The 251853-nt window shown below is 37.1% G+C and overlaps 6 protein-coding genes and 1 long non-coding RNA gene across 9 annotated transcripts; 3 read left to right on the forward strand and 4 right to left on the reverse strand.

The window, feature by feature from the left end:
- Window positions 1–6141: 6141 nt before the first annotated feature.
- Window positions 6142–20731, reverse strand: CLDND1 (claudin domain containing 1). 2 transcript variants are annotated; one of them, XM_026708927.2, is made up of 6 exons: window positions 20487–20731; window positions 15628–15926; window positions 10740–10787; window positions 7992–8096; window positions 7174–7311; window positions 6142–7069 (listed from the first exon to the last, which is right to left on the reverse strand). In XM_026708927.2, exons 2-6 carry the CDS (start codon window positions 15911–15913, stop codon window positions 6852–6854), a joined length of 795 nt encoding a protein of 264 aa, XP_026564712.1. In that variant the 5' UTR covers window positions 15914–15926; window positions 20487–20731; the 3' UTR covers window positions 6142–6851. The 2 variants fall into 2 exon arrangements, with proteins under 2 accessions (XP_026564712.1, XP_026564713.1); XM_026708928.2 differs by lacking the exon at window positions 10740–10787 and having other exon boundaries at window positions 20487–20602.
- GPR15 (G protein-coupled receptor 15) lies at window positions 20647–24233 on the forward strand. Its single transcript, XM_087937298.1, has 2 exons — window positions 20647–20793; window positions 23264–24233. Exons 1-2 carry the CDS (start codon window positions 20711–20713, stop codon window positions 24231–24233), a joined length of 1053 nt encoding a protein of 350 aa, XP_087793424.1. The 5' UTR covers window positions 20647–20710.
- A 5860-nt stretch (window positions 24234–30093) lies between these two features.
- On the reverse strand, window positions 30094–35085 carry LOC113441763 (apovitellenin-1-like). Its single transcript, XM_026708930.2, has 4 exons — window positions 35055–35085; window positions 33715–33824; window positions 31454–31616; window positions 30094–30416 (listed from the first exon to the last, which is right to left on the reverse strand). The coding sequence occupies exons 2-4, from the start codon at window positions 33773–33775 to the stop codon at window positions 30314–30316; spliced, it is 327 nt and encodes a 108-aa protein (XP_026564715.1). The 5' UTR covers window positions 33776–33824; window positions 35055–35085; the 3' UTR covers window positions 30094–30313.
- A 6264-nt stretch (window positions 35086–41349) lies between these two features.
- ILDR1 (immunoglobulin like domain containing receptor 1) lies at window positions 41350–58351 on the reverse strand. The gene is made up of 8 exons (XM_026708925.2): window positions 58035–58351; window positions 54977–55147; window positions 50199–50348; window positions 49168–49287; window positions 47306–47452; window positions 45477–45581; window positions 43992–44818; window positions 41350–43425 (listed from the first exon to the last, which is right to left on the reverse strand). The coding sequence occupies exons 1-8, from the start codon at window positions 58090–58092 to the stop codon at window positions 43384–43386; spliced, it is 1620 nt and encodes a 539-aa protein (XP_026564710.1). The 5' UTR covers window positions 58093–58351; the 3' UTR covers window positions 41350–43383.
- Window positions 43806–47425, forward strand: LOC148125277 (uncharacterized). The gene is made up of 2 exons (XR_015744300.1): window positions 43806–43933; window positions 47320–47425. It is a non-coding gene; the product is annotated as an uncharacterized LOC148125277 (long non-coding RNA).
- A 1596-nt stretch (window positions 58352–59947) lies between the features above and the next one.
- On the forward strand, window positions 59948–112018 carry CFAP44 (cilia and flagella associated protein 44). Of its 2 annotated transcripts, none has more exons than XM_026708847.2 (35): window positions 59948–60097; window positions 61918–61989; window positions 63798–63881; window positions 64602–64776; window positions 66445–66607; window positions 68345–68447; window positions 69713–69929; window positions 71849–71963; window positions 74042–74206; window positions 75136–75291; window positions 75845–75892; window positions 77334–77433; window positions 79333–79427; window positions 81185–81394; window positions 81726–81836; window positions 82852–83004; window positions 83658–83885; window positions 85065–85207; window positions 86448–86718; window positions 87441–87496; window positions 89093–89255; window positions 91515–91645; window positions 92244–92446; window positions 94619–94808; window positions 96166–96343; window positions 97495–98010; window positions 98768–98971; window positions 101243–101438; window positions 101955–102065; window positions 105722–105852; window positions 106392–106508; window positions 106920–107121; window positions 107925–108085; window positions 108970–109104; window positions 110260–112018. In XM_026708847.2, the coding sequence occupies exons 1-35, from the start codon at window positions 60058–60060 to the stop codon at window positions 110443–110445; spliced, it is 5529 nt and encodes a 1842-aa protein (XP_026564632.1). In that variant the 5' UTR covers window positions 59948–60057; the 3' UTR covers window positions 110446–112018. The 2 variants fall into 2 exon arrangements, with proteins under 2 accessions (XP_026564632.1, XP_087793425.1); XM_087937299.1 differs by having other exon boundaries at window positions 64605–64776.
- On the reverse strand, window positions 111994–179934 carry BOC (BOC cell adhesion associated, oncogene regulated). Its single transcript, XM_026708853.2, has 19 exons — window positions 179701–179934; window positions 150194–150374; window positions 149093–149371; window positions 137828–137974; window positions 136540–136683; window positions 132180–132473; window positions 130981–131253; window positions 130132–130421; window positions 128067–128226; window positions 127357–127467; window positions 124251–124457; window positions 120505–120686; window positions 119686–119791; window positions 118539–118661; window positions 116665–116886; window positions 115005–115204; window positions 114425–114495; window positions 113305–113507; window positions 111994–112639 (listed from the first exon to the last, which is right to left on the reverse strand). Exons 2-19 carry the CDS (start codon window positions 150276–150278, stop codon window positions 112458–112460), a joined length of 3279 nt encoding a protein of 1092 aa, XP_026564638.1. The 5' UTR covers window positions 150279–150374; window positions 179701–179934; the 3' UTR covers window positions 111994–112457.
- Between the last annotated feature and the right edge of the window lie 71919 nt (window positions 179935–251853).

Here is a 251853-nt window from a genome sequence, read left to right on the forward strand (position 1 = left end):
AACATAACTGGAGTTGCAATCTCAATTTCTGGAGGCACCCAGCTAGAAAAAAAGACAGGGATAGATTGTTACTTTCTCTATTTTATCATTGGGCTTGGTGTGTGAAACAGACTCAAGACTGATTGTTGCATTACATCACAGTGGTCTTTTCTGAATGAAAAAAACCAGAACTGATTAGAACAGTGTTTTTCCATTTCTAACCTTTTCTACTTCTCTCAGAGCCATATACTAGTAAACATCTTTGTTGAGTATCTACTAACTCTTCTCTCATTGGTGTCCCCCCACCCAGTGTATCACTGAGAGAGAAAAATAGGAAGGAAATTGACAGTTATTTTGGTGTATGCTTAAAGCGTCTCTCCTTCCTTTTCCAGACCTCCACAGCTGCCCTTTGCGTAGAGGTTGCAGGATGCACCTCCCTTTGGTTCTTCTCCCAGCCCAGCCCTTCCCTGTTTAGGGTTTCCCCACAGATTCCAGGTGTCTGTCCTCCTGCGACTACCTCCCTCTGTTCCTGAGTGCCTTGAGGTTCAAGTGAAGCCTCTCTGTTGGGAGGTTTTCACTTCTCCCTCTGGGGCCAAAAACACTCTTTGCCTTGATGCTTTAAAGCATGAAAGGCTCAAATGTGCTAACTGGTCTCTTCCACTGCTTCCACCCTTTTGTTTACAGCTCAACCCACCACATTTCCACTAGCAGCTGAGGAGGCAGGGTTCCCTCCAGGGTTGTAGTTTCCATATTCTAGGTCTGGTCAATGAGTAGGCTGCCTCCCTCTGCCACCAATAGACCTGGGAAGCAACCAGGGTGGGATTGGGATAGCAGAGCCACCCTGCAAAGCCATATCAGAGTTTCCCCTCTATGGTTTCTCTCCTTTCTTTCTGCTGACTTGTGCCAGCATAGCACAACCAGCTTGGCCACAAAACCCATATGCCACATGCATACCACAACAGGAGAGATAAAAATAGACAGAATTGTAATGCCTTCGAGCATTAACAAAGTATATTAAAGGGAAAGGTGTACATAATAAAAGGGCATATGTGGTTTCATTTTTACAGAGCACTTTCACCAAATTACTCAACAGTATTTGTGCCAACAAAAATATTGCTTTGCTAACAACCCTCCTGACTCTGGTGATTACAATAAAACCATCTTGTACAAATTAGAAATTCAGCTGAATCAGTCTCCTGGAGGATGATGGTCTTTTCATAGAGGGTTATGGATTATAATCCATCAATACTGGACTACTGTGAGTTGGTAAATCAATTTTTTTTTTGAGATCCCAGCCTAGGGCTGAGAGGAATGACTTACCAAAGTTACCCATGAACTTCCTGACACATATTAATCCATACTGAATAGCATTTTAATAATTTTAAGCTAAATACTAAATTATTTCAATTCCTAGCAGTGACATTTCTTGATAGAAAAATCAGTTGGTATTAACTGAAGGCAGAAAGTTGCAAATGTTGTATGTTAAAGAAACCTATAATCCAAGCAGAAAGGGGAAGAAATACTTTCACATGTTTCAGAAATTCATTACAGTTAAGAAAACTGAGGTGGATATATACAACATGTCTAAAAGTATTCACAAAACCTTACTTATAGAGCCAATCACAGGTAGTTAAGCTGCCAAACAATATTCTAAATAGTGGATTGAAACTTCTCTAGAACTGGCTATGCCTGGTTGTATCTTTATTGTTATGCTCCTTAACACCACATAATCCCCCAAACAAGATCTATTCATGCATAGGAAGCAACTGGTAGGAGAAATAGAGAACTATCAACACCCCTCTGTTGATTTATAAACTCAATCTTTGGTTGAGCTGTAGGTATCCGTTTCTTGGAAACCTCTATCTTTCTATCTATTTTTCCTGGAAGCTAGCACTCTGACAAATCGGCCCTCAAATAGGTACACAGATACAAACAACATCTATATTCTATGCACAAGAGAAAATAAACAAGTCAAAGAGGGAAAACTCACCAGCAGTCAACACCCAGATGAGCACACCAAGATTAATCTCAGACCAACAATTAAGAAGTAAACAATATCTCATTTAAGAAATTGCCAAACAAGATATACAATAAACAGTCCAAGCAAAGAACCCCCAAGACTACTTTCACCAACACTGGCAGGGCAAGCCACTAGAATATAAAATGAGAGCAAATCCCATTCCCTACTAGTGCTGATGATGTTACACAATTTGGGTAATGAAAAGTCTGTCAGAAAACGACCAAGCTCAGAGAAAAAACAACCAAGCTAAGGACCCCTCTTCTATCTCATTTCTCACGCATGTATCTGGTCAGTCATTCAATATTTCAGAATAAAAATCTCTCCAGTTTGATTTAAGCAACTTACTAACTAGGAGTGATCCAGAGGAACTGCTAGAGGGGTGCATGGATAAGTTGCAAAACTACATTTGTGAAGTGTGAGGAATGGCTGCATGCAATAGCACTTAGACTTACATACCGCTTCACAGGGTATTTACAGCCCTCTCTTAAGCGGTTTACAGAGTCAGCATATTGCTCCCAACACCTCATTTTACCCACCTCAGAAGGATGGAAGACTGAGTCAACCTTGAGCCGGTGGGACTTGAACTTCCAAACTGCTGGCAATCAACAGTCAGCAGAAGTACCCTGCAGTACTGCACTATAGCCACTGTACCACAAGGGTTCTTAATATGTAGTCTAATATTTTATTATTTAAAAATTACAAGTTTAATTTAAAAACTTGAATTTTTTGAATTGTATAATTGTAGAACAATTTGGCTTTTCCCGCACGCTATATATAAATCTACTTTTCCTTATTCCTTCTCTTCCTGACATACTTTAGTTTTACTAGCCACATTCAGAGGAAACTTCATTTGTACAGATGAAATGAGAAAACAAGAAAACAAAAGCACATTTGGGAAGAAAATACAGAGAATATCAGCACATTAATTTTAGGTGACTTTCACATACCAATCTGGGAAAGAAATCCAACACATCATCCGACATACGTAGGATCAGACTTACAGTATGTCTGATGGAAGTGAGGGAACTTAACTTAATCTATTTCATAAATTGCAATGAAGTATACCTACTAATATTAAACAAACTTACTAAATGCAATGAACTCCAATCAACACAATGGAGGCACACTGTTACTCAAAATAACGAATTTGGATCTATTAAAAGTGCACTACATCTACTACCAAAAATACCAGCAATTCCCAATACCATAAAGTGTATTACAATACCACAAACACATCCTTGTCAGTAGATTGAGTAACCCACCCAACAGAATTTCAATAGCAATGTTTCAGTTTTATTTCAAGGTATCTCCACCCATTTCACCCTTCTAAAATTAACATTATTGTTGTTTGTGTTCCAACATTGTACACATAGTTTCTGTACTCAAGAGTTCCAATTAATGCTTTAAACTCATTTAAATAGTTGACTAATTTACTCCTCGCAAAGCTCCTTTACATATTACAGAATTCTTAAATGAACACTTCCTTGTGGGAATTAACACGGAATTTTTTAGATTAAAGCATATCCTATTTTTCATTCTGCTTCAAAAATAATTATTTCATATTAAAAATTCATATCAAAAATTAAAAATGATGTGTAGAGTTACTATAAGGGTAAAAGAAAGATCTGGCTCTCTGGATAATTTAAAGTAATCCATCAAGGATTCCATGTGATTTTTTTTTGCAAAAAGAAAATCATGACATCTGTCCGAGGATAGGGACAGAACATCATGAAGAAAATCTATCTGTGTAGTGAGTAAGAAATAATAATGATTTTATGTCACATAATCAGTAAAGAAGCAGCTTAACAGTGGAATATAAATGATCCCACAACATATTTGAAAAAAAATGTAAAATAAGTCAGTTTTAATCAAAGATGTTTGGGAGAGAGGTGTGAAAACTCATGATGGTAATTTTACCACAATTATGCAGCTGAATCCACATTTTTACTTTTTTGACTCTCCCCAATTATTTCCCTTAGAATAAATTCCTGCGTTTAGAATATTTTAACAATTAAGGGTCCCACAAAAGATAAACATTCTAATATTTAGATTTAGAATGAATGAGCTGGAAGGGACCTTGGAGCTGTTAGGAATATAAGTCACCTAACAGGTATTTGGGTTAGAAATATATAAACCAGGATAGACATTTTAATACTGTCTCTTTAAGAGCATGCTAAAAACTGCAATTAGGTGTGGTTTCTCAAACGGCTATAAGATCGAGCCAGAAACCTGGTTTGTCTTAGTCTTAGTCTCAGAAGAGAGTGTGTCTGAGTGAGTATCTCTGTTTCCTTCTGTTGGAAAGTATTGCCGTTGCTCCATTTCTTCTAATTGACTGATATTACTGGATTTAATGTAAGTCTGATGCTGAACTGTTTTTTGACACTGGGCTTTGATATTTGGATTGAAAAACTGCTTTACCTGTGAATGACTTTTGGACTGCTTATCTTGAACTTTGCTTAAACAGTCTGGAAGTAAAAACCTACATTTACTGTACAGTGTATCTGTGTACTGTGTGTGTATTATTCAAACACTACTCTCAAATACGTCTCCCTGTATGCGCTCATTCTCCTAACGGGGAATTACCTCAACAGGAGCCCATGATTTCTGAAAGCAAGCCGTTTCACTGATTAATTGTCCTCACTGTTAAGAAGTTTCTCCTTAATCCCAGGTTGCTTCTCTCCTTGATTAGTTTCCATCCATTGTTTCTTATCCTGCCCTTCAGTGCTTTGGAGACTAAAACATCTTTGGATCCCCTCTTCTTTGTGGCAGCCCTCAAGTACTGGAATACTGCTATCATTCACCCCTAATTCTTCTTTTTTTTAGACTAACCAAACCCAAATCCTGCAGCCGTTCTTCATACGTTTTAGTGTCCAGGCCTTTGATCATCTTAGTTGTTCTTCTCTGAACTTTTTCCAAAGTATCAACATCTTTTTTGTTTGTTCTTTAGATTTGTTCTTTCACTTCAATTGGCAGGAAGTGGCTGTGAGAAAACGCTGTTTATGGTTTGTGATACGAAATCCTGAAATGAGTATTCATCAGTGTTTTAAGCAACCTGTTGCAATTTAATTTTTGGCAGCTGAAGGAGTCTTTCCAATCAAAGTATGCACAGCCTTATTTTCTATAGTTTAGAAGAAAAAATGTATTTCTCAATTTGCATAGAAAATATTCAATATCAAAGGATTTCCAGTACCTTATAGCTTTCTGAGCTGTATCCTTTTTTTAAACAAACTGCCCATTCCTGTTCTGCCTAAATTCACTATATTCAAATGAATGGAAACCTGTTCGAGAACACAGCAAAGCAATATTTATTCAACACACGCTTTCATGTTTAGAACATATAAATTTTGTGCCTTAGGCTAGAGAAGTTTAAAATATGCAAATTATTAATCTCATCTATTTTGAAGTAAAGTAGGATAAACCTCTGACAATTAAAAACACACAGTAGGTTTCAACTACTGTAATAAAAATAAGAGGTTGATATGCTTTTTGCCATAAATTCAGTTCAAACTAATGTTTTAAAATAATCTTTCTTTTTCTCTAAACAACTAAATGGAGTTGCTATTCATTTATTATGAGAACCAGACACTTTTATACAATATGTATCAAAATTTCCCAGAGTGAAAACTTCGACAATATTCTCTCTGCTCTCGGAATACATGCAAAACTAACTTCTGTATTAAAAATGTCTGTGAAAATGTGTTTAAAACATATGACTAACATTTTTGAATTCTTCAGTGAGAAGGAAAAATTCCACCTCTCCCTTCTCCCACAATGTATTTTTAAAAAGTTTGTTGCACACACATACACGTTTTATGTCCTCTGTATAAAATAAGAAAATATATTTTAATTTCAAGCTGCAAGGCTGGACGCAGTCTTTGCAAGGTACATCCTAAATGTAGCTATTTATTTGTAAAGCTTCTAGTAAAAATATTGATAAACTTGGAAGCACTGTATAAATTTTCTTACTCAATGTGTATCTTTTCATAATCTTGGTTTTATCATCTGAAGCAAAATCAATGCACTCTTCATTTCCCTCCATGTTTATCAAGTGATTTGAAAAGGAAAAGGGCAGATGCATTAAAATGAACTGTTATTTGACATGTATTTTTTTCTATCATCAGGCACATACAACTCCAGTAAAATTAATGAGTCTTAGCTCAGATTTATTTTCTTAAAACAAAATTGTTCATTTAGATGACATGAATAATAATTCTACAAAATGTAGTATTGCATAAATAAAATATTTAAAAAGTCAGATTTATATACAGATATATTTGTCAAATTAGAAAGTAAATTTTGTTATGGATGCTTCTATTACAAAAGAGAGAGAGAAATGCACACATAATCTTGATAATCATTTCACAATACTTAAAACATTCCACAGTTGTCAACCATTTTATAACAATCTGGACCAAATAGATGGAAAAAGACACAGTAATAGGTCTGAAGATGGGAACAAAACTATCTCAGAACCTTTGAAGAGGCTGAGTATTTACCACTGTGAAAAATGTGGTCTTGGCTTATCTGATACACATTCTGTCTATGTTAGTTCCAGCAAGACCTTTCATTCTCTAAGGATCCCATTAGTTTGCTTTGCAGATAAAGTTTATATGTGAAAATATAATTATGTCAGATGTACTTCAAAAAATATGTTGAAATCATATAGATCTCTGGCAAGAAAAAGCAATCCCTCATAATCTGTCCTCCCAGTCTCTTTAATTCCAAGCCATTTCATTAAATGTAATTAGAAGCATGCATTCTCTGAAACAGATAAATAACTAATAAAAAAACAGCAAGGAAGTTTTAAAAAAAGTTATGAAAATAAGAGGATTGAGGAAAAATGAGGGTTTTATTATGCCACTCTGTACGCTTTCAAAAGTGTGAATTCTTTCCGGTTTGTGCGGGCAGCCCAGATGAAAAGGGCAGCAGCCATGAATTGCAGAGGTGCTGACACACAAGCCAGACAGAAGGACCAGCCAAATTGGCCTTGCACAGGAGGAGGAGGTAGTTTCTTATGGAGCAGTTCAATTCCAGCTACATAGCAGCCAACTGAACCCAGTGTGCACAAACCTGGTGAAAAATCATCAAACAACAGTTAGCTCAGAGCAAGAAACACTTGCCTCGTATTATTAAGGCATCCATGTTTCATGCAGATGTTCCCCAAGAGGACTCACCAGCTAGGAAGTGGAGAACTCCAGTGGCAATGGCAGGATAGAGACTGTGGCAAGCACAAGCACAGACTCCAATAAGTGCTCCAAAGCACATGAGTCCTAAACTGACAAAAGGCAGGAGAAACTGCAACCGCCAGAGATCTAAAAGAAATGAGCATCATTAGGTTATGCCATTGTTTGATATAATACAGTGATATCAGTGGATATTTGGCCTTCCAAGCTATCCTTCCTGCCCATTCAGCCTCATCCTAAATTTTGAACCCTGAAGCACTCAGAGTTGTTTGAAGCATCAATACCCTTTCACCCATCTCTTTCATAAGGGATGGGGAAGCTAGACCAGCAAGCTATCGTTGTAAAGTGCTCTTTCTACTTGCTCTTATCAGAACCGCTAATATTGTCATTTTCTTGACAAGAGTTTCAAAACTCTAGTCTTATTTTGCACTAAAGTACTAAATAAAATGGCATTATTTTTGAAATTCTTAACCACTAACTACAAAACTACTATGTATCACATAACACCTACAACCTCTTCAGATACCATTAAAAAGAATTCAAATTATAGAAAAAGATATTAAAATCTTAGGAGATTTTAGACATTCTCTAGCATTAATCTATCATTCTCATGTGACTAAAATCATAACAGTGAGATTGCTAAAAGATGATGAGATTTAGTCATCTTCCTGCATTTGGCCCATTTTAGAAAATACTAGACTATGCAATTCTACATATATTCATTGATGGAAGCCTACTTGCCATTTACCTTTGTGAGAGAAAAACATTTAAGCTATTTATTTCCAATAAATAAAACCAAAAATACTCACAGGTTCGGTTCAGATCAATGCCAGTATTATGATTCCCAGGATCAATGTATTTTTCCATGAACTGATCCGAAAGAGAAAAACTGATGCACTTTGTGACCATCTCACCTTTCAGAATGAAATAGATACTTGTATTAGGCTGTGATTTTTGTTTGACCATCTACCTTTTATACATATATATATACATATATATTAATAAATAGATAAGGTCCTTTGTTCCTACTTTAAATGATCTTGAGTCGGCATAAGGATAAACAGATTTGTCTGAGAATGCTTTTATGGTAGGGATGGACAATATTTTAATTTTGAGGCCTACGATCCTTCAAAAGTAACACGTTCAGGATAGATGCCAATTGGTAGGCAATGCTGAAGAAAAACTGGTTGGGCCAGAGCCACTCATTCTGTTTTTCATACCCTCTTTTCATTCTTTGTGCATTTGGTTTTTATTCTTTTTCTAACATCCTTTTGTTTCCCCCAACCCAGGAAATTGCCACAGGTTGATGAATCTTATGAAGGATCTGAATTGATTACTTGAAACAAGTTTTGAAATAATACCAGAAGCCACCTGGAATGAACTAGAAGTCTTACATGGCCCTAGAGTTACAAATGTACTTCATTCCTACTTTAGAGAGTTGCAAAAAAATTTAATATGCTAATAAAGAAACAAGAAAACTCTTTTGGAATTTTAAGATACAAGTGTTTACACAAGCCAGATGATTAAAAAAAATGTTCTAAATTTATTTCAATTAATTGATATAAATCTGAACATCCCTTTTGCACTTCCCCAGCCAGAAAGGATTCCTAAAGCTAATCAGTAATTTAAATGTAATTTAGCTTTAGGTGTCATTGTTTTAAAAAGAGAAAACTTATTTGATGGCTTTCAAACTATTATCTTTTTGATTAGTTTTAGTGCCGTGCAAAATGTGTTTTTCTGAAAGTAGAGATAACTTTTCTTGGATTTTCATTTGGCATTCTAAGATTTTGTTGGCCTCTACAACACATTTCTATGCATATCTATTCAGAAACTGGATTTAAATAGCAAAAAGAAAAAAAGAAAACGAAAATAAATGTTTAAACGCACATGATTTTTAAAATAAGAATTTAGAATTTACCTAAAATACATTTGAGAAAATGAACCTAGCTCCAATATATTACAAGGAATTATCTTAACTTCTTCATTATATTTTATGAATATGTTACATTGTATAACTATGTGGAGGGAGGTTCCTAATCACCTGGATAGGAGGTACAAATCCACATAACAGTCAGGCAAGTCATCAGCTTTCTTGTTTTAAAAGTTGCAAAAATGAAAGAACAGTAAAGAGGTAAAGTAGATATGGATAAGAAATCTCAGAATATGAAATGCAGAAGAAATGAAACAAGAATCAGACAAATATACTAGTATTGTCCCCCAAAATATATCTTATGTTAAATATATCTATCTAGCATGAAGGATTAAAAGAGGGAATCTATTATGGTAACAATAATATACAAGATTCTACTTTGGAGTATTTATCACAAGCCATGAATATGAAAGAAAAATATTTTTACAAAGAATTCAAGACTTGATTATCTAAACAAAATATCATAAGAATGTCTTCTCCTTTCAAGATACTTGCCTGAATATACAGGATTTTCAAATTAGTCAAAGATCATATGACTAACTTGTTCATTTCCATAACTGTTTGTCTAACCTGGACACAGTTTTTTGTTGGCTTCTTAACTTATCAGAAACTGAACTTCAAAGAAAGTGTCTATTTTTTTTAGTTTTGTAATGATGCACACTGTGAGTAATACTAAATTAACAGCATCAACTTAATTAAACACACTGATCTATTTATTTTGGACGATCTATTCCCAAAATACAATACTTTGATTCTTTCCACTTTTACCATGCAGAATATCCTGCCACTGACTGATAAGAGAGTTCTAGTCACATCATGTATGTGGGGAAAAACTGCACAAAAATGTTAAAAAGTTTTAATGTTTGGAGAATAGGGAAATTGTGTTTACAATAAGAACCAATTAAAATAAAGCAAAAGAAAATTTTAAAAACTGTTCTGTTTATAGGCCACAAATTCTCCTGTAGGATTAACAACATTAATTTGAGTGACATGAGTATTATTTATTAGAGGCTGCAATCCAACAATAAAGAATGGATTTAAGGGTAATTTTATAAACTATAGGAAAAAAATTAGAAAAGTATACCAATAATCTAGCAGTGATAGGTGGAATCAAACCCACCCAATCCAGTTCATGTGTCAAGAGAAGAATAATTTCCTTTCTTAGCTAAATTACATATCAAAATTGCATATAGTATTTAAATACTGAGATGTAGCAGCACTAGAGCTGAAAAGAATTTCAAATTCAAGTAGACAGCCTTATTACAAATAATGCAACAAATATATATTAAGAAGGTAAGAAGAAAGTGAAGAAAGCTTAAAACTAAAAAGATATGGCTATAATGCTTATTTGATGTTGAAAGAGATTTCAGTGCCCAGAAATAAAGACTAATTTTGTGAATCTTCAAAATAATTCTGCACTAATGAGAAGAAAGCAGGAGGAACCAACTTAATTACTTGTTAAGATGCCAGACAGAACACTAGGTCAAGAATTGGCCTAATCGTAAATCATGAAGAAACAGGATGGTCATAGACGAGTTTCTCCCCACGGGGCTAAAAAGAATGATGAATTTATGTGGACTGTCCTCAAGTTTGTTTCCACTGAATAGAACAAAGTACTGAAAAATACCTGTTTTACTGCTGGTGGTGTTGAAGTTTGGAAGGAATTGATTGAAACCTTGAAAAGAAAATGTAATTACAGAGTTAAATTATGGGCATTAAAAACAAACAAACAAGATCGGTCTTCTTTCAATTCTTCCTCCAGGATCAATCCTTAACTACTGAGAAGAGAAGTTGACTATGATATGGATACTCCGCAATCATCTTCTGTAACAACACACTTTAATGAATTTCAGGATTAAAGGTGACCTTGATCAGGTTTTAAAGTAAGCTATACTAGTGAGCTGGTAGGAGACATTTAATCATTTGGCTTCAGAGACTAATGGAGTAATAATCCAGCTTTTAATAACAGTAACTACTTCTACAGATGCAAAGAGAATTTTTAATTCACTGATAACTGAAAAAGTAAGAGAGCTTGTCTTTCTTTTCCAGACTGTGAACGAGAAGACATAGATGAAGACTCAGTTACTTACTGGCTGCATCAATGAATTAAGTTTCTTACAATGATTTAGCCAAGACAAATTTTATACTAAAAATCTTTTGCATATGTAACAAAAATAATTAATTCCCCTTTGTTAAAAAACATAAAGAAAATTTACCTCAATAAAAAGTATGCAGTATTGTACAATCTGAAAACTGATTTTAGTACATTCTAGTAAGATAACTTCAAGACCCTATGATTAAACAAGTTGGTTTACCTCCTGTCAGTATCATCCATTCTGACAAGAAATAAAATAATCAGATCATGATTCAATGAGAGCCTCTTTGGCATACAGTAGCAGTTAAAGATTGGAACCCAGGTGACTTTGTGCAATGGAAACTCATTTGGTATCTTTGGGCCATTTGGCGGAGTTAACCCATTCTTTGGATTCTCTGCTCAGCGCACTGGAGAATGGTTGTTGGGGGGAAAAATAGAAGGAAGAAGCACTACATACATCATTATCATTCCCTCTGAATAAAAGGCAAGGTATAAAACTAACAAATAAAAAAGTGAATTTGCAATGAAGTCCCCCACAACTATCAGAAAATTCTCTAATTGTCCTGAGATTATCTCATCTCTGAAATCCTGATGCTGTACAATTTTAGGCATATTCAGGAGGAAAAATATTTTTAATAAGTTAGATATCAAAGAAAACACAGGATTACAATATATCAATTCTTACACATAATACTCTTTCCCTTTTATCCCTGCTTGCTATGCAAACATACCCTTTTCCTCAAATGTTAGTGTTATTTCTATTATGAAAGATGGAATAAGCATTGTTGAATGGCTGATTTGTATTTTAAAAAATCATAAATGCAACATTTATCTTATTTATATTATTGCCTAATGTAAATATTTCTATTACACAAGGTAGAGAAAAGGAGTGAAATATATTAAACCACAGAAAGGCAAGAAAAAAAGTAGTTTTTACTTTTACTTTTACAGCTAAAAGTAGTTTACACCAAGACTATCCACTATATCCGCTATATCCATTCGAAGAGCAGATGTCAGTCGTGGCCAGGAGGCCCTTTGTGCAAGTGCGGGTTGTGTACAGTTACGCCCTTTCCTGGACCAACGGTCTCTACTCACAGTCACTCATGCCCTAGTCACTTCCAATCTTGAATATTGCAACACGCTGTACATGGGGCTGCCCTTGAAGAACATCTGGAACCTCCAGTTGGTGCAAAATGGAGTGGCTACCATGGTTTTGTGCAGACCCTGATGTGCACATGTTTCACCTCTCTTGCGGGAGCTGCATTAGTTGCAATTTGCTTCTGGGTGCAATTCAAGGTGTTGGTTGTCACCTTTAAAGCCCTTCATGGCTTGAGACCAGGTTATCTGAGGGACCATCTCTTGCCGGTCACATCTACCCGACTCATCAGAGCAGGGAGGCAGGGAATGCTGCGGGTCCCATCCTAAGGAAGATACACCTGATGGGACCTAGAAGAAGGGTTTTCTCCGTGGTGGCTCCCTCTCTCTGGAACATCATCCCCCCAGAGATTAGAATGGCCCCCTCTCTAATACTGCTCTGGAAGGCATTGAAGACCTGGTTCTGCCAGCAGGCCTGGGGAACCCAGAGCGGGATGGAGGCCATTAAATGGTTTTTGTGATCTGCTGTCATTGAGGTGGGGGGGTGGAAGTTGGGGGGTGATTTATTTATTTTTTCCCCAGATTTTGTTCTATCGTACTTTATTAATTTATTTGATTGTTTTTGTTAGTTTTTTATTGTTTTTTGTTTTAAATATGGTTTTACATTCCATAAGCCGGCTCAAGTCGCCATGGGTGAATAGGCAGCAATATAAATTCAATAACTAACTAACTAAGTAACTATCTCTTCAAATATTTCTATTGCAAAAACCAGTCTTGCTTTCACAAAGTCAGTTAATTCATAATTCATTTTTTGTTCTTTAAACATCTGGCCTTACTTTTTGGGGGGATTGTTCTCAATTCCATCGAACCACATTTTTTTTCAGTCTTTCTTTTCTTTGACCTATTCACTCTTCTAATATAAGTTTTGTGATTCAGTCCTCATTCATTCTATTATATAATCAAACCATTTCAAAATGTGTCTTTCATACTTCACTCAATTTTACACTCACTCTATATTTATTAAACACCCATTCATTTTTCATTCTACTTTGCCCTATACCCTAAGCACTCCATTCTCAATGAATTCAACTTATTTTTATATTTCTTCTGCTTTCACTTCCATATAACAAAGTAGGCAGTAGCATGTCCTTATCCAAAGTCATGTTTGTTTCTTTTGATGTTATTCATGAAAGACCACATATTATCCAAGGCCCTTGTAACAGCTCTTGCCATCATAAAATTTCCCTTCCTGGCTCCTTCCTGAATTAGATTTCATAGTTTGGAAGAGCCAACAAAATTTAGGTAATTAGCTGATTACAAATCCAAGGAGCAATATAGCAATGTCCATCATTTGAACTGGTCCAAATTCATACCTTCAGAGAAACTGTCAATTCAGGAATTTAAATAATATTTTGAATGAACTTAATAAAAAGGCATTGGTGAACAGGTATTTATAGGGATCCTATATATTCATTCTCTATCTTCCATTAACTTCTAGATGCTTTAATATCAGTTCTTGAAATCTAAGTTGATCTCTCTTGAGAGAGGCAGTTTGGTCTAATGGTTAAGGCACCATGCTAGAAAGCCAAGTGGGTGACTTTGGGCCAGTCACTCTGACTCAGCCCAACCCAACTCACAAGTTTGTTGTGGGGAAAACAGGAGGAGGAAGGTATATAGGATATGTTCATTGCCTTATTTATAAAATAATAAAGACAGGGTACAAACAACAGATAACCTATTAAATGGAAATCTATACCCATCTGCCTTTCTTCTTCTTCTTCTTCTACTTTTCCTAACCTATTATTTAAATACAACCTGGCTTATAAACACCCTTTTTCTTTCTCTTTTCCTCTTTGCTCCTGATAAATCACATCTATTCTGGCTTTTCAAATCATTTTCCAGCCTGGCGAATATCAACAACTATTTTGGAGGCCATCAGAAATCTTATTTGTTCAAGCCATGACACACTTCCATATACCTGTGTTGTGAATCCCAGAATCCTATTCCTTAAATAAAGCAGGATCTCCAACACTCACACTTGATTATTATCCCATTGATTGAAACATCTGCTTCGAATTTTTCCTTCAAATGAACTAATAATCCTAGAGGTTCATACTTTTGGCCCACAAAAATAAGTAGCTTTAGATCATTTTCCTCAATAAATCAGTTGAATGTATAAGTTTTGGACTCATTTGTTTAATTTGTTTGCCTTTTGCTGATCTATACATTTTGTAATGTGGGTTGTCTCCAAATATCCTCTTCTCCAAACTATCTTTAAATTTTTCTAATTAATCTACTGGTATTCCTTTGGAATAATTTGACTTGTTTTAATGCAATTTTCTTTTTGCTATTTGCAATTTGGCCACCACTTTCTGTCTCTGTAATTTGATTTTTTTTAATTTGAATATAAAGTTTGATATGCTGCATTCTTATCCTCTGATTTCAGCTTAGATGTTGCAGCATGTTTAATGTAAGCTTTCAAAGAATCCAATTTAACTTTCAAATCTTTTTTATTAATTATATTTAATAAAATATTATTTAATTATGTTCTCATTCTATTTTTAAAATTTTAAGTCAGGTTTTTGTTGTAACTTATGCAGTTCATTTTGGCATAGATCACTATTTTCTAACTTATTAGAGTATTATTTAGAATTAAGAGTACTATTTAGCTCTGCATGGGGCTGGAATCCTTCCATTCTCTTTGAGAATGCACAGGGCTGTCTGCCAGAGGGGTTCAGCCCCACATGGTGGCAGCAGTGAGGGAGTCTTCCTGGCAGGCACCAGCCGCTTGCAACCTTCCCTGCCAGCTTCCCCATTGACTTTCTGGGGAAGTCAGCAGAGGTTACAAATAGCAATCACATAATTGTGGGGTTACAAGTATGAACAGGTTGTCAAGCACTCAGATCACAATCAAATGACCTCGGGGCAGTGGTGAAAATACTTTAAAAGTTATAAAGCACCCTTTCTGAGGCCACTGTAATTTAGGACCATTATTAAATGAGCAGTCATAAATCGAGGATTGTAATATTTTGTACATTCTAAATCTATACCTGTTTTTTCTTCATTTTTTTCTGTCTTCTAATGTTAGCAAGAAAAAAAAAAGCAGTTGACAATTGCATATATTAAACACTTTCCCCTAAAAACTGTATATGAGATGAAATGTTGAGCAGGATATGAGATTGTTAAAACATTCCCAGTTCCCCATATCGTACCCATTTCTTTAAAAAGTAGTGATACACTTAGAAGAAGAAATATCTTAATGGACAAAAGATACACTCTAGCATAGAGAAAGATACATTGCAGAACCTCTTTAGTGCAAGCTTACCTGGTGAATTGTACCAATGAGAGTTTTCTGACATCGTGATGCATCTCCGCCATAACCCAATGGTGCCATTCCATCGAAAGAGGGCTTCTGTGTAAGAGTTTTCATCTGCATTTTCACCAAAAAGTTCATCCCAAGTGGCTTTACTTTCACTATTATTTTCAGGAGGTGATGGGTTACGGTATTCAAACCAAAAATCTGTGCCAATCGAGGCTGCCAAATAGATGGTAGAGATAAGGCTGAGCACACAGGCAATTACCAGAGCGGTGGCAAAACGGTTATCCATCATGGTATCTCAGTTACTGTCAATAAAAGGGAAACAAAAGAAAAATCTGCATCAACAAACTTTAATGTGTGAGTGCTAGCAAAAATATTCAGATCTTTCTAGTTATCCTCTTTTAGGTGATCTTCGGGGTAACTTTCACATTTTACATTACATGAAGTTATAATAGTCCAAAAAGACTATTAAATTATTCAAACATCAAAAGGAGACACCTGGAGAAGAGGACACAAGGTACAGCAGGTAGCATTCTAATAAAACAGAGCTAATATCTCCCTCCATGGACACAGCAAGAATTTTGCATAAAAAGAATTCTGCAAACCTTACACAACAGGTGCTGGGGGAAGGAGTGGAATATTTATTAATTTATGTATGTACCTATTACATTTTTATTCCACCTTTATTACTTTATAAGTAACTCAAGGCAGTGAACATATGTAATACTCCTTCCTCTTCCTCTTTTCCCAACAGCACCCCTGTGAGATGGGTTGGGCTGAGAGAGTGACTGGCCTAGAGTCATTTTTTTTAAAAAAAGGGGGTTACATGAGATGAGGAGAAAGATTGAAACAGAAAACAGGAAGAAGACCTGTTTAGAGTTCAAATTATAATTCAACAGGAAAGCGATGGCAGCTATGATGTCTGCTTTTCTCATCAATCTCAAGTCATTATCTGGGAGGGATGGTTCAACTACCAATTGAATAAATACACTACTATTAATACATGATCAAGAGAGACAGCCTGGTGTAGTGGTAAAGGCATCAAGTTAGAAACGGGGAGACCATGAGTTCTAGTCCCACCTTAGGCACAAAGCAGCTGGGTAAACTTGGGCCAGTCACTTCTCATAGCCCTAGGAAAGGCAATGCAAACCATTTCTGAAAAATATTGTGGAAAATGGTAAGGACTTATTTAGGCAGTTTCTAAGGCAGTCTCCTCAGACATGATTAAACAGAAGACAAAAATACATGATCTTGAAAGCATCCAGGTGTTAGCTAAACAATAATGGAAACTTAATTTGAGAGTAAATCCTTCTCCACTAGATTGGCAATAGATACAGCTGAAAAGCCCAAAGGGCTCCAAACAGGTCTATTCAGGTTTGACGGCTAGCTCAGAGTAATCTCCAAAATACTTTGATGAATAAAACATGACTCACATATTAATTGGGGGCAAAGAACTGTACCGAGAGAAGGCTTTATATTTGTAGTGAAAAAAGAACGCATTGCAAAATGCTTTGCAAAAAAATATATGCAGATACAAAAATTTTAAAAATGCCCCACAAATCATTCACTATAAATTGAATCCATTCCGTATGATGCCTTTTATTGTGGTGGTTTGAGATCTCAGAGAAAAAGGGGGAGAAAAACAATCATCTGATATTTAGCAAAGCTATTAACAAATACATTCTCATGATGACGCCAAATCCAAACTTCCAATCAGTCCACTTTTGGTACTTATTGTGCTCCTTCCTTTCTGGGTAAATAGCATTATGCAGAGTGAAGAAAGTGAGTAAGAAATAGTACCCAAAGAAGTTAAAGGCACTAAGAAAAAGAAAATGGAAATAGTGCCTAAATGTATTTATACCAACATTATACTTTTCTGTCTTTGCAAATTATCTTTGCTTTTATCACATCCAGACAGTACAAACAGTGCTTCATATACTGTTGGTTCTTTTCCCTTGACCTTCTCACCTATCGATTTTAGACAGTATCATCATTTCCATCCAACCACAACTTTCTCAGCCTTCCTCTTCTTACTGACACATTTACTATTGTTTCCTATATTTATTCTGAAATTTAGTCCTGAGAGTCTCTCAATATGACCAAGCAACACACTTCTTTCATAGTAACAACTAACCTCTGCATCCAATATAAATTCATTTAGCACCCTCTCATTCTTGACTCTCTCTGTTCTTATTTTACCACATATATATAGCATCCCATATCCACTTCACTGAACTTAAGTTTCTCCTGACTTAAGTAAGTCTTTCTTCCATATAAAAAAGAACAATAGCATATTCTTAAGCTATTTTAACTTATTTTAGCATTCATTCATTCATTCGTTCATTTACTCTTCCTAATGGAGAATGCACAACAGAAACACTTTCTACCAGCACATCTTAAAATCTTTCTATCCATTTCCCCATTGTTAGAAAGCAGTCTATCAAGAAACACAAAAGCATGTATTTGATCTTCCTCTTTGAATTGTATATATAATTTGCAATTGTTCATTCCACTTTCCCTATCAAATACAACTTCTTGATATTTAATGTAGTTGCTCTCAAACGTATACTCTTTATGGCATCACATTATCACATCACATATCATCTACTGAAAATACTTTGGATTTCAGTAAACATGATGTTATCTTTGTCAAAAAATACATGCCTATTCAGATCTCCAACCAATGCAATTCTAATATGAGCATAACCATATACATAATTCATAAATGCATTAAACAACCAGTCATTCCACACCCTGTCTTACTCTATGTTTAATACTAAGCTATTTGTTAAGCATGCCATTTATTCTCATGCATGTTTTACTTTCATAGTAATAAAGGAACAACCATACAGTGCGTTTGTTACATTCAGCAACTAATTTTCAACTCTATATTTAAAGAAGCTATTCCACAAAACAAATTGTTTCACTTTATTATATACTTTTTCTAAATCAACCAAAATATGGTAAATTTTCTTATTTTCAATGAGAATTTGCCAAATACTTTTCCAAGCACTTTTAATAAAACTAATTCCATCCAGTTTTCTTTTTATGTTAGAGAGGAATAAGAGCACGCCTACAATCATCAAGCATGGATTCAATCCTGACATACACATTAAATAACTTCAAGAGTCACTCTGTGAATAAAGCACTCCCATATTTTAACATTTCTCCAGTTACCCCATCAACAATTGTAGTTTTACTATTATGCAACATTCTAACATCAGTTTTTACTTTCTTTTCAATACTCCTTCCAGCATTCCTTTATTATTTTAAATTTGATTTTTATCCTGCCTTTATTACTTTATAAATATTGCCAGGCAGCAAAGACACATAATACTCCTATTTTTCCACCCCAAACAACTTTTATTTTTAATTGCATTCACTTTTGTCTTTCACTTTTGTCTCCTCCCTCTCAACCTGCATTTTCTTTTCCTCTTAAATCTTAACTAAATTCCTTGCAGATATATTTCCCTATCTATACAATATACAGTATCTTTATTTTATAATTTCTGCAACAAGCATTTCTATGTATTTTTCTTTTCTAATTTCTGCAGCAATCATTCGCTGAATTTTTTTCATCTAGTGTTTCTCTTAATCTTTTATTGTTTATTTGGTATGAATCAACACATGCTTCTGACATTTATTATTTTCACTGTGCTCCAAACAGGTCTACATTACCTTCCTTTATATCCGCTTTCCATTTACTCAGTTGGAAGATTAATCTATTGTTTTATATAGGACACATGGTTTCTTTTCCTGCAACCTTTCTACCTTTATTTTTGTTTGTTTCATTTCCTTCCTTTTCTTTCATGCCCATTCATCTTCATTGTTAGTCTCTTTTTATCTTTCCTCAATCTTTCATCACAACCAAATCAAATTTGTTTTTATATTTATATTCATTCCTTGCCACATTAAGGGTGTGTATGTAGACATGAACACTTAGTGGAAATACAATTAGTAAATATGTAATTTAAGTATATAATGGAAACAATTTAGATTTTTTTTTTCAAAACATCAAGCCACAAGAACCAGATCCCGCTTTTTCTTCTTCTTCTTGTTGTATGAATGGCTCAAAAAGAATCAAGCGATTAGTTTCCCCTACAGAAGAATTTAATTAGGAGGGCCCATATGTTATTGAAAGACATTTGACCTGTAGGGACAACTCCTTGATCATATCAACTCAGGGCAGGGACTTTTAAAGGGAGGAGCACAAAGTCCATCACTTCTTTTTTGTTTTCATTAAAAAAAACATTTGTGGGAATTCACTACCAGTATCTGAATTAAGAAAAACAAATTCTCACGCCATTTCTATGGTATTTTTCAAGCCTTTTCCCCCTGAGATGAATACCAAAGAGTATGGAAACCAAAATGCACCCATTTCTAAACCCCAAATGCACCCATTTCTAAACCCCAAATGCACCCATTTCTAAACCCCAAATGCCCAGTTTTGTGCTTTCCCACAATGCAACTTATATCTCTGAAGGCAACGAAGTGAAAGTTCTTAGCAAATATGTGCAGGATGAAAATATTAACTGCATAGGAAATTTAAAAGCATCTTACTTATTCAAGGGAATCTTTTAGGGGTTGAAATAAATAAACTAACTGCCGGGTTGAGATGGCTAAAGAGAAACCCGCAAGCTTTATCCGGCTTCCATAGAGGCATGTGACAACTCTCTAAGCAATATGGGGTCCCGGTTTTCCTCCTATCTAGCGATAGTGACCCCTCATACAATAAAAGGTTGCAGCTCTTTCAGGGTCTCGTTTCAAGGCTCTTCTGCACTGTCCCCTAACTATTTCGTTCACAAATTCTTCCCTCGGAATACCGGGGAAACAATCAGGGCTCGGTAGGGCCCAATTCCACTTACCTCCCATCGTTCTCCCGACTCCACGGCGTCGTTTCCACCCCCCACCCCCAAAAGCAGCTCAGCTGGGAGAGTGGGAAGCGCCTCTTCGCATACGCTTATCCGCCCCTGCGCCGCTAGGATCTCTGGGAAGTGTAGTTCGAATTTTTTGTTGGCTGCCACGTTCTGAAGGCAAAGCGACTCGCTTACGTTCGCTCCAGGACAAACAATTGGTTTTGTTAACATGAATGCGTTCGTTCATGCATTCCGGGCATCAGAGATGCGTGCCAAGATTGTTCGATTTAAACGGAAAGGGAGTTGCGGAAAGCAGGTTCTTCTGAGGAAATGAGGGCATTGTTAAGTGTAAAAATATTTGTAAACCCCTTAGATTTACAAACGTTGTAGCAGTTTTCATGTTGCTTTCATTGTAATCAGCCCTGAACGCTCACTCCAATCAAAATGATCATTAAAAAAAACCTTGTTCCTGTATTATTTTGTTTGTTAGACAACAGAAGCAAACAATCAAGTTCAGCGAACATCAAGGACTCCAATCCTGAGTTACATCTACTATACATATTCTCTTCTATCAAATTTCTCTGAATTTGCTAATATAGGTCAGGAGTATTGTTTTCACTGTATGAATAGCAGAATTTTCTGCTGAAAATTAGATGGATATAATTCCTATGCAAATGTCTGTTATTAAGAATAACTCTGCTATAAAAAGAAGAAACTGCTGGGAATGAGAATTTCCATAAAACAAGTTTTTTATTCTTAGCACTTAATCAATAAATGCAATTCTTAAAAGCCAGCAATCCTAAACATCCTTACTTGAAAGAAATCAGTTGTAGTTATTTTAATAAAACATTAAAATACAAAAACCATATAAAATAACACATAAAAATGAAACTGGTTTCTAAGAAAGAAACTAATCAAGATCAAAAACACTGAAACACATCCCAGGGTGGGGTTGTTGTTTACACTAGATTTTTTACAGATAATACAGATAGTCAGAGTTGGAAGGGACCTTGTAGGTCATCTAGTCCAACCCCCCCACCCTACACCATTTCTGACAAATGGCAGTCCAATCTCTTCTTGAAAGTCTCAAGTGATGGCGCTCCCACAACTTCTGAGGGCCAGCTGTTCCATTGGTCGATTGTTCTCACTGTCAGAAAGTTTCTCCTTGTTTCCAGGTTAAATCTCTCCTTGTTCAGTTTCCATCCATTATTCCTTGTTTAGCCTACAGGCTCTTTAGAAAATAGCTTGACCTCTTCCTCCCTGTGGCAGCCCCTCAAGTATTGGAAGACTGCTATCATGTCTCCCCTGGTCCTTCTCTTTACTAGACTAGCCAAGCCCAGTTCCTGCAAGCATTCGTTGTATGTTTTAGCCTCCAGTCCCCTAATCATCCTGGTTGCTCTTCTCTGTACTTTTTTTTAGGCATTTCTTTAAATTCCAGGCTTAATGGCTTTCCTAAAACACAAGAGGGTGGCGGGGTAGTCTGATATGGGGTAGTAAACTGTTCTAAAGAATGGAGGCTGCAACAGAAAAGCTTGACTCCTTGTGCCCAATAGATTATAATTACTAAGAAATTTAGAATGGTCCTGTTGTTCTATCTACAACTTGGCTAATGGGTTAACTGGCTAACACAGAACTGCATTAGCAGATTTTGTGGCTCCTGGCGTTTTCTATGGAAAATGGGTGTCCCATTCTCTCCCCCCTCTCCCTCTCTCCCTCCTCGCTCAGGTGAGTAGCCGGTTGCGCTCTGTAGAAGAGCTGGAGTTCTTCCCTCCCTGCATCCAGCAGCAGTGGCTCCTCCTCCCCATTCCCCTCCTTCTTGAGCTGACACAAAGAGGACCGCGTCTGGCACTGAGCTGTCCACGAAGGATGTGGAATCACAAAAAGCAGCTGTTTGCGGCAGTGTGGAGAAAACACTACGGACGCTTCAGCTGTGTGACTCTGCAGAGAGGCTCGTGCCTTTTCGGGGAGGAGAGTAGGTTGTGCAACCAGGTCAGGCCAGTGTCTCAGGGCAGAGAGCAGATCGAGCTGCAGGAGAGGGGTCAAAGAGCCACATGCGGCTCTGGAGCTCTGGAGCCATGGGTTGCCCAATCTATCCAAAGGCTAGCACAGAGTTGCATTAGTCTACATTGGTCCCAAAATTCTGTCAATCAGGCGGAAATATGAGAGTTTGAAAACAAAATAAACAACAGTAATTTATATCATAAATATAAAAAAACCCAATAACATTATAGTTTCTTTTAGAAAATCTATGGTAAAAAAAACAAGTCTCTGTAAATCAAGTCAGAAGGTAAAAAAAGTGCTACTGAATGAACATTGTGTGGTAAATGTTCTATGGGAATTTATTGTAGAATTGAAATTAACATTAACAGCAGAGTGAAATGTAAAGATATATATTTGTTTGTTTTTGTAAAAAAATGTGAATATTTTGGTCAACAAAAACTATGGAAGTGCAAAAAAAAAATTGAGCAAGTAAACATTACCAAAAAAAAGGTCCTCTGAGTAGTTCACCTGTTTTATCTTCTAGTAAACAAGCAAAACCCACAACACTTATTTAAATCAAAAACATAAATGTGGCTAGGTTCAGGAAACCACCAGTTCTTCTCACGTTCTGTTCCCTACTTAAGTGGCTGCTTAGTCATCGTTATCTAGAAGAAATTGAAGGAAAGAGCAACACTGTTTATTGTGCCAAGAATAAAGAATTTATCTGCTCCTTCACCAACCAGCTGTTAAATCATTTTTGAAATGGAGGAAACAACTCCCAGCTATGATTACTTCTATTCTTTTAGCTCAGATACTCCTGAAGAAAATTGCCAAACCCTGAAGCTGCCTTATATGGAAATTTTTGTGAGTGTTCTTTATATTGTTATTTTTCTTGTGGGGACTGTGGGCAATGGTCTTCTGATAGGAGTATTAATCTTCAAACAATATGTATGGAGGCTTACTGATACCTTCATTGTCAACTTGGCAATTTCTGATTTTAGTTTTCTTATCACATTGCCTTTCTGGATAGACAAGGAACTAGCCTCAGGACTTTGGAGATCTGGCTCTATTCTGTGCAAAGGCAGTTCCTACGTTATCTCAGTCAATATGTACTGCAGCATCTTTCTTCTGACTTGGATGAGTGGTGACCGGTACTTGACCATCATGTACCCATCAATGGCTAAAAAAATTAGAACAAAGCTTTATCCTATTCTTGTTTGCATCAGTGTTTGGATACTATCCTGCCTGTTAGGACTGCATACTCTACAGTCCAGAGAGTTGAAAAGATACAACAACCATACTTATTGTGTGGACAAGGAAACCACATTCAACAATTGGGTTGGATCATTGATGTTACTAACTTTGGCTTTCTTTATTCCACTGTTCAGCATATTAACATTGCATTATTCCATAATTAAAAAACTCTATGAGCACTATCAGAAATTTGGGAAACATGATAAAAAACTGAGAAAATCCATCAAAATTGTCTTCATGGTAGCAATTGTTTTTTTTTTCTCGTGGACTCCTTTCAACATTTTTAAAATCTTGGCTTTGATGTCTAGCATCTTGGAATTGAAGCAATCTTTCTGCCTTTACTATAAAATTGTCTATCTGGGCATGGAACTGGGTGGTCTATTTGCATTTGCCAACAGCTGCACAAACCCTTTCATCTACTTCTTCTTTGATGATTGCATCCATAGGGCCATGATACAAAGTATTCTTCCATGCAGGAAGTACAATAAACCTGGAAGCAGTTTTTCAAGCTTGGACACTTAGATTTTCAGAGTCCATTTCTGCCTGAAAAGAAAGGACGTTGTTATCATCCTGCGTAGAGTCATCATTCTGAAGTATTCATAAAAAGGAGAAAGTTGAAATGTGAGGAAATGAAAATAAAGAATTAGGAAGGAATTATGACTAAGTTAGCTATTGAATATTTATTTGAGTCACATGGAAGATAAGATATGCATCTTTAATTGTATAGTTAATGAAAAGATTACATCAAATATACTTATATTGTAAGAATTATATATTCTTGAATGTTAATAGGTAATTACATGAAACTGTGTTTGAAACTAATATGATATAAAATAACAGAAATTGTTAAAATCCATATCTTGGGAATTATAGAATAATTCAAGCTATTCAACAGTCAAGCTTATTTAGACCTAATTATGGTGATCTATATAGTTTAAAATGCAAAGCAAAGTTTTAAAATTATGCCTCTTTTTCTAACTGTAAAGTATTCAAGCTTCTTCTAAAATATACTCTTTTTTGGATGTACATCTATATCTCTTACATTGTGTAAAAACTATTTCAGTTTAAATGTTGGTGTTATTGTGATTCTTCTAGAAATATTTGTTTTCTGATTTTTTAAAATAAATATATGCATAATAAACAAATTGGGGCTCTTCCTCTCAGCTATGTTCAAGTGTATTTCTCAGATTTTGGAGTTAACAGAAAATTATGCTGGCATAAATTATGCTGTACTCAGGGTTTTATTCTGCTTAACAAAGGCAATAGCTTATTATGAAAGCAATTGAGAAATGTGTTGCAATGTTAAATATACAAGAAGTTGTTTGATCTATTAGTATCACTACAAATGATTTTGCTGAATAATATTGATTTACTCAAATATATTTAAATAGTTGAATTTCCTACTAAGAAAAAACATGTTAAATGTTTTTTAATACATGTGTCACAGCAAAACAACATGCAAAACAACTGCAAGAGGTTAAGATATTTGTAGCTGCCCTTATTTGTTTACAAGTGATGGTTCTGTTTTTTCAATGTGGTTAAGCTGCACTATCAGAAACGGAAATCTACTGAAACAAATTCCATATATGGACATATTTGCACATTTCCATGGTATATAGGATTCTTTTTATTAAATCCTGTAGTGATTACAGATGCTGCCATAGGATTACAAATTCAGGGAGCTCCAAATCCAGACAAACAATAAATGGCAATAAAGAAATACAGAGAAATGTAACTTTGATCATCTGGATTTTTGCAGCCCAGATGTACCAGTCCCCAAATCTGCATTTTGGATTCCTGAAGAGGCTTTGCAGTTTAATCAGAATATGAGCAGCAAAGTGAAAATCTAAAATGGTTACTGGCAATTTATGAGCAAGATATTTAAATTCAGACATATCTTGGATATTGTTTCTATACCTCTTTGCAAAATTTGTATCATAAGAAAAGTGATAGTTTCTGTGAAGTGCTTGATTGTTACGGTGCCAAGTAGAGCTGGAGAAGTGTTCTTTTATCCCACAATCTGAGGCCATGTTTTCCATAGCTGTGCATGCACAAGCTAGGAGGATCTAATTAGAGGCCATCTCTTGCCAACAACAAAAATCAGGAGGGAGTAAAACGCTTTGACCCTAATTCAAGGACATGGAAATTTCAGGAAGGAAATTCAAAACCTCTTATGCGGTTTAATTTCTACAATGAGAAATCAAATGATCTAAACAACATTTTGCTATGAACTGGACTCTAAACATATTATTTACACATTTACCTTCTGCCAGATCTCTGTAATTCTGGGCATTTGAAATTAAATACAAGTTATTTAAAAAAAAATAAAAACAAGACAATAAAAATAAAAAGCTCAAACTGCCCAAGGAGCAGTTCTACAGAGGAATTACGGAGTCTGTCATCTGCACCTCTATAACTGTCTGGTTTGGTTCTGCAACCCAACAGGACAGACACAGACTTTAGAGAGTAATTAGGACTGCAGAAAAAATAATTAGTATCAACCTGCCTTCCACTGAGGACTTGTATACTGCACAAGTCAAAAAGAGGGCTGAGAAAATATTTACAGACCCCTCACATCCCGGACATAAACTGTTTCAACTCCTACCCTCAAAACAATGCTATAGAGCACTGCACACCAGAACAACTAGACACAAGGACAGTTTTCTTCCAAACGGCATCACTCTGCTAAACAAATAATTCCTTCAACACTGTCCAACTATTACAAAGTCTGCATTACTATTAAAAACTATTACTATTAATCTTCTCATCACTCCTTATCACCCACCCCTCCCACTTGTGACTGTATGACTGTAACTTTGTCACTTGTATCCTTACGATTTATATTGACTGTTTCCTAGTATGATTTGATTGCTTATTGTACCTATGACTTATTAAGTGTTGTACCTTATGATTCTTGATGAATGTATCTTTTCTTTTGTGTACACTGAGAACATATGCACCAAGACAAATTCCTTGTGTGTCCAATCACACTTGGCCAATAAAGAATTCTATTCATATAAAACAAAAAAAGTAGAGATGGCAGAATAACAATTAAGTAGAAACAAAAAAAAGCAACTTAGGTCAAAAGGAGTTTCAGTTATCCTCATCAAAGACCTAAGTGAAGAGCCAAATCTTCAGGCAAACACCAGCAGGATATGAGCCATTCGGATCTCATGAAGAACCTCATTCCAGAGGGCAGGCTATGTTACAGAGAAGTTTTGCTTCCTGGGTCCTGATAGATGGACCTAATTGAAGGGATCAACCCTGCCACATTGAATCTACCCGGTAGATACTATAGGAAATCCCTGAGGTAACCAGGCCCTCTGTCATGTAGACTATTCTTGGATCCAACACAAGTTTCAGTTGGTCCAGAATGCATGGACACTGAAAAGCTTGCTTGGTATGTCCATATAACACCTCTGCTTTATGAGCTGCACTGATTGCTCATGTGCAGTTTAAGCTGCTGGTTTATTACCAATATAGTCCTACATGGAATAGAGCCAGTTATTTGAGGGACTTACCTATCTTCCATGATTTCTGCCTGGCAAGTAAGAACTGTCAATTAGTGTTTGTTTTGTTTCCTTGCTTAAACAGTAGCAGGACCCAGGAAATGCATTTATGGTACCTGCGTTTCTGGAATGAGATTCCTCCAGGGCTTCTTACAGTTTCCAGCTGTCAGGTCTGGGAAACCAAGAATGACATGTAAATTCTCAAGAAGTTTCATGTTCACCCATGGACAAAATCTCAGCAGACTAAAGCATACTCAGCATAACTATATGATAAATGCTAACAGAAATTAGGGAGGATCCCCCCTGGGCCACTTCCTGCACAGCAATGGTTCAAGATTTCTCTTTATTTTCCCCTCTGGTAGCTCAGCATCAGATTCCACCACACCACCAGAGCACAAGTTCCCTATTAGAGAGGTAAATGCTTCTTACTAGCCCTGTCAAGAAAAGTTGTTTGCCAGATGAAAAAAAAACCACATTAAACTTATGCATGTAAAGGTAACTATGGTCTGCAACTGAGAAGAGGTATAGTTTCACAACTGCAGAGCATAGTCTTCTCAAGGCAGCCGGTTATATATCAATTAGTAAAGGGGATTTTGGATATAAGTTCTCAGATGTCTGGACAGAGGCTGCAATTGATTTTGACTTTTAAAGTCCTGTGTGCTTTTGAAAAATGAAGTCCTGTGACTTTGAAGAATGCAACTTCAAGATTCTACAACCTGTTTTGCAAAATTGGAGCATCAATCTGATCAAGAGCAACTTTCAGCTTCAGTGTCTTGCATCACAGGGCTTCAGAAAGAGATTGCTGACAAACTGCTATGGAATCTGGTTTTGGAGTTTTAAAGAAGAAAACAATTTCGTCAGAGCAATTTTTCTGGGTTGCAATGGTTTTGTAATCCTGAAGAAGGTAATGAGAAACAGTTCGGTTTAGTGATTAAAACAAGAAAAGTTCTAGTTTCACTTTAGGCATGAAAACTATCTGAGTGACCTTGGACCAGTCATTCTCTCTCAGGCCAATCTACCTCACATAATTGTTCTGAAGAAAACAATTGGGGATGTTTGCCACCTTGAGTTATTTATAAAAATAATAAAAGTAAATACAATCAATCAATCAATAAAATTAACTAGTAAATAAATAAAATAAAATAAAAATAAATAAAATTAAAAATACACAGAAAACCTAGGCTATGCATATAACTCTCACCAGGCAGCCTCTGAAATGGGAATGGACCTCTTTTAGATCCCTGTAAAGTGTTCCTGCAAGGATACATAATTTTTAGTTTTTGTTATATACATATCAATGACTACATTATCCTAAAGAATTTTATTTATATTTTACAGTAGCTGAATTAAAAGCTGTTGGAAAGAGCAATTCAAGGGCAGCTATGTTTATATTATTATGATGACTGAAGCTATCACAAATTTTCTAGAATCAGTTTTTCTGATTTGCTTTAATATGTGGGAAATCTCTAATCTGAATTTGAAAGAAGATGGTTTTTCTATTAGAGCATTCCAGGTTACTCTATCATTTTGGATTCAGTCCATTAATACCTATTGATATGGAAAATATGTCTTTTCTAAATAATAACTAAAATTCTAACTAAAATATATGGAGTATATATGACTTAAAGACTTGCTTTCCCACATAAAATGCAATAGTTATTTTGCTGCAAAAAAGAACTTATTGTATACAATAACCTTAGACTCCAACAATATGTATTAAACATACTTTAAAATACATTTAATCTATGAAGGAATCTTTAAATGAAGGGCAGAATATAAATGAAAGAAATTTTTGAAAGTGTACTTTGAATCACAGTGATCTTTCTGCATGTCACACAAGAGACAGAAAAATATCAATTAAAATTCTTCCTGTTCCTTTTTTTGTCTCTCACTCTGGTTCGCCTGCATGTCTTCTTTGCCTCACAAAAAATAACCCATAAGGTCTTTCTCAAAGACCACAATGCATAATATAAGGTTCCAATTGCCTGGTCTAATGTGAAGTAGCTTCTGGTCTTTTCTTGCTCTGCACTCAAAGTATTGCTGACTTCTTCTGGCAGAAGTGACACTGTGTGATTTATTCACTGGACTTCCTTTCAAAAATTCTGCTCCAAAACTCTACTGTGTGTGGTGGCAAGAATATCTCTGATCCTCTTGGACACTGGAAGTTATCCTTTATGACCATTTTTGAAGTGTCTTCCCCTTTGTGAAAGAATCTTCCCCCAATGATGGTTTAGTCTTTCTGAGGTAAAATTGACAGAGAGTTCTGCCAGTTTCTCCTTCTGGCCTAAGCAACAAGAAAAGTAAAATAATGGGTTCTTTTCCTCATGGTTCACTGAGTTATATGAAAAGTACAAGGAGTCAACAGAGGTAGATTCATACAGGTTTATCAATGGAAATCGTATGGCTTTAACAACCTTTAACAACCATTTGAGGATCATGGTAATGCATGTCTGAACAGTCTTGTTGCCAAAGCTAGGATACAGGATGAAATCCAGGCAGGAATTTCCTAATTGTTTAGCATGAGAAACAAGTACATTAAGGCTGCTGTGCAGAAGAGCCTTGAATCTGCTCTTTTTCTGTGAAGTGGCCCATCACAGGATGATTGAGGTATTTCCAGCTTACTCATACGACTCCTTGCCTGTCAGGATGCTAGCTAGGAACTAGGCACTGCCTGTTTTCCTTTACATTTCCTGAGGGCTAGCCATTTGTTCATTTGCAACAAAGCCAACAAAAGATGGATAATATCTTAAAGCTGACAGATTTGTTTAGCATTAGGGATAAGCTTTCATGAATCACAATCATTCAAATGTATGAAATGTTTGCCATAACTGTAAAAGATGGGTAAGCACACACACAAACACAGGAATCAAGTATTAATGAAATAAGTTAAGTGTTCTATTGTGATTATTTCCAATAGCAGAAGCAAGTAACATTTGTTATAAAGAAAGCAGCTTTATAATTTATTCTTGCTGAATGTAGCTTATTTATTTACCAGCATCCTTCACAAAGATTTCCCTTTGTAGTACTGATTTTTTAAAGATCTGTTGTATGCACAAAAACACAAGGATATACGTCACAAGATTCATATAGGTGTTATTGTGTTGATTCTTTCAATTCTTTCCATAATCCAGATAATTTGTCTCCCAGTTGTTCAGCCATTACACTGAGCTTAGCTGTTTCTTTTATCAGGAAGTTCCTGCCATGAAGAGATACATATGTTAGAGAGTTTGAGAAATGTTCTAAAACTACCCTGCCCAATAGACTTCTATTGTCTAGTGCCCTCCTGATGTGCTAATTTACATGATCTATTTCTCCTTTGGCTGACTTGAGCAGCACATTGGAATCTAAACAAGGAAAGGACTCTGAAATATGGAAGTGTAAAAGAAGATCAGCAGCAATATTGAAGTCCATTATTGCTCCTAAGGCATGTACTACCGTAGTAGTGGCAACCTTCCTGTTGCAGCTGCTGCTTTTCCTCCAACCTGTAGCTGTTTCTATAACAGCACAGACCAAATTGAAAGGGATGGTGGGAGAGCTTGGTGATTGGGAACAGGTGGTTATGATGTTGCAGAAATAGGAGTCAATGGAAGGTGGGACATCCCATTCTCCTACTACATCCTTGCCATGGTCACTACCAAAGTGGTATCCATTGGGAAAACAACAAGTTTTGTGTGGGGAAAAGACAAAAAACATATTTATATCAGTTCAGATAAATCAAAGTTAGGTAGCCTTGGATGGAAATGAGATAAAGGTTGCATCATGATAATGGAAGCTTAAATAATGGTTTGTGAAGTATCTTCAAGCCACAGTTTGGGGGATGTGTGGATATCTGCTAAGAAAAGTAATGGATTAATAAGTGGGGCATTGAAAACCATTTGCTGCATGAGTTAAGGTCAGTATAGCTCCATCCATAGTCCTATGTGTAGAAATCAAATCAGGTGAGCTTTATTTCAATAATGTTTCAGTATTGAGAAAAGGACACATTTTATCACATCTTTGGGCTGCAGGCAAAAAAAACCACCCACCAGGCTCTGTGACAGCCATAATATGTCACATCAACATCTGTCACTTACGGCTTTTCAGTGTCCACCACCTATGACAAGTTGATCTCTCTGCCAAATGGTTTAATGCCTAGTTAACACCTTTACTCTCTTTCTTTCCTTTCATACCAATTCATGCACCTTCACAAATGACCTAGCAAGCTGTGGATGATGATCACCTGACATGACATACCTTATTTCAAGAATAACTGGTGTTTGGACAGCCTTAAACAAATACTCAGCTGCTTCAGGTGATACTTCATTTACTAATGAATATATATTGAATGCAATTGTATCAGGAATAATCAGCCAATCACGACGAACATGCCTCTTTGAGATGGCTTTGGCTTCAGTTTCTGGAAAAGAAAAAAATTAAAATTAAAACTGCAATTGCAGTTGGCCCCTCTGTTGTGAAGTGATGCAATTATTAAATGAATCTGGTTTCTCCCTTTGACTTTGCTTGCTGGAAACCCGCCCCCCAGAGAAAGTCACAAATGGCAATCACATGACTCTGGGATGCTACATCTTATATAAATACATGCTGGTTGCACAGTGCCTAAATTTTGATCATGTGACATAAGGGCAGTCATAAATGCAAGAACTGTCGTAAGTCACTTTTTAACACCAACATTTCGCAGACAGATACAGTCAAATTCCCCAAATCCTCCAAGAGCTTTGTTCCAGTGAAAACCAGAGGCAAAGCTGCCTGCCAAGGTGTACAGAAGGAAAGAGCTACAGTACTTTGTTTTCCTCCAATATTGGATTAAAGTGGAATTTCCAGGAATTTTTCCCCCAGGTATTAGTTGGAACAGGTGGAGTTTCTCTTCATTGATTATTTTCTACTGGAACAGGAACAAACATTGTAGTGAGGAACTCTTTTTTAGCAATTTTATTTATTTATTTAAATTTTCTCTGTGTAATATAAATTGTCTTTAAATTTTTGATACAATTTAAGGAAAATATTTTTTTATTAAGAATTTTCAGATAATGTACTAATTTTGGATCCTGTTCTAGTCTCTTTATAGGAAATGTCCTTTTATTTTGTAGCAGACTGGTGACATCTTGTGGTCTGCAGAATCCTTATTTTTACTTTTAAACGTCTGTGGAGATTGTCATTCATCCATGTCTCAAAGTGTTCTTTTCCAAAAGGCAACTTGACTTTGTTTTTTCCTTGAGGAAAATATTTTGTTCCTCATCCAAAAGTTTCTTCAGTTCTGGCTGAATGGTGTGTGAAGGGGAATGGAAGGTTTATATTTCTTTGCAATCATCTGGTCATTAACACTCTTTCTGAGAGCCATTGAGGCTACTTGGGGGTTTATCTTTGCCCTCAAGATCACCTGAATCAAGACTACAAATAGGTTGGAATCCTCTTGGAACTGTGAAAGGACTGTGTTGTATATAGGAGATAGGTGGTATCATATTCCCCTTTGTTGAGAGAGGGCTATTTAATGTTAACATAGATGGCCTCTTTTACCCCTTTTTCAAGTCCACATTATTTGTTCAGAATGTGGACTTTTGACTTTTATATATTTTCTTGTTTCATTTGGTTGTAGTTGCTGAATTCCCAGATTGGATCAGCACTGTAATTGATCTTTTCCAACATCGATTATCTGCATTGTAATGTTAGCTACTATGTATTTTTCCACAAATATATTTTTCTTATTCCCGTATTTTGGGGGATTAAATCCTTTTCAGGGATGCTGAAAATGGATCAGGTTTAAAGAGATCAGTAAGAATGATCAAGGAACTACAAACTATATCTTTATGAAGGGAAACAGAAACAATTGGTAATATTTAGCGGAGGAAGTAAAGGAATAATGAGGGTTACAATAGTATTCTTCAAATACCTGATGGCAGAATAACATCAATTCATTCCAAAATGCAGGAAATACAAATATTCACTGAATGACATAGCAATTTCTAATAGTAATGTTAATTTGCCAGAGTAGCAGCTAGATAAATGATGACTTTTCTTATCTGGATATGTTTATGTAAAGTAGATGATCATCTGTTGGGGATTCTTTAATTTGGATTCTTGCACAGGCAAGGAAGAGAACACTTAATGACCTAAGTGTTCCTTCCAATATCATGACTGTATGATAATATCTGGATATGTTGATTTTTAAAATATTTAATCACATGACTAGTCCTATTGCTAGAACAAAATTTAAGCTATTTCTTGATTAATGCAATACACAATATTGATGCTGGTCATCCTGCTTGAGCAGTGAGTTGGCCTAGAAGATCTCCAAGTTCCCTTCCAACTGTTATTTTTTAAAATCTTTTTCTGAAAAGTGTCTGAACCTTATTTAGTTCATCAGTAACTAGGTACAGCAACAATAATAAATCACATACATTCCACACTTAATACTAGGACTTAACTTTAACTGGAAGCTGAGGCAAGCAAAATTCAGCAAGCAAAACAACTATGAATGGAAGGCCCCCAGATCTTACCAGTCATCATGTGTGCAAGTAAAAGGATAAGAGCAAGAGATAAAGGCTTGAGCTGGAGCATAGTTTCGATCGCTGTTTTGGTAGAGGCTGACAAATAGTTTTGCAGGATTCTGGAAAAAGAAGTATTGCTTGGCTATTCCATAAGAATAACGTAATAGCATGATACAACCATAGGAAACATAGAAGCCAGTACTTTACTGAAATAAGACAATATAATTTTGTGTTATGTCCCCACTGTTCAAATCATATCCATTGATGGATTCTGTTTCTTCACAATGTATATTGGAACTAGGTATTTCTCTAGGTGCTGCTGATATACATTACAGTCATATATTGAAGGAAAACGAGCTTCCAGTTTGTTCAAAGTCTTATACATTGTTACCCAGCAAGACAATCCCATTATGCTCTATGCTGCCTAGGGATAAGATTGTCTATAAATTCTGCTAGAGTATAGGAAATAATGTTCTTTAAATATATACAGTATTGAGGAGGACGGATATAATGCAAATTACAGAGGCATCCCATCTATTTTTTTATTTGAAAAATACAGAATTGGAAGGAGGTCTTCTAATCCAACCTCCTGCCCAAGCTGGAGCCCCAATACCATTCCAGACAAATAGCTGTCCAATCTCTTCTTAAAAGCCTCCAGTGATGGAACATCCACAACTTCTGAAGTAAGCCATTCCACTGATTAATTGTTCTCAGTCTGGAAATTTCTCCTCCAAAAGTGGGCTTACCAGGGAAGTATATAGTGGTACTAATACTTCACAGGAACTTGATATTATCCCTTTTTGGTGCAGCCTAGGTTTGTATTGGCTTTTTTGGCAGCTGTAGCACACTGCTTGGCTCATACTTAAATGGTTGTCCTCTAAAAATCCTGGATTCCTCTCACAGTTACTGATGTTGAGCCCATTACTTCCCAACTTCTATAATGATTCCCCAACTACTACATTATTTTAAGGAGTGAGAACTCCCATAATACTGACTGCAGCACTGTGAAATAATAGATACGACAGAAATTCATGCTGTGGTTAAATTACCTCTGTCATGTATATATTTTGAAATATACTAGCAAATAAGTAAGGTGTTTTAGAGAACAATTGTTGGCTTGAAATTGCATAACAATAACAATGTCTAGGATTGAAAAATTATCTGAAACTACATCATCCTTGTTTTAATTTAAGTGCTACATTTTAGGATATACATAATAATTCAAACAGAGTATTTGGGATTATTGTTACCATTCTGTTCTCCCCTTCCCACCCATTGTCAACAAAATAAATTTCTTTCTTTACTCATTTGATAGATTCCATTTGCTCACAGCTAGAATTATCACCTACCTCTTCACTGGCTGCTGTTACTTCTGATTCTGAAATAACAGCTGTGTTTCAGTCCCAAAATAGTTGCACCCAAGTCTCCGTTTGTTTCACATCAGCTCTTTCACAATAGTCAGAGTTAGTTAAACCTTAACAAAAGCACTGTTGGGCTTGATAAGATGCCAAAAAAACCCTCAATTTAATAAAGTTATTGGAAGTTTATCTTTGAAAAAAAAAACCCTCAAGCAACTCCTAAGATGTAGTTTTCTATGCCATTTTCCATAAAGGCATGTGCAGATTTGAGATGACATAAATTGGAACTTATTTCAGTGATGTAGATTTGCCTTTGTAAGATTGATATAGTGAATAATATCTCATTTTCCTCAAGTTCAGAATTGCCGGGTGGGAGAGGGGTAGACTGTAGGCTTTACGGAATTATGTGAAACTGCATTATATAAGAACTGATTCAGTAGATTACAATGCCCCCCACCCCCATCTAATCCAAGATTGTTTTCAAGCACTCCAACCCACATGAAGTATGGTCCCCTATTATAGTAATCCTCGGTAGCTTAGAACAACTGATAAAAACTAGACAAATAAACCACGGTCTATGAGCCGTGGTGGTTAGAATGCCGTATTGCAGGCTCTCTGCAAGCAGCCAGGAGTTTGATCCTGACTGGTTCAAGGTTGACTCAACCTTCCATCCTTCTCAAGTCGGTAAAACGAGGAACAAGATTATTAGCGAGCATATGCTGACATTGTAAACTGCTCAGAAGGTGCTGTAGAGCCCTTTGGAGCAGTATATAAGTTTAAATGCTAAGTGTTATTAAAACACAACAAGCTTCCAAAATGTCTCCTGGTAGACTTATTCTGGTGTTGATGCCTTTACCTGAAGATAACTGCCAAATTGAGCAGCAGGAGTTTAGAAGCTATCATCAAAATGTACCGTTGCTTATAAATATTCCCAAGGCACATGGAAATTTTCATTTGTCATTCTGAGCAGCACTATCAACTTTTCTAAAATGCCAAATAGCTGCTTTTCCAAATATACTCTTCATTACCCATGAATGAAAAGATTTAATAGCTGAAATATAATTCTTGTGCAGTGGACAGGAAATAATTATATGTACAAGATAGTAACTTCTATTTAAGTAATTTTAATGTGCTCTAAAACTGTTTCATATCTAGGTTACTTTATAGCAGATAATTGTTTCAAAACCTAATCCAAGTTCGTTTCATAAACATTAGAACATGATTTTGTTAGCTTTATTTTACATTTCCTTAACATATCAGTTTGCTAATAATGACATAATGTGAGCTTTATATAATATGCAATTGAACAACAAATTGTGTAAAACATAAAATTGTATTTCAGTTAAATTGAATTTGAAACTTTTTATTAATGTACTATTTTACATAGTTAATTTAATAATTGCTCAAGCAGATGTTGTTTTGAAGGTGTCTTGCAGTCCAGCACTATCAATTATTAGACTAAGTATATGCCAAAGAAATTCAGTACATATTAACTTTGAGTGTATAGTTCATTTGTAGTATTTGTTTTATACGGAGATAAGGACTGGGCTGTTCTTTCCTAGTTCTCTTGCAGTAGAGATAATTAATGATTCACAGATTCTCTGTAGAATTGTTTCCCAGCACAAGAATTGTAGAAACAATTCTACAGAGAATCTGTGAATCATTAATTATCTCTACTGCAAGAGAAGTAGGAAAGAATAGCCCAGTCCTTATTTCAAATTATACTGTAGATATTCAAATTACACTGTAGATATTCAGGATTCAATTCACTCATGAAAAAAATCTTAATGTGAAGATGTAGTGCTGTACCTTATTCACTCTGAAGTGATCCATCATTAAATAGTAATGTTCCATTTATAATAGGGATCCCCAATCCCTGGTCTGTAGACAGACACCAGTCCGCCACCTATCAGAAACCGGGCTGCACAAACAAGCAAAGCCCCATCCACGAGATGCAGGCAGCATGTGAAATCACACCCTCTCTGGACCACGGAACTGGTCCCTGTTGTCTAAAAAGCCACTTCCGGGACCATTGATTTATAAGATAAATGGGGGCATATGAACAAGCTGGGCCAGTTTCACTTTTGTGACTTAAGACCTATAGTCAAGCCCCCCCGGTAATCTTTTGCAGCCCACAACAGAGCATATACATGGGGCATGTGCCTCTTAACTGGTAAGTTCAAAGGCTATAACATTGCTCCGTGCCTATTTCAGTGCTTATAACACATGAAGCAAGAGGAAACTCAAAGATGGGCTAATGGAAAAGAAGAGCGTTGGCACATTTGTAGAATAGAAAGCCCTTCCTCATCATATCCAAAGGAGATAATTGCCAAAAATAGAGCCACAGCTATTATATTATCTTCAGAACCACTGATGAGCACCAGGTGGCTGATGATGTACAAATGCTGTGTAGCGTTCACTGGATTCACCACAGATGGTGAGCTCAAGTTACACTTCACTGTTTGGGAATGGAAAAGACAGTCACACTCCTAACCCTGCATTCAAGTGTTGTGATAAGGTTTTCTTTTCCTCACTTGCCTGTTCTGCTCCCATCACTGACACGCTGTCTCCTTGATAATAGGAGCAGGAATTATTCTAGTGACTTTTAAGTCAATGTATACAAACAACTTCAATGCTAATGAACTAGTGCTTCCATGGCACTTATGACAATCTGACTTATGACTAACCATGTCAGATGTTGCAGAGAGGCACTATTTCTATACCGGAAACTCATCATTTCAATTCTTTTCTTCATGTGGCCAAAATAGATCTATTCCAGGGGGTGGTATTCTACTGGTTCGCCCTGATTCGGCTGAACCGGTAGCTCCGAGGATCATCTGTGAGTGAATTGGTTTGCTCTGACAATCAGCTGCTGGGCCTGCCCTGGCTCTGAATTTGAAACTCAGCTGCTTCGCGCAGTACAGCGTATTGCTACACGTCAGCTGTTGAACTCACAGGGAAAGTGCAGGATTGTAGGTCACCATCAAACCCTCTGCGCATGCGTGTGCAAAACACGCCCTCCAAGCCACGCCCACAGAACCGGTGGTGAAAATAGTTGAATCCCACCACTGATCTATTGACAGATAGAAGTACCAACAATCTAAAGAAAACCTTATTTGCTGGCATAAAATATTGTAGGGAGAGAAAACAAAATGACACTTTTCCAGATTTTTATTTTTATTTTGTACCAAAGTTCTGAACAAATGATTTAAATTACACAGTAACATTTTGTTATGCAAAAATATTCCCAAAATACTGGTGGAAAAGTATTAAAAAGTATCAAAAATCAATTATGCTAAGTATTTAATTACTTCTTTATTTGTTGGATTTATTGGATATATCATTATAGCACTAGGTGGCTCCACCATCTACTCTAGACCTCTGCTTGGGAGATGAGCTCTGTTTTAATTCGATTGCTTAAATAAGAGCAAGGTGGGATCTATGGGTGGTATCATTCCACAGGGCAGGTGCTACAATAGAGATGACTTAGTTCTGGGTTCCATCAGGCGGCACTGCTTAATTGATGGGACCCACAGCATGCCAACACTCTTAGATCACATTGAATAGACAGCAACCATAGATAGTCCCTCAGACAACCAGGCCTGATGCCATGAAAGGTTTTATATGTGATACCCAATACTTGAATCGCACCTGAAAACCTACGAGTAACCAATGCAAATGGTAAAAGAGATTTTATAGATATGCAGTGATGTGACTGTAGCTGCCTATGCTGCTGCATTCTGCACCATTTGCAGTCCCATATAGAATGCAATTCAGCCATGAAGTAACAAAGCATGTGACTGTTTTAAGGGCCTCCTAGTCTGGGTATGGACACAACTGATACGCTCAATGGATTTGTGAAATGCCTTACAGGTCAGAGTTGTCACTTGTTCCTCCAACTGCATACTAGTCAAAGGGGAAATGCAATTGGTGGTCTAAGGCAGCAGTCCCCAACCCCTGGTTTGCGGACTGGTACTGGTCCGCAGCCTGTGGGGAACTTGGTTGTGCAAGTGGCGGCCATGCATGCAAAGCTCTACTTGAATAAGCAGCAGGCTCCCGTGTGAAACTATCCTCTCCCTCCCCGCCACCACTGCCCATCTGCACAGCCAGAAAGGTTGGGAACCACTGGTCTAAGGTATCGAAACTTACTGAGAGCTCAAGAACTGGGACAGTTGCAAATATTTCCAAAAAGAGAACACCTCCCTCCCCCGTTTCCAGGCTCATTCATGTCTTGATTATACATAGAAACATAGTTTGTTGTAGCTTCTTAAGGTGCTTACCTAGAAACCAGGGGACTCTGGACCCTAGCTTTCCCTTAGTCATGAAAGCCAGCTGGGTGACTTCAGACATGTGAGGGAATGAACTGGGGTTGCTATCTGCTTGTTTGAAAAGCAGATGCAGACACGAAGACAAGCCATCTCCCTTCTTTCCCTAGACATTCATTCATTTCCTCAGATCTGCACTCCCAGGCATTCAAATCAGTGTTCCAGCTGCCTGGCTAATTGAGCCAAACACTGGTGTTTTCAAGGACATACAGCAAAAGCTTAACCCCACCCAGTCTTTTGAACTTATAAAAGCATAAGCTAATAAGAGGTGTGCATAGTAGGAAAAATAAAGGCAAAAGGCCTACAGATGAAGCAAAGGCAGTATTTGTAGACTGGCAACTATTAAAAGCAGGCAAGAGGACTTTCAACTGCCAGGACCACAAGTTATGGTGAGCAGCATAGCTTGGAGGGAGTCCTGCCAGGGAGCTAGGAGCTTTGCTGTAGTGACTATAAAAGGAGCAACCACACTAAAACAGTACTTCTTCCCAACTATTTCAATAATGTCTTGAAGGCAAAGGTGGTATGTTATTTTATGGACTATGAGACTTTTGTTTAAATTGAATATTAACAGACTGAGTATAAAAGATTGAGTTTTTATGTGGCAACATCACCTTGCAAAGTCCTAGAATGATGGAGATGGACAGAGCAATAGCCTATTGTTGGGGAAGGTGTGTGCAAGTCTCATTCACAATCAAATCATCAAGTCTTATTACGTAGCACCCTGGTGTTTAACAGTAACAGCTGGATGCTAGGAAAATCAAGAGTCTGATAACCTAATCTTGTCAGCCCCTTCAAGTGTAGACCATTTTATTAGATCTTTTGTGGCCCCAGGGACTTGGAAATTAGTCATGTGTACTAATATTTTTATTAGTATCAGAAACGTGAAAATCTGAAATCGCCTCCTCAATTTAATTTTTAAGATTTTTCAAGTTATATTTCTGCTTTTGACTCAAATTACTTTTATCTGACTTGTCTTCTTTGTGGATCTTCTCCTGGTCCTCAAGATTACATCTACAGTTTGTTACAGGTCTTGGGAATGAATACTGAGGGCTGGAATATAGGAAGATCTTAACGACTGGTCCTATCATCTCCAGCCAGTCCTCTGCTTCCTGCCCTGTCATGAGCTTGATGGAACTGCAGTCTCCTGTCCCAATCTCATCACCTTCTCCAAGGTAATAAAGCACATACAAACACCCACACCTCTTAATAACCACAATAATTGTTCTTGTAACTCAGACACTCAGCGTTGTCCACACCCATCCATTCCCATTCACCATCCACTTTCTTTCTACTCCCTGGTCTTTGCATAAAAACACAGATCATGCTGAGGGACTCCACGTCATAGAAAGCGAAAGATGGAAATACAATGTTGAAAGTAGTTGACAAATCAGATATAACTGTATCAGCAACCTGGTTCAAATATCGGGAGATCAGCATAGCTTCAAGTTGATTAGAAACAGACCCTTAACCCTATTAGCTCCCATTACAAAAGAACATGTGTACCAGTGCTTTAGATTACCATTTGTAGAAGCTTCCAACTAGATTAAAAAAAAATCTCATGGTAACTAATGGCCACCAGCATTCTTCTGGTAGGCCCATTCTGCTCACCAAAATTGAGAGGAAAGGATAACACCGGTTGCAATAATTATTTACACATCTTGACAATCTGTACAGGAACCTCAAGCCACTGGGATGACAAGGGGCCAGCAAGACATTGGTGAAATTAGTGAAAATATCCCCATGGTGTGATAGCACTGTCTCATGCACTCTCACACATCAGTTTTTCTTTCCTGGCTGACACATACTCCCAGTGCATTCATCAAGAACATGCCACAATAGGACCAGAGTTCCCTTGTAGTGGACGCATAATGAACATTGTCTCATCCATTAAAAAGTGCATTAAAAATCCACCTGTAAAACTACTCAACACTAGGCCCCACTAATATAAGCCTTCCAGACACCATATTTCAAACAGTTTATTTAATCCTCCTTTCAAATATGGCTGTGTTTAAATTGACAAATGATAGAAGCTAATTTCCACAGTGCACAATGTTACAATGCTGTACATCTGTTCATAATAGCAATAGCACTTAGATTTATATATCACTTTACAGTGCTTTATAGCCCTCTCTAAGCAGTTTACAGAGTCAGCGTATTGCCCCCAACAGTCTGAGTCCTCATTTTACCCACCTCAGAAGGATGGAAGGCTGAGTCAACCTTGAGCCTAATGAGATTCGAACTGCCAAATTGCAGGTGGCCGGCAGCCAGCAGAAGTAGCCAACAGCACTCTAACCACAGTGCCACCATAATCCCTACATAGTGATGTTATATCTATAATTAAGATAAATTAATGGAAGAAGGATGGGGCCTCATTTGTTTTCTAATTCACCCATATTTAACCTCCCTATCGTAAGCTTTACTGTGATTAGCGGCTTCCACACAATCAGAAATCATGCTTTATCAAGACCCCTGACTTCATAAACAATTCTACCATTCAAGTGTAAAATATGAACCTTTTGTTGACTTTCCTGCTCAATCTAGAGAAGGTAGTGATATCAGAGGAAGCATGATGGATACAAAGATCCCGAAGGCAGATTATTAATCAAGCTCACGTACTCCAGGTGCAGTAGGCTCCTCATCCCCTCTTTGTAAAGACTTAGTTTCTAGACAACTTATCTTCCTCACTGTCCTTCTCTGGTTTTCTAATCTTTTTGTGAAGCATAGGGGCCAAACTGAACATAGTAATCAAGACGGAGTCTGAGCAATACAATGTAACAAAATGAGTAAATATCCTAATTTGGAAACAGTACTTAATAGAATTTAACATCAAACTGCTTATTTTGCAACTTAATCATACTGGTGACTCACAATTAGATTTTAATCAATACTATTCCTTGATCTTTTTCACAAATATTACAATCAAGCTCAGTATCATTTATCTTACACTTGTGCGTTTGATTTGTTTCATGAGTAACTTTGCATTTGCCATCATTTAGTTTCATTCTGTAATTGTCTGTTTTCTAGCTTTACATTACCTATACAAATCATTTTGCATTTCTCTTTAAGCTTATTAGTAATTCTCACCTAGTTTGTATCATTTACAAAACTGATAATCATTCACAATTTCGCATGTAAATCATTAATAACAAAGTTGAACAGCATCACTCCAACAATTACACCCAGCAGTATTTTACTTTATACCTTATTTCCTAATGACAAAAGTAGTTTAAGCAGTTCTGAATAGCTCTCTCTGTCTTAGACTGATTCAGTCTAAATGTGACTGGACATGCTTTAAGGTTCATTAGAGACATCCTAGCTGCTTTTCTTGATGTATTGGAGGCACACTGGTGTGTTATTTTTATTGCCTACTGCCCAACATTACAGCAATTCACTTATCAACTTGTTTCTTTGGATGTTCAAACCTCACAAATTAGGCTACATTTTTGTCGACATCAAATAATGTAGCACAAAGATGTGTGCAAACTATGGATACTAGATATACGCACTAGTATCTGAAAGTTTTCTGACTCAAAATTTTCTAGAAAACTTCCTGACTCAATTTAAAAAAAAAATCCTATTACACAATATGTGTAATAAAGCAAGACTGAATTCTGTAGTTCGTTACCCAAGATTAAAATTGTTATCTTTTGGAGTAACAGAAACGACCCCACCAATTCATAAACAGTTGCAGCTTTGTATTCTTAATACCGGTAAGAGTATTAAGAACCAGGTAAGACCTCAAGATCCAGACAAGGAAATCATCTACATAATCTTTCAGTATTTGTTTTGTAAAATAAAAAAAATCTTACTGCATTTTTTAAAGTGCAAAAATGGTTAAAAACTTTTAATACAAGAAAGTACAGTCTGATGGTGATAGAGAAATAAACCTGTTACTGACTGCTACATTTAGTGAATAATATTAAAGGCCAGAATGAAAATCTGCGTGTTCAGACAGCCACCAAAATCTCATTTTATACAGTAGCAGAGTGAAGAGGTTAAATGACGACACTCGTCCCACTGCGAGAACTGCCTTTTTCCTAGAAGAAAAAAGAAAACTGCTATTAGTAAGAGGCCAGGAAAGATGACAAGTCAGCAGCCATTTATAATGCACTTCATCATTTTAGGATGATTAATTTAAAGTACATTTTACATGTGATTTGAAGCCATCCAATCCTTAGCATATTGGCGTGAAGGATGCTATTTAATAGTTACTGAATTTTGAGCATGTAAGGAAGCTGACAGCACTGAAGAGCTTCTCTTTAATTTGGGTGGAACACATTATAGAGCTTTACAATATGGCAGGCATTGCCAGTTCTTGTGAAGGTGCTGGTTATTACTTATATTTGAATCACAACCTTTCTTTCACTGTTCTTGTTTGCCCCACCAGATCTAGTAGAGAGGATATGCCCTGGATCCCTTCTATCAAACAACAACACCTTGTTGGACACTGTAGTTGTGACTCCTGGTGGCCGCATCTCCCCTATGAAGCACCACCTTCCCTCTGTAACCCATTCTCTATTTCCTATCTCTGTTACAGACCAGCAGGTATGTTTCAGGACAGAATAATTCAAGTAATCATAAAAGCCATCATATCACAATTTACCGATGGTTCTGTTGACTTTCTGAGTTTCTTATTCTTGGTTGGGGTAACTTCAACAGAACAATAACTAGGTGGTTTCTCGTACTGCCAGTCTGGGGAATGATGCTGACGACATTGAGGCCTATTGTTTTTCCGGGAATAGTCCTGTTCTTCAGAGGAACTCCATGACTCCCAGGAGGATGGTGGAGAATAGCTGCGATGCCGTCGTCGTCGATCCCGATGAGCAAAGTTATTGTCATGTTGATATGTTCGTCGTTGTGAATTTTGATTTTTTCTCTCGGAGTGTTGCTGTCCAGAATAATCTCTTCTTGTCTCAAGATGGGAATCATAACTATTTCTGCCACGCGAGGTGGGTACTACATCTGTTGTGGAACGCCAGTATCTACCATGATGGCTGCCATATCTTTGTGATTCATTTCTGGGATTTCTATGCCTATCCCATAGTTCCTGATCATAGCTGGAAGGAGAATCATCATCCAAAGATGAACGACGCCTCCGTCTCCTCTCCTCTCTCTGGTTTTCATTTGTGCTGCTCCGAGGTCTTGGAATATGTGTAGACCTTCCTGGTCGTGATGAACTGCTAGATCTCTGAGAGGATGGGATACGCTCAATGATAGGAGGCAACTGGATTACTCTGCGTTCCACAATCTCTGAGCCCAGAGAAGAGAGAATGCTAGGATGCTGACTGCTTCCAACATGATGTGAAGGTAGCATAGGCTGAGATAGATTAAGGTTCCTGATCTCAGATTCAAGATGATCCAATATCTTGTTGCTAGAGGGCACGTGGGCAAATTGAGGCATTAATGGTTGGTTGCTTTGGAGAGATACATCTAAAGAACATAAATGATAGAAAACATAATATAAAATGTTTAAATTAATTTTTAGGTACACCGAGTGCCTTTGGATAGAAAGCCAAGCTATAAATATCTTAATGATCAAATAATCTTTCTCTGGTTTTGATAGATAGCATGCTCCTGAATACAATGCACTTAAAAAGTTACCTTTGCACAGAGCACAAAGGATCTTTGCAACACAAGGCACTTTTGTAACACAAACTGAAAAGGGTAGCTTCTCTCAATTGATTCAGCATTGTGCTACTTAATCATGTCTATGCCTAGGAATCAAAGTTTCTAAAAAATGTACGTAACACTGCTGTAAAAAGCCAATGGCAGGATATTTTCTGGTTATATTCAAGTGTGATAGTCATAAAAGTTAGAAATTTAGTTCATGAAAAAGAAAGCCAATACTCAAGACAGTAGATATGTTGTAATGTGTCCCAGATAGTAAACTGAACATTTAATAATATCTGATCTCCATGGACAAACAGCTTCAAATGATAAAAAAAATCCCTTTACTGCCCATAAATTTTCCATCACTACTCTTGTGCCTCTGAGAAAAGAAGTATTATAATGTCATAGAGGAAACACTCTAAATCAAGTGAAAAACAAAGTGCTTCAACAAAGGGACAGCATCCCTTGGGGCTCCTACCTCTCTGCAAAAGTGGGTTTAATTGGTATGAAGATGACTGGGAGTGGTTTGTCATCCATGGAAGAAGTTGTTGAGCTTGTTTCACAAAGTGGTGCCGTTCCAGGACTAGAGAATAGAAAAATAAAATGGATATTATTCCTGAATTTAAATGCTCCTCACAGAACTGTCAAGTTGATTGAATAGTTTTGTATTTTGCAGAGTTACAATAATAAATCATTGCACTTCAAGGGTAATGTTCCTTCTCACTTATTTTAAAGTATGGATAGTCCTTGACTTACAGCCATTTGTTTAATAACCATTCAAAGTTACAATGGCACTGAAAAAAGTGACTTATAAGTGGTTTCACACTTAAAACCACTTTACCATCCCCATGGTCACATGATCAAAATTCAGGTGCTTGGCAATTGGCATATTTTTTTATGACAGTTGCACTGTTCTGGAGTCATGTGATTACCATTTGTAACCTTTCCAGCTGGCTTCCAACAAGCAAAATTAAAAGGAGAAGCCAGATTCGCTTAACAACTGCATGATTCACTTAACAACTGCAGGGATTTGTTCAGCAACAGTGGGAAAACAGGTCATAGTATGGGATGCAATTCACTTAACTGTCTTACTTAGCAGTGAAAATTTTGGGCTTAACTGACTTGTGTAAGTCAAGAATTACCTGTAGATTTAAGACACATTTAAGATACATGATAAAATGTTCACTTTATCAATACGAAAGTGAGAGGTCTTTCAGCTTTTGCATTCCAGCCAAAGCTCCTTACATTCCTTTTCATGGGAATCTGTCTAATCGAAGGAACAAAGCAATTACGGTTAGGCCTCAATCATAATTGAGGAAAGGAACTGCAGAAAATACAGTCTGGAGTTCTATGACAGATTGATTGGGGTACCATGAGAGATAATGAAATCCTCTCCCACAAAAAATCATTTTTCGAACTTTGTTACACAATGCTAGTGCTCGCAGTGGTGATAATTTTCATGTATTGCAATTCAGCCAATGCAAACAGTGTAAAATATGGATTGTTTAGAAGTGAATTCTATTGTGAAGTTTTTCAGTTTTTTTGCAACTTTTATTTGGATGTTTTCTGAAGCCTGGACATTATTTCAAGGAATCCTCCCAGGTAGAAAGGCTAAAAAAATGCTGTTCTATATGTTTAAGAATTGAAGGAAGTGTTACAGAATTTCTGAGGCTTTGGCAACCATTACTTCTGAAGTTCTTAGAGTATCCACACCATATGGGAGGACAACTGCTGCATTACATCTATGTTAATACTACAAACACTCACCACCAAGCAAGTTTTTTTTTACAAAGCAAACCATTATTTCAAAAAGCTGCCTCACAGCAGACAAAGCTTTGATTAGATCTACAAATGGCATATACACGGCAAACAAAACATGGTTACAAGGCATAGGAATGAAGGTACTAAAATTCATGATACTTGTCTATACTTTAAAATTGGCAAAGCTGCTCCTCATATTGCTGCCTGATTTAGACTGGTGGCCACAGAAATGAAAGTCTTTTCTGCAGTGGCTGAACTTTAATTACATGAAGTTTACTGTTACTAGTATTTGTATGTACCTTTTTTATAGTATTTATTTGTACCTTTTTAAAAACACACGTATGTTCTAAATATTTTTTAAAATAGAAAACAACTGGCCAATTGAAACACTGAGGGACACTAAATCTGGAAAAACATACCTTCTTGGCATGATCCAGTTGTATTTCCTTTGGTTCCGACTTCCTGAAGTCATTGAAGAACATACGGAAGCAACCTACATTTTGCATGCCTCTTTTATGCATTATGTTTATAAGAATTCTGGATTACCTTTTTCATTGCAGCAGCAGCGAGTTGGACAGCAGGCACAGCGTACATGGCAACAGCAATACTGTGGGCAGAACTGACACCAGCATATTCCAATCAGCATGAAGAGGAGGAGGGCTCCAAGGATGATGAAGAGTACTGTAAGCCAATCTGTATCAAGTAAAAGACACCCACCCCCCAAATTATTATTCAGTATTCTTTGTTTTCTCCATTCCTAGGTACCTCACCTTGCAGTCTGAGAGAAAATGTTCCCAATTTTTCATGATGTTAACTTTCATATCAAGTGCTTACATTCAGACAGAATGATTCAAATCTCAGTTCATCCACATCTTTCTGTGGTTGTAAGGAAAAGAATGAAATCGATTCCTTTCTTCAATTATATACAGTTTAGTATTAATAAAATTAGCTGGTTTGATTAACCAAATTTGAAAGTGTTCACCTAAGATTCCATTAAAATATCCTGAACCATTATTTGTTATGATAATTTACTGCAACTAATATGATTTTAAAACATTTCCTTCCAGGATTAATTAGATATTTCAGCCCTGTCATTATATTTTCTATTGTAATGCCTTGTTATAAGTAATGCTCATAGAAGAGCCAGATGATATTGGTCCAAAGTATCCAAACAGCAATATACATTTGCATTAATCCACTAAAACAAAGGTTGAAATCATGCACAGATATAGAGAATCACATGGATGACCTCAAAAGAATGTAGTAGCAGTTAATACCACAAGAGCTAAGCCCAGACAAATAAGACAACATTAGAAACTTAAAGTAATCATAGATCTCTGAACATCCAGGAGTACATCAGTAAGAAGGCACCCAAAAATAAACTGCTGAAAAAGTCCCTGAAGTAGTAGCAGACATGGGAGGAAGATTAAGCCATGGCATGGAACGTATCATTGATAGATAGTCAAGAGGATTGACATTAGAAAATCCTACCAGTGACTGATCTAAAAGATGCCATTGTCATAGCAACTCAAAACAAGCACTAAGCATCGGATCTGTAGAATCAGGGGTATTCCATGCTAGTTAGGACCCAAGATCCAGAATGTCCAAACAGACAGACAGTGCAACGCACAGTGCCAAGGTATAAGATGCAGGCAGGAGCAACATACATTGAATGGCACAAACAAGTACGGTAGTTGGTATAATATAAAGGAACATCTGCACATATATGGGCTAGAATATCCCATGTCCAGATGTGAGATTCCACAGAAAGTTGTGGATTAAGATTCTGTGGCCTATTGGTCAGACTCAGTACCAACCTTGGTACCAACCAATTAATCAGACATTATGATACTAGACAAGGACCAGAGGACAGCAGTGGTGATATATGTAGCAGTGCCAAGTGACAGCAACATCAGGAAGGAGTATGAGAAACTGGAGAAGCACAAGACCTGAAGGAGCAAATAGAGAGGATGTGGAACGTAAATGCCAAAGTGATCTCAGTAGTGCAAGGTACACTTGGAGCTGTGACTCCTAGGCTGGGAGAATGGCTTGAACAGATCCCAGAAACAACATCAGAGCTGTTTGTCCAGAAGAGTGGAGTGTTAGGAATGACTAAGAACTCTCAAGTTCCCAGGCCTCTGGTAGAGAACCTAACAATGAAGAAGACACATACCACTCACAGGGATCAGATGTGATTAAAAAAAAAAACATATCTAGTTAATCCACAGTTAATCCACACATCCTGCAATCCAGCTGTATTCATCAGGAATTTCTAGCTGAATTTAATAGCATGCATCTTGATGATCACGTACAATTCTTGCGTTATTTCCATTATTTACCCCAAAACACCATGGTTGGCATCAAAAAAAAAATCCTACAATTTGATCCCCCCAAATGATGCTACATACTCAAAACAATGAGCTTGATTTCTTTGTCTGGATCACCAGTTGTGTCTCCTGGAGCTTCAACAGTACAATAGTAGACTCCATGGTCCCACCACATCACCTCATTAATTACAAGATCTGCTCCTATAAAATGAAAAACAACATAATGAAGCCCCACCAATGTTGGTTTCAGACAATGATCTAAATTTCTGAATAACAAAGTAATTATTTTCAGCAATAAAATGTCAGCAACTGTAACCCTGAGTAGTGCTCAGTGCAATTGGAGGCTTATTACACTGTGCTAATTTGGATTAATTTTGAATTGAATTTTGAATTGAATTTTGTTCTGTTCTATTCTATTCTATTCTATTCTATTCTATTCTATTCTATTCTATTCTATTCTATTCTATTCTACTCTACTCTACTCTACTCTGTTCTATTCTCAGAGTATGAGTGTCTATAGACAGGTGCCCCAACCCACATTGCACAAATCAGTTGTGATTATCAGATGCTGTGGTCCGCAACAGCCATCCATGGATGCTGCACACTGCCATAGATTCTTCTGTTTTCCTGGGCCATCACAATCAACACAGTGATGATCCAGTGATACTCTTCACAGAAAATAAAATGTGTACCATCATTTTCAATACCCATTTACCTTGGGCATTAATACTTAATTGAATTGGGGGCGTAATCACATTAGTAGCCTAGGATTAATTGTTTTGGCCTATTTTAAGGACCTGTCACTCTGTTTAGAATGTTTGGAGGTTTGAAGGCTGAATCAGAATGGACAAAAAAAAAATCCTGAAGAAAATTTATTGTACAATGGACATAAAATAGTGCTGAAAAATTCCAAGCTACATAAACACTAATCTGGTAAATTCTTACTGATAACAATCATTTAAACATGTTATTTTAATCTGGTGCCCTACAGTATATATCATGGTATGAAGACAGAATTAAATGAGGATTGCATAAAACATTAAAAAGGAGTGTCAAAAGCATACTGTTCTACATAATTTTTGAGACTGCTAACATATCCAAAGATCACTTACTATTCTGAATTGTGATCTTTCGCTGCCTGTAATCAACACCCAACACTGGTTCACTCTGACCTCTTTTCTGAGCAACAATGCGCACTTCCCGTTGGTTGTCATTGCAGTCATTGGAAGGATCCTGGCCAAGTTCTAAGCTTGCCTGATAGGCTGTAAATAAATGTCAAATTATTTATACTATTTGGGAACCAAATGCTCCACTCTCTTTGCACTTTTGTATAATTTCCTTAATAGTAGAAACAGTAGAAAAAATAGGATAAAATTAAGTAACAAAACTTCTTGTAGAAGTACTTTATGTTATTTAGGGTTTTTTAGGTTTGATTTTTAGGTTTGATTGCACCACGTTCTAATATTTACAACAGATTTAGAAAAGACAACAAACTGCCTCTTGTTCCTTTTCTGACCACACTAGCATTAAAATCTCACTTCCAAAAAACTTCTCACTTCCAAAATATTTTTGTTCATTGAGAATTAAACAGTTGGCACAAAATCCTTATTGTAATGATGGTATAAGTACATATATATATATTTAAAGAAAACAGATAACCAATGATTGGTAATCCTAACCATATCCCATTGGTGGAAAAAAGGCAGAAGACAAATGAAATAAGCAGATGTAAACAACTGGTGTGCCAAACTTGTTGGTAGGCAAAAATGGATCAAGAATTAGCAAACCTGTATAACAAAATAAGTCTATGTCATATAAGCCATACATTTGAAGCATGTTTTAGTAAACAAACAATTGATGGGTTCACAGAGCATATCAAACCACAAACAAGCAAATTCATTGTAGAACAGTATGTAATGATAACCACATCAAGAATTGAATAAAGGCCAAGTTCTTGGGATCTGTCAATAAATGGGAATGGAAAATGATGGGCCTAGTAGGCTTTTTAACAGAAATAAAAAACGACTATTACAATGCTAAGCAATAACAATTAGTTTCATTTTAATTTAATTCATTACTTGTACGGCTCTCCTAACTCTGACTTGGAAATTTTAGATGGAGATGGGATCCTTTATCTTGTATGTGGGCTGGCAGAGCTTGGAAGGGAGTGATTTACTGGGGGTGGAAAGCAGCATCCTGGATATGGAAAGCAGTCCCAGATACAGTGGGAGACAGGGAGGAGGGGTGCATAGACTGCTCAGAAGGAAGGTACTCTTGGTGTCTTGTATGCTTCTACCTTTTACTCCCTGTTCTCAACTCCAAGTCATTAGATTCTTGGTAGCCACAGCTTTCAGCTGCTGCTGCTTAATATCAGGTTGGTTTATGATAAAGCTTCCCTCATTCAAATTCTCATTCTGGAGAAGAGCCATCAGTCTTGTATTACCAAAATCTGGCTAGACACTAAAGGTGGAGTTCCATGGAAGTGGCTATTTTTTAAAACTTTATTTAGCAATAATGCAGCATATAGAAACATATATTCATTTCCACATTTTAAATTGTGCATCAACAGTACTTTGTGCTTATTATTTTTACTAGCTCTATACTTGTGCTTTGCTATGAAACTATGTGATCGAGCTTAGTTTTGGGGGAGGAAAATAAGGGGGAAAAATGTGCCTCTGCCTACAAGCATCTATCGGTATTCATCTGGCTAGTGTCCTATCAGTGTGTGAGAGAGTTGAGGGCTTTTTTGTAACTGAAGCTGTATTTGTTGTGTGAGCAAGGAGACAGCATGGAGCCTGGGCATGGCTTAGCTCAACTGTGAAAGTAAAACTGAAACTGAAACTCTTCTCCTCTGCTTGTGTTTTACATTTGGAATAGATTTCTTTACAGGTGGGGAGGGGGAGTAGAACTCCTAAAGCATTTTCAAAAAAAATCTATGAATAAAGAGATAATTACTGAAGTTATACAACTGCTCAATTAATAAAAGATACAAGTAGGGTGTATTACATTGTTTTTATTGATCTAAAAACTAGTATAAATTTTTGAGCTTAATAGCAAAATTTCCACTCTGTTGTATCTAAATGTTTAAAAAGATAATAAACCACCCTTAAAGAAATATAAACAGTTAACTTCTGACCTTTGCCTTTGTATTTCAGATGATTTACAGTAAATGTTGGCATTAGAAACCATACTCTAAATATACACTGCTCAAAAAAATAAAGGGAACACTTAAACAACACAATGTAACTCCAAGTCAGTCACACTTCTGTGAAATCAAACTGTCCACTTAGGTAGCAACACTGATTGACAATCAATTTCACATGCTGTTGTGCAAATGGAATAGACAACAGGTGGAAAGCATAGGCAGTTAGCAAGACATCCCCAATAAAGGAGTGGTTCTGCAGGTGGTGACCACAGACCTCAGTTCCTATGCTTTCTGGCTGATGGTTTGGTCACTTTTGAATGCTGGCGATGCTGTCACTCTAGTGGTAGCATGAGACGGAGTCTACAACCCACACAAGTGGCTCAGGTAGTGCAGCTCACACAGGATGGCACATCAATGCGAGCTGTGGCAAGGTTTGCTGTATCTGTCAGTGTAGTGTCCAGAGCATGGAGGCGCTACCAGGAGACAGGCCAGTACATCAGGAGACATGGAGGAGGCCGTAGGAGGGCAACAACCCAGCATCAGGACCATTACCTCCGCCTTTGTGCAAGGAGGGACAGGAGCATTGCCAGAGCCCTGCAAAATGACCTCCAGCGGGCCACAAATGTGCATGTGGCTGCTCAAACGGTCAGAAACAGATTCCATGAGGGTGGTATGAGGGCCCAATGTCCACAGGTGGGGGTTGTGCTTACAGCCCAACCCCGTGCAGGATGTTTGGCATTTGTCAGAGAACACCAAGATTGGCAAATTCGCCACTGGCGCCCTGTGCTCTTCACAGATGAAAGCAGGTTCACACTGAGCACATGTGACAGGGTCGGAGACGCCATGGAGAACATTCTGCTGCCTGCAACATCCTCCAGCATGACCGGTTTGGCAGTGGGTCAGTAATGGTGTGGGGTGGCATTTCTTTAGGGGGCCACACAGCCCTGCCTGTGCTTGCCAGAGGTAGCCTGACTGCCATTAGGTACTGAGATGAGATCCTCAGATCCCCTGTGAGACCATATGCTGGTGCGGTTGGCCCTGGGTTCCTCCTAATGCAAGACAATGCTAGACCTCATGTGGCTGGAGTGTGTCAGCAGTTCCTGCAAGACGAAGGCATTGATGCTATGGACTGACCCGCCCGTTCCCCAGACCTGAATCCAATTGAGCCTATCTAGGACATCATGTCTCGCTCCATCCACCAACGCTACATTGCACCACACTGTCCAGGAGTTGGGGGATGCTTTAGTCCAGGTGTGGGAGGAGAGCCCTCAGGAGACCATCCGGCATTGTAGGGAGGTCATACAGGCACATGGAGGCCACACCCACTACTGAGCCTCATTTTGACTTGTTTTAAGGACATTACATCAAAGTTGGATCAGCCTGTAGTGTTTTCTTCCACTTTAATTTTGAGTGTAACTCCAAATCCAGACCTCCATGGGTTGCTAAATTTGATTTCCATTGATAATTTTTGTGTGATTTTGTTGTCAGCACATTCAACTATGTAATGAACGAAGTATTTAATAAGAATATTTCATTCATTCAGATCTAGGATGTCTTATTTTTGTGTTCCCTTTATTTTTTTGAGCAGTGTATTTACCATGCAGCATAATATATGTAATTTATTGTTGCTTAAATTTAGTTAAAATTTTGTTATGTATATTTGATGTTAATTCCATCATTGTTGCATATTCTCCAAAATCAAGTTCCCAATCTGATATTGCCATACTGTTTTTCTTCCAATGTTCTCCAAAGTTTATCCTTACAGGTGTAAGCAATGTATCTTAATAAATGTTATTTTTATTGACATTTTCTGTGATTACACTTAGTAAAAATGTAGTTTCATTTTGAGCCCTAAAATTCTGAATAAGAAATTTCCTCCCCAATACAGGTAGTCCTCGATTTACGATAACAATTGAGCCCAGATTTCTGTTACGTGAGACATTTATTGAGTTTTGCCCCATTTTATGACCTTTCTTGTCATAGTTGTAGTGAATCACTGCAGTTGGCAAGTTAATAATACAGTTGTTAAGTGACTTTGGCTTCCCCACTGACGTTGCTTGTCAGAAGATCACAAAAGGTGATCACATGATCTTGGGATACAGCAATGATCATAAATATGAACCAACTGCCATGCAACTAAATTTTGATCACATGACCATGGGGATGCTACAAAAGCCATAACTGTGAAAAATGGTCATTAAGACACCTTTTTCAGTGCCATCAATAACTTTGAACGGTCACTAAATGAACTTTGTAAGTCAAGGACTATCTGTACTTAGGGGATTTTCTACATATATACCACATACAGTAGACTGTTTCTCCTGTTTCATAACATTTTCAACATTTATTACTATGTTCTCTATTTTGTCAATTATTCACAAAGTTGAATACTGGAGTAAATTTTACAGATGTGTTCTACCATTTTTCCCATCACTGAATTGGGGCTATTTCTTTGAAATGTTGCATCTAATTTGCCATGCATGTTTTAATCATATCATATTCAAATAAGCAGCCTAATAAATAGTTGATTTTAGAGACATTTCAAATTCTGTCATTTCTTTTTGACGTTCCTTCGTCATTTTTGAGCTCAGATCTTTTTCTATGAGCAGTTTGTTGATGCATCAATCATGGTATATTTCAGGGGAACTATTTGGGGATTTTGTGCATGGGGGAAAAAAAATCTATTTCCTTCCTTATATCATGCTACGTAGTAATCCTTGGCTGATCCTTAGCAGAAGTACTCACCAATAGTATAATAATCAAGAATGGGATCCTTGCAAAAAGATTTATAGCGCCAAGTAACAACTACATCCTGCAGTGGTGCTGAGGTACTATAGTCACATCGGAGAGTCACAGATGCAAATAAAGTGGTGTATCGCTCAGTATCTGGCACCGTCACGAGAACAGAGAAACAACCTATACAGGTACAAACACAAACATCACATTGTATTCTGGGTTATTAATTGAATATTATAGTTGCAGACTAGGAAAGAGATGTGAAGAAGAGAAAGTGGAAGTGAAGTCAGTTTTAGTGTCTGCAAAAAAAGATGCTTCAGGTGTTTTTTTTCCAAATATTTGTCAAGTTCAAGAAATCAGGAACCAGGATAGGATTCAAAAGTACTACAAATTTCTTCCCTCTACCTATACATAAGAATATGATCTACTAATGGTGGAGGCTAATTGGCGCTGTGTAAGAGTCAAAGGGCTTCAAACTGGGTTGGATATAGATTTCTTTTATTCCAGACTGATGATGCATTTGACCCCACCCTCAGGCTCAGCCTGGTCATCTCCTACAACATTACTGACAAAAAAATTAACAGCAACATGCAATAGCTGTTGCATTTTTGAAATCAACACTTGATCTCCCCCTATAGACTTTTTGCTACAAATGCGTAAGGGAAGTCATTGCAAATTCTCCTTGGTTCCTGGGACACCTTCCCTCCCAAAGCCTGATAACATAGCCAGGTCTTGAGACTTGTAGAATGTTTTAAGGGAAGCAACTAAGCTTATTTGGGGAGAGGGAAAGATACCATAAGGTGGGCACTGTAGCAGAGAAGCCTGCCTCCTGGGATCACCAAACGTGATTTGCTAGCAGATGGGACTTGCAATATGCCTTCTTCCAGACCTGATGGGGCAGGCAGATGCAATCAGCCAGAGGCAGTCCCTCAAATAACCTATGCCAGGAAGGTCAACACTAGCACTTTTAAAGGTCAAAATGAGCACCTTGAATTGGATCCCAAAGCAAACTCATAACCAATGCATGCAGAACAGAGGTGTAACATGTATTATTCTAGAGGCACACTGAAAAGGGAAAGCTTTAAACTTGCAATGTCTTAAAAGATCTTGAAAGTATTGATCCACAGTGCCTAGAGTCATTAAGTATGAATTGGGTGGTTTTATATATTTTTTCAAGTAAAATAAATTATGAATACTTACAGTTATATTAGATATACCTATTAGCTTAATCCTGTGAACTCTCTATCACTTAGGTATACAAGATAACATAAAATAAATATTCCAGTATGAAAGCTATCACAGTACTTGTGATAACATAACATAAACATATGCTGCCTTATGTGGAATAACTCAAGTAGTAACTGACTATAAAGAGTAGAAAGAGCATTTCATTTTATTTCAGCAGTTTTGTTCTTTGAATTCCAAACAGAATGTAAAGTAATTCTTTATGAGAGATATTAAAGCAATTTCTCAGTTATGTAGAATACTTCCACTATGGGCTACACTGCCCTTTTCCAATGGAGTGGCTATTACAGCTGTTGAACTGGAACATCTGCATACCTCAATAACTTAGTCTTTGCACCTTACTGAATCTATTACATTTGGAGAGCAAATAATACCTCCAGGGAAGTTTTAACAAATTGGGAAAAATATTTTTCAAGGTGGGGCTTAAAAAAAACTATTATGAAGACAGCTCTGTATATTATTATTGTAGACTGGAACATGATTTGAAAAACAGTACCAAAATAGAACGTATTCCCTTTCTAGACACTGTTGATCTACCTGCATTCTTCTCTATTGGAACTACAGCTAGAGGAAGACATAACTGTATAACATCTGAGGAACCTCAGGCCTCCATATATGATCTAGAAGTCAATTCCGTAAAGAATATCCTTGAAAGAATATAGTGACACTCTCTTTAGGATGAGATGGAAGTCCATCCATAGACTACTTTTATTTAGTGATTTATAGAACTTACTGTATCATTTAACCATTGCTATGGTAACAAATTATCAGCAAACAGATTTTATATCACAATAGTTCTGTCTTGGTGATATTATAAAACACAATTGAGCAAAAGATCTCTATAGCAATTCTGAAAAAACTGTAATTGTTAGTCCTCCACTGTCAGTGTTCTAACAAGATAATGGTCAGAAAGTCATTTTTCAAAGCTCTTCCATTCTCTTGATATTCCTCTCAGTATGGAAAAAAGTACATAATCTTTGGAACTGACCTTACTTTGTTTTCCTATCACTTGGCAAAGCACAATACCTTGAAACATATTCTAGTCACATTAGCCACCACCAAACTTTTAAACTATGTCTTATACAAACTCCTTTACATGCTGTGTTTGCAAATATGTGTAAAGCAAGAATTTGTGAAAAACAGGAAATATAAAATTGATGCATGTACATTAGGAGGGTATGTGACTTTAGTTATTTCACTATGAGAGTAAGCCCAGAGTTTACCTTTAACAAACTACTGTATTGTCCTCGAGAGAAAAGAAAAAAGTCACCCAGGTGCAATAATAGTGAAGACAAAATAAACAGCATACATCGCACACAGTATTTCTGTCAATCTAAAGTTATGCATTCAGTTAAGTCACAATTTTCATCTAAAGAAAAAATACTATATGTGAATTTCTAACAATTTTCACTTGGACAAAACTTCTACATGTATGTATGTACTACATACAAATTTTTACATACATGCAAGTTAACAACTGAAATATAGGGAAGTGACATTAACCAGATCTCTAGTTCCTAGCCAAACCTCTTCCAGCCCCCAAATTGAGATTTTACATCAGCAAACATTTCCTTCTTTCAAGGAAAGTTTAAATAATTTTAAAGAGTTGAGAAATATCTGAATGCGGTTGATCAATTGCTCAGCCTCCAGGCTGTCTGAGGAGGAAATTGGTTAAAAAAATAAAAGGCAAGCGGGAAGAACCAGGTAAGGCGGCAAAAAGTAGCGGGTGGAGGGGGGGGGTCAATTTACTAGCTAAAAGCAAGAGAAAAAAAATCGAGGTTACTCGGTTCTGTTCAGCTTCTCTCCCCCCTTGTCGACTCACCTGTCGAGGTGAGGCCGATCCAAAGCGCTTGAAATTGCCACTGCCAGATCCAGGCCATAGCGTCTCCTCCCACTGCCCGGAGCCTCTAAGTAAACCTCAGCCCGCCCTTCCCTAACTCCCAAATCCACGAGTTTTCTTCTGCTTTTCCGCAGCCGGGGAAGGGAGCCTCGAACCTTTCTCCCGGGTGAGGAGCGGCCGAGCGCAAGCAAGCACCCACTTCCTCCGTTCAGGATCCTCCGCCACCTGTTGCTGAGGCACTTTGCCATTCCCCGTAGGTGCACTCCGCGGCGAACACCTGCAGGTGCCGCGCTCGCCCTAAGGGTCCCTCCTTCCTTGAAGCTTGCTGGGAAAGCGTGAGCAGCGACTTCTGCTGGATCTCCCCATAGGGCGCCGTCCATTATTCTGTTCCGATTACGGCTAGCCCGATGCCGAAGAGAAGGTAGCGAGCAAGATTGGAATGCAATAGCACCGTCCTCGCTTCTTTTCCCTATATTGAAATTTATGCCGGCGGTGTTCTCACCACGTATAATGAACTGGATCGCGGTTATGAAATTAACACGATTATCTCGCTAATTACACTAGTTGAAATCACACAAGGCTATGAGTCGCAAACTATAGATCCAACTATTTTATCTAGTGCTAATGAATGTCAGTTCTTACATAGGTTTATTATATACAATATCACGATTGTAAGATTAGAAAATACTATATACTGTTGTAAATTTTGATTGTTATTGCACAGACGACAATTTAATGGAAAATGGAATGTTTACATTTGAAAAATTAAAAAAATATGTCAGTTGTGATCTCTTATTTTCTCTTTCCCTTTCCATTTTTCTAATATCGCCTTACGCAAGCAGAAATTCGATGGAGTTGGATGGTACCTGCACACAAGATGACACATATCTACATGCATTTTTCCCTCTTACTGTGCCCAAGGGGACGATTTATTGACTACACATGCATTCGCAAAAGATTGTGGCCCGATCTTATCTACTGGATCTTTTCAATTCAGAAACACTGATCTTTTGAAAGCTTGATAATTGTCCTTAATTGGACAGTTTGGGGTTTTGCTGCAGCGAATAGTTTCTGAACAGCCATAAAGCGTAACACTTGCCATTAACCTAGTAAAATTAAAAATACATTTGTCAGCGCAGAATTGCAGCGGCCGCGCCTTTGGCAACTGTAGAAGAAATGAGTTCATTTGCTTGATCCTCCCGCCCCGCTTTTAAGTTTCCAGCATGTTTAACTGAGTGAAGAAATCAGGTGCAGCTTTCTCCCATTACTGCATTTGCGTTGCCGAGTATTGTACAACTCTTGAAAGTTTCCAAGCTTGTCGGCTGGGAAATGGCGGCAACCCCCGTGGGAGATGGGGATTTATAAGCCACTTTTTAGGAATGCGTTGGGTTTTTTTTTTTTTATCCCGTTCAGCAACTGTTAAAACTGGAAGATAGTCGGCGGTATATCTCAAGAGTAACAAATGAACAAGCACCCTCTTTTAACGCGCTGTTAAAGAGGAGACTTCTTGAACGCGGAGGCGTTTCCCTAAATCTCAATGAATGGGAGGAGCGGACCGGCGATTATGGGAGTTGCAGTGCAGCAAAAACAGAAAATAAGCAAGAAGAACCTTAATCCACAGATTCTTATTTGCTTTTTATTTCTCAATCTTCATTTATCGCCACCATTGTCTGTGGAGATTCTCAGTCATCCAAGGTCATGATTGGCCTAAAGTGCCCCAGTTGCCTCTTGAAAAAGCACCTTTGGGACTATCGCCGCCATTCCAAAACTGTTTATGTTTCTTCCGTCTCCTTCCTGGTCAAAATGACTTCCTGTGTCCCACCAGTTAATACAGAAGCAAAGTTTACAAAGTATGGAATCACTACAGGAAAATACCCGGTAAAGTCTCCACTAGGAGCCTAATACTCCACGCAGGCGCCTTAAGCACGCGCAATTCTGAAACTCCATTTCCCAGATATCTTTGGGCGCCTGTCTTTGGTTGCTCAGCAACCAGTGTCAACCTACAATGGAGCCGAGTGGGGAACAGGAGGGCGACGAAGCAAAAGGTAACTTTCCCGCTTTCTCCACTTAAGACGTTAATCTTGGAATTGGCTTCCCTTGGCCTTGAAATACCCCACCTCCGAAACTCTCCCTGTCTCATAGCAATGAGCTGTAAAAGCAGGCAAATGCATTTATTGAAATAATAAACAGGTTCAGAGTCATTGGAGTATTTTGTGGAAACCACGTCTTCAAACTGAAAAGAGGGAGAATGTTAAAACATGATCAAGAAACCTCCATAGGCGACTCTTTCCTCCCTTTGGGGAAGGAGATGCAGAATTCAAAAATAAGCATATTTCTCAAATTTGCTATAAAAACTCAACAAGGCTTTAACTTAACATTTCTTGCTGTTGCTTTTTGATTTTTCCTAAATGTAACATTTGGTACTTTAACTTTACTTTTTAGCGGATATATGAGTGCCATTCGTAGGAAGTACAGTTATTCAACAAAATATACAACAAAATACAAAACACAAAGTATAAAGTATAAAAAAGAAATAAAAACAATGCCTAAAGTAGCTTAGTTTTTAAATTATAAGTTAATAATTGTCCACACATAATACATATTGATCAACTTTTCCATTTGTCTATGGGCAGCTAATTCAGTGGTGCAGCATGATTACTATTCTTCCATAATGATAAGGTGTGGGATTCAATTTTTTTTTACAACCGCTTCTGTGGTCATGGCTAGGTGGTCATATGATGGGAGCCTGGCTGTGGCCACATGACGGTGGGTATGGCAAGGTGGGTGTGGGTATGTGGTCATGTGACTAGGTGGGCATGGTTATGTAGTCATATGTCTGGGTGGGTCAAAAGAGAGAAACTAACAATGATCTTGGAGCCAGGGGTTGGACTAGATGATCTCTGAGATCCCTTCCAGCCCTCGATTGCTGTGCTGTTTCAAAGCATCCTCTGAAGCTGTGTCTAGTGCCAAGGTTAGGGTTAGGGTTAGCCCCATCTCTTCCTCTGATGCAGAGCCCTCACCTGAGCCTTCATCAGCCTCCAAGAATGGCCCGGGTTCCTCCCCAATCTCCTCACTACTGTCTGATTCTGCTGCCAGATCCGCCAGCTGTGGGCGGACCAGAACACCTTTGGAAATGGTTCAAAAGGATACTATGATAATATCAAAAACTATTGTGAGTTCAAAGAGAAGCACCCCAACCTGCTTCTACCAGAGATGATCTACTAATGTGATCAATGCCACTTAGTATTCATGACCAGTTCTGAAACCCAAATAGAAGGAGGGCTGATAATTTATCTTATAAAGAATTAATAATGGAAACTATTTAAAAGTCATGTTTTCCCCAAGTTTCATGTACGGAAATAATTTCCCATGTCTTCAAATATTTGTCTGTCTGAAAAACTTTGTGCAAGAAATATTAAGTTAATTTCTTTAATTATATACAACTTCAGTCTCAAAATGTAATTGTGGGTTTCATGGGATTTAAAATTTCAAGGTATGAGTTTTTAACGAAGTAGTAAATATGTGTTATGCACTAGAATCACATAGTGATTTTAAAAAAACACATAAATTGTTAATGCAAATGTATGAATACTCTATTTCTGTATATGAAAATAAGGATGATTATTTTTTTAAAATATGTAATATCTTATGAATAAAAGTTTTAAGTACCCTAATGATTTTGATGAAATCCTTCAACTTGACTGGAAACTTTTTAAAAAGTTCTACTAATATGACTAATATATATATATAGTAAAATTAAGATATATTTCTATGCTCCATAGGACAAATTGGACAGTTAAGTATAGAATTTGTGGATTAGATGTTCCCTACTAAAGGCATATTTAAATCTTAATATTACTTACAGATAAAAGTGAAAAATCAGAAGAGGCACCAACTGTAGCAGAACAGCAGGAAGAGATCAAAGAAGTATCAGCTGGTGAGTATTGCTAACCAATTATTACAAGAAGTGTCATTTCAAGTGAAATGTCTACTAAAATATATACCACTGATAGATAGAAATATGCAATAATTGCTGTACTTTAGGAACCATTTATAAATAGATGATGATAACAGAGCTGCTACTTTAAATGTGCTTTATCTTGTAAGTCTATTTAATGTTTGCAAAATTCAAAAAGCTAAACTATATATTGCTATCGTTTTTTTGTGTTGGTGTAAGTGATGGGATTAATGCATATACTAATTCAGTGATAAGAATCAGTAGACTTTTTTGCTGCATAGTTAGTCCTCAGCGTAAGACCATTCAGTCAACGATCATTCAAAGTTCAATGGCACTGAATGAATGGTGGCTATGATCAGTCCTTGGAGATCTGGCTGTCAAGTCACATGACCTTGATTTGGGTGCTTGGCAACCAAGCTTACACTTACAACTAGTTGCAGCAACTCGCAGTCACATAACTGCCATTTGCAACTTTCACTACCCAGAAGGTCAATGGGGAAACTGGCAGGGAAGGTCACAAGTTGCTTGGTAAGTCTCCCCCACCTGCAAACCTTTTCCTAGCACATTTACATTTCTGCACCTCCGTGAGCCTCAGTGTGCTTCCTTTGCATCCTTGTGCATCCCCTTGAATTCTGTCTGAACCTCGCTGTACTCCGCATCCTTCCACACCTCTGTGCACCTCATGCACTTCCCCTAAGCCTCATCTTCACACCTACATGCATCTCCTTGCACTCCATGCATTCTCTTTGACACTTGAACCTCCCACATATCCCTCAACTTTTGCCATTTCTCCTTCCACCATCACATACCTCCTCACTTTTGTGCATCCTTCTCAAGCCTTGCTGTGATTCTCTTGCATCCTCACATAATAGCTACATACCTACTTGGTAGCCTATTACAAGCTGTCTGAGATTGAACAACTTCCTGCCAGATTCCTCACGGACATGTATATGTGAAGCCAGCAGGAAGTCGCCTCATCTAACAGTGATACCACTGAGGGATTCAGTTAGTTACAACAATCAGAATTGCAGTGATTGCCATCACTAAACAATATGGTCACACTTTGCAATCATGGTACTTAGCAATGGAAATTCTAGTCCCAATTACTCTCATAAATCAAGGATTATCTGTTCTTGTGAATATGCTTTGTGATAGGTTTGAGAAGATTGAAGGTCATCAGCCTACTCAAATTATTGCTCAAATTATTAAAACGTAACTCATTTGGAATGTAGTACCAATTGCCACAGGTTTTCTTTGGATGAAAAATCTGAGGCACAAATAATATTTAAAGGCAGATTAAGCCAGATTTTTATTTTTCAACTCCGTATGTATCTTAGACAGTCTAAAATAGGATCATGTTGTGCATTGTTTTTATCTGTCTTACTCTCAGATGTGCATTGACTAAGTCCATTAGGACCTAGTCTATATATGTTTTTTTCAAGCGAAGCAGATAAAACTAAGTCTAAGTCTGTGACAGAACTTTTTCTGCAATGGCACTTTGGTTTGTAGAATATTTTTTCTAAAGAAAGCAAATAATTACTTACTGATGAGTCATTGAATGACTTTAAGTACACTGAGCCTTTTCTATGTTTTAAAAAATATTTGTCACTCATGCTTTTCTGCATGTGAAAATTATTTTAATCTTTTGCATTGTTTAATGTTTTCTAATATGAGGCACTTTAGGACCCCTTTTGGGCTGAAATGTGACTGAAAAAATCTGTGTGTATGCACGTGTGTATGTGTGAATATAAGTTGTACATACATATACATAATGTTCTTATTTGTAGAAACTAAAACATCTCCAGAAGGAGAAGAAGGAGAAAAGTTACCTGAAGATGATTATGAGGATGTGGGAAGCCCTGCAAGTGAAGGTGCGTGTTGTTAGCAATCTCTGGATTTGAAAAGTGTATTTTTATACTGTTCTCTGCTTATCAATTAATTTTTAATGTTATGTGATCTTCTTTTATCATTTATTTTTTTCTTCTGAAATCTTATGAACATTAGACATTGTCTCTTATAGTCCAGACTGATATTTTAATGAAGTTCAAATCCATTGTTGTTGAGACTGCAAGTTATCTCAGGGTTTCCCTTTATTCCAGTGATCTCTACTCCAGGCACCTGACACTAGATTTGTTCCAACAGAAGAGAATATACATATGTAGCTCAAAGTTGAATGATGGAGTTCTTGGTGCTGTCTGAGCTTGGTTTTTTGCTTGCAGACTTTTCATCACCCAACTAAGGTAACATCAGTGCTACTGAGTGTGGGGTTTGCTCCTTGTTTATATACTTACCCTGCTAATGTTGATGGTGGTGTAGTTTTTTCCTCTTTGGTAATTTCTTGATTAGGGCATTGATTTCTGCTTGATTTATTGTTTGATGTTAATCCCTGTCTAGCCAGCAGTTCTGGCTTCGGGATCCTCTCCAGAAAATACTCAGTGAAAATGATGGTGTTACCTACTTGGTAATGAAACATCTGTAAGCAAACAACCCAGCACAGGCAGATTTGAGGAGTCCACTGGAATTGTTTTTAAAATGAGTGTTTTTTTCTTAGCAATATATATTGTTTTTATGATGGTATTTTTGAAATCCAGAAGAAGAAGAACCACCACCAGAACCAGAAAAGCCTCCAGAACCAGTGAAGAAGAAGAAAAAAGAAGTAGTAGAGAAGAAGATCTCTGAAAATTTCTATTATAACTATGAAGAACTGTGCTCAAATCCATATATAACTCCAGATTCTGGCATCCCAATGAACCTGCTCTCTCTTATGTATCCATTTTTGCCAGAGATCCATGTATTTAGGATTTGAGTTTCCTATCATAAACCAAAGAAAAAAACAAATATATTTGCTTTTAAAAACAGTATTGGGAATAATACATTCAATATATTAATGGTGGAATGTATTACAGATTTAGTAAATAAGGTATTGGTTTTCTTTTGAAAAAAACAACAAAAAACGGTGGGTTAAATTAGGTTAAGGCTGACAAAGCAGTATAGAGTTGTGAGATGTGAGACCCAAATTATTTAATACTCATAATACAGAGACAAGTCTGGTTCATAATTAAAAGGTTTATTAAAGAAAATAAGCTTTATCAAACGGGCCTTCAAGTTCCTTCCAAAGTGGATTGGGTACAAGAAGAGCAAGATCTAATGATCAAACAATACATTTTATACACTCTACACAATGCATGCCATGCCTAAGAAGCCCTCCCCACTCTCGTTATTATCTCTAAGTCATACTATAAGGTAAGGGTCGGCTTCAGTGATGGGATTCAAATTGTTTTACTACCAGTTCTGTGGGCATCGCTTGGTGGGCGTGGCAGGAGAAGGATACTTAAAATCTCCAGTCAGAGGTGGTATTTGCCGGTTCTCCAAACTACTCAAAATTTCCGTACCGGTTCTCCAGAACTGGTCAGAACCTGCTGAATACCACCTCAGGTCAGCTTTACTGTTCCTTCCTAGGCATCAGATATCTTATCTTGTTTACTTATACCTTCGCCTTGGGGGGATGTTCCTGTTTTCTAAGAAGCCTGCAACTATCCAGCGTGTTTTGTTTAACTGAACATACTTTGTGGTTAGGAAACAGCAACAAAGATAACACAGCTTAACAATGCACTTAATATTTCTAATTCTACTATAAAAGAGTAACTTAATATTTATTTCCTTCAGAGTGGAACAAGTTGCTTACATTTGCTTCAGCACTTTGGGAAATTCTGAGTACAGCATTTTAAGAAGGATTCGGATAAAGTGAACAGATTCAGCAAAAAGAATTATTAGGGAACTAGAATCTAAACCCTATGGAAGAAAATAAGTAATTGGAAATATTTAGCTTTGAGAAAATATTACTGAGGGAGCATGTTTTACTACAGTGCAAATATGTACACAATACCCTTTACATATCTGAATCAGAAAAACCTATTTCCCGTGGTTTGAAAGTTCTTAAAGATAAGAATTAAAGATTTCAACTATATGTTAAAAAAACTAGCAGCATCTTAGTGATGGAACTGTTACCAAGAGAAGCATTTAAAGTCCTCTTCAATGGATGAATTTAGGTAGAGACTTCAGTAATTGTTTGGGAGATGATTTACTTTAAATTTCTGTAGTGAGTCATTGGATTAGACTCAATAGTCCACTCAAATTCTATGCCTTTAGGACATAAGATTCCTTTACTCCATTTTTCCCAATTACAACAACCCTATACTGCAGGCTGAATTAAAATGAGTGACTAACTGAAACTCACCAAGTGAATTTTCCAGATTACAATGAGCTATATCTTGGAATTTCCCTGTTCTAATCTAGTTCATTAACTAGCACATCACTCTGTCTTGTTTCATTATGCATAATATATTACTGTTTTTTCATTAATGGTAAATTTATTATTCAAATACAATAAACCTAGTCCCATCATCATTTATTTCCTTAGCATGCATTCCTCAGGCATTCTTTTGGATATGACTGCACTAGACGAGCAAACCTCCACATGCTGGATAGTCAGGTTCTCCTCTACATAGCTGGCAGCCAGTTAGTTCTTCTGGATTTGAAATCGAACTACCAGAGATATCTTCGAAGCACAGGTGGTGGAGGGATTGGTGTAATCACGGTATGACATACATCTTAAAGAATTTTTCCTTAAATTCTTTTTGGCAGAAAAATATGCAGAATTTTTAATGGGGGTTGCTTCCCTTTATATTTTTTTATTTTATTTAACAGAACAAACAGAAAAAAGGGAAACACATAGTAGTGTTTTATTCATGTACTGTATATATAGGCAGAGATTTACTCAACAGTTTCAATAAAGGACTATCATATTTCAATATAATCTTCCATGCATAGTTTATGTTTGTAAACATCTCATTCAAAAGTCACATCAGTTCTTAACTCCATTGATTATTTATTTTTCTATTGGAGAAGTTCTTAGGAGTATAAAGGACATAGAGAACTCTATTCTGTTGTCCAGGTATTAATTTCCATGTAGTAAGAATGTAATTTAAAAGAGTACAGACATCCCAAAATATCAAAATCTATTTCAAAGTTAATATATGTAATTATTTTTCCGGAATATTATACTTTAGGATATCTGTCTGAATGAAGAAGCATTGTTCTTATTGCATTAACAAAACCATGATGATATACTTACTTGGTTATATCAGAACAGGATCTAATAAATCCAGTTTATTATTTTTGGGTTGAATAAGTTGTACTCTCTGAAATTTTTGATTTAGATATTAAGATAGTTACCTATTTTTAAAGATAAAATGGAGGTTTCTAACAGCTTATTTCATTCATTCTTTAAATTTTGCATATTTATTAATAAGTATTTAGAAGACTAATTGTAGGATTTTTAATCTCAAAAGATGTGGTACTTATTTCTCAAATCATTACATTAAATATGAATAGCACTAGCACTAGCACTAGCAATAGCACTTAGACTTATATACTGCTTTAAAGTGCTTTACAGCCCTCTCTAGGTGGGTAACAGAGTCAGCATATTGGCCCCAACAATCTGGGTCCTCATTTTACCCACCTCGGAAGAGTGGAAGGTTGAGTCAACCTTGAGCCCGATAAGATTCAAACTGCCATATTGTAGGTAGCTGGCAGTCAGCAGAAGTAGCTTCAGTACTGCACTTTAACCACTGTGCCACCATGGCCCATAATAAGATATATATTATGATTTTTATTTGGATATTGTTTGATTAGAGCTTAAATTTTACTTGCTCAACTATCAAGAGTTACCTTGCTACATGCGGGTCTCATGCTGCCTTCTTTTTCACTGCCTTGCTCTAGGAACTGCTTAATTGGGTTGCTGTTTGCTACTGTCACTAGCATTCACTGGCATGATCATGAAACCCCTCCACCAAGACTGTGATGATACACATAGTGTAGAGAGGGTCTAATGTATGCACAGATGATATCCTATCCCTTAAAACATCTACAAAATCATGCTATTTTGTATGTGCATGAAGTAACAAAAATAAAGCCAAAACCACGGATTTTTTTTTTATGTGTATACTGATGTTTGATCTCTAAATGCCAATCATGGATATGCAATACTGTGAATATTGAGGACCATCTCTATTTCTAAACACTACTGATATCTAGAATCCATTTCATAATTTTAGAATGAGAAACAGTAGAAGGCCAAATTTTTCTTTGTCCTTGGGTCTACAATTCCTGAAGGGAAAATGTTTGTGCTTAATGGAAGTTCAGGATGATATCGGTTACTGAAAGAATAAAGGAACAGTTTGATTTTGCTAATTTTATTGTTTTATGTAAGACAAATACGGGACCCTTTCAGATTGCAAGAAGACTATGATTAAATAAAAATATCTTCAATTAGGCACACCCAGACCGAACTCATTTTGCAGTAGGAGAAAAAGGTTGGAAGCCCAAAATGGTTATCTATGAGTATCCTTCTTTAAAACCATACAGAATATTACGAGGTAGGTTAAAATATAATGAGTTTCACAGTTTGAAATAATACAGAAGAATAAACTTTCTTAGAACTGAAAGTAATATTATATTTTCATTTCTTGTATAAGTGTTTGCTCTTTTGCAAAGAGTAGAGATCTTTTGTTTAATGGCAGAGCATAATTTCAATTTAAAAATCATTTGCTCCAACTCTTGTTCTTTCTTTGTACAAAAGAAAAATAAATGAAGATTGGGTTAAAAAAAATCAAAATATTGGTAATAAATAAAGTATATTTTTTGTTATTTGAGCTGTTATTTAACCAAAACCAGAAAGAGACAATGTGTGTATTTTACTTCATTTCACTTCATTTTTCTAGTGCTTTTTAATTTAAAATTTAAAATATACAAATGGTACATCTGACTTTTTTCTGCTAACAAATCATGTTCTGTAGCATCTTCTGGAAGTTATTGCACTTATTTTTATTTGCTTAAATCAATGTATTTTACAGTTATATTGCTATATATACATAAAATATAACATCTCACATAATTTATGTTCAATTTTATGTACTAATAGTGAACTTATTTTCCAAGTACTGAACTTTTTGTAATAAAAATGGCAACACCTCTGGGCAGGAATCAGTTTCCTAGACCTACAGAGAAAGCTCAGAAAGTAAACCCTTGTGGGGTACTCCCCCCCCATCACCCAAAATTCATTAAGTACTGAGCATTCTCCCTTGCTAGAAAAAGCGGAGTGTCTATTGGGGAGATGGCTGTAGGGGGAAAGAGGATTGGAATTGATTATATTATTTGGGAAAAATCATGGCTAGCTGATAAGAACTCCAAACAAGCCAACAGTTGATTGAAGGTTCTTCTCGTAACTTTTCATTTAAAGTAGAATCCTGTTGGATATTCTTTGAATTCTAATTCTGAGAAGAAAGTATAGAAACTAGGACATGCTAGGCCTTCAAGCTGCATTTGTTTTATAGCATCAAGGAACAAAACCAAGGGTAACTTTTTCCCATTAGCATTATCTCATCAGATCATTTGCACATCGCTATTAAAAACAGGTACTTTTAATTCACACCGCACACTCACTCACGCCCCATATACACATAGTACATGCTTTGAAAGCAGTTGATTATTTTCCACTTTGGGGGGTTTATTTGGATTTTTAAAATTTCAAGATGGTATGTGCCATTTATAAAAGCTAATAGCTGATAGGACTGGTAAATGGGGATGTTTTCTTGGTTACGCATATGATGGTGAGAAACTGATTATTTTGTTTTATTTCCAGGTGGAACAGAACAGGCATATGCATTTGCTGACTTTAACCGTTCTGGCACCCTGATAGCCACCGTAGGGAGTAGCCCTGACTACACATTGACAGTCTGGGACTGGAAACAGGAAAAGATTATATTGAGATCAAAAGCATTTTCACAAGATGTTTATAAAGTCACATTTTCTCCTGAAAATGAAGAACAACTTACTACATCTGGTTCAGGCCACATCAAGTAAGCCAACTATCCCTTTTTAAAAAATAGATTATCAAAAAGGAAATGATATGAATCTGATTCAGCAGCTGTAGGTTTTGTCCCCTCACAATGATACTAATACTTTGTGCACTGCTACTGTTACCCCAAGCTACCCCACCAATTACCTAATCCTAGCAGCATCTAGTAGTTCTTTCACCAAGCCAATCAGCAAAAGCCGAAACACAATCTCGCTGTAGTCCTTGCTTTTTTCTTATCATGTTAGTTTTTTTGCAGGGGATGGAGGTGGGGAAAAAGCCAGGGAACCGCTAGGGAAATGGAAGAACCTCTTTCCTGTTCATTGACAAGGGGAGAAATAAAGTGCTGCAAGGAAGTGAAAATGCAAATATAATTATCTCAGGGGGTGGCAAACCCAGAAGAAACACATAGCAGGAATGCTTACTAATTGGAAGCCTTAGTCCATCCACCCAAGAAAACTTTGCACAATTATCCTCGTGGTGCTTTCTCTGTAGCAGGAGCCTAGCTAATTAACTGTGTAAGTTAATCAGCCGAGCTTTTTAAGATAACTGAAAACCCATTTGGTTTTGTGCAGATATTCAAGGGCAGCATCAGCATTGGATCAAATTATCTTTTGTGCATAGAATAAAGTGGGCTGTTTCGTGACTTTTTAAAAAGAAATCGTTTTACCTATTTGGTGCATATCATGGAAAATCGTTGTGTAGATATGTGAATGGCAGTACATTGTGTATATAAAACATCCTGAATCACAGAAAGATGTTAAACTATGATTTAATGAAATATAAAGTGTTTAAGTACATAAAGGCATTGCAATAAGCCACCCAGAGTCATCTCTAGGCAAGATGGGTGGCAAACAAGTCAAACAAATAAAATTTTTGAAAACATCTCCAGTTGTCTGTGTTTCTCTGACATAGGTTCTATTGGAGAGTTGAGTGAAGTTAGGTTTTGGTTTAGTGTAAGATAGTGCAGCCCATGCAAAAGAGCTTGTGCCTCAATCTTTTTCTAACTCTTGAGCTGCATGTAGTGTAAACAAAACGTTCCCTTGCAGTTCTCTCAAAGTTCCCTGAACAAAAAAAGCAAAAATGGAACTGAAAAGAATTTTGACAGCTTCCTTGCTGCTTAATTTTAGTTGGTAACCAAGAATGGAAAATGCCACATTGCTCAGCTTTTTTTGTTTTTAATTTTTTAAAAACTTGTAAGTTGTGAGAATTGGCAGTTGAGGAGATTTTTGTTGCTGTATAATTAGCAAAAACTGGGAGAGACAGTGGTCTTTGTTCTTAGCATTATCAGCACTAAGATATAAGACACAAATGAAAATACTCTTAATTCCTATTGATTGATGACAAACATATGCAGTGGATTATATTCATTTTTTTGCTTACAGTAGTAAAAGTCCATTCTGGACTTGTGTTCGTAAACTTTTTTTTCCACTCATTTGTTTTAGTATTTAATTAACTGTGGTTTTTTGTTAGTCTGATCTTAGGCATACTATCTTTAACAATAATTTGGAAAAATAAAGCTACTCTCCACTGAAAAATAAAGCTACTCTCCACTGTCTCTCCCAGTTTTTGCTAATTATACAGCAACAAAAATCTCCTCAACTGCCAATTCTCACAACTTAGAAGTTTTTAAAAAATTAAAAACAAAAAGTTTAAAACTTTGGATTGTTTTCCCAAATCAGATTTTGAGGAAATCATATTCAGTCGTAAGTGCATTTATTGATTTAGCTGAAATAGTACAGTGGTTGACTACAAATTTATTTTTTTATCATTCCTCACAACTGTGTAGAAGTATGTAGAAAAGTTAGAGTTGTTCTGTAAACAATGATTTATCTTTACAATTATTTTGGTGCCTACAAAAAGGCTGACAAAATTCTACTGGGGAAGCTAATTCGAACATAATTTTCATGGTTGTGTATCCAGGTTTTGGAGAATGGCTCTCACTTTTACTGGCTTGAAATTACAAGGGGCGTTGGGTAGGTTTGGAAAGACATCACTGACAGATATTGAAGGATATGTGGAGCTTCCAGATGGTAAGGTGAGAAGCATTTTCTATCCTTAAACTATTCCACATGATGAATCTCTTAGAATTCAGGATACTTTTGAGGAAATGTAGCAACAGAAACCCAATAAATATAGGTGAAACTCGAAAAATTAGAATATCGTGCAAAAGTTCATTTATTTCAATAATGCAACTTAAAAGGTGAACCTAATATATGAGATAGACTCATTACATGCAAAGCAAGATAGTTCAAGCCGTGATGTGTCATAATTGTGATGATTATGGCTTACAGCTCATGAAAACTCCAAATCCACAATCTCAGAAAATTAGAATATTGTGAAAAAGTTCAATATTCTAGGCTCAAAGTGTCCCACTCTAATCAGCTAATGAATCCATAACACCTGCAAATGGTTCCTGAGCGTTTAAATGATGTTCAATAGGAAGCACAATCATGGGAAAGACTGCTGACCTGACAGTTGTGCAGAAAACCATCACTGACACCCTCCATAAGGAGGGAAAGCCTCAAAAGGTAATTGCAAAAGAAGTTGGATGTTCCCAAAGTACTGTATCGAAGCACTTTAATAGAAAGTTATGTGGAAGGGAAAAGTGTGGAAGAAAAAGGTGCACAAGCAGCAAGGATGACCACAGAGAGGATTGCCAGGAAAAGGCTATTCAAAAGTGTTGGGGACTTTCACAAGGAGTGGACTGAGGCTGGAGTCAGTGCATCCAGTGCCACCACACAGATGCATCCTGGACATGGGCTTCAAATGTCATATTCCTCTTGTCAAGCCGCTCCTGAACAACAAACAGCGTCAGAAGCATATTACCTGGGCTAAAGAAAAACAGAACTGGTCTGTTGCTCAGTGGTCTAAAGTCCTCTTTTCTGATGAGAGCAACTTTTGCATCTCATTTGGAAACCAAGGACCCAGAGTCTGGAGGAAGAATGGAGAGGCACACACTGCAAGATGCTTGAAGTCCAGTGTGAAGTTTCCACAGTCTTGTGTTGATTTGGGGAGCCAAGTCATCTGCTGGTGTTGGTCCACTGTGCTTCATTAAGTCCAGGGTCAACACAGCCATCTACCAGGAGATTTTGGAGCACTTCATGCTTCCTTCCACAGAGAAGCTTTATGGGGATGCTGACTTCATTTTCCAGCAGGACTTGGCACTTGCCCACACTGCCAAAAGCACCAAAACCTGCTTCAATGACCATGGGATTACTGTGCTTGATTGGCCAGCAAACTCGCCTGACCTGAACCCCAGAGAGAATCTATGGGGCATTGCCAAGAGAAAGATGAGAGACATGAGACCGAACAATGCAGAAGAGCTGAAGGCCGCTACTGAAGCATCCTGGTCTTCCATAACACTTCAGCAGTGCCACAGGCTGATAGCTTCCATGCCACACAGCATTGAGGCAGTAGTTGCTGCAAAAGGGGCCCAAGCCAAGTACTGAGTACATATGCATGCTTATACTTTTCAGAGGTCCGATATTGTTCTATGTACAATCCTTGTTTTATTGATTGTATGTAATATTCTAATTTTCTGAGATTGTGGATTTGGAGTTTTCATGAGCTGTCAGCCATAATCATCACAATTATGACAAATCACGGCGTGAACTATCTTGTTTTGCATGTAATGAGTCTATCTCATATATTAGGTTCACTTTTTAAGTTGCATTACTGAAATAAATGAACTTTTGCACGATATTCTAATTTTTCGAGTTGCACCTGTATATCCTAAAACATGGGGAAATTTCCAAAGCAGGTTGTCTTTTCATATGGAGTGTGCAAATCATGGGGAAAAATCGAAAATATCCCACTGGGAATATCCAAGGTCTTTGATACATTTGTCAGCTGTTTGCATCATGGCTGATGTCAACTGTTAATGTCATTGAACAAGCCATGTATGTGGTGCTTTGCCAGCTACACTCTTCCTCAGTACAAAGTATTCTTCTTATTATGTTTCTTCTGTCTTTTCAGAGGCCGAAGTCCTTTTGTAGGAAAATTATAAAAAAAGTTGTTTCAGTAATAGCAAGTATTACATTGTTTACAATGTCCCTATTGGAAAGCACATCTGGATTTATGGTACTAATTAATATTGTTTCATTTGTACTCAAGGTACTTTCAGGTTCAGAATGGGGAAATTTGCTTCTTTGGGAAGGGGGACTCATAAAAGTGGAACTCTGCCGACCTGGCCATAAAAATTGTCATAATGGTCCTATTAATCAGTTAATTCTGGATGAAGGAGAAGTGATCACTGTTGGAACAGATGGATACATCAGGGTAAGGTTTTTTTTTTCCAAAATAAGTGTACTAGCTGTGCAAAAATATCTTGTACTCAAGCTTTCTCAGATAAGTATTTTACAGAGTAGATGCCACCATATAAAAGATTCTCGTTCCAATTGCAATAAGGATCAGGGTGAGGGGTGAAGAGACAAAGCTCAATTCTTTTGCCAATATCCTGACAAAATATATCTTAAATGTTGTTATTAGTATATTAAGGCTAAATATATTAATTTTTTGTTATTGCCCTAATAGCATATCTTGAAATACAAATAGCTGTAGAAGGATTTATCTGTCATACATAGATATCATGAGAAAAGCTGAGTTTCGAGGCTGCTCAGATTTTCTAAGTGTTGCTATTTAAAAGGTTATGTTATTTATCTTAAGGCAAATAATATTGCTGTTTTGTATCAGTGGACACATGGACGATCATCTTCTTCTTCTTCTTCTTCTTCTTCTTCTTCTTCTTCTTCTTCTTCTTCTTCTTCTTCTTCTTCTTCTTCTTCTTCTTCTTCTTCTTCTCCTCCTCCTCCTCCTCCTCCTCCTCCTCCTCCTCCTCCTCCTCCTCCTCCTCCTCCTCCTTCTTCCCTCCCTTCTTCTTCGTCTTCGTCTTTCCCTTTTCCTCTTCTTCTTCCTCCTCCTCCTCCCACTGCCACCTCTGCATCCGACTCCTTCTCTTTTACTGCTTCTGGTATTGAGGGAAATACAAAGTTCTGGCTCTTGCTCTTCTGGTGGCCTCAACCATTGTTAATTGGGACATATGAATAACATCTATTTTTTTGTCTGATTGCTTGCTTATTTTATTTCTGCACAGCTTTTCCTACAAAAGAAGTCCTTTTGAATTACCACTTTTCTGAAATTGTTCTGTCATGATGCTTTAGCATTTTAAAACAATAACAACTTCATTTTTCTCAAAATCTTTTGTTAAGGTTTGGGATTTTGAAACAATAGACACAGCTGATGTTGTGGATGATACTGGACTTGTAGAGATGGAACACATAAATGAACTTTTAGTTGGTAAAAATGTGAGCCTGAATTTTATGATGAAAATTCATGAACGCGGAGAACCATTTTGGTATGCTCAGGTAAGAAGTTTTCTAAATAATTAGTGAATAGACAGTTTAATACTGCCAAAGGAAAGGATTTTTTTTTACTATCAATTGAAATATCACTAGATTTTTACTCCCATTGGCTTTGTTCACATAACCATAAATCAGGCTCTATAAACTCCACTGACTTGCACTGTCAGATCAAATGCATGTTAAAACCAATAATTCATTTGGTATTAAAATTTACAGTTCTACCATGGCATCAGTATGAGAAATGTTAGGTGGTTCTGTATTCTATATCTTTATATTCCTTTTAATAAAGAAGTACTTAATTGAAATGAAGAGGTGAAATTGTATAAGACATTGTATTACCCTCAATTTTATAACTTAAACTTTTAAATTATGGGTGTCTGACTTACCTAGGCCTCACTGAGTGAAGAGAAATTGTCTTGGACAACATTTAACATACATAATATAGTTAATATATACAAATAACTAACACCGTTATTTTTTTCAAAATCAGAGCAATGCTTTTAAGACAGGCAAAATGGAATAATAACCAAGTATTATTATAATTATGCTTCTTTAGGATTTCAATGGAGCTATATGGAAGCTTGATTTAAGTTTCTCGAATGTTGTAAGTTTTACTTCATATTACTTTTCTCTGCTGTATCCTTCCATTATGTGATATATGTGATGAATAAATAAAATTACTTTTACAGTATCACTAGCAACTAGTGTTATTTTAAAGCATATTTAAAACTGCTAGTAACTTTAAGCAAGATGATTAGTATTTTATATTTATAGTATAAAAATGGAAAATGGAAAAATGTAATAGAAGTTAGATAGCAAATTTAAAGCTATGCCCTTTCAAGCCATTACCCGGACAAAAGGACAAAAATAAAAGAAAATCAGACTTCTTTGTAAAGTAACTATATTATAACATCAATAAAATACAAATTTTTATAAAATATAAATAAAATATAAATTCTTAGGGTCCTGTGGATAGAAAGGTAAAATGTAAAAAATAACAAATGTGATATTTTACACTTGATGGATATTTTTCTTTAAAAGTTTAGAAGAAATATCAATCCTGCCAAAACTCCAATTGCAATAATTATATGCAGTGTGGAATTTAATAACAGTAATAATTTATGAGATATTAAATGACAGAAAGACATTTTTAAATATGTAAACCTATTTAATAGAACATGTTTCTGGGTATATGAAGAAATTAATCAAGCCTACAGTTTGAGTTATGATAAAATGAGTAATGTGTTTATTTTTATTTGTTTGTTTTATTTATATCCTGTGTTATTTTTATAAATAACTGTAGGCAGTGAACATATCTAATACACCTTCCTCAAAAAAACAACCCTGTGAGGTAGGTTGAGCTGAGGAAGAGTGACCAGCCCAAGATAAATAGTATAAGTTTTTAAAGACTGTATAACTTCAAATATATGCATGCCCACATGTGCACAATGCATGCAATATCCTATTTTCTATACAACAGCTCTAATAGGTGAGTTGGGCTGAGAGAAATGACTCACCCAAAGTCACCCAACTGGCTTCCATGCTTAAAGGAGGACTAGAATTTAGGTTTGCTTGGTTTCTGGCTCAGCATTTTATCAACTACATGAAAACAAATTAAGATTCTACATTATGATAGATTCAGGATATGGGAAATACAATAATTCTTGAGAAAAGCTCATCCTAATTCTTACAGTGTTTATATGTAATGAAACTTTTAGGAGAATTACATCCAGACAGTAAAGAAACGGACACTTTTATACTACAATAAGAGTTAAGTTTAGAATAACAGATGACCAAAACAATTGTAAGAGAATACAAGTACCTTGTTAAATCATTTTATCAATAGAATAGAATAGAATAGAATAGAATAGAATAGAATAGAATAGAATAGAATTCTTTATTGGCCAACAAGGAATTTGTCTTTGGTGCATAAGCTCTCAGTGTAGATAAAGAGATAAGTGATAAATCATGATCATAGTCATCATAAATACATTCATTGTGAATCAATAGCCCTTTAAAGGCCTTTATAATTGTTTCTATTATAGACACGTGATCCAGAATGCTTGTTTACTTTTCATTCAGGAAAGATAGAAGCCATAAGTGTATCTCCGGTTACATATATCATGGCAACTACTGCTCTTGACCGTAAGTATACTTTCCTCCTTCTAATTTTGCTTTTAGAACATAGAATAATAGGGTTGGAAGGGACCTTGGGGTCTTCTAATACAGCCCCCCTGCCCGAACAGAATCCTACCTATACCATTTTGGACAAATGGTTGTCGAATCTCTTCTTGAAAATCTCCTGTGATGAAGCATCCACTACTTCTGGAGGCAAGTTTTTGCACTAATTAATTGCTATCACTGTTAGGAAATTTCTCCTTAATTCTAGGTTGGATTTCTCTTTAGCAATCTTCCACCTGTTACTCATTGTCCTGCCTTGAGGTGCCTTGAAAAATAAATTGTTCGCCTCTTCTCTGTAACAGTCCCTCAAATATAGGAAGATTGGTATTATGTCACTCCTAGTCCTTCTCTTTGTGAGACTAGACATAGCTAGTTCCCACAACTGTTCATCAGTTTAGCCTCCAGACTCTTATCATCTTTGTTGCTCTTTTCTGGAATCAACATATTCTTAATATTATGATGATAAGAACTGGACACAGTATTCTAATTCTGGTCTTACCAAGACTGTATACAGTGGTGTATACACTCCATGTGATCTTGATACTATCCCTGTTGATTCAGCCTAGTACTGCATAGATTTTTGGGGTGCTGCAGCACACTGATGCTCATACTTCAGTGGTTGTCCAATAGGATACCTGGATCCCTCTCACAGTCATTACTATTGAGCCAGATATCATCTATATCTGTGCATTTGTTTTTTCTTGCCTCAGTTTAACCTTACTTTTCTCACCACTGAATTGCATTTTGTTGAATAAGGCCCAGTGTTCAAGACTGTCACGATCCTCCCATATCTTGAATCTACCTTCTAAAGTGTTGGCTATTTTCATTATGCAACAAATGCAACAAGTTGAACAGTCTTTGAGTTTTACAATTCCTATGACATAGATTTTTGTAGCTCAGACAATTCTCTGAGTGGATTTGAACCAAAGATTCCTATCTGTGAATGGCAAGAATCTTTGTGTGAATGGCAATAACCTACACACACACACACACACACACAGAGAGAGAGAGAGAGAGAGAGAGAGAGAGAGTCTCTAGTAGCAAGAAAATAGCAATTATTTATTTAATTCTTTTGGTTAGTTTTTATTGTTTTATTTTTATTTTTTGTTTTAAATATGGTTTTACATTGGTAAGCTGCCTCAAGTCACCCTGAGTGAATAGGCGGCAATATAAATTAAATAAATAAATAATAAATAAATTATATCTTCTGGAAGGAAATAGAAAAATTCAAATTTATTCAGGTTTTTTGGAATGACCTCTGATTAAACTGTCTTGACTTTCTAAGTCAAACTATCTCTTGAAATTGTTCTGAACAGTTTTAAAAGTGTGCAATTAGGGTCTTACAAGAATGTTGATGAGAAAAAACAGGAGATAAAGTTAATGTATGGTCACTCCCCCCCCCCCATTCCATCATGTCTGATTGTTGGAGACTGCTTGGACAAGTCCTTACAGTTTTGTTAGCAAGAGTGTTTTGCAATTGCCTCTTTTCTAGAGCCAAAGATAGACGTTGGCCAAGATCACTCAGTTAGCTTTGTCCCTAAGGTACGATTGGAAATCACAACCCCTGTTTCTAGTCTGATGTCTTAATTACTACACCAAACTGGTTCTCATGTATAAGTACTGCACTTAGTATTACTATGTAATACTATTTTAATAATACTAATTACTATTGTATTTTATCATTCTATTATTGTTTTACTCCTAATATAAATCAACTAGAATTATTTTGGTAACCGAGAACAGCATATACATTGTGTGTGTGTGTGTGTGTGTGTGTGTGTGTATGTATATAAAATAAGTAGTTCAGATTTCAGTGTGAACTTTCCTTTCTCTTATTTTTGATCTGTCAACTATCTAACACAGGTTCAGTGCGTATTTACGATTACATTGGCAAAGTGCAATTGGTTGATATGAAATTTAAACAGGGAGGAACAGCACTTACCTGGGCTCCAACATTGGTAAGTATATACAGGAAAAAAGAATAAATGGATTAAATCTGGCTGGTATAAATTGTCAAATATCAATTGTTTATAACAATGAAGATGAATAAAATTAGGGAGTGACTGCTGGTTTTTTTCTCCAAATCATGCTCTCATTATCTGGATCTAGGAACTATTGGTACCTTGATTTTGGAGAAATGTATAGGCATTCAGAAGATGTGTGAGTAAGTACGTTTATTAGGAAAAACTTTATGGAGTTTTCCCCCAAAATGAGAAAAAAAATAATTTATGGATTTCATGATTAAAAAAGGAAAACTGTTAGAAGAACGGAAATGATATAATCTTAAAAAAAGGATAGATGATAAATTTCCTTGTAACTGCTGTAAAGAAAGTTGGAAATCCTCCCTCATGGTGGAGGAATGGACCTCAAATCTGACAAAAATACTGGTGAATCCCATCCTTATGTACCTTTCAGAATGCTGCTATTTGTTAGCCTTCGTTAGCCATGTATCCACTTCTACAGAGGGGAAGATACTGGTGAATCCCAGCATTCTAAGCCTTCCATAAGACTGACTTTTGCTAATATTCTGAGTCTTTCAGAATGCTAGCATTTTCTAGTGTTTTAGTGAATGTCATGTTTCCACCCCTCCAGAAGAGAAAATGCTACTGAATTACAGCATTCTGGGTCTTTCCAAATGCTAGTGTTCTGGCAAACACCATCATTTCCATTTCTCCATAGGGGAAAACACTAGTAAATGCCAGGATTATGAGCTTTCTAGAACACGGGTTTCAAACTGGTGGCCCACAGGCCAAATGTGTCATACATAGGCCATGCCCATGCCAGCTCCTCGAATTGGAAAAACGTCGTGAAACATCACATGATGGCAATATGATGCCACGAGTTTGACACCTGTGTTCCAGAACAATGTTGTTAGTGTTTTTGCCACAATTGAAATCTGTTCCTCTACATGTTGGGAGAAGAGGGCCTGGCTTACTATCTGTGGTTGGAGTGCAAGTCCTTTCCTCACCCCACCATCCCAAAGGCCTGGGCCCTCTCTCTGCCACCCTGCTATCTGCACAGTTACTTTACAACCATAACTGGGAGAGATGGGATTGCAGTCATTGAGCAAAGTGGTCACTTGGCAGCTTGCTGAATGACTACTTCACTCAACAACCAAGATTACAGGCCCAATTATAATCAGAAGTGCAGGACTACCCATATACAAAGACTTGAAAGAGAATATATTTTTGAAAAGAAAACAGGGTAGTGTTTGAGCATCACGGTTGTGACATGCAGTGCTGTTGTATGTTTGTATAACAACCTGAGTAGAACCTTCATATCTTTGCAACAAATAGTACTCAAGTGTTTAAAGAAAAAAAGTCGAAGGAAAACAGGGAAACATGGAAAAAGTTTAAACAAACTTAAATAGTTGAAATGAGAGTACAATAGGAAAAAATTGATAGTAAGAGCAATTTGATAATAGAACCAATTATCCATAGGAGTGGATCTCCACTCAATGTATTTCATATAGAGGTTAGACAGCCATTTGAGTGGTTTGAATAGTTTGATTTGTATTTCTGCAGTATACAGCTTGTATTCCACATTATATTTCAATATAATACTGCCTTTTAGAAATAAAACGTCAATCACAATTATGTGAAATTGTTCTTTATTCATACATACTACTTTATGTATCATAAATTTCACAGATTTAGGAGATGTTTTCTTTCAAAGTACCTTATATTAATGCAAACTTTTTTTTGTCTTGTCTAAGGTGAATCCCAAAGGAGGTATAATTGCTGTAGGTTTTCAGGATGGCATTGTTCGCATAATTGAACTTTATAATCCCAAAGGATTGCCTGTCATTGCTGGACGGGAAAATGTAGGAGATGCGGTCTTGCGTCTGAAACAGGCTTTTAAACCTCATGTGTCTGCAGTTACAGCTTTGGCCTACGAACGTAATGGGGAAGTGCTAGCCACAGGGGTATGTATTGACTTTTCTCTGAATACTTGTTAATAAGTCACATGAGAAAACATGCAGGGAGAAGCAGGACTTGGTATTTTTGCTTTATGATCAAGTTCTAAAGTAGGATCTGTAGCCTTAGACCTCATCTATGTTGATTTTGTACTGGACTTCAGGTGATTAAAAAGTTTGGTCTGAAATGAATTTCAGGGAAGCAATGAGTTCATATATCATTATTTTGTAGTTTTCTGATGACCCTCTGTTGCAAAGAAAATTGACTAATGATTGGTCTTTGACATACATAAAATATGCAGTGCATGATTTTACTAACAATCAAGTTTTTCTATTTCAGAGCAAAGATAAAACTGTTTTCTTCTTTACTGTTGAAGATAAATATGATCCTATTGGATTCATTAGTGTTCCGGGACCAGTAGAAGCATTGCAGTGGTCACCCCATTCTCATGTGAGTAGGTAATTTGCTTTTGTTGTATATGAACCCCATGTTTGTTAATTTTGCTATGTACAATGATCTAGTGTTGTAAGAGTTAAGAGTTAACAAATATAAGTTAATAAATATATATTTAAATATTGATCTAAATATATTCTAAGTGACTTGATGAACATTTTAATGATAGTAAAGATTATAATTTTTGGACCATTATGCATTTATTTCCATGCATTTTTGTATTTCATCTGACTTTTTCCCATTTACTTAGCTGGAAGAGATTTGTTTTGCTTTTAAGTTTCACTATCATAGTAATACTAAAAAAGACTACTTCTGGAAACTGCACCTCTGAAGATACAGAAACAGACGTAATTAAAAGTTGTTATTCCAGACCCAAGAAATAGGAAAACATGAATTTGAAGTATCTTTATATGTTCTAATAATTTTTCTGGAATCATATATCCAAAGTACTGCATATGATTCCCTATGTACCCTATAATCATCATTAAGTTTATGATTTTGACGAATATATCTTTTCTTTTTATGTACACTGAGAGTATATGCACCAAGACAAATTCCTTGTGTGTTTAATCACACTTGGCGAAAAAAGAATTCATTCATTCATTCATGTCCATCAGCGTATAAAAATTTTCCACAAAAATAGGTTTTGAGAAGCAGCAGGCTGTAGTCAAGATGTTGGACTAGGAGTTGGGAAATCTCAGTTCTTTCAGCCCAAATCAGCATCAGGCTTTGCAGCAAGCCTACTAAAAAGCAAACTACTGTTACATTATGCATTTGTAGCTTTGCTCCAAAAACTAGATAAACACAATATAGAAACAAGTGGAACCTGTAGTTATGCAGGACAAAAGCAATAACATAATGGCATGTTTCCTTTGTTATAATAAAGCCTATTTTTCTCCTATTTTTCAAAATCGACATATATATGTATGTATGCATGTATGCATATATGTATATGTTTATGTATATGTATATACCTATACATGCTAGTTTTGTTTCATATTCTGATCTACAGCCAGACAGCAAGCTCCTTATCCTCTGTCAGAATGGCATTGTTGTTCAGGTTCCTGCCCCAGACCCTATGGCCTACGATGCAGTAACTACCTATAGGATCAAAGATCTACCTGCAGAATATTTTCGTTTCCGGAGCATCAAATCTCGGATATTGGTAAAATATTGTACTAACACATTGGAAAATCTTCCATGATAGAATAATCTGCTTGGGAAACATTCTGTTTGCCTTCCAAACAGACAGTAACAGCTCAAGGGTATAATAGTGCCCCAGGAGTATGTTATATCCCACCAATGCAAGATTTGCATTTTATACCAAGGGATAACATTGGCACCCCATAAGTTTTGGCATACTCTAGGGCAGCATCTATGTAGCCTTACTTCTAGAACATCCTGTCCTACCCCATATATATATATCAAGACAGGCTAATTAAACATTCTGGAGGTGATTTATATAGTAAAAATGTAGTATCAAGACATAACGCTTTCAATTTTGTCTAATAGATTATGAACTTATTTTTAGAAATTTTAACAGTAGGACTAGGAGTTAATCATTCTAAATACTTGTTTTCTGTCATACATGTAATTTAAGATCCAATATTGTATTTTACATGAAAATAGGATTATTCAGAGGAAAACTGCTTTATATTTTTTTAATGAAATAAACAAAAAGGTTTGAGCAGCATCTTCTGTTAGGGAAGTTCACTGTTGGGTCTTGTTATGTCTTAATATGTGGAACCATATTAAGTATTTTGTTTTTCATTCCTTAAAGAGCCTAATCTTACACTGACTTTCATTGGTTCTATAAAGAGAGAAGAGGAAATTAAACGTAGAGAAAAAATTAAAGAGCAAAAGGAGAAAGAAAAGCAGCAATGGATCAAAGAGCAGCTGGACCAGGGGAAAACACTAGAAGAAATAGAAATGCCCGAAGAAGTGCCTGTTGAAGAGGCACCACTTCCAGAAATCTACATCCCAGAAACTCCAAGTCCCATCCTTTGTGGGTTTTACTCTGATCCAGGGAGATTCTGGTTATCGATGGTAACTGTTATTTATTTAAATCCTTAAATTTAAATTATAGTTATTAAATGTATTTTTATTTCTCCTTCTAAGGAAGGGCATACCTTATAAATTAAATAATGTAAAATCTTGGAATTCAAGTATTTTTCTTAAGTAAACCCAAATGTCCTCAAATAGCACATAAGGTCTTAAATTCCTCGGATCTCTTCAACAGGCTTAGATGTAAATTGGGAAAGGGTGAAAGTTTTGATGAATAGGTGGCTTGATGCTGAAATCAGCAACTTTGTCTAGGTATGTGGGATGAGACATTTACATTCGTGCTATGATCTGGTGAGGGTTAGCTCACCTGCTGTGGTGTACCTTGGAAAGTGCACAAACATGAACCCAATGGGCTATCAATCTTAGGAAGCCAAATTACTACTCTATCTCAACATTATAATCTCCTGGCTAGTGGAACAACACCATATACTAAAATAAATAAATAAGGTGCGATGATTGTTTCAGGCTGTGTTTGGAACTATGCTTAGAATTGCAGGGATGAAGAAACAGTGCTTTGAGATAGATGCCCTGCTGTGCATTTATCAAACTATAAAAAGTAGCCGTTGCCTAATTTGTCTCTACTCTTAAACAAAATACAAATTCCTAGGTGGAGAAAAAATGAGTTTTTCCCTCTGCTTTATAGAACTCCGTAAGTAGCTTTGGGAAACTCATTTAATTTCATTGCATTCCAGATTTGTTAGCAGTTTTTAAAGTAGGGAAAGGATTAAATCATCCTGAGTTTTCTTAGTGGCACCATTCCCATTGCTGATTTGACATTGTACTGTTCTACACAATCCCCAATACAGGATTAATATTTAAATAGAAAGAAAGGAAAAACCATTAAGTTGAATGTATGTTTCAGGTATGTAAGAGTTGTCCATATCTTTCCATGCTACTGAGTTAGCTTGCTTTTTGTTTTAACAGAGCTGCGAAGTTTTTTTAGAAAACAAAAAAGAAAAAGAAAGGAAGAGTATTTGTGTATTAGATGGCATGAAATATTGCCTTTAATGGAACCCTTTTGTGAAAAAGCAGAGGAGTGGACTCAACTGTAGTAGGCTTATTCACAACTAGCTGCAGAATGAATGTGTGAATATGAAACCATTATAATATTTTCACAAAATGTTCCAATAACTTTTTACAACATTGCCCTTTTTTTCCCAGGGAGAATATGACACAGGATTTCTGTATCACTGTGCATTTTCCTCTGAGCAGCAAAAAGATCCTGAGACTCGGCAGGATGAACCCTTTGAGGTTATCCCTATTGAAGATGCAGATGACAATCCCATTCATCGCATCGCGTTTTGGTAATGAAGCTTTTTCAGCCTGTAAAATGAGAAAGAATTTTATGGCCGATGTTTACATTTTTTTTTTTTGTTTATTTTAAGCATGTCTAGATTCATTAAAATGTACTGCTGAATAATTTAAAAATACACTAAAGTACAAGGGAAAATACATTATGATACCAATAAAAACAAAACCATTTGATTTTGGTGTGGATGTTATGGAAGTTTTTGATACTGTGTTTGATTGGGTTGTATTCTTTTTCCTTGCTCTCAAATTTATTTAACCTGAGCAAAAGATAGTTATTTTGAAATCATAAATTACTTTCCCAGTTCTGCTTCTTTGACCAAGCATATAGAAGGGTAAAATATACTTTTCTCCTTTTCATACTGTATCCAAATCTAAGCCTCTTGGTCATATATTATTCAAATTCATTTTATCTATTAAAACCGTATATGAAAAATATGAAAACTGATGATGTCTTTTTGTATGCACATAGAATTAAGAATGGTAAAGTGAATAAGTCCTCAAAGGAAAGCAGTAATGAGACAGTAGAAACCGTATTGTTTTTTGTAAGCAGTGGACTACTTGCAAGGTCTCTTTTTGGCCCACTCTTGGTACCAGGAGAGACAAAAGTAGTGAATATAATAGGCACTTTGTATATTTGATATCAAATTGTAAATGGAATTTGAGAGTTTTGAAGATGCAGAAACTTCCTACCTGCTCATAAATTATTCAAGCGACATCCCCAAATGTGCAAGGAGGAGAATATGGCAACCTGCTGCTTCGCAGAGAAATAATATTGTTATAATTTCTGTCTCTTATCGAGAGCTCCAATGAAGTCTCTGCCAATTTTATCATCATAGGATATTTCTTGTCTCATCCACTGCAGGAAGAATATCTTGATGGAAATATGTGAGAATTGTTTCCTAGGCAAAGAGGGATTAAATATTTTTTAAGCCCTGAGAAACATTTGGAGGTGGCTTAGCTGGACCTCTTTCTGATTCACTAAGTATCACAAGGTTGCATTGGGGTGGGGGGGGTGGGGAGTTAGGAAGCATGGCTCAGTTAGACATGCAAGATTCTGTTATTATACTCAGTCTAAATTAAGTAGTTTTAGAACTCCTGTGTTTTTTTTCTGGTCTGGGCTCCCTAGTGGGGCTGTCATATGCCTTCTGTTTTATCCACAGCATAAACAAATTTAGATATCAGCAGAGTATATGAAAGAAAACCACTGTGTTCATGTGTTAATTACTTTTTCAGCTCCACAGGTTTACTAATGTTTTGTGGAATGCAGAATGGAACTGTGAGGATTTATCCTCTCCACAGCAAAGAACTCTGTGCAGACAACATAGCTGGATATTGGTCATTTAGTTTGCATGATAATGACTATGGGCAAATTCAAGGGATATACTCAAGTTTTGATGATCGATTTCTAGTAACTTGTGGAGCAGATGGCAACATCTTTGCATATGACATTCTTTCTGCTGAGGAAGTTAAGAAAGTCCTGAAGACTAAAGTGCCCTCTCCAAGAGTAAGTGATAATCAGGAATGCATTCCTCTGTACGTTTTCCCCTATCATTGAAGTACTTGTTGATTGGGATATAGTCAAAGTTTTATCCATATCCTAGATAGATAGAGAGGGTGGGGATGGAGGGAAGAGAGGCAGACACTCAAATAAATATATCTATAGACGTACACACAGGTTGTCCTTAATTTACCACTATAGTAGAGTCTGGAATTTCAGTTGTAAATCATAAGTCAAAGCACCATGTGACCAAACTTGATTTTATAATCATTTTTACGGCCTCCACAGTTATGAAATGAATCCTGTGGTTATTAAAAGAATCCAGCATATCCAAAGGGGGCTTTTTGCTGTTTTCTGCTGGAAAACAACAAAACCTTCAAATTGCAGTCATATCACAATGGAATGCTACAACTAGTTGTGAAGTGAGCCAGTTGCCAATTTCCTGGAAGGCAATCATGTGAGTGCAGGAGTGGATTGGCAATTGTAACTTCAAAGATAGTTCATAAGCAACTTTTTTTTAAGTCCATCATAACTACGAACAATCATTAAGCAATCAGTCGTAGGTCAAGGTCTAGCTATCTATATTTTCTTGCTTTGAAGAGAAGATTATTAGAAGAAGAAAATGCTGTGATTCATAAAATATTCAGAGAACTTATCTGGAATTCCATCTGAGCTTTAGTTGAATCCTTGCCATCTACAGAAAGAGCAGTGATTTTTTTTTTCTGCAGAGTGGACTTGACAAAGAGAAAGCAGCAGATGATATTGAGGATATTTATGCGTATAGGTAAGTTTGTTAAAAGTGAGACATTAAGTTTTATTTTTGGAGACTTAGCTTTCTTTTATGATTATTTTTATTTTTAATCAATCCCTTGAGAAACAATTTCCAAAATGAATCTGATTTTAATAAAGTCACTTTAATGGTATTTGCAGCTATTACCTGAAGTTTCTGTTTTCCTGAAGCATTACATTTTGCTTTGCAATTTTGCCTGAAAATACCATCTAGTGATCTTAGTAACTCCGTATCTATAATTTTGAACATTTGCATTTTAATATTAAAATGTGAGAATTTAAAAAAGATTTTACCTTCTTAAAAACTTGTGGCTCTATCTCCAAGGATGGAAAGGAAAATGCTTATTTTTTTGGCCACATATCTATACACAATATGTCCAGGAACTAACATAAAACTTCTACTTTTATATTTTGACCATTTAATTACCAGAAATACAGTACAGGCTATTATTACTCTCAAATGCCAAGGTTTGTGGGCATATGCCAAGTAAGATGCATCCCAGGAGACTACGAAGCCACTGGCCCTAGAATGGGGTGGAGAACCTTGGGTATTTTATGACTTGTGGACTTCAACTCCTAGATGTTGTGAGCCAGCAAGTCATAAAAAGGACAAGGTTCTCCTGCCCTAGAAGGAAAGCCCAGAGCAGGAAGATTCAGAATGCTACTTGGAGCCGCTTGCCATCCATTCTTTGGGCTCAGTGATTTACAGTCACATTTAATTATGAGGATGGAGGTTCATTCTCCGAGCTTGTGGGCTGGTTTCCAAATGTTTCATTACCAGGCTAAATAATAACTTCAGCAGAATTTAGCAGACGTCAATTTCAGTGTTCTTCTGCTTATAAGGGCTTTGTGTGATCAGTAGGTCTTGTGATGGGGAAGTCACATCATATAAGGGTTTTGTAATGGGTCTTGTGATGGCCATTTGTTGAGCGCCATTTGGAGACAAAGTGCTGGTGGGGGGGGGTTGCATGGATTGGCTGAGGGTTGTTGCCATCGCTGGTTGGCTGTACAATTGATTTGAATTCTGAAGGGTTTGTAGGCTGGTTGTAGGTCAGTTTGTCTATTGATGAAATTGCATGTGGAGTGCTAGGCTTTGATAAACTCATGTGAGTGATGGGTGGTAACGTGGCCAATGATTGTTGTACTGCTAATCAAATTGGTGCTGTTTGGTGTGAGTGTGAATAGAGATTAGGGATTTGGGATCATAGCAATTGACTGCCAGCTGGTGTTTATGGATTTTGGTTTTCATTTGCCATGATGCTTGTTCCACGTAATCTCACATTGTCCCACCTCCACCCTCATCCTATACCCAAACTACAGATATTTGCCACCATTGCAAACATTTAATTATATTAACTTAAGTTCATGTGTTAATGCCCAGCCTAATTAATACTATATAAAAATTGTTTCTACAGTATATTAAATAAATAAGTCTCTGTCCAAAAGATTTCACTCAGCATAATTATAGATTCCCTTTCACCTAATGAAACATGTTGCTTTTCTTTAGTCGAGCTTCATAATTTCACTGTATATTGATTCCTGGAAAGATTAATTGTTTTGTCTCCTATTTATGTTTTTCTCACATTTCTAGTATTGAGAATGCCAAGCAAAAAAAAGAATATGATCAGATAATGAGAGCTGCAGAATATAAGAAACTTTTGAAGAGACAAGAACTGATTTTATTGAGACAGGAGTTTCAGGAATTGCTCCGGATCAATAGTGAATTACCCAAACACATGCAGCTCCTTAGAGAAGTATGTATGTTGATATCTTTTCCTCGTGGGGAATAGAAGTTAATTAAATACCTTGAGTTTTACAATGAATTCGTGTTTATTTTTTATTGTTGGGTTCTATTGTATATTCTAACTGCTTAAATTGTTGTTTAGCATACATAAAACAACCAACCTTAACATTGTTGGACAAAGGTGTTCAGTTTTGTTCCATGCCAGATATAACCAGTATACAACTTGGGTATTTTAGTTTTAGTCCTTGCTCAAAGGCAACTGTAGTGACAAGGACCTTTGCACAAATTTTTATTGCAGACCAGTTGGATCCATTTCTAGATCAGAAGTCCTGCTTATTGGTTAGTTCCCATTTGGATTATTACAATGAGTTCAACATGAGGTAGCCCTTAAAAACACTCAGAAAATGCAGCTAACCCAGAATGTTGTGGCATGGATACCTTAATGCACTATATAACATTATTAATGGGATAATTTCATTGATTTCCAGTAGAATGCTGGATATCACATACAAAGCCCTTCACAGCAAAGTGCAGGCTTTTTTCTAATTATTTCTGCTTATCTCATGGGATCTGGCAGGGTAAGCATACTCTGGGTTCCTTTAATTAAATAATGTTATCAGATGAGATCTAGGAAAGTATATGTGCTCTGTTACTATACTTCTCTTGCGGAACATAATTCGTCAAATTCAGGTGGCTCCAAACCCTGCTGGTCTTTCTAAAGGTGTTAAAAATGTGGATTTTCTTCCAGGACACTAAGCCAGGAAGTTAAAAGATACTGTTTATTTGTGGGTTTGATTTGGTATATGTGTGGTCCCAGCATGATTTGTTTTTGCTGTTTTTAATTTTAATTTGTTGGTCACTATCCAGAATCTTCTTACATGAAAAGACTTTCTATTCATGACTGCACTATACAGTTTTGTCAAAATTTGACAGATGTAAAAGCTGCATACGGATTGCTTTATGATATGACATATAATCTATCAAATATTGGATGCTTAAACATTTAAAGAAAGCAGGCCAATGAATAGCTCTTTGGGACAAATAAATATGCAATTGATAGTGTGCAGTTCATTATCATAGGAGCCTGATATCATTCAAGTCATTTGGATGAAGACGGTGACTTGCTTCCCCTGCGATGCCCATGATCTCATAGGGGAAGCAAGTAAAATGTGCATTATAAATTTTGAAAGATAACAATAGGAAAATAATGGGAGATACTAGGCTAGCTTGGAAATGTGAGCATTTGGTAAGAGACTTGTAAAGAAAACTTAAAAGGAATAGTTTCATTAAAGCAAGAGAAGAAATATGGCAGCCAGTGAATCTTTGCCAAATAAACCTAAACCCTATAATAGAACCTATAGAACAGGGGTGTCAAATTCGATCCCATTGCGGGGCCGTAACAGGATTTTGTTTGCCCTTGGGGGGCTGGGATGGGCGGGGTGTATGGCATGGGCCAGGGTGGCACAGGCTGGTCCCTCTCTGGGATGACCTTGGGATGATTCTGTACCTATTGCAAGCTGAATCCGGCCTGTGAACTGCATGCTTGACATCCCTGATCTAGACTCCAGAAAATGCAAAGAACACAATAATATTATTGAAAGACTGCTGTTCACTTACTATGTATTAATGAACCATTGGTGCGAGCTTTTGAACTACAAAGCAGTCTTCCCTAGTATGGGTCTTTCAATCAGGTGGATCACAGCACCCATCTTCCATTACTATTGTCTGTTTTTGCTAGATGACAAGAAAACCATATAAGTACCAAATTGGGGAAGATATTTCTAAAGCAAGGCCTGATGAATATATATTAATACTTTTAAGGGTTTAAGATGGCAAAGAGTCAAATTTTTAACTTAAGATCTACCAAATTTTTAAAAAATGTAAAAGGATGACATACTTGATAGACCCAGCTGAAGAAGAAGGAGATTGATATATAGTGGATGAATGTGATACCAAATACAAATGTAAGTTTGAAAGGTAGAACCATCTTCACAAAATGTGAAGTCCATATCCTGGGATGGAGGATTTCCTTCTCTGATAGTGCAATATATAAATTAGCCTAAACTTTGTATTCTGGATATGTATGCACAGTAAAGCCAAAAAAAAAAGTTTCCAGATGTAGTTATTTACTTAAATTTCTTATTCTTGTCCACTCTGGTAAATCAGGATAGCTTACAAAATCCAAAGACAATTAAAACAGTGCATGCTTTGCACCAAGGTAAACTAGAATATGGCAGACAAATATAATTTTATCTTTTATAATATATAGCAATTTGAAATGGACAAGAGAATTCGTGCAGAAATGGACAGAAAGACTGCAAAAACTATTAGGCAAGTAATGAGAGAACTGGCTTGGGAACAGGAAAAACATCGCATTGGGTTGCGAAAAGTACAGGAACGGTAAGGACCATTTTATTTTCTTTTTTTGAGATGTTTTTATTTCCTAAGATTTTTCTGCTAAAGAAAAAGAAGGGAGCATGTATACTGCTTTGTTCAAAAGATGGGATATAAACCTTAACAATGACAACTTTAAATAAATAAATAAAATCTTTTTCCAGATTTGAGAGGCTCCAAACAGTGTAAAATGATTTTGTTTTATTATTTATTATTATTTACTTTATGTTATTTGTAATTTGTATTGATACTTAAGATGTATTAGCAGCCAAGAGTTGCTGTTGCTAGATGAGCAGCCATATAAATAAAATAAGTAATGAATGAAATCCTAATAAAAATTTAATTAATTTATTTAAATATAGTCAATGTGATTACTGTTCATTTATAAATTTTAATTATAAAATTTGTCATATCAACACTGTAATAATTTCATAACAATACTGGAATTGGAGATTTTTGGATATTGCAACTTGAAATTTTGGATTTTGAGTCCTCTGGGTATGTGTCTTTGTTACTTAGTCTATTGTTAAATTGATACAACTAAGACTGCTTAAAGATGTAAGGAGCATAAAACAAGATTGCTATCTTTGCTGTGATCCTACAGATACCGGGGCAATTTGGAGTATGACACCATTTTGGTCTGTGCCATGAGAAGTAATCACCAAATCTCTACATTCAGACTACTGGCAATCTCAGAGAGTTTATACAGAGCCAGAAAACAGATTCACCCAGGAAAAAAGAGAATAAGCAAATATGAACGGAAAGGAAAAGAAGGAGAGCAAAGAAAAGAGAGCCAAAGAGATATTAGTAAGGATTTACAAAAGTGTGGCAGAAATATTTCAATCATAATGAACGCGATATCTTACATTCTTTTTCATGGTTCCATATCAGCAGTTTTGTCAGATGGTATTTTAGCTCTGTCCTATAACTTTTCTCTAACATTGTTTAGAATGTAGTTTTCCATGCAGCAGTATTAATTACACATATCAACATTTAGCATTTATTCAAATCTTGATTCATATGAGTTACTTCCTGCAAGTATGTACTGAGATAACAAGTTGTGGCTCCTATTTACATTTTTTCCTATTGACATGATTATTAATACATTATTATTATTATTATTATTATTATTATTATTATTATTATTATTATTCTGAACCTTTAAAGGGTTTATTGCATTATATGTTATTTCAGTATTTCTCTGCATAAGTTGAATGACACCTAAGGTGCTTTAATCCATCATGGAATAGGTAGTAATAAATTACTTCACGTATCCCCTCTATAAAAAAGAAAGACTGAGGGAAGTAGATAGAGGCTGAGAGAGAGAGATGGAGCTAGGGAGGGAAAATAGTGTTGATAATGTAAAGGCATAGTATTTTTAAGCAATAAATGGAAATGTGGGGGTAATTTTTATTTTTGAAGCTTTGTTCGGTCTCCCTGTTGGAAAGAAATTTGCTTTGCTTACAGTATGAATTGGAAATATTTTTTTGGCTAAAAATTGTATATCTGAATTTAGGATAAACACAGGAGGAAGTTCTTGCCAAATCACACCTATGGTTGAATTTGTCTAAATATTGTGGAACTTGTATATTGCAAACAGATCGTTAATTATTGTTGTAGCATTTGTGTAACTTCCATTATCCAGGAAATGGCTTGTTTGGAAATGTTAAAGGGAACTAAAGACTAAGTAATATTTTTAGATCTATACTAAGTGTCTAAACTGGAGAGGGCATATGTTTATAAAAAGAGTAGAGGTTTTAGGCGTGGGATATGCAAAAGTTAAAAGGATTTGAGATGTCTTGGGCATGTCTCCAGAGTAGTGCTTTTGGGTAATAGATCTGCTACCTGGGAAGAAAGCATACACAGTTAGCTTTCATTAAATTATATCCATATATATTAAAATTCTCATTATAATTTTTAACTGGGAGAAACAGTGCATCATAGGGCAACAATTTTTGAATCAAGGGACTTCAAATGGACTAAATTACAGAATATGTCCAAAATTCAAAATCCATGACTCTGAAGGGAATGGCATGTTGGAAAGTTGTAGTTGCTTCAGTGCTATTGGCTGCTGCTGCACTGCTGGGCAGCTGCTGCAGTAATGTGATCTTGATTTTCAATGTTTAGTGACAGTTTCCCAGCCAGTTTTGCAATCCCTAGCTCCTCCTCGCCCCCACTGCTGCAGTCACTTACCTGCCTGCTAGAAAGGAAAGGGAAGGGGGAAGACTGGATGGATAGATAGATGGAAGGGAAGAAGAAAGGGAGGAGGGGAGGAACAGGAAAGAGGAATGGAGGAACAGGGAGGAAGAACTAGTTCATGCCACCCCGACATGCTTCCCTGACCAGTGCCACCCTCACATGACTTGTCCAATTCACACTGCACCCTAGATGTCTTCCCTGATCAATACAGTATCTTCTGCACTCCCCCACACACTGTGTCTGACCCACTGCATCCCCCCAGTGTGCCTTCCCTGATTTGCATAGCACCTCTTGGGCAACACCCCGAGGGAGGGAGGGAGGGTAGGAAGGAAGGAAGGATGCTTGGTTGGTTTCTGCTGTTCCCTGATAGCTTTCCACAAGGAAACTCAGTGAGAATTCAAAACTTCCAGGGAAGTCTGACGTCTCTCACACTTATTTTTAACCAACCATGGTCATCCTATTTAGGTAAGGAAATATCTCCGAAACAATGACCCACAGGCGTGGGTTGTCTAGTATGTATTATAAAAATCCACAAATTCTCCAGAGCTCTGTTCTAAAAAAAAAACAAGACCCAGATAGTACTATCTCTGAAATAGGGAAAGCAGTAATGGAAACCTTGTTATAATATGGTTTTAGTTTTGTAGAATCAGTAGGCTTTTCATTGATTTATTTTTAAGATGAATTCAAAGAAAAACCCCTTAACGTTTAAAATAATGCTAAAATGGTATCTTATTTGGAGGATACCTACTAAAGCATCTTATATTTTTTTTAAATGTACAGGAACAATACTTACAGCCGCAGCTACCATTGATGAAGAACCAGAAACTGATAAAGTAAGGAAAAAATCCCAACCTCATACAGCAGCAAGCCGTATTGTTGAAAATCGAATGGAAAAACTTAGGAAAATTATTGAAAAAGCAGACAGAGCCAAAGCTAAAATCCAAAAAAGAAAGATGGAGTGGAATGAATTGTGAGTCAAGCATAATCTTTTCTTTGGGGCATGATTAAAAACATGTTTCTTAAAGTAGGAATAGTTTCTGAATTATTTATTGTATATAATAATATCGAAATACAATTCCCAACCTGGCAATTTGATCTGAAGTGATATGTTCTGGAGCGCTAAAAATATTGAAAGCATTCTGTTTCAACACAGAGCTCTAAATATAGCGAATCTCCAGTATTTAGATTATTTTTTATTTATTAGATTTGTATATGTTACCCTTGGTGGCTCATTATAAAAAACAACAGCATAAGATACAATAAATTATAAGTAAATGGAGAAGTGTATAACCAGGTTAAAACCACCACTGAAAACTCACTTAAATAAGAAATAATCAAAGTCTTTAACCAAGTTTGAAAAGTTCTTTATGGTTATTTCTTTATGGTTATTTCTGTCACTCAAATGAAGAATGGCCAACATTTTAGGTTAACATAAATAAAAAATGAGCATGGGAAATCATAGAGAAATCTTTGGTTAAAGACCTAATTTGGGCTAGATACTGCAGCTAATCACCCTATGTGGTATATCACATCAGACTATATTTTGGATGATAATAGATTTTGGTGAGAACAGTCAGTCCCAATAAAACAGAATTTGACAAACTGAAAGATTTAGCCATACAGGCTTCATTGGAATATCTCTGTCATTTCCATGGTGTTGACAGAAGATTTCTACCATAATCATGGCAGTAGATTATACAAATACTTGAATACCTTCAACTATTTTCTCCTCTGAGCATCAATATGTTTTCATAGAGACCAAAGGAGGAACTGAATAATTATAATAATTTTGTTTTTTGGATGATTGAAAAATTAAAAAACAGAATTAAAATTAGAATTCTTTATTGGCCAAGTGTGATACGCCAAGGAATTTGTCTCCGGTGCATAAGCTCTCAGTGTACATACAAGCAACAAGTGATAATCGTAATCATAAAATCATAAATTATAGATACAACACTCACAGTCACAGGATTCTAAACAATCAACATAAATCATGATAGGATATTTATAGGAGTAATCAACATAAATCATGAGATACAACAAAATGTTATAGTCATAAGAATCTAAGGAAATAGGACAGATGAGAGGATAATAAGTAATACAGTCCTACTAGGTGGTTTGACATCCTAGGTTATAGACAGCATTGTGGAAATTAGTTGTTTAGCAGAGCGATAGCATGGGAGAAAAAATTGTCATTGTGTCTGGTTGTCTTGGCATGCAATGCCCTATAGTGTCGTCTTGAGGCAAGAAGTTGAAACAGTTTATGTCCAGGATGTGAGAGGTCTGTAGATATTTTCACAGCCCTCTTTTTGATTGTAACTTGGCAGATTCAAGAGCAAACCAAGTGATAACTATGAGGATCCTCAAGATGTAGCAAATATCAAAGAAGCTCAAGAGAACATGGGGGACTTCAAATTAAAAACTGCCACTAACTACAAAATTCCTGAGCATATGAGAATGAATGCTGATAAAAAAACAAGCCAGCTGCAAGCTTTAGAAGCAGCTGTAAGTAGAAGAATTGATCTGAATCATATGATTTCTCTTCTTCTCCCAGGAAGGCATTTATTGTGGTGAAATTAAACTGTACCACATACATGTTTATTGACTGTTTTTTCATAATTTTTTTATTGCTTTTAATATAGTAACAGGAAAAGAAAAGAACACAGGAATAAAAAACAAAGATGCATTATTGAAAAAACCATAATGTGATGGAAAAAGAATCAATGAAAAATACAAGAGAAAAAATTAATACATTTAAATATACTGTATATATTTTATTGCAAAAGTGAATGGTTACAATTTTATATATAATTATGTAACACAAACATTTTGCAACTGTTTGTATGTATGTATTTTATAATCATGCTTATTAAATTAAATGGCCTTGGAAAAAGTGACTCATTACCTGTACTCACACTTACGACTGTGGTATCCTCGCAGTCACATGATTGCAATTTGGGAGTTTAACAACTCGATTGAATTTATGATGCCTTGCAGCATCCTGCAGTCATGTGATCATGGTTTAAGAGCTTTTTGCCAATTTCCGGCAAAAAATGGCACCCCCCACATTAGGGAAGCTGGACTTACTTAACTGTGTGATTCATTTAACAACAGCATTGATTCATTTAATGACTGCCATAAATCTTGTCTAACCTTGTACCCAGTTCAATTTACTACCACAACAACTTTTGATGGAAATTCCTGCCCCAATTGTGGTTGTAAGTTAAGGAGTATTTCATTATACTTATTGATATAAGGTCTATATCTATAGGCAATCAGCTAACAAGTAGTAAGTCTAATCAGATCTTCAATCATTGAGTAAATGGGATCTTATCTTTTCCAATGTTGCAACATCAGTCTTTTAGCTATAGTAAGGGCATGGAGAATCCACTTATGAATTAGACCGTGCAGTGACCAGGAGACAAAAACTGACTTGACGGCACGCGCGTGCACACACACACACACACACACACCATTAAATATAGCACTTATATACATTGACTATCTATGATATTCAATAAAAGATAGCGGAAAGCAACAGAGGTTTCATTTGCAGTGTTTTAATTATTTAGGTTTAAATTAGTGTGTTTTGAAAAAAATAACTACCTAATAAAGCATTTTCTACCTAATAAAGTGACTTGTTCTATTCTTTGTAGATACATGAGAAAAAGCTGATGATGAACAAATGGATTGTGTCTCTCCGAGATCTTAAAGTTGCTATTATAGAAGAGATTCAGTGCGTAGTACAAGAATTAAAAGCTATACAATCATCTCTGGATCCCTCCAAACATCTGCCAATACCTTCGGTTCCTCATCTACTTCCAGAAGAGACACCAGAAAAACATTTCCAGTATGACCATGACATGCTTTTGAAGTTCAAACAAGAAACAGAAGACCAAGAGAAGTTGAAAAAAATAGCGTCATCGATTCCTTCTATAGAGTCTGGAAGTTTAGGAGGATTTGGTGGAGGATTTCTTCATAGTCCTTCAATCAAGGAAATAGAGAGTGGTAGGATTGCAACTTTAAGGCCAGGGAGACTACCATCTGGAATTTCTGAGGCACCACCTAAAATATTTGAGATTCAGCAGGCAGAACCAACAGACCTTGAATTGGAAATCAGACAGAGGGAGGAGATAAGAAATGTTCATCTACAGGAAACTTTGATCAAGAGGGTGAGAAGTTGCTTTGAAAAGATTATACATGTAAAATTATTTTCTGTTTCTATATTTTTGTTTCTGCTAATTAAAATATTACAGTACTGGCAAGAATTACAATAGCTGAAATTGTACAGATCTGGCTTTAACATATTGGAAAAGGCTGCCCTATATTTTGTGACCAGACCGGACAGAATTTGTGATATTGCATCAAACATCAATTAGATTGTATTAGAATAACTAACTCTTTAATTATTTTTCCTTGAGAACAGCCAAGTTGGAATAAAATGTTTGCAGACAAATTAAACAATTTTTACCTTAAAAAAACAACATTTTGTGCCCATTTTTAGTTTTAGCTGTATTTTTATAGTATTTTATTCTTACTGTATACATTTCATATTGATTTATTCTTTTTATCACTGTAAGCCGCCCAGAGCCACCACATGGTGAGATGGGCAGCAAACAAATGTAATAAATAAATAAATAATAAATAATAAAATTAAACATACCATACTTTGATAATAAATACAAGTAATAAACATAATGCAAATAAATAAATACAAATAATAAATGCAATATAAATGCCATTTCTTTATTTATTTTAAACCATTTATATAGCTGCCTATCTTTCAACCAACTCTAGGTGGCTCCCAATTAAATTCAAATAATGCTATCTGAAATTTTTACCTTTATAGAATACAGTTTTTAGATTATGTGTTGTCTAATTTATACTATTGTTTTCCTCCTGTTATTTCTTTCTTTACTTGCTTTATAGATAGATGAACTGATGATAACTTTTGATGCTGAACTTCACCTTCTCCGTCACCAAAAGATGAAACTTGACATACTAATGAAAACTGCTGATCTGCGCCACATCACTTGGTTCGAAGAACTGCTTCTCCTGAAGAATTTTGAAAAACATGAGGACATTCTCCAAGAACGTGTCAACAGCCTTGTCAGTGAAGAAGAGGAAATGCAAGTATGTAATATATACATCAATATAGGCCTTCATCTTAGCCTATGGTTACGATAGGTAATACCTACAAAAATGTATTTTGTTGAGAGAGTTGGAACTCATGTTAGAAAAGAATAAAAGTAAATTGCATCCAATCAGAGTGGAATACTTGAGATACTTTATATTTGTTTAGTAAAACAAGAAGAGCTAGAGTCCTAGGATGGGTGGGTATGGAATGAATGCAGATTGAACACAAAAGTGTATTATCAGTATAGAAGAAATATTAATTAAAAGAGGATTGATTGGTTGGTTGGTTGATTTGATTTGATATGATTTGATTTATTTATTTATTTATTTTATTTGGTTTGTCAATTGCTTACAAGATAATAGGTATAAATAAAAACATAGTTATGAATACATGGATACATATAAAAAAGAAAAGAAACAATAGGACAGGAATGGTAGGCATGTTGGTGCGCTTATGCATGCCCCCTACAGACCTCTCAGGAAAGGGGTGAGGTCAATAGTAGACAGTCTAAGGTTAAAGTTTTTGGGGTTTGGGGAAGAAACCACAGAGTCAAATAGAGTATTCCAGACATTGACCACTCTGTTGCTGAAGTCGTATTTCCTGCAATCAGGTTTGGTGTGATTAACCTTGAGTTTGTATCTTTTGTTTGTTCTTGTGTTGTTATGGTTGAAGCTGAAGTATTCATTGACAGGTAGGACATTGCAATGTATGATTTTTATATCCTATACTTAGATCGGACTGAAGGCAGCGTAGTTGTAGGTTTTCTACGTCTAGAATTTCAAGTCTGGTGGCATAAGGTATTCTACAACGAGTAGAGGAGTGGAGAACTCTTCTTGTGAAATATTTCTGGACTTTCTCAGCTGTGTTAATATCAGATACATAATGTGGGTTCCAGACTGATGAGCTGTATTCAAATATTGGTCTAGCAAATGTTTTGTATGCTCTAGTTATTAGTGTAATATTACCAGAGAAAAAGCTCCGTAAGATTAGGTTAACAACTCTTAATGCCTTTTTGGCTATGTAGTTACAGTGGGCTCTAGCACTTAGATCACTAGAGATGAGTACTCCAAGGTCCTTGACAGAGTTTGGATCATCAACAAGGTCTTGACTATTCAGCCTGTATTTTATTTTCTGATTTTTTTTTTGCCAATATGTAGGACAGAGCATTTATTTGTTGAGATTTGAAGTTGCCATTTGTTTGACCATTCTGATACATAGTCGAGGTCTTTTTGAAGGGTAGCAGTATTGTCTGTGGTGTTGAATAGCTTTACATTGTTAGCGAAGAGGACACAGTTGCTCTTAATATGATCACAGAGGTCATTTATGTAGAGTATGAAGAGAGTTGGTCCTAGAACACTGCCTTGGGGGACACCACTGTTGACAGGTACAGAATTTTGATCATTTGTTTGTTTGACAGGAATGCTTCTATCCAGTTATGCAAAGATACCATAAGATTTTAGTTTTAGGAGTAGTTTGTCATGTACCACTGAATCAAAGGCTTTACAGAAGTCTATGTAGATTGCGTCTATTGCTTTGCCCTGATCAAGTTGTGTAGTCCATATGTTTTTTGGTGTCAGCCAACTCCAGACCAAGTCTGGATAGCTGAATAAGGATTGCATTGCAAAACATATATAAAGGAATCGTGAAAAGGTGGACAGGAAGATTGGATGGAGTTGATATATTTTTCAGAAAGAATTAGGTGAGAAGTTTAAAGAATGAAATGTGATTTATAATTTGGTATATGGACATGCTGGAAACAAGAATGATTTGGAAAAGTAGAAAAGTTAGACATATGGCAAATGGCATCGTATAAAGTAGTTTGAAGAGTTTTTTTTCTTTCTTTTGTTTAATATCTTTTGCTTCCTACTTTAAGGTTTGTATAGCATTGCTTATTCCAAAAGATAATTGTGTGATTGGTGTGAATCTGTGTATCTGTTGCATCATGGTTTACATCCTGAAGATTCAGTGTACATAGGCTGTTCTTATATAGGCAGGAAAGATGGAGATAGTGTATGGATGGAAGTATTGGACAAGGACTGTCTGGATTTATTTTTCTTAATGCATTCTGTCTAGAATTCTCACAGTATAATTCGAAGATGGAGGAATTTGTTCCAGTTCCCCATTCCTTGTGTTAATATTTTTGGACAGAGAATAATAGTGACACTTTCACTTTAAGAATTTAAATCAAGTTCTGTATATATCATATTGTTAATATTAACATCAATATTAATTAGCTTTGTTGCTTTCAATGTTTTTTTTAATAAAAGAACAAGTTAAATGACTGGCTTGCCCTAATAGAGAATAAAAAATCAGAAATTGCAAAGCTCCAAGAAAAAGAAAAAATCCTGTATGCCACTTTTCAAGCATCCTTGGGAGAAAATAACAAGTTTGCTACATTCCTTACAAAAGTTCTCAAGAAGAAGATCAAACGTGTTAAGAAGAAAGAAGTGGAAGGTGAAGGAGGTAGATCAGAATCATAGTTTCTTGATTATCTTCTTACTTTTTAAAAAGTTCCACATTACAGTGCAGATTAAAGTAAACACTGCATGTTCCACCTAGTAATTCTTCTGTGTGTCTAAGTTATTAGGAAAGAGCATCTGTACTGTTTTCTATAGAAAACAGTTAGATAAATTATAATAATTATTATTTTGACATTACTTTTTATTATTATTTCATCTTACACAAATCCACTTACACATACCACTTCCATGATATGCCATCTTGTGTATGTGCATCCTTATATAAGTTTGGCTTCCAACTCCCTATGGAAAATGAAAGCATATTTTTGATAAGTGGAGTGCAAAAAGAAAGCAAATGATAAGCTCCAAATTTTGCAAGAATTTCCTACCTCCTGTTTTTTTGTTTTCCCATTCTTAATAATATCTGCCATGTTTTTTAACTTTTCTTAGCTGAAAAGTTAGTCAAATGAAATTGGATTCTGTTGATTTTCTGTGCCATGATCACATTATTTAATTCCAGATGAAGATGAAGAAAGTGAGGAAGAGAGTGAAGAGGAGTCTAGTTTAGAGAGTGATGAAGAGGAATCAGGATCTGAGGATGAAGTCTTTGACGATAGTGTTTGTCCAAAAAGTAAGTAGCATAATCTTTTCTGCAAATATACCATTTGGAAACAATAAAATACTTTTTTTTAAAAACAGAAACTTCAAATTTTGATAGTATATATGGCAAACTATCCGAATTGTCAGAATGTGCTTGTGTATCAGGAAAACATAACATTTCCAAAACTTAGCTTCATTTATTTGCAACACAGATTATATCCTTGCTTGCATAGTGTATGTGTGTTGTGCCAATACAGTTGTACTAATAAATATACTTGTTAATTATGTGAAGAAATTAATGTTGAATAAATAGCAAGCTATCTGATATGAAACCTTGATGGCTTTTCCTAAAAGCCCCTGGGAAAAATTTCATATTGTTATGGATTTTATTCCAAAAAAAACCCCTTTGAGGTCAAAATTCAAACTAAGCCTTTTGTTGCCATCTTGTGATTTCAGTCCATCACTTCGTATTAACAGAAATTTCCATAATGTGACCTAAGGATAGCCTGAGCCTGAGCTATATTGCTATTTCAAAACCATGTTCTGTAGAATATTTTTTATATATAAACCATAGAGAAAACTATGAGTTCTTCAAATTTTTCTCTGTGACATTCTACTGTGATTTGCATTTGCAATTTTCAGTTTATAGTTGTGTTTTTGTAGACATAGAGGGTACCTACCCATAATAAAATACTGTAATATAATCTTGGAATTCTCATTATTGTTTTGGTCCCAGGGAAAGTTTAGTAGGCTCATTCTTACTATAAATCTTTTTCACCTTGGCAGCCCTAAAGATGTGTAAACTTCAACTCCCAGAATTCCCAGTATATTGAATTTTTCAATATGATTTCTCCCTCTCTTTCCTTCTATCTCTCCATCTATCTTTAATTGCTTTTGTTCTGTTATATAATAATAGCAATAAAGTAAATGATGATGATTATTACTTAGGGGACTTACAGAGTAGATTAGTAGCTGAAAAAAAAGAATAGATCAGTGAAGAAAATAATCTCTGTCCTTTAATTACTTTCTTTTTCATATACCAGTATTACCCAATATGGATGTATTTATTGTATTTATTTGTTTGCAATTTTTATGCTCTGATCAGTGTACAACCAAGCATGAAAAATTAAAATAATCAAATTAGAATAAGACATTCACACCAAGGCAGAACGTGAATGGTCAGCTTGAATTAACAATGTAATTGTATTACTCTATAAGTACAATGTTCCAGGGTATGTGGCCAATAAAGAGCAAGTTTATTGCCTCACCCAAGTTCCATGCACTTTCTGGAGAGGTAGGATTTTAGTAGCTCAGCCTAAGATATTCAGAATTGGCAAAATCAACTTTGGCAAGGCAATACACAATGTAACTCAGTGCTTTGCCACATAGGGCTTGAATTGGGCCCAGAAGATTATTGTTAGCCATGCACTGATCTCAAAATTAGCATTATCGGATTGTTTTGTCAGCAATTTGACCACTCCATTCTAGATCAATCAAAGTTTCCAAATAATCTCCAAAAGCTGCCTTACATATAATGAGTTGCTGTAAACTTGTAATGTGTGAAGATCCAAGACATTAGTTATCGTTACCAAGACGTGTGGTCCAGGTAGGAGTTCAACTAAAAATCAGCCAGAGGCAGCTATATTCTTTTAGCAGCTGGTATGATTCCAGGAACCCCCTCTTCCTTCTCATTGTGAATCAACACCTTATTGAGGACTGTGGGATCCACGGTGTTCTCTGACCTTGGATGTTTCCCTGCAGATCTTTCATTACCAAACTGGGTAATCACTGATGATCTTACCTCGTCTGGTAATGAAACATCTGCAAGAAAACAACCAAACTCAGAGGGCACTAGTTCAAAACCCTGAGCTACAGATATTTTCTCCTATGATATTGAGGATTTGACTTTACACTTTTGCGGGACACAGTTCTCTGAATAGAAGAGCACAGAAAGCAATGAAGGCTGACCCAGTATTGGGTCTTTTCAATTCCTCCAGTATCTTCCCAGGGGTGGGCTTCAAAAATTTTAGCAAATTTTTGCCCAGTCGCTGGGTGGGTGTGGCCACTACAGCAGGCGGGGCATTTTTGCCCTCCCTGGGTTCTGGAGGCTTTCCTTGAGCCTCCGGGAGGGCAAAAACATCCTCCTGGGCGCCGGAGGCTCTCTGGAAGCCAGAAACAGGCCCATTTCCGACCTTCCTGAATTTCCAGGAGGCCCATTTTTCACCCTCCCCGAGCCTCTGTGCACACCATGCACTTACCTGCATTCAAAACGGTCCACGTGGGGATTCCTGGACTGGGAGGGATGGGCGGGGCCAGCCAGGAGTGGGATTTGGGGGTTCTCTGGACTTTGCAGAATCTTAGCTAGGGGCTCTCCCAAACCCCTGCAATGCCCTACCTGCCCACCCCTGTATCTTCCCACAACTAATATGTTCTACTTTCTTCTTTGTCATACTTCTATTCCCAAACCATCACAGCTTCTGCAATCAGCTTTGATTGTTGCTGTTTTCTATTTCCACTCTACCATTTTTGCTCATCCCCACACTAACACTTTCTCTTCCCTCCCTAATCTTAACAAATTGCTATTTCACAAAGAATCACCAATGCAATTTACCAGCTAAGATTTCAGGCATTTCTAAATCCACTCTTCCTGGCTGAGGGAATTTCATACTTTCATTGCTTTATCGCTTCTCTTGATATTTTTATTTCAGAGCTGGAACTCTAAAACTTATGATTAAAGTAATGTTGATGATCCTAATGGCTGGTATTTGTGCAGTTCAAAAATGTGCAAGTTTATTTAGAAGCATAATTAGAATTAGAATTCTTTCATTGGCCAAGTGTGATTGGACACACAAGGAATTTATCTTGGTGCAAATGCTTTCAGTGTACATAAAAGAAAAGACACATTCGTCAAGAGTCAAGAATCACCAGGTACAACACTTAATAATAGTTATAGGGTACAATAAGTAATCAAATCATACTAGGAAACAGTCAATATAAATCGTAAGGATACAAGCAACAAAGTTACAGTCATACAGTCACAAGTGGGAGGGGATGGGTGATAAGAAGTGATGGGAAGATTAATAGTAATAGTAGTGCAGACTTTGTAAATAGTTGAACAGTGTTGAGGGAATTATTTGTTTAGCAGAGTGATGGCTTTCGGGGAAAAAACTGTTCTTGTGTCTAGTTGTTCTGGTGTGCAATGCTCTATAGCGTTGTTTTGAGGGAAGGAGTTGTAAACAGTTTATGTCCGGGATGTGAGGGGTCTGTAAATATTTTCACAGCCTTCTTTTTGACTCATGCAGTATATACAAGCCCTAGAACAAAGGCAGGTTGGTAGTAATTGTTTTTTCTGCAGTCCTAATTATCCTCTGAAGTCTGTGTCAGTCCTATTGGGTTGCAGAACCAAACCAGACCGTTATAGAGGTGTAGATGATAGATTCAATAATTCTTCTGTAGAACTGAATCAGCAGCTCCTTGAGCAGTTTGAGCTTTCTGAGTTGGTGCAGAATAATTAATAATTAATTAATTAATAATTCAGAATGTATGGAAGTATTTGTAGTAGTACAGTTCTAAATAACTATGCACAGTTTACATCATTAAGCTAATTCTTAGATTGCTGTTTTAAAATAACTTCAGACTAAGCTAAAATTGTAGTAGTTATTTAACTTGAATTCTTTCCTATGTCAGATTGTGATGAGTCACTCTTTGAGAACACGCTGCAGCTTCGAGAGAAACGACTAGATATTGAGGAGGCTTTAGCTGAGGAGAGAAAAGCTATTGAAAATTGCAAGAAAGAATATGAAGCATTGACAAAGAAGGTACAGTGATTTTTTTTCAACTAGCTAGTCTTATCCCCTAGCTAGTAATATATCCCTGAAAGCCCACCTTTGCTGTTTACTTAGGTGTGGGTTCGAATATTAAGGCTGGAATAGTCACTTTATGGAAGCAACAATTCTATAAAGCAAATTTTGGATGGTATTCATTCTACTCATTGAAGTTTGGAATAATAATCTGAAATAACAGATGAAATGTCCTATGATGACTTAAAGTTGATATGTTTGTTGCCTAAATGAACTTTTCTTAATATGGACTATATTAGAAATATAGTAAACATCTATTTGGGCTATGTGACAACATGCTTGTTTGTTTGCTTGATAACATTCTTTGCTTTGCAGATGCTATCACTTCCTTATTTCCTCAGCTAAAAAACTGACAAAAAGAAAAAAATAGTTTTCCTATAGCAGAAAAATAACAGATCACTTTCTCCTGTTGTACCTTAATTTAATAAATCATTTTTGTGGTAGTTAGTGCCTTCCTTATTAGATCTTTCTTTTGTAACCTGGCTATTTCTTAACAGGTGAAAGTAGTGGCAACCAGCCTAGATGCTGCAGAATGGGAACTTGAGGCCTTTCAGAGAGAAAAGCAACAGAGGCTGAATGAGCTGCATGTCGTAGTGCCTCTAAAACTTCACCAGGTGATGATTCAGATGGATTTTACTGCTGATGATTGGACTTTTGATAAATCCTTCTTTTTGTATATGACGACTTGTAAATTTTTTGTTTATTGCTACTGGTATACAATTGAAGCATTTTTCAAGCCATCTTCATAACCGATCTGTTTAAAATATTGGACAGAATTGTGTCAAGGGTGCTTTCTCAGAAGGTACCTTTTGGAAAAACTTTGTTCTTGAAGATGTTTCACTTTTCATTCAAGAAGCTGCTTCAATAATTGAACAGAATTATTTTGTTTCTCTAGACTGACAGTTTATCTAGAAGCATATGAGCAACTCTTGGACGTTCTTGTAGAAAATCAGTGAGAATTAGCAAAATAATACAGAGCTCTCGGATTTATGTATTCTATTTATGTATTCTACTTTTATTTGCAGGTGGAATATATATCGAATGGAGAAATTCCCTCTGACCTCTCACAATCTTTGGTATTTACCAACCTATCTTTAGTGAGCTTGCAGCAAAGAATTACGACTTTGCAGCAGGAGAAATTAGAACAGAGGTTTCTTTATAAGAAGGCCCGGGAACAACATAAACAACTAATTCGAGACAGAAGAGAAATAGCACATACGATTGAGCGTGAGTTGCTAATTTCAAGTTAATTAGCATGTAATGACTTTTCATTTTGGTCCAGGGCAAATAAATGATAAACTATTATTTCCTGCAAGGGTCGTTTATACTCTAGTTTTTTTCTAGAAATGTAGATGTTGACATAGAAAGGTGGAAATGTCTTACAACATCGCTTCTACAGTTCAATACCGTCCTAGACATTGAACCACTAAGGCAGACTTACCATTAGGAAGGTGGGATAGCAAATACCAGCAATATTTAATTAGTGATTCGAAGAAGACATTGTGCACAGTGCTATGTATCCTCTGGATTGCCTTTCTAATCATGCGTGCCAATTTCAGTTATCACAATTATTTTGTTTTTAAAAAGGAATCACTTAGCTCTAATATGAGCTTAGCTGATCTTACACTATCTACTGCTCTTTAAAGGAATAAAATGTGTTCAGTTACTTTGTTTCCCCTCTAATTCTTAACTTAACTTTCTTATCAAACTTGCTGAACTCACTGTTTCAAAGTAAGATAAAGCTGTTTGTCTGGTTCAATTTCTATATGAGGCTCAGGAAAATATGCCATCTTGTTCTTCACCTCAGACAGTAAAATGGTATAGCACATAGTAAGCTGTAAGCTTTCTTTCTTACTTTTACAATGAGAACAGAAATTTTTTTTTAGGTATGATATTAGTGTGCATCCTTGCTGTATTTATTGAAAATGTAGTATTGGGCTTCAGTATTTCAAGACAATATAATTTAAAACATTGTTTAAAGATGGAAAACAATTTACAAATCGCTACAATATAAAGCTTCCATCTTTTAGAACTGGAAGAGAAATGCAATCAGCTGATGATGATGAAATTTGGCCGGATTGTAGACTTGGAAGCTCTGCAGACTCTTTCTGTTAACACAAACCTGGAAGAACTCAGGATGAAAGTAATGGAGAAAGAGCGAGTTCAAGCCATGGAATTAAAAACATGGGAGGTATGTCTTGATATTGAATCAATACTATGAACCAACCTTTGAAAGTATGAAATGGATTGGCATTGAAGATGCTTGGGGCATGAGTCAAAAAAGACGTCACTCTGCATTAAACCACATACTGCATTTCATGTAATCTGTTTTCTTATTTTGTAGAAATTATGTGGAAGGTTAGAAACAATGTTAACAAAAATTTAAATGATGAACTATTGGCTCAGAGAAGTTGTTAAAACTGATGATAGGAAAGTGAGGGACAAAAGTATATCTCAGGAATAGAAACTTTGAGAAATTTTTATTTTTTGTTGACATTGCCTTTTGAAAAAATGGAGCAAAACTTAAATAATCTTAATGATATCTCATTTTAATCACTTCATGCTTCATTTTTATTTCAAGTTTTCTAAAAAGAAAAGAGTTTGGTGTATTGGGTAAGGCAGGCTTAGGTATTTTACAGCCCCTGGGCCACATCCAGACTTTTGCCTGTCCCTGTCTGGGTTGCATGAGGTCAATCAAAAATTAGAAATCAAGTGTGCTGCAGGGGGCTGGAGAGGAAGCCAGGTTGGGTTTAGGCACCAATAGCATGAATTCTTCCTAGATACATATGACACTCAATATAATACGCGGTCTTTCCATTTTTCTCCTGATTTATTTGACTGCGTGGAATGCTTAACTCAGAAGTCAACTTCATTGTGATTTACAAATATTCACCCTGTTTTTGAGAGGGCAGTACATCTTCAGATCCCTACCTAACCAGTATTGCACACTGAGTTCTCAGTCAGTACTAAATTGGCTGTTATGATAAGTGAAGGGAATTCTTGAGCTCTCAAGTGGAAATACGAGATATGGATGCAGTTATTAATAAATTAATTTATATGCTGGCTCTCTTCCAGGATAAGATCCTTGAGATGCGTCAGCAGCAAATGATGGTAACAAAAGAAAATACAAGTAAAATAAAGCAAATGAATGCATTTTGCATAGAAAAGATGAAACTTGAAACTAAATTGGATGCACTGCAGAGCAACTTGGTATGTGTTACTTTAGAAATTCATGAATAATAACCCTGAAAGCATTTTCTTTTATCTTTAAGGATTTCTACAGTGGTTGTAACAAGAGGTTGACCATTATTTGTTATTCTGTATATGTGGCTACTATTCAAGATACTCAAATTGATCTATGACCTTTATTGTATATAAGACCACAGTTTAATCACCAAAATTAAGATATTTAATCTAGTTACAAGTTGCACTTTTTATCTAAGTGGCAAGCAAACAAAAATATAATTTTCATCAAGCCAAAAAGGGGATAGCAATAGCACTTTATATACCGCTTCACAGTGCTTTACAGCCCTCTCTAAATGGTTTACAGAGTCAGCATATTGCCCTCAACAAGCTAGATCCTTATTTTACCCACCTTGGAAGAATGGAAGGCTGAGTGAACCTTGAGCTGGTGAGATTTGAACTGCCAAATTAGAGGCAGCTGGCAGTCAACAGAAGTAGCCTGAGTACTGCATTCTAACCACCCTGCCATCTTGGCTCATGTAGCATACTTTGTTAGCATGCTTGGATTGTTTAGTTGTGAAGAATGTGTATTTAACACTGTGAAATTATAGCTGGCAGTTCTTTAACTGCTGTTGGCTTTCATTTGCACTGAGTTCTTCCAAAGAACCTAGCATTTTATATTGCATTGGCATAGTATGGATGCAATAGCTTTTATAATTGACAGATGGAAATTTTGTCAACATTATATTTTCTAAGTGTTCTCCCAATTCTACTTCTGTGAATATTTTTTTGTATTTTAACATACATATATAGTAATATAGCATTGATTTGCTAGCTTTTATTCTTTATTTTTGATTCTGGGTGTGGGTACTTTCTAGAACTGGTGCAGATTTTTTTCAGATATCGCCTTCTCATTGGACTTGATTTGTATTAGCAGTATTAATATTTCTGTTTTTAACCTTTGTATACATATATTTATGACCACTAAACAACTTTTCTTCCAGTAGTTCTGCAGCTGCTGGCATTGGCTGCTCAGCCAACAATCCTATACCCCATAGCCCAGTTGTCAGCAGATGTTCAGGAACGCAACAGCTTGCTCAATCTTTGTTGTCCTGGACAACAACCAATCCAAATGATTATTATTGAGATTTTTTAGAAAAGTTTCTGCATTTTGTTTTACAGGGAACAGAATTTCAAGGACCTCGCAGAACAGATATTGAGGAAAAGGAAAAATTAATTGCACTTGTTCAGCTGCAAGCTCAAGAAGCTGAGGTCTTGAAAGAAGAAATAACTCTCCTGAGTCGAAAGGATGGTCGTATCTTCCCAGCCACTCAAAATCTTTTCCAGCAAGATGAAATTATAGATTAAACAGTATCCTAGTCTTGGTTTTTATTATATATATATAAAAATCAGTCTCATTTCATGTATATAACTAGTGCTCTTGAGAGTTTACCCTTGTTTATTTTAATTCTGGAAGAAATGTTCTGCCTTGAACTATTGCTTTGGCTGAACTTTGTAACTTCTCCGGAGATGCAGTGATTGACAAAACCTGTACCATTCGAATGACAGTTATTAAAGATATAGAAACATTCTTGATAAAATAGACTATATCTCTCATTCTTCTAATCAGTTGGGTTCCCTGTGGGTATGTGAAGGCTCTCAACTTTAAAATCTCCAAATAGTTCTATTTTCTAATCCAGCATACATATTTGTACATGTCAAACAAGCAATAGTTTGCAAATGGGAATTTGTTCTCAATTTGCTGGTAAAACTGTTTCTTTGTCACAGTATGAAACAATACTGTATTACTATAATGCACATGAGAATCTTTGGACTACGCCAGATCCAAAGTAAGCCACCAATAACCTGGAAAATGGGGCCAAGTCTTGGCATTCTGTCAAGATGCAGTTGGCTGAGAAAAAAAATACCAGCAGAGTTTCTCATGTCATCACTATTCCTTCTGCAGTATCTTAAACTGTTACAGACTTTGAAATTGGCAATGTCACTTGCTGGCTGCTCAGCTATGTGAACTGCTTATAATTTTCATAGCTAACATATGGAAATATTTTCAGATTCTAATTTCATATTATGTAATAAAGCATATGGGAGTAATTAAATTTTAAACATACTATTGGGCCTGAGTCTCACCATATTACTTTGTTATAGTAATCTGATATTAAGCAGTTGACTCTTGGGGTGGGGTCTCACTTTTCAGTCCCATTTTTTAAAAGAATTAAAAATAATTTTGGTAGACTATTTCTTTACCTTTCCTTTTCTGAGCATGTCCGGTTCCATGGTGGTCTAGAACAGAGCTGGCCATGCCCACACCATGTTTAACAAAGGGGGAAAAAGTCCCAATATGTCACATGACGCTGCCATGATGTGAGTTTGACACCCCCAGTCTAGATTAGAATATTTTTCAGAAAAAGAGAGGTAGAAGCCAGAGCTCTGTTTCTTCAAGACCCTTGAAAGGAACGGAGCTGATGTTGCAGACATTTGGAAAGGAAAGCCACTTAGAGGACTCAAATGGCACAGAGAGATATAGTATAGATCTAGCAAGCCAAGCAAGTATTGGGAAGCGGGGGGACAGAAAGAAGGAACAATTTTAGCATGGTGGAAGATCAGAGACATTAGCTAATTTGAAAATAAAATTAAACATAATATGGAAAAAATGTGTTTGTCTTTCTGTTGAAAGCTTTTGGAGGAGTAGAAGACACTGGAATCAGCAAGAATGTATTCTAGTCATGTGTTGCCATGCAGGTATATTTATAAAAAGTGGCTTCCTTTTATTGAATGACTCTCTCTTGTTGATTCCTAATTGAAATAGTTCAGTGAACTTTTTAAATTAAAAGAACTGTAAGGATCATTTTACAGTTGTCAAGATTTTAAAAGCAAGCAAATATTTACAAAAACAAGTTCAATAAAAAAGGAGAAATGCTTTATTTCTGAAACATGTTTTTTTCATTACTGGCACACGGTATATATATTGTTTTTAATGCAAGTAAATGGTGCATTAACTTTTGTATTTGGCATTCTGCAGTGAAAATCTTTTAACACAATTATAGAAAAAGAATTTCCCATAGTTTCATCATTAGAAATACAATTCTAGCAATTGGAAAATGAAGACAGCTCGAATGCCCCTTTAAGACATAAAGCAGTAATCTGTCTTTTCAAGTCCATGATCTAACAAAAATATATATAGTTGACTTAGTCTTGGTTTATTCCCTGCTGTAGTTTTCACATGATATAATTCCTCTCTGTAATTATAGAAGGCACATGTACATCTATTTACAAGTGTATAAATATATAAATAAAAATGTAATATAAAAATAAATAAACTTTTCTCTGTTTAGAATAATCTTTGTAAGGCAGCTTGTTCCTTATCTGATGCTGGAACAAGTATCTGAGGAATTATGTAGAGGCAAGCTATTCAAATATTTCTCTGAGCTTTCTCCTGAAGAAACATCCTCTGGATTTGTGGGCCACACATGTCTTCTCTTTTGGCATAAATCTATTCCCCCTGTGTGTTCAACAGATACTAGACTAAGACAGCAAGTGGAATCTGAAAATACAAAGAATAAGAATCAAACTGCATTCTTTATCAGACTCTTGTATTCCAAATATTTTGAAGGGAAACCAAATTGTTACAAACTCTGAGATCCTGCATAATTTTTGGGAGGAAACAAGATAGGAATATATACTGATACATTTTACATGAGAAGACATGAGCTAACAATGTTAAGAATTACTGGTAAAAGAAGATTAATTTCAGTAATTTTTACTGGCATTTGATTAATAAATCTAATCTATGTTATTAAGATGCATATTAGTAAAAGCTTCCTGACAATCACTGTTGACATTTCAGTTATTTCAGACCCATAACAATCTATTCACAGTTTTGGTGGCCCTACGAGATGGTGCAAGAATTGAAACGTTAACATTTTCTAGATACAACTTAACAGGAAAATCCTTTTTTTGGCATTTTGAGTTACTGGTAAAGTATACAGATTTTAGCTAGCAGTATAAATAATATAAGAAATATTAATGTGCTATCCCTAATGAGCAAGTCTGATTATTAATAGACTATCTCTGGTAAATGCTTAATTTTTAAAACATATTCTGTGTGATTAGAAATATCTTGTGTCCACTGATCTTCCCTTATTCTGGTCTTCATTACTTCTTCAAATCAATACTTTAAAAAATACCTCAGATCTCTCTGGTACTGACCTGTATGGAAAACAGAATTCCTCATGTCTTCCATAGTGGAATTTTCTATTTTTCTTTGTGGTGTCGAGTGACACAGGCTAAGGAGTTGTTCATGATGGTGGTATTGTTCTTGGCAGTTGTCATGTTGCTGTAACAGCTGATTCATGGAGTCATCTGGCAGACCACAGAGAAAAGAACTGTGTTCTAGTCCAGGGCTAGTAAGCCTAAATATAAGAGACAGGAGCATGTGAGGACATCAGTGATCCAGTTACTGAATTTCTTATGTATGCAGATAGTCAAAGTAAGAGAAATTGTCAAGTCTTAATTTTCTTTCACATTTGAGATTCTAAAGGAAAAGCACTCTTATAAATTAATATAGAGATATTTATTATGTGTTAAAATGCTAATTATTTCTTAGGAGAACCAAATTTTTGTGCATTGTAAAACACATGATTTGAATAGTATAAGTGAATGTTCTATAGATAACTACAGTAAATATACTCTATATACTCAAATGTCAGGATGTGTCTATTACATACTAACTTCAGAATCATACAGATACTCCATGAAAGCAAAAGTTGAAGAACTGAATAGAAACAGTATTGATGTTTTGAATGTTAGTATTTTAGAAGACCCCTGAAAATATGATTAGCCAAGAAAACAAAGTTCACCCATAGTTCTCATTTCAGACACAAATGACCAGACCCAAATTATCAAACTTTGAACATATTATGTGAAGATGCAGCTCTCTGAAGAAGGCTATAATTCTGGGAATGGTGGAAGAAAAGTAGATTGACTTAATTAAGGCAGAAATTGGTGTACCATTGGAATAGCTGAAGAATTAGGCTGGGGACAGATCATCCTGGAAAAAACTTGTAGTTGTCAGCAATTCACATCAAATTGATTCCCATAATCAAAAATGTTCCAATTATATCAAGAATCTACTTTTTTGCTTTGATGTGTTATGAAAAAAATCTTTTGGATAATCAAAAACCATGACTGTACATTGGTCATTGAGTAATGTACAATATATTTTTCAATCTACATTAAAAAAAAGACTTTAGAGGAAAAGATTGCCCAATAAAAATTCTCGTTCTCCATCAAACCAAAGAGCAAAATATTCCACAGAAAGACACCATACCTTTGGGGTTCAGATAGATTGTTTCCATTTTGTAGTGCCCTTCCTTGCAGAAAAGCATTGGTTTCATTTTGCTGAGAACAAAAAGAAGAATTAGCACATTAAAAAAATAAAGATTAACGATTAGATGTCAAGTCCATTCAAGTCAGCCAAGTCAAGAAGTGATGCAGCAGGCACTCAATTTTAAGAATTTAGCAATAAGATTGGATCCAACATTAAACAATAAAGCTGATTTGGAAAACTAGACTCAATATCCATAGCAACTTTATATTGGCATGTTTTAGAATGTAGATAGATCTATTTATATAAGAGTGAATTTGGGGCTTGTTTCTCTAGCTATAAACTCAAAGGTTCTACTTTACTCAACTATTCGATATTTTTACTGAAACTTATTTGCTTATTACTGTTGAATCCTCCTTTAATTTAAGTAGGAAATCGATATTTGTGGCAAACATTTTCATTCGACTCCTATCCTATAAGGCAAACCAGTTGTAGAAATATCCAACATTGAATACTAGCCAACATTTTATGAGAGGCATGAGAAAATTACCTAACAGTTTCCAAAGATGGATTATTAATTTACCTGTTGAGCTTCATCTGAGTTGCAATCATATGACTTTGGATAGGAATATCCAACTGTAGCAGAAGGAAAATGACCATTTCCACCATTTGCATAATGTAGCCCATTAACTTGAGTAGAAACTCCTCGCAAAGGCACCATGGCATACTGGCAAGATGGTACTAGCAGTCCTGCTCCTGGAAAGCCTAAATCTATAGCCTGCTCTGAAACAAAGAAATATACAGATTAGATTGGGAATAGAGATCAACTAGCACAACTGTTAACAAAAGATTTGGATTGGACCTAGATTTTTGTATTTGTATCCAGAATTAGATTCCCCTCTTTCCTCCTTACAGCATGCTCTCTAGCTCTTATAGTATGCAATTGATAATTCTGAGAATATAGCAATAGCACTTAGATTTATATACTGCTTTATAGTGCTTTACAGCCCTCTCAAAGCAGTTTACAGAGTCAGCATATTGCCCCCAACAATATGGGTCCTCATTTTACCCACTTCGGAAGAATGGAAGGCTGAGTCAACCTTGAGCCTTGAGCAAATTGCACTAGGAATAGTTTGCAGTACTGCACTCTAACCACTGTGCCACCGAGGCTCGTATGTTGCAAAGAATACAAAGAATACAAAGAATTTCCCCCAGTTAGATCCTACCTTCTGCTCATACCCCATTTTACTATATTCACTGGATTATATCTTCAAGCAATTTTATAGATAGTCCTTGCTTAATTGCTCCGTTTAGTGTTATTCAAAACTAGGAAGATGCTGAAACTTTATGAGGGGTCCTTCCACGTACAATTATTGTATTGTATGACCCTGTGGTTTCATAATCAAGATTTGGATGCATTGAAACTAGTGGCTGTTTACACCAGTTGTACATAGCTGGCTTCTGACAAGCAGTCAATAGAGAAGCCAGAAGTAAAATTGCAATTCATGGTTACGCAATGCTTCACTTAACAACTTGCTCTCACCCCCTCTCCCTTCTCTCTCTCATCCATCATTTATATATTGTCTACCTATCTATGCAATTATGCAATAGCAATAGCATTTAGACTTATATACTGCTTTACAATCCTCTCTAAACAGTTTACAGAGTCAGCATTCTTCCCCCAACAATCTGGGTCCTCATTTTATTGACCTCGGAAGTATAGAAACTGAGTCAACCTTGAGTCAGTGAGACTCAAACTGCTGAATTGCTGGCAGTCGGCAGTCAATAGAATTAGCCTGCAATACTGCATTTTAACTACTAATCAATTACATTACTTAGGAGTTGTGAAAAATATGAAATCCTTTTTGCAAATTAATGGAGGGCACCTTGATGTCAGATTATTTTGGATTATATATTATATATATTATATTATATTATATTATATTATATTATATTATATTATATTATATTAATTATATTATATTAATTATATTATATTATACTATATTATACTATATTATACTATATTATATTATATAACCAAATATTATTATTTGTATTATTATTAACATAAGCTGCAGGTAACCAAATTTGGGGGTTGTATATAGCTTAAAATATTTCAACCAGCTGCTTTTTTCTGTTATAGACTATAAGTTTCAAATAAAACATTACATTCTGTGCATGCAGAAAAAAAAAACTCTCTCTGGAAAAATGTATACAGTTTGGCTCTTGGAGGTACTTACTTTGCTTAGACCAAGCTCTCCAAAGGCAAAATGGAATAAAAACCACAATAATGAGAACGATGGAGCACAACACCACACCTACAATCAAATATGATAGGTCACTGGATCGGGCCACCATGGCTCCTGCCCCTAAGACAGTATGGCCACTATTGAGTGGTGGATGCTGTATTGTGGATACTGTAGATGGTGGAAGACGGCCAGGCATTCCTGCTGATTTTCGAGCTTCAGGGGAAAAAAAAGACACTTAGAGTCTCGTGTTACATAAACCGTTATTCATTCTTCAATTTCTTTCTGCCCAAATTTTTCTCATCCTTTTTTTTTCTATTCATGTAATTTATTGCTTTATATTTTAATGACAACATTGTTCATTTCCTCCTAGCACAAATACTGCTGATTGGAACGATGGGAGATATAGTCAACTTCCCATAATGTTATATTATTATCATTTGTAATTCTTTCCAAATGAAAAAGGATGAGTTACCCTAATGGGTTCTGGATGAAGCCATGGTCTCAAAGTTAAAGATTTTTTCCCTGTGGACTAAAATTAAATTCGGTGATATGCAAACACCAGGAAGCTTTATACCTAATGAAAACATCTGTCTTAAGCATACAAAACAAAGTCTTAAATAATGGAGAGGTTATTGGTCCTAGTATTATCTTGAGAGAACTGGCTGGTGGAAGGGACTGAAAGTTTCAAACGAAAAGCCAGAGGTCACTAAAGACAGCTTGAAATTGTACTGGAATCTCGAAAGCCCAGAAAACAGTTATTTTTCCTTTCCTCCCTAAAACAGAAACAAATCTTGCAGTGATAGGGGAAAAAAAACTGCCTGAGGGAAGTAGGAAGGGAGGGAGAGAAACAAATAAGAAATTGTAAAGAGTTCCATTTGAAATTTTATAGAACTATAAATGTATAGTTTGCTAAGCTAAAGCCACTGTATATGTTAATAACACAGTAAATAAAGAAGAATTACATGTGTATCTCTGGAAATTCCTATCTTCTTTTCTCACTCTGACACCAAACTTCTAGTCAAGTCCACACAGTCATCCTTCTTGATGCTCCCTTTCATTGTATGCCCAGATCAGGAATCCTGTACTTTCTTGTTTTATTCAGATCACAATGCTCAAAGAGGTCTGCTATTTTAACCATTTCTGTTATTCATTACTAGGATCAACAACAAGAAATTGTATCTCGGGCTTAATAAATTATTGTGTAAGAGTTTACATCTGCATCACAGATTCAATTGTCTCATTCTGTAGGCCGATCTGCTAATATTTAGTGCTGATCACTTCTATTTCAATTATATTAAACTGTAAGTCTGTTTACTGAAGAAGTGGGAATCTGTGTCCTGCCACAGATTGGTGAAATCTATGCCCAAAAGCTCTACCCAGTATGGCCAGTGCTATGGCTGCTGATAACTAGCTTCAGACAGATTAAGAAGGCCACACATCTTACAAACCATATTTATTCAATGCAGCATCTGAGAGACCACCAGAGGGAAAAATCGTATTTATGTTATTTGTTTCAAGTTACTGAAACATGATCTATTCTGTTAACCCATCTTTTTGATCTTTAATGTGTAAATGTTTTAAATGTCATTTTTGGGTTTTACTGCCATTTTTTCCCCATCAACTAGGCTGAAATGTCTAGATATCTTCTGTCTTGCTTGTAAATTTTTCTGTCATCCAATACCAGTAGGGACTTATTACTGATTCTCAAATTGTGCACATAACGCATCTGTAACTGAACTTCTGTCTTTGTTGGTTTTATACTGTTTGCTTAGCAAGACAGTGTGTTTTGAGACTTTTCTATTCACAAATTATTGCAGATTAATCAGTGATTACTGATCCTCTGGAGGTACTTTAGCACTAATTACCTTTAGTTTCACACATCATCACATTACTAAATTCACTCTCTCCGCCTTCATTGAAACATTGCATTTTAATGTCATATGAAGTTTCTGGCTGTAGGTGGCTGATAGAATGCCAGTATCGATCACCTGAACAAAAACAATACACAATGGTTATTTTCTTGCCATCCTAAATCTATACAGTAAATAGATATTTATAATATCAGGGCTAATATGAACATTGTACTCTATGATAATCTGTGAAAACAATGAAACTTTTCTTCTCACTTTTTTGAAAATACATACCCAGCACATTATTCCCTTTCAGGCTAAGCAATTTTACTCAGATTGCAAGAAAGAAGTAATAAATTACTCCTAAATATAAGACAAAGAAATAAAGCTCGAGATACAAAAGAAACTAAATAACAGTAATTTATATCAATATTATTCACGACACCTCTGTATACTTTCTATCCCTGTAAATATCCTTGCTTCCACCATATCCACTACATAGTTTCACATGTAGAAATGGTCATATATTGCTTTTAACACTAATATGAAAACTGTTTTCATATTAGTTTATACTACTTTGTATTTTATTATATAAACAGCTGTACTCCTTGGCAAATGAGTAAATAAAGGCATCTTGTAGAAGAGGGCTGTGAAACTCCCGGCCCATGGGCCAGATGTGTCACACACTGCAGAGGTGGTATTCAGCAGGTTCTGACCAGTTCTAGAGAATTGGTAGTGGGAATTTTGAGTAGTTCGGAGAACCGGTAGCAGAAATTTTGAATAGTTCAGAATACCACCTCTGACTGGCCCTTCCCCCATCTATTCTCTGCCTCCCGAGTCCCAGTTGATCAGCTGGATCTTCTTTTGTTGCCCTACACAGGAGAACGGAGCTGGAAAGCATGTTAGCGGGGAGGGGAGGGAATGGAGATTTTGCAGTATCCTTCCCCTGCCACGCCCACAAGCCACACCCACCAAGCCATGCCCACAGAACCGGCAGTAAAAAGATTTGAATCCCACCACTGACGCAGTGGCCATGCTCATGTCTGGTTTAGTGAAGGGGAAAAGGTCCCAATATGTCATGTGATGCCGGTGTGATGACATAAATTTGACACCCCTGTTGCAGAAGTACTCAGTGAAATCTAATCCAGTAATCATTCCTTACCTTCCACCACATCTTTCTTATAATCACTATCATTATCGCTATCAGTTGGTCGATAATATATGTAAAATCCATGAATTGGTGTATTGTTATTGCTGGCTGGGATATACTGCAAAAACAACAACAGCAAAGTGGAAAATGAAATAAACAAAACCAAACCAGAGATAGTTCTCAAAACCACTCTTGTAATAGAATAACTATAAGGAAACTGTTGATTCAGGGAAAGGAAGAGGAAATACTTTCTTGCTTTTCTAGAACTTGCTGATTAAATGGCCGATACAGAATAGCGGTCAAGATAGATCTAGAAAGAAAGTGGAGGTTTTGTCATGGATCTAATTGGCATCCATATGCCAAATCTAGAGGTAAGACTACCTCCATATGTAAGTGCAAATTTTGCACTTATAAACTTACCAGCTACCTGCACAAAGTTCTGATAAAAGACAATTGATTAATAGGTGTGAAAGGCTGAAGGATCATTATTAGTACAGAAGATTATTTGTCTTTATATATTCAGATTTAACTTATTTTCATTTTCAATTTGCTTAAATTTATATTTCTCATGCCAATTAGTATGAAAACTAATCAAGCTCCCACACGTCTAAAAGCACTAAACATTCCCATGTTATATACAGCAATAAAGAAATTTAAGGTGTTAAATTTGCATCATTTAAGGCATGATTTGCACTAGCAATAAAAATAACATCATAGGAACTGTCTTCTGAGAAATATTGTACAATTTTAATTAGATAAAAGTCTACTGCAATTTAAAAAAAATAGTCCCATCTTTGCACGCCAGTTATATGGTTTTTGTCTCATGCTTACCATCCACTTTAGCATGATGGTTGTTTCATTAATGGCATCAGTGAAAGTGATATATGGACCTGCAACAGGACGCTCATATGCACGATTGCTGTAACCTGATACCATATATGGTTTAGATGCAGCACTAGGTTCACTCTCCCCCAGTATGTTCAATGCTCGCACCCGGAATTTGTAAGATGTGCCTAAAGGATTGGATGAAAAGCAATTGAGAAAAAATGGTTAGCTAGCTGACCATTGGTTCATTTCTTCCTGAAAACTGGGCATTATATTCTATTGGCATTTCCTTAATCCACTAACATAAGCAACATAGCAAAAAAAAAAAAAACCATTTTCATTTTTTCCCTGCAGGAAATGAAGTCTATCCTAATAACAGTGAATATCTTGTATTGAATGAAAAGACCATATGAAAAATGTAATGACATGAAAAAGTCATATGTTACATGCCAGTGAAGTTTCAAAAGGTACTTAATGACTATTTTACTTGTTTTACCCCAAAGGCAGAGTGAAGAGTAGATATTTCCTGGCCTTCAGGAAGGGTTTTTAAAAACATGGCCCTGCAGCCTTGCTTGTGGGGGCACAAAGGAGCTTGCAGTCCTGGGGCTGGTTTGCAATCTGAAGCCCTCCCCTGCTTTTTAATTAATTTTAACAGCTTTTGCCTTTAAAAAATTTTATATACTGTTTTATGCTTTTAATATTTTATTGTACACCACCCAAAGTGGTGTGAGAGAGATGGCAGATGGAGATGATAAATAAAGAAAAAATAAATATTTAGACATAGGGAGAAAAAACACAAATGGGAATTATGTTTGCTTTTAGGAGAAGAAATGAAAGGTTGATTGTGCCAAATGGGGATAGATACATCCTTCCATAGAGAGAAATAACCCATCTTTCACATTAGCAATACATATGAATCAATAAAGGAGAATATTTGTAACTCAGGGTTGAAATTAGGGGTCCTTGGTGACCTCTAAGCTTGCTAGTAAGATCATCTAGCACTGATGATGTTACCTAGCTGGGTAATGAAACGTCTGCAAGAAAACAAGGAAGTTCAGAGAACACCAAGGACACATGAATCACTAGGTACCAGCTTTTTCCCACTTTACCCCTGGGTTTGCAGCAGATGGAGAACTTCCATTTGCCAAACACCATGTGACTAATGGAGGAAAAATCTGGAAGGTGCAATCACATATGACTGATAACCATATTCAAAGGATGTGGGGTGGGAGTTAGTGTCATCTCACTGATATTAAGGGATTTCAACCTTCTCCTGCTCTGAAATGCCCCAGTACTGAGAAAAGGGCAGATTGGCAAAACACAGTTTAAGGCAGTTATTGAAGAGCAGCCTTCAGGCAAAATAAAATTATTGCAGAAATAACTTTGACATACAACTATTTGTTTAGTGACCATTTGAAGTTACAGAGGTCCTGAAAAAATGACTTATGACTGTTTTTCACACTTACAACCACTGTAGCATCCCCAGGGTCACAAGATCAAAATTAAGATGCTTAGTAACGAGCAATAGCATATACCACTTCACAGTACTTTACAGCCCTCTCTAAGTGGTGTACAGAGTCAGCATATTGTCATCAACAATGTGGGTCCTCATTTTACTGACCTTGGAAGGATGGAAGGCTGAGTCAAACCTGAGCCGGTGAGACCCAAACTGCCAAACTGCTGGCAGCTGGTGATCAGCAGAAGTAGCCTGCAGTACTGCATTCTAACCACTGTGCCATCGCGGCTCTTCTAGCATGCAATTAGGATTGTTGCAGTGTCCTGGAGTCATGTGATCCCCCTTTTACGACCTTCTGACAAGCAGTCAACACTTAACAAAGTGACTCACTTAACAACTGTGGCAAGAAAGGTCATAAAAAGGGGCAGAACGTTCTTGCTTAGCAACAGAAAATTTGGACTCCATTATGCTTGTAAGTCAAGGACTACCTGTATTTTCTTTCTCCTTGGTATGGATAATAAAATGTTTAGTTACAAGCATATAAGCCACTACAGAAAGTACAGGCAGTCCTTGACTTATGGCCACAATGGAGCCCAAAATTTATGCTGCTAAATGAGACAGTTGTTAAGTAAATTTTGCCCCATTTTACATCCTTTCTTGCCACAGTTGTTAAGTGAATCACTACAGATGTTAAGTCAATAACAGGGTTGTTAAGCGAACCCGGCTTCTCCATTGATTTTGCTTGTCAGAAGGTTGCAAAAGGGATCCCATGACCCTGGAACCCTGCAACCATCATAAATATGAAGCAGTTGCCCAGCATCCAAATTCTGATCATGTGACCATGGGAATATTGTAAAGGTTGTGTCTGTGAAAAATGATCATAAATCACTTTTTCAGTGATATTATAACTTTCAAGTCACTAAATCAGTGGTGGAATTCAATTTTTTTTTTACTACTGGTTCTGTGGGCGTGGCTTATTTGGTGGGTGTGGCTTAGTTGTCATGTGACTGTCTGGGTGTGGCCAACTCAATGTCACTCACATCAAGGGGTGCCTCACCTGGCTCCTCCCCTCCCAGCCATTCCTTGTCACCCAGACTCAACTTATTTGTAGTTCTGTAAAAATGTTGTTCACCTTTTTTGACTTTATTATCTGCATACTATAGATGGTTTCATGGACCACTGAAAGGAGGCAATGGCTCACATGCTTTGCCCAAGAGGGTGCTAGGCAACAGGCTTTAAGGGGTTGCCAGAAAGAAGGTGGGGGGAGGCAAGGTATTTTCCAAAGAAGCAGAATGCAAACAAGAAGCAATGGATGGAAACTGAACAGAGAGAAGCAACCTAAAACTAAGGAGAAACTTCCTGACAGTGACAACAATTAACCAGTGGAACTGCCTGTCTCCAGAAGTTCTGGGTGCTCAATCACTGGAAGTTTTTGAGAAAAGACTGGACAGCCATTTCTCTGAAATGGTATAGGGTTCACCCCAAGGTCCCTTCTAAGTATTATTCTGACACCTTTCCCAGATTTCTACTCAGAGTTTGGCATCCTCAGTTTTCTTGTCTGAGGCTCTTGTTAAACACATGTGTATTTTATGCTCTGGACTATTGACATTGAATGCATGCAAACCCTGACAAATATGTGGTTGCCCTACAAAAGAAAGGCAGAAAAATCACTCTAGGTGTAGGGACAGTGTAAAATATTAACACATGATAAATAATGGAACAATTAAAAATAATAGCACAAAGTTTTATCTCTCTCTCTCTCTTCCTATTTTTTTCTTTCTTTCTCTCCCTTCCCCGCCCCTCTCTCATACACACACACACACACACACACACACACACACACACAGAGCACTTAACAGACAAGCATTTTGGAAGCAGCTCCTTTAAATTTCTCCAAGGCTTGAGTGGATTCTTTTACCTTGCAAAAGTGCTCCAAGGCTCAATTCACCCCCACCCGCTCTGTCAGACTGCACTCTTTCTCACTCCAGACACTTTAACTCACACGGGGAAATTGATACTTGCAGCGTCCATGCCTTTCTTCCTTTTCCCCAGGGAGAAAGAGGACGTGGGGAACGGAAAGCTAGGAAAGTGATCTCAAGTGAGCGACTGGATGACCGGGTTGGGGGTGTGGCCAGCCAGGGATTGCCACCGGTTCGGAGACCCATGCCAAATAACCGCTACCGGTTCACCCGAATAGGTGCGAACCAGTCGAATAGCACCTCTACACTAAATGAACAGTTGTAACTCAAGGATTACCTGTACAAAAAGACATGCATGTTTGGAAGGGTAAATCTACCTTTTTCTAAGTCTTTAATTTCCACAGAGAGACGAGAAGGGGGAATGTCACTCCTGGCTAACATCCAGTCTCCAAGTTTCTTCAGTTTCTTATATTCCACTCTGAATGCCTGAATAGGAAAACCACCATTCCCACGTGGGATCCAAGTCACATAGGCAGATGTCTCAGATGCTACTGAGATCGTGGGACGATCTGGAGCCTCAGGAGCTGTAAAGAATAAGAATGTTATATAACTGGCATGAAAACAGCCTCAGCTTCAGATTGGAAGAATAAAGCTTAAACCACTGTGGTTTGCTTCTAGTGTTTAATGTCACATTCAGCATTTGTGAATGGAAAATCAATAATTTCCTCATAAAAATCAGAAAAACTACAACTATTTCATGAAGTGATTATTTTATTTTACTTTTTAAAAAAACATTGTTTTTTTCTATCACCACCCATAAAAAGAAGAGGGTTATACTCCAATAAATGAATAAAGGAAGGAATTTAGCTAGATTGGTAAAGTGAGGGGTATTGCTGCTTTCTGAAATTTGCTGTTTTCTTTCATGACTCAAATCATTAATGCACCTTTGATGTTACCTAGTTTGGGTAATGAAACACCTGCAAGAAAACAAACAAGCTCAGATAGTACCAAGTACTCCTCATTTCAACCCTGAGCTGCAAATATTCTCCTTTATTAGTTTGGTAAAGTTCATGAAAACCAGTTGTTCAAAAAAAAAAAGTCCTAAATCCTAAGCAGAGAAGAGCAGTGATCTGGAATCTTTCCTGGCCTATCAGAAGGATTTAGCCACATCCAGACTGGGACTCTTTGGCGATGATGGCCTCCATATTCAGCCTTTAGTGAAGTGTGGTGGTTACTTGCTTAGAAGAGGGATAGGGAAGTTTCCCAGCCCACAAGCAGTGGTGATTAAGTGTGAGAAAATTTACTAGATGGCACCACCCAGAGAGCTGAGTAAGGTGGCAGTTAATCCTTGGGGTGCATCTCTGAGCTCATGTGTTCCTTACCTACTCAAGAAGTGCTTGTTGCCTCAATCAGAACCCAATCTGAGGGGAAAAAGCATTTTATATTGATTGAAAAATAAAACTGTTGAAAATGCAGGTGCTGCAAATGTCCTTTAAGTTAGCCATTGCTTGGGAAGGGACATTTGGTTGGTGAATTCTAACTTTTTTATAGGTTGTAAAAATAGCATTTCTCAATTTGGAGAGAGTCCCTGTCCATTGTTGATGGATGATCCTTCAACTTCAAATCTCAAAAAATAAATGCTCTGTCCTACATATTGGCAAAAAAAAAATCAGAAAATAAAATACAGGCTGAATAGTCAAGACCTTGTTGATGATCCAAACTCTATCAAGGACCTTGGAGTACTCATCTCTAATGATCTAAGTGCTAGAGCCCACTGTAACTACATAGCGAAAAAGGCATTAAGAGTTGTTAACCTAATCTTATGTAGCTTTTTCTCTGGTAATATGACACTACTAACTAGAGCATACAAAACATTTGCTAGACCAATACTCGAATACATCTCATCAGTCTGGAACCCACATTACGTATCTGATATTAACACAGTTAAGAAAGTCCAGAAATATTTCACAAGAAGAGTTCTCCACTCCTCTACTCGTTGCAGAATAAGTTATGCCACCAGACTTGAAATTCTAGACCTAGAAAACCCAGAACTACGCTGCCTTCGGTCCGATCTAAGTATAGTATATAAAATCATACATTGCAATATCCTGAATACTTCAGCTTCAACCATAACAACACAAGAGCAAACAATAGATACAAACTCAAGGTTAATCTCACCAAACTTGATTGCAGGAAATAGGTATAAGTAAAAACATAGTTATGAATACATGGATACACATAAGAAAAATAAAAAATAAAAGAAACAATAGGACAGGGACAGTACGCACATTGGTGCGTTTATGCACGCCCCCTATAGACCTCTTAGGAAAGGGGTGAGGTCAATAGCAGACAGTCTAAGATTAAAGTTTTTGGAGTTTGGGGAAGAAATCACAGAGTCAGGTAGAGTATTCCAGACATTGACCACTCTGTTGCTGAAGTCATATTATCTTGTAAGCAATTGACAAAAATAAATAAATAAAAATAAAAAACTGATCTCCACCCAGGGTTCTTTTCCCCTTTCTTCTTTTGCTTTCAGTTTCTCATATCCTCACTCTATCCTGGCTTTTAGAAATGGTGTTTGTTTCTGAGGTTTGTGTTGGAAAGAGGAAGTGGAATATGTTTCTCTGAGAGATAAGAGAATAGTTGGCATACATAGGGGAATCTAATAATTTTATACATGCGATGCAACTATCTTTAATCAATAGTTATTAATAAATTTCTCTTTTTGACTTTGCTCTCCTTTGAAGTATGATGCCTATCAAGGATTTAGATAATCAAATATGCCTTCTTGCATATTTGATTATCTAAATCCTTGAAACAAACACAGATCTTTATTTGAGGAACAGTAAGAGAATCATAAGGTTTTGTTTTAGCTGGACTTTATAAACCTTGATTGACAAGAGAGGAAATTGGGCACTGCATAGGATTTCTAACCCCCCAATTTTTTTTTCTGTTTATCTTTTTTTTAGGGGGGCAATATTGTCTTTACTGTAGAACTCTCTTCCTTTGGAAGAAACATAGTATATTAGTAACAGGAGGTGGGTTAGGGTTATGAATGTGTAAGATATGAATAAGAATTGTTTTTAAAGTTTCCACTTATAGCCAATATCTACCCTGGATTCATCAAATGCTCAATCATCCCATATAAACATCTGGTATGTCACAGAACAGCTAGAAATCCCAATTGTTTATTTTATTTCATTATCCTTTTAGTTAAAAACATTTTTAAAAATATAAAAATGTTGTTCCCTAATAATATGTGAAATACTTTATGCCAAAAAAAACACTGTCTCTGGAGAGAGAGATGACCTAATAAGGACTGGAGACAAGTGAGAGAATAAATACTCTCTCTTTTGTTATTTGTATAGTCTTGTTTCTGACTTTTCTTCAATATTGCTGTCTGGTCTTTTCCAATTCTTTTCTTCAAATGGACTGGCTTCTAGATCCCCAAAATATTGTTACTACAATTTTGAGATGACTCACGGGACAGGCGATTATTATCTGACTGGTTGCTACTTCGAGCGCCAATGCCTGGATCATCCTTCGGGAACTGCTGTTCTTTACTGGCAACAATATCTGGTTTTGGTCGTCGTCCTAAGCAAAACAAAATAATTAGCCAAGGAGAATTATATTAAGTGGCTACTGATATTACATAAACTTCATCACTCTGGGAATTTGCATTCCAAGGAATTACATTGCTTTAGCTAACATGAATATGGCAAGCTGAATGCTTTCTTTTTGAGAAAATGTTTTCACTATAAGAAGTTGAAAGTTTCAGTTAGCTGTTCCATGTTAAGTTTTCTTAAGAATATGATTGTGTGGATGAATTTGTTTCTAAACAGAGAGTTTACATATGAAATGGACATGACATTAAAAGAAATAAGACCATATTAGGGATTCTTACCACCCAGACCTTGGTGTCATAATATATATACTCTAAAACACATCATTAAATACCTATCAAAAGGCACATCACTGATCGCTAGAAAAGAAAGTATTTATAGAAAGAAAGCATAGATAACTAAATGCTAAAAGCAATGTAAAAATAGCTTTTTTTCAATATGGAATCCCAACCAACATGTTTGCGGAGTCCATCACATCAAGAGAACATCAGCCTGGAAAAGATCTCCTTAGTATCAGGATAAATCAGTCACTTTATAACAATTGCATTCTAAAAGACAGTTATTCTTTACCAGTTCTGAACGTCACCATGGCTGTCTGGCCCTCTCCAGCACAATTATAAGCAGCCATTTCCACTTCATATAAACTTCCTGGATCCAATTTTGTTAGGCTCAAATGATACTGGCTGGCAGGGACATCTCGGATTATCCAGTTATCTGAAAAATTCATTACCTGTTTAAAACAAAAGATGAGCACAATCATCAGTAGATATGACAAGTTGGGAGGTAAAGGGTTATAAAAAGATTGTGCCTAAGATGGATGGATGGATGAATTAATTAAATTACATTGCATAGCCATATATCTCACAAACAAGCAACAGAATATATAGCACCTTTTTCAATATTTGACTATCAAACAGTTATGGGCTTTACATATCTGGAGAGCAATAAATTGGGGAACTCCAAATTAATATTAAGAAAGTAGGAAGAGACACGTGTGCATGCGCAGAAATGTGCAGCACACAGCATGGGGGGGTTGCGTGCACATGCAAAGGGGCCGTGGGGGGGACCACGTGCATTGCCTTTTGGGTGCTGGCATGAGTGCGTGCACGCATGTGTGCTAGCACACTTTTGGCACATGAGGATGGAAAGGTTAGCCATCACTGGCTTATAATATAGCATATTTATTTGTCTTACATTAATTTATGGACTTCTGCTTTAATTTGGTCTGTTTATTTATGATAATATGGACAAAATTAGTGATATTAAATTCCTTGAAACTCAGCAGCTTATGGTCATATTTTTAACAAAAACTAAACACATATAAAATTACATTTATTTAATGTAATTGTTTGATATATAAACTATATTTTTATATTCAGGATACTAAACTTGAAAATTTGTACCACATTGTGCATGAACTTACATAGAATATATAAAATCCAAGTGCTATTTGTTTAAAAAATACTGTTATATTTGTGGAGAAAAAGGAGACATGGAAATACTGAGTTCATGGTATCTATATTTCTGTAAAAAATGTGGGCTTTGAACACATATAAGTGGGATTTCAAGTTGTTTTGATATAAATCAATGTCTAAAAGTATTAACTTTGCATACCAAGCTACAAGATTAACAAGCTTTACAATATGATAATTCATCAAATGATGACAAAGCAGTCCACATTATTTTGATAGCAATTTTGGATTCTCGCAAAACTGTGACATGAAACCTTGTCTCAAGTGAAGACAGGAGCTCTGGGATGAGTCTAAAGAAGTCATGATAACTACAGAGTTGCTACAACCAGTTTCTCTGTTACATGAACATCTTATTTCAAGGCATCATATTGCCAGTCAAATAAGTGGTGGGAGTTAAAAGGAAAAACTCTCTCACCCTGTATAAAAAGGCCTATACAAATACTGCCTAGTTGATCAAAAATTTATCCTGTACTAAAATCATATTACTGCTAAGTGTAAAGGCCAACAGTGACCTCTTCTGACCTAAGAATTCTAAAGATGCTCTTGAAAAACAGACTGCTCCAATCAGCAGAGCAAGAAAGAAATGACTCCTTGGTGTATTAGTGACATTAGTATTAGTTTGCGTCCCTAAGAAAAATAAAGTAAAAGCGGTGTGTTAATTTTAAATGATTTGCTCCAAAAAAATCCAGTAGCATCTCTCATTTTATCTCTTACTGTTAAGAAATAAAGTGTTAATTAAGAGTTTCATAAGAATAATTATATGAAAAGTAAGAAAAATGCAAATACCACAGCTAAAATATGTACAGGCTCAGAGTTGGTAACTCCAAGTTTAGCTATATATTTTGTTCATCAACAGCCTCTGTCCAGTACTTCAGATATCTTCTTTGCGGATTTTCATCTTCATTTACAGTGTTGTAAATTATCTACATGGTGTTTCTTTAAATTAATACTTACAATGCACCCTCCTGTCCACAACCTTTAGCACCAGTGCACAGGACAACACTTCTGTCCATTATGAAAGGAAGAAAAGGCTGATGTTACATAAGCAGGCAAAAAAATATAAGATATCTTTTATAAGATATCTTTCTATGGAAACTGTAGATTGATATTGCTGTTAATACAGATGGAATATAGCAAAAAAAAAAAACCTGAACTTTGCTAACCTTGCGATACTTTACAATATAGTAGAGGATAGGTGTTTTGTTATCATGCCGTGGTCGCCACAACAATTCATATCCATCCGTTTTGGTAGTTCGAGGAGAGCTAAGTATGACTGGGGCTTCAGCTGGAGAAACCCCTTCTTTTGAGGTACACTGGACAGATGCTGCTGATTCTGTAGGTTTTGATTTCAAAAGAACAGCCTTTTCTTTTGGCATTTTTTCACTATTGGTAAACCTAGTATTTGAGGTGGCAGAATCTCCAACAGGTTCCTGCTGTGATATCTGACTTATTTCTGGAATATAAAAGGGAAAACAATGGCCATGTTTAGCATTTGCAAAACATAGATTTCAGAAAATCCAGACAATTTTTTTTACAATGAACATCTCATCAGAACCAATAATTAAGAATAATGAAACTTCAATGCCACATGAATCTTCAGCGGGCATTAGGATATTTCTCCTTTATTGGGTATTAATCAAAATCAGGAATGGAAACAGCAAGGAGCTTAACACTGAAAAAACAAAGAATCAAAGGACTGGAAGGGACATTGGAGCTTTCAAATCATTCTAGTCGAATATTTCTTTGAAAAATTCCCAGTGATGGAGCACCCACAACTCTAAGATACAGGCTGCTTTCTAACAGCTCTAACATCTCCCGCAGTCTTTCTATTTTTAGTTTGGAGCTCTCTCTGGAAAACTTCTACCCACCAGCTTTTGCCCTTCCCTAAACCACACCATTTCCCCTATGACAGACAAAGTATTGGAAAATTGTTATGTCTCCCCTTAGTCTTACAAGGAAAGACAGATCTGAAAGATGATTATTCTGTTACGTTAACTTCACTAGAGACTTACCTGGTTGGGAAACTCTCAACCGTATCATAGCTTGTGCACTCCCAACTTCGTTTTCTGCCATGCACTGGTATATTCCTTCATCCTCAGGCCCTACGCTAGAAAGACGAAGAGCCCTACGAGAGAGTTGCATTCGATGGCTGGAAAAGAGAGGAACTGCATTGCGCAACCACATCACTGAAGGCTGCGGATTCCCTCGAACTCGGCAGGTAAACTTTGCACTTTGTCCCCAAGTAATGATCTCCTGAGCTAGTTCCATACTAACTTCTGGAGGTTCTGAAAAGGAGATAAAATTATACTGTCAGTCTTTTGGAGAATGATGAAAGAATATCTATCTCTGAAATAGAGACCTCTGCGAAACATGGTGCTTGCAAAGTTGTACACAAAGAGAAGTAGTTTTACTTTTACTTATAGCCTTATGGCACAATTGGTCTGCCATGATTGCTTAAACTGTATTAGATTACTCAGTAATAAAAAGTGATTGCAGACATAATTAAGCCTATACTTGAATACAGTATTTGTGCATATTACAAGTTAGTGCTTCTCAAGAGATAGGAATAGTTTCATATTACAAAATCAAGGGAATGAAGGCAGAGGTGGGATTCAATCGGTGTTACTACCGGTTTGGTGATTATGTTTTGCTGTGTGCGCATGTAAAAAAACCATCAGCTGTGCTGCCCGGACAGCTGAAAAGCGCACCACGCAAATGTACAGCATTTGAAAAGCCTCTTTTTTCCTGCTTTTTCAACCTCAGCTGTGCCGCGCAAAGCAGCTGAGGTTGAAAAAGCAGGAAATAAAGGATAGGTAAGAGCCTGGGCAGGTGGGTGAGCCAAACAGCAGCAAACACAGAATTGGTTCAGTTTCTGCTGCTCTTCAGAGCTACCGGTTCTTTAGAACCAGGCAGAACCAGTAGCATCCCACACCTGAATGAAGGAGAAGTATCAGAAAAACACTTCCTTCCCACTTTAATCCCATCCAGCCAACAAACTGAGAAATCTGAAAATTATAGTGAAGTCGGATTCTGCATATTCAAGGCCAGAATTTCAGATTTTGGAGAGAACGTTATGTCCAATGCTCTGCTCTGTACAGAAATCCAAATCAATGCATTATAAATGAAGAACTTTTATCTGAAATATATAAATGCACAATCCATATAACCATTAATAGAACAAAAATAGAAAAGAAGTTACAACTCTCCGTACCAAATACTTGAACATTGTAGAGAATGACACTTGCTGCAGCTTTCCTGACTCCATTGTCAGCCATACAGCTGTAAGTCCCTGAGTCTTCCTCACTGATTGCATCTATCAGAAGATTGCTGAGAAGGAACCTAGTTTTATTGTAGCCAGAGACTCCGGAGCCATCTTTAGTCCAAGTAACACGTGGAGTTGGAATCCCACTAGCCACACATTCGAGAATGAGGCTTTGGCCCTTGGTGATTATGATGGTCTGGGCCTCTGTGGGATAAATTATGCGAGCAGCCTCAGCTGTTGAGCCTAATGCAAAATTAGATAAAGCAAAGTAATTATAAATCAGGACTGGCCAAAATAAATGGCTGTCTCTTGAAAACGAACTAAACAAAATTATAAAGTTTCAGCATTTTTGTTTTTAAAACTTTAAAAATACTAAAAATCTAAAACTTGGACATTTTTGCAAGTTACCAGAAAGAATCATTTGTAATATCATCAGCTTTTAAAACTTGTGTTGCAGAAAGATGTCACATATTTCATGGACACTTCAGAAAATTAAGATATTAGCCTAGCTAGCACATATTACTTTAATTATCCTTTTTTGATACTTTAAATGTTTACAAATTTTATTCTATTTAACTTCACAAAAATGATATAAGGAAGATCAATGTTTCTAAATAGTCAGCCAGATTTATTGTTACTAGTACGCATGTGGATCTAATTTATAATCTAGTGATCAGCACACTTGGCATTCTATCCTTTCTGGCACACATCTTTCTAACCATTCATTCTTTTGTTTTCAATGAATTATACACTGCTCAAAAAATAAAGGGAACACTTAAACAACACAATGCAACTCCAAGTCAGTCACACTTCTGTGAAATCAAACTGTCCACTTAGGTAGCAACACTGACTGACAATCAATTTCACATGCTGTTGTGCAAATGGAATAGACAACAGGTGGAAAGCATAAGCAGATAGCAAGACATCCACAACAAAGGAGTGGTTCTGCAGGTGGTGACCACAGACCACTTCTCAGTTCCTATGCTTTCTGGCTGATGGTTTGGTCACTTTTGAATGCTGGCAGTGCTTTCACTCTAGTAGTAGCATGAGACGGAGTCTACAACCCACACAAGTGGCTCAGATAGTACAGCTCATCCAGGATGGCACATCAATACGAGCTGTGGCAAGAAGGTTTACTATGTCTGTCAGCGTAGTGTCCAGAGCATGGAGGTGCTACCAGGAGACAGGCCAGTACATCAGGAGACGTGGAGCAGGCCATAGAAGGGCAACTACCCAGCATCAGAACTGCCTTTGTGCAAGGAGGGACAGGAGGAGCACTGCCAGAGCCCTCCAAAATGACCTCCAGCGAGCCACAAATGTGCATGTGGCTGCTCAAATGATCAGAAACAGACTCCATGAGGGTGGTATGAAGGCCCGATGTCCACAGGTGGGGGTTGTGCTTACAGCCCAACACTGTGCAGGACGTTTGGCATTTGCCAGAATACACCAAGATTGGCAAATTCGCCACTGGCGCCCTGTGCTCTTCATAGATGAAAGCAGGTTCACACTGAGCACATGTGATAGACATGACAGGGTCTGAAGATGCCGTGGAGAATGTTCTGCTGCCTGCAACATCCTCCAGCATGACCAGTTTGGCAGTGGGTCAGTAATGGTGTGGGGTGGCATTTCTTTAGGGGGCTGCACAGCCCTCCATGTGCTCGCCAGAGGTAGCCTGACTGCCATTAGGTACCGAGATGAGATCCTCAGACCCTTTGTGAGACCATATGCTGGTGCGGTTGGCCCTGGGTTCCTCCTAATTCAAGACAATGCTAGACCTCACGTGGCTGGAGTGTGTCAGCAGTTCCTGCAAGACGAAGGCATTGATGCTGTAGACTGGCCCGCCCGTTCCCCAGACCTGAATCCAATTGAGCACATCTGGAACATCATGTGTCAATCCATCCACCAACGGTTGCACCACAGACTGTCCAGGAGTTGGGGGATGCTTTAGTCCAGGTGTGGGAGGAGATGCTTCAGGAGACCATCCACCACCTCATCAGGAGCATGCCCAGGCATTGTAGGGAGGTCATACAGGCACGTGGAGGCCACACACACTATTGAGCCTCATTTTGACTTATTTTAAGGACATTACATCAAAGCTGGATCAGCCTGTAGTGTTTTTTTCCACTTTGAGTGTAACTCCAAATCCAGACCTCCATGGGTTGCTAAATTTGATTTCCATTGATAATTTTTGTGTGATTTTGTTGTCAGCACATTCAACTATGTAATGAACAAAGTATTTAATAAGAATATTTCATTCATTGAGATCTAGGATGTCTTATTTTTGTGTTCCCTTTATTTTTTTGAGCAGTGTACTTAATAGAAACCATATTACTATCAAAAGGGTGGAATAGGAAGTTAAGTGGTAAATCATCTACTACTTTCAAAGGTCTCTAGGATCACTCCAGCCAGAGTAGATGCTAATGGGTCTTGCCAAAATTTCTGTGATTTTTAAAAAATATATTTACTACCTTAAAAGTTTTGAATGTCCAATATTTCTGCATAAATATGACTTAAAACATGACCTCACATAAATTCTAAATAAAGAGAATTCAATTAAAGAAAGCAGTCAAAAACATTATACTAGTTCATTGAGTTATTGAGGAAAATTATCCAAGGTTACATCTTTTTGTGTGATAGAAATATGTGAACCTTTGCTTCCAGTAATTGATATGTTCTACTAAGCAGCAATAACAGCAACTAAACATGTCTGATAACTGTTGATCAATCCTGCACATTGGCTTGGAGGAATTTGAGTCCGTTCCTCTTCACAGAACAGTTTTGACTCAAGTATGTTGGTGGACTTCCTCACATATCCCTCTCTGACTGGGTCCTTCTACAACATTTCGATAGAATTAAGGTTAGGACTTCCACTTGGCCATCTCAATATTAACTTTCTGCTGCTTTAACAATTCTTTGACTGTACAACTTGAGTTTTAGTTCAGGAACCTCTAACCTGACATTTTCCTTTAGAATCGGCAGGTACAATTCAGAATTCTGTCATTGATGGCAAGCCATCCTAGTCCAGAGACAGCAAAGTAGACCTAAGAATGATACTGCTGCCATCATGCTTCACAGATGGAGTGCAGTATTTCATTTTTGCCAAACAATAGTTTTGAATCAAGCCAAAAAGTTCTATTTTGTCTCATCCATTCACTATTTCTGGGTTTTCCAAATAGTCTTTTGCAAACTATAGACAGACAATAATGTTCTTTTTGGAGAGTAATGGGTTTCTCCTTGCAGCCCTGCCACGCATACCATTCTTATTCAGTGTTCTAACAGGGGAGACCAAACACATGAATGCAAGGAAGATCTTTAGCTCTTTATTACCCTAGCAGTTTGAAACCTAGCACCTTGCCTAGATGAAACCAAGTGCCTTGCTCTTGGTGTGGTTGATGTGGTATCGTTGGTGAACTCCTGGGAGGGTAACAATTGTACTGAATTGCCTCCATTTGTTCACAATATGCCTAACAATGGACTAGTAGAGTTCAAATAATTTTATAACCCTTTCCAGTATAGCAAGCATAAACAACTGTTTATCATATGTTCTCAAAAATCTCCTTTGCTGAAGTCACACCACACTTCCAGCATACCTGTGTTGTGAAGATCAGATTCTGATAGTGAATATTCAGAATTCTGCGATTTAAATAAGGCCGGCCTCCCACATTCACACCTGATTATCATCCCATTCGTTATTTGAAACATCTGACTCTAATTTTCCCTTCAAATTAGCTGATAGTCCTAGAGGTTCATATACTTTTGCCACACACAAAGATATAGTTTGGGATCATTTCCCTCAAAATGAACAAGTGTGTTTTGACTCATTTGTTTAACTGGTTTCTCTTTATCTAGTTTTACCTCTGCAGTCAAAAGATTTAAAAGCTACAACAGCTTCTGTTAGTTACTTTTTCTGGGAATAACCAGTCTAGGAATATGTGCTAAAAATCACAGAAGCATCTTTATCATTTCTTTTTCCTAAGGGCAGGGTGACTGTATTTTGACAATCCAGGAATGCACATTAAAATATAAGACATGATGTGATACTATAAGGAGCAACAGGAAGGGAGAGAAATGGCTCATAAAAATACAAAAATAAAGTGCTATTTTTAAAAAGTCATACTAAATGTAATAGACATGCACATACATACACACGAACACACACACACACCACATGTGAATATGAGATCAAAAAAGAAGGTGAACAAAGGAAGATAGCCTATAGTGAATGCTACTGGAACCTTTACAGACTAGGGATGCCATCATTCAACAGTTTTGAACCAAGGAACTGAAATAATCAGAAATAATGTCTTACGTCTCACACGGAGTCTTTCACTAGACACAGATGTTTTTACTTCTTGGGTGACAGGGTTGTAGGCTGCACATTTGTAAGTTCCTTCATCATCCTGGCTGGCATTGACTATCTGAAGATTCCCAGATGGCATGATCAAGTAGTTGTCTATAAGATAAAGAAATCATTCAGAACTATTTCTGAAAAAGAAGCATTTCTATTTCACAAATTCTACCATGATATGGATATAAAATGAAATCTTTTGTCTAAGTTTGCTGTAATTTGCAGCAGCAAAAATTAAGTTGTTTGAACTACCTATTAACTTGAAAATCTCAGACAACAATAAATGGAAAAATATGGCTTAGAACTGGAACAAAGCAGTCTATCTCATATTAAAATATCCTTATTTTAAAATGGACCATAGTGGAACAGTTCTCATACTATTGTGACAATGTATAACTTTTGCCTCAAAGTCAACTAAAAGGAAAAAAAAAATGGGGAAAAATACATAGAAACTCCCTAAAGCCTTGAACTCCATAAAATATGAAGGTTCAGAAGACTTATCTAATGTACATGTCAACCCTTTGCAAATTTAAGATACTTTGTGACATTTTTGAAAAAAGGGTACCTAAATACATTTTAATTGGAATTATATTGATCTTTCTAGCAGCCCTTGCATCTAGCTGTGTCAGTCTGTATTTGTGCAGTTCAGCCAAGAAGCAACTGGAACAGCTGTCAAATTCCCAACTTCAATATTTTCATATACACTTATTTCCAACTAAAATATTCCCTCCTGTTACCTGATATATCTGTTGTGGATTGGTGGAATGGAACAAAGCTTGGCTTTAAAATGACTCAATATCTAACATCTCTAAGATTCCTTATAACTTCCCTCGTAACCAGACATAAGCATGGTATGATCCACTCATTCCCGAAGTTTTCTGGCAGTCAAGTCCACTTTTTACAGGCTATGTTTAACATCATGTTAATGTGATAAAGATAATAATAAAGTTATGAAATTGCTACTGGATAATAGACAGAAATGTGTTTTATATCCTTGTGTATAAAACCTAGACTATCAACTGCACAGATAAATAAGAAAACATAGGGGATGATGAAATTGATTAGAAGAACAGAACACACTTCCCTAATTTCGATGCCTTCAAATGCATAGACTTCCATAGCCAGCATGTTACCACTTAGAATTTTGAAAACTGAAATCCACTTATTTACAGGTTGTCTGGACTGAAGTAGGATAAATTAAGCAGGATTAATTCAGATGCTTCTCTTTCTGCCATCAATCACAGCTCACCTCTAGAGGCCTCCAACCATTCTTGCTTCACACTGTAGCGAACCTGGGCTTTTGGATGGCTTTCAGGAAGGTCACATGCAATCACAGCTGTATTTCCTTCATCAACTTCTATTACATGCTGACCATCATATTTAAAGTCTTTAAGATCTATTAAAATTACAGTAATTTTTTAGAAGAAACAAGGAGTTCTAAAAGTAGAACAAATGAATATATATATAAATTCAAAGCACTGTAACTATAAACATTTCCAAAAATATACTTAATTTAATCCAGGGAATCCAAAGTCATTGTCTATGCATATTTTTCCAATGAAACAGATACATATTTTTGAAGACAGCAAAATGCAGTGATAATATATATAGTTATTATGCTTTGATGCCCTCAACTGGTGCATTTTTTACTTAGAAAACTAGTAAATCACATTCTTCTTCTAAGGATTAGTAAAATAAAATATGCAAATATTCTGAAATGCTTCAAGCATATAATTTGATGAAATAATTTTTGTGTGTGTGCAGCATGGGATATTTGATATTTTAAAGCATTTTGAGCTAAAGCTTCAAATGTTGAAAATAGCTGGTTTTGCACTTAGAGTAAGATGTTTCATAAAATCTGGCACTTGAAATGCTTGAAGATAAAGGTAAACCTCTACAATAAATCATGACTGCAGTGACTGTATGCTCCAATGCAGTAAATTAGCAGGATCTTAAACATCTCACTAGCCCGCATTGGCTTTATCTGATAGCAGCACTTAACTGAATATTAATAAAACCAAGAACTCAAAAAGAAATACTATTCCTATGTGAGGCCCAAATATTTCCTGTACTGGCCTTCTGAAGTGTGTTGGAATTTTTAGGTTCTGTATAACTTCCCAGAACTTTGCCTGCAGCTGTAGGGTTTACGCATACTGAACATTAATCTGAAGATTAAATGATAATTTTTTAGCTGAAAGCTGCCATATGCTATTTATACAGTATATTTAGAACAGGAGAATGTAAGTTCAAAAAAGTTTGAGAAACATGCTATAAACAGAAATTCGTGCAAAAGGACAGTTTCTCCATGTTCCAAATTAAAATTATAGGATTATCAACTTCAAAGCACTTTATATTTTAGTATTAGTTATACTTTAAAGAAATACTGTATCAATTGTTTGTTTACTTTATCACTGTGAAAATAAAACTTAATATTATTTAAGTTACCGCTTCTAAATCACAACTTCTTATTTCCATTATGTATTCTGAAAACAAAGAATCCCTTCCAAAAATTAAACAATTTTAAAATCAGTAGTTTCTCCTTGTTCTTATCACTGGCCCATTTGCTTGGAAATTTTATAACACTGAGTTTATAACACTTAGACTCCCTTCATTTGCCTTGGAAAAATAATAAGGTGTTACTATACTGCAAGTTGGACTAGCTCAGGGCAAGTATTTAGGGAGTTTGGACAGCAGAAACCAGAAGAGACTGCAAGTTTCTATTGGCAGAATGGGAGAGTGGAAAAATTTGTTTTCATTCTCTGGGATTTATATCAGCTCTCCAACAGTAAAAGACAGATCTGGCTCCAAGGTTCTCCCACCCACGCTCATGGAAAAGTGACATGAAATTTCTCAAACAGGCTAATTAAAGCAAGATTGCTTCAAAAACATTTTAAAATAAAAAACAGCTCCCTTGGCAGTATAGCAAAAAGCCTTCCAAAATGCAAAACGTATTAGCTGTCAGGAGACTATTTCAGTGCTAGCGTCTGGATTCAAGGAAAGAGGGAGGGGAAAGGCTTAACAAAGACATAAAAATGATTTATGGCAAACATGTTTAATACTTTAAGAATGTCTTGGCATTGTAGAACTGAAAATAATTAATAAATGCAAAACAAAAGAAGACATTACAGGTACACTTCAGTTAAAATTATTAATCCTTTAAAGTCAAATTTAGGAGGGAGAGCTGTTTCCATGGGATACTACAGATAGCTTAAATTTAATTCTTCTCTGCAAAAGTTTCCATTCCTCCTAATGTGAAAATGGTGTTTGGGAAGAGAAGGGTGCTGGAATTATTCTCTCGCTTCCCTTTTTTCATGCCATAAAGTTTTAAGAAGGATAAAAGTGGAGAGTAAAAAAAGTAAAGATAGAGCTTAGCTGCTCACAGCACACATTTCTTCGATCAACAACATGTGAGCTGGAATTTTTTTAAAAAATGTCCCTCCTGGTGGTCCAAATTCATCACAGCAATAGTTGAACCCTACAACTATTGTGAAGGCTTCAGAATTACTGGCAAAAAAAGTAGGGGGAAAAAACCCAATTTCTTTTTAAGTATTTGAATCCATGAGAAAAGAGAACAGATCCTGAGTTTTGCAATACAATTTGAAAACTTTCTTTGCAAAAGAAAATTTACATTTTTGCAATTAGAAGACCTTTGTGGGTCTAGAAAGAGAAAACAATAGTTTCCCAATAATAAAGTACTGTAATCTTAAAAGTATAAAATAACTCCTAGAATGTAATAATATCTTCTGTTCTCCTTTCCCTCCTCCAAAAAGCTTGTTTGTACAATAGAGATTTTTTGGAGATGGTAAAGGCCCATAGGAAAATATCTATCTAATCACTACTAAGCATATAAAAAGATCTTAGAGGAGATTAAGGGAATCTTAGCATAATTCCTATCCTCAAGGAAACCACCTGGAGACCATCACAGATCATAATTTTAAAGATAAACTTCTTTTTAAGAAAAAGTAATACATGAAGAAGTCTTTAAATTACAGAATTGGAAAGAACCAAGGTCATTTTGGAAATAAAGTTAACAAGAATGGCAAATGAGAAAAAATTGAAGTACAGGATATGAGATATTCCACTATAACCTCCATCTAAACAGCATTTAAACAGTATAGGGGGACTTTCAGTATGGCTTCCATTAAACTTTAAACACTATCAACAGCTACTCAATAGTGAGATGGGCAGCATATAAATTTAATAAAGAAATAAATAAAAATATTTCGTCTTAGTTTTTAATGGTGTTCACTTATATAAATCTCTGGTTGAAATGGCATTCAGCATAGGATGTATACTCGTAAGAAATCATGATACTATTGAAAGAGGAAGCTTGAATACAACCCAGGTGGCCAGAAAGGCCCAACAGAGACTCCATTTCCTTAAGGTCTTGCGAAAGAATAAAGTGGAACAACATGTTGTGGTTCGCTGGCAGCCGGTGCAGCTGGCAGGTATCAGACAGTGAGGATGAAAGGGAACCAGTCAGCGAGTCTGGCGAGGACTTGGACGAAGGTCCTACATCTGATCAGGGATGGGGCCAGGACCATCTGAGAGTGGGGTGTTGCTTTCGGAGCTTTCGGAGTCTGGTAGCAGCAAAGCAGAGGACCTCAGGGAGCCTGTTCCCAGTGTGCGTGTGAACAGAGCTGTTAGAAGGCGAGAGCAGCTAAAGCAGAAGGGGTGACTCAGGAGTAAGGCTGGGAGGTTACTGCCCCTCCCATAAGGGATAAAAGTCGGTCCTCAATGATGAAGAGCTATGTAGGAAGCCAAGCAGTTCAATAATTTCTGAGTCCATCTTAAAGCTCTGAATATTGGTCGGTTTTTTCTGGGTTGGTTTATGTTAAGTTTTAATTGGATGTCTGCTTGTTGGCAAGCATTCTATAGCACTGACAACCGTGCTCTTATCTGGAGGAACTGTGTATAATTAGTTTTAGCTAGGAATGTAAGTAATTCAGCGTTGCATTAAAAAAGGTTTTACTTTTAAATTCAGTTTGTGTTTTATTAAGTTTGACGAAGCCTAGGCCAGAACACAACGACTGATGACCTTTTACCAGTCCACAATAGAAAGCGTCCTCTCATATTGCATTATGGTGTGGTATGCTGGCTTGACAGCCACAGATAGAAAGACATTACAGAGGGTGGTGAGCACAGCACAAAACATTGTCGGCTGTTCCCTGATACCACTAGATGACCTCGCTAGGGCTCGCTGCCTTAGAAGAGTGAGGAAAATTCTCAGGGACGACTCACAATCCGGTCAGCACTTCTTCACTCTCCTACCATCAGGTAGGAGATATAGAAGCATAGCCAGCCACACCAACAGTCTAAAGAACAATTTCTACCCGTGGGCTGTCAAGACTTCTGAACAGAAAATAACTTCATGTCAACATAGTATGATAGACTTGCGGGACCAGCGCATTGTGCAACAAGGCCACATAGTGTAATAAGATTGGGACTGGGTTAAGGACTTCTGTCCTCACTATGAGTTTTGTTGTGGAGTGTGCATGAAGGGAGGCTCAGCCAATCTCACTGTACACATGTTGTACTCTGACAATAAAGGTAATAAAAATAGTAATAATAATTGAAGTTTCCTAATAAAATTTTCTAAACCTTCCTCTGCTCTTTTGGCCTAAGAGTACAACACTATTGATTCTATAACTTTTGTAGACTAATTGTGGTGACACAAAGACCAGTCTCTGAATATAAGAACTACAGGTGACCATTATCTTGATATACCGTAAAACATTGTGACTGAAGGCAATCCAGATATTTGCATTTTTTTTTAGATTTCCACATAGGTATTTTTATCCTATTTTGCTGAAGAGTCATATCAAAACAGAATTTTATCAGAGTACTGGTACATAATTTTTCTTCTATTCATATTTACACACCAAGTTAAAAAAAGTTATGTAACCACAATTATTTCATATATATTTCTTCATCATGCATATTTGCACGTCTTCATTTTACACTGGAAATACTTGATTTATCGAAGCATCTACTTGATAAGAATAACATACTTCTGTTTTGATTATCACCTCTCATTATAATTATATTTAGAACAATTTTAGGGATGAAAATGGCTTTTCAATATGGAGCCAAAACCTGCATCAAGGGACTTATTAGATTAGAGGCCCTGGCAGGAGCAATGTGAAGAATGAGGCATTTTGTTGTCATTGAAAAGACAGCTGCAAATACACATAGGTCCCCAAAGATACCTTGAATAATGGTCATTGCCCATTGGTATTTTGTGAAAGAAAATAAAATGAGTTGAATGTTGTTTTGAGGGGATTCTTTCAAATCTGAGCATTAGAATGTAGAACTGCAGTATCTTATTATAACTGTGTACAGAATTAATAACAAGAGATGATAAGTAATTACAACTGTAATATTTTAGCATAGCATTAAAGGCAGCTGCCAATGTTTTCAAACCATACCAATGCAGTGGAACGTTCCCTTGGTATGAATCAAAATGATATATTATCTTCAGAATCAGCTCTTCTTACACCAGAAATGGCCTGTTTTAAGGGCATTGATAAATATGTCAATTATATATTTATTGAATTCATTGAAGCTTTCTCATACATGTCTTGCCTGAAGTTGTATTAATTTTAGGGAATAATGAGATGCAATATAGTTTTCAAATTTCAAGTATTTAAAATGGAATTTATACTAGTTACCCAAAGTTCTATGTAGGTAGAATTACAAAGTTCTAACTAGACTTATGCTAGTTTGTCAAAGATAATAAATTCATCTTGGGAAAAAGGGATGTTGGAAGAAATATCATATATTTTTATTTCAACAATATTTATCATATTTTGAATATATCAAATATCAGAACTTGAGCAATTATAAAACTATTCAGATGATGTGAATAGTTTAATAGAAACTATTACATTAAGCTATCAAAGAATAGTTTAATAGAAATCCAAGTATTATACACATGCACATACACAATACAAGGTCGTAAATAGGAAGTTTTATATCAAACTTCTTAACCGCCTATTTTCCTTATATAAAAGTCACCATTTCAGTATAAGGCAGGCACTTAAAATTCCAAACTCTAACTTATTTTAATATTTTGGATGAAAATGAAGATTATGACAGTAAGTTAGTAGCATACGTGACCTTGTTTGAGGGGCCTCAGCAAGGTCCCCTGAAGAAATATCTACAAAAATCAATTCAAATTCACAGCCTGTACAGTTTGAAAGCCTTCTTTCATTTCATTTTTGGCCAAAGGCTTAATAATATTGAGACTCAACTGTGAACACTTCAATGGATTACACTCTGTGCCACACTGAAACCAACTCTACATATCTGTGCAACTGGTTTCTGGTTAGAGTTTAACTAGCAAACAGTTCTAAATATTAGGCAATGAGAGGGGATACAATAGAAGGAAAGTAGTCTAGAGGTAGTGAATGAATGCAAAAGATATTAGCACCTAAAAGAGATAGGAAACAAAATCTCCTCTTAGGAAACTAAATGTGAGAAAGGGATTAAAAAGAAATCTTAATTCAGTGTGGTCTAAGAGGAGAGAAAGGGAAATTCTAGCAGCTTTTTGTCTGTGGAGTTTCTCGATCATCCAAGTCATAGTTGTTGGGTATATGGATACTCCAACTGGTTTGGGTTGAATAAATATATGAACCTAGGATTAAGTGCTATGTAGCTTTAAGCACAAGAAACTGCAATGTCATTGTGGGTGCGGTTGCAGGCAGCCATATAGGTAGGAGGGGAAACGTAATAGCCCCGGCTTCTGGATGCAACTGTCTGAGTCCGGCTTCTGGATGCAACTGTCTGAGTCACCGGCTTCTGCATGCACCTGGTTACTGTTCCTGGTCTGCTGCCTACTGTGTTGGTCTATCTGCTTACCTTGGAGGCTACTGTGCCAGATACCATTTCACCTGAACACAAGGACTGTTTGCCTAGTGAGCTGAGGATTCAGCATTGTCTTGAGAGAAAGGTATCAGAAGGAGAAGATTAAAAGCAGATAAAGACATTGTACTTACTGTTTAATGGACTTGATAACTGGATTGATAAACTGGATACTTACATATGGACTGAATGACTATTCTTAATCTCTGTATGAATTAAATACCTATTTAAAACCACAAACAGTCTTTTTGTCTCAAGTGTGTGTATACTCATGGGCCCAGCCTCTCTCTCATTTGGCTGCCTGGCTTGACTGCTGCTGCACACTCTGCTAGGGGGTTTATCCCCAAACACTAACAATAGTTGTCCCAAAAGTGCTTTTTTCAAAAGGCAACTGGACTTTCTTGTTTTTTTTCCTTTGAAAACGTTTCACTTCTCATCCAAGAAGCTTCCTCAGTTCTAACTAACTGGTAGGGAATAGAAGGATTTATATTATTTGGTAGAATAAATTTCTCAGTATGAATTATCTATAGCAAATCAACTAGCAGAATTTTTTAAAGATTGCTCTGGGATGGCTTGTTCTGAGTTTCATAAGAAAAGGGACAAGCAAATGTACTGCTCACTAAAAACAATGATCAGTTAGTTATTGGATTATTATTATAACTTTGTGCAAATATTTAAAACTGTATTTTGGGATATGGTTAGGAGGAACAATGGCAAACTGAAAAATTTGAAAGTTGAAACAAGGAGCCAAAGAAATTTGTCAATGCGTACTGGATTTTCAATTGTATGCCAGAGATGTGGGGTGGAATGATCTTGCTCTGAGTTTTGTCTTTGCTGATGAACTGAGAGATCAATTAATGAAACAAGGCATACTAGAAAATTTGGAAGAACTTTTCCAATGTTGTATATTGATCAATGGACAATTAGAAAAGTTAAGGCCATCCCTGCCATCCACAAGGCCTCCTTAGATGACTGCATCAGAGAACCCAAACAAATAGGAGCAGAAAAAGATTCTTGTCAACAACAGTGAAGAGAACTAAGTTTATTTTCTACTGTGGAGGCCCAGGACACCTAGCCAAGAGTTGTACCACTAAAGTCCAGACTTCTGAGTCAGCTACAAATTGCCATATCTGTGGAGCTGCAGGCTACATAATAAGCAAGTGCCCAAATAACTTCAAAGCCTTGTCTTTGGGAAACTTCACAGCTCCCAAGAAGATCTCAGCAGGAGTGTGCTCAGACAATTAACTGACATCAGACAGGTGTATTTCATTATGCTTGTTATTCTTCATTCAATTTTTAGTTTTTATTCAATTTCTGGTTTTCAAAGACCAATCTCAGTTCTTGTAAATTTGGGTGCAAAAGCCATTTGCAAAGACAAGACACAGCACAATGGTTTAAACTGCCTACATAATAATTAGGAAAAAAAATGCTTGTGGAAACTATTTTCAGGCAAGTGCCCAAAGTTGGTTTTATTTTGAAACACATAACACTTCTCAAATTGACAATAAACGATCATGCAAAATTCGTGCTGCTCTATATTACAATTTCTTTAGATGGCCCCATTGTGCTGGGCATTGACTGACTGCAAGCCCACAATTTAGGTGTATAGGGAGAAAAGGGAAGGTTTTTTGTTTTTTTTTTCATTTCAAAGATGCCAACAGCACCATCTACAGCTTTCTTCATTATCACCCTTCTCCCTCTCCTACTCAGTTATCTGAACCCTCTTTCTTGCCAGAAAAGTATACAGAATTTGCTGTTGTTTCCAGGGAAGAGGGAACAAGTACATTGCCTCCTTATCAAATGTGTGACTATAGACTTGGACCTGGAATCCCAGAGTCTTGTTAAAAGGCAATATCTTACATAACGTAATGGTTACGCTGGTGTGGTTACACTGTGGTAGTAATATTACACTTTAGAAGTCCTGAAAGAATTACCCTAAAGAGGCTGATTCTTTTAAGGTTTCTAAATAATGTAGCCTTTAGGAAATCATTAATAATTCTGCCTTTTTTTTCACACCTACAGGAGCACATTCAAAAAGCAGGCAGGGAGAGGTGCACATAATTTAATTAGAAAGAATGAGTGCCATGAATGCTTAACTGTTTTTGATACCGGATGTGGCAAAGCTTAATGCTCAGGTGATGCCTTTTGAATGGGTTAATTGCAACATGTCTAACTCCAGATCTATGAATGAAATACTTTTCAATATGTAGGATAAATATGACTTTTTTTTAGAAGAACCACCTTTGCACTGTAGGAGGTTGGCACACACACCTCTCCTAGAAAATTGAAATATCCTAGGAAATATTAAAAAGGCAGAATATTTCCTCTAAAAAGAGTAGAAACTCAGAAGCAGAAACTCACCTCAGAAGCAGAAGCTCACTCCCACCTTTGCTAATCTCACCCCCACCTTTGTTAATGGGTGGGCCATTAAGGCCTGGGCCAGAATACTTTACATAACAAAGATCTCTTAGCAACTGCCAAAAGCCCTTTTCAGTCCATCATCATCATCTAGCAAGGCTCAGCCAGGCCTGGAACTCAGGACAGCCTACAGAGTTGGCCTGCATGGCTCCACGGGAGTCTGACAACCAATCAGAATACAAGCTCAAATTCAAATCCCAACAGAGGGTATAAAACCCAGGCACCCTCAGCGCCTCAGCCCTTTTCTTTCTTGATCTCCTCCTTCACCTTGCAGCATGTGATCATCCTTCCTTTTCACTCTGAAGCTCCAGGCCACGTGGCCCTGTCCACCATTAAACCTTCCAAACAGCCTCCATGTTTCCAGTGCCTTTTTCCCCACTTGGAACTGAACCCAGAAGGACATTTCTTCCAACAGCACAAAACTCCTCTTACAAGTATCTCAGAGGAACTCTGTGTTGTGGCCTCTTCGCTGCCAGCCCCTCAGGTAGCCCAGATGAGGTGGTGGCATGGGGGTCAGGGCCAACATCAAGGCAATCTGAGAGCTCTGGGGGGGAAGAGAGAATGGAGATAGAGACAAAGGCAGAGCCTACGCCATCCATCAGCCCTCAGATGAAGAGTGAATGGCCGCCAGGTCTGGAGGTGGCTGATGAAGAAGAGGAGGAACAGCTGGGTCCAGTGTCTCATGTGCGGATGCATAGAAGGCACAGGAGATCAGTGGAAATCTATGGGCCAATCCTAGGAACAGAAGAGCCACTGCTGCTAGCGGAGTCCCACCCTAACTCTGGGGATAAAAAGCAGGGGGCGGAGATGAATAGGTGTAGCAGACAACTATTCAACTCCCTGCTGTTAGCCTGCTGTGAGAGAGAGACAGACTTTTTCCTGGGGCTGCTGGGGCTCCTAATAAAGGGAACATTTATTTAACTACAGAGGTTTGTCATGTTTGGGAGCCGGGTGAGAACACTCTGCAAACAGAAGTGGAAAAAAGCCATGGGCGGGTAAACTAATTGATTACTATTTTTCTAGATTTTAAAAAAGTGACAACTAAGGAGACCCATAAGTAAAATAAGTGTATTAAAAGGTGGAGCACTTTCTGCATTTCTCTTAAATGGAAACCATGTTCTCCCGAAACTTAATCTAGCTGCAGAGCTCAGTCCAAATCCCCCAAAGGCTTCAGTCCAATTGTGGGCCTCTCCCACAGAGCTTTAGAGTTGCTGTTTTGCTCTTATTGTGCTTCTCTGTTTTTATCCTAGCCCAGCCTAAACATTTCATTTCTGATTAATATTTTGATAGCAAGCCAATATTTTTTTGGCATTGCAACAAAACCAGGCCTCATTTTACAAACATATCTCCTTCAAACTTTTTAAAACCAATTTTCTTTTTGTAACTCCCAATCCCCCCCCCCTCCCTGCCCCCCTCCCCCCCGCCCCCGGTTTCCCTAAAGAGCTGCTATTATTTCTGAAACAGACTGCATGAAGAGTTTGTCAACTCACGAATGCAAGTTATAGCATTTACCCTGCAGGTCTGTTCCTCGGAACTCTTGACTCTTGAACATGTCATAACCCAATTTGATTGTGCACAATTTACTAAATGGGAGACACATCCTAATTTGGAAGTGTTGATATGAGCACATTCTATGATGCCTTCTTTATCACATTTAGGTGGTTTCATCAAATCCTAAAATTGGAAGAGGCCATTTAGACCAGGGGTCCCCAATCTCAGACGTTGTCACAGGAATGGTGTCATGGCATGTCAGAAACTGGGCTATGCAAACAAGCGAAGTCTCACCCATGAGATGCAGGCAGCATGAGAGAACCCCATCCCCTCCAGTCTGTGGAAAAACCTCTCTCCGCAAAACTGGTCCCTGGTGCCCAAATGGTTGGGGGCCGCTGATTTAGACTATCAAATCCAATACCATGCTCAGAACAGGAGCTGCGCATGTTAGGAAGTTTGCCCCCCCCCCCAAATATTCAGCTTGAATCTGTCCTGCTACAGTTTAAGATTATCATTGTTATATTGCTGTTTACACACATTTCCTTTGGCCAATCAGATAAGCATCTTTGACAAAGGCCACGTTCTGATATGGACATCAATCCAACTGAAGGACAGAATTTAAATGCTTCCTCTGTGTACAAGAGATGCCTATTTCATCTAACTTTGAGCAATGTAACTATGTTCCCTTGCTGAGGCAAAGTGATATAGTTTGAGAGAGAAAAATAAAATAAAATCTACTTACTGGCTAATGTTACCGTGGCAGGAACACTGGCAACAACACCTTCAGACATGCGGGCTATACACTGGTATCGACCCACTGTGTGATTGTTTAAGGCAGCAATGGTGAGCAATCTTTGATCAATATGGATTCCTAGAACATCATCTGATTGAAGCAGCTCCTTTCCATTCAGTCTCCAAGTAACGTTTATTCCCAAAGGCTCAACCACACATCCCAGAGTCACCAAGCCACCATGCTTCTGGACAATAGAATCAGGTTGGACAGAGACATGAAGAGAATCACCTGCAAAGGAAGAAAGGCAAAGTCTTCATAAAGTAGATCAGCTACTTCCACTTTAATTACTTAACTATTTGACTTCTCCTTTACAGGAGATTACAAGTTTAAGACTTTATGGCATTCAAGAGCTAGCTATTTCTTGGCAAGAAAATGTGAATATATCTAGTGAAATATGAACCTTTCAGATATCTCAATAAGACTGTAATGCTGAATGTGTCTGCAAGTAATTAATGGCATGTTCATCTATCTCCTGCTCCATTGTTTTGTGTCTCGCCTTGTCCTTAGCCAATCAACTTTGCATGTGAGTCTACTCTAAATCTTTGAAGTCACAGAACAAGTTGCTTCACAATAATCACATTTGCTTCCATGTCAACTTTAAGCAAACTTGGAGTAACAGGAATTATAAAAGTAAATATGTATTATACCAAAACCTTTGTCCAGTATCTTATTTTTAAACAATGTTACTCATATGTCCCGAAACAATTACAAACGGACAATAATCTCTTGTTATTTTGTCATCCCCATTTGACAATCAGATTAACACTAGTTTTGAACTAGATAAATGTGCTTAGTTGCTCACCCAAGAGTTCAGTCAGTGATTACTGAATGTAAACAAATTAATCATACGTAGGCAGAATAGTCAGTGTATTGGAAGTTGATAAGAATTATGACTAAGGAATAGGCAGACTATGCAGTGATAGAAACTCATAAATATCAAAACACAAAACCATGGTTCTTTAAAAAACTACGAACAAAAATTGCAAATAAAATCAAGGACCTGAAAATGCATCAGCTATATAGATAAAAATACGGGAAACAATCACTCACCCAAATTTGTAATGCAGTTAGCAGATGTCAAAAGCAGACACGCAATAGCAATAATTAATCTTTTCCCCTCTTGTATCATTGTCATCCCACGCAGAGGAATATGGACCAAAAAATACCAACTGGAGTTCCCATAAGCTATCACAGAGCACTTAATAATAGAAATTCAACTTCATGGATCAACCTGAATAGGAAAGAAAGAGGTAAAAGAAAACAGTATATTAAATAAAATGTAGAATTGTATTGCTCACCACAACTTGCGTGTAGTCTTCCAGTGTCCTTCCAAATGCACTGCCAATTGAAATATGATTTGGAATACAATGAAAGGAAACAGTAGTTAACAATGTAAGAATTAATAATCAACTATATTTAATCCAATCAATATATATACAATGTGTGTGTGTGTGTGTGTGTATGTATGTGTGTATGTACTTTAACCCCCTCCAAGACACCTTTTCCATTTCAGTACAAACAGCTGCATATCTCTGGTTGAAGTCATTGATAAAAAAAATTAAAAATAACTGGTCCTAATCAGGGCAGCATGAAGCTGACAAAATGCATCACATCATAAATAAACTCCACTGCTTAAATACTTGTATAAAATGTTATGACATACATTTTGTCATTTGCCTCTTGTCCCTCCTGCAGATACTCATGGTTCAATGCAGATCTACTTGTTCTTTTCACTAAGGAAGTGGATCTTTTTATTCCTATTTTTTATTTATTTTTATTTATCTGTTTTAACTAGTTACGAATCCATTAAAAAAAAGGTCCTGTTATCCCATAGCTGCCAAATACAGTATATTTAAAATTCTTTAATGAAGAAATCTGTCAAAAAAATAATAATGAAAATCCAAGCATGTAATGCAAATACATGCCTCTATTCAGGTTCCTTTTGAACTCTCAAAAAACTAATACACTGTGAAGCAATATTTATCTTTCCAGAATCCATACCAATTTTCCTTCAGCAAGGTTTATTCTTCTATATGGCTAGTTCAAACCTTTAGATGACCAAGCTGATTAGCGTATAATTTCTTTTTTAAAAAAAAAACACCCTGAATTCTTTTTTAAAGTTATTGCTATTGCATTAGCTATCTTCCAAATCTCCAACACCGAGCATGATTTGAGGATTAGATAATTTTTGCTAAAACATCAGCAATTTCATATCTGAATTCTTTAAGATCTGTTGAGTGGATGCAAACAGGGTTAGGGTTAGGGTTAGAGTTATCTGCTCTTGTAAACTTAATTTGCTTTAACTGTTTTACTTATCTCCCTGAAAAAGTCAATACAGGCCAGATATCTTCTGTAGTAAGGGCAAAAACAAATAGTTTATTCAATTTCTCTGACATAACCCTATCCTATTTGAATGCCTCTCTCACTTCTTTGTTGTCTAACTGCTTCCCTGTTTGATTTGGGGGTATGTCAAAAGAAACACAGAATTGAATTTAGTAGGATTGCATGTGGTACAACAAGATGGACAGTATTTAGAATAAATAATACTGAATAAATATGTGAGGAACTGGTATAAAAGAGGTACAATGAGGTAGTTCATCACACAGAAAAAAATGTATAAATATCTAATTGCAAAAGGAAATATATGATGGAAAATCAAGAGTGGGGAGGCTGGAAAGTTGTGATTAAACTTCAAAGTTTAAAGAATAAAATCAAGACTTGAAGTGATGTATCAATACAATGGAAGTAAAGATGGCTTACAGAATAGAAAAGTATGGAAAAGCATAATGAATGTATTGGTGTAAAATAATTTATCCGGAAAAAGAAAAGCATGATGATTCTGATTTATAAGTATGTATGCAAACATTTGTTGAATTAACAAAATATTCTAGGTCCATGATGGTGAACCTATGCCACGTGTGCCACAGGTGGCACGCACAGGCATTTGTGTAGGCACGCGAGCCCCAGCCAAATTTACCTGTACTATGCATGTGTGCACCTCCCAGCTAATTTTCGGCCTGTTTGAGGCCATTTTCGCCCTCCCGAGGCTTGAGGGAAACCACTACAGCCCAGGGAAGCCGAAAAACAGGCCTTCCAAAATACCAAAAGTGCCGAAACGAGGCCGGTTCCAGCTTCCAAAGGCTCCTGAGGCTTCCCTCGAGCCTCCCCCAGGCTCCAGAGGCCCTCCAGAGGCTGAAAACGGGCACTTCTGGTATTTCCAGAACACCTATTTTTCGGCCTCCTGAGGCTGCAGAGGCTTCCCTCGGGGCCTCAGGAGGGCAAAAACAGTCTCAAATGGGCCGAAAATCAGCTGGGAGGCACGCTCATGCGCAGTACCGGTCAGGGGGAAGGTGTTGCATGTGCATGCACAGGGAGGCGAGGCGCATTACATTGTGGGTGCCGGCACGCATGCACGCATGCACATGTGCAATAGCGTGTGCACTTTCGGCAACACCACAACAAAAGGGTTCGCCACCACTGCTCTAAGTAGTCATGTAGAGCCTACCCATCATGATAGTAATTCAGGATATTATAAAGTACATCAGTTATGTGACTGACCTGATTTTACAACCTGTTTGAGATGGTCATTAAGCAAATCATCATCATCGATAAGTGAATATGTGGTTGGTAAGTGAACTAATAGTTCATTATGGATGTAAACTGGAAGTAAATGTCTGTTATCTGCAAAACTGTCCTAGAATGCATTTATGTGACCATGGGATGCTGCAAGTATCCATAAATGCTACATGGTTATGGAGCACCCGAGATGCAGTAATCATGTGATGATGGGAATGACCATTGGAACTTTAAATCCGGGTCCTAACTATTTCCAGATATTTAAGAATTTTACAATAGTACAAAGTATTTGGAATATTTGTTTTGAGCATACTTTTTGGTGACTTTTTTGTTTCGAGCATTCTAAATCAATTGCTCAGCTTTGATTACTAACAGTAAATACCTGTTTCAGTAAATATTCCTGAATTCTCCTCATTTATCTTTAATTAACTTTATCCTGTGTGCCCTTCTATACGTCCTGCTTTTACCAATTTTCCAAAAAGCAGTCCAGTGCTATATATAACAAGTCAGTTTTTCTCATATGATCTCATAAAGGATATATGAACAATAGATATGAGCCATGTATTTAGCGCTTATATAAATCTATGTATCACAAACCAAATATCCCACCAATCAAATATATTAATAAGGATATTTTCAGCTATAAATAAAAACAACTATAATTAAGCAGAATGTAACAAGTTTTGTTACCTTTTTCATTTGGCTGTGGTTATAAAAAATATTTTAGTTTAAACAGAAATACAAATGAAAATATTTCTTCAGCTCTTGGGCTCTTTTTTTATACAGAGAGAAGAAGAGAAAAGAAAAAAGAAAAATAATACAACATCAGAGAGAAAAGTATTTCAAAAGAAAGGGGCCAAAAATGAATGACCTAGAAAGCCTTCTCCAACAGACACGCCCTTGGTGACAGTCAGTGATAACCATGATCATGCCATGTGCCATCCCTTTTTAACTTCTGACATTGCATGCATATAAAAAAATGTGGACTGGGATTACCCAGCTATGCCCAGAATTTTGAAGGCAGTGACTATTCCCATAGATGCCTTTGTTTCTCCAACAGGTGTTCTACAGGAATGTTGAACTACTGTACTCTAAATTCTAGGAAGCTCCTGGAATAGGCCACTTTAAACAGACAATTACATTTATTTATTTTTTGTTTATCAATGTATATGCCTAGTTAAAATCTGATTGATACATGCTAAATTTAAGTTAATATAAGTTAATAAAATATGAACCTAATTAAAGTCATTGGGGAAAGTTAGTTGCAATTTAAAAATCCCACTTGTATCAATAAATGTACAACAGAAATTAATTGCATATTTACTCTGATGTAAGTTGAACTCTGTTGACTGGAGCTGGTACATATTCAAAGGCTGATAATCTTAGCTTCAATCCAATTGTTTCTCACTGTATTACCATATAACCTGCCATGTTCCATCGTGAGATTTTAATTTTCCTACCTCTTTTTACATGATATCTGGATGTTGCTGTTTTTCCAGATGAAGAATTTATGTCATGATCACTTTAACCAGGATTTTGATTGGGGCAGAATAACCTTAACCAGGATTTTGATTGGGCCAGTTTTTCCTTTTAAGCAAAATGATCAGGTCAATTGGTTTAGACTGTGTGGACTGAAGTAAACATTGAAGTAAAAAAAAAAGAATACAAGTAGTCCTCAACTGTAATTGAACCCAAAATTACAGTAATATGTTATGGTCATTTAGTGGGTGACCACATGGCCAGACCCAATTTTATATTTTTTGTACTAGTCGTTAAACTGCAGCCATAAAGTGAATTCATTTTACCCAATGGGTGTTTTTTTTTTTGCCAGAAACCAGATGTAAGTATTACAAATCAGCCCAAAGTACTAAAAATCATGGTCATATGACCAAAAGATGCAATAAATAGTCGTAAAGTTGAACCAGTTGCCAAATGCCCAAAATGTGATCACATGACCATGGGGTGGAAGAGGGGGTTATACCTATCATAGTGTTGAAATCAGATGATAAGTAGCTTTTGTGGGGTGCATTGTAACTTCAAACAGTCATAACTTGAGGACCTTCTTTATAATGATCTTCATGCCTAATAAATCCAGCACATTAAGTACTCAAGGAATACAATAGCTGCATCACTGATTCTGAGCTCAGAATGAGGTCCCAACATCAAACTGATATACTAAAGATGCCAATGGATAAACAGTAACTAATCCAAAGAAGATCAAACAAAGATTGAAGGTATTCAATCCAAAGACTGTAAAGATGTCAACATTTAAGATACCTTAATAGATATTTCCTAACGAGACTTAACAGAATGCATAAAGTATCATATCCTTTTATTTCACATGTTAGCAAAATAGATTATCTAAAGCAGATTAGAGTCCTGTATGGAAAAGGAGATGAAGCTGGCTTTATAAAAGGACCAGGAGCTCAAGAGATTTGTGCATGCTAGAAATTTAGAAACCCAAAGAATATGGAAAAGTCAGTATGTACCTCATTAATTATAGAAAGAGCAAAGAAACATGTTTAACACATTCTAAAATTTCCACTCAAATCAATAGACTTTTAAAATATTTAAGTGGTTGGAATTTTTCCTTAATTATTAACAGTAGAAATCTGAAACTAAGCCTTAACGTGATATCCTTTTGATTCAGCACCAAATGTAATTTGATATATTATGATTTAATATTATCTGCAACTAGGATTATATCTTATTCAAAATTTCATGGTTTTAAAAAATCAGTGCAGTGACATTGTAGAAAGATTGAGAGTGTTTCATCAACAATAGATGAAACTTTATAAAAAGAGCTGATAAAAATGAAGAATTTATGAAAATTATACATATTTATGGTCAAATAGTATGTTTCAATGAATACCAATATGAATGGAACCTGACACAATGTCTACATGTAACAAAGTTTAAATAACTATTTATCTGCAAATTGTGTATAGATTCAGAGTAATATAGCAGTAAAATAACTAGTGCAAACGTTCGAACAGCTTTCAATCACTACTTTTAACACATTTTGCAGAAGTAAGATTTCCATTTGTAGATTTCCTTGCACGTATGGCATGTTTGAGATCCTGCCATAGATTTTCAATAATAATAACCTGGGAACTGTGAAGCCATTTCAAAAACTTTATCTTTCTTTCTTGCTTGGATATTATGGCTGATTTTAGAAGTTCAAGATGTTTCAGATTGCTGTTTTGCTTTTCAACTCTTCTCAACTTCAGTTCCTCACTGTTAGCTAGGAAAAGTGGCGGGGGGATCCCGAAAGTAAAAATAGATTCTTGTGAATCATATCAACAAAATGTAAAAAGAGCAAAGTTGCACAATCTTGTTCAGAACAAACGTCTGCAAGAAAACAAGTTAAATGAAAAGAATAAAATAATGGAAGATGGGAGGAATCCTGCCCGTAAAAAGTATCTGGAAGCTTTAGTTGGTCAAAATGCAGCAGCCTATGTATCTGGTTTTGTGCCAATCATGATTTGCATACATTTCACCTCTCGTGCAGGAGCGGCATTGATTGCCTATTTGCTTCTGGGTCCAATTCAAGATTGTGACTTGTAAAGCCCACCTTTGCCCAGTTAGATGTACCCAATTCAACAAAGTGGGGAGCAGGGAATATTATAGGTCTCCTCTATTAAGGACATCCATCTAGTGCAGGAATGTCAAACTCAAAGCCCGTGGGCCAGGGGTGGGCTTCAAAAATTTTAGCAATGGGTTCTCTGCCCGGTTGCTGGATGGGCGTGGCCATTGTGGGCATGGCCTAGTTGGCTTCCTGCAGCACAGCAGGGGGCGTTTTTGCCCTCCCCGGGCTCTGGAGGCTTTTCTCGAGCCTCTGGGAGGGCAAAAACAGCCTCCCTGGGCCCCAGGTGCTCTCTGGAAGATGGAAATGGGCCCATTTCTGGCCTTCCCAAACTTCTGGGAGGCCCATTTTTCATCCTCCCCAAGCCTTTGTATGCGCCCTGTACTTACCTTCATCCAAAATGGGCTGCATGGGGACTCCTAGGAGGAGCAGGGCAGGATGGGCAGGGCCAGCCAGGAATGGGATTTGGGGGTTCTCCAAACTGCACAGAATCTTAGCTAGGGGCTCTCCTGAGAACCCCAAGCAGCCCACCCCTGCTGTGGGCCATATCTGGCCTGCGAGGTGCTTAGATCTGGCCCGTGGGGCCACCCTGGAAATACCAAAGGATCAGCCTGCAGTGCCTCTGCCAGTGAAAATGGAGCTTGGGAGGGCCATGTGCAGCCCTCAGAGGTTCCATTTTTGGCTGTGATGTCTTCCTGCAGCTCTTTGCCACCAAAAGCGGAGCTCGGGGGGCTGTGCATGGCCTCCCCAAGCTCCATTTTTGCTGGCAGTGGGCTGCAGAAGGCCATCATGGCCAAAAACAGAGCCCGGGCAGGCCTCTGGGCTCCATTTTTGCTGGCAGAGGACTGCAGGAGGCCGTTGTAGTGAAAATGGAGTCCAGGCAAGCCAAGTGACATCAAGTTGGCCATGCCCACCCTGGCCATACCTTTACCCCCCACAAGATCAAACACAACTCTAATATAGCCCTCAATGAAATCGTGTTTGACACCCCTGATCTAGTGGAACCAAGAGCCTTGGTGGCTCCCTGCCCATGGAACATCATATCCCTGTGAAGATAAGATTAAACTCCCCCCACTTTGCAGAAGGCATGGTTTTATCAGCAGATCTGAGGCCCCCAGGATGATACAAAACCCATAAAGTGGTTTCTTTAATTGTTGTCCCTAGGGGGATGGAATTTATTGGATTTTGCATTAGAGTTCTGTTTTATAAGCAGCCTAAAGTCACAATGAATTGGGCAACAAAATAAATTTTCTTGATAAATACGTAAAAAAGAAGCACTCTGCCCATAAAGCTAAGCCTAAAATAATTTAACTGCATCATCATTAGTTTGTAGGGAACAAAGTCAATGTCTCACTACAACTATTTATTTATAGGAATTATATGGACATCAATCTCACAATAGCCACTATAGGCTGTTTACAACATTTAACAACAATAAAAAACATTATATGGATAGTATAATATAAAACATAGGAACACATGTAGTATCCAAGGATTCAAACTAGTATTACAAAACAATAAGCAGATGATTGATTCTCATTAACACTCCAACCTGCATGTCCAGGAACACATCCATATCTTAAGAACTTTTGAAAAGTTAGCAGGGTCAGGGCCTCTCTAATCTCAGGGTGAAAGGTATTTTATAGGGCAGCACAGCAGCTGAAAAGATTGCATCCTTCAACTGGCAGGATCTGCAGCTTCTTCCTGGTCAATGTTTTAGGCTTCAGATACAATGACATAATCTTTTAGAATGACCTGCTCGACCCACTAACCACCACTACCATTCTTTGAAAATCTTGCGTTTAAGGGGGTATGTTTATCATTTAATTTGGGGACCTGAAAGCGTCACCACAACCCTTTGATTGCATTACAAGAAGATTCTGATGTGCTTGTGTTAATGTCCAAAAATTGCATATTATAAATAATGCAAAAGATAAGCATTAGTGATTTAGTGTTATGTTCCATAGCCAAAAATTCAAATTATGGCAAATAGCTGTCATTTGACATACAAGGACAGAAATGACAAAACTATTCATAGAATCATAGGATGGGAAGGGACCTTGGAAGTCTTGTAGTCCAACTCTGTCTCTGCCCAAGATAGAAGGTCTCGTTCCATTCCAGACAAAATGGCTATCCAATCTTTTCTTGAAAACCTCCATTGATGGAGCACCCACAACTCTGAGAATCATTGGTTAATTGTTTGCACTGTCAGGAAATTTCTCCTTCCTGGTTGTAGCTTTCTTTAACAAGTTTCCACCTATTGCTTTTTCTTCTGCCTTGATGTGCTGTGGAAAATAAGTTAATCCCCTTCTCACTGTAAGTCTCTCAAGTACTGGAAGACAACCTCTCAAGTACTGGAAGACAATCCCTGATCCTTCTCTTCATTAGGCTAGACATATCCTATTTCTTTCACCATTCATCAAACCATTTAGCCTCCAGACCTCCTTACCATTGTTGTTGCTCTTCTCTGCATTCTTTCTAGAGTCTCAGTATCTCTTTTTTAATCATTTCAACCAGAACCTGATGCAATATTACAAGTGTAGCCTCACTAGTATAGTATTGAGCAGTACTATGTTTTCTTATGATCTTGATACTGTTGATGAAGCTTAGGATTACATTGGCCTTTTCTGGCTCATTTGGCAGCACATTATTGGCTCATACTTCATTGGTGATCCAGTAGAATTCCTATATCCCTCTCATAGTTACAACTGTTGAGCCAGGTACCACCTATTCTATACCTGCCCTTGATTTTTCCTGCCTAACTACCTAAGATTCAATATGTATTAAATCCTTCTAATGAGAGCCTACTTTTCCCCACTCTCCAACTAAGATAGCGTTCCAGCAGAAAAATGTGGTTTCTCTTAATGAAAGGTCCGGCGCACTGCATAGAACATGGTGGTAGCTATTTCATGAAATACAAACATTAATAACTATTAAACATTATTACACTAACTAAACAATTGACCTCACTTGAAAGTATTTAACATATTACCTTACACTGCTGAATTATATATTTAATATTTCTTTTAAAATTGCAGGATACATTTTGGGAGAGTATCTGAATTTGAAATTTCAGAAAATAAAATGTAATAAGTAAAGTAAAGAGTTGTAGATTGGCATAAATAGGACATAACTGTACCCATGAACGTTACAAAATTACAAAATTAGATGATGCCAAAAGAGACAAACAGATACTAAATGTTCCTTAATATCAGTATTAAAATATGCATAATATTACAATGTTTTCAGCTGTTTTGATAGTTTTCATAAGCCATTTTCAAGCCTAAACCCTTTTAATTTTTTAAATATTAAAATCTCCATCAGCTCTAGTTATGATAGATCATGTTTAGGATATTAATTTGTCAGATTTTATTTGCTACTATTGAAAAAATGCCCACATTTTCAGAATCACCATGGAATATCATGGAATTCAGCAGTACCTTTACTGTTGAGATTAAGGGCTGGGATGACTCTAGTGCACTGCAACCAAGAAACATGTAAAAATGATGGATTGTCTCATCCACAATCTAACGTTCAGCCCCAAATCCACCAAGGTATTCCCCATATACAAAGAGACCTTAATAGAAAGCAAAGCAACCCATTTCCTATCATTCTATCCTATCCAGAGGGACCATCATACCAAAATGGGACATTCAGCTCATCCCCTCATCCTGCCAGCTCCCCCCATAATCTGAAGCTGCAGCAGCCCGGCAAAGAGTAAGTTCTCCTCACATACATCCTTTCTTCTATATATTGCTCCCCTCGCAACCTCACACACTTAATTTTCACTCCTCTCCCCCCTTCAATTCTGTATAAATTCAATTTGACAACCCTGCTAATTGGATAAACGTCGTTCCCTGTGCTCCTTTAAAGCAGTTCTCTTTTCTTTTCTGGTTTTTAGAGGGCGATTGAGACTGTTCTTTAACATGAATTCCATCTGCTTTATTTCTCCTCTCCCTATTCAATATCCTTCCTGAATATTTATGAAGGGTTTGCTGCTGCCACGACCGCCATCGCAACTTTCTCTCTTTCTTGCCTCCTTCAGCAACCTCTCACCTCCCTCTTTCCCAATGCTCCCCCCACCCAGGTTACTCCTTCCTCTCCCCCCATAAGATATTCTCCCCTCCTATCTCTCATTGCCCTGCACAATAACCTTCCAAATGCCCCCCTTCCACCCCGCTTTAGATAAACACAGGCAGTGTCAAGTGTGAGGAGAAGGGGGGAGGGAGTTCAACTGCCAGTCAAGACCCATGTCTTCAATGAGACCCAGAGGCCTACCCTAATCTGCTGCATGCTTGCCATATGGGAGCTCTGTTGCCCTGGGAAACGCTAACAGGCAGAACGGAGCTTAATAGAGTCCATATTCATTGTAATGCAGTGAGATGGCTCGAAGGACTATTGCCCCTGGGGTCTGTTTTTATTCTTCTGTTCGTTCTCTTTCTTTCTTGCCCTCCCTTTTTTTCATTCTTTCCTTTTTTTCAAAAGACCAAGTCCCTGGAGAGCTCTAATCTGGAGAGGCTGAGGCTCAGTGAAGGGCCAAGGTTTGGAGCTGGCAGAGAAGAAGAAAGAGCGGTAGGAAGGTGAGGGAGATGAAGAAGTGGAATGGACAGCAAAGGAGCAACTAATAAGCATGCTCTAGGGCAGCTGTCAAGATGCCTCCTTGTCCTAGCTAGATCTGTGTGCAGCAGTTGCAGAAGTCGTTCACCCTCAGAATCTTTGTCTTGGATAGGGAGGCTGGAGGGTGTGGAGATCACCTAGACAATGTGACAAGGACTGCCTGCATAGTCCTTGTTGGATGGATGGATGAAGGAAGGCAAGAGGAAAGCCTGATCTCAGCAAAATTGGGCCATATGAAATGTGCTAGTCCGAGCAAGCAACTGCTTTCTCTCGGAAGTGCAGGGGTTTTCTAAAAGTTCTTTTCCCATTGGGCAGGATGGAAGAACCATTCTCCTCTATTATCTATTTAATAATAAATAAATTACCCTGAGAATGATCTTGAATATTTAAGGAAATATCTTCAAACTTGGAAAAAGAAGTCATCTTTTAAAAACAAAAATTATCCTGCAATTCATAGTATCCTGGGGAAGAGGAGTCTTAACTGACAACTGTGCCAAATTATTTCTTTTTAGCAAACATGCTCATTTGGACCAAAGCAATCAAAATGTTTATCGCTACTACGCTGTATCACAAAGGAATTCCAAAACAATTCTATCTAACAATTCTTTCTTTTCAGTTCTGATGTTCATATTGTTCAGTAACTTCCGGGAGAACACACTATACCACCTCCAGGATGGTAGGGGAGAAGAACTGGGGAAAATGACATATAAATTTGTTTAATAAATAAATATAAAAAGTGTTGTCACCAAATAATTCACAATACTGTAAATGCCACAATATATACAGGACAATGAAAGTTGGCATTCTGTGTCCACAATAATTTTGAGGAAAGTAGAATATTTTCCCCATAAAATATACTATATGAACATTGCTGTGTCTTGTACATTTACTATGTTCTTATTAAGTTTTATGCCTAAATTTTGTGACATTTTTTAATGTTAGAGAACAATTTTTAATGTAGATTTAGAAACCATTTTACATTTAGTGAATATGTCAGATGATAGATAGATAGATAGATAGATAGATAGATAGATAGATAGATAGATAGATAGATAATAGATGATGATAGATAGTTGTTGTTGTTGTTGTTAGTTGCGAAGTTGTTTCCGACCCATTGCGACCCCATGCACAACATTCCTCTAGGCCTTCCTGTCCTCTACTATGCTCCAGAGTCCTTTTAAGCTCTTGCTGACTGCTTCAGTGACTCCATCCAGCCACCTCATTCTCTGTTGTCCCCTTCTTCTTTTGCCCTCAATCGTTCTCAGCATTAGGCTCTTGTCCAGTGAGTCCTTCCTTCTCATTTAGAGGCCAAAGTATTTGAGTTTCATTTTCAGGATCTGGCCTTCTAAAGAGCAGTCAGGGTTGATCTCCTCTGGGACTGACCGGTTTGATCGCCTTGCAATCCAAGTGAGTTGCATGAGTCTTCTCCAGCACCATAGTTCAAAGGCCTCAATTCTTTGGTGTCTTAAGTTTTTTTGTTTCTTGTCTATCTTCACATGCAGATATAGGTGGTCCCTGACTTAGGATCACAACTGAGCCCAAAATTTATGTTGCTAAGTGAGATAGTGGTTAGTGAATTTTGCCTCATTTTTACATCTTTTTTTGCCGCAGATGTTACGTAAATCACTGCAATTGTTAAGTTAGTAACAAGGTTGTTAAGTCAATCTGGTTTCTTGCTTGTCAGAAGGCCGCAAAAGATGATCTCATGACCCTGGACACTGTAACCATCATAAATACAAGTCAATTGCCAAGCATCTGAATTTTGATCACGTAACCATGGGGATGCTGCAACAGTCATAAGTGTGAAAAATGGTCATAAGTCACTTCTTTCAGTGCTGCTGTAACTTTTAATGGTCACTAAATGAATGGTTGAAAATCGAAGACTATCTGTACAAACTATCCAACATAGCAGCAATGATTTATACTCCTCTATAAATCCCCTTTATTTAACGTTTAAAAAAAAAAACTCCTTTTCAGTTGGAGTCTGGGCAACTTTTGTAAAGGTTCCAAAATTTATCTGAGTCACTATACTTATCAGAGTTATTCATACCTCTCACTTATCCTTGGTTGACTAATTAGCTGATACTTGGGAAAGAGAGGATGCACTGACTGCATGAATTAATCTCTACAGGAGATGTTTTAAAGAGTGCTAGTCTAGTCTCCTCTTGAGAAACCTCAAGAGATTTGTAATTCTATAGGAAAATAGCTAATATTGTCTATTCAAGCAAGAGGTTAGTGCAGGCAGTGACAGCTCCATTTTAGAACTGACATGTGTATAAAGTAAATTATTGAGACTAGTTTTAATCTGAATTTAAAACTGCTTTTGGTGTTGGTAAAGTTTTGTTCAGATTATATTTATTGGTTATAACATGTTAGACTTTGTTAACTGTTCATGTTTCAGTGGCTTTTTGTACATCCGTTAGGAAATCATGTTTGAACCGACTCAGATACTTTGTTCTAAAGACATATGTATGCATTTATTCCATTTAGATGTACAGGGTCTGTTCCAAAATGTACTTTCTTTGGCAGGCTTTGCTCTTTTACTACAGAGACCTGCCTTTGTCCATCTTCAGTCTTCTTTAAAATCTGTAAGAAGCCTCTGGGGGATTCATCATAGGATATGGAATGAGATGTATTTAATATACTGATGTTCTATTTCACCTGAATTTATTAAAATTTCTGGGTTGGCAACTTTTATTATTAAAAACAATCTTAAAGCTGTACTCCTTTGGTTGTACAGGTAGTAGTCTTCAACTTATGACCATAATGGAACATGCCCAATTTTGATTGTGAGTCAGTAACTGTCATAAAGCAGGTCACACGAACAATCTGAATTTGCAACCTTTTTTCAGTGGGCATTAATTGAATGCCACAGTTGTAAAGGGAATTCGTTGTGCAAAATGGGCCATTTTTGCAAAAAAACAGAAATAAATGTTGGTTTTCAACAAAAACGATGTAAAAAGTGATCATGTGGCTGTGGGATGCTGTTAACAGCCATAAATATGGACCAGTTACCAAGTACCTAACATGCAGACACGTGACTATAGAGGAGGCCCAGAAAGGCTGGGGACCACTGCTCTAAGTGATCAGATTTTATTGAATCTGGAAGAAAATAATCATCTTCAGCAAGTACCCAAAACCAGATAAGAATTGCATCAATTTGAAAAGAAATAAGTTCCATAATTAATGTGCTACCATTTAGAAAGGTCTATTATTATGAATCCCAATCTATGATGATGGTATATCCAAGTAGAATGGCAGGTCTGAAGACATGACAGGATGCTATCAGCAGAGTTGCACATTTATATATATTTATATAATAATTTGCTAATATAGTAAAGCATTTAGAGCATAATATGTAAAGTATTAAATTTAATGAATTAGACAAATGACAAATAGGCAACTACTGCAGATCCTTAAAGATTTACATTACATGGTCACACCATATCATGCCTCTCATGATATTATGCCCTGCATCTACAACCTACCCTTTCAAAAACAGCACTAGAAACATATACTGGACTGCAATACTCTAATCAGCAGATTAGTAAAGAATGCAGATAGGCTGCCTTTATCCAGACTGAGCTGTAGTCAGAAATGCGGCTGTGCTTGAGTCTCCAGTGACAAAAGCAAGGAGTACTTGCAAAATATTCTATTGTTCTTTTTGAGAAAGTACAATTGTACCCTGAACAATCTGTCTCCCTGAGGGCCATGACTCAGAAGCCACCAGTCAAGAACTCCACCATTTTGTTTGAACTCAATTTCACCATATTCTCCAACCCACTAAGCTGCCTAATGTGGATAATGTCTGGATATAATTATCCTGAGGTGGATAAAGTCAATAAATTGAAGTTGAATCCAGGCCAAAAAAAAAAAAAAAAAGCCCCATGAGCATGTGATTTTTATGTTGAGGAACTGATTCTGTGTCCCAGACAGGCCTACATTTTAATGAAAGAGCAGTAGCATAACTTGAGGTGTTCTTGATCCAGCATTTTACTAAGTCAAGTGGATTTTGTATGTATTAGAGAACCTTTTGTCAGTTTTTGTCAGGTTCGATATACAAGTACAGCTATCCCTTAACAGAAATATAGCCAATCAAAATGGCTCATGCTCTAAGAACCTACTGAATGGACCATCATGTAGGTTTGTGGAATTCATTAGACAGCTTTCAATCTGTGGAATAGAATTTCTAACTGTGAAGAAATGATGGAATCACTATATGCCAACATTTTAAAGGAGCTGATGATCTGTTTGCTTTTATTATTTTCATCTTTCAATCTTTTGGGTTGCAAATATTTGAAAAAGAAGCTTTTTCTCTATTAGTGTGTCAGGTTTTAAGATCACTATGGTTGTCTGTAAGAACCAGAATAGTCCCACTGTATGTAATTATATATTCTTTCATCTATAAAGCATCTGAAGTCTAAATTCATCTCCTCTTTAAAAGTTTGATCAATTAACTTGATTATCCAACTGATTATAGTACTTAATTTAGGTCATCAATGTTACTACTGAAGTCAATAAACAAAGCCTTTTATTTACACATCCAGTGTTTTTCTTCCCAATACCAACACAAACAAGGAAGCCTTTAATCAACCATAGTTTCCACCTTGTCAGGAAAGTATGTTTTGGCCTTCTAAAAAAACCTAAGATGTTAAATCATAGCTTGTAGTTTTTATATCCTAACTTGTTTTGAATTTAATAAATATAACTTCTAATTTCAGCTGAAATAATTTTAAATGCTTTTTATTTTGGAAACTTCTTGATTTTATTTCAATTCATTCAAGCTGGTTTATGGACTGGTTCATATAACACAATGAATCATGTTAAGGCTCAGCAATAAATGGGTTTAGCACTCCTGATTTTGTTTAGTGAATCATTTGGCTCAGGGAATCTGAAGCTGAGATCTTTTTTCTTGAAATAAGCTATACTAATTTAAATGCCATGCTAAATAAACTGCATTCTGTATTTGATTAGCTGATTCAGTGAGGAATAAATGAATGCAGTTAGCATAACATATTTTCATTTGATGAGGAAGAAAGTCATGCCATATGAACTTTATTGTGTGCAAAAAATAGGGGGATTATATCTTGGCACTAGATATACTTATTTGATCCAGTTCTGTGATTAATGCTCACCCATTTGTTCTCAGGGACAATCTGATTCCCAATATGACTAATAGAGCTAACCGAGTGGGCAATTTTAAAAAAATCCATACTAGTTTGCTTAGCTTATAACAAAGTATTAGAGTAGAATTTTGGAAGAGAGGGCCTTCAGAAGTTACAATGCACACAAGGAGAGAGAGAGAGAGGAACTTGGCATGGCTGGTAATGTTAACTTTAGTTGGAAAAAATAAACAGACATGAGGAGAAAATGATGATTAGCACCATAAACAATTGCACACCTGTTGGCAGAAAAGCATATAATATCACATTTTGTTGTAAGTCTTCATAAGATGAAGATTCCTTCCCTGCTAACCTCCCATGCTCTCTTCTCCAAACTTCTGAAACAGGCAGCAGGAGAAGATCCAGCTGGAAAGTTGCTTGTAGTGACACAGTTTACATTCTCCATTTCCCCATTCCCTCCACACCACTTTCCCCACACTCCAAAAGTTCTCTAACGCAGCTTTTAAGCTTTAAACAAATATCAGTTTATAAAGAAGCAGTCTGCTCCTGTTTCTTTCTGCCACCCCTCAATCCCATCTTTCCCCTCACAGCCAAAACTCAACAAAGGTGGCATGAACAGAACATGTTCAGAAAACAAACATGTGGAGCATAGCCAACAATGAATCTGGATTTAGCATGCCCTCTTTAAAAAAAAAAAGAATAGGAAGAAAGAAAAACAGCAAAGTCGATTGCAACTACGTACTAGTCAGAAAAAAACATGTATGTATAAATAGGGAGAACAATGCCTTCAATTCTCAATTTCTGAACTCAACTTCTTCTGTTTCCAAGAAATTCTACTCTTTGTGGGTTCCTATCCACATCTTAAATTAAAAACATAATTCTATATAGTTATTACTCTTCCCAAAAGGGGAAGCATTAAGTTTTCTCAAGTTGTCCAAAGTATGTCTGACTGCAAACAAAGACCATTGTTGGTTGCAATATATTTTGCCTCTAGTGCCCTGCACAAATTTTCTTGGCTTAATCCATGTGGATTCCCCTTGACCTTGTCCCCTGACTCCTTCAATGTCTTCTGTCTCAATGTCTCAATATTGTGGAGTGACCTAGTTCAACGCGGGTTCTACATAATGCATCAATGATTTTATAGCTATGTTTTGGTAAGATCTGGTAAGATCTTCCTCCTATCAAGCTTTGAGGAAGTTCAACTTTGAAAAAGAACTTCTCATACTAATATTTACAGGAAAATATCCAGCACATGTTTCAAAGCACCTTTCATAAATACCCTTCATAATTTGGCGGGATCAAATGATATGCAAACTGAAATGCAATTATTTGTGATACACATTTACACATTCAATAAAATATCCAATTGAAATTCTCTGTGATTTTTATATAGTTGTATTATACTTTAAATATGAACATTAATTTTCATATGGTTGAAGGAAATGAATCATTGTCCCCTTCCCTGCACTTGTTGGGTTTCTCAAAATATTACAAGTGGCCAATATCAAACAAAAAGTAGCCATTCTTGGTCTAGGCTCAAATTACAGAAGATTATTTTCAGTTTATCATTTTGTTTGCTGTACTTTACCTACATAGACTGAAATCTTCAGTTAAAATAATCAGATTGCACTTCAATCTCTTAAAAGGTCAGCTAAAGACAAAATGTGAGATGAGGGGAGACAGAATTCATAAATATTAAAGACCCATCCCTGTGCTGTCCACCAAGGCATATAATTTTCTCAGTGCATCTCCAAAGGTATGTATGTGCTGAATTTAGGTGGGTTCATCAGATCCAGATTCCCTACACCAGACTATGATTCCCCAATGTTGTGCCAAAGGCCAACGATGCTACCTGTTGTTCTTAGTGAACTCAGTTTCTCTATTGTACCTAATTATATATATTTAAGTTTAAATGGTCTTCAGGCACATATGCATGCTGGCCAGCTAGCTAGCTAGCTAATCCTAACTATGAGAGCATGTCAAAAAGTTTTTACAGGGTACTTATGGCAGCAGCAGCAAGTTTGTGGCAGTACTGAACAGTTCTTCTACTTCAGTTAATAAAAAGGTTAATGCTAGAATAATGTCAAATCATTTGCTTCCTTTTCCAAGCAAAACACATTTTTGGCAATGTTCCCCATCTAGGGAGAGTCATTCCACTCCTTTTTTCCTCCGCCTTCTCTGCTCAACAAATGAATCTCATTGCCCAACACACTTTACAACTAGTTTCATCTTAGTCCAAACTGATGGCATGTTTCAACTTCAGCCAAAAAGATTGTTTTTTAAAAAAAGAACCTTCTATGTAAGTAAAAGGAGAAGTAAAAAAAAAAAATAGAGGAGAGCAGCTTACTGTGAGATGATTACGCTATAGAAAGGAGTTGGAAGTAGCTGAGAGTAGGTTTTTTTTACTCAGATGATCAGAGATTGTTTGAAGCCAGAATCAAACAGGCCACAAGAGACTATGACGTAGTCTCTTGTCTTTCCCTTCCTGCACAGTTATAGTTTAGAAATGTATATTCTCAACTCTAGTACCAGCCCACTCCTGTTTTTTCTTCTTGTTTTGCATCCTAGTTCCAGCCACTGTCATCCAAGAGCAGAGCAAAACTGGCACACATCCTTCCCCACACCCAAAAGCTAAGAACCAGACAACTGTCTCCAAAGATCATTCCTGTGGCCAAAAACAAGAGGGTTGACTTTCCCACAAACCCAGGATGATTCAGGAGCGATCAGACAAAAATCAACTTTCTGGGTACTCAACCACCCCTCTCTAACCAACAGAATTGGAGGTACTGTTGAGGCAAAACAAGGATGACTAACTTGAGCCCATTATTTGTATACTTTCTTACCACTTCAAGTCTGTCTAAGACTTTCAAAATTACTGATGTGTGGTTATGTGTTCTCATTCTCTAAATATTCTCTGCTTTTGTCTTAAACTTATGTAAGATCTTGTTTAAGGTGCATTGCAGCCACTCCACAAGAACTATCTTTTGAGGAACAGAAGAATGCAAAACTAAATCATCAGATCAAGTAAAAGAAACTTAATTTAGAAGAGAAAAAGAAGTATTCAGAGTTCATTCCATATTGCAAACTGAGCTTAAATGAAATCCCAAGCCTGTAATGAATGAAAACAGCCCTAAATACAGTTAGTCCTCATCTTACAATCCATCATTTAACAACAGTTTGCAATCATTACGGCCTTAGAATGGGTACTTTACAGCCTGTAAGGCACTTCCAGTTATCATAAAACATCGCAACAGCCACCACATCACATAATTGCATCTCTGAACACTTGGTGACCTATTCACTTTTACAACCAGTTGCCAAGTACACTGAAATCATGTAATAGCCATTTGCAACCTTCTCTGCCAGCTTCCCCAGAAAGTCAAGAAGAGGTTGGCAAAGAAGGTTGCAAGAGGAAGGGACACTGGACTTGAAATCTGTTCCCTTCGTGCGCCAAGAATTTTCTCTTCCTGTTCATGCAATGAGGAGAAATCCTTTCCTTTGCTGGAGAAATAGATCTCAAATCTGGCAAAAACACTAGCAGAGCCTTTCAGAATGTTGGTTTTTGCCATCAAGTCTTCTCCCCTTGAGGAGAAAATGCCAGCAAACAGTAGGATTGAGCCTTTCAGATTGCTTCTCAAAGGACACTGGAAGAACAGACTTCCAATGTGGCAAAAATGCTGGTGAATGCCAGCATTCTCATGATTCTTCTGCCTGGTATGGCTGAAAAAGGGCCTGGATCTCTTGGGTATGGTGGGAAGGCCAGGTCCTCTCCCCACCATACACACCAGGAGGCCTGGCCCTCTTCCTGGTACTTCACTTAATCACCTGAGCATCACTTATTTACTACAACTGGAGAGCTGGGGTTGTGGTCATTGAGCAAACTAGTCATGTGACATCTTGCTTAAAGACTGCTTCACTCAATGACTGAAAAGATGCATTTTCCTTTCTATTCTGGCATATTTGGAAGGCCCATGAGAGCTATTAAGTCATTCTATCAAAAAGTACAGAGAGTGGCCATCAGTTCGATGAAAAATTTCAATTCAATTCAGTCTTTATTATGGCCAAAGATCAGCACACTAAAAACTTCAAATTTCTTTCTTCCTTTTAAAGAAGATAAGAAATGGAAGTAGGAAGAATGCAAATCCAAGACCTGAGATTATGCAAGATGAGTGTTGAGAGCATCAGGCAGTATGCACAGGGCATACCTGGAAAAATCCTCAAAAAGGTAATCAAGCAGCAGATTTGTGAGCATGTAGGCGCTTGTTCATTTCTATGGACAATGAAATGAACAACCATCTTGAATAAGGTGAACAAGAACAAATGAATAAGAAATGAGCAAGCCAGCATGGATTTGTTAAGAACAGGTCATGGCAAACAAATCTTATTGCCTACTTTGATAAATTGACTAAATTAGTGGACTAGAGAAATGCTGTGGATATAGTATATTTTACAAGGTACCACATAACAGAACAGCCCAATGCACATATAGAGAGAGAAGTTCTCTGAGGATTGGCTCCAACACAAGTCTGATAGCTTGGAAGACTAAATCTCTGGTCTTAGTGGCCAACTCATATTGGATCCTGCAACATTATACCGGGACAGTTATATTTGCCCTCATAATAGTCTAGTTCATGAATCAACGCTGTAATATACTTAGATTTCAGTAAGGCATATCTATAACCTACTTCTTGGTAAGATAGATCAATTAGACACTACCACTACCAGATCAATTTGCAGTTGGCTGATCAGCACATTCAGTGTGTGGTCCTTAATGAAATTACATCTACACCAGAACAGAGAGCTAACTTGATCTAGTGGTTAAAGCACCATACTAGAAATCTGAAAACCATGAGTTCTAGCCCTACTTAAATAGATGGATGGATGGATGGATGGATGGATGGACGGACAGACAGAGACAAACACAAAGCTGGGGGTGGGATTGTTAACACTTCAAAATATACTCAAAATTGGAGGGCTCTTGATAGATTTGAGCATTGGGTTCTATCCAACAAGATGCAGAATAGTAGTGAGAAAAGTCCTGAACTTAAACAAGAAAAATCAGAAGCACAAGTAGAGAATAGGCAGTAGCTGACTCAACACTAGTACCTTGAGAAAGATATCCTGGTGGACCACTGCTTAAGTATGAGTCAGTAGTATACTGCAACTACCAAAGCACAGTCCTAGGCTGCATCAGGAGAAGACAACATCAGGATCATGGGAACCAATAGAACTGCTGTACACCACGTTAGTGAGGCCATATTTCTTTGGAATATTACATCCAGTTCTGGTTCCCATAATACAAAAAGTGCAGAGTGCAGAGTAGAGGAGCAAGATGATAAGGTGCCTGGAGGCTAAAACTTATGAAGAATGACTAAAAGAATTAGGTATGTTTAATTTAACAAACAGAAGGCCAAGAGGAGACATGATAGCAATCTTCCAGTACTTGAAAGACTACAAAGGGAAGAGGATATTGACTTATTTTCCATAGCACATGAGATTACTATCATTTGCCCCAAATAGGAAACTCCTGCCTTGGAAAAGAGGTTGGACTAGAAGATAACCAAGTTCCCTTCCACGCCCTTCCCTTCTTCTATGAAGATAATTGGAAGTCAGTGCAGATTATTAAGAACGAGTTTCATAAATTACTAATTTTCATCTCATTTTTAAATCAAGTGTCTTCCTTAGATTGTAGTTGTAGGCTTTATATATCCTGATTTCTTTCTCATTGCATCATAATTACTAAGTTAATTAACTGTATATTGGATGATTTGAAATAAATGCTTTTGGGAAGACAATGATAGGTTTACAAATTGTGCAAAGTCATAAATTAGTATACATGTAGTGTGTGTGTGTATGTGTGTGTGTGTGTGTGTGTATACGTGTACACACACACATAGACCATTTTAAAGTAAAATCAAAGGAATTGTATTGTACTTAAGTGAGATATATGAACCCTGTCTTTGTAAAGCATTTATTTCTGATATAAAACTAAATTATAGATTAGTATTAATGTGGGCATCAAATACATGGTCCATGGCCCATCTTCTAGTTAAGGAAAAAATGGAAAGGCATGTTTCTATTTTTAACTAACCACAGTTTATTGTATATGGACATATATAAACCTATAGAAGCTTCAATCACAATTAATTCAAGGAAGCCTGGAACACACTGTAAATTTTCTGTCTTGACTTGTCTTGACTTGTTCACTAACCATTAGTCACCAACTATGGTCTCAATTATACACTTAAATATGACCATTTTATAGCAGCAGCTTTCTTTTTTAAAATCTACTCATAATCATATCAAAAGAAGGACTTGCTACAATATTTATTTATGACAGTATATTATTACACTATTCTATATTTCTCACATTGATTACCCCACAGTTCTTACCGTCATAGTTTTATTATATTATTTAAATATACTGTATATTGTATAACATTTTGGAACATAAAAAAATTACGTTTAATGGAGAGTATTATCATCAAATAAAAATAGTTTTATTATAGCCATAAGGCCACAGTATAATATAAAACGTAAACTGGTACCTATATTTGATAAATAAATGAAAACAAAAACATTTTTTAAAGTACAGGGATATAAGTACATTGATAATAGAATAAAACAGTATAAACTGCAAATAAGAATGTCTAAATGAATAAATTAGAATCTTCCACTACAAGTAAGTTGAATCACAGAGGAGGCACAAAACTGAGCAACCTGGAAGGAAATACAGATGAAACAACTGACAAATGAAAGTTGTTTTCTCTGTCTGGAAAATTCTTCAGGTTGAGGCTGATAGTCATCCTAGAGTCCTTGTAAAGGAAACAAGATATAGCTAAAGATTCTACTGAGCCATCACCACATTGGCATAGGTACTAGTTTAATGGAGTAATCTTACAGTATCCAAAGAGGACTGAGGAGGGCAATGTGTCTAGCCTGACTAAAATAAAAGCCCTACATAATTTTATATTATACTAGATGATAAATAAAGGCTGATGCAAATCCTTTTTGAAGAATCCCTTAAATTATAGGACTAGATACTAAGTTCAGGTTAATTCAAAGGTCCATATCCCAGATCTATTTCTTGTGAGCACATCTGACATTTTTGAAGTCTACAGAGTCTCTCTCTATTGACAAACCCAATAAATAGATTTTACTCATAGCTTTCAGCATCCCAAGGTATTTAAAGGTACACACCTGTTCAATGGAGTTCCATTAATTAATTCCATTAATTTGCCATTTATGGTAGCAAACCAATATTAAAACTGTAGTTTTCTGATAATATATTAATAATATTTCTTTTACACAAGATTAGCAATAATCTTTTGTTTCACACCAGTATCCCTAATTGCCTTCTTATTCCTACCTGAGAAATAGACATGATAATTACATCTTCTGCATATAACAGTGCCAGAGTCCTCTGCAACAGAAGGGTAATGAGAAGAGATTATGAGTCCCTGTATTATGGGATTGGTGTAGATATTGAAAAGTAAGCGACCTGGTATAGGTAGTCTCAACTCGCTTAGTGACTGTTCAAAGTTACAAAGGCACTGAAAAATGTGACTTATGACCATTTTTCACAGTTACGATCTCTGCAGCATCCCCATAATCATGTGGCCATCTTTTGTGACCTTCTCACAAGCAAAGTCACTGGAGAAGCCAGATTCACTTAGCAACCAAGTTACTAACTTATCAGCTGCAGTGATTCACTTAACAGCTGAGGCAAGAAAAGGCAAATGGGGCAAAAATCACTGAACAAATGTTTCACAACAACAGAAATGTTGATCTCAATTGTGGTCCTAAGTCTAGGACAATGTGTACAGTATACAGTCTTGCTTTGCCACTCTATGTATTGGAATTAACTTCAGAGAAATGGGTATTGGGAATAGGAAGGTGTTATGTCTATTGGTTTTACATTTTCCTGGGCATTTTTTTCCATGCTTAAGTTCAACTTTTTCAACTGATTATAAATTCTCTCACAACTTTTATACAAATGAAAGATGCAGTGTATTTACTTAAGGTTCCCCCTCCTTCCTTCCGATGACACTGCATCAGAAACTGCTTTGGCACTTATCTTAACTTTAAAAGGTGGTTTGATCATAGCATGAAAGAGTCTTGTTGAAAATTTTATTGCAGCCCAGATATTAATGGACACATCCTTGATCATGATTTAAGGTTTTTCTGTTCAATGATTCTGGTTTTTAAAATGCATGCAAACCGAGTCCTCTTCTACTAGGGCAGGACTGTCAAACTCCCCATGGGCCAGATGTGTCACATGCTGGCCATGCCCACGCCCAGTTTAGTGAAGGGGGGGAAGTGCTGATATGTCACATGATGCTGCCATGACGACGTAAATTTGACACCCCTTACAAGAGTATACAGTGATATAGTTGACTGGCAAAACTTCACTTCTCAAAGTACTGTATGCTTTAGCCATTGCTTTCATTTCATGCTCCTATAGCTAAAAGGATAGGTGGAAATCCCAGTTATAAAGATATGAACAGATGACACATCAAAAGTTGCATACCTAATCTTTTTATAATTCCTGCAAGGACAGGAAAATTCAGAACTCACCATTTCACAGATCTGGGATTGACAGACGCAATTAAATCTAACAAATTGTTCATCATTGGGGAATGCAATTTAAGTTACCCAGCTATTGTTTCATTTTGGTTGAATCAGACAACATAGCTAGATCCTTAATATTTTTCCCTTCTCTCCCATATATGGCATTTTACTGAAACATCACTTCCAAGAATCTAGTGAGTACACATATCATGGATTGCATGTACTAAAAAGAAAATCCCCAGAAGCTACACAAGGCACAAAATCATTAAATATTTCAATCCTCTTCGAACACGCTTCAAAGAAAATACTTCTAGTACATTTAGCAACCCATATGGGTCATCTCCACTTGTTTGGATTACAATTGGAGGCTTAAATTAAGTTCTCAATGTGAGTTTACAAGCAGATTGTTTAATCACCGCTGAAGACTTTTTTAGTTCCGAAAAGGTTCTTGCCTTTAATGATTTAAAGGTTCCAAAGTTAAACTGAGCTTCTGCAGTGAGATACAAAAACCAATGGTACTTAGAGCTGCAGAATTTAAAGTTGAACTTACGTAGTTTTAAATAAGATTAACTATGATTAACAAAATCACAGCAGACATGGAAGACAATCAAGCTTTAGCTATTTTCCAAAAGGATGGCCACAATATTCAGGATCTGAATTGTGTTTAGAATGATATGAAAACACAAAAGTTTATGTACTGGGACTATGCACCGCTTTAAATTTGAAAGCAAAAAGCTGTTATGTGGCAGAAAATAGTTGGGTGATCCAACTATTTCAATTGTTTTAAGAAGCTGGCTCAGGTAAGTGTAATCTTTGTGCTATCACATTGTCAAAAATACTTTTTTGCCTTCAGATCCAAATTAGTGCACAACTTTATTCTGTTTTTCCAAGGACACATTTTATCAAGCAGTCAACTCGTCTATTCCATACTTGGAGAACTGGAAACTTTGAAAATGGCATAGCTGTGTGTAAAATGTAATCAAGGACATTTTCTCAAAACATGAATAGATCTAAATCCAAAATATAACAGGAGACAACCAGGATCACTTACTTGAATCTGTATACAGTATGTTAAATGTATATGTAGTTTTATTTAAATTTATTTCAAATATTCTAATCTATTTTTCTATTTCAAAGCCCTTACTTTGAAATTTATTTATCTGAAGTCAAACACACCCATATCATGGATTCTGGAGAGATTCCTGAAGAGTACTAGTAGATGTTAGCTGCAGTGTTATTTATCAAAAACAAGCCAATGGCATTTATTTGTAAGATACATTGTACATTTGCAATGCTTAAACTTTACCTCTCATTTTATATTTTTATGACCTCATTATGATTCTGAGAGTTTAGTGATTTTGTATTTAACTCAAGTTCCCAAGTTCATAGTATTAGTATAGAGAAAACTTCTTACTACCCTGCATTTTTACACACACAAATAACATGAATAGAGTGAAATACCACAGATTCAGTATGAGTAACTTGTACAGCTTTATTTAAAAGTTTTCATCAACTTTATCAATAATAGATAGCAAAATTTCTAGAGCACAATTGCTGAGGAATTCTGTATGTTGAAGTCCACACATCTTAAAGGGTCTGACATTGAGAAATGCAGTTCTAGATTAATGCTAGACATATCATGGTTGTCCTTCTTATCACTGATACAGGTCTTAACACTGTAAGCAATAGCATTAGCACTTAGACTTATATACTGCTCCAAAGTGCCTTACAGCCCTTTCTAAGCAGTTTACAGAGTCAGCATATTTCCCCCAACAATCTGAGTCCTCATTTTTCTGATCTTGGAAGGACGGAAGGCTAAATCAACCTTGAGCCAGTGAGAATAGAACTGCCAAATTTCAGGCAGCCGGCAGGCAGCAGAAATAGCCTGCAGTACTGCATTCTAACTACTGCGCCACCATGACTCCTAGGTTAAGGAGAAATGCATCAATGTGATATGCTTTTGAAAATCCAATGCTATACATTGAAAGTAGTTTCAACATATATGCCCCTTCACAGAGCTATTGGAAACATAACCTTAAGAGATTCATTGTACGCCTTAAATTGTAGAAGCAGCAGACATTTTAACTAGGTGCGTTACACACATTTTCTGTGACTATCATACTTCTCTAAAAATTAACCATCGGTGTAAATTAATAACATAACAAATTCATATCCTCTTAATATATCTTTTTTATATTTCAGTTTTACCAACAGAACCAACTTTAATGACTGTACATTTCTAATAATCAGTTGCAACGCATGTCATCACTTATTTCCTGTTTGTTGGTAAGAAATAATCATAGATGTCAGTTTTAGCAAGAAATACCCCTGACTTTTACTTTGTACCCTACTGGCTATTCTCTTCCTATATATTTCATGGCAGAAATTACCAAAATAAATAACATTAGTTCAGACATTGCCGAAACTTCATTCAACCACAATTTTTGATCATGTTGGTCAGAAGTAGTTGTAGTTATTGTTCAGCAGTCCAGTAGCTAGGCTTCATAGATTCCTCATGTTGCCTAGGCCTTGAGCATTACAGTCTCCAAATATGTTGGGACATACAATTTTTTAAATATCAAAGTTTTTAATATGATTAACATTTCTTCAGTTAGGTTGATGGGAAAATGCTATTTAGCTCATGTAATAAAAGATGGGAAATAAAAACACTAAATAAATAAATTTAGGAATGCTATGTTGGAGAATGAAATTACTAGATTGGAAACTAAGCATCCCATGAACCTTAAATGATGATAAAAGCTCTGTACAAAATAATACACATACATACAGAAACACACATCCTCACTATCATGGAGTTTAAGAAATATGATATCTTATATAAAGTAGTTGAATTATTTGTGCAGATCAGGATATAGACTAAACAATAAAATATCAAAATATTTTTTCTGTTATAACTTATAATTATAGGTCTATTCACAGAGCATGTGCAGATTTTAGACCAATAAAAACTTACTCTATTCTGTCAATTAATTTATTTACCAACAAGAAAGTAATGCATAAACAACTATTTTCAGCATACACAAATCCTTTCTCTGCTTTTTCCCCGTAAGAAACTTGATAAAGCAAAATAACTGGGAGGAAAGATGGATTGTTATAACAATACATTAAAACCAAAGAAGATTATGATGGTCAGATCTATTATATAGATTTTAGACCACATAAATTCACATTGGAGTAGACACATAAACATTATTGACTCAGTCCTTGTTAGAAATAGCTACCTGTAATTTAGACACTTGGTTTTTGATTCACTAGTGACTTAGTGCACTTATATTTCAAAGCTTTCATTAAGAAAACAGTTGGGAAGCCTAAAGAAACAGGAAATAAAATTGCACTTAGCTCCCACCTATGCAAATCAATTCTATATACTTATATGAAAACACTAAACAATCCACGACTTGTTGGGTCATCGTTTCAAGGATATTTCCTTATCAGGCCTTCAACCATAACAGAACTTCTAATATACTTGAATAGTTCTTAAAAATTCACAGTTATTTAGAGATGTGCCTTGAAAGTAGTCCATATTGAACTGTATAGCACAAACATCGGAATAGACCGCAGGAAATGTGTTATGACATCTTGCATGATGTTATAATTTTAGATTATAAAATGCTTTATAAAACTTGCCAAATTTCAATTCCAAAAGAGTCATGGGCCCTATATTTTGGATGCATTTTTTAAGTTAACCCATTTGAGGTATCTCAGTTGAAAAGGTTTTGCACTATAATGCACTGTTTTGCCCAGTTAAAGGTGACAGACAGAAGAGTTTTAATAATGTATAGATTAGCATAGTCTTCCTTTGCTTAAAGAATACTCTTTATATAATACAATATTCCAAATATTCACATTGAGTTTTGCATCTAATAAGAGCTGTGGGGTTGTATTCTTAAGTATGGCAATAATGAGATCTAAAGAAAGAACACAAGGAATCTCTAATAAGTTTTTCAAAAGTTGTGTAACTCATAACAGAATTCAAAGAAAAGTAACACTTGCCCTACAATTTGTACAAATTTTAGACAATAATGCATTTTTGTTCAATCTCCTATAGAAACCACTAAATCTTAACTTTGGTACTTAACTGAACTTGATTTAAGATGCTCCTGTAAATAATTATTTCCTTCCAATCCACTAGACAACACAGCTAAACATCTAGTTATGAAATCTAAAATTTTTCTGTACATAAAGAAAAAGTAACATTTTCAAATTCTGCTGTGTTTAAAAATGTCTGCCAAGACCAAGCAGCTACAAGGGAAAAGGAAAGCAATAAAAGTGTTTCTTCACAGCAAACCCATCCATGCATTTTGTGCCCAGTAGAAGCAAAGAATGCTGCTGTATTTACATGCTTCACTTCTCTATCCCTAGTCAAAACCCAAGAGTGCACTTTTCTAGAAACAGATAAAGATAGACAGACAGACAGACAGATAGATAGATAGATAGATAGATCAATAGAAATACAGAGGGAGAGATACAGGCTGCTATGGAGAATTTCCAAGAGCATTGTTATTGGGAGAAGTTTAGTCAAGTGCTGTGGTTTAACAGCAGATGCCAGGCCTTCTATTTTGGTCAAGGCTCAAGATACCAAAAAAAAGTAAGAGAAGCGTAGTACAATCCCACCTGTCTAGGAGGAGAAACAAACGTGCATAAATACAGTTGAGAGAATCACTGAAGTCTACTCTCTTTTCTCACAAATTACCAAATTCTCTCAAAGTATCCTACCAAACATCCCTATTCCTTTCCTTAAATTTTCAGGGCAACAAAGTATCAAACTACGTCTGACATAGAAAAATAGTAAAATAAAATGATAATAAAAATAATAAAAATCAATCTGGTTCTTCCCTTGTTGTTGTTTCAATCATCCCCGGGAATGGCTTTGCTGTTATTTGGGGGATATGTTTCAGACTCACCTAAGATCTCCGCTGATGCTAACGGGAGACCCAACTAAGGAAAAGGAAGGAACGGCAAGGGAGGAGGGGGAACGCGAGGAAAAATAAAACAGCAACAAAGAAGCTGAAACCCCGAGGCTGAATAAGGTTTCAGGCCGGACAGATCTGCGAATCACTCACCAAAGTAAAGCTGGAGCGGATGACCTGGATGGAGAGGCTTTCAAGGAAAAACAAAAAACAGGAGACCGTTGTAACTTGGATGCTGGCTGCTTTTAGGAAGAGTTGCAACTTTCCTAAAAAGCCTAGCGAGATAGGAAGGAGACGCTGCGGAAAGGCGCTGGAATCGAGGCAGCCAGACCCTCCATATGGGAGAAGGTTTTTGGATGACTGAACTCTCAAACAATTCCCTTCTTTTTGCTCGCCCACTTCTGGAACCTCCCACTCCTCCTCCTCCTTTTCGGAGGAGGGGAGAAAAGAGGGAGGAGCTGAAGAAGTGAAAAGAGGGGAAACCGAGCTCCCTCCAAAGGGGGTCCCAACAATACCCTTCCCCTTCACGCTGGGTCGGCGGCGAGAGAGGGGAGCCCTCCATTTGCACCTGACACCTCAAAAGAAAGGAAAAGGGCGATGTTTAAAAGACTGCTTGTAAAATCGATTTTCCAAATGTGAGAGAAGGGTAGGATGGGAAAGTCCGATGCAAAAGTTTGGGCGGGAGGGGAGGAAGAGAAGGGGAGTCTTTGGTGGCTAGTCCTTTGCTTTGCAACTTGATAGGCAGCGATCTTTAGTCCTAGCTGCTGATCCGTATTGACCAGCAACAGGCGGCGGAATACGAAAGTTAGGAGCAAGTTGGCTGTAGTGCTTAGTGCCATCACTCTTTAGCGTAATGAATACTCTTTTTTTTTTTAAAAAAAGCCACACCAATCAGACCACGGATCGCAAAGGTACATTTAAATGTGATGATGGAGGGACAGATCATTTCAAGCAGGTTTTTGACAGGAAAATCAATCCCACGAACAGAGATTGCAGGCATTGGGAACGTTTAAGTCTTGATAAGGGATAAGAAAGGAGATAATTGGTGTGTGTGTGTATGTGTAAAGACTTCTTCATTCTAAAGACAAGGAACCAAAATAATAGATTTCAGTCATAGGAAGGCGGGAGTTTAATGAATGTTGAAGCAGACTTCCTAACAGTAAGAGCTTTTTGATAATGGAATCAATTAACCAGAATGGATGGTTAATTGCATCATGCATCATGCTGCGATGATGAAGATGATGATAGTAATAGCACTTAGACTTAGACTTATATACAGCTTCACAGTGTTTTACAGCCATCACTAAGCAGTTTACAGAATCAGCATATTGCCCCCAAAAATCTAGAACTGCATTTTACCGACTGACCTCAGAAGGATGGAAGGCTGAATCAACCTTGAGCTGCTCCGAATTGAACTCCCGGTGTGAGCAGTGAGTTAGCCCTGCAGTACTGAATTCTAACCACTGCTACAACATGATGAGGATGAGGATGGGGGTGTTCTTAAATCTAAGAATTCTGCATGGCTGACCAATTTGAGCTATTGCAAATCTGGGCATTGTACAGTCAACAAATAAACAATTGGTAAAAACAAGTAGATGCAATATAGGTAGTCCTCAATTTACAAGCCCAAATTTCTGTTGCTGAGACAATTGTTAAGTGAATGTTGCCCCATTTAATGACCTTAATTGCCACAGTTGGTAACATTGCAGTAGTTAAGTTAGTAAAATGATTGTTAAGTGAATCTGGCTTCCCCACTGACTTGTCAGAAGTTTTGCAAAAGGTAATCGCTTGACCCCAGGACATTGCAACTGTCATCGATGTGAGTCAGTTGCCAAGCATCTGAATTTTGATCGCATGACAATGGGAATGCTGCAACAGTTGTAAGTGTGAAAAATGGTCATAAGCCACTTTCACTGCCATTGTACTGTAGGAAGTTAGCACCACCCCTCTCCTAGAAAATTGAAATATCCTAAGAAAATTAAAAAGGCAGAATATTTCCCCTAAAAAGAGTAGAAACTCAGAAGCAGAAACTCACCTCAGAGAGGCAGAAACTCAGCTCCTCCCCCGACCCTTGCTAATGGCCATTAAGGCCTAGGCCAGAGTATTCTACATAATAAAGACCTCTACCCATCTCACCACCTGGCCTGGCAAGATTGTATCAGCCAACACTCAGGTGAAGCCATGTGGTCCAGACTTTGTAGACAAGCCTACAAAGTTAGTTAAGACCCCTGCCCCTAGGAATCTGACAGCCTATATGATATATTTCTTACACAGGAACAGGAAACATTAAGGTGGGGCCCAACAGAGGTTATAAAACTAAGGGTCTCTCAGCATCTCAGCCCTTTTTCCTTCTTTCTTCATCCAGGGCATGTGATACTGTCCACCATTAAACCATCTTTCCAAACAGCCTCTAAGTTTCCAGTGTCTTTTTCCCGACTTGGAAGTGAACCCAGAAGGATAATTCTTTCAACAGTACCTTCGAACAGTCACTAAATGAACTGTTGTAAGTCAAGGACTACCTATAGTATTTGTACTGTAAACAACTAGTTAAGTTTAGCTTATCTTAGACTTTACCTCTTCCTCTGTGTGTTTTTTTAAATAATGGAAAGCCATGAGGAAAATAGGGAAAACCTTAGAGCTCTTATTTCATATCTATTAGTTTTCTTCTAGATAGAACAATTCCCTTTCAACTGCAATTCCTCAGGTAGTCCAACTACGCATCCAACCTGTGTAAAATGCTGAAGTCTGAGGAATTATAATCAAGTGAAATACAACTAGGAAGCATTTTGGCTGTAGAATAATGACCAACTATATTGCCTCTCCTTGTTTTTACCAATTGTTTATTTGTTGACTATATACTGCCCAGAGTTGCAATAGCTCAAATTGGTCAGCAGTGCAGAATTCTTAGATTAAAAAGAATAATGACTGCCAGCTAGTGAATTTCTAATATGGAGTAGGGAATATTCTTCTATGCTTAGATTTTTTTTAAAATTACATGGTTGACTTGTTGAAGTCTAGTCTAGAGCATGTTGTTCATGAAAGGATTAAAGAGATTACAGATTTCATTTCGAAGACAAGCTAATCTGAGAGAAGCAACCTGCACTATATAGAATGAGAAGTCATTGCCTCTTCTGTAACAGAGGCAAGATCTTGTTCAAAAAGACACGAATAAGAAACCTCAGCTTAAAGATTTTAGAAGCTGGTTCATTCGTTTATTTTTTGTTATAAAGCTGTTTGTAGGTTTGATAATCCATAGGAAATGGAATTATTATTTTCTTGAATTAAATAAATAAAACTTTGATCAGTGAGAAGATTAAAAAGGTGTTTTAGTGCAGGGACTTCATCATTTAATTGGAAAACTCATTTAGGGTTTTTAACCTGTAGTGAAACAGAAGCCATTGAGCTATTCTAAGTAGGTACAGGTAGTCCTCAATTTATAACATTCATTTAGTGACCATTCAAAGTTATAACAGCATTGAAAAAAGTGACTTATGAGCATTTTTCATATTTCCAAACATTTTAGTATCCCATGGTCACATGATCAAAATTTGGGCACTTGACAATTGGTATGTATTTATGACAGTTACATTGTCTTTGATCATGTGATCACCTTTTGCGACCTGACAAGCAAAATCATTCAAGAAGCTAGATTCACTTAACAATTGTGTTACTAACTTAACTGCTGTGATTCATTTTACAACTGTTGCAATAAACGATTGCAATATGGGTCAAAACTCATTTAATAACTGTCTTGCTTAGCAGTGAACATTTTGGGCTCAATTATGGTCATGAGGTCATAAGGACTACTTGTACATAAAATAAATCCATGCATGTTCTATGTCTGTGTACATTATAAAATCTGTGTTCAGCATCTACGTAAAGAAACATTGTGAGCTGAAAAAGTTATAGAAGGAAAGACAAATAAGACTCATACATAATTTTGTTGAATTCTGATCAAATCATCCTTTTACTTTCCCGTCCCCAAAACAGCAACTTAAAACACTGGCTATGTAAGATAATTAATTTCTTTTTCATTTGAATAACTGCACATACTCTTAACTGTAATAGTTCAATCAGTGCAAATAGGAAACTTTAAATCATATATACTTGAGGTATCAACAAGACTGTGAATGTTTAAACAAAGGAGTATTTTCAGAGTTTCAGTACAGTGCAGACATCATGTGCAATGTTGATTTGCAAAGTTATCTTTAGATTAAAGGTGACTTCTTGCATAGATTCGCATTAGCATTCCTGGGCTAAAACTGGACTTTAGTTGTGCATGTGGAATACTGATCAAAATATGTCCCAAACTGACTAGCATTGTCATTTTAATGTTACAAAGCATGCAGCATTTGACATGATACAACTTAGGTGGGTAATCTCATCTATTTTTTCTTTACCTTTCTAAAAAATATTGTAAAGACCTTGATATACACATAGAAAAGGAATGAATGAATGTAAATCTTCAAAAAATGATTTGATTGTTCAAGAGGAGAGTTTGAGAAAATTATTGGGTAATGAGAGTTTCTGAATATTGGGCAAACCATTTTTAGGTAATGTCAAGTCTGGACCTTGGGGAAAAAGATATGGAAAAATAAGCAAAATAAATTAAACTGAAAATAGAACAAAATGCAAAAAAAAAAGTATGAGATTTGTACGAAAATAACCCTTAGAAGTTAGATTCAACTAGCTAAAGGAAAGTGGGTGTTAAAAAATGACAATGTGGAAATGTTTTCTCCATTCTTTTTGTGCCATTTGAGTGTGAACCACAGCTGAATTAATCCATCAAGAAGCAGATTGTGCACAATGATAGCCTACTCCGTAAATTGTAGAATTCTGATAAAAGCAACCTTGATATTTTCGGGTAGTCATCTCACAGAAATAATGTTGAAAAACTCCATCACTTCATCTGCTATACTGCTGTGGCAGTCTCTCAGAAAACATGAGAAAGAAAGAAGAAGAGGGAAAGCATAAAAAAAAAAATCACCTCCTTGTTAGGGGCCTCAGCCTACCTCAAAAAAGAAAAAAAAATCTTTGCAAAAACACCTGTCTCTTTCTTTCCAACTAATCCAAAACATTCCAAAGACTGCAAAATGACCTGCACAATTGCTAGGTCAAATCAAATTCCATCACTTCTCAGCCAGACTATTGCCTCAGCAAAGCTGCCCTAAATGGTCTCTTTTCTATGTTGTGACTAGGGAGAAAGTTATACAGGGTTGTTAATAGGTTTTCCAATCTTTCAGAAAAGGAGGTGAAACAAATGTCCCAGGTCTCTTAATTCATCTTGAAATGGAGAATATTTTCTTTGCATTTTCTGGTTCTGCTCCAGTGCACCAGCTTTGCCAGATCTCCCTACACAAGGGAGCCTGCTTCAGTTACCTGGCTTAGACAAAAATATTGACTGTTCATTTGAGTGTGGTTGCTTTGCCACAGGAGTGGTCATCCTACTTTGGATCAGCAATTGCAGTTAAAAAGACAACTTGCAGAAACTCCCAGAAGTTGGTAGGGTCAAAATAGACAAGGCCAAAGATATCCCTGTATTCATTGCAGTGCACACCTATGCAAGTTAAAAAGAAATTCCTGTAGGACTGATATGGCTATTTTAGCCAGAGAAACCCCATGTTGCTGTGAAAAAAAAATCCTTAATTTGCTTTTAGATGATTTCCTTTGAACCTCGCATTGTTGGGCCTCACTTCCTTGACCTAAAATTCCTGGAAATCTGCCTGATAGATTTATTTAAGATGCTTCTGTCCAGTGTTTATGCCAGTTTAAGAAAGCCCTGTTCTAACTGACGTTAACGTTACTTCTTGCTCTGGTGTTAGAACTGGCTAGCAAATGTTTCTGGAAGGCAGAATCAGATATTGTCCTATTGTCATCTCCTTTTCACCCTCAAAGCAATGTCTGTGCATATTTTCCTGCTCTGCTGTGTTGCCTATTCAAAAGTATATATTTCTACCCTATCTCAGTTCACGTGCTCCTGTCTGGGCTACAGCGCTTCAGTTTGCTATAGATGGGTTTACTGGGTGCTTTGGAGCAGACAGACTGCCCTTTCAATTGAGTCATGGTTTATCATGAAGGGTAATAAGTTTGATAATCTCCCCTGCCTCCCTATGCCCCACCTCCCTATATTTCGAGCAATTAGTCTTGAAAGGATAGGAATACTTGAGGCACCAGCAAAGTGTAAGTTGGAAGTACAACAGAGAAATGCACCCTGAAGTCGTTTTGATGGTGAGTGAATTATTAATAAAAGGTGAGATCATTCATTTATGTCTTCCAGAAAGAGTTGCTGCATGTGCTAGTGATGGGGCAACAGGCAATCATGGAGAAAAGCCCTTATTTGATAATGGTTATATTCACAAACCACTTAATATGATCCACAAATGCTTAGTCTTCTCAAGGCAACTGCACCATTTGAGTCAAAAAGTGCTGGTTGTTCTCAGTTTAAAAATGCAGCTGATGTTCTTTCCACAAAGTGTGAATATTATATGGAGAAAAGAGAAGAAGGTGTTACCATTCTACTGCCACTTCCTTTTATTATAGGAGGCTGAGATACTGAGTGGCTACTATTTACTAACTGCAACATTTCAGGAATGTGATATAATTCCCAGTTGAAGCATTAGGTGGGCAGAGCTATTGCTGGAGTTGCAGTCCTGTTCATACCTTTTTGAGAACCAGCCCTGCAGGCATAAGTCTAGTAAGCATACATAGAATGCTACTTTTTCTAAAGATGATATATTACTAATAAGGTATTTGCCTATTTTTTTTTGAAAAGGTTTTTTTATTTTTTACACATCTCTTCAAGTGAGCAACGTGATTCCAGGTTACAACATTTATACATAGTCATAATTGCATTTCCAACTTTCTTATCTAATTTCATATCAAATCATTATCTATTCCACTGATCTTTAAATAAATTCTCACTTCATATTTTGATTCATTAATTCAATATCAAAAACTTTTAATCCTCACATATATTTTCAATTCTTTATCCCCTATTATTTCCATTTTCAGCTTACCACCTATTTTATTTTACATTATTCATTATTATCTTCATTAACTTTCTCAAAGCCAATATATAATAAACAGTAAAAATAAAATAAAACTAATATATTCAGGATCCACATGGTATATCCCCCAGTCTACAATACATCTTATATTTATTCCAGAGATATTCATATAACCATTCCATATTTTTCTTTGTTTCCACTTAGCCAAAGTTTACCTATTAAATTTTATTAAATTTTCATTCCCCTCCTTTTTAATCATAGTATAATACTCTCATTACAAATACTTTACATTCCAATATAATCCTTTCTGATTTGTTATATTCTCTATTTTTTCATATCCTTTATATGATCAATTACATTTTCTATTTCATGTCTAATATAATATGTATATACTAAAGCAGGGGTTCCCAACCTGGGGTGCGAGATGATATTCCAGGGGATACGAGAAAAGTCCAGGTAATTATATTAAGGAATAAAGTAACAATCTTTTTTTGATAAAATATTATTCGGAATTTGCATAATTTATCCTTGAGCAAAATATAAATTTCAGGGGGTGCGAGGTTCGAGTGAAATTTCTTTAGGGGTGCGGGGGGGAAAAAAAGGTTGGGAACCACTGTACTAAAGAAAAAGAAAAAAGGAGAAAATTAAATTTCCTTTTTGTTTCTATTTAGCCAAGTTTAACCTATAAAGTTTAATTTTCATCCCACTTTTTGGTCATAATAGTATAATTTTTTCCAGTTTACCACATTCTCTGTTTTTCTAATATCACTTAGATAATCAATTACATACAAAGATACATACATACATACATATATATATGATTTGATAACAATAAAGCCCTCTTAATTTCTCTCACTGTATCTTCATTTTTCTCATATATAGTTATATAATAATCTTAAGGTAATTCCCAATAAGTTTTAAACTTCAAAACTCCCCAATCTACATTTCTAATAAAAAATACCAAAATACATTTCCATGTGGTATCCCCCCTTTATAATATCTTTAACCCTTATCTCTAAATCTCTCAGCCTTGTCATTTCTTATAATTTTAGCCAGCTTTCCCTTTTCTAAATTTTCCTGATCTTTCCTCTTTACTCCTCTTTTTCCCCTAGTATTTTTTTTTTATTTTCATCTGCCAATCACTTATTTTCCCCCCCACCCTTTCCTGTTCTCTCTTTTGGAATTTCTTCTTGTACATCTTCTTCTTTTGTTTAATCTTGGGAGTATTTTCCCTTTTGTTTGTTACATCTATCATCAATGTCTTAGTTTTGATTCCTTTTATGTCTTTTGGCAATATCCCTTATTCTCTGTGCTCTTCTAAGCTGCTTTTTTATTATTTTTTATTTATTTATTTTGTCTATTGCTTACAAGATAATAGGTATAAGTAAAAATATAGTTATGAATACATGGATACATATAAGAAAAATAAAAAATAAAAGAAACAATAGGACAGGGACGGTAGGCACGTTGGTGTGCTTATGCATGCCCCCTTTAACTCCTCCTCCTTAAATTTTCTTTGTTTTTCTGAGAATTGCATCGCCATTAATTTTTCTGCCAGTGTATTCAATAATTCCATTCTTTCTTTTAACATTCCATTCTTTTAAAATTCTGGAAGTTTGCAGTTCCGACTTGAATTCTTTGCCTGTTTCTTCCATTGTTTTAAGCAGTTGAGTTATTCTTTATATTATTAAAAGTCAGAGTCTTATTTTAGTCCTTGCCAAAAATATCTGTTTGTCTCAATTCCTCTTATTAATCCTTCTGTCTCCTTGTCACAATCAACACCAAACAGTCCCAAGGTATTATCTTCATTTGTCCTTTTGCTGCAACCTCCCCCTTTTTAATGCTTCTGGGGTTCTTGTTATAATATAGTCTTTTATTTCATTTCATTTCTCATTCATACATTTATAAGACCAGTAATTTTCCATGAAATCATAAGAGTGCTCTACATCTCTTTCCACTTTTCAAGGTTCTTTTTTCTGTTCGATTGTATTAATGCTAATTTTCAACCATTATCTCTTTTAAATATAGTCAATTCCGGGCAAGTCCAGCATTCTATCCAATGCCTAATTAATGCCAGTTTCTGTATCTTGTTCCAAATTTAGTCTCTAATTCCGTTATAGTCCTTTTATAATCCAGTTTTTTATTTACCTTATATTTTCCTCTTATTTTCCATTCGCTGCTGTCATACTCTTTCTTAAACAAGGGCTCTTTCTTTCTGTTTCTCAGGGTTATCAAAAAAAAATCCAAGTTAATTTTTAGTTACACGCCGCTCACCACTTCACCATTCCAGCATACACTTGAGCCCTGGAAGCTTCCCATCTTCAGGGCAGTCATTAAAACTGGTGCTACTTTCTGTCTTCAAGGGGAGTATGCCTAGCCAGATAGGGGAGATGTGGCTCCACTCAACCCGGCTGGCAGTCTTCCCCTCTTTCCCCACCCTTCTGAGGTGGTCCAAGATGGATCCAGTCCTGTTGGGACCCTCCAACAGGATAAGCACAGATCAAAGCTGTTGTACATGATTGCCGTCTTCGGTCCATCTTCGACGGAAGTGCCACCAGAAGCACTTTGCTTATTGAAAAGACTGACTATGCCCTATTTTATGCCATATGCATCTGATATCTGTTGATGCTGTAAACAACTCAATGTTAGGTGCCAATACAAATGGAAACAAATGGAAACAATTCCTAGACAAGTGTGCATCAAAATACACACAAAATACACACTGTAGATTAAAAAAAATTGTCAAATTCACAAAGATGCAAATCTGAGAACTTAATTTTTCCATTTGGCAAATTTAACCATTTGGCAAAAATAATACACCAAAATTATGTTTGTTGTCTTGAGTTATTTGTCAAAATAATAAAGGCAGGATACAAACAAACAAACAAACATATTCTCCCATTCCTAGCAACAGTAAAATCTTAAACCAGCCTCAAAGCCCTGCAAATCTAAAGAATACAATATTGGGAAATCTACCTTAAATAAGTCCATTATATCTGTTTGTGCTCCCCATCTCCTGGACAATGAAGAATAAATCAGCTTAGAGTCCTTTAGGGATGCGGCATGCTTTGTTAAAGGATATTAAAAGAAGTCATATGTTTCTCCATGCCACCCACAAGGCTCAACCCTAAAATACCTTTCAGGCCTCCCTTTCAAAGCAGCTAGGGGCATCAAATTTCTTCAAAACTTCAACAAATATTTCTGTCTTGGACTTAATTCTAAGGAACTTCTGATTCTCTGCCTACATTTTCCTTTGCTTCATTTCATTTCATCATATTGCTCCAAGTTCTTACAAATAAGGGCCATCCAAAGCAAATGCTTTTTCGTCTTGATGTCTACAGTTGCTCAGTCACCTATGTTTATTTAAGTATTACATCTCCAACATTTTGGAATAATGTCAATTTGAATTGGCATGCATACAAAATAATATAGGAGAAGAGAGAATAAGATCCCACCTTACAATGCTTTTTCATAAATAAGTAATTTCTCTGTACTTTAGACATCTTTGCAAGCCAAAATAATTATATGGGAATATAATTAAGCAATGGGAATAAAATGTGCTTTGGAGTTTCAAAATGGTTGATACAGTAGCATTAAACTGCCTTGTTCCAACTAAAGTCCAAGATGTACAAGGATATCTAATGGACTTTATTTTCAGAATTTAAGTCAATATGAAAAAGTTTTTTTTTATTTCAGAACAAACCACTGATAGTGCTTGGATGACAGATTGGGCCCATTTTTCACAACAAACAGTAGAACTATGAACAGCTGACATTTAATATCTTCATCCCAACTAAGGAAGAATATCATTTCATAATTTTATTTGTAATGTATTTTTATACCATTTGTATTCGTATATTGTTTTATACTTACTGTTTACATGTTGTTGTATTGTTTTATTCTTTTTAACATTGTAAGCCGCCCAGAGCCAGCAGAGTGAAATGGGCAGCAAACAAATTTAATAAATCAAAATAAATAATAAATGTAAAACTGTTTGGATGCCAATTTTTAAAAAGAAAGCTCTGCTGATGTAGTAATGTTAAAAATTTGGTGTACCTGGACACTTTGTATATAATCTGCTCTATTCACACTTTTAGGCAGTGTAAGAGTTGATTTCCATACTAGATATAAACATAAAAACTAAAAAAAAACTTGTTGAAATACATTGTTGAAAGTTAGCACCCACCACTCTCCTAGAAGAATTAAATGTTCTAGGAAATATTAAAAAGGCAGAATATTATATTTCCCGGGATGAGAAAAGGGAAAACATGTTTTTAAAGACAAAGCAGTTCCCTGCAGCTCCAGGGTGGTGGGATGAAGACATGGCCCTCAGTACATAATAGGATTAACCATCTAACTTCAGGGCTCACTACATTGTGAAATCACCTGGGGACAGTACATCACCCAGCAAGATTCAACCAAGCCTGGGATTCAAGATACCTACAAAGTTACCCCTGCATGGCCCCATGGGAGTCTGACAACCAATCAGGATACATTTCTTGCCACAGGAATAGGAAGCAAGTTCAAAGCCCAACAGAGGGTTTAAATCTCTCTCCCTCTCTCAACCCATGTGCTCATTTTTTTGCCCAGGATTTCAAATGCCATGTGGTCCTGCCCACCATTAAACCATCCTTCCAAGCAGTCTCCATGTTTCCAGTGTCTTTCTTCCCAGTTGGAACTGAACCCAGATTGCTTTTAAAGTTTGAGTTGTTTTATTCATAATTGTCTTATGGAATTATTGGGAATTGAATGGCTTAGGAGGAATCAGATAAATACATTTGTTTCTTTTTACCTTTCCTAAAAACTAATGTAGCAAACATAATCCACACACATAGATACGCAACATGAACCACAAACAATAAATCAGCTAGTTATATTTTAATCTGATTTGTTGTGTGAAGCCAATTCATGGACTTCATTGTATCTTGGAAATGTAGAATAAACCATAGCAACATTTGTAAATGAGAAGACCCCATTTTCTGTTATATAACACTTATGCATAATGCAACTGTGCATAGCAGCTAGTTTCTGATTCCACAGCTCACTGTGAACTTTCCATCTGAATACATATTAGACAAGTGTTTCTCAACTTTGGCAGCTTGAAAATATATGGACTTAAAACTCTCAGAATTTCCTTATTAGCATGCTGGCTTGGGAATTCTGGGAGTAGTAGTCTAGACCTCTTCAAGTTGCCAAGCTTAGAAACACTTTTAGATTTTCTGGATTATCATTCAGCATTATAAACCCTGGACCACTTATTTTCTTAACATTCTAAGAGCATCTGCATTGGCCTATTTATTGTAATGTAATATTGTATTGTAATACCCAATGACTATTATTAAGTGTTGTACCTGGTGATTCTTGACTTTTGACGAATGTATCTTTTCTTTTATGTACGCTGAGAGTATTTGCACCAAGACAAATTCCTTGTGTATCCAATCACACATGGCCAATAACAAATTCTATTCTATTCTATTCTATTCTATTCTATTCTATTCTATTCTATTCTATTCTATTCTATTCTATTCTATTCTATATAAACATCACTGTTCCTACACTTTGTTACTGTTATGTAGAACATTACATTGAACACTAAAAATGTTGGTGTTATGTCTCCTCTTGGAAATTCAAACGAACAAACACAAAGCAGCCGTTTCACAATCAAATCAAACTGAAGGAAAATAACAAGATAACGGCTGCCAGAAACTGTTAGGACTCCCCTTCAAAATTCAAACAAACAGAGATCTCTTTGCAGTAACGTCCTCATTCAAAATAGACATTTTGTTTCTGGCAAAAGGCACCAACTCAGCTGTGTCCTTTTATACCCATTAAGGCAACGTGCTAATTAACTGGCTTGCCCTTCAGATTAACGTTTCCTGGTTCTGACGTCAATCCACGATCTAACAGTCATCAGATTCAAAATTCTTAACAGGACCGATCCTTCCAATCACAACACTATCCCCCACCGCAGGGCCCTTCCCCCGAGTCTGATGATTAACTTGACGATGTTTCGTTGACAACCCCACTCTGTCTCCCACAGCCAATGGAGGTGTCGCTCGTTCCAATTGTCTCAGGTGGTCTACACATTGGAGACTTGGAAAAGAAATACCGTTCTGCGACCAAGCCACCAACGGATTGTGCAAACGCAACCAGGACATTCCGAGCACCAAAGGGAGATGAAGGTTCGAGGTGATATAAAAACTTATCGCCTCCTCATGATCCCCAATAATCATACGCACTGGCTGGGTGGCGAAACGAATGGGCCCAGACTTGAGCTCACGCCCATCCACGGTTTCCACCTTAATGGGTGGATGTACAGCAACCAATGGGATCCCATAGTGCGTAGCAAAAGCTCGGTCCATAAAGCTGGTTGTAGCCCCTGAGTCCACCAATGCAACAGCAGGAATTCCCTCCTTCTGTGACTGTAGAAAAATTTGAGTGTCCAAAAGTAAATGCCGAGGGGGGCCAGGATTTACTTCAGCAATTTGAGGTGGGGATGTGAAATGTGTCCGACCTAGGGTTTCCTTGAGGTCAGGTCTATCCTTTTTTCCTGATGAGCCAAGAGTGGTTTCAGGTATGGGTCTGCGGTTCCCTCTCCGTTTGCAGGAATTAACAAAATGTCCCAGACCCCCGCAATAAAGGCACAAACCTTCCTGGAACCTTCTCGTACGTTCTCGCACCGTTAAGCGAGGGCGGAGTGCGCCTAACTCCATCGGCTCCTCAACATTAACCGTGGGATGGAAAACTCTCGGTGGCGTGTGTTGTGCACAAGAAAACGAAGATGGTTCCATACCGAGCCGTTTGCGTCCACGTTGCTGTAAACGAGCTTCAATTCGTAAGCACTGAACTATCAATGCATCCAAAGTTAAAGCCCTCTCTGCATGGACCAGCTCATCTTTGATGGCATCAGACAAACCTTCCTGGAATGCAGCCATATGAGCCGGTTCATTCCAATTGGAGTCCAAACACAGCAAACGGAATTCTTCAACGTAATCCTGCAGGGAATGTTTCCCCTGATTTATATCCCACAAACGTCTATCCACAGTTTGTATCTTAATTGGGTTCTCAAACATCACTTTCATTTGTTGAAGAAAACCCTGGAAATCATTCAACAACGGGCTATCTTGAACTAACAAAGGAGTAGCCCAATTAGCAGCCTGCCCAGATAAAAGGCTAAGAATGAATCCTGTCTTGGCCCGATCATTTGGAAAGTTTTCAGGCCTCAAGGACATAAATAATTGACACTGCCCCAGAAATGCCGGAAACATGTCCGTTTGCCCAGAAAATTTCTCCGGCATGGATACTGGGCTTTTCCTCACAGGAGGGGCAGGGGGAACAGCAGCAGGGCTTGGTAAGCTGGAAACATAATTCAGCAATTGTGTTACCTGATTCTGAAGCGTCACATTGCTTTGCAGTAGCTGATTTATTTGCTGTTGCTGCTGCTCTACCAAACGCTGCAGTTGATTTAAATCCATCTTGCTTGAAAGATGGTTTGTTTAGGCCAGAAACAATAATGTTATGTCTCCTCTTGGAAATTCAAACGAACAAACACAAAGCAGCCGTTTCACAATCAAATCAAACTGAAGGAAAATAACAAGATAATGGCTGCCAGAAACTGTTAGGACTCCCCTTCAAAATTCAAACAAACAGAGATCTCTTTGCAGTAACGTCCTCATTCAAAATAGACATTTTGTTTCTGGCAAAAGGCACCAGCTCAGCTGTGTCCTTTTATACCCATTAAGGCAACGTGCTAATTAACTGGCTTGCCCTTCAGATTAACGTTTCCTGGTTCTGACGTCAATCCACGATCTAACAGTCATCAGATTCAAAATTCTTAACAGGACCGATCCTTCCAATCACAACATGTTGGTATCTTTCTTTGTTGTATATGCACCCAACAGCCTATCTTCTTTTTAATAAACATTTTTGTGTCAATAAAAATTATAAATTCACAAATATTTAATCAGTTACAAAATTGTTGTAATTCTTTTTGATGAAAGGCAGCTCCTGATCAGGACTATTTTGTAGTAATATTTCATTATCATTCACATTTTAGTAACTGCAGTAGGAATCCATCCAAATAGTTAATAATTGTATTGCTTAAACTATTTATTTATTAATTACCTTTTTATGCCACCAGTCTGCCCTATAAAGTGACTCTATGACTCTCTCTCCATTGTTCTAAATTCAATAAGCCAGTGTTTCTCAACCTTAACAACTTTAAGATGAGTGGACTTCAACTCCCCATGGCTGGCTGGGGAAATCTAGGAGTTGAAGCTCACTCATCTTAAAGTTGCTAAGGCTGAGAAATACTGAGTCTGTAGGCTTTTCTCAGATTAGGCATGCATAGGAGTGAAGTAGGAAAAATTTCCCCAATCAGGAGATGATGAGAACTATTGTCCAGCATATCTGCATCTCTGAGTTGAAGAAGACAGCTCTGGTAATTAGTTTTTTCTGCGACTTCCAGATAAGCATTTGTCTTGCTTCTTCTGTAAAAGGCCTGAAGGTTCACATTTGGAAATATTTTAGCAAAGTTTGACTAACATTTGCCATTCCAGCATTGTGCTGTTCGTTCCTTGATCAAAGCATTCAGTTTTTTTAATAAAAGTTTTTTTATTTTTTAAAGACAAACACTAGCAAACAAAATATAAAACGTCAACAAAAAAATATCTTCCAAAATACAGTGTGTCAGTTGGTATACTTCTTTTGTGCAATGTCACAATATCAACGGTCTTCCCTTCCAAACATATTCATATTACATAGTCAACTATACATATTATATTATGTTATATCAGGGGTGTCAAACTCAATTTCATTGAAGGCCACATCAGGATTGTATTTTACCTTGGAGGGCCAGCGTGGTCGTGCCCAGAGTGGGTGTGGTCAGCTCGACATCACTCGTGTCAGGGGTGCCTGTGGTGGCCCAAGCCCTCTGCCAGAGAAAACAGGCTCCTGAGCTCTGTTTTCGGCTGCAACGGCTTCCTGTAAGTAACCCTCTGCCAATGAAACAGAGCTCAAGAGGGCTGTGTGCAGCCCGCCCGAGTTCTGTTTTTGCTGGCAGAGGCACTGCAGGCCAGTCTTTCGCCATTTCCAGGGTGGCCCTGTGGGCAAGATCACCCCACGGGCCAGATCTGGCCTTGAGTTTGACACCCCTGTGTTATATTGTGTTAATGTATCGTTATTAGACTCAACTATAAATTTATATATTTCTTATCGAGCAAATCTCAGTTTTAACAAACCTGGGAACGTACAATTCATTTCCTCATATTCAATTGTATAACATCATTATATCATATAATCTTACATATTATACTATTCCTTTTCATAACATAGTTTACTTCTATATTTTCTTGTCTAACCATTGATAAAAAATTTCCCAATTTTTATGATATTCTTTATCTTCTTGCTTTCTAATTGCTGTTGTCAATTTACCCATTCTGCACATCCTATCATTTTCTTATTCACCTCTTCCTCTACTGGAATTTTTTCACTCTTCCAATTTCTAGCAAATGCAATTCTAGCCACTGTTAACATATTTATAATGAAATATGTCAATTCTCTACTGTATCCTTCAGGCAAGATACCCAATAAAAATATCTCTGGTTTCAGGTCTATATGCTGTTTTGTCATTTTTTCAAGCCATGTATGAATCTTAGTCCAGTATCTCTTAGCTTCCACACACATCCACCACATATGATAATATGATCCAGGTATCTGATGACACTTCCAACATCTCTCCGATTTATTCTTGAACATCCTTGCTATTCGTGCTGGGGGTAAGTGCCACCTGTAAAACATCATATACAAATTCTCTTTATATGCTACCGACATTGAAAGCATTCAGTTTTAATGATAACTACTCTATTTCAGATCTGTAAATATAAATGTAGGTATAGTATAGATGGAATCAAACAACAACATATGAGCAGCATGAAAATGTCTACTGCACTGCTTGTTTCCATCTTTACCTGGTGATATTAATGTGAGTCACTGACAACTAGAATACAAAGTTTTTAAAATATAATAAAATAAGCTCTCATTTATCCTGGTTGGTATCTTTAGTCATTTCCTTTTTTCTTCTCTTCAGCCTTAATCCAAGCTAATGCCTTCCAGATGAGGTGTGAGCAGTTGGTAATTGCACTTGGATCCATCTTCATTTGTACTTCAGTCAGCACCGCACCTCACTAATGGAACTGAGTTCTGGCAAAGATCCTTGAGACCTGTGTCAAAGAAAACACATTGGACAGGGAGAGGGGAGGATATTCAAAAAAAAAGGGAGGGGGTCTAGCACAGCTAGAAACTGAATTCCGATAAGGTCTGGGACTCCTGCAAGTGAAACGGTATGTGTGGGATTTCAGACAGCACAACTTCATTTCTTTCTGCAGGCGGAAACCTGACACCTGCTTTAATTGGCCCTCCATAGCTCTTTCCAATCACTTGGCAAGAAATACTTTACTCCGAGGGAGGCTCATGTTCTAAAGCTGACAGCCACACAGAGCTATAACACACCTGGATGTTACGAACACTAGTCCCATGCAGGGCCTCTGCTGGCTTGACCTACTGGAAATGGTTTTCTTGGAGCTGAGCTAAAAAAGAGGCCTTTTCAAGGTGTAGGGTTGTGTGCGTGTGTGTGTTGCAAACCTGAAGCTAAAGCGTTTTTCGTTTTATCAATTGCTTGCATTCATTGCTGTTTGTAAGCTCAGCAGCAGAAGATAACATCAAATTAGTCCAGGAGGATTTAATTCTGTTCTCCCAGGACTTGGGTATCATGGTTATAGGCCCCTTGCTAGATGGGCTCCTATATTTATAGTGTATTGTTTAGGCACAGCCTGATCTTGTATACTTTGTATTTTCAATTTTCCATATTGTTTTTTTTTAACTTTTTTTAAATTGAGAGATTCCAATTGTCTTGGAATTGGGCATCATCTAAATCTAATGAAGAAAAATCCCAATTAAAAGATTGTAAGGGGATTCTATTATTTTACTTCTGTTTACATCCCTTTCAATTTGCTTCCTTTTTAATTATAGTAAACTGCCTAGAATAGCCCCATATAGGTAACAAATAAATTTAATAAATAAGCAACTTTTCATAAATAGAAAAAAATAATTTCCTCCTAATACTAAGGAATGGATTCAGGATACTAGTCTTCTCTACTTCTGAGAACAATTGATGTTCTAAAAATGAGAAAATAAGCAAAATTGTTTCAATATAGTCTAAATTAAATGATAACTTTAAGGATTTAATTAATTCTGTATTGATACTACAAGTAGTATTTATTGATTTATTTATTTACATCCTGCCTTTATTATTTTAAAAATAACTCAAGGCAGTGAACATATCCCGGACTTTTTTTCTTTTTTTAACTAATTTTTCTAATTGGTACTTTAGTCACTGCCAATGTATGTCAATTCTTTTCTCACTGTATAATCATACTTTAATATTTTTTTAAAATGGCAGGTGTGATTCCTGAAGGGTAGCAACCTGCACTGCCTGGACCACTAGACCTCTTCTGTATATTTATGTGCACACATCTTAGCAAACTGTGAAACCATACATTCATGATTCCATATGTCTTTACTTATACTAAGCCAACAGAAACTTACAGATATTCTTGGTTGAAAAAATTGTTCTTTCATCAACTTAGCAATTATTGGCAGATCTTATAGGGAGTTTCCACTGTAAACTGTGATTCATTTACCAGATGAAATCTGATCTTGGCCAGTAAGAAGGAAGAGGCAGAAAAACAGACAGACACACTACAGAGTTTTAAAGTTTTAGAAAGAAAAAAGAAAGAAAAAGAAAAAAGGCAATCAGAAGAGCAAAAGTAGCATGTTTGGATACAAGAGTAGAGGATACAGAAACAGCTCAGTCTGCAGATTATTTGTATGTACCTAAATGAATCCGTGTAGCTTTCAGGATTTTGTAATCCATTTTTCTCTCTCTACAAAGAGACACTAATATTTTACGAGTATTGAACAATCTCACTCTTACTGATCTTTACAGATGGACATTCACTTGATGTTTACATTTTTAAACTTTATTATTTATATTTCTGTAAACATTGACATTCTTTCCAATAGTTGTAACCATAGAGCTATCAAAACTCTGTTAGTCTGCTAGTGTATTGCTAATATAAGTCAATATTATTGTAGGTATGGCATTGCCTTATCTTATGAATATCATACCTAATAAGAATAAAAATTGTTTCCTTTAATATATAAGAAACGGTGTTAAAATGTGAAATGAAAAATTTTCATGATGAAATTGATTTGTATATTTTTATATATATTTGTATACTTGAGAATGTCCATCTCTAGATTACTTTAATTGTTCTATTCCTCCTTGCCCTACTCTTAAAGTTTTACCAAAGTTCTTAATAGCCCAGTGTAAACATCAGCAGAGTACTTAGCATATTAATAGACAAAATTATAGATTATGCCCAATGTTCATAGTTCAAGATTCAAAATTAGCAAAACCCAGTACTCAATATTCAAGTGGTAAAGCAGAAAGTTTTGTCATATTAAGGTGAAGGGCTGAAATTTCTAGACAGACAAACATGGATTCCTACAAAATATAAAAGTATACAATGTGGTTTGTCACAGATAATGTTCTAACATTTCACTGATCTCAGACAAAGTCCTTACATGAAAGTTCTCAGCTTGCAATGATGCTCACTCAACTCTGATTGAACTTGGGCATAACATACTTCCAGGGGTGGGATTCAAAATTTTTAACAACGGTTCTGTGAGCGTGGCTTAGGTGGCAGGCGTGGCTTGGTGGTCATGTGACGGGTGGATATAGCTTGGTGGTCATGTTTTTGGCTGGGTGTGGCCAACTCAATATCACTCACATCGAGGCATGTATCTCCTCGCCTGGCCTCTCACAACTGTGGGGAATGCTACAACAGTCATAAGTGTGAAAAATGGCCATAAGTCACTTTTTTCAGTGCCATTGTAACTTTGAATGGTCACTCCGTGCAAACAAAGTACCAGCAAAGGAGGGGAAAAAAACTCCAGAGACGTTCTTGAGACAGGAAGTCTAGTCCTGCCAAGAATGTAATAAGGGTTAACGGAGAGGCAGTTTCTGTAAGCAACACCAGAATGTTTCCTTCCTGCCTTCCTTACAGGATTAGGTCAGTAATTTCTTGTTTGCTGCTTGTTTGACCTGCATCCTGAGGCTGCTTTACCATCTTATGTTTGGAACCATGTTCTTTTTGTTACCACAGTATGGATCCTGGAGTAGGATATAACGGAAAGTCTTATGTGTTTGGCCACATAACGGTCCTTATAAACTTTCTCCTCTTTCTTGAAGATCACTGGTCTTTTATCTGGAGGAATTTTGTTCTGAGATTAGAGGTATTGTAGGCTGGATTGGGGAAGGTTGGATGTGATGCTATAGGTGTCTCCATGTGGATGAAAGGAGGTGGAGAGGAATACCAGCCTGTAACTCACTTTTGGGAGAGACTGTGCATCCTTAGGGGGCTGATGGGAGCAGGCAAAAAATTGGGGCTGCACTGAGAGGTGTGTGCATGTTTTTGTTTGGAGAGGTGCTGGCATGTAGAGTTGTTGGTTTAATGAATTACCCAATATATTAGAATAGTACATTTAAGAAAGACCTAGTCTTTGCTGGAATAAGAAGCAGCATGTAATGTTCCAATTATTTTCAGAAGACTTTAGCACTTTCAAAGATACAGATGGAATTACAGCTCCAAGCAGCTCCACCCCCCAAATCATTCCTCTAAAATTAGCAATAAAGCCACCAATTGTTGGCAGCATGATGTTACATTTTTTTCTCACTAAAAGCACAAAAGAGGGATGCTAATTTTTTGGAAGGCTTAACATTATTTTGTACTTTGCCTTTCCAAACCACCAGAAAGAAAAAATAAATAAAAGGATCAAATATTTCCAGTCTCTCTCCCGTTGAGGAATTGTGTCACTGGATATGCATATTGCAGCCCATGCAATCCAAAGAAGGCATTTAAGAAGTTGCTGTAACCCAAATGGGACTTGCTTTTTCTCTTTTGTATCATTGAACCTTCTTGTTTCATAAGTGATTATTAAGTTAAATTGAGACTAAGTATATTGAATTAAGAAAAAACTATACTAAATTGTTCTTCAGATACAACAAGATTATTGTACGTCTGAGAAAACTTTTCTCCTCTTCTTTATTTCAGAGACTTTGAGATTTGGCTACACTGTTTCTTTAAAATTACCCTAAGTTTCCTTGATTTATTGCACTATATTTTTAATAACCAAATACTTATGGAAAAGTCATCTGTGCTTGTGAGAAAGGGGCCTTATGCATTTCAAAAACAGTAACAGAGAGAAAGGGGTTTTTTTTCTTTTCAGGAGAGCTGAAACTGTTGAATTTTTTTACTATTTTTCTGTAATTCATGATCATTTTTTGCAAAATGTAATATTTAGATACAACATTATAGAGTTTTTAAATTGATATGTTTATTAAGATAGGATGAGTTATGCATTTGAACTCAAAGTCCTTAGCTCACATCTGATAGTGTAGTGAGAAGGTGCTATCAGTCCACAGACTTCGTGACATATTATGCCATATGTGATTCTGTATAATTAGAAAAAGAACTTAGAACTTAGAAAAAGAAGAGATAGCTGCAGCTGAATATTTTGCTTTGGATAGTAAATCAGTTGGTTTCAATTGTGTTATTAAATTAATACTAGGCTCACTGCTACTCTTCACATGTGTTGGCTTTCAATTTCCATTTCTATCCGGGGCAACCAATTGTACAAATTCATCTAGTGTACAACTTCTTCATTATTTATTATTACAATTGTTATTTATATAGTTTGTATCTTGACAGCCTTACTGAAGGCTGATGGGTTAAGTGACAACCATATGTCAGGAAATTCATTCCATATTTCTTTATCTTCATCTTTGGAAAAGTGACTCAGAAAGCCTTATCAAGGTGACCGAGTGGGATTGGTTCTCCTAGGTATCTTCATAAAGGCTTCAGCATCCAAGGGTCTCTAACTTTTTTACCAATAGATTGGTACCATTTGTTTTATAACTGATTCTAATCCTACCTTACCTCAAAGAAAATGTTTTGTAAGGAAACTTCTTTCTCCTTCACGTTCAAGAATACTCTGTTTTATGGGCTTGGGGTTATAACTGTTGCTCCATAGGCCTTCTCTTGGTCCAGTTATTCAGATTTGCCAGATGTTTCATTGCCAACTGGCATTCTGCAGCAGAAAGAGAGAGACTCCTTCATAATGAATTGGCAGACATTATTGTATTTCTAGACTATGAAAGAGAAAAGGAAATTCTGCCTCAGCAGGCCAAGTTAAGCTGCCATGATAGCAAAAACTGTGCCAAAGAAATATTAGCACACCCACCCACAGAGACATCCACCCACATGCATATTTGTCCTGAGACATGGATAATATTTAAGGGATAGTGAATGAAAATGGGAAGGGTAGAAAAAACAAGGAACAACTTCAGGTAATTTCTGATTAATTAAAAAAACATGTCAGTGGGGACAATATAGCTAGAACTATCTTATAAACTGTTCTTTGGCACTGGGCTAATTTTCATAGACCAGTTCCAACCAGTACATTTGGAAACAGGTATAAATATATTTTTTGAACTTGATTATAATCCAGGCTGCCTTGCCTCCACTTGTTTTTTCCATCACTGTACGTGTACATGCGACTCTAAGTATAAATATTTTTGATGTTCTCCCAAGCACTTTCTAAGTGACGGGAAATTCTGGGCAATTTTATATAGGGATTTTACTTTCATGGATGAAAGGACCGTGAAGGATTATTGTTTCTTTTACAATATGTAATATACATATTATATGGACAGGCATCAAGCAAAGAGGCAAATGACTTCGGTCCGATCTAAGTATAGTATATAAAATCATACATTGCAATGCATAAGCGCACCAATGTGCCTACTGTCCCTGTCCTATTGTTTCTTTTATTTTTTATTTTTCTTATAGGTATCCATGTATTCATAACTATGTTTTTACTTATACCTATTATCTTGTAAGCAATTGACAAACATAAATAAATAAAATAAAATAAATAAATACATCAATTCTAAAGTAATGCACTGACTTTGAGCCATGATTGTTTCTCCAATTAGCGTCCCAAATATAATTCCCACTAAACTGTTTTTGGCTTACTTGATCTGAATAAAATTACCTTTCTAAGTCCTCAAAGACCACAATTCTAATTGATAGCTGATTATCTCAAAGGTACTTTTTCAAAAGGCAACTGGACATTTCATTTCTCATCCAAGAAGCTTCCTTCAGTTCTGATGAAGCTTCTGGGGATGAGAAGGGCAAGTTTTCTTCCTCAAAGAAAAATATAGTCCAGTTTTTGAAAAAGCACCTTTGAGACAACCATGACCTGGATGACTGAGAATCTCCATAGACATTGATACTTGACTGACTGATATTTTGCAGTTCTTTGGAGAAATTTCCTTAGAGGAATTGTTTTATTAATGTTATTACAAAGTATACTTTATTATATAGAAATTGTTAATTATTAAACTTAAATTTAAACTATTGAAATGTTGTGTGGTGCATTATCCTAAATCATTATCTCTGAATGCAAAGGGGGATGGGGATCATGAGAATAAAAATATGTGAAAAAAATACAAAGGATATGTATTCCAATATTTTGAAAAATGTTTCTGGAAAACTGCTTTGAAAAAAGAGGGAAAGAAAACTCAACCCTTTATACAAATAAATAGTCAAAGAAAACACCATGCCATCCCAGGCCCAGGTAAGAAACTTATGGTATTTTAAAAGTTCAGAATTATAACAATTGAATTTATATTCTTTTATTATTTACTGGAGTTTCTGGACAAATACTTAATAACTAGTATAACTAATGAGGCAGCTGTAGCCACTACTTTTATAACTCTTCTAATTATGTTGGGATGAGGGAACAGGAGGAAAAAAGCAATGGGGATAGGTTATTTAAAAAGTAATTACCATTGTCTCAGTTTGCTTCCTTTCAATTCTGTTTGCACATCACTGAGAGATCTATTGCTGTTCATCCTCTCCCAATCCCATAATATAACATTTTCTCTTATAGCTGAACTGATGGAGATCAGAATCATGTGAACCAACAAGACAGCTTAATTAGATTTATCCTTAAACAGTTCTACATCAGAAATAAATAGATAAATTGAAACTGTGCAGGAAGAGGGAGAGTCCCCTGATTCAATGCCTGTTTGGATGAACCAACTGGCTGCTTCATCTGCTTCCTTTGTCAAGAACTTTGAACCTTTGCACTGGTAACATATAATCACAGATCACTCAGTCAGTGGTCTCACAGCCATCTTTTAAATCCTCCCAGCAGCTGCTAAGGACATTGGGAGGATTCACTTTTCAGTTCCCGCCCCCACTCTTTGAGGAAAATTCCTTAAAAACCCACAACAGTGGCACAATTGGTGTTGATGCCACTTATACAGTTTAAGGGAGACTTATCCACCCTCCCCTTCCGCCCTTTTTCCACACTTCCCATGTTGTTGTGGGGACATGAAAAGAACAGTTAAACCTCTGCTAAGTAGTTTTCATAACACTGTTGATTGGCAGGAGTTAGTTTAGCACCAAACAAACCTAAAAGTGTTTGGGGTTAAAATTAACCTTTTGTTTGTCAATTATCTGGGTAAGGGTACAATAGACTAATTTCCCTATTTCTTCAGTCAAGCAAAGCTGCTATTAATCCCTTAACCTCCCAACTGTTTGCTGTGTTTTTCAGAAATCTCCCAGAGTTTTGAATCCCAAACAATCCTACCACACTCCTGTTTTATAGAGCTCATGAGCTTTGATAGAATGTCCATTATGGGTTACATATTGCATCTTGCTAAGAAAATTGCAGTGATTAGTCCCGTCAATTCCCAGGACTCAAGACTGATTTGAAGTCACAAAATAAATAAATATAGCCACTGCCAACATATCCTTTCACTGAAATGTTATTTCAGTAAGACTTATTTGCCCTCCTGTAACAAAACCTCAACTGTCAGTCTTGAAGAAGTGGACAGGGTTCTTGGAGATGATAGTGTTTCCACTTGCATCTTAAATCCTTGTGATTTTTCTTTGAGTGAGGAAATGATTCCACTGTCTTTGAAGGAAATGGGGTGGCATCCTTTCATGAGGTAGCCTTCTGTGGACTCAGCAGCACTGGATAATTTTTAATTAGTGTTCAAGTTCCCTTTCTAGGGATGTGGTAGAGCAAGGGTGTCAAACTTGTGGTGTCATGTACATATTGTGACTCCCTCCCCTTTGCTAACCCTGGGTGGGTGGGTGTGGCTGGTGCGTGACACATCAGGCCCGCGGGCTGCAAGTTTGACACCTCTGTGGTAGAGGAAGAAGTAGGGCTGTAACTATAGAAGGCCCTGAATAAAGAGGATTTGGACCCTTTTCAGCCAGAGTAGAGGCCTGGGTAGAGTACTAAGATTACATCATATTTGTTAATCTCTTCTGTCTGAACCAGGAAAGGAGTATGACAGCTTGCTTAAGCAGCTTTCAGTAGCATAGTTTGTAGTATCCTTCTGGGATATCCTTGACAGATTAAAATAGAAGATAAAGTAATACAGTGGTTCTCCTTTATTTGGGATTAGTTGGGGCAGAGACAGTGATATTGCAGTAATTTCATACAATATGTTAAGCCATAAACTTTGAAAACTGGGTTTTTAAATAATATATAGAGCTAAAACCAATCAAACTATAATATGGTTTTGAATAATGTATCAAGCAAGTCTCTATATAACTTTTGAGCTTCACTGTATTAAGCCAATTTTTGGATCTGATCTAATAGCATACTAAACTAGGCTTAGATTAGATTAACAGAGTTGGAAGGGAACTTGTAGATCATCTAGTCTAATCCACTGCCCAAGCAGGAGACCCTATACCATTTCTGACAAATGGCAGTCCAATCTCTTCTTGAAAGCCTCCAGTGATGAAGCCCCCACAACTTCTGAGGGCAAACTGTTCCATTAGTTGATTGTTCTCACTGCCAGAAAATTTCTCCTTGTTTCCAGGTTAAACCTCTCCTTGTTCAGTTTCCATCCATTATTCCTTGTCTGGCCTTCAGGTGCCTTGGAAAATAGCTTTACCCCTTCCTCTCTGTGGAAGCACTTCAAATATTGAAAGACTGCTATCATGTCTCCCCTGGTCCTTCTCTTTACTAGACTAGCCAAGCCCAGGTCCTGTAACCGTTCTTCATGTTTTAGTCTCCAGTCCCCTAATCATCCTAATTGCTCTTCTCTGCACTTTTGTTCACCATGGTATATATCTGAGTGTAGGATAGCAACCCATGACTTTGGTTGGGCTCACATAGCCTTCTGAAAGAGGAATGTACCCAAATTCAACTTTTACAGCATTCTCATGTTATCTATTAGCCTTTCCCTGGCCCAAGAGAGTTTTCCCTTGGAGATATTTTTGCCAGCTTCTTGCACCAATGTGCTCAGCTTGACTTTTCCATTTCAATGGGAAACAAAGAAGGATAAAATAATTGTCCTTTCTTCACCCTCATAGATCTTTAATCTTAATCTTGATGAAGCACTCATCTTCTCATGTTTGCAGCTAACCTTCTGTGGCTCCTCATTACTTCTGTAGGTTTAGTGAAATGAAACTACCGAAAGGTTTCTAAATGCAGCTGTACTCTACTACCAAACCATTTTTTGGGAAGCCACTCAGGTGAGGCATGTTTGCTGCTACATCACTATGGAACTTTAAAAAAAAAATGCAGTCCAGGCTTACAGCTTCTGGAAATGTTACTCATCCCAATCAAAGAACTCAGAATGTATGGAGACTTTAATATGCCTAAGGCTACTCAGATATAGTTCACATGGTGGCATACAACTATACAGGTAGTCCTTGACTTATGACCACAATTGAACCAAAAATGTTTGTTGCTAAGTGAGAAATGTGTTATGTGAGTTTTGCCCCATTTTACGACTTTTCTTACCACGTTTGTCAAGTGAATCACTGCATTGTTTAATTAGTAACACAATTGTTAAATGAATCTGACTTCTACATTGACTTTGCTCGTCAGGAGGTTGCAAAAGGTGATCGAGTGACCACAGGACACTGCATCTGTCATAAATATGAACCCATTGACAAGCATCTGAATGTAAATCATGTGATCTTGGGCATGCTGTAACAGTCATAAGTGTGAAAAATAGCAATAGCAATAGCACTTAGACTTATATACCTCTTCACAGTGCTTTACAGCCATTTCTGAGTGGTTTTACAGAGTCAGCATATTGCCCCCAACAATCTGGGTCCTCAGTTTTCTGACCTTGGAAGGATGGAAGGCTAAGACAACCCTGAACCTGTGAGATTCGAACTGCCAAATTGCAGGCAGCCAGCAGGCAGCAAAAGTAGTCTGCATTCTAACCATTGCACCACCATGGCTCTAGGTCATCATTTTCAATGATGTTGTAACTTTGAATGGTCACTAAATGAACTGTTGTAAGTTGAGGACTACCTCTATTTTTATTAAAGTTTCTGAACTTGGTTCTAAATCAAGATCTTTAAGCTCTGAAATAGTTTTCTGGCCACATCTGGAAACCATCAGCTTTAGAAAACTATATTATTCTTTACTTACTGATTATTGTTTATATCAGTGAAACTTTTCTCCTATCTTATTCTTATTCTTTTTTAGCCAGAGAGAATCCAGAACATTTTTAAAATGCTGAACTTTGTCCAGAGAGATAAAACCATGTGACAGTAAAGATAAATGAGAATTTATTCTTCCTCTTTTCCACCTGTTTTGAGTATTTCCCTCCCCTCCAACATGCCCTCCCTTTCTTGTCCTCTATTTCAGTTCTTGGAAATAAATGGCTCCATGCAATATTATTGGCTGCTTTCCAGAAGCTTATGAGCTCTGCTGTGGGCCCCTGGCATTAACTGAAATTTGAGTTCCACAGGGCACTGAAATCATGGGTATCAAGGCTATAAAAACATTAGTGTCTCCTGGAAAGAGAGTTGTAAATTCTTCAGAATTCCCACCAAGAGTGTTAAAGATTTCTTTCTTTTCTCCAAGCGCCATGAAAGAGGCTCTGCAATAAATTTGGGAACTGCAGATGTCATTAATATATCTGAGCATTTGTTTTTTTGGCACAGCAAATATTATGTGCCTTAAAATGTTAATTCATAGTCTTATTCTTGAACAGGTTTCAACATTGCTTTGATGGATCCTTCCCCCAATATATACATGTTACATAACCATGCATTTCTTACAATCTTAATATGCACGTTATAATTAGATGCAGTATACTGTTTGACAAAGGTATCTTAATATAATAAAATTACCTTTTAGAAATGCAAAACATCCATATATATATATATATATATATATATATATATATATATATATATATACATACATACATATGCATATGCATATACATATACATATACATATACATACATACATACATACATACATACACACACATATATATATATATATATGTGGATCTTTGGTTGTTCGGGTTTTCTCCCGCGTAAGATTCGAAGTATCTAGGCAACGTTTCGATGAAGTCTCATTCATCATCTTCAGGCTTCTGTCTCCGGCTCTGTGCTTTTCAGAGTAATGTGAGATTGCAGCTGCTTCCTCCTTTTAACTGCCAGTGGGGGTGGGACTTGATTGGGTGGGGGCTTGGCTGTGTTCTGATTGGGTGGGGTGTGTTCTCATTGGTAGGGGGTTTGGTTGTGTTCTGATTGGTTGGGGGGTTAGCCGTGTTCTGATTGGTTGGAGGCGTGTTCTGTTCAGGAGGGGGCTTGGCTGTGCTCCGGTTAGTCTTAGTTGCTGGGGGATTTGAACTGGTGAGTTGTGATCTTGCTGTTTGGCTTCTAGTTCGTGGTCCTGTTGCATCTTCATAGTGGGTGTCGGTTTGCTTCATGTATGGCTCGGAGGGGTTTGAAGTGGGTAGTGATGCAGCTGTAACTCACCAGTTCAAATCCCCCAGCAACTAAGACTAACCGGAGCACAGCCAAGCCCCCTCCTGAACAGAACACGCCTCCAACCAATCAGAACACGGCTAACCCCCAACCAATCAGAACACAACCAAACCCCTACCAATGAGAACACACCCCACCCAATCAGAACACAGCCAAGCCCCCACCCAATCAAGTCCCACCCCCACTGGCAGTTAAAAGGAGGAAGCAGCTGCAATCTCACATTACTCTGAAAAGCACAGAGCCGGAGACAGAAGCCTGAAGATGATGAATGAGACTTCATCGAAACGTTGCCTAGATACTTCGAATCTTACGCGGGAGAAAACCCGAACAACCAAAGATCCACATATAAATACCAGCGAGAACCTCAGAAAACAAAATATATATATATATATATATATATATATATATATATATATATATATATATAAACATTTGCTCTCAGGCAAAACTCTATAGGATTACACTCATCTGTACAATTACCCAGACCTACTGGATAGATTAGTTCTTCCTTCTGTAGAAACAACATAATGATTTGTAAAAAAAAAGACAACTTATATATTAATAAGTCAGCTTTGGAAAAAAATGTGCATAAATTTATTTCAATTTAAAAAACAATAAATTTCTCAATGCAATATGCTAAAGTAAAATGTTCATCTCCAGAAATCCAGCATGATCTTTACAATAGTAATATTACGACATTTACATTCCACAAATTTCCCAAGGATTTCAGGTCACTATATGAAGTTTGTTTTTATCCACTGTCTTTGTTTAATCTATATGAGGTAAATTAAAGCATGACATAGGTGACATTCAATTCCTTTAGTACCATGACTTCATAGGACCTGAATTCTAAGAACTATATTTAGCCCTCTGTGCATTTTAACTTTTCTTCAGTCAATTACTGTACATTTTCTTTATACATTCCTGTTTTTTACATGATAATCTTTGACGCTGTTTAAGAGAAAACATATTGATAACTGTACATGATGCACAGGAACTTAATGGTTGGTGTAATTGTACCTCAGATAGGTTTAATGGTTGATAATAATCATCTGCCCCATCCTAGACTGGAAATTTAGAGGAGTGCATAAATGCCTCCTAATGGTTATAATACTATAATGATATCTTAATTAAAGCAATAATGGCCTTTGTAGCTGCTCTATTTCAGTTAAAGTTTATCTGCTTTGGTGACCTGCCTTGCTTTACCCAATTTATCCACAACAAAGAATAATACTATATCAGCAGAAAGTTCCTTTTCTCCTTTCCTTCTCAATTTATCTCTCTCCCCGTGCCCCCTCTACTCTCTTACCCCCCGCTCGTCTACATAAAGCATGCATCTCAATTACACAGTTCCCAGAGTAATTTCTTAGTTTTGCCTCAATCTAGTAGCAAAACCAGGCATGGCATATCTCTAAACTTGAAGGCAGGAGGAGGGTTTTTTTCTGATTTGGACCAGAAGAATGAGAAAGGGCATAGCCTTTTCTCTTGCATCATATCCTCCCCTCTCCTTACCAGGTTTTAGAAGAGAATTCTCCATAAAACCAGACTCTCTGGCTTCAACAAACTCCCTGCACATGTCAACAAGAAATAGTATCTTGGAATTTGCAAGGATCTTTTGTTCTCACTTTCCTTTTGTTTCCTAAACTCCAAAGCTCCCTTCACAAATGGCTCTCAGTAATATCCCATTGGCCAACTTATGGCAATGAAAAAGTGCAGTCTAAGCTTACTTTCGCTTAACAAAATCAGTTGCTTCTTTGTTTGTTTGTTTTTGAAAACTGGTATTTCATGTGATCTTTCCAACCATTTCAGAATCAGGAAAGAATCTTACAAAATACAAGTGTTTTATTTAAACTCAGTTGTTTCTACCACTTACCTCTAAGGCTGTATTAAAAGACTCGGCATGCCATGAAAATCTAAATGTTTCTGGATCACAATACAATTAATATTAGCAATTTTCCTTAAATAGTCTGTACCATATTGTCTAAACCATGAAGAAAGAGGGAAGCACAGTGTCTAGGGCAGTGTTTCTCAATTTTGACAACTTTAAGATTTTGGAATTCAATTCCCAGAATTCCCCAGCCAGCATAGGGAGTTGAATTCTGCATGTCATAAAGTTGTGAAATGCTGAAAAATGCTGAAAAATGCTGGTCTAGTAGCTAGATCCAAACACCACAGAGTACAGTAGCCCTGCAAAAACAGGGTCCTTCAAAACACTTTAGCTCTGTCCCTTTAAAAAAAATCATATTCACAATCCCTTATGGACTGCAGGGGTAAGATGATATCTGGGCAGAAGGAGAGTGGGGTTGGATATGCCTTTACCCTTTCATCCAGAGTAGCTCCCTCCTTATGCTACTGCAAGTTTCAAATAATTTTTTGTCCTTAAAATGGATAATCACCATGTTTGAAAGTGAGATCACTGGCAAAATAGTTCAGTTTCCATCCACTACTACATAAATCAACACAGTCCTTGATTTGTTTGATGATCTAACTACCGATAGATCATCAGGAAAATATTATTTCAAGGATAACACCATTCCTTGTTAATGAGTGCTGAAAATTTGCTAGCCACAAAAATATGAAGGACCAAAAGACAAGCAGCAAAAAAGTATAAAAACTCTGCCAGTGGTCCAGACTCCAGAGCTTTGTAATCCAAATGTAGCAATCCAACTTTGTCTCTATAGTAGTGAACATATTTCCTAACTAATAACCAATTTCAGCAATATGTGTATCTAACTTGCCCTTTCTAAACCTTCTACATAGTTCTGCCTATATTATTATTTATTCCCTTTCATAACATTAAAAAAATTAAAAACACCATAACTTATGTAGCTTCAAATCCCCCTAATCTTAGACATAGATCCATTTATATTGGTCCAATTGAAAATGTTTCCAAATGTTCTCCTAGACACCCCAATTTGCCTTTGCTTCATAAGAATTTTTCTTCATGAATATAATCTCAGCTATGTTCTAGAGCAGGGGTGTCAAACTTGTGTTGTCACGTCATCATCATGTGACTTATCGCAACTCCCCCCCCCTTTGCTAAACTGGGTGTGGCTGTGGCCAGCGTATGATGCATTTGGCCTGCAGGGCGCAAGTTTGACACCCCTGTTCTAGAGAATAAAGATGTCAACAAATGTCTGAAGCCTGCATTCTCATTTTGAGGCAATGTTGGCCATCTTCATCCCACCTCTACTCTTAAACTGGCAATATAATCAATGTATAGGTGAATCATAGAACAATACAGGGGAAGTGTCCACAGAGAAGATAAGTGACTTGAAATTTCTTACATGCAGTACAGTATATGCATTATATTCTGTTACCAACATCTAATGAGGCATATTATTGTTATGACACTTCTGACCCAATGATTGGAAAATAATAGGTACTGGTAACTTGGTTTCTCTTAAAATAACTTGAGTTATCACAGTGTTTACAAGGGCTGAAGGAGAGGCTATTTGTGTGTGCGTATTCAAAGCACAGGACAGAAACTGATGCTCATAACAATGCACTCCTTTAATCCTAATATTCAGGTACACATAGCACTAGGTTCCTGTATCTCTCATATCTAAAATCTCATATTTCGTTCTGGTCTCTTATCCACATGTATTGCTGTATGGCCATAGTGGCAATGAACTAAGCATCATATGGAAATGAGAGATCTAATATGATAAATGTTTATGAGAATTACCCTAATACTCTTATCAATCAATTATGAGTTGACACTAAGGTATCACTATTTCCATGAAGATGGGTTTCTGTTCACATAGCCTGATCACACATACACCCAAACCACAGAAGTTAATGACTTATGGCCACTTCTGACCTTGGGTTGACTCTGAAAAAGTAGCCCAGATGTGAAAGTGACCATACAATGTGGCCTATTAATTACACGAGAGACCAGTTCGGACTCTGAATACTGACTCTTGGGATTTCTGTTTGTTTTCTGATTTGATAAACTCAGGTCCTAAATGCTAACCCTTGAAAGCAATGCATAAGAGTCCATGAGCTGAAGGAGGCAACAGGCATACCACTTTCTTTCCCAAGTTCACACACACACACACACACACACACACACACACACACACACCGCACCTCCACATCTTCTATACTATAGCATAATACAAGAGAAATGGGGAAAAGAGACAAGGAAGGCTATCCACACCCCCCACACCCCCCATGCTGAGCCTGAGTAGATTTTGTGAGAAAGCTTCACTCCATCTGCAGCCTAGCCCGGTGGGAGTCAATTAATTCTGAATAACCTAAACCGACAGAGGTATTTGCATTCACAACCTGACTGATGACCGTATAAAATTGATTTATGAAATGAAGTGCTTCCCCACCCCTTATCCCCGATTCAGGCCATAATTGATTATATGTGCTGCAATGAAATTAAAGAAAAGAAAAAAAATTAAAAAAAGAAAAGAAAAAAGGGAGGCCCCCCAGACATCGCTCTATATTCTGAAAGTTTCCTGGGATTAGCTGTTCTATTCATCACTTATCATTTTTTATTTAAAATCTTGCTTCCCATCCCCTTCGTTGATGCAAAACCTTTGTTACATTAGCTGCTTCTCACGATAATGTGCTGCACGGTGAAAATTACAAACAAAAGCTATAGCAGTCAGGATAAGTGCAGTTTGGCTGGTTTAAGGAAAAAGAACTTTATTTGATATGATCTCATGTTGTGTGAATGTGTATCAAAAAGACTTTTCAGCATGATGTGTCAGGTAGTGCCAAGTGATACTGGCATGATACTGTGGTCCTTAAACTTGGACAAGCTGTCTTAAAATGACAAATCAATAAAATGCTTCGTGCCAGTTGCCCAAAAGTTTTACGGTATGGCTACCTTTGTTCAGGATGTTGTGTGGCTGTTGCCCTTACACATTTTTAAAGACTATTTTGAGAATTGCTACACAGAAGCATAAATTAATCAACTTCATGTTCTTAAAGTGCTGTTAGAAAAACATCTGATTTCCCCCTCCCCCACATCTAATGAAACACACACACACACACACACACACACACAAATGACAAGTGGGTCAAGAGCTCCAAGAGGATTTGTCATTTGATGCAGGAGAATCACTTGCTATACACTTAATCTTATGTCACAGTGGCAGCACTGGCTTTTAGTCTCCAGCTAGTTATTCTAGATGCATTGCCTGGAAAGGGTGGACTCAGAATGAAGCAATCCCCACAACCACTGGCAGTAAGAGGATATGGCTGCTGGTGAGAATCTAGCATCATTTTGAGACAGGGCGGAGCTGGCGTCGCGGTGGTACAGCATGCGATCTTTAAGCTCTAAAATCGCTGCTGATATCTCCGTTGCAGGACGGTCCCAACGGTTCTAAACCATCCCGTAGAGATGGTGACTGAGGAGGGCACATCCTGTTGATCCCAGGGATATCACTAAGTCCCTGGTAGATCCAGGAGAAGCCCTTTTTTCCCATGGCAGAGAGGCAGCCATTAAAGCTGCTGAAGCTGGGACAGCTCCAGAACAGAAGAAAGCTGGAAAGAAAGTGTGTCAGTTTGGTGAGATAATTTTCTACTTATTTTTTTAATGAAGAGAACACCCTAAAAGACTAAAAATTAAATTTAAAAGTGAAGATAAAAGTGCTCAAGCGGCAAGATTAAGCACAAACTAAACCTGAAGGTTTTTTTTCTCTTTTTATTGGAACTTTGGATTTTTGTAAAAACTTTTCAATTTTTAAACTGGACTGGTCTTTCCTTTTTAATTTTAATTTTTTCCTTTCAAAATAACTCTTTGGAAAAGTTTTTTTTCTCTTGTTTTTTCTCTTTAATAATTTTAGAGTCTTTTTATTTTTTTTATTCCTGGTTTTAATATTAGAGGGGAAGGGAAAGGAAAGGGAAATAAGTAGCGCTGCCACTTGGAGGCTTGAATACATTGTTTTCCTTTCTTTATTGTTGATACATTTGGTGTTACATTCAAGGGCTCTGTGCTTTTCATTGAAAAGGTAGTGGGAAGAGCATGTAGATAGTTTATGCAGGTGCTCTTCTGTGGAACTACTGAGAGCTGGAGTCTGGATTTGAAATTGAAGAAAGAAGATTGAAGTGACCTTGAAAAAGAACTGGAAATTTTGGTTTTTGATTGAGTAAAGAGCCTCAAACATATAGTGGCAGTGCTTTGCTTACTGACAGAATTGCATTTTCTCTTTCCCTTTTTTTTTCTACTCCCCCCCCAGTTGGATTTTTATATTTGGACTTGAGTCCTTTGATGCAGGAATAAGACCACTTTTTCTTTCCCTCTCTCCTCCCTTTGTTCTACCTTTTTAGCAAGGGGAATATACAGATTTCTGTCTTTTAAAACTTTTTCCTAATTTTTTTTTATTTTTTCATCCTTTTTCCATTTTATATTTTTTTTCTTTTCTTCTACATAATTGGAACCAACTGAATTAAGGTATTCAAGTGCCTGAAGATTTTTTTCCCTTCTCTTTTTTATTTTTATTTTTTGCTTTTATTTTTTTTTACTGGAGTGGCAGTTGGCTGCTCTTGCTTTTTCTTCTCAATTTTCCTATTAAGTATTCTAAGATGAGCAGAAAGATACCAGCCTCAGCTTCTTCAATCCTTACTTCTTCCTCCTCACCATCTGGAGGACAATGATCAATACAGGTGATGTTACAACAAAAGAAGGAGAAAGAAATGACACTGCAGATGATTATGCAAGGAATTCAAAAGATACAAGTAAAAACAGATAATATTGAAAAGAGAACAGAGAATATTAAGCAAAGAACTGAAAAGACAGATGAGAAAATTGAAAATATTCAACAGATGATGCAATACGAGGACAGAATCAAAAAAATTGAAAAACAACATGTACAAAGAGATAAAAAGATTGAAGATATGGATACCAAATTGAGTGAAGTGAAAAGAGACAAGGGCAGATCTCTGCAATCATTGGGATGGGGAATTGATAGATCAGAATTCTATCTTAGATTTCAAAATATAGAAGAAGAAGAAAAGGGTGAAAACCTTGCTGAAATGATCACAGAAATCCTGGCAGAAGCCTTAGAGGTAACCAAAGAGAAGATGATGGATGGAATGGACAAGGTTTTTCATGTCTATACAAGATATACGATGAGAAATAAATTGCCAAGAGAAGTTCATATCAGATTTACTAAGAAAATAATTAAATCAAAAATACTGCAGATGGCAAGAGAAAAAACACTGAAGTACAAAGATAAAGAAATAGTGGTACTGAAATAGGTACCGAGAAGAGTGAGAGAGATAAGACAATATTTATTCTTGACCAAAGAGTTACTTAAGATAGGAATAAATTACAGATGGCTGATACCAGAAGGTCTAATGTTTACCTGGCAGGAACAAAGACACAGAATTGATACAGTTGAAAAAGCTGAGTTATTCTATCTGGAATATTTCAGAGGAAGGGAGGAAGATACAAGAAAAGAAGAGTCGTTAATTGAATTTCAAGAGGAATGTATAGCAGTAATTGAAAAAGAAGAAGGAGCCATAGGAGGTGTACCCAGAGAGCAACGAGAACCAAAATCTACTAGAGCAACACATCCTTCTTATAAAGTCTAAAACGGATGAGAGAAAACTGATTACAATTAATATAAATGTACTTAATTCAGCTATTAAAAGAAGAAAAATATTTCATAAGTTAGAGAAATTAAAATTTGATATAATCTGCCTACAAGAAGTACATATTAAAAAACAACATGATTATATATTGAAACAACAAAATTAGGGAAATTATTTACAGCATTGACACAGTGTAAAAAGAGAGGAGTGCTGTTACATATTAGAGATACAATCCCTGTGGAACAAATATATACAGATGATGACAGAAGGATTTTGATGGTGGAGATAATGGACAATAATCTAAAGATACTTTTAATAGCAATTTATGCTCCAAATGATAATCAAGAAGATTTTTACAGGAAATTACATAAGAAAATAGCTGAGCTGGACTATGCTAATATCTGTCTGCTGGGAGATTTTAATGGAATAATAAATGACAAATTGACAAAAAATGACAAAAAACACAAAAAACAGCAAAGAAAGCTAGAAAGACATTGCCAAAATCCTTCTTTCGAATGGTAGATGAGATAAACTTAATAGATGCATGGAGAGAGAGAAATGCAGAAAATAAACAATATACCTTTTATTCAAATAAACATGCATCATGGTCTAGAATAGATATGATATGGATATCAACAGAATTGCTTTCTAACATGCAAGCCATTGAAATAGAAGCAAATACCTGGGCAGATTACAATCCAATAACACTTGTATGGAAAGGACAAAAAAGGAGACCTAGATGGATGATATTAAAGGAAAAAGACTTTAAACAGAAAATTGAGAAAGAATTGACTTTTTTATTTAAAGAAACACAAAAGAGGATACATCATTACAGAACCTCTGGGACATGATGAAGGCTTATACAAGAGGCTTGATAATGGACTATACAAGGAAAAGAAATATAAAACAGAAAGAAACCTTTAAAATATTGGAAGATAACTACAAGAAGTTGGAAAAAGAACTACAGAAATTTCCACAAAAAAAGGACATTAAAATTAAAATGGACATAGCTAAACATAAAATGGGACTAATGGAAAAAGAAGAAATAGCACAAAAAAATAAAAATGCTAAGCAGAACTATTTCGAAGATGCAAACAAACCAGGCAGATGGCTAGCATATAAATTGAGAAAGGAAAGAGACTCGAGAAGGTTAAATCAATTAATAAATGAACAAGGACATGTATGCTATGGAAACGCAGAGAAGAAAAAAATATTCAAGATTATTATGGAAAACTGTACCATCAAGAGAATGTTCAGGAAGAAAGAATTCAACAATACTTACAGGAAGCAAATTTGCCTCAGATACCCAAAGATATTGAAATAATTTTAGGAAGTAGCATAACAATGATGGAATTAGCAGAAGCTTTAAAAAAGCAAAACATTGGGAAAGCACCAGGTCCGGATGGTTTGCCAGTGGAATTTTATAAGACATTCCAGGAAACACTGAATCTTCACTTATTAGAAGTTATGAATGAAGTTATGAAAAAGAAGAGAATACCCAAAATATGGTCAGAAGCATATATCACACTTGTACTGAAGAAGGACACAGACCCACAGCAAGTTAAAAACTACAGACCAATATCACCATTAAATTCAGATTATATTTTTTTTGCTTCAATTCTGGAAGAAAGACTAAAAAGATACTTAAACAATTTTATTCACCCTGATCAAAATGGATTTCTGCCGAAGAGACAGATGAAAGATAATATGAGAATAATTTTAGATACACTGGAATACTATGAGGCACATCCTGAGAAACAAATGGTTCTGATGTTTTTAGATGCACAAACAGCTTTTGATAATGTGAATTGGCATTTTATGCTGTTACAATTGGACCAAATGGGCTTTGGTAAAAATTTTACTTAAGCCATAGAAACGATATATCATAAACAACTGCAAAGGTTATGATAAATGGAGAGTTAACAGACTTTATAGATATAAGAAAAGGTACTAGACAAGGCTGTCCACTGTTGCCTATGTTGTTTGTGTTAACACTGGAAGTGCTGAATAGGAACATCAGAGAAGAAAAAGAAATAAAAGGAATGAAAATTTAAAAAGAAGAGTATAAATTACAAGCTTTTGCAGATGACCTGGTATTTATATTAGAGGATCCATTGGAGTCAGCACCTAAACTGATAGAAAAGATAGAAGAGTATGGGAAAGAAGCAGGTTTGAAAATAAATAAAGATAAAACAAAGATTTTAGCAAAGAACATGTTAGTAAAATGAAAGAAAGAATTGGAGGAAGTTTTGGGGATCCAGGTCACAAATAAGGTTAAGTATTTAGGGATACACATAATACCAAGATGTAGCACACTTAAGGAGGATAATTATCTTAAGCTTAAACAACAGATTGCAACAAACTTGATAAAATGAGAAAATTTACAATTATCACTGATTGGGAGAATATCTACAATTAAAATGAATGTATTGCCTAGAATCTTATAATTATTCCAGACAATTCCAATCAGATTAGGGAAAGAATTTTTTGAAGATTTAAACAAAATAGTGCTAAAATACATTTGGCAGGGGAAGAAAGCGAAAATAAAATTTAAATTGTTACGAATAAGAGGAGGATTTGCTTTGCCCAATTGGGAATTATACTACCAAGCGACGAGTCTGATGTGGGTAAAGGAGTAGATAACACTAAGGAATACTAGACTTTTGAATTTAGAATAGGCTTGTCCAACCCGCGGCCCATGGGCTGCATGCGGCCCAGGTCGCCTTGTAATGTGGCCCAGTGCCCACCCCAACCTTCGTGCCAGAGCCAGCGAGGAGGAAGAGGAGAGGGAGGCACAAGGCGGGGCGAGGCGAGTGCCAGGCCAAGCAGCAAGAGAAAAGGAGGGCGCCGTCAGAGCACCACCTCCTGCTGTTGCCGCCGCTGGCACCGCCGCCACTTCTGCCCCCGCCGCTGCCGCTTCTGCCCCCACTGCTGCCGCTGCTGCCCCCACCACCGCCGCTTCTTCCCCCGCCACCGCTGCTTCTGCCCCCGCTTCTGCCCCTGCCACTTCTTCCCCCACCACTGCCGCTGCTTCTGCCTCCGTTGCCGCTTCCTCCCCGCCACCACTGCTGCTTCTGCCCCCGCCGCCACTTCTGCCCCCGCCGCTTCTTCCCCGCCGCTGCCACTGCTTCTGCCCCCGCCGCTGCTTCTGCCCCGGCCACCACTTCTGCCCCCGCCCCGCCGCCGCTTCTGCCCCCGCCGCCGCTTCTGCCCCCACCACCGCTGCTGCTTCTGCCCCCGCCACCGCTGCTTCTGCCCCCGCCGCCACTTCTGCCCCGCCGCTTCTTCCCCCGCCGCTGCCACTGCTTCTGCCCCGCCGCCGCTTCTGCCACGGCCACCGCTTCTGCCCCCGCCCCGCCGCTGCTTCTGCCCCCGCCGCCGCTTCTGCCCCCCGCCGCTTCTGCCCCGCCACTGCTGCTTCTGCCCCGCTTCTACCCCTGCCGCTTCTTCCCCACCACTGCCGCTGCTTCTGCCTCCGTTGCCCTTCCCCCGCCACCACTGCTGCTTCTGCCCCGCCGCCGCCGCCCCTCTGCCCGCCGCTTCTGCCCCGCCGCCCGCCGCCGCTTCTGCCCCGGCCACCGCTTCTGCCCCCGCCCCCACTGCCGCTTCTGCCCCCGCTGCCACTTCTGCTCCCACCACCGCTGCTGCTTCTGCCCCTGCTGCTGCTGCCCCGCGCGGGGGCAGAAGCGGTGGCAAGAAGCAGCAACGGTGGTGGGGAAGAAGCGGCAGGGGTGGCGGCAGGGGCAGAAGCAGCAGCGGTGGCGGGGAAGAAGGGCGGCAGGGGCAGAAGCGGGGCGGGGTGGGGGGAAGAAGCGGCGGCAGCGGTAGGGGCAGAAGCGGTGGCGGGGCAGAAGCGTGGTGGGGAAGAAGCGGCAGCGAGGGCAGAAGCAGCAGCGGTGGCGGGGGAAGAAGCAGCGGCGAGGGAAGAAGCGGCGGCGGGGGCAGAAGCAGCAGCGGTGGCGGGGGCAGAAGCGGTGGCGGCGGCAGGGGCAGCGGCGGCGGGGGCGGTGGGGGCAGAAGCAGCAGCGGTGGTGGGGGAAGGCTTCTGCCCCTGCTGCTGCTGCTGCTGCTTCTGCCTTCCAGTCCTGCCTCATCCAGCCGGGCCATTTGCAGGAGGAGAGGTAGGTGTGAGGCGGGCGAGCTTTCTCCCCCCCCCACTCCCCCCCGCAAAATTTGGCTGGAAAATAAACTGTGATAAAAAAACTGTGATAAAAAACGTGATAAAAATAAATAATTTTTAATAAATAATAAATAATAAAAACATCTCACTAATTTCATTTCCAAATAAATTTAATACGTTAACTATGTTTTCTATGGTTTTTTGGGATGATCAGGTATCGTTACTGTTATTTTATTTTATGTGCGGCCCAAACCAAATTTTCATCTTCTAATGTGGCCCAGGGAAGGTGAAAGGTTGGACATCCCTGATTTAGAAGGACATGACTTGCTGTTAGGGTGGCATGCCTTCCTCTGGTATAAGGGAACTAAAACGCAGGAGTATTTTAGAAGACATCATATTCGAGAAGCATTGTTTCTAAACTGGGAGAAAATAAAAAAGCAATATAATTTAAAAATTCTGCTATGGTTATCTACTATTGAAGCTTTTTCCTATCCAATAATATATAAAAAGGAACAAACAGACATGGGGAGTTATTTAATGAAAAGGGTGAACTTAAATCTATGCAAGCATTGGAAGAACAAGGTGTAAAAATGAATTGGTTTTCATATTTGCAAATACAATCGAGATTTGATAAAGATGTTAAAAAAGAAGGCATCTATGATAAATTGACTGATTTAGATAAAATTTTGACAGGTACTGATGAAAAAGTAATCAAAAAACTTTATGGACATTTGCTAGAGTTTAAATTAGAGGAAGAACAAGTAAAAGAAACAATGATTGCATGGGAGAAAATTTTTGGATATGGGATTGACTTAGATAAATGGCAAAAATTGTGGTCTCAAAATTATAAAATGATAATGTCAACTGCATATAAAGAAAATTTGTATAAGATGTTTTACAGGTGGCACTTACCCCCGACGAGAATTGCGAGGATGTTCAAGAATAAATCGGATAAATGTTGGAACTGTCATCAGATACCTGTATCATATTACCATATGTGGTGGACATGCTTGGATGCTAAAAAATACTGGACTAAAATCAACATGTGGTTGGAAAAAATGACAAAAAAACATATAGACTTGAAACCAGTAAATTGACATTTGAAATTAGAGAACAAGAGGATAAACAATTTTATATGACATGGGGTTTATTTTATCAGTGGTTTGATAAAAAGACATGATAAAGAAATAGATTAGTAAGCCTTACAATAAAAGTTAATAGATTGATATAGAATACAATATAAAATATATAACCATTGGATAAAATCATAATGAAAATTAGAATATCTCATATAAAATGATGGAAAAATAGTTTAGTCAAATGAATGTTTAATAATTGATATTACATAAGCACAAGCTAGATTGATAAGGTGAGAATTTATATAACTTGTGAGTAATGGTAGAAAAAGGATTGCACAAAAGATTGTAACCAATTGACACACTGTATGTATATAATTGAAAGAGGGCTTTATGTTTTTATGTTTTGTTTGTATGTTTGTTGTAAAAAATAAAAACTTTGTTAAAAAAAAAAGAATCTAGCATCATTTTGCCTTGTATCAATCTGCTGCCTGAAGTGACCATTTCACTCTACCTAATGGTGGGCTGATTTCATCGTAATGCCAGGACTAACAGACCAAGATATTTGTACCTCAGGGTTGTAGTCCTTGGCATTCTCTGAGCTTCATGGTTTTCTTGCAGATGTTTCATTAGTCAACTAGGTAACAGTGCTAGGTAAAGCTATAATTGATGTTACCTAAATTGATAAAGAAACATCTGCAAGAAAACAATCAGCCTCAAAGAGTACCAAGGACTCCACAATGCCAAGACTTTTATTCAGCATTTTATGTGTGACAGAATTTATACATAATGTTACACGGGCTCATTACATCTCACTAACACCAAACCAAGTATTTTGTAGTTTATCATGATATGTGAACAAGCATATTGCTTGCAGGTATAATAAAAACATATTGTGTAATTACATTTTGTACAGAATTGGATAAAACCAATTGCAGGTTTTTTTTACAAGGGGAGATAAGCTTAGTGCATTTGAAATAGCCACAGCAGTCAACTTCTCAAGTTGAACATAATATTTATTTTCCCACGTTTATTCTACATTTTAATATTCTAAAGTGGACAATAAATAATTTGATAAATCTGGATGGTACATTTTAGTTTGCAGAAAATTATTTGACATGGTTAAGTTCCAGGGAAAAGGGACTAGTATAAAACTAATATTCTAGATGTTCATATAGCATGCTTTGCTCTGAAATTTAGTTGTCTCTTCTTTATTGTAAACTGAAGTTTGAAGAGAATGCAATAATGGAATGATTTTACCCAGTTTCTCTATTTGTTAGAATGACCTTAGGGGTTGTGCTTCGTTACTATTTACATGTGGGAAGTTAACTGCTGCTCATATTGAATTCAGGAGTCAGCCTGTAACAGTGAGACAACAGTAAGGAGGAGGGAGAAGAGACAATAGACCCAAACAGGCTGATCTCATGCAAGGAAGGACAGCAATGCTGGCTTGAGACAGTGGCTGCCTCAGTCAAACTCCCCTCCCTGAAGCCAGCACTCCTAAAATTTTATGGGAACATGTTACTGTAGATACTTTCCAATGCCACCCAAATCAAGCTGCATCCCCTTATTTTATGTAGGCAAAGTCTAAATCAGTGGTTCCAGTTTTGGGGGAATCAAGGACTGGTTCCATGGAGAGAAGTTTTTCCGCAGGCTGGTTGAGGGCCAGATAGATACAGATAATCAGAGTTGGAAGGGACCTTGTAGGTCATCTAGTCCAAACCCCCGCCCAAGCGGGAGACCCTACACCATTTCTGACAAATGGCAGTCCAACCTCTTCTTGAAAGTCTCAACTGATGATGCTCCCACAACTTCCGAGGGCAAGCTGTTCCATTGGTTGATTGTTCTCACTGTCAGAAAGTTTCTCCTTGATTCCAGGTTAAATCTCTCCTTGTTCAGTTTCCATCCATTATTCCTTCTCTGGCCTACAGGAGCTTTAGAAAATAGCTTGACCCCTTCCTCCCTGTGGCAGCCCCTCAAATATTGGAAGACCACTATCATGTCTCCCCTGGTCCTTCTCTTTACTAGACTAACCAAGCCCAGTTCCTGCAACCGTTCGTTGTATGTTTTAGCCTCCAGTCCCCTAATCATCTTGCTTGCTCTTCTCTATACTTTTTCTAGAGTCTCAACATCTTTTTTATAATGTGGTGACCAAAACTGGATGCAGTACTCTAGGTGTGGTCTTACTAAGGCTTTATAGAGTGGTATTAGTACTTCCCTTGATCTTGATTGTATCCCTCTGTTAATACAACTTAGGATTTCATTAGCTTTTTTGGCTGCTGCTGCACACTGCTGGCTCATATTTAGCTGGTTGTCCACTAAGACTCCAAGATCCCTCTCACAGTTACTGCTATTGAGCCTGGTTTCACCCAGTCTATATGTGTACTTTTGCTTTTTCTTGCCTAAGTGTAGGACTTTACTTTTCTCTATATTGAATTTTATTTTATTAGATGGCCCAGTATTCTAGTCTGTCAAGATCCATCTGGATCTTGAGCCTATCTTCTTGGGTGTTAGTTATTCCTGCCAGCTTAGTATCATCTGCAAATTTGATAAGTTCCCCTTCTATTCCCTCATCTAAGTCGTTAATGAAGATATTGAAGAGTACTGGGTCTAAGACGGAACCTTGTGGCACCCCACTACTTACTTCCCTCCATGCAGACTTAGACCCATTAAGGACTACTCATCTAGTACAGTTTGCCAGCCAGTTGCGAATCCATCTATCCCACTTATTTCTAGCTTACTAAGAAGTAGGTTGTGGTCTGCTTTATCGAATGCCTTGCTGAAATCTAAATATATTATGTCCACAGTATTTTGCTGGTCTACTAATTTAGTCACTGTGTTGAAGAATGAAATAAGGTTGGTTTGGCATGATCTGTTTTTAACAAACCCGTGCTGACTGCTAGTTATTACTTTACTTGTTTTTAGATGTTGGCAGATCTGTTTTTTATTATCTTTTCCAGTATCTTCCTGGATATTGATGTTAGGCTGATTGGTCTATAGTTTCCTGGGTCTGTTTTTTTTCCTTTTTTGAAGATGGGAACCACATCAGCTCTTTTCCAGTCCTCTGGTAGTTCCCTGGTGCTCCAGGATTTTTGAAAAATATGGTGCAATGGTTCTGAGATGACCTCTGCCAGCTCCTTTAAAACTCTAGGATGTAATCTATCAGGCCCTGGTGATTTGAGTTCATCAAGATCAGACAGGTGTTCTCTTACTATTTTTTTGCTTATTTTAACTTTTATTCTGGTCTGTCTTTTACAGTTATGTTTTTGGTGGGTTGAGCTATAGTTTCTTTTTGTGTGAAGACAGATGCAAAGAATGAGTTAAGCAGTTCTGCTTTCTCTCTGTTTCCTGTTACTTTCTTGCCATCTTCTCTCTTTAGTGGACCGTCTGTTTCCTTGATTTTTTTCTTGTTATTTATATGTTGGAAGAAACTTTTTTTTATTATCTTTGACTTTTGTTGCAAGCCTTTGTTCATTCTGAGCCTTTGCTATCCTGACTTAGTCTTTGCAGATTCTGGCTATCTGCTGATATTCTGCCTTAGTTGTATGTCCTTTTTTCCATTGTTTGTACTTGTCCTTTTTTTCTTTCAATTTTCCAGAGAGATCTTTGTGTAGCCATGCTGGGATCTTCTTGGATTTCTTGTTTTTCTTTCTCAGTGGTATTGTGCTGGTCTGGGCTTCTATGATCATACTTTTTAGAGTTTCCCAAGATTCATGAGTTGTTTTCCCCTTTAGGATTTTCATCCATGGAATCTTTTCCAAGTTCTCTCTGAGTTTATTGAAATCAGCTCTTTTAAAATCCAAGACTCTGGTGTCATTATGTTCTGTTGCGTGTGTTTGTGTTATGTTGAATTCTAGTATGACATAGTGACTCTCACCCAAGGTTCCTGCAGTTTCAACTCCCTCTATCACTTCTTCTCTGTTTGTAAGAATTAAGTTCAGTATGGCTGTCCCTCTAGTTTCACCCTCTACCTTTTGGACAACAAAGTTGTCAGCTAGGTTGGTTAGGAACTTATTTGATTTCTCACTTGGTGCAGAATTAGTTTTCCAATTGATATCAGGATAATTGAAGTCTCCCATTACTATTGTTGTGTATTGTTGTGTGGGCCATGATTCCATGTGCTGTCTGTATCCCACAGATGGGGCTTCTATTGTTTGCATGGTTTCTGGCATGCTGCAGCCAGGTGCTGGTCCATAGACTGGGAGTTGGGGACCCCTGCTCTAAATAACAATATTGGAACCCTCCTGCCCCAGTTTAAATACAGCCTAGAAATTAGCCATCAGCCACGTCAGAAGGGTGCTGTGGTCTCCCAAGAAAACTCTTATTTCTGCTCTTCACAATTGAATTGTGTTGATTGAATGTAACAGTGTAATATTTTCTACCCATAAGGCTTTACATTCCTGAGGTCGGAAAGCAAAGAGGTGTCTCTTCTTTAGGGCGATTGAAGAGAAATATTTGGCAACCACAAGAACCTGAATTGATGTAATTTATGTCATCTGTCCAAGCCCAACAGCAGCTTCTTCACAAATGTTAAAATCATTAAGAAGTCTCTGTTCTTTCATATCTGCTCTGTAAACAAACAATAAGTTTTCTCTCTATGCCTATCGCTGTCCTCATTTCTCTCTGCCCCAAAACTGAGGTCTGGGAGTTTTTATTTTTTTACTGTTAAAGGGTCACCTGTAGGGGATTTTCAACCAGTGAGGTCTGTTGTCAGTGAAACTTCTTCCAACATAGACTATTCTCAGTTGGAGGGGGGGTGGAGGGGGGGTGAGGAAATTCCAGCTAGGGATGCTTTCTTCAGATTGCATTCTCTTTAAATGGAAATTCCATCTGTTTCTTCCTTAGGGAGGCAGACTGCCACGGAACCGAATTACCATGGAAAGCAGACAAAAAGCCTGCATCAGATTTGTTGCTTAATTTTAGAGAAATCATGTTTCCCAGAAGTAATGTTGCTGCTTAGTTCTCATCTTGCCCCTGATTTTTCTTACAAAAATGGGAAAGAAAAGAATTTAAAGGGCATTCTTTATTTCCCCCCACAGCTGCCTCCTGAGCCCCCCCTTGCTCCTTCTTGCCCAGGCATGCTGGGTAATGCCATGTATTCTTAGACTCCCAGTGGCCCCCCATTCCTGTCAATTAGTTACGGAACGCTCCTGGGATTCATGCCTGACAGCTCTGGCAGGAGAAATGGTCTCAGTAGGGAGCAAGGGGCCTGCCTTCTTTCTTCCACAAGAAATACCTTTCTCAGCAAGGCTTTGTCACAGCTGCCCCTGCCCCCTATCTACACACATCCACACACATATGTGCATGCATATTGTGCCTGATTGTGAGAACTTTTGGTATGGTACAGAACCAACTGAAGAAATGTTGACGGACTGAAATAAAGTATTCTAAAACCTCCTGGTTTCCCTCAGCTCCTCTGTGGCCACTCTTAGGAGCGGTTCCTATTACAAAACTTCCTCTCAATTATGCAGCTATAGGACATTTATCTCCTTCAGTGTCCATGATTTCCACTCACTTACAAAAAAAATAACATCGGGGGGCGGAATTGGATGAGATTCTGATTACAGATTGTGAGAAAACCAATTATAAAGTTATTCTGTTCTTTTTCAATAGAATGTAATTCAAATTGAAGGTAAGAATGTGTTCCTATAGTAAGTTCTAGAGAGAAAATTTCCACTTCTTTGTTGCTAGTTTGTTTCATATAAATTGGTTTCTCTTGCATTATTTCTGTTGATTCTCTCTTAATTTCTAGAATACCTATTCAACCAAGTTACTTTTCAGTTGGTTTTGGGGAGAGTTTTTCAGACCCAGGTCCCATGTCACCCATCAAGAAAGTTATAGAAACTTTCTAGCAAAGAAGACCTTCACCCATCTGAAATAGATTAAGAGAATTTTAGTTTGGGGAAAAAGTTTTATCTATACTTCTTTGCCATTTGCCTCTCAACATCCCGTAATTATGCTGCTATATACCCTGTCCCAGAAAACTCACAGATGTCATCTTAAATGTTTACTTGAAGGACAAATGACAACTTGGGAATATGGCTGGGTGAAGGAATTTGCCAGTGAAATGGAACTTCACAAGTGCCTTCTCCCAATCCCCCATGACCCAACTTTAGCACTGCAAATGGGCTTTTACAAAATGAGATGTTCTTGTCTTCAAAATATGCCTTCTGCATTTCTATAGAACAGTTGTAGCCATTGAAGCCACACAAGGAAAATATCTGCCTCTGTGACATTCTTCCTTGTGTCCATTTATTCCTATCCTCAGTTTCCTGGACTTTAACCAGATATCAATGGGAACACCTCATCCGTTAAATCACAGTTACTAAAGTTACTCACAAATCCCTGTTGAGGGATTCAGCCAAAAGCTTTTGGGGAATATGACAACCTCTGGTTCACCTGTAGTTCCATATATTCTCAAATAGTCCTAACTTTCCTTTGTCCCCTACTCTCTAGGCAAAGAAGGCCTGAAATAGCACAGCAAAAGGAGGATGCTGGTCTGTTACTGCTGAGATGCTATTAGAGTTTCCCAATGCCATGTCTATCCAGTAGCAGGGCAGCCGTAATGGCAGGGCAATATTCTCCTCACAGCTTCCTCAGTCCTGACGGATGGGAAAAGGAGTCTGACCTGAGCAGGTCAGGCTAGATGGTGAATATGCAATCCAGCAAGCTAAATGGTTAACCTTCTTTGCAGTTTTTAGGAATAGCTACCAAAATAAAGTGTGTTTTTGCTTCACTGTTCTTTATTATACCTTGTCGTTTCTTAAGTTCCCTTGCCATTTTCTTTCATCCTATTTTTTTCTCAGGAGAACATACTTAACAATACTACAGCATAGCCCCTGGTAAAACAAAACAAAACAACAACTCATATAGAAGTAGAAAGAGTGGGAGAACTTATTCCCACCAATCTTGCATTTAAGTATAGCTTCTTTTTCCAGTCTATCATTTTTTTAAATTTCTTTTTTAAAAAATATATTTTTATTGTTTTTTCTAATCCCCAGTTTCCTGCTTAATTCTAGTCTCTTACAGCATACTGAAGCCTGAAGCCATGAGGGAAGATGATATTATACGGTCTTTATCTCTATTTTGTCTCACTTATTGAATTTTTAAAAAAATCCCTCTTCCCCTTCATAAGATCACAACCTTTTCTGATAATTCTCCATTCCCAAGCTATGCTGTTCCCCTCAGCATGTGTGTAAGTGGGCAGCTCATCCTGTCTTTCTCACTGCAGCATGAAAATGCCCTGTGATTTTTAGAGAGCATGTTTTAAACACCTGACATAATATGGACTTCCTTTCACTTCTCTCCATATCATTCCTCCCCTCCAACCTCCAATTTTTCAAGGCAGGTGCACTGGTCTATGTAGATCTATGTTTATAAATTGCTCGAGTGACAGATCACTGGCACAAAGCATCCCCAGGTTAATATCCTGTCACTCAGGCAGCACACAAAAAAAAAATCTCTAAAACTTCTGCCCTATTGCTAAGGGGAAAGACTACAGAGGAATTTTCCTGATGGTTAGGAAGAAATGAAGCCAATCAATAGTTCCTGTTAAAGTTTACATTAAAGTTACTTTTAGTTGTCCCACAGTAAAGTATACAGTAAAACGTACAGGGACAGGACCTCTGATGATTAGATTTGTTTGACAGTTGTGAAAGCACAAATTATGCCAGCATATTTTTGTCAACTCATAGATTGCAGGAATGCATATTAATATGGTTATGAGGAAGTGTATTTGTGTATTTGTGTGAATGCTGGCTCTTAACCACTCTCTATGGCAAGAAGGATTAATTCCCAGGCTTATACTTTTCAGCTTTCCTCCATACCTTCTGCCTTGACCAGAAGATTAGCTCTCTGTTGAGTCTCTATTTCTCTAAGTTCTCTGCATTTAGTTGAATTATGTGCAAACTCCATTGAAGTGTAAATGGATCTCAGCAACTTTACTAGTCTCTGCCTTTGCAAGATTTTATGTCCCTTCTTTCTGCCGTTCGTTTAAAATGTGCTGGCTGCTATATTCAGTTGGTTGCCCATAGCACTATTAACAATTTGTTAGGTTAAAATTCCTGTTTAAAACCTGTTCATGGTTAATTGTCATGGCTGATTGTTAAGCAATTATGTGGTTGCCTTATATACCAACTATTTGTTTATTGACAGCAACTGTAGTGTCATTTTTTGTCTTAACCAACAAGTAGACCTGTTTAATAAATTTGAGGGCCCTGCTCATCTTGCAGCCCTCTGCATTACTACTTCTCTGTTGTCTGCTGGCCTTGTACCTTCAGATTGTTCAGAACTCCAGAGAATACAATGGTCAGCTCAGTCTGCAACAATGTAAATGATTGGTAGCAGCAACAGGTGTGGGAGGAACCTTTCTAGTGATCAGAGGGAACTGGGAAGAGTGGGGTCCAATGCAGTTGCATAGGTTGTCATTCCCCTTAATTGCCACTGTGTCAGGGTTCCGAGTAACATCTCCAACCAAATAAGACTCCGAGGCAGGCAATTCCTCAAAGCTACACTGTATTAGAGATGTTATGTTGTCATATCTGGGGAAACCTGAATCTGAAGTCTCCCGAGTTTTCCCCACCCAAAGGAAAGTCAAAGTCCCTTCCCCTTTATCCTGTTTTAACCTGTTTATGGTTAATTGTCCATCACATGGTCCAATCCATCCACAGTCCCAACTGGAGATGCCTCCCAGTCATGCCTCTCCAGGTGCAGGCTGGACATCCTTGAATCTCAGAGAAACGAATGTTGTGACTCTCTATCTCTACCCACTTCATGCATCTCCCTTCCCAGTTTCCTACAGCAGGCTTGGGCACCAAATATGGCAGCCCTGAAGTTCCAAAGAGAAAGATGGCCTTTAGGACTGACACACTGCTTGAAAGACATTTTAATTAGAATAGCAGGAGGTAATGATTTTCCCTCAAGTGCACAATCAGTGTGTATAGTTGGTGGAGTTTTTCTTAAACAATAACAACTCTGGAGGAGATCTTGACTTGACTGTAGATGTCATATTTACTTGTACCCTGAAAAGGCCTGACTGGAACCAGTTTGTATATATAATAGAAGTAATGGGCTCCCGTACTAACTGAGATGCTTCAGAATCAAGCCAACAGTTCTCGCATATACCTCAGTTTCATGCAGCTACTGTAGTTAATAGATATAGGTATACCTAGGCTCCCAGGACTTTCTAGTCTAGAGACAGGGTACTTCCAGGCCTTTGCTGAAGGTGGATTGCAAGGCCCCTGATGCAAAGATTCTCCCCACTAAACTCAAGACCACCATCTATTTAAACAGGAGCCTGAGATGCTTGCTCTACCTGTGTTTAGGAAAGATGGCCATAAGGTAGAACAGGCAGGGTTTTTTTTTTTAATGAAGCCATACTTACTGTTACAGTCCAGCCTATATGCAGAGGGACATTCAGCTCCTAAGCCGCATTTAGTTCCTCAGCCATAACAATTTTTATTTAGGAGCGTGCTAAACATGATGCTATATGTCTCATGTGAAAACCTTCCTTCCTTCCTTCCTTCCTTCCTTCCTTCCTTCCTTCCTTCCTTCCTTCCTTCCTTCCTTCCTTCCTTCCTTCCTTCCTTTCCTTCCTTCCTTCCTCCCTCCCTCCCTCCCTCCCTCCCTCCCTTCCTTCCTTCCTTCCTTCCTTTCTTCAATGATGGAAGTTCATTGCACTTCCATGGTCGGAAGGAGGGGAAAATAGAAGCTTTTCTTCCAAGATTAATACCTGCTTTACAAGAAATATTGGGTTATGATATTGAAGTAAAAGTAAATTAATTCTGTGTGTGGTAATTATAGAACTTTTCTCTGACATATACAATGGCACACAGGCAATTTTAAAAGCATTGATGTCATTCCAAATGTTTTATATATAGTATTATATATAGGTTTACTCTAAGCCAATGGCTGTCTCTCATCTTGTGACAGTTAATTCTCAAAGTTCATTATGTTTTTGTTTTGTTTTTATGGATGAAATGTTTCCTTTGGATTGAGCAGCATCAACTGGTGGTCTGGTTCAATCGGGTGACCCTGAATTATGAGAGACAAAAGATAAAAATCATTATTTATGTTATATTTGTTCAAATGTTACTAATCTTTATCATGTCACCTTTATCCTAGCTGTGGAGAAACATTTCCAAAACATATTTTGGAATGTATTTTATATGTATTATGTTTGCTGCTAAACAAAACCCATCAGACTTCAATATATAGTATTTTAACCTTTGCTCCAAAGGATACTTTGATATACAGTCTTCCAATATTTGAGTCAATGTGTTGCCACCTAGTGGCCAGCTGGCAGACAGCAAATTCTTTAAAACTGGGCTGCTAATAGATTGTATGAAGTAAATATTGAGAGAGTTATAGAGAAAAGATATTCCTGTCTCTTCAGCTTACCACAAACTCTTAAAGTGATTGTGGACAAATCCTGGAGGTAGCCAATGGCTGTGTATTACTCTTTTTTCTATAGTTTAGGTTGCACTCATGGTTTTCAAACTTGGCAACTTTAAGATGTGTGGATTTCAACTCCCAGAATTCTGCAGAATGCTGGTTGGGGAATTCTGGAAATTGAAATTCACTCTATTTAAAGTTGTTGAGTTTGAAAAACTAGTCTGCTCTGAGGTTCCAGGTGTCTGTGAGCTTTTTCCACCTCTTTATACTCTTAAAATATTTCTGTTGTCTTGTAAGAGATAGAAAATAAAAACAATAATATGCGAAGGGGCAATCCACCAAGCTTGCTAAGTAACTTTTAATATTGCCACATCTTGTCTCATACACAAGTATTTCTTGTATGTGCAATGGGAAAAAGGGATCTGTATCACTGTCTTATCACCAAGCTTAACCTTGCCAAGACAATAAGGATGCCTTTACATCATACCCTTCATCAATTCAGAGCTGAATCGCTCACCGAACCAGTTGTTATGCCGGTAGGATCCCACCCCTGGCAATATGTCTGGTATGAATAACTATAATTCCCATATTATCCTGGATGCTTCTGTATCCCTGACAAATATTAACCTTGGAAAACAAATTGACTATTTTTACTAGAATAACATTTGGTAAGGTTTTGTGTTTTTTATATATAAGTAGGAATCCTTCATTTTATCTAATTTTTAGATCAGGAATAATTACTTCAATAAAATATGTTAAACCTATTGAATGAATGCTCTCAGGAATTGTTTCAGCACAAATTTGATTGAAGCTACTTAATTTCGTAATAGGTTTTGCAGATCGTTCAATTGATTCTACCTATTCTGAAAATATTTGTAACTACTGTTTGATAATCCACTACTTCTGAGCAGACACATCTTCTTTCAAAAATCAAGCAATCCTTGACAACTACAAGCAAACCTGAATGTGTTTATCCTTTTTCTTTTACTCAGTTTGGTTATGTTAAGCAAACGGAGCAAAGTTGCCATTGGGCCAAAAGAAACAAGCAATATCAGTTGGATGTAGAGAAAGTTGACTGTGGCTATTCATGAAACTCAGCCCTCTATGTAGAACAGCAAACGAATCAAGTAGAGAACCAATCTAGAACTAAGGAGAAATTTTCTAACAGTTAGAACAATTAATCAGTGGAATAGCTTGCCTCCAGAAGTTGTGAATGCTCTAACACTGGAAATTTTTAAAAAGATGTTGGATAACCATTTGTCTGAAATGGTACAGGGTTCTTGCTTGAGCAATAGGTTGGACTAGAATACCACCGAAGTCCCTTCCAACTCTTTTATTCTGTAATGATGTGTTTCAAATGTGGCACTGAGAACAAAGAGCATATTTAGTCCATAACTTGGTTTATTGACTCTCACTTCTATCATTTATGGCCTAAAATCTGTGAACCTAGCTAATGGTCAGGTAATAATGAATTGTAGTTCCAATATATTTCTAGACTCCTCTCTAGGGCACTAAAAATCTCCACGAACCATTCTCATCCTGGTCATTCGTATTTCGAACTGTTGCCATCAGGGAGATGCTATAGGTGTCTTAAAATGAGGACTAATAGACTGAAAAACAGTTTCTTTTCCAAGACAATAATTGTCTTGAATCCAACAATCCAGCCCTATGGATAGTGGCATTTTTAAACTATCTAACTTATAATATGCTTTAGATAGGTTTTAGACTAGGTTTTTAATTGTTATTATTATTATTTTAATTATTTTAATTTTTAAATGCTCTGGTGTGATTGTGATGTGGTGTTTAGGGCATTGTGCTGGAATAGCTTTCAAATTTCATTGTATTTGTAGAATACAATGACAATAAAGGTATTCTATTCTATTCTATTCTATTCTATTCTATTCTATTCTATTCTATTCTATTCTATTCTATTCTATTCTATATACTTGCAAAGTCCCTAGATGACAAAAACTGGTCTATAGGCTTCTAAATTCTTGGAAGGAAATGTAATTGCATCAGTTCAAAAATAGTAATATTAAAATGTCCTTAGAATTTATATATTTTTATGATTAACAGTTAAAATGAGACTGTTTTTATTATAGGCAAAATGTGGATAAATGTCCTGCTTCGATTGACATTCTACCCTTCAAAAAGAAAAGATACAGGCTGGCAAAGCTGATCTTTGGCTGTCAGGTGAAATATTGGGAATTTAGTACTTTGAAGCCGTCTTAAAAGAAACGTCATCAAATCCTGTCTCCTAAACTTTATCTACTTCATATATTTCCCAAAGGAGAAAATCCTAAACAATCATTATTGTGAAAACTTTCTCCCAACTATAAATATGCCCATGAATTTGCATTGCATTGTGGGGTCTGAGGCAGTGGTGGGATTCAAATATTTTTGCCACCGGTTCGGTGGGCGTGGCTTGGTGGGCATGCTTTGTGCGCATGCACACACTTTGCATGCACACACGCGCCAAATGCACACTTTGCATAGGTGCAGAGGCGTTTGTGCAGGTGCAGAGGCGTTCTAACTCGTCTCCTGCAAGCCTGCACGATCCCAGATGCCTCAGCAGCTGCTGCACAGCACTATCTTGTGCCATTCAAAGCAGCAGCACTTCAAATTCAGCGGATAAAGGTGAGTATGGGAGCCTGGGCAGGCAGGCAGGCCCAACAGCAGAGCAGCGGAAAGAAGCGGCTCAGTTTCCGCTGCTCATCGTTGCTACTGGCTCGCTAGAACCGGGCCAAACTGGTAGAATACTACCACTGGTCTGAGGCCTAAAATACAAATATTCTTGCTTGCTCATGGGATTTGAAGGATATATGAGTGTGTCATTGTGAGTTTGCCTTTTTTATGATTGGAGTTAAGTTTATTTCTGTCTGCCATTATTTTTTCCTACATTGTCTATGTATGTGTTTGTCAGGTTTATCTACATGTGCTGCCCAAGGTCACAGCTATGAGATGGGCAATTATATAAATAGATATAGTGAATCAATCAATACTAATGCATATTTTAAACAGGGGTGGGAAGTGGTCTGAGAGCAGAGCTGAACCTTCTTTGGACTGAAGCTTCTATTTTGCAGTGCAGACTCAGGCAGCAGATTGCAGAAAGCTAGATCTGTGAGTGACTTTGTGATTCTGCAAGCAACTCAATCTGCCTGCCTGCTTTGCCTGATTTTGGGTAAAAGTTGCTCTTTTTTAATAAAAAATTCAATATTTACATGTTTACAATATTTACATACAAGCCATGCCTACCCAGTCACGTGACCACCAAGCCATGCCCAGTCAGCAAGCCATGCCCACCCAGTCACATGACCACCAAGCCACACCCACAACTTAGGCCATGCCCACAGAACCTGTTGTTAAGAAACTTGAATCCCCCTGATTTTAATCCATTCTCCACCAGAATCTTCTTTATGTTTAGGTGATCTTCTGTGGCTTTCATAAAAATAGGAAACTTATGGAATGATATTAAAATGATATTGTGTCATCCTAGAAATTTGAAACAAGGTGCTTATTTAAAAAGAAAACAAAAAATCCTTGATTTTAACCTAAATATGCTCCCTTCTTTAATAGAATATTTCAGCTATCATATTCCAATGGAAAAGGGTACATAAAAAGTATTAAGTATTATGGTGCCAAGTTAAATACATGAATATTCATCTGTCAAATGAAGAAAGATTTAAGAATTTGACACCGTCAAAACATCTGTATTATACAAGTGGCAAATTTGAAAGTAAAGGAAGTATGTAAAACAAATTGAATAGAAGAAGTGCTGGGGGAAATCACAGACCAGTATAATGATAAATTGTATGTATCTGAAGGGGGAATAGAAAAAGTTGGACCAAGTAAATTCAAACAAACAAAAAATCCTTGTTGACCACTTTCTTTTCTAAGATACTGTAGGCTCATTTTGTATATTTGATGTTAAAAATCTCCTTCTCACCACCTTTTACTGTGGGGAAGAAAGGGAAATTGCAGAAGGAAGGATGAAGATTGCACAATCAGAGTGAAAGTTTAAAAAAATAAAAACCTCCCTTCTATTGACTCCTGAATAGCAGGAGATAAAGAGAACCACATGGGAATCATTGTTTGAAATGAGAGCTCCTGGCCTCCATTTTCTCATTATTGTGCTATTGCCCCCCCTCCCCCAAGTCCTTACTCTTCTTACTCAGCCTCTGGACATGGCCCACCCTCACCCACTCCCATTTTCTCTTGTAAGTCCCAGAAGTTTTTTTCTCCCTTCCAAACTTGCACAACTCCAGGCCCCTCAATTTAGCCTGAAAGTCCTATTCAGAGTCACTGGGTTGGGGAAAATCCCTTATTCACTTCCCTTCCAAATTTGCCTCATCAGCTAAGCTGCAGTTCAGATCCCACACAACAAAAACGAACAAAAAACCCTTGCCATATAATTGATGGCTCCTGTAGGAGGACTCCTGCTGTTGTTGCTTCTGTTTGCAGTTGCTTCTCTCCCTCTTCTATTTTGTGTTTGTGTGTGTGTGTTGCCCTTTAGTTAATCAGAGTGTACCATTAGGCCTGCCCAATCCCATTTTTTATTTTCTTTTTCATCTGAGTTTAAGAGCTTGGCAATGTACAGACAACCTTTTCCCCCTTTAACCCCTGGCTGCTGTCCAAGTGCCAAGAAGCCACATTTCATTGGGTAGAGCAGCATAATGTAGCCTGGTGATAGATGGGGTGACGCAGAGAGGACCTACCTGAGGCAATGGAGGAGACAAAAGGGAAACACACAGTAAAACGTGGCACAAGGGGAAGAGCATTGAAAGGCAGCTTGGTTAATGGGCTGGATCAAACTTAGCTGAGTTTCTGTCTCTGTCTGGTGTTTCTGTGCTTCTACTTAAGATTAGCAGGCATCTGGAGGGAGGGAGGAATCAACAGAATTTTTCTAGCAGATTAGAACATTAAGGTCACCTCCAGGCATGGGATCCGACCGGTGTAACTACCGGCTCGGTGATTTTACATTTTGCTTCGCGCGCACGCACGCCTAACGCATGCTGCATGCGTGTGTATAATGTCATCAGCTTGCTGGCTGGACAGCTGAGCAGCACTGCGTGTGGGTGCATAGTGTTTGAAAAAGCACTTTTTTCCTGCTTTTTCAACCGCAGCTGTGCCGTGCAAAGCAGCTGAGGTTGAAAAAGCAGGAAATAAAGGTCAGGTAAGAGCCCAGGTGGGCAGGTGGGCCAAAACAGCGGCATACATAGAACCAGTTCTATGTCTGCTGCTCTTAGAGCTACCGGTTCTACATAGGTGGACAGAACCGGTAGAATCCCACCCCTGGTCAACTCCTATCAGGCACAAGCAATCAGACCCACTCTTGAAGAGTTCAAATCAGTTATTTTATTGCATTCTACTTATATTACAAGCATCTTCCCAGTTTGCTTTCCTTCTCTTGGGAACAAACAGGTAGGATCCCATGCTGTTGGAATACAATGTTCATGTATTTTTTAACAACTATAGCAGTATTCAATAGTGATAAATATTCCTCAACCAGTAGATGGCAATGTTTATAGGTTTGTAGTTGCATCTATGGTATACTAGTCTATGTCTTTTTCTCTGAATAAAGGTTCCTGCTTTCTTGTTGCAGTTAAGCAGAAAAGCACATTTGGACTGTGCATTGTTTTGTTCTGTAGGGCTATATACAGACTTAGGAAAAGTCAGTCTTATACTTCTTGTGGATGTGCAAAGACTGAAGTTCAGTTCCCCACTTTACCCTTTTCCTTGCCTGGCTTAGAGTTTCCCAACAACTCAGGTATAATCTTTACCAGCAATCATCCAATCCTATTGATAGAGTTTCAATGATATTTTCCCGCAATATCTTTCATTCCCCCCTCCCCCATTCTGTACATGGTCAAACAGAGGGTTGAGAAGGATGAGACAAAATAGCAGGCAAAGCAGGGGTGGGCTTCAAAATTTTTAGCAACCAGTTCACTGCCCAGTTCCTGGGTAGGTGTGACAATGGTAGGTGTGGCCTAGTTGGCCTCCTGCACCACAGTGGGGGGGCGTTTTCACCCTCCCCAGGCTCTGGAGGCTTTTCTTGAGCCTCCAGGAGGGCAAAAACGGCCTCCCTGAGCTCTGGAGGCCCACTGGAGGCCCGAAATGGGCCCATTTCTGGCCTTCCAGAACTTCTGGGAGGCCTGTTTTTCACCCTCCCTGGGCTCCAAAGGCTTTCCTTGAGCCTCCAGGAAGGCGAAAATGGCCTCTAGAGCCTCCAGGAGGCCCATTTTTCGCCCTTCCCGAGCCTCTGCGTGGGTCCTGTACTTATCTGGCAGCCAAAATGGGCCATGTGGGGACTCCTGGGAGGGGCGTGGCATGGCAGGCATGGCCAGCCAAGGGTGGGATTTACCGGTTTGCCACATCGGTCATTAAAAATGATAAAACTAGCTACTGGTTTGTCTGAACCAGGGCAAACCGGTAGCAGCCCACCCTTGAGCCAAAGGCTTTTTGACTCAGCACTATGAACAATCAGTCTGAAATTACTGTATTGTACTCAGGGTTTGCTTTCTGTTATCACATGTAGGTTGCTTGTAAAAAATATGCATTCTGCTATGTTCTACTCACACATTAGTTGGCATGATAATAGCCATTCTGCAATAAATGTAAGCATGCCATATGATCAATTTTCAAAGTTTTACAACTGCACCAAAGTTTTCAAGATGGAAATAAAAAATAAGAGGGAAAATCAGGATGATTTCTAGCATGTGGATTTATAGTCATTGTCATATTTTCTTCTGTTTACCCCATGTAGAACTGTTCTTTTGGAGTCGCCAAAATAGAAATGGATTTCATTTCATACTCCTAGAAGACCAGGAGTACAATCTCTAGCTGGTAAAAATTACTCACTATAAAAACTCTTCAATTTGACTTCTGCTTTTGAATATCAGTTTTCTTCCATAACTAACATGTTTTAGTTAGCATAATTAATATATTTTATTGAAATTGTTCCTCAAAATTTCTAATATATATATAAATATCAGTCCAATAATTATAGAAGAATATAACATAAATATAACATAAATATAAATATAATGGAAAATTTTTGGAAAAGATTCTCAGCCATAGCAAACAATTTTAAAAAGTATGCTGCACTACATTAAGTACTGTTTTAATACAAAAGCAGTCCGGATAACTGAAAGAATCCTTGGTGTGGGGTTTTTTTTTATGTGCTTATATCCCATCTGACCATTTCTATGGCAATGCCTGGATAGTTTCAAGTTACTCTGAAACTTCTCAGGCTGATTTAATTCTTGCCAGAAGGCAATTCAACACAGCAGCCTGAGTTGCTGGTTTCCATATTGCTCCAGGCTCTTTCAAAATCCAACTTCAGAAATTCCAGGCTGGCAGTCTAGATTGTGGTAGATTGGTTTTTCAATCCTACAGTTCCTTTGTAGGTTTATAGGAAATTCTGCAGCAAGAAAGAACTTGCTAGAAAGGACAGAAGTAACATTCCTATTTTGCAATTTAAATTACACACACACACACACACGCTTGTGTGTGATAGATGATAGATAGATAGATAGATAGATAGATAGATAGATAGATAGATGATAGATAGATAGATAGATAGATAGATAGATAGATAGATAGATAGATAGATAGATAGATAGATAGATAGATAGATAGATAGATAGATAGATAGATAGATAGATAGATAGATTTTTGTCTTCATCTCCTGGATGAAGACAAAAATGCAGTAAAAAAGCTGGAACACACTTTCTCACTAGTCCAACACATGAAAGCAACAGGTCATAGCATCAACTTCAATGGCACCAAAACCCTAGCCACTATAGAAAACTCCAGCCACAGAATTATCAGAGAAGCCATAGAGATTGAAAAAAGACCTGAAAGCATGAATAGAAGAGATGACTCCAGATTGTCAATTATTTGGAAGCCTGCACTCACAAACAAAAAAAATCTCCACACCACAAGCCAGGCAAACACCTGGGCACAAACAGACCCCCCCTGATACCTCCAGCTCAAACACACCCCAACCAGGCACCCAGATGAAACTTAGCTTCCTAATAAATGATAGCCGTCCCTTTACTCGGAGCCAAGCCACACTAAAAGCCTCCAATACAGGAAACACAATGTTGCCAGCTAATCAAGACAAAAAAAAGCTACAAAACAGACAGAAGATATTAGAAACACCAATCAAGCAGAACACAGCAAACTCCAAGACCAATAAACAAACAACTCTGGCACAGCAGTAGGCTAGCCCCAAATTTAAAACAGAAACAACTGTGAAAGTCTAACTCACAGACGAACACAATCCAGAAGCCTGATGATGGCAGATGAGATTCTGCCGAAACGTTGCTACAACTTTAAAGCACAACTATAATGACATGGGAAAATACCCAAACAAAGCTGAATACCATACACAGACACAGACACACACACACACACACACATGCATACACACACACCTTTCCAATGTATCCCTGAAGCAGCTCCTTGAAGCTGCTGACTGACATACTCCAAGGGCCTTGTCTGGATTTCACAATGAAAGAGGTCACTTGAATTTGGACAGTAATGGAGCAGAGACTTCCAGTATGGGCTGAAGCTTCCAAGAACTGTCTGACACTAAGGAGTTGGGGTCTCCACATAATGGAATATTTGCCATACATGGAAATCAGTAGAAAATTAGGGAAGTGCTTTATTTGAAGGAATGAAAGGTTTATAATAGTAAATGAGACATAGATTCCGGGCAAGCATTTTTTGTTTTATTTCCTCTTTTTGTTGTAGCTCCAAACTGTATAAACATTTATCTCTTTTTCAGTGGGGTCTAATAAGTTGAACTAGGACTGCTTGCTAAGCCAGTAGTCTCCCTGCCCCTAAATCTAAATGTGTACAGATCAGTGTAGATGTGTTCTTTGCCACTCTCTTTTGAAAGTTGGATATTTTTCATATCCTGCCAGGAGTTTTCTGAACACAGAGTTCTTTCTTCTATCCCTTCTGATTAGAATAAACAAGAGAGTCCTGAAAATAAGCTTTATAAATGGGGTTTAATGGGGTTTTGACATTGTAAGAGTCAAGGAAGACATGAGACCATAATCTCGGTGTATTATGTGGCTCAACTCTTGATTAAACTGTCTCCTTTAAAACAAAACAAAACAGCAAAGAAAAAGATCATTACTTTCCAAAGCACAGCAGATGACCCCAAATGCAGCAGGTAGGGGACTGCACACACATACACAAATCACAGATTTCAATCCCATCCCTTTTAGCAGGCTTGAGCAAGAACTTTGCTAGGAAGGTGAAACAAGGGGCTATTTGAGGGGCTGCCACAGAAAGACGGGGATCCATCTATTTTCCAAAGCATCCAAAGGCCAGACAAGGAATAATGGATGGAAACAGAACAAGGAGAGATTCAACCTGGAAATAAGGAGAACTTTTCTGACAGCGAGAACAATCAACCAATGGAACATCTTGCCCTCAGAGGTTGTGGGAGCTTCATCACTGGAAGCTTTCAAGAAGAGACTGGACTGCAACCTGTTAGAAATGGCATAGCGCCGGGGTGTCAAATTCATGTTGTCCCAGCAGTGTCATGTGACATATCACAATTTTTTTCTCCTTCACTAAACTGGGTGTGGGTGTGGCCAGTGTGTGACACCTATGACCCACAGCCCACGAGTTTGACACCCCTGGTGTAGGGTCTCCTGCCTACAAGGTCTCTTCCAATTCTGTTATCCTGTTAAAAGCAATTCTGTTAAAGGGGCTCTCCTATTTCTCAGTGAACTATTTGCAGTTCAATGGCTCTCACTGTGGATATTGAACCATTTTGAACAAAGTAACTACGTAAAGAAACTCCTTTGAGCTCCCCACTATTCCAGATGAAACTGGGATCTTCTGAGAGTGAGACTATCTGACTTGAGGTGCCCTGGAGGCTGTCTGGTAAGAGTTCAGTGACTCAAACTTTAAAACAAATAAATAAAATGATACATGGTGAAGAGACTGATTTGAGGCAGTGGCATCAATACTTTTAGATGTCACTATTCTTTCAGGACTTCAAATTAGCCCTGATACAACAGTCATTCTCCTCATTTGGGATTAAAAAAAGGCAAGTATTCCCAAACCGTTTTCATTTGACATCAAGGGGTTATTAGCCCTTTGGAGGAGGCATGATTTCAATCTGGGAAATGGAGTAGGCGAAAAGGTTAAACACCCCATCTCTCAATGTCATTGCCCAAACCATGTTCTCATACTCATAAATTCTTCAGCGGGCAGCTGTTACTGAGTTTTTCAAAAGCTTTCAGGAAATTTAATCACAGATCTCCCACATGATGCATGATTTTGCTGTTATTTTATAGACCAGCCACATGGAATATATTATTCATGCCGCAACTGTAGCCAAATATAAAGTATGTAAAATAAATATTCAAGGGAGAGGGATATTGTGACCTGATACAGACATTATGGGATAGATTGCACTATAATCCCCAGATTTCCCTCATAATATAAAACCAATATCTTTACTAAATCACTCATAAGAGAACATGGATTCTAACAGTATCACCCACAATGGCTTTGGACCAAATTCAGATTTTGGACCAAAATATTTTTGTGTGTGTTTTACTAAACTTGCAGCTAGTAGATTCTGTAATTGAAGAGCAAGCCTGTTGGAACTGAATGCTTTATAAAAATAATGGTGTGGAAAAACATTGGATTTGTTGATCACTGCAGTAATATGATTCTCTTGGTTGAGCTTTTGTCATTCTTATTGGTATACTAACCTTATGTGTCCTTTCTCTAAATTGGGAGGGAACTCAGAATCCTGCTCAATCTTGCATCCCATGTTTTGTCAGTCTGGAGCCTCCAGAAGTCTTATGTCACAATTCCTAGGATTTCGTTTAGGTATGACCACCGCCTAATTTTAACACTCCAGTTCCAATAATTGTTTTTTGAGTACCTTCATAGCTATATGCATATCCTTAAAGTTTTTCCTCTCTCTTCCATATGCTCTATTAATTTACTTTGCAGCTAAACCCACACAGTTCTGATTGATATTAAAGACTTTTTAAGCAGAGTTTCCTCCTGTAATGTGCTGTATATTATCTGTAGGTCAACCTGAATCTTACCTGTAGAAAGAAGTAAAACCAGTGCACCGAATCAGTCTTCTCTTACTTAGAGTTCTCCTGATGTGATTGTTTTACAATTCCCATTATTTCTAGCCAGCATAGGCCTACCTTCCCTAAACAGGAACATGTTTTATCAATTTGCAGAAGGCCAAAAAATAATAATAATCAAATTATATACAATACTTGAAAAGACCCTTTCTCTTTATTAAGTGTATTTCTGTGAGCATGTTAGAAAAGTAGTGAAACAAAGATGATCTTACTGGTGCACCAGGGAGCTTGGAATTCAGAGGCAGGACAGTCGTTATCTTAGAGATGAATTAATAAATGGGTGCCTCTTTCTTTTAGAGCTATTTCTGCATCTCAGTACAAGCATGCCTCTATATCGGGATGTCAAATTTGCGTAGTCACAGTGTTGTCATGTGACATATTGTAACTCCCCCCTTCATTAAACTGGGCATGGGCGTGTCCAGCGTGTGATGCATCTGGCCCACAGGCCGCGAGTTTGACAGTCTTGCTCTAAATGATGGCTTCATATCATATGTTCTCATGATGTTGCTGTCATATCATCCCTATCCCTAGTTTTTTAAATTTATTTTTATTTATTTATTTATTTTTGTCAATTGCTTACAAGATAATAGGTATAAGTAAAAACATAGTTATGAATACATGGATACATATAAGAAAAATAAAAAATAAAAGAAACATTAATACAGGGAGAGTAGGCACGTTGGTGCGCTTATGCACGCCCCCTACAGAGCTCTTAGGAAAGGGGTGAGGTCAATAGTAGACAGTCTAAGGTTAAAGTTTTTGGGGTTTGGGGAAGAAACCACAGAGTCAGGTAGAGTATTCCAGACATTGACCACTCTGTTGCTGAAGTCGTATTTCCTGCAATCAAGTTTGGTGCAATTAACCTTGAGTTTGTATCTATTGTTTTCTCTTGTGTTGTTATGGTTGAAGCTGAAGTATTCATTGACAGGTAGGACATTGCAATGTACAATTTTATATACTATACTTAGATCGGACCAAAGGCGGCATAGTTCTAGATTTTCTAGGTCTAGAATTTCGAGTCTAGTGGCATAAGGTATTCTGCAATGAGTAGAGGAGTGGAGAACTCTTCTTGTGAAATATTTCTGGACTTTCTCAACTGTGTTAATATCAGATACATAATGTGGGTTCCAGACAGATAAGCTGTATTCGAGTATTGGTCTAGCAAATGTTTTGTATGCTCTAGTTAGTAGTGTAATATTACCAGAGAAGAAGCTACATAAGATTAGGTTAACAACTCTTAACGCCATTTTGGCTATGTAGTTACAGTGGGCTCTAGCACTTTGATAATTAGAAATGAGTATTCCAAGGTCCTTTACAGAGCTTGGATCATCAACAAGGTCTTGACTATTCAGCCTGTATTTTATTTTCTGATTTTTTTTGGCCAATATGTAGGACAGAGCATTTATTTGTTGAGATTTGAAGTTACCATTTGCTTGACCATTCCGATACATAGTCAAGGTCTTTTTGAAGAGTAGCAGTATTGTCTGTGGTGTTGAATAGCTTTACATCATCAGCGAAGAGAATGCAGTTGCTCTTGATATGATCACAGAGGTCATTTATGTAGAGTATGAAAAGAGTAGGTCCTAGAACACTGCCTTGGAGGACACCACTGTTGACAGGTACAGAATCTGATAGGATGCTCCCAATTTTGACCATTTGTTGTCTGTTTGACAGAAATGCTTCTATACAGTTATGCAGGTGTCCAGAGATACCGTAAGATTTTAGTTTTAGGAGTAGTTTGTCATGTACCACTGAATCAAAGTCTTTACAGAAGTCTATGTAGATTGTGTAGTGTAGTTGTGTAGTTGCAGATTACATGATAGTTTTTTCCTGAAACCAAATTGTTTATTAGAGAGTAGGTTGTTTGTTTCTAAATGGAGGATGATGGATTGGTTAATAATTGATTCCATGACTTTACAGGTGACTCAGCAAAAAGAGATTGGTCTGTAATTTTCAACTAGGCTGGGGTCTCCCTTTTGAAGATGGGGATGACCGTGGCATAGTTTTGGCAAGGAGCTGGTCCTGAAAGATTTTTCAAAGATTATGCTTAGAGGTTCGGCTATGGCAGTGGATAGCTTTTTTAAGAAGTAGGCACATATTCCGTCTGATCCAATAGATAGATATGGTTTTAGATTGCATAGTGCTTTTTCAACATTGTCTTCTGTAAAATTGATATGTATTAGATCATTGTAGTTGTCTGTGGTTCGACTAGGAAATACTGGGCATGATCCATTGCTGTTTACAAATACTGAGCCAAAGATTGTGTTAAAGAGGTTGGCTTTAATAGTGTCATCATTGCAGTCTTTACCATTAGGTCCTTTCTTTTTTAAAAAAACAAATTTTATTAATTTTACAATTAAAAAAAACAAATCTACAACATATACACAAATAACAAAACCAGAAAAAAGCAAGAAAGAGAGAAAGAAATGCGAAAAGAAAGGAAAAAGAAAGAAAAAGAAAGAAGGGAGGGTGAACATTTAAAAACATTTTCCTTTTCGACAGTTTGTAAGATCTTTTCTTCTTAAATTGTATCATATACGCACATCTTATCCGTATCTATATTTGGATTACACTCAAATAAGTTTATCCCATTTCTTTTTTTATACCTTATACTACACGATCTATCTTTGGTCTAACCATTTGTACCAGGAATTCCAGTTGTTGTAATATATGGAAGACTCTTTGTTTTTTAGGGCTAGGGTTAGTTTGTCCATTTCTGCACAATCTGAAATTTTCTGGATGATCATCTGTTCTGTAGGTATGTGAGGTAGTTTCCAGCACTGAGCAAACGCTAGCCTGGCCGCTGTTAAGATATGTATTATTACCATTAGGTCCTTTCAGGGGTGGGTTGGACCTTGAGTCTTTTAGTTTGTTGTTTACAAAATTGTAGAAAGTGCGGGTGGAATTGGTGCATAGAAGGTTTTCTTCTTGTTTAATGTGATAATTGGTGCATTCAGTTTTTATCTGGTGGCATAAATGTTTGCATCGGCTTTTGAAGTTGGCAACCAGATTTGACCAGATTTGTTTTTCCGCCAGTGATTTCTTTTGGATTGAAGTTTCCTTATTGTTATGGGTAATTTGTTTTTTCTGGTTTTGGGAGTTGTTAATGGTACATATAGTTTGATGACTCTTTTGAGTTCAAGTAAAAATATGTTGTAATGGTCTTCTATAGTATTGCATCCAGAGAATAGAAATTGCCAATCAAGGGATGAGAGATCATTGTTTATAAGATCATAGTTGCCTTTTTTGAAGTTATAATTGGGGATTCCATCATTGTGATGATTTTTGTGTGGACGTATGTTGAGACAAAAGTCTATCATGTTGTGGTCACTGTTGGAAAAGGGTTCTTTAATTTTTATTCCGTAAATTGAATTCAAACTTTTGCAGAAGATGAGATTGAGGCAGTTAAGTCTAGTGTTGTTGGTTGTTGTTCTAGTCCCAGCTGAAAGTTGTCTTCAACTGTTCTAGTTTTAAACTAGTGTCTCCCTTTTCTCTCAACCAATTTTTGCCATGGACATTTGGGATACTTGATGCAGTCAAAGGTTGTTCAGTTTCTATTGACAACCATAGCTGCTGTACTGTAAGCATAATCCCACCCCTCAGTCTGTGGGCAATTCTTTCCTTTGTCTCTTTTAGGAGACTACAAAACCTATGTTTAAAATTGCAATAAAAACAGCTGCAGGGTGTGGGGGGAAAGGTAATGCAGGAAAGAGCAGAAGAGTTCAGTTCTCCTTTGAAAGAGTACTAAATCTGTGTTTCAAAGTAGTCTGATATACGGAAAATTGACAAGACTATTCCTGTCCTGTCAGCTGTTTATGTTGGATGACAGATACTGACGAATCATTGCTTGGTTGCTTTTTCCAAACTGGGAAGGGTGGAAGGGAAATTTAGGAGTGGTCACTTTTTACCTGCTATCCTTTCTATCTGTGACCGATCTGCAAGATAGGGGAGGGCAACTCTTGTGTTTAGCTGGCTGTTTTGCCTCCTCCTTGAGTCTCAGCTTGTGTTAGGGACAGTGTTTGGTACTTGTTTTCTCTGATGCAGAGATGCTTCATGGGAAGGTAAACAACGCTGCTAGCAGCCATCAAATATTTCTTTAACTTATCTTGCATTAAATCTATTTTAAAAAGCATTGTTCACTAGCCTCATTCCTGAATCAGAGTAGGAATTAGAGCAGGAAATAGCCTGCTAATATACATTGGTTCAAGAATTGAAGGACTGTACATTAATGTAGCCATCTGGCTGTGCCCTTAAAAGCATTTGCATTCAAAACAGTATGGTAGTTCACTTCACTGTTTGATATGCTAGCATGAAACTATTATTATTCTGTACTAAAAAAATATATCCCTATTTTAAGGAAGACAATGCTTTTGCCATCCTTACTTTCCATTCCATATCATCACACTTTCCTTTTAACTAGTCACAATAAATGATAAAGTGACTACATCCCTCACAGTGCCTTTAACAGACATGACTGTGGGCTTTGATTTATCTCCATAGATTAGTTTGACAGATACGGTCTCATAAAAACTCCAGACAACAAAAGAACTCAGTGTGAGAGCTTATGAGCTAAGTGGTTATGAGCAGTACTGAAATCAAGCTAGAATGTGTTTCTCAAAGCTCTTTTTCAAAGCTTTGTGCTATTGATATTTCTAGAAAAGCAATGGAATAGAAATTTCTGTAACAAAATGTTGTGACACATTGATAATTGAAAATTTTTCTTTCTGCCTCATACTACTTTGCATACAGTAACTTTTAGCGTTTTGAAATTACAAAGAACCTAAAAGGAAGAGTTGTGGAACACACACAATTAAACAATAAAGTAGATTTAACCCATTTATTTTCCCATGGCTGACAAATAAAATGCAGCAGCCAAGAAATAATAAGAAAATGCAACTGCATGCAATAGCGAGCTTATGGAATGCATTGCTTCCTTCTATATGTTCTGTATCCTCCATTTGAAAAAGCTATTTGAGTATTTTTTTACGAAAAATTTCAGCCACCAACTATATCAAAACAGATATAGAATGGTTCTTCCAAGTAATCATGAATTTTAAGAATGTTTGCCAATCCATTTACACAGCAAACATGTGCAATTTTTTTTATTACAGCTTGGAGAAACACCAGAGAAAGTTCTTATTCCAGACGTCTCTATCTAGTGCAAGTAATTCTCAACTTACAACCACAATTTAGCCCAAAATTTCTGTTGCTAAGTGAAACAGTTAAGTCAGTTTGCTCCATTTTATGACTTTTCTTGCCACAGTTGTTAAATGAACCACTTTAATTTTTTTAAATTAGTGCCATGCAGTGGTGGTATTCAAATAAAGTTGCCACTGGTTCGGTGGGCGTGGCTTGGTGGGCACGCTTTGCATGCATGCACACACTTTCTGTGCATGCACACGCCAAATGCACACTTTGTGCAGGCGCAGAGGCATTTGTGCAGGCACAGAAGCATTCTAACTCACCTACTGAAAGCCTGCATGATGCTGATCACTGCAGCAGCAGCCGCGCGGCGCTGTTCTGCGCTGCGCAAAACAGCTGCGCTTTGAATTCTGGCCATAAAAGTGAGTATGGGAGCCCGGGTGGGTAGGTGGGCCAAACACAGAGTAGTAGAGAGAACCGGTTCTGTCTCCACTGCTCATTGCCGCTACCGGCACTCCAGGACTGGGCAGAACCGGTCGAATACCACCACTGATGCCATGGTTGTTAAGTGAATCTGGCTTCCCCATTGACTTTGCTTGTCAGAAGGTTGCAAAAGGGGATAACATGATCCCAGGACACTGCAACCATCATAAATATGAATCAATTGCCAAGCATCTGAATTTTGATCACACAGCCATGGGATTGCTACAATGGCCATAAATGCGAAAACTGATCATAAGTCACTTTTTTTTTACTGCTGTTGTAATTTTGAACTGTCACTAAATGAACAGTTGTAAGTCAAGGATATATCTCTGCTACCTATTTTTCATAACCCAGAATTCCCCAAAAAACATATTCCTAAACTGGGGAAAATTATTGTATTCCAATAGTGTTCCAACTGCAAGAATATTTTTCTACAGAGAAAATGTAATTTGTTGACTGTTTAAAAGTGTCCTACTTTTCAGTCCTTTATTTAAAAAGTAATCCAATGGAAATAATAAAATAAACTCTTTTTGGGTGTTTTAGCATTCTAAAAGGAATGCTAAACAGGAAAGACTGATTTGTGAGTTTTCTGTGATGAAAACAGTCTCCTTCAAGAGAAATACATTATATTTCTATTTAAATTAAGTAACTTTTCCATTTACACCTATCATGCTAAGCAGATGTGAGTCACTTGTGTATACCCAATAAGGAGAAAACAGGGAAAACTTTTGCAGGATGCAGGTGCTTTAAGGGTCCAAGATGTTGCATTTTGTTCACACCAGTGTGCTTGGCTAAGTGCTCATTTTCAGTGCATTACACAACCCTACTATTTAACTGAGGTTTGTCACAGAAAAAGTTTCATAAAGACTAAAAAGCTCTGCTTCAGATTCAGGGTGCCAATAATTCATATCCTACTTACCACTCATTTGGACTAGCAAAGTTTTCTGGCTGTGTTGCCTTTGAAGATAATCCAAATGCTGCAGCTGATACAAATGCTGTTGTGAGACTGCAAAATGCTTCTAATGTACAATTATGTCTATATTAAAGTTGCTACCTTAGTAGTTTTTTGGCTGAATTCAAATTGTTGGTTATTATCTTCAAAGCATAATGAAGCACCCATTTTTATTAGTAAATGACTTAATAGAGTAGATTGTTTCTCTGGTCATCTAGAAAGGACCTGTTGAAAATGTTTGAAATCCTTGCAAGGTAGATGGAATGTTTGTATAATCCTCATCCTGTGGAATACTCCCTCTGAAAAATATATTCCCAAAATTAATTAAATGTATTTTATTTCAGAGAGCCTTTGGCCCTGGCCGATAGGTCCAGAACATTTATATTGTTTTTGTATCAGATGTTACTGTTGTGTTGGTATTCCTTTTTGCTTACTTGTTGTTTGCGGATTATTTTTACTGTATGCTGTGAGAAGTCCTTTGGATTGAGGCAGTAATTAAACAAATATTTTCATTAATACAGATCAGGCCAAAGCATGCTGTGTTCATAGACATGTGGAATGGCCCATGCACAAACAGCAGGCAGATTATTAATCAAAGAGTAACTCCACATGTTCTTTGGAAATAAAAATATTGAGTGAAGTATAGTATAATTTTATCAAATGTTTTTCTTGGTAAACCTTTTCCTTTGATATAAGACTTATGTAGAAATGTATCATGGGATTTAATCTCAGAAGACTGAGATTCAAAAGTTCAAAAGACTGCCTATTGTTCATTATATTTTAATTCGATATATGCAATATACATTAGTATTTACTGATAATTTCAATACTACATTCCTTTTGAAACAGAAAGATCAAAAGCCTATTTTAAACATCTACCTTGATGGGCACAAATGGATCAACATCATTGTCTTCCAATTTGCTGTCTACCAAAAAATTCTAGCAGCCATCTGACCAAGAGGTCTAGATTAATATATGTTGGATGCTGAACAGCATAAGAGACCACAAGGCCCTAAATAGCAGAATTAAAAATGTCAGGGTTTGCTGCCCTCTCGTGGAGAATTTCACATCAAGCATTTCTGAAAACAGGCTCATGAAACTAGCTTAGTATCAACAGGTCCCTCATAGCATGTTAAATAATTTTAAGTCGTTCTCTCAGTACACCATGGTTAAATCGTGGAGTGGTGATTCTTAACCTGTCAGAAGAATAGACTATGCTAGATATTTTACCCATGTCTAATCACCAAACTGAGAGTGCTTAGGTTGTCTAAGAATTTTTTTCTCAAAAGGAAGACTGAAGCCTCTGCCCCTCCAGATATCTCCTGAATCTGAGTTTCAGCCTTCCTTCCTCTTAGCCACCCTGCTGTGGTTGCTAGAAATTATAGTTCAGCAATTTGTGGAGAATTGCCTTTCTTATTCTAAATCAAGAACCACAGCTGTAATGTCTATGTTAGTTCTAGAGAACAACTTTACACCTGTTGTATTGGGACATGACCAAAAATGTCAAAACCCTGAATTCATTAATGAATATTTTTACAATGTTAAATTCAGACTATGGGATTACAAATAAATTAGAAAACATTGTCTAGAAAACTGATAACATGTACTAATTTACCATGTAGCATGTTCGTATTTTGAGGCGATACACCATTTAATTGCTGGAGTTCAGGAGTGGGTGGAAATGTATAATCTAAGATCTTTTGTATTTTCTAAGGTTTTGTTTAAAGTGACATATAGGAAGCCAAGTGCAAACTTCATGGTGGCTGAACTTGCCAGGAATTGAAATCCAAGATATCTGAAAGACAAAAATTTAGAAAGGCTATTCTAACAACTTGAGTGAAAATTTAGATTTTCATTCTTTTTTTCTAGAGGTTTTTTTCTTAGTTTCTGAATAGTTTGAAGAAAGGATAAAGAAATGATACAATAACCAACAGAAGTTGGAGACAAACACTTTAAATCACTGATTTGGAAAAAAAAACTTCCAGAGTTATGTCATATCTCTAATACAAAGCCTGCTTTACACATTACTCTAAGCCTAATATGGTTAGCTTGCTTTTGCCTTGATATATAAATCCCACCATTTAATAGTTTAGTCTTAAGAAGCTTAACAAATATTGGCTTAGCATTATGGCCTGTATGGGCAATATTTGCCATATAGACCAGGTTAGGACTTATAAATTATCAGATACCCATAAAGACTATGCCTTTATCTAAATCTTTCAACTTTTACATTTCAGACAAGATGCTCCAATTTCTTAACATCTATACTGCAGTCCATCAGAGCAACTTAACAGTAACATATTTAAAGTCAATCAATACATTCAGATAAAACAAGTTTACTTAATTTTGGAGGCTCTTAGCCAAACAAATGAGGAAAGGCGAAGAGACATTGTACATTTAACTACACTATAATCTTCTATATCCTTTCTTGATGAAAGTTCCTTAGTTTAAGTGTATAGTTGCAAGGTTTAACATTAAATATATAG

The sequence above is a fragment of the Pseudonaja textilis genome, chromosome 7 (genome assembly GCF_049901715.1).
Source record: "Pseudonaja textilis isolate UNSWEBS1 chromosome 7, rPseTex1.2, whole genome shotgun sequence".
NCBI lineage: Eukaryota > Metazoa > Chordata > Lepidosauria > Squamata > Elapidae > Pseudonaja > Pseudonaja textilis.

Coding starts and splice junctions, on each gene's coding strand:
- LOC113441763 (XM_026708930.2), bottom strand. CDS start 33,775: ATGCTCCAGCTCAAGCCTTTATCTCTTGCTCTTATCCTTTTACTTGCA. Junction 31,617..33,714: donor ACTTGCACACATGATGACTG/GTAAGATCTGGG, acceptor TTTCTTTTCCAG/AAACTGAAGCCAAAGCCATC. Junction 30,417..31,453: donor CCAGTTATTCTTGAAATAAG/GTATGTCATGTC, acceptor TCTTCATGGCAG/GAACTTCCTGATAAAAGAAA.
- CLDND1 (XM_026708927.2), bottom strand. CDS start 15,913: ATGATGGATAACCGTTTTGCCACCGCTCTGGTAATTGCCTGTGTGCTC. Junction 10,788..15,627: donor TCATTGGTACAATTCACCAG/GTAAGCTTGCAC, acceptor TTTCTTTTCAAG/GTTTCAATCAATTCCTTCCA. Junction 7,070..7,173: donor AGTTCTCCACTTCCTAGCTG/GTGAGTCCTCTT, acceptor ATTTTTCACCAG/GTTTGTGCACACTGGGTTCA.
- GPR15 (XM_087937298.1), top strand. CDS start 20,711: ATGCGTTCGTTCATGCATTCCGGGCATCAGAGATGCGTGCCAAGATTG. Junction 20,794..23,263: donor AAGGGAGTTGCGGAAAGCAG/GTTCTTCTGAGG, acceptor CTATTCTTTTAG/CTCAGATACTCCTGAAGAAA.
- BOC (XM_026708853.2), bottom strand. CDS start 150,278: ATGACAATGATACAAGAGGGGAAAAGATTAATTATTGCTATTGCGTGT. Junction 131,254..132,179: donor CTACAATGTTCAAGTATTTG/GTACGGAGAGTT, acceptor TCTCCTTTTCAG/AACCTCCAGAAGTTAGTATG. Junction 116,887..118,538: donor GATGATGTGTGAAACTAAAG/GTAATTAGTGCT, acceptor TTTCCCCTGAAG/CTCGAAAATCAGCAGGAATG.
- ILDR1 (XM_026708925.2), bottom strand. CDS start 58,092: ATGGCCTGGATCTGGCAGTGGCAATTTCAAGCGCTTTGGATCGGCCTC. Junction 45,582..47,305: donor CTGCTGCTGCAATGAAAAAG/GTAATCCAGAAT, acceptor TCTATTCTCTAG/TCCTGGAACGGCACCACTTT. Junction 44,819..45,476: donor AAACCCACTTTTGCAGAGAG/GTAGGAGCCCCA, acceptor TATGTTCTTTAG/ATGTATCTCTCCAAAGCAAC.
- CFAP44 (XM_026708847.2), top strand. CDS start 60,058: ATGGAGCCGAGTGGGGAACAGGAGGGCGACGAAGCAAAAG. Junction 75,292..75,844: donor AACCATTTTGGTATGCTCAG/GTAAGAAGTTTT, acceptor ATGCTTCTTTAG/GATTTCAATGGAGCTATATG. Junction 77,434..79,332: donor GGCAACTACTGCTCTTGACC/GTAAGTATACTT, acceptor TATCTAACACAG/GTTCAGTGCGTATTTACGAT.